At 50.6% G+C, this 268824-nt stretch overlaps 11 protein-coding genes across 14 annotated transcripts; 5 read left to right on the forward strand and 6 right to left on the reverse strand.

The window, feature by feature from the left end:
• Positions 1 to 24615: 24615 nt before the first annotated feature.
• RYK (receptor like tyrosine kinase) lies at positions 24616 to 76998 on the reverse strand. 2 transcript variants are annotated; one of them, XM_033069145.2, is made up of 15 exons: positions 76728 to 76998; positions 60222 to 60343; positions 58442 to 58541; positions 57978 to 58112; positions 55801 to 55857; positions 55021 to 55165; positions 51119 to 51219; positions 48435 to 48560; positions 45956 to 46042; positions 33842 to 33911; positions 32760 to 32892; positions 31890 to 31999; positions 29896 to 30055; positions 26457 to 26593; positions 24616 to 25650 (listed from the first exon to the last, which is right to left on the reverse strand). In XM_033069145.2, exons 1-15 carry the CDS (start codon positions 76996 to 76998, stop codon positions 25539 to 25541), a joined length of 1866 nt encoding a protein of 621 aa, XP_032925036.2. In that variant the 3' UTR covers positions 24616 to 25538. The 2 variants fall into 2 exon arrangements, with proteins under 2 accessions (XP_032925036.2, XP_032925037.2); XM_033069146.2 differs by having other exon boundaries at positions 48435 to 48569.
• Positions 76999 to 96625: 19627 nt separating this feature from the next.
• On the reverse strand, positions 96626 to 103989 carry AMOTL2 (angiomotin like 2). Of its 2 annotated transcripts, none has more exons than XM_033069308.1 (10): positions 103933 to 103989; positions 102261 to 103054; positions 100804 to 101026; positions 100170 to 100314; positions 99938 to 100030; positions 99049 to 99344; positions 98664 to 98956; positions 98338 to 98549; positions 97931 to 98071; positions 96626 to 97762 (listed from the first exon to the last, which is right to left on the reverse strand). In XM_033069308.1, the coding sequence occupies exons 2-10, from the start codon at positions 102965 to 102967 to the stop codon at positions 97704 to 97706; spliced, it is 2169 nt and encodes a 722-aa protein (XP_032925199.1). In that variant the 5' UTR covers positions 102968 to 103054; positions 103933 to 103989; the 3' UTR covers positions 96626 to 97703. The 2 variants fall into 2 exon arrangements, with proteins under 2 accessions (XP_032925199.1, XP_032925197.1); XM_033069306.1 differs by having other exon boundaries at positions 97931 to 98074.
• A 12487-nt stretch (positions 103990 to 116476) lies between these two features.
• Positions 116477 to 125908, forward strand: SENP2 (SUMO specific peptidase 2). The gene is made up of 17 exons (XM_033068578.1): positions 116477 to 116618; positions 117699 to 117754; positions 118424 to 118554; positions 118783 to 118849; positions 119527 to 119605; positions 120200 to 120326; positions 120447 to 120550; positions 120898 to 120986; positions 121530 to 121587; positions 122602 to 122665; positions 123023 to 123166; positions 123304 to 123435; positions 123788 to 123991; positions 124098 to 124177; positions 124814 to 124898; positions 125141 to 125236; positions 125693 to 125908. Exons 1-17 carry the CDS (start codon positions 116485 to 116487, stop codon positions 125753 to 125755), a joined length of 1713 nt encoding a protein of 570 aa, XP_032924469.1. The 5' UTR covers positions 116477 to 116484; the 3' UTR covers positions 125756 to 125908.
• Positions 125909 to 126567: 659 nt separating this feature from the next.
• IGF2BP2 (insulin like growth factor 2 mRNA binding protein 2) lies at positions 126568 to 150202 on the reverse strand. Its single transcript, XM_033068579.2, has 17 exons — positions 149902 to 150202; positions 149364 to 149424; positions 140172 to 140220; positions 139813 to 139864; positions 139324 to 139387; positions 137741 to 138013; positions 134161 to 134295; positions 133886 to 134008; positions 133243 to 133378; positions 132991 to 133119; positions 132333 to 132353; positions 131703 to 131765; positions 131382 to 131498; positions 131059 to 131133; positions 130705 to 130836; positions 129650 to 129763; positions 126568 to 128097 (listed from the first exon to the last, which is right to left on the reverse strand). Exons 1-17 carry the CDS (start codon positions 150089 to 150091, stop codon positions 128002 to 128004), a joined length of 1830 nt encoding a protein of 609 aa, XP_032924470.1. The 5' UTR covers positions 150092 to 150202; the 3' UTR covers positions 126568 to 128001.
• Positions 150203 to 155910: 5708 nt separating this feature from the next.
• Positions 155911 to 172029, reverse strand: TRA2B (transformer 2 beta homolog). Of its 2 annotated transcripts, none has more exons than XM_033068630.2 (9): positions 171899 to 172029; positions 165709 to 165842; positions 162222 to 162384; positions 161798 to 161986; positions 160940 to 161055; positions 159138 to 159221; positions 157342 to 157404; positions 156827 to 156900; positions 155911 to 156325 (listed from the first exon to the last, which is right to left on the reverse strand). In XM_033068630.2, exons 1-9 carry the CDS (start codon positions 171932 to 171934, stop codon positions 156315 to 156317), a joined length of 870 nt encoding a protein of 289 aa, XP_032924521.1. In that variant the 5' UTR covers positions 171935 to 172029; the 3' UTR covers positions 155911 to 156314. The 2 variants fall into 2 exon arrangements, with proteins under 2 accessions (XP_032924521.1, XP_032924522.1); XM_033068631.2 differs by having other exon boundaries at positions 165709 to 166392; positions 171899 to 171999.
• Positions 172030 to 182032: 10003 nt separating this feature from the next.
• Positions 182033 to 188540, forward strand: CFAP410 (cilia and flagella associated protein 410). The gene is made up of 7 exons (XM_033069234.1): positions 182033 to 182123; positions 183176 to 183194; positions 183787 to 183833; positions 184529 to 184758; positions 185831 to 185990; positions 186376 to 186469; positions 187618 to 188540. Exons 1-7 carry the CDS (start codon positions 182047 to 182049, stop codon positions 187732 to 187734), a joined length of 744 nt encoding a protein of 247 aa, XP_032925125.1. The 5' UTR covers positions 182033 to 182046; the 3' UTR covers positions 187735 to 188540.
• Positions 188541 to 191913: 3373 nt separating this feature from the next.
• On the reverse strand, positions 191914 to 198242 carry PFKL (phosphofructokinase, liver type). Its single transcript, XM_033069163.2, has 22 exons — positions 198120 to 198242; positions 197491 to 197564; positions 197322 to 197399; positions 197046 to 197235; positions 196726 to 196891; positions 196596 to 196640; positions 196403 to 196511; positions 195985 to 196080; positions 195813 to 195905; positions 195389 to 195514; positions 195237 to 195301; positions 194995 to 195058; positions 194762 to 194908; positions 194594 to 194664; positions 194419 to 194506; positions 194147 to 194299; positions 193850 to 194014; positions 193617 to 193678; positions 193185 to 193296; positions 192998 to 193097; positions 192785 to 192890; positions 191914 to 192700 (listed from the first exon to the last, which is right to left on the reverse strand). Exons 1-22 carry the CDS (start codon positions 198202 to 198204, stop codon positions 192553 to 192555), a joined length of 2343 nt encoding a protein of 780 aa, XP_032925054.1. The 5' UTR covers positions 198205 to 198242; the 3' UTR covers positions 191914 to 192552.
• Positions 198243 to 200098: 1856 nt separating this feature from the next.
• On the forward strand, positions 200099 to 203148 carry PROCR (protein C receptor). The gene is made up of 4 exons (XM_033068785.1): positions 200099 to 200668; positions 200749 to 200985; positions 202027 to 202293; positions 202375 to 203148. Exons 1-4 carry the CDS (start codon positions 200614 to 200616, stop codon positions 202485 to 202487), a joined length of 672 nt encoding a protein of 223 aa, XP_032924676.1. The 5' UTR covers positions 200099 to 200613; the 3' UTR covers positions 202488 to 203148.
• Positions 203149 to 208882: 5734 nt separating this feature from the next.
• Positions 208883 to 220139, reverse strand: DNAJB11 (DnaJ heat shock protein family (Hsp40) member B11). The gene is made up of 10 exons (XM_033069223.2): positions 220014 to 220139; positions 219619 to 219775; positions 216828 to 216925; positions 215814 to 215946; positions 214803 to 214945; positions 214282 to 214364; positions 213732 to 213789; positions 213125 to 213236; positions 212433 to 212592; positions 208883 to 209275 (listed from the first exon to the last, which is right to left on the reverse strand). The coding sequence occupies exons 1-10, from the start codon at positions 220079 to 220081 to the stop codon at positions 209211 to 209213; spliced, it is 1077 nt and encodes a 358-aa protein (XP_032925114.1). The 5' UTR covers positions 220082 to 220139; the 3' UTR covers positions 208883 to 209210.
• Positions 220140 to 220474: 335 nt separating this feature from the next.
• On the forward strand, positions 220475 to 229151 carry TBCCD1 (TBCC domain containing 1). The gene is made up of 7 exons (XM_033069226.1): positions 220475 to 220813; positions 220914 to 221063; positions 222272 to 222638; positions 223564 to 223750; positions 224831 to 225328; positions 227911 to 228086; positions 228690 to 229151. Exons 1-6 carry the CDS (start codon positions 220475 to 220477, stop codon positions 228038 to 228040), a joined length of 1671 nt encoding a protein of 556 aa, XP_032925117.1. The 3' UTR covers positions 228041 to 228086; positions 228690 to 229151.
• A 1285-nt stretch (positions 229152 to 230436) lies between these two features.
• CRYGS (crystallin gamma S) lies at positions 230437 to 237117 on the forward strand. The gene is made up of 3 exons (XM_033068911.2): positions 230437 to 230910; positions 235018 to 235260; positions 236792 to 237117. Exons 1-3 carry the CDS (start codon positions 230890 to 230892, stop codon positions 237062 to 237064), a joined length of 537 nt encoding a protein of 178 aa, XP_032924802.1. The 5' UTR covers positions 230437 to 230889; the 3' UTR covers positions 237065 to 237117.
• The last annotated feature ends 31707 nt before the right edge of the window (positions 237118 to 268824 follow it).

Consider the following 268824-nt stretch of genomic DNA (forward strand, 5'->3'; position numbering starts at 1 on the left):
ATCTGCTTCTGTTTCCTTTCAAAAATGAGCTGAGGACTCTGAAACATCTTCCTCCCCTCACCTCCCCCACCCATTCTAAATTATTACGAAAAGCTCTGGGTTTCAAACAAAATGTGTCCTTTTTTTCTTTCCTCTTTTAAAATATTTTTTTAAACATAAGCTGAAAAAAAAAAATCACAGTATTCCAGTCAAGTGTGTTGGAAAGAAGATTCTTTCCTCTTCTCCTTTAGGAGATAGGATAAGGTTGGGACTGGGAGAGGGCAGGGCTAGAGAGAACACTGGGGAGAAACTCTTCCCTATGAGGGAGGTGAGGCCCTGGCACAGGGTGCCCAGAGCAGCTGTGGCTGCCCCTGGATCCCTGGAAGTGTCCAAGGCCAGGCTGGACAGGGCTTGGAACAACCTGGGACAGTGGAAAGTGTCCCTGATCATGGCAGGGGGGGCAGGACTGGCTTTAATGTCCCTTCCAGCCCAAACCATTGTGTGATTCCATGATCCTTCAAGAACATCCTGGTGGACAGGATGCTGCAGCTCCCAGCCCAGCCCACACCTCGTGTCCCCCTGACTGTGCTGGGGATGGACTGGGGATGGGCTGTGGGGATGGGCTGTGGGGATGGGGATGGGCTGTGAGGATGGGCTGTGGGGATGGGGATGGGCTGGTGGGGATGGGTGGTGGAAGGAGCAACTCAGCAGCACATCCTTGGAGCAGGTCCAGCCCACACAGTCCCTGCCAGGGGTATCAGCACTGCAGTGTCAGCTGGGGAACCTGGCTGTCCCCAGCTGCTCCAAGGACCCAGTGACACAAGCAGGGAGTGATCTTGGAGCGAGGAGCAGGTGTGGTGAGGAGCTGCCAGCTCCCGTGACACACAATTTGCCTTCACACTCCGCCTGAGCCACCTCAGAGCCACCCTGCCAGGTGACAGAAAGAGTGACTGACTGACTTCCCAGCCTCTGCCACGCTGCTCAGCCTCACCCTAAACGCTGAGGCAGATGTTTATTTTTACAGGGAAATCAGTAAATTGTTCTGACAGTCCTGATGAGCACTCCCAGCCAGGAGAACTCCTCTGCCCAACCACCTTCCTGATGGGCTTGGCTTTACTTACCTTAGAAATGACTTGTTTTGAATCAGGAACATTGTTTTCCTCGTCTGTGTCTGACAGCTGACAGTCAGAAAAAGGCTCTGCCGTAAGGTTTGAATTCCAGAGCAAAAGGCAGGGCTGAAATCTCACCAGCTGGATCCATGTTGGCTGCACAGACCCCACTCCAGCTCTTTGACACACAGCACAGAGCTGTAAGGGGAGATACATTGCAGTGTGAAAAGGATGTGGCCAGTGCTGGTCCCCTGAAGCTCTCTCAGAATCATTGATTTCAATCTCATGCCTGTTTTCCCTTGGAAGTGGCATTCTAGAGTTTCCCTTCACCCTGAGCAAAAGGAGAGGGACAGGAGCTGCTGTTCTTTAGGGAAGAAACCCCCCTGAGCTACTCACCTGAGGGGAGCTGCTGTAGGGGTGGGATGGCAGAGCACTGGGGGAGCTTTTGGAATGGCACAGTGGTCCTTCAGCTGCCTCCCTTCTTCAGATCTCCTTGTGAGCTGGAGCTCAGGAGAATTGGCTTCACCTGGCAGGGGTAGGACCATCCAGGCAGAGCAATGGGAAGCTGCCTGGACACCCCCACGCCTTTTGGGGCCAGCTGAGCTCTTCACAAACATCCTGTGGGGTGATTTCTGTAGGGGGCTGCCCAGCCATCCCAGCCCAGCCCAAGAACTGCCCTGCTTTTGGTGAGGAGTCACCCAAGTGCTCACCCCATTCAGCATCCATGGCAGCCCAGGGACAGCAGGAACCCCACATCCCAGTGCTCCCCTCAGCACCACGAAGGGAAAAGCTCTGACTCACACCCAAAGACATACTATCCACAAGAGTTCAGTAATTTCAGCAAGGGGTCATTTCCTCAATGCCTGCTCCTGTTGTTTGACCTCTGGCTTTGCTTTTCCTTCTTTTGCAAGGTCACCCCTCAGCCCAGGTCACACCAGTGGGAATTGTCAGCCCACTTCTGGGAACTGCTTCCCAAAACGTGCCCACCTCTGTTATCTCTGTGTTGACACGCTGCTGAAGGAGCCTCTTGACTGGAAACACTCAACTGGGGAGAGGAATGGGACATCCCATCCTGCTCCTGCCTCCTCCCTGCTCCTTTGGGGAATGTCTGTGTCCTGGTTTCAGTTCAAAACCGGGCAGAAACACCAATTTAGCGTAGTGGATTTGGTTTACCAATTTCAGTATACTCATTTCCTCCTGTGAGATAGGATTAGGAGCAAAAGCAAGGCAGGCTTAAAATATAATGGGTGTAAAGGAAAACCTTTATTAACAACCTAAAAGAATAACAACCTCAAAGAACAATAGGATTCAGAATAAAACCTTCACACCACAGCCCTGTCCCTCGCAGTCAGGACGCCCAGTGGCGAGATTGGGCTGTCCCAGCCTGAGTTCTTCATCAGCAAGGCACCAAATATCAGACAACATCTTTGCTCATGTGACTTCTTTATTCCAAATTTAAAATACAATGTGCCTGGAAAGACAAAAATAGTGGTTTAAATTTAGGTGGAATAGACAGCAAGGCACCGTGGACACTTCCGCTTCCAGCGACAGCAGTCTGCAGGCAGGAGGAAGCAAACCAAACAGGGGAGAAGCTGCCAGGCCAGCTGTAGGATGCAGTTGTTGAGGAGGTGGCCAAGGAAAGATGATAGCATGATGTTTGTCCCGTGGAGACTCTCTGGACAATGCCTGACTCATCGTTTGCTGCCTGCTCCCCTGCTAGAGGGAGCGAGGCAGGGGATGGAACATAACTGGAATAGGTGGAGCACAGCAGCAATTCCTCTCTCGCATGACTCAGGCTGTACCTCCTCCCATCCCCAGAGGCTCTGGCATTTGGGGTCTTCCAGGGATCCCTCTCTGTGGGCTCCTGGTGTCAACAGCAGGCCATAGGCACCTGGAGATCCATCTCCTTTTCCAGCCCCACCAGGTTTGTTCTCAGGTGAACAATGACGACTCAAACCCAGTCTGGGCACAAACAGAGCGGCAGCAGAGGGATGGGAAGATGCCACGAGGAATTAAGACTCAGCCAGTTCCCCTCTGCTGCCACACACAGCAGTGCAGATCTTGCCTGGTCCATCCATGCATCAGGAAGCAGGTTCCTAACTCACCCAAATGAAGGAAAATGAACTCCTGCAGAGGTTGCTGGCACTGGAAGCAGCTGCTGCCCCTCCAAAACGCTGGGGAAGACCCAAGGACAAGCACATCAACCTGTCCTGTCAGCCAGGAAAGCTCCCAGAAGAGATGCCAAGGACATGATGCAAACCTGGGGCCAAGTGTAACCTAGAGGGGAAAGATCAGAGCCTGGTGTGGACTGAACCCATCAGATAGGTGGGTGCAGGCAGCAGCTCTGTGGCACTTGAATGCAGTTGGTGCCATCCAGATGGACCAAATTTCTGTGCTGTGCCATGGTCTAGAGACAGATCCTTGGTAAAACAGCTATTGATGTAAGACACAGGGCACCCTCCTCACAGGTGATGGGCACAGAGGGGTAGAAAGGGCAGGATTTGGCACTGTCTTTGCCCCCCAGGCAACCAGGCTTTCCCTGCCTCCTCCAGCCCTGGTCCTTGGTGCAGCCAGGAGGTTTCACAAGGCAGCACCGAACCGGGAGGGATTGTTCTGTGAACAGCCTGTCCAGAGCTGCTGGCATCCCCAGCTGGATGCTGGCCAGGGACTCCTTGCTCTGCAGCACAGCCCTCCATCACCAGAGATAAGAGGCAGAGCCACTCACGGGGCGCTGAGCGACAGCCTGCATCCCTCCTGGAGGGACAGCCTGGGGAACATCACCTCCAGCCCCCAATTCCCGGGAAGGGCAGCAGGTTGTGCCCCTCGTGGTGAGGAGGACACAAAGGAGGGGCTGCACGTCTCCCATCAGTCTCCACAGGGGTGGTTCTCTCCCAGAGCCCTGGACATGTCCCAGGGCATGGCAGAGCTCTCTCACAGGGAAGGGACAGCCTTGCTGGGGACACAGTACTGGGCTGGGGTCTCACCTTTGGGACACTCCAAAGATGCTCTATACGGAGAGTTTGGGATGGCTGCAGTTCCCTGAATCCCAGGATTGGAAGGGACCTTAAAGACCATCTGATTCCAAATCCCTGCCAAGGGCAGAGGCACCTTCCACTAGACCAGGCTGTTGCAAGCTCCATCCCCATGGAGCGTGCAGGGTGCTGTGCTTTGACTGCCAGCTTGGCTTTGGAAGCATTTCTGGGAATCACAGAGGAACGGCGAGGACATAAGACCTGGAGTGTGATGTGGGGTTTGATTTAACACACTCAATGTTTCTATGGTGAGGTCCTTTAAGAAATAAATACTTACTCTTTGCACAACAACTTACCCAGGGAAATCCAGCTCCTCTCCCGCTCCTGCCATCCTGTCCAGGAGCACAAGGTGTCTCTGATGGGTTCCAGACATTTCCCTCTGCAGCACCCAGTCCCTTTCTACTCACTGGACAACACAACTCACGGAACAGAACCTTATGGCACAGAGCAAACCCAGCAGGTATGGGGAGCAAAGAGGGAAAGCAGACCTGCAGCTCCTTAGGGCAGAGCCATGAGTGCCACTGCCAAGTCTCAAATGTTTTTTAGCCTCTTTCGCAATCCCCATCCCAGGAATTCTCACCTGGGCTGCTGGCACCTCTTCAACTCAGAGAAGTGCCAGGACAGGGGATTTTTCAAGCCTTCATGGATAATTCCCTTTTTCTTGGGTCAGGTGATACCGGGACATTCCTGCAGTGTCCAAGAAAGGTAAACAGGACACTCGGTGGTCTCAGACAGAGGGTGTGTGCTCTTCCTCAGCAAGTATTTTGAAAAGGCTGACTGGAATGCTGGTATGGCTTCCTCTGGACTGGCAATTTCCCCTGCCACTGCTGGGGCTTGGATCAGGACCAGATGAAGAGGTGGCTGCGTTGGTAACAGCTGGAGGAGTGCAGACATCTGGGTGATGGGCTTTGTTTTCTCCCACCTTTACAAGAAACTCTTGTAGGAAGGGTTCTCCTCCTGCAGGAGAAGGTTTGATCCTTCTTGTAAGAAGGATTCAGGAAGAAAAATCAACAATTTCAGCAGAGAAAAGCCCAAAACAAATATGCACCCAAGTAAAAGCAGATGCAAGAGGTTTTGCTCCCAAATTCAATACCTTAATTACGTAAATGGGAATTTGTTGCACTCAAGTTCAATGGAAAACAGCAGAAATGAGACCAATAAGAGGCAGAACTTGAGGAAACCATTTTTTGTTCAAACACCATAGATTCAAGCAGAGGAATGGGTTTCTAAAGAAGCTGTGGCTGCCCCATCCCTGGAATTGTCCAAGGCCAGATTGGACAGGGCTTGGAGTAACCTGGGATAATGGAAGGTGTCCCTGCCATGGCAGGGGAATGGAATGGAATGGAATGGAATGGAATGGAATGGAATGGAATGGAATGGAATGGAATGGAATGGAATGGAATGGATTGGTCCCTTCCCACCCAAACCATTCTGTGATTCTAGGGTTTAATGCTCCAGATGGAACGATGATTCTATGAAAATGAAACCAGTGACTCAGTCGTGTGCCAAGGTTCCACTGCCACAGCTGCTTTTGTGCCAGCCTGGCTGTGCAGACAATGTAACACAGGGAAACCCATGTGTCCCTCAGCAGGACATTCCATGGCTTCCCATGATTAGATGGACATCTAATGTGCAATCTGTTGGTGCCTTTCCCCAAGGAGTTTGGGAGTGTGGTGGTCCTTTCCCACGACAGATGGAAATGAGTGAGGTACAGGCACAATATTTTCCCTGCTTCAGTTTTTTTTGAGCCCTTTCAGAAGCTGAGTTTCCAAAGAGAAGGGTGGGTTGGCATCACCTTAATGAAAACTAATTAAACATAATTATTTAGCCCTTGGAAAATATTCTGACTCCACCAGGAACACCCTGCAGTTGGCTCTTAAAAGGCAGGAAGAAAGTACTTTTCCAGAAGCAGGTTTTCATATCGGCTGATGGGATGGGGAGAGCTCCTCAATGAGGTCTTTCATGCTCATAGAAGCCAGGTTGGCCAAGAGTCTGGCACAATCAACCTGAGCTTTGCATTTTTGAGAGTAAGGTGCAGCCACCTCCACCCAGTTTCATGGATTTAGGAAATCTGCAGGGAGGTGGGTAGAGTGAGGGGGGAAGCTTCGCCCACGTCTTCTGATTTTTCTCTGAAAGCCGCTGGGTTTGGGGTTGAAGAGGAGGTTTTATAGAGTTAGATAATTCTTCCCAAAACCTTCTCTGCTAGCAAGAACTCGCAAACCACACAACCAGGCACAGATCGGTTCTGTCTGATGACCTCAGGGAACAGGAAAGGGCATTTCTCAGAAGTGGACAGTCAGGGAAGTGTCAGCCCCTGGTTTGGAGAAACGGGTGAACACTCAGCTAAGTTCAAGTTACTAGAAAGGCTAAGAAGCCTGGCTTCTAAGAGTCTGGTGTTTATAGATGTTACTTTTCTCCTCTACTGTCCCACAACTCTGCCTGTTTCCCTGTGGCCCCCATCTCAGCACCAAGGATATGCAACACTCGGTCCAGGCAGCAAAGGACGGGAAAATCCTTCTGACCTCTCCCTCCTTGGGATGATTCGTTGTCTCTCCCCTCCATTTCTTGGGAGTTGAATTAGCCCAGAGCCCTTTGCAATTTATTCAAGGGGATCTCTCCATAAACATCTCAGGTTGCTCAGAGAAGCTGTGGCTGCCCCATCCCCGGGATATCCAAGGCCAGTTGGATGGGGCTTGGAGCAGCCTGGGACAGTGGAAGGTGTTCCTGCCCATGGCAGGGGGTGAAATGAGATGAGATTTAAGGTTCTGTCCAACCTAAACCAGTCTGGGATGCTGTGTTCCACATCTGTAGCCTTACCATCTCAAGGGAAGTGTGGCAGGGCAGGGTGGGACAGTGCTGGCAGTCCTGGCAGCTCAGGCACAGGAGGGGACAGTGCCTACATGTGCTCTGGAGCTGTCTGAAATGGAGGAAGCCATGAGAGGAAAGGTTGGGCTGAGTTCTCAGCATCAGCTGCGCTCTTCCCAGAGCTGAAAGAACCAGAAAAAGGAATTGTGTGTTGCAAAACCATTGGAGTTTGCAAAGGCATGGCAGAGGCTGATCCAGCCTGGCCAGGCTTGGCCCAGAGGGAGCCCCATGGCCAAGGTGGGCGGCAGCAGAACTGAAACCCCTGGGTTCTCAGAGGTCAGCTTTTCATAACCTTTCTTCCATGGAAAACATGAGGTTTTTGATTGAGAAGAGGCCAAAGGAACCAGCTCTCAGGCAGACAATCCCTGGCTCCTGGGCCAGTGAAACAATGGGTGCTCTTTAGGAAGCAGGGCCGAGCCTGTGCTGATGTTTCTGGGCTGTCAGTGTTTCAGAGAGGTTTGGGACCCCTGGTCCTTGACCAGCAGGGAGGTGGCATCTGCACTATGGCTCAGAGAGAAAGCAAATGCTGATGAGATGCTGCTATTCAGTGGTGGAAGTGATTTGGTGACTCTCCCTCCCATGCAATGATGCAGCCAAGGCTGGCAGCCCCACCTGGGGAAGGTGCAGGCTCAGCCCAAACCCAGGCTGGGGGTGCTTTGGAGAGGGAACAGCCCAGGATCCCCTCAGCCTCTGCAAATCCAGCTGCACCAGCAACAACTTGACCCCCACACTGCTCACAGGGGCTACAAAGACAAGCCCAGAACAAATCCTGAAGCACAGATCCCACTTTTTAGGACAGAGGGGGCTCAGGGATTCCAGAGAAGACCATGTCCCACTCTGACTCCTCACCCTTGTGCCACCAGGCTGCATCTTGTCCATGAGATCACTCAGTTCCCTGTCTCATCTTCCCTGATGCTTCAGATGAGCACAGATTTTGTAAATCATGGCTAAAATCAGAGCATGTGCCAACACCGGGGTCATCGGAGCAGCAGGTCAGGTCTGTAGGAGAAAGCAACATCTTTTATTAATATTTCTAACCAAAACATCACGTCTCTTCCTCAGCCTCATCTTGCTAAAGGCATGCACAAAACTTCTCCTAAGTCGTCCCAGCTGAATTTCTAGGAAAACTTCTGCATGCTTATATTAACTTCCTTTGATTTGTTCATTATTTTGATATTCAAGCCACCTTTGGCATGGTCAGAACTGATCATGGGTCCTCAAAGCCTGGGCTGGGCTGCAGAGCATGTCCTACACCCCAAACTACAGATATGTGCACATGTGAGGTCTTGGCTGGGCTATTAAACAGAAAATATTGTTGGAATATCAGCTAGAAAACAGTGGGGTTTGCCATTCTACCCTGGGCAAGGTGGACAAGAAGATAAGGTCATGCACAGAGGATGCTCATTTACGAAAAGTGCAATTTTTATCTCTGTGAAGGAAAACTTGAACCCACATGTATCCTCTTGGAGCAGAATTTCAAGGAAGAGAAACTCCCTGCATACTTTTGGATGCCTCATTTACTGAGAGAGGGCTGAATCACAGCATTTGACTAATCCAGGAATCCAGCTTTCCCCAGAAAAACTCACCATGGCACAACTTGTGCTACCTCCCCTCCTCTGGACCAAGCCATAGTCCATGTTCCCCTGGAGATCTGAAAACTGAGAGACTTTCCTAAAACCCTTGCCTGGTGGATATCATCCAAGTTTCAGTTTCCAAGGCCTCAAAAATATGTGGTCAGGAAGCAACACAGCCCCATACCAGCGGTGCAAACATAACCAAAGGCAACCTAAGGCAAGATGTGTGAGTTAATTCCCCAGGTTCTTTTGTGCTGGCAGGGGTGAGGGGCAAATAAAACAATTTACATTTGAGAAGTGGATTATTTACAGGGTTCTATCACCCTCCTGGCTTTCAGCTCAGGACCTGGAATGGTTTTCAGGGCTTTCCACTTCCCAGGTATGACCCAGGTTGAGCTTCAGCACAGTTGCCACCAAGTTGCTTTCTAAGCCAGGAAAAATCCAATCCCTTCAGAACTGCTTGTGGTAACTCCTGACTTCCTCTTCTTCTGTCTCCTCACTCCCTGGGTTGCTGCCTTTTTAATTTTTTTAATATAAAATATTTCTAAGGATGTTAAAGCAGAGCAGCCCAGCCCAGGGAGTGGAGCAGACTGTGCCAGGGGTGGCTGCCCTGTGCCGCAGGACAGGAGTGATTTCCCTGCAGGAAGGGTTGACTGCCTTGGCCACAGAGCTGCTTGGGAAGCACGAGTCCTGCAGCAGAGCAGACAGGATTTCCAGCTTGGAGAACAATTGCCATCAGGATGTGTTGCCAAGGTCACAAGTGGAAGCAGCAATGATTTCCATGCCAAGACTCTCCAGAGAGCTTTATCCAGGCTCTGAAGATAAATGAGCTTTGCAAGACAGACACAAGGAAGCCGGACTTAGACCATTCCTGCAAGCAGAAACAATGGATGCTCAGCGTTCCCCAGATCAGTGAGTACCACAGGGATCACCCTGGGTACCTGTGGATTCAGGAGGAAGGATCAGCCCATAGGAGACACAGGGTGTTGTTCCCATAACCTGCTCACAGGACCTATTTCCTCCATGAGGACAGCAGCAGAGCTGAGTTGACCAAAGCCAAAAGTGACGTGGGCATGGCTTCCAAGGAGCATCCTGAAATGTTCCCTTGAGGCAGGACAGTAATGTCCAAAGCTGGTGCAATCCAGACAGGGGTGAGCAGCTTCTTTAATGACATAGACTGAAGGGAGGGACAGATCCACACCTCTTCCCTAGGCCTTGAGACAAGGATGAGAGGAGAGCAGCTGTCACCCAGCAGATCCAGCTTCCCATGGCAGTGGTCCCAGCTGGCCCAGTGGGATCAGGAGGGCAGGCCAGATGTTTCCACAGCACGTACAGCCCCTCAGCATGGATGGGGAAGGGAATCCAGCAGCGATTTCCTGCAAGCTGGACACACAGGGTGGCACTTTCCTGCATCAGTGATGGTGCCTAGCCAGGCGGAGCAGCTGTGAGTCAGCCAGGAGCAGCGTCCCTTGGCACTGCACCCCTTGTCCTGTCTCCAGCTCCTCCTTCTCTCCACTCTCCTGCTGTGGTTTCAGCCTGATGTTTTCCTGCTAAGCCCACGTGTGTGGAGACTTGCCCATTCTTCCCCAAAAGCCCCCTGAGCCATGGCATTGACGTCAGCAGCGCTCCAGCTGTCAAACAATGGAGATTAAGGCTTGGCAGGCGGTGCCAAGGCATGGAGCACAGGTGAGCAACACTCCCTGCCGAGCAGGAACAGGCACATTGCAGCAACCCATCTCTGCACCTGGACACCTGAGCCGGCCCTGATGCCCTGCCTGATCCCTGCCAGGGCTGGGCCGTGCCCCAGGGTGGCACCAGCAGGACCCACCACGGCCAGGAGGGTTATCCTGCGTGCCAAGAGATGTGCAGAGCTGGGAACAGGCCTGGGGCTCGTCCCTCCCTGTTCTGCCCAGCACAGGGACAGAGGCCACGGCGTGCTGCCTCTTGCAGAGGAGTGCTGCAGCCAAGGTCTCGCTCCCTGCTCGGGAGGTGCAGCCCTGGGGTGTTTCCTGGAGCAGACAAACATCTTCAGGACGCTCAATCCCGACCCACAGCAGGAGCCTGGGCAACAGGGAATGTCTGGGACATGGCCAGGCTGGCACCAACTCGAAGGAGCAGCTGGAAGGACTCCTGGAAAACAGGAAGGGAGCTGCTTCTAGTCATCATGCTTGACCATCCCATCACCCTGGCTTTGCATGCCAACCTTCCCATTCCTGCTGCAGGCACAAGGTGACCACTGCCAGCAGGGCTGCCAGGATCTGCTTCTGCCAAATTAAAAGCAGGAGCACAGCAAACACCACGGTCACCCAGCACTGCCAATGTAACTCAGCTCCCAGGCTGGGCTCAACAAGGACCTGGGGGCCCTCAGGGCCAGAGGAGAGACAGAAACATCCTTGTGAGCAGAGCAGAACTTGGCCACCAGCCTCTCTCCCAGCCTTCACTCCTCACCAAACAAGCAGAGCCAGGAGGGCACCTGAGGTCAGAGAAACACGATCTTACAACACCCAGAGACAGGAACCCACAAGGATGTGACAGCTCCAGCACAAGCCACAAACCCTGTGGGGCTCGTGCCCTGCTTTCTGGGACGATGTCCCAGCTTGGTGTGCCTCCTGCTCCAGCTGCAGGATCCTGCTGGCAAACTGGGTCCTGCCAGGTGCAGGAGGGAAGCACGTGGCTCAGCCAGGTGGGACAGACAGCGCTGCCTGGGGACAAGGGCACAGCACACCCATGGACATGGCCAGTGTCCAGGTCCTGCCCGCTCCCTCCACACCAGGCTGGGAATGCCAGACCCCAGGCACCAACATCTCCTTGTGCCAGGGCTCCTGGAACTCACCCTGCCCTGTTGGTGAGGTCCTGCCTCTCTCCAGGACATCAGGAGGAGCTCCCTCTCCCAGGCTTCCCTTCTCCAGCTCCAAGCACCAGCCTGATCCAAGCTGACTGTGGAATCCTTGCTCTACAGCCCAGCCAGGCTTCAGAGCAGAAGACAGAGGTGCCCAGGGCAGGGGTGCCCAGGGTAAGAGGTGCCCCAGGTGCAGCAGGCTGGCAGGGACAGCCCTTTCTCATGGGCTCTGTTGACTTCTGCCCCCTCTCACGCCCTTCACACCAACCCTCCTGGCAAACCTCGCCTCTCACCCACCCTTATCAAGGGCCTGGCCCAGCATGGCCGGATGGGAGGGGAGCAGATGGCCTGTTCAAGTCCTTCCCATTTGTTCTCCCTCAAGACACTCTCAAAGGAAAACCCTGGAAGTCATTGTTCTATTCTGGCCCAATGAGGGCATCCAGCACGGCTCACATCAGGAGGGGCTGTGCTGGAGGAAACAGCTCCAGGAGAAGTGTCTGACCAGAGGGGGTTCCCAGGGGGAACATCTAACACCCAGCACCTGCCCAGGGCTGACAAGAAACTTTAAACACTTCACAACACTCCCACAAAGAAGATTCCCTCCAGGAGCTGGGATGGCAAGAGGGATGAACAGTGCCATGAGTCAACATGAGTCAACATGAGCCTTGCCTTCTCCTCTCTGCAGAAACATCACCAGGGACTGGAGAGGACAAGGGCAGAGGAACAGAGCACTGGGAAGAGCAGCAGCATCCACCAACAGACTGAGAGAGCTGGGAGTGTTCACCTGGAGAAGAAAAAGTTTGGGGAGACCTTATTGCACCCTTTTGGTTCTTACAGAGGCTTATAAAAGGGAGAGAATGAATTTTTACACAAGAAGATAGTGATAGGATAAGGGGAAAGGGTTTTAAACTATAAAAGAGGAGAGATTTAGATTGGACAGTGGGAAAAATTGTTCTCTTTGACTGAGGTGATGCCCTGGCACAGGGTGCCCAGAGAAGCTGTGGCTGCCCCATCCCTGGAAGTGTCCAAGGCCAGGCTGGGATAGTGGAAGGTGGTGGAAGGGGGTGGAATGAGGTGGGCTTTAAGATCCCTTCCAAAACAAACCGTTCTGAGATTCTACAGAAAGCCAGGGTGAGATTTTTCACAGAATGCTGCAATGAACACCCCACCCTACCAAGGCACCCTGCAAATAACACCCTCTGTGCCCACAGAGCCATGGTGTGACACCCAGCTCTGCCCTTCTAGCTGGCCTTGGGGTCACTCACAAGATCCTCACAGCCCATTTTGCAGCACCTCTGCTGCTGAGGCCCTTTTCCTGCCCCCATGGCTCCCTGCATGGAGATCCCTCAGTGTAAGGGCACAGTCCAGAGCAGGACATGCTGACCCATCCTGACACAGCAGCTCAGCAAACACCCGGCTCCATCCCAGGGCGTGGTGGGGACAGGTGGCAGGCAGCCACCCCACCCTGGCACTGTGTCACTCAGCTCTGACATTTGCTGCTCCTCAGCTCTCCCTGCATATCCTCAGTGCTATCTGAATTTCTCCCAGGTCCAACTCCCTGCTCACAACAGGAGGATTGGCCTGGATGACCTTTAAAGGTCCCTCACAACCCAAAGCATTCCATGATTCCCACGTGTGTTCCCCACTGGGTTTGTGATCTTCAAAATATTCAAGTGTTTTGGTCTCATCCAAGTTCTCCTTCACCAAGTTTTCCTCCACCAACTTTTCCTCCATCTTCCAGGCTGAAGTCTTTCTCCACCAAGTTTTCTTCTATCTTCCAGGCTGAGGCTGCTGCTGGCCCCAGGAGATTGCCCTGTTTCAGCCCTGCTCAGTGCATCCCACCACCACCTCCCCTGAAGCATCCGCACAGAGCCCCGACTCTTCTCTGGGCACTCCTCTTCCATGGCACAGCTTTCCAGGAAAAAGCTTAACTGAAAATCTGTGGCAACATGGACTTTGGCCAGAAAGAAAGCAACAAACAAACATAAAAATACCAACCAGCATTTCCACTAAATGCCAGGGGTGGAGGGAAGAGGAAGGACTGGGGTTTGTTTTCGTTCTCACGGGGTTGCGCAAGAGCCGCGGCCCCACGTGCGGCCGAGCCCACGCCAGCCTTTATCTCTGTCAGCAAACAATCCAGCAGGAGACTCCATGGGGAGGATGTTCCACAGCCTGGCCTTATCCTGGAGCACACAGAGCCACCCTGATGCTGTGAGCCCAGCCTGGAGCCAGGGATGCCAGCAGGGCACAGCAGGGGTGACACCTGCCTGCTCTTCCCAGCCCAGGTGTGACTGTCCTTGGTGCTGCTGGCCTGGAGGATCCCTCTGCCAGAGGCAAGCTGATGAGCTCTGCATGATGGGGGAGCATCCTTGCAGGCATGGGATCCTCCTTTGGGATGGCCAAATCCAACCATCAACCAGCACCAGAGAGTTCACCACTAACCCAGAGCCTCAAGTGCCACATCCACACGTTTTGGGAACGCTTCCAGGAATGGTGACTCCACCATGCCTGGCAACCCTTTCTGTGAAGAAATATTTCATGGTATCTACTCTACTACCTTCTTATGGAACAGCCCTGGGCACAGTAGCAGGGACAGGTGACCCAGTGCTGTGCTGGAATCCTGGGGATATTCAGGAAGCAAAGCTCATTCCTGGGAATTCCTTGCTGGGGTCACAGGGCAATGCAGACATGTTTTGCTCTGGGTTCTGACATTCCTGGGAACTTAGAAAAGGTACTTCAGAAGCCTGCCAGCCCTCTTGACCCCTGGCTGCTTCCTGGCAATGTTGGCTCAGGTGCTGCCATGCAGGTGCTGCTTTGTTTGCCCAGGGCACGTGGAGGAGCTGCCCTGTGGTCGCTGGAGCTGTGCTGGCTGCTCCCACCTCCCTCCTGGCCCTGCCCAGGCCTCAGTCTGGCTGACAACTTTGCTGTTTCTGCTCCCACCCTTTGTTCCCTTCAGGCTGAGCTGGGAGCAGTGCTCCTGCTTCCCTGGCCAAGCCCATCAGCCACCTGCCTTTGTTTGGACAAGCCAAGGAATGAGGCTCTCAGGGCTGGAGCGTGCCAGGCTGGAACGTGCCACCCACAGGGACAGCTTGGCACAAGCTGCCACGGGGAAGCACATTTTGAACACACCAAGCAAGTTCATGAGCCTTTGGTGGCATCAAACCCTCTGCAGTGGAACCAGGATGGAGCCCAATAGTGCAAATCTATGTAAGGACTTGAGCATTCCCTCCCCAAAGTGCAGCCAAAGGGCTTGGGAAATTTAGGATTTCTTTGGAGCAGGGGGGCCCACACACACAAGGTGGGTTTACAGCTCATTTGACAGGTTTGCATGACTCAGTTACAGAGGAATTTACCCTAAAGATCCCTGATGAAGGAAATCCTGGGGTGGGTGGGATGGCCACAGCCATGTTTTGCAGAGAATTCATGGGGCAGAGAGAGGCTGCTTTACACCACATCCCACCAGGAGTCACCCATGGGAGCTGCACATTCCAGGTCCTCCTGTGCTGGGAGAAAGGCAGTCTCTGCCAGCCTTTTTACCCTCATTTACCTTTAGGGACCACCTGGAGCAGCCCCTGCCAGCAGTCCCAGGGCTTTACTCTCCAAGAGCATCCTTTCTGCTTGGCCTGTGCTCACCGCACTGCTGGTAGAGGCAGAACAAGCCTGGAGCATCCTAGGGATGGAATTCCCAAAAGAGTAGCCCCAGGTATGTCCTGACAGCAGGACTCACCTGAAGGGAGAGCCCCAGGACAAGCCAGCCCCTCCCAGGACACATTCCCCTTATCCTTACAAGTACCATCCAAGCAAAGACACTCAGGGAAGCTTCTCCTGTGACTTCTGAGCTGCCCTTTGCAGCTCCTGGGAAGGTTGTGGAGGCCTGCAACAAGAGACACAGCAGCTGAGCAAAGTGAGTGACTTGTCTTCATGCAGTCATGGAATGGTTTGGGTTGGAAGAGACCTTAAAGCCCATCCAGTCCTACCCCCTGCCATGTCCCAGGTTGCTCCAAGCTCTGTCCAACCTGGCCTTGGACATTCCAGGGATCTAAGGCAGCCACAGCTTCTCTGGGCACCCTGTGCCAGGGCCTCACCTCCCTCTCAGGTGCTTTCTAACATTTAATCTAAACCTACTCTCATTCAGTTTGAAGCCATTCCCCCTCGCCCCATTGCTCTATCCCTTATCCAAAGTCCTCTTTGGCTTTCAGATACTGAAAGACCACAATCACCTTCTCCTCTCCAGGCTGAACAATCCCAGCTCTCCCAGCCTTTCCTCCCAGCAGAGCTGCTCCATCCTCTGCTCATCCTGGAGCCTCCTCTGGACTCTCTCCAGCAGCTCCAGCTCCTTCCTGTGCTGGGCCCCAGGGCTGGGGCAGCTCTGCAGGTGGGGTCTCACCTGAGTGGGGCAGAGGGGCACAATCCCAATCCCTTTCCTGCTGCCCATGCTGGGGATCAGCCCAGCACAGAGAAAGAATGAAAACTTGAGATTGGGGAATTAAAAACAAACTCTGAGCAATTAATTGACACTTAGAGCTGCTTCCTCCACCAAATGACCTCCCAGATTACTGTATTTTTGCAGTCAAACACAAACAATTTCCTTCTTTCCTGTGCTGGGGGTGTCCAAGCTCTGGGTGATGCCCAAGGGTTGATGTGTTACTGGCATTTGCACCACGCATGAAGGAAAACAGTTTTCCTCCAACATGGAAAAAAACCCCAAAACTAATTAAATCTTTTTTTATACAATGGCATTCATGAAGATATTTTCCCTATTAGAGCACATTTGGTTTCCAGGCTTTGGTTCTTCAGGGCTGGGAACTTGCTGCAGCACCTCAATGACGTGTTTACATAAGGATGGGAATTCAGACTCTGACATTTTTAAGGGAGCAAATTAAAGCAATGCTAAAAAAGCCCCATTTGGCAGTTTCCTGCTGTTTTCTGTGGCTCTGACATCCAATCTGTGGTGGCTGCCAGAGGCAGCAACAGCAGCTCACCAAACCTGGGCTCTGGCCCTGCAGCCACCTCACCCCACAGGGACAGGAAAACCAAGACACCCTCAGGTTTTGGAACCCCAAGGACCTGCCCAGCACCAATGTCAGGTGAAAAAAGCCCAAATGAACTTTGGAAGTGGTACAAGATGTTGCTCCTGGCTGAAGAATGTACATGGGGGGGCCAACAAGCTCCACATGGGGGTCTGACCACCAAGACCCTCAGAACTATATTTTGCCACCAGCAGCAAAGGGAAGGGAGAGTTTCTGCTCCAGGGAACTGGAGGAAAACACAAACCTGTCACCAATTACTGTCAGATGAACTCTGCCAGGACACAGGAAGGAGATAAAAAGAAGTGGCAGCACTCAAGCTTCCTGCAAATCCAGAGCATCTCATCAAGGACTTGCTAGGAGGAAATATATTTGTGGGAGTGGTGGCTGCTTAATGTGCTCTCCCACCCACCTCTCCTTCCTATGGTTCCCAACTTCCCCCCTGGGATTCAGTGTCTATTGAGCAGATATGTTGAGGAATAGGATATTAATTCCCTAAACACCAGAATTTCAAACTGCACTGGTCCAAATCAGGCAGATTTTGGGAGGGGATGATGGTAAGAGATTCCTGTTTCAGTGATCACAGATCCAGGCAGTCTGGTCCCACACTCAGAAGCACCACCTGACAATACATGTAAAAACTGTTTTAATTAACTTAATTTTTTCCTTAAAGCTCATAGATTTCAAGATTAGAGACACACACCCAGCATGGCTCAGGCTACCCAAAGGAACAAAGGAGCTTTGAGAGAATTATGTGTTTCTATAGACTCAGAGACAAAATCCACAAGTCCTTTCTTGCAGCAAAACCCTGTATGTACAACTTAGGGCATTAGGCTTTTCATTATTAAAGTCTTTTTTTCCTTTGTTTGAGAGTCATGCTGAAGCTTTCCAGTATGGATAATTGTCCACAGTGTGGGGCACTCCTCATTGCACCAGTGTTACACAAGGGAAAAGGACAAATCTAACATCTGGGTCAGGAGCTGCATTGACTTTAATTTATCCCTAAAGACTTACTGTAATTCCAATGCTCCAAGACAACGTCACTCACTCCTCAGCAGGGAACTGAATGTGAGGTGTTGTGTGGAACAGATCAGGGAGGGGAAAGGAGGACAAAATCCAGAGTTTACCCACACCACGAATTGTTTGGGTGTTTGTGGCCTCCTGGCCCTTTCTGTAAAGAAATATTTTCCTAATATCCAACCTAAACATCCCCCAGTGCACCTGAGCCCATTTCCACTTGTTCCCTGGGAGCAGAGACCAAACCCTCCCAGCCCCAGCCTCCTGTCAGGGAGTTGGACAGAGTGAGAAGGGCCCCTCTGAGCCTTCTTTTCTCCAGGCTGAGCTCCCCCAGCTGCTCCTCATCACACTTCTGCTCCAAAAACTACTTGGACACTAATTTTAATATCCAAGGGAAAGAGATTGCATCTGGTAAGTAAAGTCAGAACAAGGAGCAGAACAACAGCATCTCCTCTGCAGGCCCAGGAACCACACTGGGGTTAAGGAGAAGCCACCTCAGAGGTGGCTCCAGCCCAGGTGACCACACATCCACAGACCTGCCCCCTGCAAGGGTGCTTGGGTCTGTCCCAGGAAGTCCTCCTGTTTCTTGGAAGCAGCATTCCTGTTGCTCCCAGGTACAGCTTTCTGGCTCAGAGTCTTTGGAGGACGCATCCCAAAAGCCAAGACTCAGACATTCCTCAGGGCTGGCACCACGGTGGGACTGGGGAGCAGCCAACACCATCCCAGGGCACCAGCACCCAGCACGGATCCCCTGGGGCACAACAACTCCCTGCAGACACCCAAACCCAGCTCTGACGTGTGATCCTGTTTACCCAAAAGCTGAGCAGAGCTGGAACTCGCAGCTCTTCCCAGAATCCACGTTGTTACAGCCCAACAGTGCCAAAACAAAGCCAGGAATGGCCTCTGCAGGTAGGATGTGATGTGGGAGAAGAAGGATTGACACAGCATCACCTGAAGCTTCACTTGTCCTCCAAGAGCATTTCTGGGATTTCTGCTGGACGTTGGCACTGAAATCACCTTTTTCATGGAGATTGGCCTCATTCCCACATGATGGCATCACCCAGACTACAAAGGGCATTTGGAGACCAGCTGGGCCCACAGTTCAGCTGTCACCATCCTGCTGAACTTTTCAGAAGGTTTTCACCATCCCTTCATGGTTTTGAGGAGCTCAAGGCCAGTGGTGTCCTCAGCCACCAATAAACCACTCCTTTGTTTCAGAAGTAAAATTGGTAGTTAATCTACGATGGCACCCTATGGAAGGGCCCTTTGGAGATGCAGCTCAGGTTTCCCACTCCCACAGAAGCTGCCAGTAACTTTCCCATGTTTAATTTCCCCTCTACTATTTCCAGTTAATTGGCAATGGAAAATCCCTCCAGGATCATCGAGTCCAACCCCACCCGAGCCAAGGCTCTCACAATGTCCCCAAGTGCCACATCCACACAGCTTTTAAATTCCTCCAGGGACAGGAATTCCCTTACTACCCTGGGTATCCTGTTCCAATGTCTCACCACCCTTTTGGTGAAGAAATTTTCCCTAATATCCAATCTAAACATCCCCTTGATGCCCCTATAAATCCTTCAGCAAGGCAGCCTCAGCCACCATTTCTTTCAAGATTAAATACGAATTTAGTTATGGGATATTTTTGTGTGTTTTTGTTTTTCGTTGGGTTTTTTTCCTGTTTTTTACCCCCTTTGCTCTTTTTCTTTACCTGCCCAGCAGCACTGCAGATCCAGCTCCAGTTTGGTACAGAGGAGCTCTCCACTAATTCCATGCCTGGTCCTGTGCATCAGCCAGGGTTCTTTCTGAGGTGTGTCCCATCCAGCTGCTCCCTTAAACAGTTTATATACAAAAAGAGATGCTCCAAACATCTCTTTTACCCAACACAGAGCCTGAAGCTTCCTGCCAAGCCAACACAGCTGTTCTCCTCTGGTATTTCACCATCTCCCTGCTTGGCTCATGCTTTTGTCATACCTATGGTATCAATATCCTCTTTCCACAGCAATTTCTTGTCTCCCCACCTCCTAAGACTTCGACATGTCTGCAAAAAAAAGATTAGTTGCTCCACTTCCCTATTCCTTTAAGTTTTTTCCATCAACCCCTATTTTCTGTCCTTCAGCATTTCCCAGAAAGATGTTCCCAACCTCTGCCCCATTTGCGTCACCCAGACAGACAATGCATTTATTTTTCCTTGCAGAGCATGAATCACTCCCAGCATGGCACTTTCCCTGCATGGCATCCCAGAATGTCAAGAGTTGGATGGCATCTTAAAGCTTTTCCCATTCCAGCCCCTGCTATAGGCAGGGACATCTTCCCAGGCTGCTCCAAGCTCTGTCCAACCTGGCCTGGAACATTTCCAGGGATGGGGCAGCCACAGCTTCTCTGGGCAACCTGTGCCAGGCCTAACCAACCTCACAGGGAGGAATTCCTTCCCAATGTTCCATCTAAACCTACTCTCAGTTTGAACCAAGTCCCTCTTGTCCTGTCACTCTGGTTCCTGACAAAAAATCCCTCTCTGGTTTCCCTGTGGTCCCCTCAGATCCTGGAATGGTGTTCTAAGACCTCCACAGAACCTTTTTTCCTCCAGGCTGAAGCCCCAACCTCCACAGGGGAGGTTCACACAGAGCTGTATCCACCCCAGGGTTTCTCCTGGCTCAGAGACAAGGCTTGGAGGGCAGCTTCATTTACAGCTCTGCTCCATTTGGAAAGGAAAGATTGAGAACAGCTGGATTCTCTGTGGGCAAGGGGTTTCAAGAACCAAGACGTGTTCACAGCAGTGTTCACCCAAGGCTGCCTGGAATGAGGTGGGACTCAAAGGGCCTGGGCTGAGTAGTCTCAGGACCAGGTAAATTTGAAAACAGCTCCTCTGTGTTGGCTGCAGCACTTGATTTGCATCCTGCACAGGCTATTGCATCTCAGGCAGATCCAGAGGAGATTCTGACTGGCTTTCATCCCAGTTTTGCAGCAGAAATGCACTCAGCACACACATCTTCAGCTTCCAGCCTTCTCCAAGTCTATTCCAGAGGCTGAAGCATCACAAATATACTGGAGCCACCTCCCCTAACTTCCACCCTTAGAGCACCTGGCTTTTACAGGGCAGGCAAGCCTGGGACCTGCACAGAACTGGGATTTCAAACCCATTCCAACAGTGAAAATGCCTCGTTTGAAGGTGTTAGACAGCTGCAAGAGCAAGCCTCAAGTTCCAGCTCTGCTCTGGGTCTCTCCCACATCAGGACAGGTCCCAGACATCTTGTCATCTCCAGGGTGACGTGAGCAGAACCACACAGATCCTTCTCTTACAGCTGGTTCCAGTCTGATCCCATGAGCCAAATTCCTTGGGCTGGGGGACTCCCTGCAGCCCAGCCAGTGCCAGGGTTTCTGCTTGCTTGCTCTGTGTTTTGGCTGCACAATGGATGCAAGGCCAGAGTTCTTGGATCCCAGAGGGTTTCTCCTAGACACAACCCAGTCCACCAGATCCAAAGCTATGGGATGTCTCTTAAACCCAGGTGGAAGCTGAGACTATGGAGCTGCAGAAAGGAGGCAGAGGAGGAGACAGGTTGATGATCCAGCCTTTCTGACCCTAGGAATGCACAGAAGCTGGTATATGGATCAAAACCACACTTGGGGATGTCTTCTTGTTTATTCTTGGATTTCTCAGTGGAAGAATGTTTTCACTGGAAGCTTCTGGAAAGCCACCATGTCTGGCAGCAGGACATCAAGCTCAGCCATATGAGACCATACCAAGCTCTTCTGAGTCCAACACTCAGCGTCAAACCAGGCCAAAACCAGACCCAAAACACTCCCAAATCTTCCAGGCAAACCTTGTCTCCTGCTCAGAGCTGCTGCACAGCAACACAATCCCCCTCTCAGCAACACTTGGATGCTGCCCCAAGCAAGACCCAGCCTGAGGTCAGGACAGGCACAGCACACTCCCTGCAGGAATGGGGTGAAAGCACATTCCCTCCACCCCAAAACACTCCCTCTCTGCAATGCCACTTCCATCTGATATTTGCAAGGCACTCCCAGAGCAAAGATAGGTTCTCCACATCCTCACCCAAGAGGAAGCAGCAATTACCAGGAGCATCACTGTGTGGAGCCCATGGATGGCTGCAGGAATGTCCTTATCTGGCTGGAAGAACCTGGATGTGCCAGGGCATGAAGTGCCTCACTCCCCCAGCAGCAGCTCCACAGATTCCAGCTCCCAGGCTGCCTCCTTATCACACACTCTGTGACCCCAGTGGAGCTACTTGGATCCCTCACACCAGTTCTCAGAGCCCTTTTGTGTATTTTCAACACATTTCTTTAATTTCTTCCAATGGCTCCTCACTGAAATTTCTGTACTGAGATCAAACAGCATCCTGTGATAATCCACTGGCACCAGCAGGAATTCAACTGACAAGGGTTTCTCAAGCTGAGTTACCACGGCTTCAAACACTCAAAATCCATGGATCATTTGCACATGCTGTGCTGAAAAAATACCTGATGTGAGGCACCAAACACTCCAAGGGTGCTGCTTCCCAATGGGATTGCATGGACACCCTTCACGTGCCAGGTGAGAGTTTTAACACTGGCATTTGGATTGGTGACCTTTTCTTCTTATTGTTTTAATCTTCCTTTTCTACCACAAAAAATAAATGTTCCAGCTCAATGCCCTGACAGGAATTCCACCATTTTGGCAGTATTTCCACTTGCCTCTGACAAGCACCAGCTGATCTTTCCACACTTCATTTTATAGCACACAACACACGAGTCTTTCCAGACAGAATAGCCCAAAGCCTTCTCAGATCCCAGCACAAAGGTTGTTGAACACTCTGGAGTGTTGATTCCAAGTGTTAAACTCCAGGGAAGGAAACAATTAAATAAAACAAGGTGTCACCTCTTCATCCCTACCTTCTTTTGCCATGTCAGCCTCACCCTTTGCTGCAAATCTGGACACAGCTACAGTGGGAAACAAAGGACTTGAGGCTGAACAAGAAAGTGTTTTGCTTCTCCAAGGTGTCTTGAGTTACAAGGAAAAACCACAGAGCAGCCATTCTTTGAGTGCTGTTTTCATCTCCCAGAACACCTCCACAGCTCTCAACCCATCACCATGAAGCTCTGTCTGCTCTCAGCCTTGTCCTCTCCCATGGTGTGATCCTTCTCTTCGCTCCAGAGTGATCACTGCTCCACCAGAGTGCACTCAAGAACTCTGCCCTGTGTCCTCAAAGGGAATCCCATCCTACCCCATCCTTCAGCTGGCTTCCCACCTAAGCCACCACCTTAATGCTCAACACCTCCTGCCTTTTACTCCTTCATGCCTCATTTTTACTTCTGGCATTACCTTCCCAAGAAAAAAAACACTGGGAGATAAAATCTTCCTCATTTCTTCTCTCCTGCAACCACAGCTTTCTGTTCTTCATCTCTTTGCCTCACCTCCCAGCCATGCTCCATGTAGCTCTCCCCAGGGTCACACTGAGACTTTTCCATGTACTTTAAGACTAGAAGTTACCAACAATGTTCTCCTTCCACTAAGTCCTTCTTTCCAATCTTCTGCCCAAGTGACCTGCTCCTCAAGTGTTTCCCCAAAAGCCCATGGAGCTAAGATATGGCACATGCAACAAAATCCCTGCAGGACAGCTATTTGCAGTATCAGGTACAACAAATTCCTGCAAGGAGTCTACTCAAGGTAACTCTGCTGTCAGCAGAATGCCTATCATAGAATCATTAGGGCTGGAAAAAACCTCCAAGATCACCGAGTCCAACCTCTGACCACTGAGTCCAACCTCTGACCACAGCCCACCATGCCCAATGAACTGTATCATGAAGTGCCACATCCAGCTGTTCTCTTCAGGGATGGGGACTCCATCACTGCCCTGGGTGGAGCATCTCTGTAGATGAAGCCAGATTAAACAAAAGCAAATTTCCAAAATGAAGAGTTGTATCTGTACCCTAACCTACGCCAAACCACTTCCTGGTCTCTGCAGATGAAAGCAGGGGAGAAGCAGCCCAGGGAAGGGAAAGCTGACACATTTCCCACTCCCACAGCCTGCAGTGGAGCAGGTTCAGGTGCAGATCATCCCTGAGCCACCATGATCACATGTGACCTGTGACACCCCTGGGGTGTGAGCAGAACTTGCACAATGCACATCCTGTGTGCGAGTGACTCTGCCCTGGGCACATACAACAGGTGGATCATTTTCACCCTGGGCTGTTCTCCAACCTCACTTTTAGAGCTGTGATCTCCACAGATCCCATTGGAACACCAACCTGGATGTCAGGAACTGCCACTGCTGACTTCAACACCCACGTCACCGTCAAGTCCTGCCACTGGTACCAGTTCCCCAAGTCAGAATGGAGAGACCACACACCCAAGGCCCTGCTGCTGTCCCCACACTCAGCCACTCCAAACTCAACCAAACAAAACCAGTTCCAATTCTGTCAGGCAAGCATAGCCCATCACAACACGCCCAAACTTGAGCCAGCAGGAAAATTTCCTTCCAGGATAAGGCAAGGCTTGGGTCACTGGCCACAGGTAACAAACCCTGCAGTACAGACAGGAAAGCTCTGGCATTTCGAGGGACACAGATCACAAAAAGGCTTTGTCTCATGTGACACTATTTAGAGAGGACTCATTTTCTTTAGCAAGGTTCACAAGTCTGGAAAGAACAGAAGCTGCACATGTGGATGGCCCAGCCAAATCCAGCTGCTGGAACTTCTCAGCAGTTTCCTAAAACGCTCCGATGGCTCCGGAGCCTGTCAGGGCAATGTCCCGTCCCTGCAGATGCACAAACACTTGAGGCAGATGGTGAGAGACAAAAAGCAACTTTTCATGTCCCACACTGTGCTGAAGCACAACCCTCCTCGTGGTGCCACCAGGCAGAGGATGCAGCCTACCAGGAGAACTGGGACCCATACTGCAAGTAACTTTGTTACATACAGAAAAAGCCTGAATTCCATGACACATTTTGCTGAAAAAACATGTTCAGTCCTCTCAAGCAATGTTCAACTCAAAACAACCTGGGGTGGAATGCATCTCTGGGTTAAGGAAAGCAGCAGGAGAACACCTGAAGTCTCAGGGACCAGTTCCACAGGGAGGCAGGTAACTCACCTTTCCTTCCTGCCAACTCCAATCTAACCACCACCAACCTGCACAATCCACACACAGGGCAAGGTGAGGGACCAAGCTTTCACATGAGGTGTAATAGAAAAACATTCTTTACTCTGCAAGTGTCTTTACAAATATATATTTATATATTTAAGCCCATTTCAGGCCATAATAGCCCATAAAAAAACAACCAGTACCTTTATCAACAAGAGAAATTGCGGGGCAGAAGCCTGAGGTGACAGACTCCCACTCAGGGGCTGCTCTGGTGCTTCTCTGAAGGCCTTTAGTTAGCACATAAAACCATCTCAAAAATCCTTTGATGTGAAAGGAGGGGCACCATTCTTACCCCACCTTCACCACTCTCTGTATGAGGTAAACTGGGATCACTTTTACATCATCGCTTTAGAAAGGTGATGTTGTATCCTGAAGACCAGCTTTTCCAAAGAACATTTTTGAATGGGTTAAAAAGGTAAGATGTGTGGATCCAACCATAATGTGCTGTTGTCTCAAAATAGAAGAAGTTGATACTAAAAAGCTATTCCAGATACATACAAGTACAAACACTAGAGCTGGTCAGAAAGATTCAGTTTCAACATTTTGTTAAAAGCAGGGAAAATTTTCTGCAGTGTGGCTTTTCATTTCCCCTCTCCTCACTTTTCTACCAGTTCCACAAACCCTTCCAAAAAAATCACGTGTCTGTTGTCAGAGTGCAAAGTCCATCCAAATCTCATGTTTCAGCTCACTATCTCTACACTTTACAAATCCTGATGGCAAACCAAAAAGGTCTCAATTTAACTTAGCAAAAGTGATATCTAGAAAATATTCAACACCAAGAGGTCTTACAAAAAAACTTGAGACTACTAAGGCATTCTAAGGCACAGTGTTTTGGAAGAAGTGCTTTCTCCCTGTAGTGTTGCTTTATACACATCACGTGTGCGAGTCCGAGGGATGCATGGAGCTGCAGATGGATGCCATGGCTTCTCCCAAGCAGGGAATTCCATCTGCTGCTGCTGTTTCACACATAGGCTCCCAATGCTGCGTGAAATTCAGTGAGACATTGCACCAGCTGCTGAAACTTGGGTCTCTCCTCAGGATCTAGGGCCCAACAGCAGGCCATCACAGCAAACCTGCAACAAAAAGGCACATGAAGCACAGGGGAACATCAGCCAGGCAAGCACAGCCTCAGCCTGAAAAGCAAAACAGCATTTGCCACTGGGAAACTGGCTGAGCAACCAGAGACAGACAAGGAGCCCTTCATCTTATGGTTCATAATGCTGAACAGCTCCTTCCAAGCATGGACACCAGGGGCTGGCACCAGAAGTCCTGGCTTGATTTAGGATATAACCCATGGCCATCCAGGAAGGAGCTGTCAGTACATAGTTCACTGGAAATCATCCAACTGCTATAAAAGCATGGAATGGTTTGGCTTGGGAGGGACCTTGAAGGTTATTCAGTCCATCCCTGCCATGGGCAGGGACACTTTCCACTAGCCCAGGCTGCCCCTAGCCCTGTCCAGTCTGTCCTTGGATGGGGCAACCTGTGCCAGGGTCTCACTGCCCTCACAGGGACGAATTCCTTCCCAATATCCCATCTGATCCTGCCCTCTAGCAGTGGGAAGCCATTCTCCCTTGTCTCAAGTTTCTCCCGAGCCCTCTTGGAGCCTGTTTAGGCACTGGAAGGGGCTCTAAAGTCTCCCTGGAGCCTTCTCTGGTCCAGACAGTCTCCAGCCACCACAGTATCTCCATGGCTTTCTCTGGACTCGCTCCATCAGCTCCACATCCTTCTGGTGCTGGGAACCCCAGAGCAGGAGGCAGTGCTCCATGAGCAATGTTTACCCCAGGGTTTGTCTGACAGGCAGGGAAAGGCAACCCTGGCTCTCTCTTAACACACCAAGCCCAAATGAGCACTTTGTCCCCCCCCCAGAGGCACTCACAGTTCATCAGGGCAGTTGATGGGCTGAGCTATTCGATAGCCATCCTTTAAATAAGCTGCCATCTCGAAGGGGTCGATGTCCACGTAGGGGGTCTGGCCCAGGGTCATCAGCTCCCACAGGGTCACCCCAAAGGCCCACTGCAAAGGAACAGTGCAGCATTAACATCATGCTGAGCACCCAGAGCTCCTCCAGCCAGGGCACAAAATCAGCTGTAAGGAGATTATACACAGTCAGCTTTACATAAATGCTCTACAGAACTAAATTCAACATGCTGTAGACTGGGATAATTAAAAATCACAGAACTGGTGGTAAATTGGCCACAGAAGCTGTGGCTGCCCCATCCCTGCAAATGTCCATGGTCCAGGGGCTTGGAGCAACCTGGGCTAGTGGGAGTAGGGTCCAGATGGTCTTGAGGTGCCTCCCAACCCAAACCAACCTGGGATTCTATGAAGTCCAACTAAGTTTAAAATCTTAGTGCACCAAGATACCAGTGCTAAAAATCATGCATTACAGAACACTTAAATCTAACCAATACTGAACACTGAATGATTGTCTAGTATAAAACTGTTATTTAGGTTTTTTTTTTACATTTTACACCTTCAAAATTCCTCAAAAATCCTCAAAAAAAAGGCTGTGAAATTCAAAGGATCAGAAAAGCAAACTGAATGAAATTATAATTTTTTGATTCCAAATCATCTGTATGTTTGGAGAGTACGCTCAGGAATAGGAACTCACGAAAAAAAAGAGATTTCATCTCAGTAAACCTGACAGCTGGATCAGCATTCAACACATTCAGCATTCAACACATTGCCAGAAGAAGCTTAAAGTGATGAAAAATCCAATAATTAATCCATGCACAAGCTGAATTCAAGGGAAATGATTTATCTGCTATCCAGAGACCCAGGAGACCAGAGATGGGGCTGATACTGCATGCTCATGACTCACTACTCTAGTTACACATCATCATTAATTAAAAAGGGAGAGAATCCTGCAAGACTCACACAATTCTTGTTTTAATCAAGAGAAATCCCACCACTGCCTTGACCCAAGCCTTAGGAAAGGGATATTTTCAGGTGGGAAAGGCAGAGAAGGGCAGGGGTGCAGGAAATAAAGCCCCTTTTTTACCTGCAGTGGAGAGGAGTGGTGAAGGACAAGGGGTGGTCATGAAGATGAGAGTGATTCAAGCAAAACCACTCTGGGAATACAGCTATTCTAATTCTAGAGGTAGCTGCAGAAAAATGGCATGGAGAGATCAGAGTTTCACGTTCAAGAGCAGGAAAACCACAGACTTCAGATTCAGCAGGAATCGTGGTTTGTTTGCCTGCACTCTGGCTGACTGATAGAGCTGTTGGCAGGGGAGCAACACATTATTGGGAAAGCTTCAAGCCAGCAAACACATCTGAAAGAAAGTCATCCAAAAAGCAAGCCTGGAACACGTCCCATGGCATCTCTGCAGACACACTGTTTGTACCACACTTCATCACCCGTTCCCTGTTACATGCAATGGCTTTGTTCCTACCAAACCCACAAAAACATCTGACATCAGCTTTTTTGGGAAAGGAGTCCAGGTAGATGCAAAGCTGATATTTAGGGCACATGGTGTTTTCTACACCCACAAAAACTGTTCACCTTTGAACTCTACAAAACTCAGATGGCCACGTGTCTGCAGTTTGGACTGTTTGTTAAAAGGTGGGTGGCATTTATCCCTAAGCAATGAAAAAAGAACTTCTGGGTTAAAATGGGTTAAAAGTGATGCTGAATTGCACTGGAGTTTTCAAAAAAATGGTTACAATCCTGATATTTACTCATCCTAATAAAATTCTGCACCTCACTGCCACTGTTACATAAGCTTTGATTTCCCGGTCTTTACAAACAGCAAATGCTTTAACGTTTCAGATTTCTTTAAAAAAGTAAAAAAAAAAATACCAAAACCACCATCTGATTGAGTTAATTTAGCTCTCTAAAAACATGCTTTTACAGGCAACTTCCCTTTCCTCTCCTGTCTTCAAGTTTGGTACAACACAAACCCCCATGTGTTTTTCAATTATTACACATGTGGTGTAAAACTGGCACTTTTCCTTCCTTCTTTTTCTTGTTGTTCACATGGTTGCAGCACTAGTACAGAGATCATGAAGGAAAAAAAACCAACCAGAACTTCCCTAAAGTTTCCCACACTGGCACCAGACCACTATCCTGGATGGGATGCATCCAAGGGCACTGAGGGAACAGGCTGAGGTCACTGCAACACTGCTGTTATCTCTGAAAGGTCACCTCAACTGGGAGAGGTTCCTGACCACTGGAATGAAGGAATCCTCTGCAAGAGCTGGGATTCAGCTATGGGCCACACAGTCAAACACCAGCTCCTGCTAATGTTTGGTAGCTCATTATTCTGGAACTCACTCCCATGTGGATGAAGCACAGGGATGAACAGCCAGAGTGGATTTATGAAGGGAAGCTGTGCCTGAGCAGATCTTTGCTGAGCACACAGAGCACAGGGTGAGCAGCAGATGTCCACCTTGACTTCCAGAGGGTGCTCAGGAACTGCCCAGGCTCCCCAGGGAGTGGGCACAGCCCCAGGGTTGTCAGAGCTCCAGGAGTGTTTGGACAATGCTCCCAGGGACAGAATGGCACTGTTGGGGTGTCCTGTGTGGGGCCAGGAGTTGGACTGGATGATCCTTGTGGGTCCCTCCCAACTTGGGATACTTTATGAAAAGCAGACTACTCCCAGTGCAGCTCTCTGAATCTGTGTTGCCTGCCTGCACTACCAAGGGAACAGAGAGCAAGGGGCACTTTTGCTGTGCCTGAAGGGCCTGGCTGACCCCTGAACCATCTGCCAGGAGCAGCTGATGCAGGAGTGGGAGTAGAAATGTTGCTCTGAACAAGCCACTGTGCCATGATCCCCTGTCTCCAGCTCTGGGGTCCCCAAGAGAAGGATGTTGGAGCTGCTGGATTGAGTCCAGAGGAGGCCACAGAAATGCTCCAAGGGCAGGAGCCCCTCTGCTCTGGAGCCAGGCTGGGAGAACTGGGAGAGAAGGAAGGCTCCAGGGAGACATCACAGCTCCTTCCAGTGCATAAAGGGGTTCCAGGAGAGCTGGAGAGGGACTATGGACAAGGATGGAAGGACAGGACAAGGGGAATGGTTTCCCACTGCCAGAGGGCAGAGTTAATGGGATATTGGGAAGAAATTGCTCTCTGTGAGGGTGGTGAGGCCCTAGCACAGGGTATCCAGCAGCAGCTGGAAGTGTTCCAGCCAAGGCTGGACAGGGCTTGGAGCAACCTGGGACAGTGGAAGGTGTCCTTGTTCATGGCAGGGGGTGAAATTAAATGGGCTTTACCCAAACCACACTTAGATTCTGTGATTCTCCAACAGCTGAAAAAAGAGAAAAACATCAACAAAACACATTTCCAAAATGTAAGGGGTGGGGGAGAAAAACCTCACCACATCACTAGCACTGGAAAATTCATTGTTGACCAGGCTCTCCAGGGCCATCCAGCGGACAGGTCTGTTCTCGTTGTCCCCCAGGCAGTGATAGTCCATGGGGAACAGGTCCCGCGACAGCGCGTTGTCCGTGATCTTCACCTGCAGCGCCTCGTCAATGCTGCACACACACAACAGCAGGGCTCAGCACCCAGCTCTGCTCAGCCCTGCAGCAGCATCTAACTAATCACAGCTCAAGCACTGCCACTCTCCTGCATCAAGACACACTTACTCTGTCATTAGCAAATATTATCACAGCACCAATTTATTCCGTGCCAACTGATAAGGGCGCTAGAAAAATCAGCAGGCTTGATTAAATAAAACCAAACATTTACAGTATAAAAAATACCGTTAAAGTAAACAAGTGCCTGCCTCAAGTTACTCCTGCTCTTTTGGAGATCCCCTATCAGAGCAATTAAATACCTTGCAGCTCTGTGGCAATAATGAGGCAACAATCTAAGCAGAGCAAGAGCCAGTAACATCTTTAAGTAAGCAGTACTCTTCGTGGTCCAAAAGCGTGTCTCCAATCAAGCCATCTGCTGCAAAACTGTTTATTCCCTCCACAAGAGATATTCATGCTTGTCACAAACAGGGTACTAAGGGAAACTCACTCTACTCAAGAAAAGATGACTCAAAACAACACAGAGAATTTGCCCCCTCTGGGATGTGATTCAAACTCTTTGATCTTAAAACTGTGTGTAATAAAGTTCAGTGTTCTCATAAACAGCTGACTTCAGAATATGGCAAAGATGTTGGTTTCAACATTGTATGTCAAAAATAGAGAAGGAACATTGAGTTGGGAGCATGGTAACAAACTGGTTTTTGTTGTCTTCTCATTTTGCCAATTATTTCTTTATTTTGACAAGAAAAATGAAATATAAATGCTCTATCTGTTTTCTCTTTACTATCTCAGACACCTTTTTATTTATTTTATTTCTATGCACTTTCAGGCCAGGTCATTATCCTAAAAATTTATACACCAGGAAATTTCCTAGTCAGTAATCTTTAAGAGTACAGAGAAATTCCTAGAAAACCCGTTTGAAAACAGATTCAATCCAAAAGGCAATTCCCAGTGAGAGCCCTGGCTTGTGTAATGCTCATGTCCATTGTAATTGGCCATGGGCACATGAGACCAAAAGCATTTCCTCCCTTAAACCTGCCAAGATCACTGGAATCCTGGCTCCCTTCCCAAAATTAGGACACAGGTCTGATGCACTTCCCAGCCTTTCACCACCCAGAGCAAATCTGGGGAACAAAGAGGGGCAGGTGGAACAAAGTCCTGCAGGGGACCTTGGCTACTGGCATCTCTTTCTCTTTCCAAAAATAAAGCTCCAGGTGATGCCTCTGATGTTTGTGATCTCTGTCTCCTCAGTGTGCTCACCAGTGAGGAAGAGCAATAGAAATTAGGAACAGAGTCTGTCAGGAACCCCATCACACTGAGCATCCTTCCAGGCACAAGTGCAGAGATTGTGGTCACTCAGTGATTGGGTTCCTGGGAGGCCACCAAACACCATCTCTACATTTTGGAGTGCATTCCAGCCTGAAGATTGTTTCAAACCCCATTCCAGAGCACATTTGTATCTATCCATCACTTGGCAACCAAGAAATACATTAATGAACAAAGACTTTAACTCAGTTTTTGAGGAGAAAAAATGAACAAAACCAACTTCAAACAAAAATCTATCCATTGATAAACTGTCAAAGATATTCCAAGCTTTTATTAAAGTTGAAGGGAAGCTTTAATTCTTTTCAAGCCTTTGAAAAAGTGATAGACAAACACAGCTGAGGCATTTACAGAGAGGATGTTCTGCATCCTTCAGAATCACAATTCCTGGTTCCCCTTGCTTTGGAGGAAAACAGTTTCACTAACTACACCAGTGACCCCAAAGCTGCATTTTGAAGGAGAGCTCAGGCTGAGTGCAGGGAGCTGCAGCTGCAGAGGGGACAGTACTTACACACAGTTCCTGGCAGCCAGGTCTTTGTGGATGACCTCCCTTCTGGCCAGGTAGCTCATCCCACAGGCAATCTGGATGGCCATATGCACCAGATCCTGCTGGGAAATCGCCTGCAAGAGCCCAGAGCAGCAGCCATCAGCTCCTCCAGTCCAGGGTTACTGGGTCTGCTGTGTCACTCCCTTCCCTTCCCTTCCCTTCCCTTCCCTATCCCCACACAACCACCTATGGACACTCATGATGGTGCCTCACTCTAAATTTTAACTTCTTTTTTTTGTCATGCCAAGGGAAAAATCTTTCAAGTGCCTCACTCTTTGTACCTACTTTTCCTTTTATTGAATGTGGCCATAGGCAAAAATGGTCCATGTTACCCCTCTTCCTACACCCTTTTCACTTGGTTTTCCTGGAAACCAGCTCATTTCCAGGCAGCAGCACAGTCAAAATCCTTGCTGCTCTCCAAAACCAGTATCAAAGGCTGCTGCTTCAGCTCCTTTTGCAACTTCACTTGTCCCACCATAATCAAAATCCTGCATGTATTGTATTCATAGCTTGGGATACCAAAAGTAGTATCAGGAAATCTGAAATTTCTCTATACATGATTTCCTTTAGCTTAATCCACAATTTTCTCTATTTGTTGATTTAATTTTAGGATGCATTGATTGAGCTCCTATCTTAATGAGAGCTGGCTCAGCTTCCTGCCCTCTGAACAGCCAGGACAAACAGGCAGGAATGCTTTCCTGGTGGGAATCAAGGCAAACACTTGCTGGGGAGCCACCTCTGCTGTTCTGCCATCACACTGAACAGGGGTGGTGGCACAAAGTCAGAATTTGGGTTTAATGGGCACAAAGTCCCATTAAACATGCCCAAGGGTACCTGAGGGTTGTTGGCCTCCACCAGTTTGCACTGTCTCAGGAAGAGTTTAAGGTTCCCCCAGTTCATGTAGGGCAGCAGCACCATTGGTTTCTCTCCCTCCTCTATACAGACATGAGTGATAGGCAGCAGATTCCTGGAAGACAGAGAAATTCCCAATGTTATGGAACTGAAATTTGATAAAAATAAAAAAAAATTAAAAATTTGATTCCTAAACACAATAATAAAATTGATTCAACATGGAAGAAAAGCATTTAGTCTTGTATTAAGAATTGCAGAGCACCATGTGTCCAAACAATTGAAGCCCTAGATAGTACTTATTTTAATAAATATTTGATTATTTTCTCCTTATGAAGAACCCTCCAAATGTTTACACTTGGCCCCAGAGGGATGACATAAATTGTTGTGAATACAGGTTATCATTTGTACACAGAAGTGCTATATCCTAAACTGGGAGGTGTAGGATTCTAAACCAACTACAGACATTAAATATATATTTCCATGACAGTAGTTTAACAAAAAAAAAGTCAAAACATCATGTCTGACTCATTGCAAAGTGACAGAACAGAAAATTTTAGCTCTGAATCAGCCACTTTAAGAGCCTTTCCAAGCCTTTTGTGGCTCAGGTAACCTCCATGCTGCAGTGTCTCTGCACATCTTCCTGAGAAGAAATATAATATATAATATTATATATATCAATATGTAAATTCATAGAAACTCAAACCAAACTGGATACAGTTTCAATTTCCATTAATCCCTTTTCAAAATACCTATACCTTCCACTGAAAACCATTAGTAAAAGTCACCAATGACTTACAATCTTTTTTAATTTTGAATTTTCTTACTCTTTCCTGATGATTTCTCACAGTCAGGTGTCACATCCATGAGCTCTAGAGACCCATGAGGATCCCAGCTTTATAGGCAGTGTAGGGAAAAAAAGTTTTTTGGAGTTTTTTTAAAAAGTTCCCACCCAAACCACCCTGGTATTCCATGATTCTACAGAAGTGTTGCTGAATTCTCAAAGAGCTCCCTCTCCCCAGGTTGCACCTCACAGTGACATGGATTTGTCCCCATGCCTGCCCTACCTGTGGTGAAGCCCTCTGAGTTTACAGCTCTCCGTCAGCATCATCGTCACCTGCACCTCTGAGGCTTGATCTGGGGAAAAAGGAACCACACATCAACTCTGGAAACAAATCAACAGATTCATTAAAACTCAGTTCAGATTTGCAGTCACTTCAGGTCATTTGAACACAAACAGAACTTGTTTGCCTCCTTTCTTAAAATGGCACTTAGAAAAGCCCTGAAGTTCAAGGCCAGGTTCTGGGATTTCTGCTTAAAGGAGTGGGGTAAAGCCCAGAAAGGAAACCCAGCACATTGCAGGTGCTGACAGGCTGTGCTTCTGCACTTCCTGACAGCTTCTGGGCAGGCACAACCCGGCTGCACAGGGCACTGTGCTCCCATCCTGCACAGGACTGGTGCCCATGGAAGCAGTGGGATGTGCCAAGTGCTTCCCAAGCACAGCTGTGCTCCAAGGACTCTGCTTTGCTGCTGAGCTTCCACTCCAGGTACAGTTTTGTTTACTGCCACATGCCTGGAGGCTGTTTATGTCTAGATTTACTTATTTCCTTGCTCTCTGCTTGACACACTTGACTCTTGGTAACCTTAGAGATGTTTGCTGTTCTCTCCTCCACCTTTAGAAATGAATAAATAAATAAAACCACTGCTGTCAGCTAGAATTCACACACTTGTGATAACTCCAGTAAACCACAGCAATCAGAGCATCCATTGGGCAGAAGCACAATTGGTGCCTGGAAACCCTTTCCCACCCCTATTTTTTGTGTATTTGGGGTTTTTTTCCCTCTTTGGTGGCAAGAACCTCCAGGGATGTTTAAGGAGACGTCAATGAGAGCTCTCCCAATCCCACCCTCCTCACACCTGGAGCATTTTCTGTGTCTCCCTCATGCTGGGACTAGTTCAGGCAAGGAGTTGGCACAGGAGAGCCCAGCACAGCCCAAGGAGCTCTCCTTGCTGCATTAGGGGGAATTTACATCTTGTGGATGAGTCAAGCCAAGGTTTTACTGCCCTGGGAGGATGAACAGGAAAAAAAATCCTCTGCTCTCTTCTCTTCTCCAAAGTCTGATCCTGCTCCCTGTCCAGCCCTGACACCCTTTCCTAAGTGAGCCTGAGCCCTGCAGGAGAAAATGTGACTCTGGCTGAGTAAAGAGTGATGGGAGCACTCTGGAGAAGCTCAGAGGTGCCACTAAATTAGTGACAGTGGCTGTGGTATATTATGGGATGCATCAGCCATGAAGGACCTGCATCCATGAAGAGTCTGGACACCAGGAGAGGCTGAGGGAGTTGGGGAAGGGGCTCAGCCTGGAGAAAAGGAGGCTCAGGGGGAACCTTCTGGCTCTGCACAACTCCCTGACAGGAGGGGACAGCCGGGGGGGTCGGGCTCTGCTCCAGGGAACAGGGACAGGAGGAGAAGGAACAGCCTCAAGTTGCACCAGGGGAGGTTTAAGCTGGATATTGGGGAATATTTATTGACAGAAAGGATGGCCAGACACTGGAACAAGCTGCTGGGGCAGTGGTAGAGGATCTAAATCTGGAGGGATTTAAATCTGTGTGGATGTGGCACTTGAGGACATGGGTCAGTGGTGGCCTTGACAGTGCTGGGGGAATGGTTGAGCTCAATGGTCTTGGGGAGTTTTCCCAACACAAACAGATCTATGACTCCCTTCTATTTGATATTAATTCTGTGTGTGGGGATGGTACAAACAGGTTCTTGCAGTGCAGGAGACACTGAAGCCATGGCCAGCTGAAGTCTCCAGTCTGCACTCCAACAGAAGCATGAGAAAGAGAAGGTCCTACCCTGTGGGCACTTGATGAATTTGATTATGCATTAGACAATTCCAAAAGGCTTGAAAAGGGGAAAGAAAAACCAAGATCCTACATTAAAACAAAGTTACACAGCCCTGAATGACTGAATCAGGCCAGCATAAAAAATGGAGGTGGAAAAGCAGATTCTGAGAAATCAGAGCAGCAGGATACCTGTACAGAGCTTCAGGTGTAAAAGCAGCAATTACAGGGTCCAAAGAGCTCAACCTCTTCACCCAGCACAGATGAAGGGAGGAAAGGGATTCCTGGGTGTGAGTTTAAGCTGATTAACTCCTCACACACTCTCTGGCCCTGTGGTTGCTGAACTGGTTTGTTCTTAATTATAAGAGCCACCAAGCAATAATTTGAAGCTTTAAATCAGAGATTGTTTAAGAGCAGATTGAAAATCAACAGAACGAGTCAGGCTGGTTTGGCCAATGCACCCATTCATCTCCTCATGGTGACTCTTCTGCTGGTGCCTTTCCCTTTCCAGCACTCAGGGAAGTTTCCAGCAGCTCACTGTGACATTCTGTTGTTTTCTCCCCATGTTAGAGTGGCTGAGCACCCCAAAAGATGATTGACTCCAAGGCAAGTATATACGGAAACTGAAATCTTATCTTGTGAAACAGTCCCACCATCTATATTGTGTATGCTTATCAATATTATTTCCTTGTTTTCTGCCTGGAAAAAAACTTAACCAGCACCAACAAATTCAACAGACTCAGAACAAACAATAGTGCCCAAGGCTAATCCTCCCCAAGGTGAGATCAGTGCCAATTCAGAACCCACACACAATTTGATTATTGTGGGTTTGTACTAGATATAATTCAAAACACAATATTAATCACCACTTCTTGGAGTGATTCTTGTCAAAAGGGGGAAAAGAACACCAAAATACTGCTACTGCAACAGTCCCCACTGTAATCAGGCTTCCTTTCAAGGCCATTTTCATCAGTTACAAAGGAAAAGGTTCAGTTAAACAAACTCTGTCATATTTAGTAGACTCAAACTCTGTCATATTTAGCAGACTATAACCACTCTTGATCAACCAACACACACATCTTCAGAGACCAGGACAAAGGTATTTTGGCAATATTACATTTTTTGTTGTGAGGTCCTGGTGAATCTGCCCATCCTGTACTGAAAACCCTTAAAACCAACCAAGCAAACCCACCAAACCCACCATTTCTAGTTTTGATAAGAGAGTCTCAGAGCCAAGCCAGTGACAGCTGAGCCACAGCAGTCCCAGCCTGCCGAGACATTTCCATTTTTCATACTGAGAGGAATGCCTGGGTCAATGTATAATCCCAAATTCTTCAAACTGTGTCAATCCCTGAGTGCTACACATAAGCACACACAATTTGTTTTCTTCTTTGTGCAGCCACTCAAAAGAGGGGAAGGATCCTGTCAAACCCAGGGAGTTTAGCAGCTCCTTTTGTCTGCCCTGCATCCCTGAAGATGTTGGATACCAGCACAGCCACACACACAGCTACAGAGGGGAGAGAGGGGGGGAAAGCCTCCCACAGAGCCAGAAACCTCTGAAATTACAACAGCTACTTGGAGACACAACTGAGGAGGTCACAGTCTCCCATTTATTAAATCTGGGCCCTGAATTTGAGTGCTCCAGGGCAAGGCAACAAGGGCTCGTTGCAAAACTTCCTCAAAGCCCTGAAAAAAGCTAAACTGAGGTATTTGTGATTAAGAACATGTCAGTGCTCAGCCATGAATGGAGTTGCAGTTGGATAGTCATGAGGAGTAGCCAGGTTTCCATAAGGTGATCATGCACCAACAGCTGACAAACCAAAGAGCAGCAACTTCAGGTGAGTTCAGAGGAAGATTTAACACTCAGAAATATTCCATGCTCAGTGAGGACCAACATTCAGAAGATGCTTAAAACCAAGACTGAGATAGATGTGAATGCATTCCAGAGAGGAAGATGCTCTCCAAGCCCTGGTTTCACCCAAAAGCCTGGCTGTGAAAGCTTGCCCTGAGGCCCAGGACAAGAACAAGGCAGGATTCCAAGCTCTGATGCAGGTTTATCTCCTGATATCACAGGATTTGTATGCAGCCAGGCACAATGGGGCTCCAGGCACTGTTGATTTTACAGAAGAGGCTGATCCCTCCGTGCTGGGATGTGCTGGGGACCTGCCTTGTTCATGGGGAGAAAAAACACCTATTCCATTTTCACCAGCTTCTTAAAATCCAGCTGCAAAAATGTATTTTAAAATCTTTTTTCAGTATCATTCATCAATCACATGAATCATCAGGTGAAAAGATCTTGGAGAAGTTCTGTGATGACACTAAACTGAAGGAAATTGCCTGCTCTGAGACCAGGCACTCATCAGCTGCAGGGCACCAGGCTCTGCTTCACCAGGAAAAGTCACTCCACACCCCAAAGGATGTAGCAGAGATGAAAAGCAGCAATGACCTGGATATTGCAGAGGGGAACTGATTAGCTGGATGCTTTCATGAGTCATTTTTTAAGTCAGACCTCCCAGACCCTCAAAATAGCAAAGCATAGCTTAAGCAGGATCACAGAATCCTTTAGGCTGGAAAAGCCCTCCAGGATCATCAAGTCCAGTCACTGTCAAAGCCACTCCTAACCCATGTCCCCAAGTGCCACATCCACACTGCTAAATCCCTCCAGGGATGGGGACTCCACCACCGCCCCTGCAGCTGTGCCAGGGCTGGACATCCCTTTCTGGGAAGAAATTTTCCCTCATATCCAAGCTAAACTTCCCCTGGGGCAACTTGAGGCATTTTCTTCTTGTCCTGTCCCTTGTTCCCTGGGAGAACAGCCTGACAACCACCCCACCCCAAGCCCCTCTAAGGCAGCATCACAATTTAAAAGAATTGATTGTAGAATGATCACTGAAATCTCTTTCTTCAGAAAGCAGATCCATGCAACCACGAGTTTCAAAACTGAACTGAGTCACATCTGAACCCTCTCACAGCCTGCCACAGGCAGTAACAGCAGATTCTCTCAGCACTCCTGTCACAAGCAGCTCTGCAAATGCTACATCCAGGAGATCCAAGGCTTCTGGTGGATGTTTCCAACAGCAGTATTTAAGATGCTTTACCTCTTCTCATCTTTGGACCATTTGTAATGGCTTGTTTCCCTATGAACTTCCTCCTGAAATAAGGTAGTACTCCCCCACATCACAACACTTACACAGCCCACTTTCTACACACCTGCCTGTTTTCACAAGCTTCTATTACCCTTATTATTTTTCAGCCCTGTGGGCTTTGCCAAATATCCCACGACAAAGTGCACAAGCTGCAGTTATTGAAGGGTGACAGGCACACAGGCAGGCACAGAGGTCACAGAGTGTGGCCACAGGAACTGAGAGTGCAGGACTAGAGCAGCTCCAGGTGATAAATGCTCCCAGTATCAACACATCCTTGCTAATTACTGCTGCTTCTGCAAGGCAATTAATTAGGTAAAACTGCTCCCAAGGCAGAATTCCACCCCAGTTCAAAGAGAATGCATGCCTGAGTATTGCTTTAACCCTTCTACACAAGTCTTTGGAAGAAATTCAATGCCTGTGCTCACATCTGTTGCACAGGACATTTTTAATGCTCCTAGCAGGTAACTTTCACAACTTTCCTTCATCAGAAGGATGCTAAAGGAATGCAAGGAGTCATGATCCAACCTGCTTTTTCACAGGCAGAAAGGAAAGTACACATAAAAACTATTTCAGCTTGAACATTTCCAGAGGCCCAGGAGTCAGGCAGGGCCAAGTGGAGCATGCAGTGCTTCCTCCTGCCATGGACAGCACAGGACACCTTGCTCCTGGGAGGTGTTCAGGTCATCATTTCCACTCATCAACATCTCCCTGCTTTCCAAGGCAGCCCTGCATCCTACACAATCCCAGTCTCCTCTACAGGTAAGACATCACTCACTCCACAGCAGGAAGTTACAGCACAGAACACTGCACTTACTCCTGCTAACATTTCCAGAGAGCAGCATTTCTCTTCCAGTCCTGGGATCCAGGCATCAAGTATCAACCACATGAGTTTTTGCAAAGCAAGGCAGCTCACCCTGACAAATCCAAGCTTAATTTTAATAAATCCTGGGAGTGACATGACACTGCTAAAATAGGAAATGCTATTCTGGTTTTCCTACACTACAAATGCACATGCAGGTTTAAACCACAGCAAAGGGCAGAGAAAAGCAGGATTTGGGGATGGTCTGAGTTCCCTGTGTAACAGTAACACCAGAATCCAAGAAGCAGTAGCAAAAAGGAGGAAGTAAAAGGCTCTTTGTTTAATAATCCATTTAACTCATCATGAACCTAAAAGTGCAAAGTGAAACTTGGACAGAGAGACATGACTGATGTCATAGTACAAAGGTCAAGGAGCAGCACACAATAAAACTGATGTACAAGCAGAGATTTTAACTGTATGCAAATAAAGTGTCCTGCAGGTGAATTTTTTTTTAGCACATGGAATAATAAATCTTTAAATGATGTAATACAATACTTTGGAAATTATCCCCTCAGCATTTTCTGCAGCATATTGTATGCTTTATGTATCTCAGGGTATTTTCTTAAAGAGCTGGGATGAAATGACAAATCCAGTGCATTTTTAGGCTGATATTCAGAAATTTGCTACTTATCCCCAATTCTTTAAATTCAAGTATCTTCCTTCATAAAGACACTCAGATGAGCAGCAGCTCTTGATGTTTTTTTTAAATTTGGCTTAAGCTATATTTTTCAAAAACAGGATCCTGCACTCTGATTTTGGGAGGTTAAATACTTTGAACAATTAATTCAAATATTGTATATTTAAGGTATTAACTTAAACTTAGAACTGTTTTCACAAGGCTATGCTTATAAGAATGAACTGCCCAGAATAACAAATGCCATCAATTTAAACATGACCCCTTGAGAACAACTGTGGATGCTCCAAGTTCTGGTATCTGCTCAGTGTGAACAAGAAACCTTCACCTTGGTTAACACAGAGCTGATTGTGCACACTTAAATCCCCTAAGTGTGCCTACTGCTTTCTCCTTGGCAGGGCTGAATTCTCAGGATTTTTATTCCTACACTTCCCAACTGCATCAAGTCCTACAGGGTCACCAATCTTGCAGTCATGGAATGGTGTGGATTGGAAGGAACCTTAAAGCCCATCTTGCTCTACCTCCTGCCATGGACAGGGACACTTTCCACTAGATCGTGATGCTCCAAGCCCTGTCCAACCTGCTCTGAACACCTCCAGGGATGAGGCATCTCCTCTTAAGTAGATTAGCAATAAATTCATCTAAATAGTAAAAGTCAGAAATAGCCAAGAATGCTGAAAGCCTCTTAGTGACCTAAGATGGCAGAACTCAAAGCTCTGTTATAAGTTGGTAGAACAATAAAGTTTAAAGAGCTGACCTTTGTCAACACTGGCCTTGTTTCCAGTGCTTTCCACGGGTGGTTTGTTTCCAAACACTCCTTCCTTGTACATCAGAAAAATGTTAAGTGGTTAGAACACAACATGGGAGCAGCCAGGTTATCTTGAACAGCACACTGCGTTGTTTTTACTGAAAGTGTACCTTGGCCAGAACATCCCAAATGAGTCAGGGCTCTGCATAGCTCACCCTCACTTCACATGTTCCTGGAATAATACAATTCCATTTGTTTTGCTAAGAATTTTCTCCTTCACAGGAAAAGCACCATTGAACAATGTGTTCTTTAAATCAAAGGTGAAACCTGTGTGCTTTCTTCCTCCTCTGACATCAGATGATTTAAAAGATTCCCCAGAAAGGCTGAAGGGATCTGTTAAACCCTTGCAAGAGATGCAATGCCAGCTTGGGGAAACATGCCATCAGAGACACTTCCAAAAGTGAGAGGGATTGGAAACCTGTGATTGGAAAGAGAAGCATTCCACCTTCATGAACAAAAAACACAACGAAGAAAGCGACTGCCAGCTGAAAATCTCTCATCTTTCTACAAAGAACTTATTCAGGTTGTATTGATTCAAAAATTCCAAAGTCCCAAATATTCTAGATAACACATTCTTGTTCTTGCTGGCAATGACACGTCCCCAATCTTCACCAGTGTCTGTCTGAAAACAGAATGAAGGCGAATTTTCCACGGAAATGCCTAAGTGTGAAAATGACTGACTTTGAGCACCTTAAATCAACACAGCGGAAGTGCAAAGTGCAAAGACAACACAACACCTGTATGGCCAACATGAAGGATGTAGCACAATCTGAATAAGTCACACCTTTTCCCCAGAGCTTGGGGTCTTTGTAGTCTGAAGTTATTAGAGCTTCCAAAAAGCCAGGAGAGATCCGTTTTCCTTTTAAGCTCTCCTTGGCACAAGGCACTGCACATATCAGAAGGCTCAGACACCCAGACACAGATGATACAGCATTAAAAAAAACCTTATAAACTCATCTATTGCATGAAGCTGCATGTAGAAACTTTGTCACTGCCACAGGCATGTTACAACTTTCTGTCTGGAGTGAACTGAAGTTTCATGAAAGAAAAAACTCTTAAGGGTCTGGAGTGAAACCCAGGGAAGAATCCTCCTTCATCTCTTTGTAAGAGATGTAGTGTTGAGACTTCAAGAGAAGCATCTCCAACTTTTACACCCCTTCAACTCAAGAGCTACAGAACAAGTAATCAGTGGATCAGTTCAGAAGTACTTCAATAACTTCATGAAGTGTGAAAATGAAAGACCCCAAATTCTGTGGTGGATGAGAAACCAGTCAGATCACGCTGAACAAGCACACTCCAACCTATCCAACCCCTGCACTGATATTGCTTAATCAGGCTCAAACTTGCTGTTTGACAGTCTGACCTAACAGCTCTCCCCCAGCTTGAGACAACAGGGAATACAGAATATTCCAGGAAACTCTCTGGATGGGCTCTTCCCCCTCTCAGGCAGGTCCAAGCTCTCTTGGTTTTCACGAATTACTGACTCCTTTAGGAGCAGATCACTTCAGAAGGGGAACAAGCACAAAGTCCAGAGATATCCAGGGATCCAGTTTTCACTGAGCACTTTCCTGCTTTACAGCAATGCTCTGCATCTCCTAAAACATTGGGGAAGGAAAGTGGGAAGGGCTGCTGCAGTTACTGCAATCAACTACCGGTGCTTTTGATCCTTTAGGGGCAACAATCAACCATGGGGAAAGAATATGGGGAAGAGACAAACTGACAAGGCTGCAATCACTGCCTCCAGAGCAGGAAATACCCACAGATGTAATTACTGCCTGATGAGCACCAACAGCCATAAAATTCACCTTCCCCAGCACAAGAAATGGGAAAACTGACAGCATATTCCCTCTGTCAAGAGGAGTAATTTCCAATGGTATGGAAAGGGTATGGACACATGAAAAGAGATCCATTGTGACAGGCATTTAGGACATGACTTTTCTTCATGGATTTTCATTCAGCAACCATTCCTTGACATTTGCCTGAGTGGTACAGAGCTCTTCTAACAGCCAACACACCCAGGCTCATGGCCTATCTACAATACTTGTAGGGCGGAGGGGCTTCAGCCTGGAGAAGAAAATTTTTCAAGGACAGCTTTCTATGGCTTGTGGATTTTAAGAAAGTTTGAGACAGACTTTTGAGCACAGCTTGCAGGGACAGGACAAGGGGCAACAGTTTTAAACTGGAAAAGGGTGGATTTCCACTGGACATAAGGAAGACAATTTTTAAAAATTTTATTTATTTATTTATTCTTTCCTGTGAGGTCAGACACCTGCACAGGAGGAGCTGTGGCTGCCTCATCCCCAGCAGTGTCCCAGGCCAGGCTGGATGGGGCTTGGAGCAACCTGCTCCATGGAAGGTGTTCCTGCCCACAGCAGAAGTGGGAGTGGATGGGCTTTTAATGCCCCTTCTAACCCAAACCATTCTGAGATTCTAGGACTCTCAAAATTCCAGATTTAAAGCTGTAACAACTCCCCTAATGTCAGAACAGTTCTGATCCTGCTGAGAAAAATGAGGTGTTTTTTTTCTCAAGGAGGTTATTCTTCCTCAGGTCACATTTTCTAAAGATCTGGGATACTCCACTCACCCTCCCCATTGTTTCCTGACATTCGGGGCACCACTGGACTTCATTTTATCACTTTCAGAGTGCACCTCTGGGTAAAACAAGACAGCTCTGGAGCAGCTCATAACTTTTGGGAAGGGATAATTTTACTCCACAGACAAAGCCTTTATTCCTTGTCTATTTTCCATGACCCTCAGGCTTTATTGCCTTCAGCAAGAGATACTTAAGTCATTTTAATGGTTCTCATACCCATCAAGCTTTTATGGTCCTGCCCTGCTCCTGCTCGTGCCAGAACAGCAGTGTGTGTGTGGCCACAGAATGACTGAGATCAAGGAAAAACTCTGGTTATGAGAGAATTTTTGCAGGTTTTTTTCCTCCAACCAGATCAAATTTCCAACTTATTACATGTCCCAGCTGCACAGACAGCAATCACAGCCAGGGTGTGAAAATGAAGCTGTGTAATATCAGCACTGCAAGTGAGCCGCTGGGAGGAGAGGGGATATTACAGGTTTTTTTCCTTGCAAACTTCTGCCCAAGCTCAAGGATCAACAAAATCTACTCTACACTTTTTAGATACAGATGCTTTTTAATGTTGGGAAATTCCCTACAATGATCCTGTGAATGCCATCACTCCCTGAACACCACGCTCCAGTTCACTGCAGCGAATCCTTCCTGCAAAGAGAAGAGCTTTTTTCCTGTAGGACACAGCTGTGTCACAGACAAGAGCCACTGTAAGAGAGAATTGTGGATTTAGGAGTGCATTGGAAGTCCCATTTTGGGAAAGCAATTCAATAAGAGGTCATGGGAGGCAGCTAAATTAAGATCACTTTTGACAAATGTTGTTATGTTGTTTAATCCAATGCTATAAAAAGAAGCTCGCGTGCCAAGGGCTAAGTTTTTGAGAACTATATTAAATAAGAGCCAAGAAAAAAAAAAAGACAGAACTGTTTGGCAGGGAGAGGGAACAGAGGAAGGCAGAATTCAGAAAACCTTCCCAAAATACTGGAAAGAAGCACATTTTTTGGTTTTTAAATAAGAGAAGCCAGGATGGGAGAGCTGGAGGTGTTCACCTGGACTAGAGAAGGCTCCAGGGAGAGCTCAGAGCCCCTTCCAGAGCCTAAAGGGGCTCCAGGAGAGCTGGAGAGGGACTTGGGACAAGGGATTGAGGCACAGGACAAACTTTAAGTTGCCAGAGGGTAGATTTAGATGGGACATTGGGAAGAAATTCTTCCCTGGGTGCTGAGGCCCTGGCACAGTTGCCCAGAGAAGCTGTGGCTGCTCCATCCCTAGGTCATCCAAGGCCAGGCTGGACAGGGCTTGGAATAATCTGGGATAGTAGAAGGTGTGGAGCTTTGAGGTCCTCCCCCAATCCAAACCATTCCATGATTTACTCTATGACTCTCATATGAAAGAAAAGAGCACCACAAGCATCTGATTGTGTCACACACAGACCAAGGTGGCTGTTTCCTTTCAGCAACATATTTTTCTTAAAGGTGGCAGAGAATAAATGGGTAGCAGAAAGATTCAGCAACAAAATTCAGCAGCTTCACCATTTCCCAATCAGTAGCTTCAAAAATTAATAGCCAGGCCAGAAAAAAAAAATAGAATGAGTTGAAATGACAAAAATAAGTGGCAAAACAACCACTGTACTGGGAATTTGGCAAAACCCTTGTGAGCTACCAGAGAACTGGTGAGGATTGCAGAGGAAGGGATAGATGTAGGACACATGGAACACAGGGATAATATACACAGAGGATACATGTGACAGAGCTGTAGGACATTTGCAATATTTTCACCTGCACTTACCTTGTTCCTTAAGTCTACCTATCCCCATTTCAACCACTCCAACAAGATATTTGCTGAACACAGGTGCTGTACTTGGATAAATACAGTTCTAAATGACAACTCTCCTGCTTCTGTTGCAAAGCTTAAGGAGGGCAGGAACTATGCCTTGTCTTTTGCACAGTCACACATTTGTAAAAGATTTTTAAGATGCATTTCAGGAGTTTTTCAGCAATTTGCAGGGGACAAGGCTATGACTGGAAAGACAATGACAAGCTGGGGAATAAAACCAATACAATTTTACTTAGAAGAATAATAAACAGAAGTATTCAAGGGTGATGACTGAAGGCACTGGTGGAGAACACACGCATTTTTCTTCCATATAAGTTTGCTGTTCTCTGTGGCTGAAGGAAGCATCCAAATTGCTTTTGCTTGTCATCATTTGTGTATTTTGGGGAGAAGGGGATTGTTGCAAAGTCAGGTTTGGCACCCTCAGCCTGCAGCACAGCTCAAACACCTGCACACAAACCCACTCCTTTATGCAAACATACCTTTAACAGTTTTGACAAAAACTTGTTTCTCTTTACTGGGGTCTTTTTCTTCTATTAGGATTCCATGGAAAATGCGCCCAAACGTGCCTAGGAACAGAACATCCAATCAGTAATGTGTGGTTAAGAAACATTGATAACATGAGGAGTATCTTAAGCAAACAGTACCTTTCACAGCAGAAAGTGAGGAATGCCTGCAGTTAAAGTGTCTCTAAACCCTAAAAAGTCACCAAGAGAGAACCCAACTGCTCTCCAGCATGAGGGGGATTCACAATGCTGAAGTTTTACATCAATAAAACTTAAGGAGACAAGAATGAGAGTGAACAAGTGATAGTAGCAGAGCCCAGTGAAATTAAATATCAATATGATGATGGTTTATTTGTGGCACTTCAGTCAACTCCCTGCACTAAGAACTCCAGCTCCCTTTTCTCATCCACCCAGTCTGGAATTTTAAACCAAGATATGTCTCACAAGGACTAAGTTTTTTTGGAAATATTCACAAGGAAACAGCAGTTCTGAGCAGCCAGCACACATGGAACACCAGCCAGCATCACACTATTCACAAGTTTCACCTCAGCTGGAAGGTGCTGGGTTTCTCTGGGGGTCTTCCAGGCTCTGCAGCATTTTTGCATTCAGAAGATGTCACTGATGTGACTGCAGGAAGAGAAGCTGGGCTGAGAACAGCTGGTAACACAGAGAATTAATTGGTTTTTACCGCTCAGCTTGGCAACATTTTTCTGCAAGGTGTGCATCATCTTCACACAGGTTATTCCAGCATTGCAGCCCCTTCCCAGGGATTCCTCCTGCCTGACTAGGTTCAGAGATCTTCAATAGCATGAAATACAGATCTTACTTGTTTTTAAATACCTTAAACAGGGGCAGTGCAACATTTCTATCACCTACCCTGGGGCTGCAAGGAAACCCTGGGCAGGGGTCCTCAAACTGCAATCTCACTAAGCAGCAGCTGAACTCAGGAGACTCTCAGGCAACCACAGCACCATGAATTACTTAATAGCAACTAAAACCCTCCTGTCTTGGTTCTTGAAGACTTTGAGGAAGTGCCTAAATATTTATTTCCAAAATGATAAAGCAGGTGAAGCTATGGAAGCTACATGGAGTTTGTAAAGAATCTGTGACCAAGATCTGTAAAAAAGTTCCATGCATGCATTTACTTTATCCCTTTTTCCACTCTGAAGCTCTTTTTTCTTTGATGGCAGACTCAACACCACTATATAAAATTGGTTTTTTAAGTCCTCTGACACGTGGATTTGGCACTTGGGGACATGGATGAAACTGGCAATGCTGGGGGAGTGTTTGGACTCGATGACCTTAAAGGGCTTTTCTAACCTTAATGACTCTGTGATTAACTTTTGAAGGTTCTGACTCAAATTAACAGCTGGAGGCTAAGAAACGAGGTCCCAGGATCAACTGGGTCCAAACTGCATTCAACAGCTCCTTGTGCCTCATCTGGTAGAACACAGCAGCTTGTCACCAAACATCTGAAGCATTGCTGGGGCACTGAGTCACTTCTAGTCATGGATGACACCCAACATCCCAGTTCCAGGCAGCCCAGAGGAACACAAAGCACATCCCACATGCCAAGGAAGGTTTTTGCAGAGCCCACACTGGAAGGGAACACAAAGCTGCCTCCTCAGAGGTTCAGAGGCACACACTGAACGAGAATGGGAACATCCTCCACTGCAGCTCAGACTAACACCAAGCAGTCTGTCTCCAAAGGATGATTATCTCCAATCTCCAGCTTTGGGAAGTTTGATTTCTCAAGGAACAGACTTGAAATTGCAGCAGTAAAGGTGAATGACAAAGAAAATGAAATATTTAAGCCTATTTTTCAAATTCAAGATCAAAAAGAATCAGTTCAAGGCGTGCATGAACACTTTCAAAGTGCACATTAAACAAAGAGAGAACAATCCAGGAACTGGGTGATCCTTGTGGGTCCTTCCAATTCAGGATATTATGTGAAAACAATCAGGTAATATCTGAATCTTTTTTATCAGCTGTAAATGCTGCATCTGCCCATTAGATTTCCAAATCAAAGTTATCAAACTGAGACACCAAATTTGGACAACTGAAGTTTTTCTGGGCTTTGGGTTGTTTTTGATTTTTATGTTGTTAAAAGCAGCTCTCCTGTAGGAACTCCCAAAAGTGAGCACTGAGAGCCCTGACTGATTAGCTCTCTCCTCAGCCACCCTTCATCTCAGGGAGCAGGTTATTAAGCCAGACAAGCTGAATTATTTACTGAGCATGCCTGGTTGCTCCTCCAGCCTAATGAATCCTGGAAGCTGCTTTCCCCACACCCCAAATGCAAACATAACTTATCATTCCTCCCCTCCACTGAAGCTATGAAGATCAGAAACGTGATCCGTGAATGACTTCAGAAAAATCTGTAAATAAGTATCTCTGTATTTGTATTTATATATCTACACCATGCTGTAGGAATGAAGTGTCTGAGTGCTGCAAATACCTTCTTGGAGCACATCTTTGAGGGTGATCCTCTCCCTGGAGATGGCTATGTCCTTCACTTTAGCTTTGGCCTCCATGAGAGTGACACTTTTCAGATCATTCTTCTCTATCCGCAATGTGGGATAACCTGAGGAGCCAGCAGAGCCAAACAATCCAACATAAATACCCTTGGAATGAGAACAGGCACAGGGCTTCAGCTCTGACCACCTGCAACCCCACACACAAGGGAGCAGCATGACCTTAAATATTATATATTCATTTAAAAAGAATTACAATATTTAGCAATGAAAACCACAAGAATAATCATCTTAGGGAAAGAAATCTCATAGGAGTTCTCTGTAGCGTCACACAAACAATTTTTATTATTAACTCCAGCTGAAGGAACTCCTGTACTGAAGGTGATCAATGCTGCACTGCCCTCAGGAGGAGGACACAGGCTGCTGGAGAGCTCGGGGCTGGGAAGGTGCCTTACTCCAGCAGGACATTGACAAACCACCAGTGCCCTCTTCTGGCACTTCCAGACATCAGGATACACCAGCAGGGTCAGAAAGACTGCAATACCTTTGTACACATGCATGAATTATTAGAGAAATCTTGAGAATTACTCTGTTAATACTTCCTTCAAAATTTAAACATTACTGAAAACAAAATCATGTAACAAGAATGTCAAGAGAAGGGTTGAACCATCACCCTGGGCTTGGTCCCCTGCCCTTGGCCAGAGGATTCTGGGGGACAACATTCCAGCAACCAGAATTCAGTCATTTGGAAAGACAAAAAAAAAACCTGAGGTTGACAGGACATCAACAGCTCAACCTGAGCTGGGATAAGACACTGAGGGACTGGAGTGTGGCCAGAGAAGGGAGCAGAGCTGGGGAAGGGCTGGAGCACCAGGAGAGGCTGAGGGAGCTGGGAAAGGGGCTCAGCCTGGAGAAAAGGAGGCTCAGGGGGAACCTTCTGGCTCTGCACAGGACGGGACAGCCCAGGAGGGTTGGGCTCTGCTCCAGGGAACAGCCTCAAGCTGTGCCAGAGTGGGTTTAGACTGGGCATGAGGGAAAATTCCAATTCCCAAAGTGTTCTCCAGCCCTGGCACAGCTGCCCAGCTGGTGGAGTCCCCACCCCTGGAGGGAGTTAAGAGGTTTGTGGCACCTGGGGACATGGGTGGCCTTGGCAGTGTTGGGGGAACAGCTGAACTTCAAGATCTGGGAGGGCTTTTCCAACCTAAATGATTCTGTGATTCTAAGAGACAGAAAATAAAAAGGCTGGGGAGGGACTCAGGTGACAGGAGGGAAACAAGCCCTAGAATAATTTGCAGGATAAGGTCTCTTCCAAACTCTGTGAAAAGGATTTTTTTTAATTTCATACATGAAATTTTACAAACCTGTTTTTAATTCTTACACCAAAAACATTTGAAAAGCAGCTCTTTGCAAGGGAAAGATGAACTCAGATGACAAATAGGATTTTTTAATTTTTTTTTTTTCAGGGAGATACAGAACTATTTAGAAGCAAGCCAAATCTCTCCCAGAGGTGCTGTTCAACTTCAGGTAAACACCTGCTTCCACACATGGATGGGGAGGAAAAAAGGAGAACACAGGGGGGCTGAGAGTAATGATGACTTTTCTGCTGTGCTCCCTCATGATGGGACAGTCACTATCACCAAAACCATCAGAGGACAATGGGAGAGACTTTGGGGACTTCCCAGCTGCTTTAGAAAGCCCCATGTGTGTCCCTATGCTGGCCACCTGAAGCAGTTCTGGATGGGATAGCTCTCCACCAGACAATAATTTGAGGATTAAAATTTCCACAGGTAATGAATTTGTTCATTAACTACAAAATTAACTCAGAACACTTGGTCTGTTCAACCTGGAGGAGACTGAGAACTGATCCCAGTCTGCAGCTCCTGCCAAGGAGCTCCGATCTCTGGGACCTGGGACAGCACCCCAAGGGATGGCTGGAGCTGTGTCAGGGGAGTTTAGGTTGGGTATGAGAAAAAGGTTCTTCCCCAGAGGGTGCTGGGCACTGCCCAGGCTCCCCAGGGAATGGGCACAGCCCCAGGGCTGCCAGAGCTCCAGGAGGGTTTGGACAATGCTCTCAGGGATGCACAGGGTGGGATTGCTGGGGTGTCTGTGCAGGGCCAGGGGTTGGACTGGATGATCCTGTGGGTCCTTTCCAACTGGGATATTCTGTGATTCTGTGGTATCAGTTATCAGATCAGTATCTAAACTGCTCCCACCCTTCCTTTCCACTCACTACTCTCTTCAGCTATTTTTATAGGCCTTCAAGCAAAGCTGTAAGCAACAGGAGATGACAAGAATAACACAACCACCAAGATTCATGCACATGGCATCACCTGCTTTGATCCCAGGGCTGGCTGGATACATCCTGTTCCCTCTCCTCTGCTTGGACTGCACCAGGCAGGCTCTTCCCAGTGCTAAAACACAGATGCTTCACAGCTACTGGTGAAGTCTGGCTGGCTGCTCTGGGTGCAGGGAGAACAACCCAAAGGACAAACACAGTCTCATGCTCATATGACCACTCACATGCCCCCGAGCTCACTCCTGACTGTGGTGTGGATAAAACACATATTGTGTGAATTCAAGAGGCAAAGCAGAGCCAGAGAATTATTCCTGCTCTTCTCTTGACCCAAAGCAGCATGGCAGGAAGGTCTGTGCTTAGATTAACACTTACTGGTTACTGGTGTGGCATTGTTGGGAGTGTCAGCTCGCAGGTACTGCGTGGTCTGCGTGGAGGGCTGCGACAGCCCCTGAGAGCTGCTGCTGTCACTGATGCTGTGGGGAAACAGAAACACACATCAACATCACTGCTTGCCACTCCAACACATTCCAAATGAACTTGGACAGGTCAAAACCAGGCAAGACTTTAAAAGACCAGAGTTTTTGAAGTCTCTCACACATGAAAATATTTCAAGTAAATCAAAAATCTTGGCACTAAGCACGCACAGCTTCCTCCTATTTTGTTTTCCAGAATTTGCTCCCCTCTTTTGAATAATTCAAGTGACAAAACATTCCTTGCCAGAACCACCTGTCATACCAAGAACAACCAGTATATTCCAGAGAAGATATGCACACATTTCATGGCACTTATGTCCCAACTCAGACAAGGGTTTTATTTTACAGCCCAAACTGCTCTACCCTACTTTGTCACTCCCTTTCCCAAGATTTCCTGTTGCCCCTTCCAGCACCATCTAAAATGTGCTTTTTCAGATGCTTTCTTTGGGCAGAAGAACCAGGGTTCCATGAGTATCCATGAAACAGGTAAACCACAGCAGGCTGACTTTTGTCTTATTTTCATAGTCAAAACCCAGCAAAAAGGGCTGCAGTTGTAAGGGACCAAAAAACCTGTTAGCAGGTCAGATGGCAGGGCCAGTTTTGTTGATGCTCTCCCCCTCCAAACACAAATGTCCCCCCCACTTTGATCCAGCTTCAAAGCCTCTCCACTGCTGACTGTATTGGGAGGACAAAGAGGAAACTGGTTTGGGATACAACCTCTGCTTGGCCAAACAATCAACTTTCAAGGTTTCTTGGGCTGCTGCTGAGCACTGACCAAGCAGTGCCAGCCCCTGTAGGACTGTCAGAAATGGCTGGTGATGCCCTCCAGATACTTCTGAAGCCAGGTTTCCTTTAAAAACCACAAATCCAAGTCCACTCTTCCCCATTATACCACTAGCATGGATACACCCACTGAACTTTTTCTTTGGAACAGAATCTACTGAATCTCACAATACAAATGTATTCATTTAGAGCTGGCCTCAATCTCTCCCTGGAATCCTTTTTTTTTTTACAGCTATTCCCACACTCCCTGTCCTCCAGGTGCAGAGTTCCAGCACAGCATTTAGCACGAGCCTAAAAACCACAGATGCTGGTCTAGCTCCTCCCCTTTAACTTCCTTCAGTTTTTGAATGAATATTCTTTTGGTGCTGGCAACTTATTACTGCTGATTTGAACAGTTCCCACTATTGCATGCACGAGCTGCTTCAGTGTGATCCACTCTGCAGCTCCCCAGGAAAGAGTCTTGGCATGGTCACCACATCAAACACCAAAGCACAACTTGCATTTCCTTTTCTTGCTCAGGCTGGAAACTCCTTCTGTAACCTGATCACCCACTAGCCCTGCAGATTCCTTTGGCTGGAGGCAAGTGTGAGGAAGGAATCATTCTTTTAATGCCTTATTGCAAGATTGAAAAAACTCCCTTTTGGGTTGGCTTCATTCTGATTTCTAGGTTTAACTTGCTTCCTGAGCTTCCTCACTTGCATATTCTGTCAGCTATTTGAACGATGCCCTCTTGCTTTAATGACTCCCATTATCCTGCTGTTAAGCCATGCCAGCTTTCCTTGGCACTGTTCCAGTGCCTTTGCTTCGAGGTTTGCAGCATTTGCTGTGAATTCCAATACAATGTTCCTAAATCATCCATGTGCAGCCTGTAAACTCGGCTGCCTGGCTTGAGCTTCCAGTTAACAACCCTCCCCGGTTTTATTTCGTTCTGGGGGTTGAAATTAAGAGCACCAGTGGGTTTTCCAGGCTCTGTTGCTCCTGGGAGGTGGTCAACCCTAATGTCATTGTCATATTCCATTCAGGAACCTTTCACAGAAATAGTTTGAGATTTTTATTCACGACCAAACCAGAAGTTCTCACTTCCCTCGGTGAGTTTGTTCAAAACAAACCCCATAGCTCCTGATTTTCAGCCATATTTTGCTTCTGTTACACCTTTGCTCTGGCACCACCTGAGCAACAGCTTTTACACAGCGGCACATCCACAGCTCTGCCAGGCCAGGCACCTTCAGGCTCAAAAAACAAGTCATCATATGATGCTTAAAGAGCTAAACCCCAGGAGCTGCACAAACTTCATAAAATCAACAATGGTCTGGGTTGGAAGAGCCCTTGAAGATTATCTCATTTCAGTCCTCTTCCATGGACAGGGAAAGCCTGAATTTACCAGTTTATCAGCAGTATATATGGTGATTCACAGCAAATTATGAACACCTGCAAACCACAGAGGACTAACATTAGATGGATTTTTAGCTTTATCTCCACAGAAAGTCCGTTGATTTTTTAGGAATTTTACCTTGTATCTCCACAGAAATGCAGTGCAATGGAGTAGATGGAAGGATATCTGATCACACTGCTGGGCTGGACACCTCAAAACCTCACAGATGACACTATTCCACACTATAAATGTAATGTTCTTCCTTTCTGAATTAAAGCAATCTGCACATCCTTAACACCTCCAGCTGATTAAAACCCCTCCATCAGACAATCAGGCACAAAGGAATTGAGGGAGGCTGACATTTGGTTACAATCAATTGAGAAACCACAACTGCTCAATGCAGTAGCACCACCAAAGGCACATAGGCTGGGGACACCAGGGGAGGGAATGGCAGGGAGAAAATGGAAAGGAACAGATGAATGGATAAAGAGAAGGATGAAAAGATAAAGCTACTCCATGAGGCTGCAGGCAGCACAGAAGCAGTCCAAGACATCCTTTAGTTCAAGATATCCTTTCACTGGGGTGACCACCCACAGGCTGTTTTTTAAAGGATCCAGTTTCACACTGCTGCTCCTGAACAGTTGCATCTGATGCAGGCTCAGTCCACCTGCTTTTCCAGCCTCCCTTCTCCTCAGTGTTTAATCCCCACTCCAATGCCCTTGGACTCATGTTACAAGTCCCTTTTCCATGCATGTGCTATGATTTTCCGGATTGGAAATATATTTGGGAGAGCCCAACACTGCCAGTTTTATAACCAAGTAATGCTCAGACTGTACCCTGAGGCCCAACTGAACACTGGAAAAATCAATCAAAGTAGGGAAAACTGAAATTTGGTTTCCTGCAGGTGTCAGTAAAACCCAAATGTTTTTATCCAGTCATGTATCATGGAATGGATTTGGTGGGAAGGGACATTAAAGCCCATCCAGTGCCACCCCTGCCAGGGCAGGGACACCTTCCACTGTCCCAGGGTGCTCCAAGCCCTGTCCAACTTGGCCTTGGACACTGCCAGGGATCCAGGGGCAGCCACAGCTGCTCTGGGCACCCTGTGCCAGGGCCTCACCTCACTCACAGGGAAGAATTTCTTCCCAATATCCCATCTAAGGTAAAATAAAGGTAAAAACTCCCTGGTCAGTGGAAAGCCATTCCCCCTTGTCTTGGCATCCCAGGCCCTTGTCCAGGAGCCCTTTTAGGCACTGGAAGGGGCTCTGAGGTCTCTCTGGAGCCTTCTCTTCTCCACTATGAACACCCCCAGCTCTCCCAGTTTGCCTTTCCAGTGCACCCAAGTTAATTTTTCCTTCAATCATGATAATCCCTGCAGATCTGATTCTGTCTGAATCTTCCTACTCCACACAAATATTCTGGCAAAACCTGGAGAACCTTTCCACTTCATAAACAGCAGAGCACCTGCAACTGCTGCCTTTCTGCAGCCCAGTTCTCACCACAGCCCCACACAGGCAGTATCTGTCAGAGCTTGCCATCAAGAGCAGAAATTGCAAATTACCACAGAGTGCTCATTTTGAGACCAAACTCCCACAGATCTGAGTAAATACATCCCAAAATCACACTGGAAAAGCTTGAACACATACCTGTCATCCAACTCTATCCTTTTCATGCTGTGGAGGTGCAAGACAGCCAGGATTATTGCCACCAGGAATATCACAGCACAGCACACACCCACACTGATATAGAACACCCGGGTCGAAGTGGTGGGAGCTGCGTTTACAGGGTCGACTGCAACAGATGTGCAAAGTTACTGAACTCTTCTCAAAAAGGAGAAAAAACCAACACAAAACCCCAAACAAAATCCACATTTTGTTAGTTTGTTACAGCAATACAAGGAGAGGGGCTGGAGGCAGGGAGAGGCAGCAGCCTCAGCCATCCCAAATGTTCAGAAAGGGATCCTGGAGAACAATCACCCTGGAACAGACAGTGGGAGGCAAAGGGAGCTCTGAGCACTCTTTCCCATTGCTGTCCAACAGCATTTTGGCAAAAAACACTCCCATTTTTGGTATTATGGAGCCACAGTCAGCCAATGACAATTCCATCTAGGAGGGGAGGAAACTACCTCATTCTACTCCTTCAATATTAATAAATTAAAACAGCAAACCAGACAGATCTTAAGGTCAAGAAAATACATCAGAGTGATGTATAGAAACCAGAGACCCTAGGATGTGATACATATGAGATACATAGAGGTTTTTTTTCCTCTTCAGCAGTTAAAACAATTAATTACCAAAAAACCTCTGCAATACCAGGTATAGGACAGACTACCTGGAGATGGTTTTCACAGGGAAAGCTGTAGAATCAAAGCACATGTGAAGTTTTGCAGATTTTACACCTCAAGTTGTACATTCAGGATTACTTACAGATAGCCTTGCTGCTGTTTTTATCAGCTGTTGGAGATTTGACTTCTGGTTCAAGCTCTAAAGAGATGAGAGAAAGCCATTAAGTTTGGAGTACATTTATTATTGCAGCCCTTCACATTGCCTCAGCTATGGAAAAACAGATCTGCTTTTGCAAAGAGAAGGGCTGACACAAGGGCTACACTAATCCCTACATTTCCATTCAAATATCTAACCAGAATTAAAATCACACTGAAACACACACAGGTCAGGTATTTCACCACTGACACACAGGCCCAGGGAGGCAAAGCCTGAACCCACTGAATCCCTGTAAAACCCTGCAGTTTGTCTAAGGTCCAAGGAGCAGAAGGAAGAGGAGCAGAGAATGTGTGTGCTAAGCACTAAACAAACACCTCACAGAATCAGCTCCTACAGGAGAGAAAATCATTGCTGGGATGTTCAGTCAAGACTACCCTGATCTTTTGGAGGAAATCCTGGCTCCAGTCTAAGGTTGCTCATTCTAGGAAGGGGTCAGAAAAGCAAACACAGCACTGTGCCTTCTCAGCTGGTGCCAGTCAGAAGCTGAAGAGTTAAAACAGAAGGATGGAAGAGGAGATATCTATTTAAATACTTATAAATATGCAAGTGAAGGCAGGAGGACAATTCTCAGCTCATGTGCTTGCAGTCCTTTAGAATGTGGGTGAATCTTCAGTAAGCTCACCGTGAGTCTGGTTACCAAGAGGAGCAGTGCAAACCTGGGGAATGCAGGAGATGCCTCCAGATGAACCCCTGAGGATCTGCAGCAGCTCAGGGAATGCCATGGACTTCTGACAGTCCCACTCACACTTCCCCCTTCCTGCTCTCAGTTCAGCACTGTCCCTTCCCACTCCTTGGTAAGCCAGTACAGCTCAGGAAAAAGCAATCCATGGGAGGGAAAAATCAAAGAGTTTTTCTTTTTTTATTCCTTTTTTTTTATCAGGAATGCCCTGAGCAAAACCACTAGCAAGTTCCTCCATATTCCTAACATAAGTATTAAATTCAACCACAAATCCCTGTGTGCTCTACACCAATCCACACACACCAAACAATGCCATTTTTTTGTTTTTATGAACCTGCAGAAAAAAGATCTTTGTAAGAAGCATTTCTGATGGTTCAGGCAGTGGTTCTGTCTCACCCCCCAGAGAACTGTCTGGTGCTTATGGAAAGTTCCATCACACATCCACAGCTCAGTAAGCTGGATCACAGGGCTGATTTCCCCCACCTGGAGTATTTGAAAAAATACCCAAGAAAACATGAAATCAAGGTAAAAATATCAACATTACCAACCAGACTGCCATTTTACTAGAAGGAGACACACACTTTGAATTAAGAGTGGTCTTCCTGAAGCCTCAATGCAAGGAACACGAATATCCCAACAAGGTATGGTTGGCTCTTCCATCTTCCCTGAGCTCATCCTTAGATATTTATATTCAAGAAAAGTGATAAACCCACTTTTAGAAAGACAGCTACTGTCCTCAAAGGCTCCAGGCAAGCTGCCCAGAGGCAGGAGGAGCATGCAAAGAGAGGGAGGTGGCCATCCCCAAATACTGTCCAGGAGTGGGACACCACAGGTATTTTTAAGGAGGGCTCTAGGGATTCTCCAAAATAATTTTCCTCTGATGCCTACGAAAATACTAGAAAATCCTAGGAAGCAGCAACAGTAAACAGGAACAATCCAAGAATCAATTATGCTTGCAGATTCCCAAGTGGTAACACAGAAGAGTCAATTTAGGATTTCCAAAAATTGGATTATCTCCCAATTATTCACATCTAACAGACTAACACCTCCCACACTCACTAAGTAGCCAATTTTATCATAATTTATAAAGCAAGTCGATTTTCTTGGTAATTCTTAGAACAATTTGAATTCTCAGAATGCTGCAGTTTTTTCTTTCCAAACAGAGAGAAAATGCTTTTTGTTATATATGTACAAAAAGGTCAGTCAGTGCAGCAGAACTCTTGGGGAAATTGTTGATCCACCAGCTTCTGCTTTAACTAGAAGTCCCCATTCCCCTCTGAAAGGCAGAATTTTACCTGGTTTCTTCTGATCCTCCCCCAAAATTCACTGTTACTCCTGTCCTGCCTCATGCACCATCCCACTCCCTTTTCCTATCACACTTAAACAGTAAAAACTTTCAAACATCTGAAACTGAATCTCTTACTTTTGTAGCACATTTTCCTCCGTTTGAAATTTAAAACTGTGATGTTTTTGGAGGAATTGATTGTTAAGTTGAGCTGCATCAATATAGTGACGTCGGAGTCGAGTCTGCCGGTGCAGGAGAGCTCCACACGGAACACTGTGGATGCAACACAGGAGTTACAGGCACATTCTCACACACTGGGATGAGAGAACATTTCAATAAAGGCATTTTGAGATTATGTCTATAATAAACATAATATAAGTATTAAAAGTACATCATAAACATCATAAATTATTATAAAGAACTTGACACTAAAAAATGCTGTTTTAGTCTTCACACATCACTTCAGCTATTAGAGCATTAGAGGACATGGATTTTAAATTCATTTTTGTCAATTCTATTAAGTGCTCACAGATCACTAAAACTGCATTTGTGGCTAAATGACCATTACTCATCCATGAGCTGGATGGGGGTGGGGAGCTCACCTGAGAGGGTGCGAGGAACTTCTCCTTGTAGAGAAATGTTGGCCTGGGGCAGAGCCATAGCCATGGGATCATGGACCTGAAATCCCAGTTTATACTCAACCTGTAACAACAATTGGGAGAGAGAACACACATCAGAAATCTGTCTAGGAGTATGAAGAAATGCAATTTCATAATTCTTCTTGAAAATAAAAAACCATACATTATTTTCAAGGAGTGCTGGTAATTTAGGTGTCCATATTCCAAGTTTCTTATGTGATATTTTAGTATCAAGACTTTTGTGGCAGTTCAAATTAAAAAAGCCAAAGCGGAAGTTACTCTTGAAATCATGCCTTAAAACCTGGGGCAAAATTTGGAATGCTTGTATCAAAAAAAAAATCCCCCACAAACCTCATTCAACGATACTTTTAAACTTACTTGTTCAAAAATCAGTTTTTTAAAGCTATTAGAATTCAAAAAAAATTCCCCTCCCACAGTCAGTTTTACAAAATAAATTGCTTGGAAGGAGTTTATTCAACTATAGTCAAGATTTTGTTTCCATTTAAGAAGCTGACTCTGCAAACATTCACTCAAAAAAAAGTACAGGACCTACTCAAACTCATAAGCTCCTCTTGGAAATTCATCCTACCCCTCCACTCTCAGCTGAATTAATTTGTTTGACTTTGTCCCAACAGTTAGTTTTTTTCCCCCTTTCTAAAACATAATATGGTTCATTTTTGTTATTAATTTATTTTAAGGGAAGAGACACAACCCCATTTCTGAGCTCCTCCAAGTTGCACTACACCAAGTTAGAATGGGAGCTGCTGAGGGGTGGAATCCCAGGGATGGGAAGCAGGGCTACACAAGCTCCAAAATTCCTCAGAATTCACAGGCAGGCCACAGGAAACACAGGACAGGGCCAGCAATGCAGGGAGCCTCAGCTGAAGCTGTGAGAAGGGAACTCAAATGACAAGTGACTGAACTGTGACTGTGCATGTGGAATATGGGAGCAGGGCTGGCTGGCTCAACCCAACTCCCCTGCAGGCCAAAAGTCACTGCTGTGAACAAGTTACACCTCAAAGGGAACAACAAGGGCAGGAGGAATCCTCAGGACCTGCACTGGTGGAGTTGTTTAATGCTACTGCTCCTACTGCAGCCTTTCCTACTTAAGGGCAGAAGAACAACCATCACTCAAATCTAAAAAAACCAGAATGAACATCTGGCAGAGACTAAACAGATCATTTCATATATGAAAATAAATTGTTAAGTAACTGGAAATGCTTCAGAATGTAAGACCATACGCAATCCCTGTGACAGCTGCTGCTGCATGCTCCAGGCACGGTGATTAAGTGACATAAAAACCCTTTCCATTTAATCAGGGCTCAGTAATAACATACTGGATGCTGCTTTTATAGGCTTTCCCTGTCTCCAAGCATATGTTTCTAGAAATCTCTACAACAATTGCTCTGCATATGATTTCCAGAGGCTTCAGCTCATGGCTGCCCTTTTGTGTGTCCAATGCACCAAAGAAAAAGATTCCACAGCCAGTGGTTTGTGTGCATACAGGGACTTTGCCAGGAGCAAGAAGCATAAAGCACTTTGAAATAAGTGTTTCAACTTTCTAAAATAAGGAACAGCTTGGATGCGTGCCATCTTAACTTACTGCCTGCAGTCATATAAGTAAGGATTTTGCACCTTGCATATGCTAATTTTTGCAAAGAAAAAAGCCATTAAATGATAGCAGTATTCACCAAGCAGAACAGCTCGTGTGTCAAGTACCCAGAGCAGAAGTCTGCCTGCTCACCTTGGATTTGGCATGCCAGGTGAAGTGGAGATTGTTGGTCTCGCTGGGTATTAGGAGATTGAAGGACAAGGCATAGTGATTAACCACATCATTCCTCACGTAGGACAACTCTGCATCCAGACCTGGAAAAAGAAAGAGAAGAGTAAGACAGGGAAGAGCAGGACCAAACAACTTTCAGGACCACCAGCTCCACTTATATCTTCATGTTTCAGCAAACACTTCCCCCAGTCCATAAATTCTGAGGGAAGTTTGGAGACCAAGGCTCACAGCTCCCACAGAGTGCTCCAAAGCCTTACAGAGCAATCATTTCAGAGAGGTGCCATAGCCTAAGGAACAGGCAAAAGCTGGAATGTAATGAAAGGAAACATGACTTTTCATAGAAACATCCAGGAAAGCCATTACAGGCTCTCCTGAACATCCCTACTCTGCTTCTGGGAATCACAGCTCGTTTTATTTACAACTGTGTTCACTCAAACCAAACTGCTCTGGATTATCAGTTGGTTATCACAGGCAATTCCTTCTGGAATAGCTCATTTCCTGAGTCTAGACACCTAGGCAGCATGGAATTAGCTTCAAGGTAATTAGATCACAGAATGGTTTGGTGGGAAGGGACCTTAAAGTCCATCCAGTTCCACCCCTGTCATGGCAGGGACACCTTCACTAGCCCAGGTGGGTCCAAGCCCTGTCCAACCTGGTTTTGGACACTTCCAGGGATGGGGCAGCCACAGCTTCTCTGGGCAAGTTGTGCCCCTCAAAGGGAAGAGTTTCTTCCTAATATCTAACCTAAATCTCTCTTGTGTAGTTTAATGCCATTCCCCCTTGTCCTATCACTCTCTGCTCATGTAAAAAGTCACCTTCCCTCACACAGAGTGAGAGGTGACATTTGTACACCAGCAATACCGACATTTTGTGTCTACCCTTTGCTCTCTGATCATCTGAATACAACTAAAGGCCTGAAAGCCCCACAGAACTAATAATTTCAGGGCACTAAGGTACATTTCCCTACAAAAGACACAGCCTCTGATACTATAAACACTGCAGCTGCTGTTATTTTTTGTGGCACACGATCCAAGGTCATGCTGAACACAGGATGGGGCACTGCAGCTTGCCCTGGGTGTCAATAGCAATTAGTGGTAGGGTAGGCACTGCTTCCCTGCAGGGGTAAAATTAATCCCAGCTCCATATCCTCAGGATAAAACACCACTGGATTTGCAGTCAGTACATCTGGACTTGTCTCATGACAGCTCCTCCTCCAGTGTTCCCAGTTAAATGCTATCAAGGCTCTTGGACATGGCAGGAGAGCACTGGGGTAAATCAGACACTGAACATTCCACAATGAGAGAACAGAGTTCAAATCAGCCACAGCACAAATGGGAACAGAAATAGAGGATTCTGGGATGCCTCCTCATGGCCTTCCAGGACCTAGAGAGGCTTCTAAAAAACAGGAAGACATTTTTCAAAGTGAGACAGTGACAGGACAAGGGGGAATGGTTTTAAACTAAAAGAGGAGAGATTCAGATGGGATATTAGGAAGAAACTCTTCCCTGTGAGGGTGGGGAGGCCCTGGCACAGGTTGCTCATGGAAGCTGTGGCTGCCCCATCCCTGGCAGTGCCCCAGGCCAGGTTGGACAGGGCTTGGAGCACCCTGGGACAGTGGAAAGGTCCCTGCCCATGGCACAGGGTGGAACTGAATGAACTTTTTCCAATCCAAACCATTCTGAGATTCCATGAATTATTTTTTTATGGTTAGAAAGTCAAGAATTTTGGAGAGGCTTTGTCTTCAAGATGACAGCATTTCAGCATTTCAAGGCATCCTGAAATCATTTCAAGAATCCAGAGAAACATGAAAGGCTGGGTTTTCTTAAGAAATTATGGAAAAATAAATCCAAGGTAACCATTGAATTGTGTAGATAAGCTGCATTTGAAGAAAGGGAACATCAGCTCAAGAGAAATAATTCCTTCTGTTCAATGCAAAAACTGGGTACAGATCAGTACAAAGTGACATTTTCTTTTATTTCAGAACTTGATTTAATCCACCTTGTCTCTACAAGATACAAAAATGCAGTCAAGATGTTCCTCTTCATTCTTGTTGCTGTTAACCACTTTTACTCCCTGCTGGCTCATCAGAGTCCCAAAATTTAACCAAATCCCCACAGTTTAATCACAGATAGTGGGGGTGGTAAGGGGAAGAACCCCAAAGACTGGATGCATGAAAGGAACCAAGATAATGGAGTAATCCCAGGGAGAAATGATCTCACACAAGATGTTGAGCAGAAAAAGATGCAGGTGCTGCTCTGTGTGCTGAATGTAAACAGCCTGAGACAGCATCTAAAAGAGAAGTTCAATATTCCTTGTACACACAGTCCCTATTTCCACTTTAAAATAAATGGGAAATGCAAAAATGTATCCACCAGCAAAACAGGGAGGAGGGGGAAGCCCACACAGCCCCAGAAACAAAATACAATTTTGAAAACAGATAAAAGCAACAGCAAACTTCAAAAATCCATGCCCAGATCATTTTTACATGCCTACATGTTTATACATGAAACCTAACTAGGAGTTAGCAAACACAAAAAGAGTGTGGAGAAGAGATCATATCTATCAGACACTTGGCATTAGATCCAAAATGGGAAATTTTGAAGGCAGAATCTTCATTCAAATGAACCCTATTAAGTACAAATTATTTTTAAAATTAGGGAAACAAAAGAATTAGCAATGTGAAACAATGCAATTGGAACAAGGAAGCTGCCTCTGGAATAAAGAAAAACTTCTCTTGTTGATAAATGGTCCCAGCAACCAGAGGTTCACAGAAACAGTTCAGAATTTCAGGATGATGATCCTTGATTTAATAAAAACTTTGTAGAGAAACTGGTCATTGTAATCAAGTGGGTACACAGCAATAAAATTGCCTGTTGTAAAAAAACCAGCTGCACAAAGGTTATGTAAAATGTAATACTAACAGAAGCTGTCAGAATTATCTTCATGTGCAATATCATCTAAAGGTGTACAAGGTGTACAGAAGATCAAACATCTAAGCTTTCATTGTGATACAACACTGAGTAATTTCATTTTACAGGGCAGTAACATTTTGTGCCTGTACTGCCAGAAAAAGCCCCACACTAATAGGAGACACTAATCATTTGAATTTCATAAGCAAAATATAAGAGCTGCATGAGAATCAATGTATTGCTTCAAAATATTCTGGCATAGAAAAATAATTTCAGAGGTTTTGTACTTCAGCTCTGAATTCCTAAAAAAGACAGAAGATTGTCTGGCACAGAGTCCTGCTCCCCTCAGGGAGATAAAGAAACTGCCCAGGGAAAGATTAAAACTGGCGAACATGGTGACACTTTACCAGCACATCCTCTGTGCTTTCAGTGCTCATGGATCACAAACTTTAACAAGTTCCTCAAGAAGGCTGGAGTGGGAATTTTGACAAGGGGCTGGAGTGCCAGGACAAGGGGGAATGGCTTCCCAGGGCCAGAGGGCAGGTTAGATGGGATTTGGGGAAGGAATTCCCTATGAGTGGTGGGGCCTTGGCACAGGGCGCCCAGAACAGCTGAGGCTGCCCCTGGATCCCTGGAAGTGTTCAAGGCCAGGAGGGATGGGGTTTGGAGCACCCTGGGTTAGTGGAACTCATCCCTGTCCCTGGATGGGCTTTAAGGTCCCTTCCAATCCAAACCTTTCCATGATTCTGTGATTAAACTCACAGGCAGTATCTCCCAATTGCATCCCACTAGATATTTTGTCTCTTAGGAATCTGGGTCAATGTTTTCTCCAAGCCTAGAAACATTATAAGCTTATCAAAAATTAAAACATTTCCTCTTTAGCACATCTTTTCCCATCAGTGAACTACAGATAAAATTCCATTTCCCACGCACAGCTAAGAACCAGAGTTCTCCCCAGACAAGCAAGTTGCCATCTCCCCACCTCCAATCCACCACAGATCTGCTTCCAGACCACCCTTCTTAATTTTTCATCCCCCCACTACCTCCCCAGCTCAATCCTGAACTCCCCAAGCACTCTGGTTGCATGATTTATCTCAATCAGGCCAATAAAACACACACAAAACTTCCAGTTCAATAAAAGTGTGTGATTTCACATAGTAAAAGGTTTTAAATTTGAGGTTTTTAGAATACAGTGCTAAGTATGAGACAAAATAAAGTGCTTTAGGTGTTGCCTTCTTCATGGTTTCAAGTAGTAATTTTTGGTTAAATAATTAGTACTATAGGTCACAGAAGTTTAGTTATTAGGTCAAAAGTATAAATAATATAGGTGTTAGTTCTTTATTAGACTGTTTAGCTTTAAAAAACCTTCTAACTAGCTAAATTCCATTTCCATTTTGCTCCCTTTTAGCTGGTAGCTAAAAGTGTTGCAAAACATTCTGTACTATAGATAAAATTTAATAAACAACCAAGTCCAAACATGAGAAAATTCATTTCCTTCATGTTTTTAATCCTAACTCTAAATAAAAACAAAAAACAAAATAAAAACAAGTCACTAATGAAGCAGTACAGTTAACCCATTTACAAGACTGCAGCAGCACTTAGATGGAGCTTACACTAAAACAGTGCTGTGACTTCATCAGACACTGTAAAGTTTTTCCAAAGCATGTTTTGGACATAGGTAGCTCAGAAAAATGGCATCAAATGAAGCAGGTCACTGCAAATACACAGCCTAAACTAGCAACCTCAACTTCTCACTTTCTTAGTGGAAATCTCTTCCAAACTCAGCAGCAGCCTAAGATGCACCAGCTGAGGTAGCAGGTTGCAGAGGAAAAGAGAAACAAGTTTAGTTTCTCAGTTGTTTCAGATGTCAAGAATGCTCAGTAAACTACTAAACCTGGGAAAATGTCATTCTGCAAAATGCCAGGTTCCTCTGAAGGTGCTCAACTCTTCCTTTGAACTGAGAAGGGCAAATCCAAGATGGATTTAATGGAATAATAAAAGGAGAAACAGGTGGCTCTAGGAGGAAAACACAGATGCAATACAAACAGCCACAGGAAATGGGAAGCTCCTCAATCATTTTCTAGGCAAAGTGGCAAAACATAAAGAAAGGGGTGGAGAGCCTTACAAAGAAATATCACAAAATGCAGAGAAGGAAAAGCAGCTCCTGCTGGTTTAAGCAGGATACTGGTGATCAATGCTGCCCAGTTTGAAAAGCTGGGCTGCAGTTTTGCTCTGGCAAAGCTCCCTAAGCAAGCCCATATGCACACAAGGCACAGCACAGGAGCGTCTGGTTTCTCCTTACTTGGACTGAACCTACACCAACACACATGAAATCAGTTCAGAGCAATGCTCTGCTGGATTTCCAGGCAAAACCACCAACCTTTTACCCAGGCAACCTCTAAATCTCATTATTAACTTCCCCATCTTTGTACCTTGGGCACAGACTTGAAAGAATAAATTAAAGTTGAAGGCAAACAAAAAGGTAAATGTAAGCAGCAGCACAGGGAAAGTCTGTCATTCTTTGCACTGCTTAACATAACAAAGCATCTGAAGAAGCTCAGAAAGGAAGGGGAGAGGCCAACTTTCATTCCCAAATACCAAGGATGCTGGGCAGCCCTTGTGCTCATGACAAAATTGAATCATGTCAGTCTAGCAGCCTAACAAAACAATTCTTTTCAAATGTCCTTGTGCAAATGCAGTCTAGCTTCAACTTTTTTTTTTTTTTTTTTTCATTTTAAGCACAATATGCAAAAGAAACTTGCCTCTGCCACCATGGGAAAACTGGATTTTATTTTTATGAGGTAAATCTATCCTGCAACATGCACCAGTACTAACATGTTCTTCTCAAAGATGACAGCAGTGTTTAGGAGTCTCTTATCTAGGGTTACATTTCATTACTGAATCACTTCAAATCTCCATAACATAATTCTGGCAGATTTTGTCTTATATGGGGAGATCCAAACTGAGTGTGCACTGCAAGAGTTTCCTGTTAGATAGGGCTAGAATATTGCAATAAACAGCTTTTTATTAAAAGCAGTCTGGTAACAATAGCTGACAATTTTCTGCCCACTGGCACCCCAGCAGAGAAATGACTGAAACTGGGGGTTGTTTTCTTCATGCTCTTGTCTGTAATTTAAAAGTTTCTTCATGCAGCAGCTGAGAAATCTCTGCAGTGTGACACCAAACCACCACAGCCCACCCAGTGCAGAGCCACTCCTGACCCTGACTCACAGCCACTGAAACCAATTAATAGGGAAGATTTACTCGGTTCAGTGAGTTATGATCTTCATATAAATATTTTATTTGTTCTATTATGTACTCCAGAGAATGAGGCCTCTGCTCCTGAGCAGCTCATCTGGTTTAGTCCTCTGGCCAAAGCAGAAGTTTCCATGCCAGGATGAACACTCATGTGAGAGAGCACAAACCTCAGGGTTCAACACCCTCCAACATCACCCCCCTCCCCATCCTGCTCATCCCATTCCATAAACACCCTGGATTTTCCCCACACTGGACAATTCATCTTGCTGAAGAAAGACAGCTTCTTTTCACTTCCATTTTCCTTTCATTTAAAGTGCACCCTAAGTCTGAAACACTGATTGTAAATGCTAAATTTTGCCCTTTTTTGCAGCAGGTTCTGCAAATGTCCATTGGGAAATACAGCCCAAACACAAGGAAATGTGACTGCAGAATTAAAAATCAGCTCTTGACTACTGAAACTTCTATTTTTTTAATAGGGTAGAAAGAACATGCTCCCAGAGCAAGCCTCATTAGTTTGAATGTACTTAATTAATTCAATAATCAGCTTGCCCAGGGCTGAAACTACAGCTGGGAGTTCAAAGATACAAGGAAAAAAATGCAAACTGATCCACACAGATCGATTTAGTTTAGAAAATAGCAAACTACTGGGAATGCAATATTAAACCTCTGAAAATACAGACACACAAAATTCCACTTGCAACATATTTGTGCATATCCAGTGTATACAACAACCAAGTGAACTTTGCTTTAATAAAACAAGTAACTGACCACAGCCTTTCACCTGCATTTTTACTTAAGCTGTCCACAAAGCTACAGTCTGCCAGGTAGGAGTAGTTGGTCAGGATATCAGGTTAAATACTTGTTTTTAAACACCTTACACGTTGGGAAAAGATGACTGATGGAAAATAAAGCAGAGTAAAAACCTTCAGCAACATGGAGATGATGAAGAAGCAGCTTTTCAGTCTCCTAACACAGGCACCAGGGACTGTCCAAGGCAGCACAAATACTCCCAGCTCTGCAAGCTCACCCCCTCCAAGGAGCAGCAGCACAGGGTGCATGGGCTGTGGATGTTTGTTACCTGGGCAGAGTTAACTTCCCATGAGCTGGAGGGGGAGTACAACGTGCAAGGCATTCAATTTGAGGAAATACCCAACATAATTTCAAGGCAATTAATGCACCCTTTAAAACTGACCAAGACTCCCAGCAGGAAATCTTAGCAGGAAGCTTCCCAAACTCCAGCAAACAGAAAAAACTCCTAGCTGAGAGCTCTTATTAAGTCCTTGTGAATCTTCACAGGCAGTTCACCCCCAATTCATCTCATTGATACTGCTCAATACAATTTGCAAATTCAACACCCCAGGCAAATGGGGTTTTTTTTCCACTGAAAGGCCTTTCAGAAAGTCAGAGGGAAGACTTCACTTCCAAAGGAAGAAGCTCCTCCAGGAGATGTTACCTGCTGAAGTACAATCAATATTTAACTCAATCCAAACTAAATAGAAGGTATTTATTGTTCCTAGGACCCACCTGCTTACCCTTTATTTGTCTCTGAACAGCAACAATTACATTTCAACCACCTGTTTGCCCTTCTCTTCTCTGCCTACAGAAAAAAAACCTCCACTTTTCTGCTAGATAGGATACAAAGACCCCTGTAAAAATAGTTAGATTATTCTTAATGGGGGGGGGAAACCCAAACCAAAACTGGATGTCTCACCTCAGAGCAAAATGCAAGTGAACTCTGCTCCTGAGAACACCTTTCTAAATGAAATTTGGCCATTTCAAGAAAACAAAAGAAAGCCTAGAAAACTCACCAAAACCAGCAGGCACCTTGCTGTTAATAGGCAGGATGGTGCACATGAGTTACCTGAAGTGCTGATTCCAAGGGAAAAATGCAGTAGAGATGTACAAAATGAATACTTGAAGGGAGAGGAAAATTAGTGGCAAGGACCCACACAGAGGGCAAGGGGAAATGGGACAACTGGGAATAGGAATGGCACAGGTACAGGATTGGAAGCAACTGAAGGAAACTCTGTAATACAAAGAAAAATATAAAACCTTTATTCTTAGATGTACTTATGAAATAAAAATTTAACTTAGCAGCTATGACAAATCTCATCATTACTGTAACATGAAGTTTGATGCTCCTTTTGAATTAAAATGAAGAGAATAGAAAACCAAAAGGCTCCCTCCCCATGAACTGCAGCTGCCAAGAGCACAGCCCTCAAAATAAAACAATCTCTGATGAAATCCTCAGTAGTGCCCCAAAGCTTTGGAAGGGAGCTGCTGTCACCTTCCCTGCTAAAACACCACCACCTCACACAGGTATGCCAGGTGTCATTTAGGCTGGTGAGTAACATGTGCTCGTGGTGTTTCAGTGTCACCTACCCAGAGAAGTTGTGCCAGTTTATTTTTGTTTCATTCAGTTATAGCAATGCACCCACATGTTGATTTAGTTATCCCTGCAGACAAGACCCTAAGTCACATCCAGAACTGGTCCAGTGTCTGAGCTGGTGCCATGGCTAATCCAGTAATGAGTATGAATAAATTTAATAATAATTAGGAAGAACAGACACACCCCTTCCCTCAGTGCTTCAGATCTCTCAGCCTTGAAGTCCACACTCCTAGCTCTGTGCTTGACAGGACTGCTGAAGGGATAATGGACTGTCCACATCTTTTGAGATGCTCTGAACACTTTCATCAGTGACACAGATGGCTAACACAAAACCAAGCCAAGTTTGCTCATTCCTGTGGCCATCTCTAAACCTACAGAGCTTAGTATTTTTTTTTCTTTTATTAGGAATTACTCTGCAAGGCCATGAACTTATTTCAAAAAAGGCCCAAAGAGAGAGGATAACCATCATTAGTTTATCAGCCTGCTGCAGCTTTCCAAGCCTCCCAAGCAGCAGCTCCCATGCCTGTGCTCCCGCTCTGCTCTTTCCCAAGCAGCGTGCTGAAATCAATATACTGGTTAATTTAATTACAGCTATTCAACACCCAGTAAGTGGCAGGGAAATTCTAAAGCATCACATTAGTTTCATGCTGTTGCTTCTGCTCCCAGCTCTCCAGAGCAGTCAGTGCAAATATGTGAGTTATCCGCTTGAAAGAAGGACAAAGGCAGCGAGGGAAGAGGAATAATGTGTTTGAAGCCTCTGCCATCGTGCCCTTTGTGCCACCACAAGGCGTTTGCAGAGAGTGTTAGCATTCATCCCCACACGGGAGCTGCTGGTGCTGCTGCCATTCCAGGGGAAAAAAGGAAAAGAGCTCAATTCACTAGGCACAACTCATTAAATGCATTTCAGCCTGTATTCCCTGGTCTCATGGCTGAGACCTCGAGTACGATTCAATTCTGTACACCAAAGTACAGAGGAGTAACTCTGACTGAACACCCATCCACTGCAAGGAAAGCAGGAGCCTCTGTGATATTCCAGTCTGGGTAGTTTCAGGTGGGAATGAGTCATCAAGTCATTGCACTAGAGCTCAGCACTACCGTGAATCAACACATTTGGAATCTGTCTCATTAATTCAGCTTTCCCAGTATCCAAACACAGCTCTGAATAGCAGAAGGGGAGGAGAAAAACACAAGGCTTCATCCTTTAAAATACCCAGAGTGTACAGTACAGCTGCCTCCACAGCTCCCACTCCCAGGAAAACACCACCCTGGGATTTTTCATGCCTGTGAACATGATCCCTATCTCCTGTATTTCCTTCCCTCTGCACAGGTGGTGTTTCGGAGCAGTTTCGGTCCCTGCCTCCCTGCCAGTATCCTGAGCCCTTCTTGCTGGCTTTTCTCATGCATGCAGGGAGCTGTGCCTCCATTTCCTCTCTTTCTCCCCATTCTGTCTGTGCACTGGAGGGAGAAAGAGGCCAAGCAATCAGCAGTGATAAATAGGATGCTGCCAAACCGAATGCAGGTGTAAAGTCACAGGAGTGAGGAATGCAGCTTTGGGAATTTTCCCCCTCACCACCACCAGGACAGCCTTCAGTCCCAGAGGTCAGGTTTCTTCCAAGTCCCTGACACATAAATGTTACAAGAGCCACAAACATTCATCACTAGACAGACCTTGGCCTCTGGGGAGCTGAAACGGCTGTTTCCTCCCAGGCCTGAGCACAGCCAGAGCTGCACGAGGCAGCCCAGGCGCGCTGTGCCCGTGCCGTCCCGCCTGAACACCAATTTACAGGAGGAAAGAGCTTCTCCAGGCAGGATTCACACTGAGCCCCCAGCAGGGCAAACCCCAACACATCAGCTGTGGTAAAGCAGGATCCAGAAATCATCCACCCACCTCAGCAATGCTGAGCAGATCAACACTCACAAGGACATCACAGAATATGGTTTCAAAGCAATCCTAATCCAGGCCAGAGCTGCCTCCTCTAGGACAGAGAGGTTATTTCTGGATATTTCAAGCCTCTAGAAGCTTCTTCTTCTGCAGGTTTGCAAGCATTACCAATACAGCAGTGGATCACACGATTTTGCACATCTCCAAAGAAATGGTGGTGTAGTGTTATTAGAACTGTGCAAGCTAAAGGGGAGGGAACACAATGGAAAGGGAGAGAGGGACCCCAACTGCAGCTCGTTCTCAGGAGCCTCAATATGGATGCAAACCATGACACTGGGTCAATCAGATCAACAGGCACCCAGGCACAAGGGGAGGCTCCAGAAGGAACACAGGCTGCTGCAGGGAACTTGTCCCAACCTGCTGCTGCTGCACAGCCCCAAACATCTGCCTGTGCCCAGCCCCAGTGCTCCAGAGTACTCCCACAACCCCAAACCTACAGCCTACTGCACATTGTCAGTGGGTAAAGGGCTTTACAGAGCCAGCTAACAGAATTATTATCCCAAAAACAGCACTTGCACTTCACTGCATATATCAGAACACTTTCAGCAGTTCAGTTTTGTTTCAGTGGTGGTGTCTGTCAGGATTGGAATTATGTTTTCCACCCAGGTGTGCACCTTATGTAAATCTTCCCTTTCTAACGGTGCCATGAAGTGGGATTTTGTAGTCCTGCAAAGACAGGTAGGTGGACCACAGCAAAAATATAACATTGCAAAAAACTTGTGTACTTCAGAGCCAAGCATTTAAAAGCTATGAAATGAAGATTCCAGAACACATATATACAAGAGAACCTGATCTTAAACTGTAATTCATGTACCACACCCACATCTGCTTCTACACCTTGGGGTACTCAAACATCTGCTCCTTGGGGGACATCTTTCATTCTCCTTCATCCTTAGAGGCTCTCAGCTGCATTTTTTCCAATACCTGTGAGTTCCCCAACTCCCATGGAAAATGATCTTGGGCTGCTAACAACCCTCACTCAGAGCACAGCACTGGCTTGCTCATGGTGCTCCAGGCTGTGATGCTGTCCCAGACAGGCTGAGTGGGATTTTAACAAAGCCCTGAAGCTTTTCAAGAATCACAAAGAACACACACTTTCAGGTCCCTTTCACAAGAATCAGGCAACAAAGGAACAAGAGGATTTCCAGCCACTACAGACTCAGTGCAAGTACCATAAAGCACTTTTGATGGGAGTTTCTGTGGCCAACTCCCCAACACAGTGACATCAACAAAGCTGTTTCACAGTATAAAATGAAAACAATTAAGATCATCTGCTGCAATAAAATTATGTTTAGACTCCATTTCTAACATACATTTGGCCTGTAATTTCCCAGGACTCTGCTCAGTTGAAGGCTTAACCCCACAGGTGAGCACTGGCACAGGCTGCCCACAGAGCTGGTGAAGTCTCCATCTTCTGGGATGTTCAAAAGCTCCTGGATGAGGTGCTGGACAAGCAGCTCTGGGTGGCCCAGCCTGAGCAGGGGGTGGGACCAGATGACCTCCAGAGGTCCCTGCCAACCTCAACCACCCTGTGAGTCAGCAGCACAATTTAAAAACCAAACAAACAACCCTGTGCTGTCATAGATTTTGCATCGATGTCGCATCTTCCAGCCAGGCAACTCATTTCAGTAAACTGCAGAATGGCTTTTAATGAAACTCAAGAACACCTAAGTACAAGTCATGTAAGTGAAATTAATTTAACTCTGTAACTGAGTGCAAATATAAAACTAACAACAGACAGCATTCAGTGATTGCTCAGAAGAAACTAGGCCAGAGAACACTAAATTTGGAAACTCAACGTAAACATTGTAGGACTCCTGACTTCAAAATTCCCCTACAAGTCTAATGCATTATGATAGCCCTTAGTTACACGATAATGTGGTGGCATTTTCCCCCCATGGGACCAAAGTCTCAGTTAATATCCAAACCAGACTCCTAAAAAGACCCAGAGCCATGTGACAGGAGGGTTATCCACAAGACAAATTTCACAGCTGAAAGGCACGTAGTGTCCAAAAAAAACCCCTCGGGGACAGAAAGGGTTGTCCTCACTGCTTAAGTACCTTATTGGTGCCATGAATGCTGCAAAAGAACAGCCTGCAATGCCAGGAGAACTGCTAAAGCCAAGTTTTCACAGGCAGCTATTGATTCTGGTCCTCAGAATCAGAGGGTAGAACCTGAGGTCTCCTGTGAGGCTGAGCTCAGAACTGCTGGGAGCTCACAATCATGAGATACACCAGCAATGCACAAAGTGCCAAATAACACCCTGTATTCATGAAAACAGGTTACATCTGATCCTTAAATATTAAAGTGAGTTATCTAATAATAATGAATATTTTCCACCTTGTTCTCTAAATCTTAGATTGCTACCTGCAAAACAGGGATATACCAGCCTTCACATGCCAGGATCCTGTGAAAAGCAGAACAAAGGAACATTTCAACATGAGGCAAACACCACATTCTGATTTCATGGGAAAACTGGAATGAAAGTCACTAAATCAAGCAGAGACCTCCTACTGAATAACTCATCACTAACCTCTCACCACCTCTGTGTTCAGCACCAACACATGGAGAAAGGGATAGGATCAGCTGTTCTCACACCTGTACAGTCACTACAACCTAAGACTAACAAAACTTTCTTCAGGTCTAAGCACAGGCCCAAAAAAGATTCTCCAGATGAATCAGTTCCAAAAAGCTACAGATCATGGTACCCAGAGAGTTCACAGACACCCTAAAATGGTTGTGGTGCTCTGGATGTCTCTCCCCAAAAAGCAGCACTTCTCTTCCTCCTCCCCAACTCCCTCTCACTCTGTACCTCACCACTGCTCTCACCCTGACACCTCTGGCTCCTGCTGCCATCGCTGGAGCCATCTCAGCCAAGTCCCACTAGCTAATTCCTTCCTACTCCATCCCCTCTATTGCTGAATCCTGCCTGGTGCAAGCGGAATCTGACACATTCAGCTATGTGAAAACCACAGATTATTCTTCCCAAAGGCTTGTAGTCTGGATGGCTGGGAATATTTTCCATGGGAATGGCAATACTTCTAACACAGACACCATATGCCTGCCATATAGCAAGTCCTGCTTTCAGACCCTGAGAACTCCGCAGCTTTTTGAAATAAAAATCCACCTCACACAACAAGACAAGCCAGTTTCCTCTAGTTTTCTTCTACATAAAGTCCTGAAGACAACAAAACAATTCCTCCAAAGGCAGACACATGGTCAGAATTCCACAGCCCGACAGTGGAAATCTGGCGTGAGCGCACAGGAAAGGAGCGAGCAGTTTTCACTGTAAATCACCATATCTGTCCTTCCTCCACACCACAAAGAACAGCAGCCACAAATAATCTGCAACAAGTTCCCATTTCACTTACAAGAGCCACAACTTGATTAAAACACAACCCATGGTTCTGCAAGACACCAAACTCTGGGTTTGGGGAAAGCAGCAGCAGCAGACACTCCACTGAACCGTGTCAGCCTGGCTGATGGAGAGACCACGTGGGGATACAGCCCCACAGAGCTTCCACCAGAGCCTGAGGATGCTCCAGCTCTGCATTGCTGTCTGTCACATGTGTGCTTACATTTATTCCCAATCAAATTTGTCACCTAAAGTTGTATAGAGATGATATTTAGAAGCATGAAAACAGCGCGGGATGTAGTAACTCCTGCAACACTTGGGTTTATGAGCTCTTCAGAAAGTCAGAGTTTCTGTTCTGCCACAGCAAGACAGTAGCAGAGACAAGAGTTTGTTTAGAGACAAAAGGTGAAAGAATCCAGTTTCTATTAGCAGCTTCACTGAACTTAACACTTCACTTCACAAGTAACCTCATTTTCCTATCCCCTGTGACTATCCCACATCTGCAGTACCACAGCTTTTCTCAGGGAAATTCCAGAAGCTGAACTCCCTCACTGCTCTTTGCAAGCTCCCACATCAGCACGAATCCTTAAACCATGAACTTGTAAATGGAACATATGACAAGCTGGGTTGGTTTTCAGAATTGTGAAGACCTGGAACAAAACTGTCTGTCCCTCTGGATTTTTTTCTGCCAGAGGAATACATGAAGTTATTGGTAAACTGGCCAGTGCCTAAATGCCTCCTTAAACTACACCTCACCTACAGCAGAGAGCATGTGTAGAGATACCCCTAAAATTAAATCTGCTCATGCCAACAACACAATTTAGATCTCAGAAGTTTAGTTTGTAACAGATTTCCAGTGATCTGAACTCCACGAACTGAAGCAAGTCCCAGTTTACCTCCACATTAGATTCCAATTTATCCAAGTCTCTTGGGTCACAGAGGCAGAACAGATTATTCATGTCAGATACTTAAAGTGATATAAACCAGCTACAGAGAGCTGAGTAGTAAGTGCCTTTGGCCATGTAGTAATAGACACCCATAAGTGAGGCTACAGGAAGAAATTCACCTTAAAAAATAACAGCACATCTTGCCTCCTCAGTTACTACTTCATGAGGAATAATTATGCCAGCAGGCCACAGAAGCCTGAAAAATCCAACTAACAGAGATTTCAGGCACTAGAAAAGGGAGAGCTCAACCCTTTACCATTCAGTACTCCCAAGATTAACCACCTACTTAGAATCCCAGCTCACCAGCAAGCCAGACATTGTCACCCTCTATCCGTACTGGAGCATCCGGCAGCAGGCACATGCCACACAGAAATGACAACAGCAGGACACTGATCACCAGGGCAAGCCATGAGAGAAAAATGTTTACAGTGTTCTTCAGTCCCCAGATCCCCTGACTTGGGTCAGCTGGGTGCTCACAGAGTGCAAATTAACTGGAGATATTTTTATTTTGTCCATTTGACACAAATAAACTCTTGCACTGCCAGTTTTCCAGCTTGCAGAGATACAGGGCACTTGGGAAAAACAAATCACTAGGGACACCAACAGATGTGTTTTGAGACTCCAGCCACCAACTCTAAACAAGAGCCTATGCAAGCCAAAGCCTACAGAAAACAAATCTTTGTTTAAGTCAGACTCTCCAAGCACAGAACTCCTGTGAAAGCCTTCCACAGTGAGCCAGATGGGGGACTTCAGGAACTGCCTCCAAGTCCTTGCACAGCAATTGTCAGCCTGCCTAGAAATTAAGATTCCTTTCACACACACACCCAATTATTGCCAGGTCTCCTCTCTGCCCTCGGCATGTCGCTTGCCTGGCTAATTAAATCATGGGCCTGAGCTCACCCCTTGCAGGGCTTACCCTGCTCCCACAGGACACCATCCCCGGTTGCTCCAATGTGGGGAGCCCCTCACCATAAGGGTGAAGCCCTGTGCTCTTTTCTTCCCCCAGCCACACATACACAATGCAGCACAGAGATCCCTTTGATTCTTACCGTGACCCCAGTCTTACAAAACCCACCCATCCCTACCCCAGTCCCACTGCTCTCCACCCCCTCCTGAGCTCCAGGTCCTTCATCCCTGCTCACCCTTTCCATCCTCCTCTGCACCCCCAAAACTGCAGAAGTCCCACGGACATCCCCGTCTCTCGGACCCCACAGCAAACCCCTGGTCCTGCTGACACCCACCGTCCCCACCCCAGGGCCTCAGCCCCGCGATCTCCCGAGCCCCAGCTCGCAGCCACTCCCACAGAACCCACACAAATCTCTGGATTCACCCATTCCCATCCCAGACCTGCAGACCCCATCCTCTCATGAGCTGGAGATCCTTCATCCCCACTCTGAGCGCTCTCCACCCTCCCCTGCACTCGAGATCTGCTTCCCTCCCAACATTCCCACAGACACCCCCAGTTCCCTCCTACACCCCTCAGCCACCTCCAGTCCTGCTGACGCCCACCATTCCCAGCCCAGTCTCACAGCTCCCCATCCTATTCCAGCCGCCCAAACTTCCACCCCGGCCCCCAGAAGTGCCCTCAGCCCCTCGGGAGCGGCCGGGCTGCCCCCACCCCAGCCGCGCAGAGCGCCGGGCCCCGTGCCGCCGCCGGGCACACTCACCGATCAGCTGCCGCACCTCCTCCTCGCTCAGGTAGATGCTGAGGCTGGGCCCGGGGCCGCCGGGGGGCCAGTCCAGGGCGTGCGGGCCGGGGCCGGGCTGGCCCTGGACGCCGGCGGGCAGCAGCACCAGCAGCAGCAGCGGCGGCAGGAGGAGATGGCGGCGCGGGCCCCGCACCCGCCGGCCCCGCCGCGGCCCCGCGCCCGCCTCCCCCGCCGCCTCACGGGGCCGGCCCCGCCGCCCCCCGCCGGGCTCCCGGCGCCGCGGCACCATCGCTCCGCGGGGACGGAGGGACGGACGCAGGGCCGGGGGGAAGCGGGCGGGACCCCCCGCCCCGCCGGACCTCGCACGGCGCGGCCGCCGCCAGGCCCCGCCCCGCGCACGCGCCGCTCCCGCCGCCGCGGGCGCCCCCTGAGCGCGGGCGGGAGGGGCGGGATCCCCTCACGGCTCTTCCGCCTCTGCCCGCATCCCGCCCGGCGCCGGGAGGAAGAGGAGGAGGGAGAACATCCCCGTCCGTGCCTAGTGCCTGTCACGGAATGACAAAATCACTGAGGTCGGAGAACGCTTCGAAGACCATCGGGTCCAACCTGTTCCCGATCGCCACCTTGTCCCCAGCCCAGAGCTCTGAGTGCCACGTCCAGGCCTTCCTTGGACACCTGCGGGGATGGGGACTCCAAACCTCCCTGGGCAGCGCCTTCCAGTGCCTGCCCACTCTTTCCATGATGTCCAGTATGAACCTCCCCTGGCACAGCCTGAGTTCCCTCTCCTCCTGTCCCTGTTCCCTGGAGCAGAGCCCGACCCCCCCGGCTGTCCCTTCCTGTCAGGGAGTTGTGCAGAGCCAGAAGGTTCCCCCTGAGCCTCCTTTTCTCCAGGCTGAGCCCCTTTCCCAGCTCCCTCAGCCTCTCCTGGTGCTCCAGACACATCCTCAGTTCTGTTCCCTTCTCTGGTCTCACTCCAGCCCCTCAGTGTCCTTGTGAGGGCCAGAACTGGACACAGCGCTCGAGGGGTCTCACAGTGCCCAGTCACTGCCCTGGTCCTGCTGGACCCATTGACATCTGGCCCATGTGGCCACACCTGGGCTCATGTTCACCAGCATCTCCAAAGCCTTCTCCAGGTCCTTTATGGCATCTGACCCCACCCTGGAGGTAACCCACGGAATCACCTCATGCTCGCCCTGACACCCTGCACATCCCCATGCTCCTGCTTAGCTGTCATTGCCTCCATCCCCAAACCCTGCCAGCCTGCACCAACCATCCATCCAGGAAGAGCCAGGGTCATGGCTGGAAATGCTCTGCCAAAATATCCCCAAAAAAAGATAATCCCAGAATGACAGACTATGGGATGCCTGGTGCCCACTAAAGCCACTCCATCAGCTGGACAGGGGAGATAAAATACAGTGCTCCTAACGTGAGATAAAAACAGGGAGAGACCACTCAGCAATTACTGTCATGGGCAAAACAGACTCAGTTTGGGGAAATTTATGGAATTTATTACCAATCAGATTGGTAGGATAATGAGAAGTCTGTTTTGGAGCCAGCCAGCATCTGTTCCACTAGACACAGGGGAAGCTTCTGGCAGCTTCTCAAAGAAGCCACTCCTATAGCTCCCCCACTACCCAAACCCAACACTCTGCTCAGAAGCTTTCCCTACTGGAAATACTGCTGGAATACCAGTGTTTTAGTTTAAGAGAATTTCCTTTTTTGGTAATTTTTTTAAACAAAAAAAAATTGTTTTTGTTTTTGGCTTTTTTAATGCACTGTTTAGAAATATATAAAACATACTGATGTTATATTTAATGTTTTAATCTGCTTTTTTATCTTGCAGTCCTTTCAGAGCTAAGAAGCAGCAGCATTTCATTTCACTGTAACAAAGGGCCTTTGGCCCACAGAGGATGGGGATTTCAGCTCCAGCCAAGCCATTGCTGCCTGTAATGATCCTGAAGTAAAATCCAAACTGTAAACACATCTCCTGTTCTGTTACAGTATGGAATGCCAGCAGCAGGGCTGCTTGACAGCTGATATATTTTAAAAGAATGCAATAATAATCAAGTCCAACGATGCAAACAACATTAAATTCCAGTGTGAGGCTTTGAATCTCCTATACAAACATTCCTGACCTTTTCCCAAAATCCTCTGCTGTGCAGAATTTCAAAAGTAAGGATTTCTGTGGCAGTCTGATGCAAAACCCTTTTTGAAGGTGTCCACCTTTCCCCTGGAACACAAAACCTCTGTTGCAATTGGCTTTGAGGGGGGATTTTGTTTTTCTGAGCTGGCTGCTGACCTAAACACATCTTGTTCCTCACTCATCCTGACTAAGAGCCACCTGCATTGTCACCTTCCTACCTGCTGTCACACCTGGCTGCTCTCCAGCTCCTCTGGAATCCCCAGAGCAGCAACAGCTTCGCTCTTAGCAAATCCATCGCTGGGAGCTGCCTGCTTGGTTGAGATTTTCAGCAGAAGCACCACAATATTTACCTAGGACCATTAAATCCCTTCATGCCTTTGAATTCTGCGCTCCCACCTGACCTGCTGGGAGGAATTTTTTCCTGTGGGACACAGTGACAGGAGGACACTGCAGGCTAATTGGCCACAGTGGGGTTTAATCACTGAGTCTTTCAGCTCATAATCATAAGAGTGGGAAGTGTGTAGGAAGTTCTGCTCTTCTAATCACTGAGGTGAAAGAGAAATTGTTCGTGCTTCCCCCCACAATGTCCATCGCTTACTTAAACAGTGAGAGGCTTTAAAAAAGTAAAACATCCAACTGGAATGAAGCTGGAAATTCCATGCTCCATGTCTGTAGTTGGGGGTTGTGGCCTGGGCTGCACAGTGCTGGTTGCTGAGAGAGCCCTCCACACCACAGCCTCTCCACAGGCCATTTCCTCAGCCTGGGAAGCCGGCGCCTCGCCATGTGTGTTTATTTGCCCTGCAGATGTAGCCTAAATCCCAGACTCCACGTGGTTTCTGATGCACCTCACTCAGGGGCTCGTGGACAGACAGACTACATGTGGTGATCAAAACCAAGACTGAGGATCACCAGCCAGAGCCCAAGCAAAATTTTGATGCCCTTTTCTGGTGACATCAGCAGGCAGATGGGAAGATACTGCCAAAGCCACCCGAGTGTTGGCATGAATTTATCACTTGGAGAGATCCTGCTTCATTCACAATGAGCGTGAAGGAGCAGCAGAAATTGCTGCTGCTCTCTGGAAGTTGATGAGCCCAGCGAGGTTGAAAATGTGGTATAGGCACCAGGCAGGAGACAAACAGCTCTTCTTATCTGTGAGTTTGTCAGTGAGTTGGAAGAAAAGACAAAAAACCATGGATACTCCTCAGCTGTAACACCCTGTAATGGTGGCAGGACCCACAGGAACCCCAACATGGAGGTCCATTTTTCATTTTCCACTGAGCCCCCCAAACTTATTTCTGGGCTGTTCTTCTTCATGAGGACTAAGGGGACAATATTCATGCAACCACCATGGATAACAAACATGACTTTAACCTTAACCTCAGCCACCCCTGCCTTGGGCACAAGGACACAATATTCAGCACAAATGTGACGTTCAGCACAAGGGCCCGTACGGGGTTATTTCCCTGCATTGCTTTTCAGTGAGTATGTAACTTTGCCTCCTGGAAGCCACTGGCTGATTTTAACAAAAGGTCACCAAAACCACATAAACCAAACACAAATAAACACATTCTTGGGCTGCAGCTGCCAGCCTGTGCACGGCCGCTCACGGGGCTACAGGCCTGGCTGGGCCCCTCTTGCCCATGAAGCCAATTGCATGCTGGGCTCTGATGTTGTAATTAAAATGCAGGCTGCAAGGATAATTGGGGGTATTACGAGCCAAATGAAGGTTTCACGGATGTCAAGAAACATCTCATTGGAAAAAGGTGAAAAATGCAACTCACGGGCCAGCTCAAACACTGAAGATCTTGTGTTGATTTTTTTTGGCTGCACAGACTATTTTTGGCAGGATCGAGTTCACGGTCTTTCAAAACCATTCTGGGGCAGATTATATTGCAAGAGGATACACAAAGTCTGTCCGTGGCAAGCTGCTAGCAATAGCTGTGAACTCACAGCACTCACATGGAAAAGTTTTGCTTGGATAGACACTGGGATGCCTCACTGCATGTGCTCCCAGCCTGATTGTATCAGCACTTCCCACCGCCGCGTCCCGAGAGGCACGGGAGAGCTGCGATTCATTCCTGGATGTGAAACAAATCTGTAAAAGCAAATAGCTGACAATTAATGGCACTGATAGGAATTTGATACATGAGGGCCTCATGGAAGACACATGATCCAGGGGTGCTAGAAGATGGGAGACAGGGCTTTGGGGATGACTGCTCTGTGTCCAGACTCGCTCGCACACGCTGCTGTGATAGGGGGTGGCTTTTCCCACCTCCTCTTTATGGTTGTGAGTGACTGTGCAGCATTCCCTGGAGAGGAGAGCTGGCCCCTTCACACAGACACAGGAATGAAGTCCTGCTGCCTCTTCCAATCAGTCTTCCAACATTTTTCCCTTCAAACAGCTTCTCCTCTTTACGAGTACCAGGTGACTTCAGTGCTTGGATGGCTTCCAACACAACTGCACCTTGGTTCCTACGAATCTTCAGCTCATCGTTTGCACAAGGACCTCTGCCCGCAAGGCTTCTCTGCAGAAATGCTCTGGAGCTTTGGCTTTGCTCATGGATGGGCATTAGAAATGGGCAAGAGGAGATTCAGATCTAGGAGTGCTAGGAAAAGATGGCACAGCCGAGCTTGTGCAAGCAGCAGGCTTCCTAAGCCATTCAGTATTGATTGACCTCTTTATTATTTTGTATTTCCCTTTATTTAGTTTTTGTTTATCTCTTTCCACGGGCAAGGATACATCCATACACCTCTGAGTAGGGATAAACCCATTCATTTGCTCTGCTTCACTTCCTGCCATTTCCTGGGGGGTTTCCCACTTCTGTCTTTCACAGAGCACAGTGCCCCAGGATTTCCAGTTCTCCTTGCTCATCAGGGTGGAACAAACAGGCAGCCTGCTGCTCGTTTTCTCCCACATCTCTGAATCTGCCATGCCTTTCCCCAAAGCACGAGGAGAGCTGAGAATGAGGGAATGGACAACATATTGAGTAATATAAATAGACAGATGGCTTCACTCAAATCAGCACTGACCCGTGGAGTCTTCCAGGGGAGGGAAGAGCTGAAATTTCAAAGTTTGAAATGTGCAGACCTTCTCACAAACTCTTTGTCCCGTTACCTCAACTATAAACAGGCAGCACTGGGAAGGCTGGTGTCCCATTTCTGGAATAGCACTGAGGCAAAGATAAAACCCTTCAGACTTCTAACCTGCTCCCCTTTGCCCCAGACTTCTATTTTTCCTTTATTTATTTCCTAACTGCACTCAGGTCCATAAAGCTGCTCTGGAGAAGGAAGGGCTGGCTGCTCTGTCACTGCAGTCAGACTGCTGGGGCTGGGATATACAGAGAGGAAGTCACTCACACAGCAGCAGAGGGAAATGTGTGTACAAGTTCCTGGAAATGTAGCATTTAATGGAAAAAACATCCTGACAACATGAAGCTGGCTGGAGCTGCTGTGGCATTAAGCAAGGGAGGCTGGGGGAAAACAGGGCCTCGGAATATGGTTTCAGCATGTGGTTGGGAAGGCACATGCCATTCCTGTGTTTGCCTCATAAGGGGAGGGTGCATGCCATGATATTGCTAAATATGAAATAAACTGTGTTTGGGGGCTGGCTGTCTCACCTCTTCCCTCCCCAGGACACCCAGGCTTGCTGGCTGATGTGTGTGTCATTGGGAGCGTTTTCTTTGCCAGTGGATGCCAGGATTTGGGGCTGTGGATGTTGCACAACAACAATGCTGTTACAATTTGTTCTACAATCAATCAGAGCTTGATGCTCAGGTGAGAGTTGGTATCAGGACAGAAAATTACAAATCAAACTATTTTCAATGGGAAAATTGAAGGAAAATTGGCTGAGTGTCTGTCAAAGGGAGAAGAGAAGGAAAGCAGGCACCTGAACCTGCTCCTTCTTGGTCTTTTGTTGGCTTTTCAGCAAATGATCCTTCAACATTTGTCTCCAGGAGTTTTGTTGTGTCTCTGCTCCAACAACAGACCTTTCACTGTAGTTCAACACGACTCCAAACACAGCACCCATCCTCAGAGAGCTCAGTCTTCTCCAGGACTTCCTCTTTTCCCTTGGGAAGCCAACAGAGCAGCAGTTATAAACTGGTGTGGTTGTGTTTTACAGGTCACTTATGCAAGTGTTTCCCTGTGTCTGGCAGTTGGAGCTGGTTTATGGTTTACCATGGTTTTTCAGAGCCCACACACGATACAGGAATGGAGATAATTAATTGTAGGAGTCACTGTATCCCATCCCTCTTTTACAAAAGCACAATTGGAGCCTTTGCCCAGGAAGTGGAAAATATTTATCCTGAACTTTGTTTCTGTGAAAGTATGAAAATGCCCATTTTCACTGGGATAAATGAGAAGCAGAAAGAAGTACTGAGCAAATCCCACACCCTCTACAAAAGAGGTTGTGGAGCCCCTGGATCCATCAAATCTGGAAGCAGGAAAGAGCAGGGCTCTCCCACTCCTCTCAGTGCTTACATTGCCCTGGGCTGCAGCAAGCCTGAATTTCTGAAGGTTGCAGAGATCTAACTCTTGTCTCCCATTTTCTGTGCAAGTGGCATTACAATTCTTGGAATGTCACTAGCACCAGCCAACGAAGGGGCTGGGAAGCAGCAAACCCTGGTACCTTTTCTCTTTTCCCAGCACTGGGCAATGCTGTTACACACTGAGCTCACTTGGATGCTTTTACTGAAGGCAAATATATTTTACTTCTGAAAAAAACAGATTCCTCTGGCTAATATATTCTCATATGGATAAAAATAGATGGATTTTAATCATGCTTACATTGCAGATCCCACAAAGCCAACTATTTTAATAGATTCTGAGTCCTTTTCTTTAGGCTTGGAACAGGCTCAACACCAATAAACCAAAAGACTTAGCAGGATGTTTTTGCCTCATTAAAATGCTTTGTGCCTTTGGCTCTATTCTGTTCTTTCACTGCTGGTGTGTTTTCATAGATCCTCATCTTCAAATTGTGGGAAGAGTCAGGAAAAAGCCTTTGGAAAGGCAACCTGTCCTCCTCCCATCCAGCCATTCCTGGGTGATTTCAGAATCCTGGCCAGACCATTTGTTCTCCAGCAGCTTCTACCACATGAAGCCCTGCATACCCAAAATTCAATGAAAAGTTCTTTCAAAAAATCAGAAAAATCCAAAACATTTTCAAATACTTCTTGTAAAACCTACAGTGTTCCCACATTGATTTCTGTGCTAGGAAATTTTTTAAAGCCTCAGAGACACTGAGAAGAGATCCTGGAAGCAGGAACTTGCACTGGCCAGGTCTTGGGTCTTAGTTTGGGTGATGGCTGCAGGATCCTCCCACATTTTCACAGCTGATTAAAATTTTGTCTCCATTATGGCAAAAATCCTCAGGCACTTTCTTGCTTCACAATCACTGTGCTCAGCTGTTTTGTTTGCATGAGTAAAATAAGCTGCATTTCCTTAGGTTTTCGCTGTGAAGCAGAACCTGACCTTGAACCACTTCCACAGATCTCATTTCAGCATTTTCTTGAGCTGTAGGTTGACAGGGCTGGACACTGAGGGGTCACAATTAATTACATCCCCTATTTCCTACTGGAGGCATCACTTTGTGGGACAGGGTGAGGGTTAGGTCAGCTGGAAAGGAACTTTCTGCTGCTTAATACCTCTTGAACACCATGAAAAAGCAAAAGACAGGTTTTGGAAAACCATCCACAGGCATTTTTATGGGGTGAAAGTTGTATGGACAGTTTACAGCCATGCATTTCACTTTCAAATTGCTTTTAGATTGCTGATATTTGCATCTCACTGCCCATGCTCCTGGACAAGGCAACAGATTCCCTGTCCCTCATTTGCAAGCTTTGTCCTGAACAGGCAACAGGGTTATCATTAAAGACTCATTATTGTGAGCAGAATGAAACCAGCCGGGGAGGAATGTTCCAGAATGAATCACGGGGAAAAGTCCTTGGCTGGAAAACACCTCTGCCATGCTCTGCTGTGGGGAATGGGTGACTAAACACAGTGTAAAGATGGACTCTGAGAACCATTTAAGTTAGAAAATTCCTCTAAGGCCACAGAGTCCAACTGTTCCCCAGCCAAGGCTTCCTCTGACCCATGTCCCCAAGTGCCACATCCACATGGCTTTTAAATCCCTCCAGGAGTGGGGACTCCACCAGCTTGGCAGACAGGGCTGAACAGCCCTTTCCATGAAGAAGTATTCCTTCAGATCCAATCTAAACTTCTCCTAGCACAACCTGAGGCTTTCTTCCTTGTCCTGTCCCTGTCCCTGTCCCTAGGAGCAGAGCCTGATCCCCTGGGCTGTCCCCTCCTGTGCAGAGCCAGAAGGTTCTCCCTGACCCTCCTTTTCTCCAGGCTGAGTCCCTTTCGCAGCTCCCTCAGCCTATCCTGGTGCTCCAGCCCTTCCCCAGCTCGGGTCCCTTCTCCAGACACGCTCCAGCCCCCGGGATCTGCGGGGCCCGTGCGGGGCTGCGGGGGCGGCGCGACCGCCAGGTGTCACTGTAGGAACGGGAGAGAGGGGAGGGAAGGGTCTTGCCCTAGTTTTTGTCTCACTAAAATGCTTTGTACCTTTGGCTCTGTTCTGTTCTTTCACTGCTGGTGTGTTTTCGTAGATCCTCATCTTCAAATTGTGGGAAGAGTCAGGAAAAAGCTTTTGGAAAGGCAACCTGTCCTCCTCCCATCCAGCCATTCCTGGGTGATTTCAGAATCCTGGCCAGACCATTTTTTCTCCAGCAGCTTCTACCACATGAGGCCCTGCATACCCAAAATTCAATGAAAATTTCTTTCAAAAAATCAGAAAAATCCAAAACATTTTCAAATGCTTCTCATAAAACCTACAGTATCCCCATGTTGACTTCCTGTCCTCCTCCCATCCAGCCATTCCTGCTTGATTTCAGAACCCTGAAATCACCTCACTGCACCTTCCAGAGCTAAAGGGTCTCTGGGAGAGCTGTAGAGGAGCCTGGGAGTGGCAAGACAAGAGGGAATGGTTTCCCACTGCCAAAGGGCAGCGTTAGATGGGATCTTGGGAAGAAATTCCTCCCAGTGAGGGTCTGGAGGCCCTGGCACAGTTGCCCAGAGAAACTGTGGCTGCTCCATCTTTGGAAGTGCCAGGTTGGACAGGGCTTGGAGCAACCTGAGATTGTGGAAGATGTCCCTGCCCATGGCAAGAGGTGAAGATAGATGATCTTTGAGGAACCTTTCCACCCCCATCCAAACCTGATTTTCTGATTTCATCCCTTGGGAAATTGTTCCTGTTCACATCCAGGTCCAAACCAGCTCTTGCATTTGGTCAGACAGCCCTGGCAGTCCTGGCATAGAGCAGAGACCATGGCACCATCACTCCTTATAGTGTAATTAACAGTGGGAATTCCATGAGAGAATAAACACTGCTGCAGATCCAGATTCCCCCAGGAGATATGGGAGCCAAAGGTGCCAGATCATTGCAGGGTTTTAAATCCAGCTGGATTCTGGCATGCCTGTGGCTCCCCTGCAAACTCCAATTGGTACCACAAGGATACATGAGCCAGACTTGCATCACCCTGGCCAGAGTGGGAACTCCAGGCTCCCGACGCTGTGCACGAGAAAGGGATGCTTTTCCAGAGTGCCACGGACATGAAGCACAGGGAGCAGCAATCCATGTGCCAAAACGTGTTCATAAAAATCTGCCCACAGAGTGACTTTAAATACCCAGTGCACCCATAGCAGCAAATCCCTGCAGGATCAGAGGAGCCAGGCTACTTTCCTGCCTGCAGGTGTGCATCTCCCCCTCGCTCAGGCTCAGCTTGCTGCTCTGCTCAGCTCCATTCCCACGCTGCAGCCAGTCCTTGCTCAGCCTCTCCAAGGATTTGATTCTATAACTTAGGAGTTTACATCCCACACTGCTGTTTGCCAGCTCCTCACTGGGTCCAGCCCTGCTGCCATCCTGCCAGCAGCTCATCTGGAGCCAGCAGGGATGTTTTGCTTCCAGCCCCTCTCGAGCGCTCCTGGAGCCCAGGACCAGTTTTTAACAAGGTTCCCGAGCAGCTCACGGTGCTGCAGAGCCCCAGCTGGTGCCAGGAGTCATGGTTTGAATAACACACAGTAAATATTGGAACAGCCTGAGCTGTGGAGAACTCCTCAGACACCAGTTTCTAAGGATGATCTAATACATTTCTTGGACTCGCTCGTCCTTCTCATTACTCTTCTGCATTTTTCCCCCTCCTATTTTTCTTCCCTCCCATTGAAATGTTTTGGTTTTCTTCTTTTATTTTTTTCGCTGCTTGAGTCTCTGAAATATGCAGCCATGGCAACAGGCTGGAGGAGCGAATTCCCCTGGTCCGCCTGCATGTCCTTGGGGTCTGGGGGGGAGCGAGGGGGTGAATTCCAGCCATTCCCTCTGGCCGGGAGCAGTGTTTAGTAAACACACGGCAGCGCACATGTGCTCGCCCCTGCCCGGCTCTGCCAGCTCGGCAAAGCCTTTTCTGCGGGCTGAGCAGAGGGAGGGTCCTCCCCTCATCCCCCCGGAGCGAGCAGCACCCTCTCCCCGTCACCTTCTGGGCTGGCATTCTTTGGGAGCAGCATCGGGGAGGAATGCGAGCCCCTGGCGTCGGGACAGGAGCTGACATTCCCGGCCCTGGGCTGAAGAATGTGCACATAGTGTCCGCTCCAAACTCCAGCGCTGGAGTTCATTCACCCTGCAGGAGGGGGACGCTGGGGTCTGAGCAGGACTCGGCCCTCGGTGACCAGGCTGTCACAATCTGGGAGTGATGGGCTCCCTTGTCACCTCAGGGATGTCCCCGTGTCGTGCCATGGCATCTGGGGACCCGTTTGTCCTTGTTTTGGTGGCTCCATGGCCTCTGCCCCTCAATCTGCAGCTGCGTCAGCTCTTTCTTGGAAAAGCTGGGAGAACATGAGGATGCTGCTGGCTGAGGAGTTGGGCTCAAGGCAGCAGGCAGCTCTGACTCTGGAGGAGCCAAACCCATCCTTGGTGAGCCGCTGGCAGGGAAGGATACCAGCAGTTAGGGGCCAGCACCCCAGTTTGGTGGGTGTTACTTAAAGACACAGAAAAGGCAGTGCAGGCTGAAGGTTTTAAGCAAAGCCAACTTGTTTTAGTGTCTGTAACGTGGCAGGGACCAGGACTGAGTGTGAATTCCAGCCCCAGGCCCATAGCTGGCTTTCAGCTCCTCTTTGCAAGGCACACACGGCTGCTGTGATCCCCCTGCCCCTCCGACACGCCCGGCGAGGGCTATTTATACACTTTACAGTGTTACACAGCGCTTGGGTTACTGCATGGCATCCAGGCTGTTTGCAGCAGGGTCCCATGAACCAGGAGAGTTTTGCATTAATGCAGCTCTCCCCAGTTCCTAGGTTTGAAACTGGATACTCGCCATTTACTCTGGATTGTGTGGGGCTTTGTGGATTAAAATAGCAAAACTTCAGCACTAACAGCGATACAACACGGCTCGGGCAGAAAGATCCCCACTGACTGACCACCCTGTTACATCAGCATTTCAGCACACCAGGAAATGCTGCTCATTCCACAGATTTTGGAGGATGGTGAAGCCCCAACATTGCAGCGAAGCTGAGAAAATTGGGGAGTTTTGAAAGGATTTGTGGAATTTTTGCATGGAACCTGAATACGAGGGGAGAGTTTTCCCCAGGATAAAATAAAAAGAAGGCATCACAAAATCTGTGATCTTCTGGGGAGGGGGTGAGTGCAACAGCATTTCCAACCTGCTGTGCCAGGAACAGGGCTCAGCAGCAACCTCTTGGTGCAGGACCCAGCAGCATTCCCATAGCTCCCTCCCTGCCCAGCCTCTGGAAGGGCTCCAGGTGTTGCACAAAGCAGCAGCAGTTTGTTGCAGAACCTGCAGGAAGAGGCAGCGCTTGCCTCAGCACGTTGGAGCCACCCAGTGCTTTCTAGTCATGCTCTGGAAGTCAGGCCTGGGGAGCACACGGGGTTACTGGGCAAATCCTTGTCTCCAGGAGGGAGCATTGAATCCCAGAGGGGTTTGGGTTGGATCTTAAAGAGCATCTGGTTCCACTCCCTGCCCTGGGCAGGGACACCTGCCACTAGCCCAGGTTGCTCCAAGCTCCATCCAAGCTGGTCTGGAACACTTCCAGGAGTGGAGCAGCCACAGCTTCTCTGAGGAACCTGTGCCAGGGCCTCACTGCACTCCCAGGGAAGAATTTTTTCCCAATATCCCACCTAACACTGCCCTCTGTCAGCAGGAACCCATTTCTCCATGCCCAAAGTCCCTTTTCAGCCCTCTTGGAGCCCCTTTAGACTCTGGAAGGCTGCAGCTGAGTAAGGCCAAAGCTCTCTGTTCTCCAGACTGTTTTGGTTTATAGAGGTCACCCTGGAATTCTCCTGCTTTGTCACTCCAGGATTTTGTTCCCTGGGCTGTGAGTGAGATGTGGCAAGCTGGGGACATGCACAGCCGTGCCTCAGTTGTGCAGCACATGACTCTGTGTGTGTGTGGGGGCATCCAGAAGGGTCCTCAGCACCACAGGAGCCTGTCTGCTCTGGATTCCATCCCTGAGTTTTTGTGCCATGGGCACCCCAAGGATCCCTGGTGCTGAAGCCAGGAGAGGCTGTGGAGCTGGAAATGTTCCAGCTTTGGGGTTGCTTTCAGTGTTCTCCCACCTGGCAGGGCAGCAGCCTGCAAGGAGCACTGGGAGTGGAGATGGACCATGGACTGGAGATGGTCTTTGGACCACAGGAGTGGGGCTGGTGCTTGGTGGAGCATGAAGAGCATGTGGTTTGGCAGGGCTGGGCTGGCTGTGCTGCCTGGAAGCAGGCGGAGGCTGAGGGGGTGATGTGATGGGTTGTGATGTGATGGGATGACTGTCTTGCTTCACCACAGAGTGACACTTTCTCCAGGCTCTCTCCAAGCCTCCCAAGCCAGCCCATGGTGCAGCAGTCTCCAGGGAGATGTCCATCCCCACTCACTCTTGTTGCCCTGACCACAAGCCATGAGCTCTGCTGCAGCCGTGGCACACATCCCTCTTTTCCATGGGTTTTCTCCTCCCTTGCAGCTGTTTTGGACCCTGCAAAGCCAGAGTGGATTTTCCTGCATTGTATGCCCAGCTTCCCTCACACTCTCCTGGATGCAGCTCTGTGGCAGGGCAGGGAATCACTGCCAGCAAATGCCTGGCATAGAAGAGGAGGACAGCAGAGATTACACCCTGCAAGCAGCCATAAACAAGAGAGCAGAGTGCAAAAAAATTCCTGGGATTTGCAATCCAGTCTTCCTGATTTGCCAGTGAGCCCTGTGCTGGGGTGCTGGTGATGCTGAGCATTCCTCCCCACTGATCCATGGGCATTCCCAAATCATGATGGCTCCAGGCACTGCTCAGCATGGGGAAGGAAAGCAAGGCTGCTGGTTAAACAGACACACAGCTGAGGGGCGTGGGGACAAAAAAGGATGGAAGAGGAAGGAGCAAGGACCAAAATATTTGAGCTTTAGGGCAGGACAGCCTGTGTTTGGGCCACAGGATGGAGACTCTGGGTGCTGGAGACACATTTAACTCTGCAGGGACACCACCCAAAATAGCTGCCATGGGGTAACCACGTCTCCATGGAGCTCTATTCCAGGATGGAGCCACTCCTGCTCTGGGCTTGGGGCAGCAGCTCAGGAATAGCCTCAGCCCTGCTGTGCTTAGAGACAGCCACGAGCATCTCCCCTGCTTGTATGCATCCAGCATTCCTCAGGGAGGGCCAGGGAGAGGGACCAGCCTGCCCGCTTTCCATCTGATTTCATTTTCTTAGAATTTCCTCTGATGGTTCCTTTTTTTTTTTTTTCCCCTCTAATTCCACTTTTTTTTTTCCTTGGGGCAGCTGGAAAAAATAATATTTTGGTTGCCTTGGAAACACGCTCCTAAACTTTTGGTGGATCCAAGACATGCCTGGAGTTCCAGGATGGCCAGTCAGAGTGGTGGGGGCTTGCCCTCCCTTCCCAAAAGTGGCAGGAGCTGCTCTCCAGTGGCTCTGGACACACGTGGCCCTGACCCACCCTCTGTCCCGACCCCTGTTTACTCGGCAAACACAACATTGCTTACAAATTCCTGGGACATGCCATGGGATCTCTAGGCTGGGTAGTGTTACTTCATGCTGGACCCTGTGCAAGAGGGAAAAAAAATAACAGGATCGCACTTTCAGGCTGTAAAAATGCGGGTGGGAATATTTTCCAGCCTGTGTCATTTTCCATCGAGGCCAAAATTCACATTCTGCCTTTCTCTGTTTGTGTTTTTCTCCCTGAAACTTGGATTTTTTTTTTTTTTATTCTCCAGCTTTCTCGAATGAAAAATTAGGAAATTCAAGGAAAGCAATTTTCCCCCTTACCACGTTTCAAGGAAATTTTTGTACATATACAATTTCAACTGTCAGGAGTTAAAAGTTTCCTTTGGTCTGAAGCCAAATGTTTTCCCAAAAATCCATCATTTCTGTGATTTTCTGGGAAAGTGGGATATGGGCCCCTTCTCTTTCACTAACCAACACACATTCTTAAATTCTTGTTTATTCCAAAGGAAGGAGGAGAGGAAAGGAAAATCACAATGAAATATTTCCCCTGCAGTGGGCAGAGAGGCCAAACATCCAATTTTTCCTGGAAGGAAGAAGAGAAGTTTTTTTCATTTAAAAAGAAAAAGGGAAAAAAAAAAGAAAAAAACCAAACCAAAAACCCAAGGCACTACTTCTGTATGGGAAAACACTTGAAACTGGAGTTTCACTTGAAATGGCCTGAGCAGTATTGGTGTGCAGTGACTCTGTACTGGGAGAGAGAGCTGGGAAATGAAGCTGGGTGGGTTTTAAAGGCTTTCCCTGCCTGGAGTGATGGCTCCAGCCGTCTCCTTCTCCTCCAGCTGGATGTTGTTTCCCCCTCCAAAGGAAGTGCCCTTTTCAAGCCCCTTTGCTTCCAAGTGAGCTTCTAATGAGCACAGCTTTTGTTCATCCAGTTAATTAATCCCTGCTTCCCTCCAGTATTATTCCAGAGCATGTTGCAGCACCCTGTGGTGGGACGTGCCCATCACCCCAGTGACTTGCCCTTTGCTCCGTGCTGGATCCAGTCCTGTGTGCCAGGACCTGCCACAAACCTCTCAAATTGTCCTGCTGCTGCCAAAGTCAGCAAGCAACCAAAAGAAAACCCCATCAGATCTAGCAGGATGCTCCTTTCCCTTTCTTTTCTTTCCTGGAACTTCCCTTCCCTGCTTTCCAAGGAAGGATGAGGAGGCAGCAAAGGGAAGGAAGGAGTCTCAGAGCTGTCAGAGGAGCTGTGGAAGGAACCAGGGAATACCTGGCTGTTCTCATGTCCCTCAATTCCCAGCTGCCCACATCATCCCACATCATTCCTTCCAGCTCTTGGGGACACAAAGCGAGTAGCACAGGCAGCATCCCATGTCCCTGCCCCAAATGTCCGTGTGAGCTGCACCCCCAGGGCCTTCAGCATCCCCAGAACCTCCAGCATCCCCAGCAATGATCCCCAGAACTGCAAGGATTCCAGCATCTTTGAACATCCCAAACCTCTTCGGGCATCCCGAGCACTTCCAGCATCCCCAGCGCCTCGAGCATCCTGGGTCCCTCCAATATCCCCAGCTCCTCCAGCATCCCCAGCACCTCCAGAATTCCCAGTGTCACCAGAATTCCCAGTGTCACCAGAATCCCCAGCACCTCCAGAATTCCCAGTGTCACCAGAATCCCCAGCTCCTCCAGAATTCCCAGTGTCACCAGAATCCCCAGCACCTCCAGAATTCCCAGTGTCACCAGAATCCCCAGCACCTCCAGCATCCCCAGCTCCTCCAAAATCCCCAGCACCTCCAGAATTCCCAGTGTCACCAGAATCCCCAGCTCCTCCAGAATCCCCAGCCTTCTCCAGAATCCCCAGCACCTCCAGAATCCCCAGCTCCTCCAGCATCCCCAGCTCCTCCAGAATCCCCAGCACCTCCAGAATCCCCAGCTGCTCCAGCATCCCCAGCCTCCTCTGGCGTCCCTAACACCTCCTGGAGCATCCCTAGCTCCTCATCCAGGGGAGGAGATGAGTAAGATGCCCAAGGCGGGTCCTGCCCACCAGTGCCGCGCCACCACCGGGCTCAGCCCCGAATTCCGAGCACGGGGAACAGCGGGAGCGGCAGGCGGAGCAGACACAGCCAGGGAGCTCATCCGCCTGGTTTTTCAAGGTCACAGAGGTGGTGGGAAGGAAAGAAAAGAGAGCGAGGGGAAAAAAAAAGTTGACTCAGAAACCGCAGGGAATTTTTTGCCTTTTTAGAATACTGGGAAGAGAAAAAATAGCCACAGTTATTCAAAGCATCCAGGATAATAACAGCCTGTTTACTGTTTGCATGCAAAGATGGCAGGCAGGCAGCACAGCGCAGGGAAGAGGAATGAGGAATTCGCCGCGCTCGCACCGCGGGTCCGACCGCTTCTGCTGAGCCCAGCAAAGCCCGGCTGGTGATCCCGGCTGTGCGAGCAGGAGCTGGGCAGCCCCACTGGGACACCTGGACAGTCCCCACCCCTCCCCAAGGGTCCTGCAGGAAGGGCTTCAGGTGGCCCTGGGGCTGGGGAGGACGGGGACGGAGCTCCCAAGCTGGAACATGCTCCAAGGCTGAGTGGATGGAGCATCCCGGGGGGTGTCTTGGCCAACCCCTAAATAAGAACCCCCATCTTGCCATCCCATCCCATCCCATCCCATCCCAGATGCCCAGCAGGCACCTCCAGCCATCCCCTCGCAGTGGCGTGGGGCACGGGCACACAAGGACTGAGGACACAGCGATTCAGGGATCGAAGACAGGAGGTGCAGGGTCATGGGAATGCAAAACTCAAGACATGCTGATGTTCTGAAGGGAGGGGACACCTTGGGGTGGCTCATTCTGCAATGGAATGCAAACCCCGACGAAAGGAATTCGGGAAGGGAGCGTTGACCCCCTGGCAGAAGAAAGCCCGGGGGGCACCCCCCAACAAGCTCTGGACACAGAGAGGAGCCTGGAGGCTTGGGGGAAAAGGGTGGGATGTAGGAGGGAGGGAGGGGGAAGGGAAAGGCTCAGCAGGACCAGCGGGGAGAGCCTCATTCCTGCCAGTCCGACGAGCAAGCCGGGACTTGAGGCGAGAGAAAGCGCCCGGTTTGCCTGACTGGTTTGCTGGGAAGCGGCTGCAGGGCTGGCCCACAGCCTTGCCAGACTTCCTTCATGAGAATCGGGATTATTTGGAAGTGTGGGGGGGGGGAAATTCCCTTCCTCCCAAATTCCCATGAGGGTTTTTTGGTTTTTCAAACAGTTTTCCATATGGAGAGTGTGATGAGCTTGTCTTGCCTCACTCAGCAAGTGGAAAAGGAGTGGGGATGTACAAGGAGGTGAGGAGGAGCCATGGCAAAATTCATGGATGCTCCAGGGACCAAGTTCCAATATTCTCAAAGAGAAATGAGGAAAAGCAGGAGCCAAAGCTGCAGAGAGGCTGCTGTGCTGTGGCACCAAGGGAATGAGGTGTTCCTGACTGGGAATGGGGCTTGGTGATCAGCCAGGGAACCCCAAGGAGATCCCTGGCCTTGTCCCAGCCCACTGTGACCACAGAGGGACCAGAACTCCCCAGACACCCTGGAGCAGCAGAGCCATCTCCCTGTCACCCACAAGAGCTGCTGCCCCGGGACAGGGCACCCACCCAAAGCCACCAAGGTGACACTGCTGGCACTTGGAGCAGATCCTGCTGGCCCTTTCCCATGGCTGCAGGGATGTGGATGTGCAGCCCATGGGAGGAGTCACATCCAGGTGCCAGCCCAGCCAGCAGCTCTGCAGGCATCTCCAGCACCCCTTCCAGGGAATGGGAGCCCAGTGTCCTAGGGGTGTGAGAACTGGGGATTAGGAATGCAGGAATACAAGGATGTAGAGATCAAGGACACAGAAAAGGACACAGGGATGCAGGGACTCAAGGATTCAGAGGGCACAGGGGTGGGAGCAGGAGGTTTGGCTCCCAGGTGGTATTTCAGCCATGACAGGGACATGGGATAAAGGACAGTGGGTCCAGGCAATGCTGATGGTGAAATCCAGGGAGACAGTGTGGGAAGGGCAGACGGAAATGCCATGAGGACAGAGCAGGTGGTAACACACCCCCAGAGCAGCTTCCATGGCCAAGCTGTGCAGTTCCTTTGGGATGGTGCTTTGGCTGAACAGCATCCCTACCAAAGCACATGGCTCCATGAAAAGTGTGGCAGGAGGAGCTGGGACCTGCTGGATTTAGGAATCCTCTCCCTGCAGCCCAATTCCTGGATCCACAGGTGGGCTTTGTACTTTTTCCTGTCTGCCAGAAAAGACTGAGAGTCCTGGGGGTGAGAATCAATGGGCAAAGCTCTCAAGAGGAGCCCATTCCCTGAATCCTTGGTCCCAAAAAGCTCCCTGCAAACAGCCAGACCTGCAGCCAGGCCACTCTGCATCCGGATTTGGGTAAATAAAGCGTGGGGTGTGAGAGCTGCGGTATGCCAGGAATGCTGCCGGCCTTCCCGGCCTCTGGAGCACCAGGAGCTGGGGGAAGCAGGGCAGGTACAGCCCTGGCTGGAGGCTGCCAGGATCACCCAGACATATTCCCAACCCCAGCAGCTCCTTGTGAGCATGCACCCTGTTCTTCCCATCCCTGGGCCTGTTTCAGGGTCCTCTTCAGCCTTCTGCATGGGCAGAGCAGATTTCCTTGCTTGCAACACCCAGGAGATGCCATAGATGCAATGAGGATCCCAGCTCCAAGCTTCTCATTGTTCCAAGTCTCCCCAAGCTGCTCCTCAGGGAGAGAGACGGGTCCCACAGATGTAAAAATACATAATTTTTAATTTTTTTAGCCATACCTCTTCCAGATTCCTGAGTGGGAAGGCTGGGGCTCAGCTGGGGTTCAGCTGTCCCACTGTGACCAGCGATCCTCAATGGAGTCCTAAGGTGTCCTGCCTGGGGAAGGGATGGAATCACCATCCTTGGAAGTGTTGAAAACCAAGCAGATGTGGCCCTTGGGGACATGGTTTAGTGGTGGCTTTGGCAGTGCTGGGTTAACAGTCAGACTTGATGATCTTAAAGTTCTTTTCCAAGCTAAATGATTCCATGATTCTATGGAAGAGCTGGCAGCAAAACTGGTTTCTGATGGCATTGTTCCACATAATCCAAGCTAAACCCCATTGCAGAGCACAAGAGCTCCTGGTCCCCAGAGGCAGTGGGATAGCAAAGATGAGCTCCCAGTTAATGCCAAGGGGTGGCACAAAGGGAAAGCCTTGGCCTGGCTGGAGATGTTCCCTGGGAAGCACTAACACCACAGTTATCTGAAGATAAAAGTCCAACCCCTGGAAAACTTCTGGTCTTCCAGAAGATGAAGGAGCCAGGCAGAGTGGGAAGGGTTTGGAGATGGCTCACAAAGCCAAGGAGAGCTTGGGGACCAGACCCAAGCTGGAGGACATCAGGGAGTCAGGAGAGGAAGGGGTTTTGTGAGGAACAGGAGGAGGATCCCATCAGGATGCAGTTATGGGATGCAGAGAGCAAGGACAGCAGGGTGCAAGGATTGAGGACACAGAGATGCAGGGTCACAAGGATGCAGAAACCAAGGGATGCAGGAATGCCAGAGCAGGAAGGAAATTACATCAACACTTTCAGGCAACTCCTTTTCCCCCATGAAGATGAAGGATCCCCAATGGGATTTTGGGGAATGCAGAAATGCTGTTGAGCATTTTTCCCCTCTCCCATGCCCCCTAAATCTCTGGGAAGGACGTGTGAACCAGGGGGCCACTACTTCCCCTGGTGGCACCTCCATCTCTCCTCATTGCATGGCAAGAAAGAGTCCATGGACTGATATTTGGGTTTTTTTATTAAAATATTGTTATACCAAGTGGAATGCTACAGCAATCTCGGTATAGGGCGGCGTAACGAAACAGCCAGGTTTATGTTTAAATACTTAAAGATAACTTAAAACGCACAAACGAGAACTTGTCGTCTTTGGCAGGAAAAAAAAGTTCACAGCACGAAAAAAAATACTTAAAAAGAAATACCAATATTAATATAAAATATATTAAGTCATGGGGTTTGGGGTTTTTTTTCCTCTTTCATAATTTTTTGTTTCTTTCTATTTTGTAAACAATGCACGAGAACCGAACGCATTTTTTACGTGTCTGGGGAGAGAAAAATAAAAAATGCAGTTGGCCAGCAAATGCACACGTTGAAAGGGGGAAGAAATAAAGAAAAATATATATATTTACATGAAGGGCAAGGATGGGAAGCTCTGAGGGGCGGGATGTTGGCGCTGGCTACGGGCAGAAGCCAGCTGCCAGTAGCCAGGGGATGCAGCCAGGAGAAGGGAGGCACATCCATCAGCATCCTCAGAGCCTTTCACCTCCGCTTTTCCTGCACCTTTCATCCCCTCCATTGTCATTTTTGTTTCACTGTCACCCCATCACAAAGCCCTGGTGATGAAAACCAGGATGCAGGTGATGGAAGTTTGGTGCTCCCAGTGCTTGGCTTGGCCACGTGGCTGCAGGTGGTCCATGGGAGCCACAGGGATCCCTCCCAGCTCTGCCCTCGTGCAGAGAATTCAGCTTGAGGGGACAGTTCGGGCATCAGAGAGGGATTTTCCAGTCAGAAGCCAAGCACCTGGGAGGGTGCAGATGGCCAGGACCCAGAGGTGGGAGCTGGGATGGAGCCGGGATGGGGATGGAGCCACCGCGGAGTCCCTGGGCTCCAGCGCGCCCTGCGCAGCCGGGACCCGTGTGGCACCGAGGGGGACAATGACCCTGCCACACCCAGAGTCACTGCTGAGAGCGGCCGAGGGGACACCGCTGAGCTCCCGGCTCAGTCCCTCCTTCCCAGAGGCTTCTCCATCCCGACATGCTGGCAGGAAGGGTGCAAGGGCCACCGTGCAGCGCTGGGTGGCCTTAAATCAGGATCTCCACCATGTCCGACAGCTCTGGGGCTCTGGCAGTGGCTGAGCTCTCTGCAGAGAAAGAAGGGATTTACAGGGATTTGCACCCACATAATTCAACTGGAGCCTTAAAAACGCCTTAAAAATGGCTGATGCTTGTGCAAAGCCCATCCCAGGGATGCTAAGCCCATGTTCTGGGGTACCCCACCTCCCTGCCCCATACCATGCAGGGGGACTCACCCAGCACGGCGGTGCCCTCGCCCTGCCCGCTGCTCCCGGCCGCTCCGTCCGTCTGCGTGCTGCCGTCCTTGCTGCCGTGCTTCGAGTGGGATGGCAAGGGAAGGGTGCTGCACACTGCTGGCCCTTCAGTGGTGGCTTTGCCTGTTAGGGATTCAAGGAAAGGGATTCAAGTTTTCAAGGCCAGGTTGGACGGGGTTTGAAGCAACCTGGTCTAGTGGAAGGTGTCCCTGCCCATGGCAGAGTGGAACAAGATGAGCTCAAAGCTCCCTTCCAACCCAAACCATTCTGGGATTCTGTGATTGCTGCCTGGTCCTGGAGGAATCACTGCTCCCCAAGCTCTCTAACTCCAAACCACAGGGGGAAATTGCAAGCAGTGAGGCAGGGAGTGGGCAGGTGTCCCTGTTTACCTGTGCTGCCACGGGAGCTGCCCTCGGAGGCCCGGTCACTCTGGCCAGCCCCTGGCCAGCTTGGGGCGGCGGAGGCAGCGAAGATGGAGGGCACGGACTTGGCTGGCCTCAGGGAGCCCTGGAGGGCTTTGCTGGGGTCCCTCCGCGAGCGCTGCTGCAGGACTTTGATGACAGCATCCTTCTCCAAGATTTGGGCATGAAGGGCTTTTAACCTGGAGAGGAGGAAAGGCAGAAACTGGAAGAGGAGCCAGATGGGGAGAGGAGGATCCAGACACTGCCCAGAAAAATTTGCTGGAAGCCAAATGCCCCTGGCAAGGTGGCACTACCTGTTCTCCATCTCCTGGTGCTTGTGGCTGGCCAGGAGAAGGTCCTCGTTGAAGCTGCTGTTGGGGGAGTGCCGTGGGGAGTGGCTGATGAGGGTGGTGTCGCGCTGGGCGGCCGCCGTGGCCGCGGCGTCCATGGCGAACTGGCGCATGGTGCACTCCTCCAGGTACTTCTGCTCCCACTTGGTCATGTCAGCCTCCAGCGCCAGGATCTTCTCCTCCCGCTCCCGCAGCTGCTCCGACAGCGTGTGGGCGCTCAGCTCCGGCGTCCCCCCGCTTGCGGTGCCCGCCTGCCTCTGCAGCAGCCAAAACAACGCCGCGGTGAGAACCAGGAGCAGCCGGGAGGGCGCAGCCCCCGCCGGAGCCCCCGTGGCTCGCCAGCACCCACCTGCTGAGCCCGCAGCATCTTCAGCTCCTGCTCCAGGCGGGTGCGGAGTCGCAGCTCCAGCTGCTCCCGCTTCTCGCAGGCGGCCTGGAGCTGCCCCAGGGCTGCCTGCAGCCTCTCCACCTTCTCCACGTAGGCTCGCTTCTTGCGGAGCTCGGCCTCTGCCTTGGCCGCCCGCGCCTGGGCGCTGCCCAGCGCCTGCTCCAGCAGCTCTGCCCGCCGCCGCTGGTCCTCGTTGGCGCTGCGCAGCAGGGACACCTCCCGCTCCAGCTTCTCCTTCTCCTGCTGGTGCTCGTAGCCTGCGAAGGAACCCCACAAATCTCAGGCTTTTGGCTTCCCTAAGGCTGGCCCATGAAGCCCAGCGGGGATTCTTTGCTTCGCGACACCTCTTCGTCAAGGTCTTTTGTCAAATGGGGGTCAGGGGCATTCCAGCCACTTGGGCAGATGGCCAAAAGCCTCTGCGTGCCACACTCCAGCTTAAATTTTAGCTCGGCAAGAGTGAAATCTGCCTGGTGTGAATCCAGCCACTTTAGGGGAAGGGGATGCAATTCTTCCTACTAACACTAACATCTCTCTCTGCTAAAATTTAAGTTCATTTTCCCCAAAAAAAGCCCAGTCTGGCATGGCTGCGAAGTGCAGGAGGGAGGCGGGAGAGAACGGCCGGGCTGGCGTGGGGCGGGAGTGCGGGCTCGGTGCTGGAAGAGCCGGCGCTGCGGCAGGAATGTGGGGAATGCGGGTCACGCCGCCGGCCGGCCGCCGGGATTAATGGCTCGAGTCCAGCGCCAAGAGCTGCTCCATCCTCCCTGGGGAAGGGCGAGAGCTGCCGCCCGACACCCGCCTCCTCCTCCAGCCCAACTCCCACGGGCAAGGATGAGTGTCCCCCGGGACTTACTCTGTGCCAGGAGTTTGGCCACGCTGCCCTGGTTGCTCTCCTGGTTTTCCTGGGTCTTGCTGGCCAGCTGCTTGTTCGCCGATTCCAGCCGCTCTGGTCCAAAACAATCAAACCCAATTAAGATTTAAACACAAGATTTTGGCTGGAGGAAGTGGGAAAAGCCTGGTTTCCCATGGAAACAGCTGGGGGACACAGAGCACCCACAGGGATGGGGACGCAGAGGGTCCCTCACCTTTCAGGTCTCGGTTGAAATCCTGGAGCCGTCGCATCTCACAATCTCTCTTGTTCCTCATGGCTTTCTCCAAGGCTTCCCGCTTGGAAGACGCCTTGACGAGGTTTTCGTAATCCTCCGAGATGCGCTGGATCTCGCTCTCCAGCTGGGGTGGAGGAAGGGACAAGCCAGGGTTAGACATCCATGGAATGAGGAAAGGAAAGGGAGATGCCGGTCAAAGCTCAGCTGGGGTGCTCAGCCCAACCTGAGCTGCTGCAGGAGCTCAGTGCACCCCGAGCTCACCCCCAGCACACGTTTTGGGGGAGGAAACCTGATTTTTTCAGTCTTTTTTTCTTAGGGAAGAGTCTCTCCACATATTTTGGCCCAGCCACGGGGAACAGCCACCCCTTGTACACGGGCACACAAAGAGCTTTCTGTGGCGGCTGGGATGGGGGGACAGGCGGAGGGACAGGGTCACTGGAGAATGGGCTCCTTCTCCCCAGTCCCGGCTGCCGCGCCGCAGCTGCTCTGAGGGGAACGAGCCGCCGGAGCGAGGAGAAGGGATTAAATCACTAGAGGGGCTGAATTTTCACAGCAGCTGCTCGAGCATCCCCCCCCAGGCAGGAGGGACACGGGGATGCCACCATTCCCTCACCTTCTGGATGCGGCTCGCCTTCTCGGCACAGCTCTCCAGCTCCCGCCGCAGCTTCTCGTTCTCCCGCTGGAGCCGCTCGTTCTCCCGCAGGACGGCGTCTGCCCGGGCCAGGCGGCTGCCGGCTGACACCGCCTGGGCACTCACCAGCGCCTCCACGCCAGCCGGGCCCAGAGCCCCCGGACACAGCGGCAGGAACGCGGCTGGCACCGGGGAGGGCAGCACCCTGCAGGGAGCCAGAGAGGGGGTCAAGGTTTGGCAGGGTTGGCCGCAACTCCAGCATCCCATCGAGCACGTGCTAGCGCCTCCTCAAAGGAGGTGGAAGTGTCTATCCTGCTTTTTAGAGCTGGGAAGCGCTTGGTCTCTAACCACAAATCCCATCTTGCAGGCGTGCCTTGACCTGACCCCTCCAGGGCCTGGCCAGTGGGTCTGGATGGGCTCCCAACCCCCCAGGCCCCTCTGTTCCTGGGAGTGCTGCAGGCAGCCTGGGTCAGGATGCACCTTGGAAGCTCACATTTTCCTTATTTTCTGGGCTCCTCACTGCCAAACTATGATCCAGGCCAGCCTGGCTGCCCCTGGTGCCACTGCTCCAGCATCCCCCCTCAGCATCCCGCCTGGAATGCCCTGAGCAGGGTGGCTGTGCACGGCCCGGCCCCGCCGCGCTCCCCCGCGGGCTGCCCGCCAAGGGCCTGCATTCCTGCGGGATGATATAGGAGTGAGGAAGAATAACTACATCTTCCTCGCAGCTCCCCTTCCCCTCTTTGTTCCCTGCAAGGAGAAGGTTTTCCTGCTGCAGATGCTATCGCTCTCTGCCTGGATAGATCAGCAGGGCTGGGAGCAGTGTGTCCTTCCACTGAGCAACCAATTCCTTTCTTCCCATGATTTTCCACACTGGAAGAAGTTGTTTCCAGTCCTCCTTATTCCAGGCAATGCCTGGAGCCCCAGATGTCCATCTCACAGTCATGCTGGGGCTTTGCCAGAGGCACTGAGCTGCCAAAGGGACCACAGACCACCTGGCACCAGCCCAGGCTCTGCTCAGCAGCAATTCCAAGTTACATGGACATTCCCAACTCAGGATTATGGCATGGGTTTCTGTGGAACAGGGAGCATATTTGTCTTCCACCCTGCCCCATACCTATTCCACATTTAGCTGTTTCCTGGGCTGCTTCCAGCTCCTAGATTATCCCCTAAGTTAACCCCAGATTCCTCCTGGTGTGTGGGGAGGGGGCAGGGTCTGCTGTGGGAATGGGATTTTCATCACTGGTTGGAAAAGCCCAGCCCTGCTGGGGGAACTGGGAGAGCAGCAGAGTGGGGGGCTCCCAGCAGACCCCCATGGCCTCTGAGCCAGCGAGGACAGGAGCAGCTGCTCTGGGCCCCCACTGCCCTTCACATCCTGCAAGATTCCATAGCATCCATCCTGAACATTCCTGGGAGGCATCCAAAAGCAGAGCCCAGTTTACCTGATGTCAGGATGCTGAAATCCAGGACCGTCCCGGGAGCAGGGTCGGGGTTCAGCCAGGTAAGCATCCTGGTTGGGGATGACATAGGGATACTCCGGGGGCGGTCCCCGCGGCTCCGTGCCCTCGGGGTGCTGCTGCCCGCGCAGGGGGACGAGCTGCCGGGAGAGCTGCGGGAAGCTGTGCGAAGCGCTGATGGGGCTCTGCGCTTTGGCCCCGTTCCTCTCCAGCGACATCCGCATGAGCCGCTCGCTCAGCGACCGCACGTGGCCGTGCTTCAGGTCCTTGAGCCCCTCGTCGGGGCGCCGGGCCCCGCTGTCGGCCCCGCGTGGGGCGGGCTCAGCCCGGAGCCCCGCGCCGGCCGCTGCCCGCTGCGAGGCGAGCAGCTGCGAGTGCGCTTTAGCCTCCTCGTAGGTGGGGAGCTCCTCGCCCTTGGGCGGGCACAGCCGATAGACGCTGTTCTCCAGGTAGATGTGGTCGGAGTGATGCTCCTGGCCCTGCGGCTCCTGCCGCGTGGATTGCTGCACCATCTGGCTCTCCTCCGGGCTGAGGCTCTCCAGCGAGGAGCGGGGGCTGCCGGCCCCGCCGCCGCGCAGGGCTTGCTGCTGGATGGCCAGCAGAGTGCGGTTCTCCGTGAGATTCCCATAGCGCAGCTGCTCCTGGATCAGCCGGTGCAGCACCGTCCCGTTCGAGTCCTCCGCCGTCCTCATGTCCGTCCGTGCCGGCGGCAGAGCCACGTTTCCACCCTGGAAGGGCGTCCCGGGGAACCTCAACAGCGCCTGGCCACGCCGAGACACCTGCGAGAGGGGAAACGGGGCTGTTGGGAAGCAGTCGGGGCAGGACGGTGCGGATCCTGATGGACACGGGCTTGTTTGCCAGGAATGCGGCCGGGACGTGCCGCAGGGATGGGAGCCCGTGGCGGCAGTGGGGTGGCCGAGCCCCGGCGCTCTCAGAGCTCCCGAGGCAGGGGCTGGCACCTGGGGCTGGTACCTGCGGCTGGCACTGGCCCGGGAGTGGGGGATGGAGCGGCCCCACGGCACAGAGCCACCGGGAGATGGATGGGATTCCCCCATCCCATCCCTGGCACCCTGGACTTGCAGAGGTGTCCCAGTCCCGGTGAAGGTCCCGGGATTTTTCCGGGGGTGGGGGGGCTCTAGGTGCCGTGAGGATGTTCCGGGCCGGTTGGGAAGCTCCCGGGAGGGTTCCCAGTCCCTGGGGGTTGATTCGGCATGGGAGAGGGTCTTCTCCCCGAGAGGAACCGAGTCCTGGCCCCAGGGAGAAGGGTCTCGGTTCCGGGGGGCGTTCTTTTCCCGGGAGGGATCCCAGTCCCGGCTGGGGGCTTCCCTGGGCCGGGGGGGTTCTTTGCTGGTCCAAGAGTCCCAGTCCCAGGGGGGTGTCCCTGTCCCGGCCGGGAGAATCTCGGTCCAGGGGGGTCCCGGTACCGAGGGAGGTCCCGATCCCTGCTGGGGGGTTCCCAGTACCGGGGGAGCGCCCTTTCCCCGAGGGGCATCCCCGTGCCGGGGGGGTCTCGGTGCCGGTCGGGGGCGTCCCAGTGCTCGGGAGTTCCCTGTGCTCAGGGATTGTGGGGGGGGTCAGTACCGGGGGATTCCCGGTGCTGGGGGGTCCCGGTGCCGGGGAGTTCCCGGTGCCGGGGGGTCCCGACGGCAGAACTCACCGGGGCATGGCGGAGCGGAGCGGTGCTGTGGCGGCTCTGAGCGTCCCGGGGCCGCGGGGGCCGGGCCGGGCTTTGCTATGCCCGGAATGTGGGGCCGGTCCCGCCCCGCTCCGCCCCGGGGCCGCCGCCAGCGCAGGAGCGCGGCCGGGAGCGGGAGCGGCAGCTGCGGCCGGGGGGGTGGCTCTGCCCGCCAGCTGTCCCGGGCCGTAAATCTGCCCCAGCCTTTGTCTGCGGGGCCGGGGCAACCCCCAGCCTGCCGGCCCCATCTGCTCTGCCCCCGCGGGCCCCCCCTCCTTACATTCCCCCTCTTCGCAACCCCCCGCCTCGCATTCTCCGACCTCGCATCCCCCTTCCTCGTGTCCCTCTGCTTACATCCTCCTCACATCCCCCTCTTCACATCCCCCCTCCCACCCCCATCCTCTCATTCCCCATCTCGCATTCCTCCTCGTGTCTTCCTCCTCACATCCCCCCTCCTCACATCCCCCTCCTCATGTCCCCCTCTTCGTATTTCACATCCCACTTCTTGCATCCCCCATCTCGCATCCCCCTCCTCACCTTCCCCCTCCTTGCATCCCCTCTTCACATCCCTCTCCTTGCATTCCTCCCTCTTGCATCAGCTCCTTGTGTCCTCCATCCCCACATCCCCCTCACATCCCCCTGGCTGGGGATGCCAGCTCCCCGTGGATGCAGTAATCGGCACCTTTGGCTGTTCCCTGCTGCTCTCCCAGTCTCAGTTTCCCCTTTTGGGCTCTGCCACCACCTCCCTGGGGGGACACAGGGATGGAGGAAGCCAAACCCCCCCTTTAAACCCCCCGGCTCGTCTCTGGGGGGGACACTGAGCACCCCCAGCCCAAAGCAGTGAAACACCAGCCCTGTGTCAGCCCCGGGTGCCCCAGGCTGTCGGTGCAGAGTCCAGAGGCCCCGAGACAGCAGATGGCCAGAGGGGAGGCGGCGGGGAGAGGCAGGTGCAGGGGAAAATTGCTTATTAGCTCCGGGACATTAAGCTCCCATTCTTTTGAGGGAACTCGGCATCTTCCGACTGGCACAGAGCCAAGAGGCTGAGCTGGGGAGGGACTTGGGGGTCTCCAGCCTTGTCTCCTTGTTTTTCTGGTATCACCCCTGGGGCACCCAGGGTGCAAGCACAGCTTGCTACCTCTGGGTTATCTCCCAAAAAATGGGGGAAAAATTCAATCTCCATCATTTCCAACCAGGCTCAAAGGCAGGAGAGCATGGAAAGAAAATGCAGGGAGATGGAGTCAGTGCTTGGAGGAAGAGGAGGACCTGGAAACTCAAGAAACAGGTTTTCCAGCCCAGTTTTCCCAGTGACAAGTCAAATCCTCACAGATGAAGGTTGAAATGTGGGAATTGGCACTAACCCTGAAACTCCAGTGAGGGTAAAGCTTTGTTTGGGGAGGAGATGAGAGCACAGCACTTGTCCTGTGTCCCCAGGCACATGCAGAGTCTGGAAACACTGGGCCATGCCCAGCACCACAGCGGGGGATGGATGGATGGATGGATGGATGGATGGATGGATGGATGGATGGATGGATGGACAGGACAGGTTGGACAGGGCTTGGAGCAACCTGGTCTATTGGAAGACATCCCTGCCCCAGGCAGAAGGTGGAACAAAATGAGCTTTAAGGTCCTTTTTAACCCAAATCAGTCTGTAATTCTATGGATGGATGGATGGATGGATGGATGAGGGATGGATGGATGAGGCATGGATGGATGGATGGATGATTGATGCACCACTCCAGTACACCAAGCCCAGCAGCAGCATCTCTGACAGGACCCAGCTGTGGCCCTGCCCTGCTCTTTCCCAGGTGGATGGAGCCCCCACTGGAGCTCCAAGGGAGCCAGCCCAGCTCCCCCAGCAGCCAGGGTTCCTCTCCTGGCTCGTCCCCCCAGCCTTATCTATGGCTGTGTCACCCTGCTTCCCTTCCCATTTAACACCACTCTATTTCTGGCAGCAGGAAACCCCTCCTGGGTTGATAACACCCCTTTGGAAAGTGATCTGAAGAGTTTCCTCTCCTTCTTTCTAATGCTGGAGGTGAGAAAAGCCTCAACCTTTTCGTTTTCCCCAGGAGAAGGTGAAACAGCAGCTAGACCTGTGGGCGTGCTGGGGGCACCTTTGGCTGCCTGCACGGACCCTCTTCCCAGGTGGAGCATCCTGGGGGATGGGGCAGGGACTGGGGGACCTGGCTGGAGCCAGAGCAGCGCAGGTAGCGTGTCCCAGGCTCCGTGGGGTGACACATGGCTCCACAATGCCAAACCCTCCCACTGACCTCAGCCCAGCCTTATCGCCGAGGCGTTGGAGCGAGGAGAGGGAGCCAAGAAAATACTCGTGGGATGAGATCACCTCGGCTGTCTTCAGGCTCCCAAAATGCCTCAGCCCTCAGCCGTGCTGAGCCTGGAAAACTGGGGCATTGTGGGCAGAGGAAGGTGCCTGGGATGCAGAGGAGCTCTGCAGCCTCAGCACATCTGCCAGGGTGATGGTGACAGTGGTGACAGCGTCCCGTGAGCAGTGACACTGCCCCGTGGCCATGCTGAACCCCTCAAACCCCTCCATTGCAATCTTCCTGATAAAGATTCCTCCAGGTACCTGCTTCTGTCCCGAGCTCTGCATTCAGAGTGCAGCCAGGTGGGAAGGAGAGATGGAGTTCAAGGAATTGCACAAGTGCTGCTTGCCAGTGCCGGGAGCTGCATCCCCACGGGCAGGGAGCCAAGGCACCAGCCCAGCCCTGCCCCCTGCTCCCAGCATCCTGCCCAGAGGGATCCTATCCTCCTGAGATACCCCCTCAAGCTGCCAGGCCTGGGACCAGCTCATCTTCCCTGCCCTCTCTCTGAAATCTGCATCATTTTGGGGTGCCCCAGGTCTGATCCCCCCCCATCCCCTGGGAATGTGTGTCCTGCTGTGCACCAGGGTGAATTCCATTCCTAAAACTCCAACAGGGAACATGCCTCAATGTGGCTGGGGAGGGCATGGGTGGGATTGGGATGCTCCTGTGCCAAATCCACTCACTCCTGTTGCTGCTGGTGGCTGATATGGCTCTTCCTCAGTGGAGGAAGGAATGGAAGGATCCCTCTCCACCCGGGGGAAAACACTGACAGTCTTGGGGGGGACACAGCTGGAGCAATGAGGGCACCAGGACTGATCCTATCTGAAAGAGGCTGATGGAGACATCCCCAAGACATGAATCCAGCACCATTCCCAGCTGTCCCATCGCTCTGGGGACAGCCAGCTCCATGCCTGAGGTGTCTGCCCCAGAGCCAGACCCCTGGGATTCCCCTTGTTGCAGGGGGATGCTGGATCTGCTCCAGGTAAGGATCACAGAAATGTGGAGTGCTCCTGCTCCCACCTTTTCCTGGGTTCTCTCCTCTCCTACAGCTCATCTATAGATCCCATATGGATCTATAGATCCCATACTTCTGCCACAGTTCTTCATCCATCAAACACCCAGGGAGGTGATGCCACAGGCAACTTCACACAGCCCCTTCTTAGGAATTCTGAGAGGGGAAAAATGTGGCTGAAAACAGGGCCAGGACCCTCCTCTTTCTCATCTTCCCTGCATTTTAATCTCCCTGAGTCATTTCCATTCCTGGATGTTAAATTGTTCTTTTCTGCTTTCTTTTATTTCCCTGTTTCCTGCGAGGGGCTTGTTCATAACCTGCCAGCACCAGTGGGACCCAGTCCAGGGAACTGCCACCGAGATGTGAACAGGGACAAAGGTGGAGCCCAGCGAGATCCCAGAGCCACCAGCCCCAGGGGACCCAGCTCTGCATTTCCATAGCAAAGCCCCTCACTGTTGTTTTGCCACCTTTGAGGAATTTTCTCTTTTTCCTGAGAAATTCAAAGTGCTGGGTGTGATTTCCTGCCCACCTGGCAGGGAACCTCCCATGGCTCTGGGAGAAGGGGGGCTCCACCCCCTGCCCCAGAGCTCGGTGGGGACGTGGGGTGACACAGAGACACAGGGCAAGTGTCACAGGCAGGTGGCACCAGCAGCACCTCCTCACTGACCACGTTTGCCCACTGGACTCTGGAGCACATCCAGGTGGATGGATGGGTCTGTGCCCCCTCCCCAGGACCGTGGGGGAGCAGATCTTGCAAAAGGAGTGGGCAGAACCCAGAAGGGCAGGGGGACACCAGACACACCTGAATCCCTGGGGAATCCCACACCTTCCTGGCTGTGAGGAGAACATGACAGGGCTGCAGCCAGGGCAAACTCAGCTCAGCCTCGTGCTGCCAAACACAGAATAAGTGAGAACTTGCTGGGGGAGCAACCCTGCCCGAGGAGAGGCTGAGGAGAGACAAAAGGGCTGCTCATTCCAGCGATGACACTTTAAAGGCAGCTTGTCCCCAGTGCAGGGATGGGCTGAGTGACACAAGAAAGGGGAAGGGCAGCATCAGGCAGGGGTCGTTCATCATCCAGGATCCCAAAGGCAGCAGGAATTGTCACTGTCCTGCTGCTTCACCCACCTGCTGCCTGCTCCCTCGGGCTGCTGCCAGTGCTGGGGCCTTCCAGACACTGTGGTAATGAATCAGAGGTGGCCACGAGTGGGACAGAGTGGGACAGAGTGGGACAGAGCAGCTCTGTGTCACCTCTGGGGTCATTGCCAGCTGGACGCCAGAGCCATGCTGGGAGCTGTGTGGTGGTGAGAACACAAGGGAACAACTTGCCAGGCGTGGAGGGGACCTTGATGGCACTGAACATCCCCTGGCACCCTGGCAGTGGGGTTGTCACCGTGATGGTCACAGCTAACAGGGCTGGATGGCTACAGAGTCCATTGCCTGGGGACACAAAATGCCTGGAAAATATCCCTGACCCTCTTACCATGAGTTTTTGAGCTGTTGATGCCGTGCTCTTTCACAGAATCACAGAATGGCTTGGGTTGGAAGGGTAATCTTCCTGTGATCCAGGAAGCAGCCAGCATGCATGTCCTGAATGCTCCTGTGTGTCCTCCTGAGTGCTCCTGTGTGTCCTGGGTGCTCCTGAGTGCTCCTGTGTGTCCTCCTGAGTGCTCCTGTGTGTCCTGAGTGCTCCCCTGCTCCTTCCCACCTGTCCCTCCTCCCTCGCTCACCTGGGACAGACACACAGACCCTCCCTGGCTGCCTGCTCACAGTGCTCTGCTCCTGGAGCTCCTCACCCTGGCCCTGTCCTGGCACACAGATCCTGCCTCTAGCAGTGGGCAAAAGCCAAGGAAAAAAGTGAGAAGACCAGAACATGAAAATCACAGAACGGTTTGGGTTGGAAGGGACCTCTAAGGGTCATCCAATCCAATTCTGCCATGGACAAGTTCACCTCCCACAGTCCCAGGTTGCTCCAAGCCCTGTCCAGCCTGGCCTGCAACACTTCCAGGGATGGGGCAGCCACAGCTTCTCTGGACAGCCCATGCCAATGTTTTAACACCCTCATTGTAAAAAACTTCCTGCTATATCTCACAATTTCCTCCCAAATGCTGAGTACTGACCTCTCCCATGGCAAGTTTCCACCAGGCTCCCACACTGAAGGTCTCCTTGCTTACAGCCACAATTTTGGGGCTGGCCCTAGGGCTGGCAGCCTGCAGCTCTGCCAGCTTTTTTCCCAAGCTGAAACCCTTCTGGGATCGTGGGGACATGGGGACAGGCCCACATGTGGCCTGCACAGCACAACACCAGTTCAGCACCCCACAGCCAGCTCCAGGCAAGCTCAGGGTCAGAACAGCAGTAGCTGTGTTGGTTGGGACAGGTTAGAGCCCTTTGGCCAAGCTGCTGGAGCTGGTTTTGCTGTTCCAGAGGTTAGAGCTGACTTGGAACCCCTGTGCCACATCCAGGCAGAGCCTGTGACACCTGGAAGCCTCCAATGGGAACATGAAGAACACAGGGTGGTTCTTCTCTGCATTGTCCCCAATCCTGTCCATCTCCTGGAGAAAACGTTATTCATGCATGGGGTGAACCTCCCTCTTCCCAGCCCAGCCAAGGTGGGAAAGTTTATTTGGGATAAGTCTCCCCTTTCCCAGCCCAGCCAAGGTGGGAAGGTTTGGTTGGGATAAATCTCCCAGCCAAAGTGGGAAGGTTTATTTGGGATAAATCTCTCACTTCCCTGCCGAGCTGAGACGCTTTGGTTGGGACAAATCTCCCAATTCCCAGCCAAGGTGGGAAGGTTTATTTGGGATAAATCTCTCAATTCCCTGCTGAGTTGGGAAGTTTTGGCTGGGACAAATCTCCCAGCCCAGCCAAGGTGGGAAGATTGGTTGGGATAAATCTCCCAGTCAAGGTGGGAAGGTTAATTTGGGATAAATCTCCCAGCCAAGGTGGGAAGGTTTGGCTGGGATAAATCTCCCCTTTCCCAGCCCAGCCAAGGTAGGAAGGTTTGGCTGGGATAAATCTCCCAATTCCCAGCCAAGGTGGGAAAGTTTATTTGGGATAAATCTCCCCTTTCCCAACCCAGCCAAGGTGGGAAGGTTTATTTGGGATAAATCTCCTCCTTCCCAGCCAAGGTGTAAAGGTTTGGTTGGGATAAATCTCTCAATTCCCTGCCGAGTTGGGAAGTTTTGGCTGGGACAAATCTTCCAGCCAAGGTGGGAAGGTTTGGTTGGGATAAATCTCCCAGCCAAGGTGTGAAGGTTTGGCTGGGATAAATCTCCCCTTTCCCAGCCCAGCCAAGGTGGGAAGGTTTGGTTGGGATAAATCCCCAGCCAAGGTGGGAAGGTTTGCTTGGGATAAATCTGCCAGCCAAGGTGGGAAGGTTTGGCTGGGATAAATCCCCAGCCAAGGTGGGAAGGTTTGGTTGGGATAAATCTCCCAGCCAAGGTGGGAAGGTTTGGTTGGGATAAATCCCCAGCCAAGGTGGAAGGTTTGGTTGGGATAAATCCCCAGCCAAGGTGGGAAGGTTTATTTGGGATAAATCTCCCCTTTCCCAGCCCAGCCAAGGTGGGAAGGTTTGGTTGGGATAAATCCCCAGCCAAGGTGGGAAGGTTTGCTTGGCCGCCGGGCGAATCCCTCCGAGCGCTGCCGCGTGTTCTATCCCGATGATACAATAGAAAATGCCTCCCAAGTCCCGGCCCTCTGGAGCATTTCCTTAGCTCTCTGGAATTTCCGTTGAGTCCTTCCTCTCCCAGGCTCTTACCGAAAACCAATGTCACCGCTGGGCTCTGGAGAGCAGCCAGCTCCCGGGGTCCCTTCCCCGTTCCCCCACCTCCGTGTGGGGATTTGCAAGGAGCGAGCTCCTGGAGGGTGTCAGCTCCGTGTGCCCCTTGATTAATCACCAAAGGCCACTCTGCCAATCAAGGAAAGATTTACAAGGCAGGCAGGAAGCTCTTGTTTTTACAGGAGTGCCTCAAACACACGCACACAGTAGGAAAAGCAAACATTCCAGGCATACCAAGGGATCCACGGGATAAAAATTCCCCAAACAGCCCAGATTAAGATACTTGGCTGCACATGGAAACACTAAAACCTGGGCTCAAGGATTTAATTGTCTTCTTTAGCAGCGAGGAACAACCTGAGCGGCCTGGGAACAGCCACCCCGGGGGGCAGGGAGAGGGGTCAGTGGCACTGCCCTCCCTACAATAAAGGTCAGGGCTGGCCCCCACCCCTCTCCCAGCTCCATATGGTCGCCAGAGCCTTGTGGCAGAGCTTAATGCGAGTTTTCCTTTGGAAAGGCTCAGCCCCGCTCCTGGGTGAGTCAGGCAGGGTCGCTGTGAATCAATGGAGTGCTGAATCCCAGCCCAGGGGAGCAGAGAGAGCCTCTGCTCCAGCTGCAGCCCCGAGAGCCCCGGCCTCAGAGGTGAGCTGTGGTCATACCTGTCAGCTCCCATCCTGCCCTGAAGGCTCTGGAGAGAGCAGGAACACTCCCATCCTCTCCAGTCCCATGTCCCAGCCCAGGAGAAGCCACAACTTTGCTGCCTGACAGTGACATTTTGGTTTATGGATTTTACATGAAAGGCAGGAGGGAACTGCTATCCCTGGAAGTGTCCAAGGCCAAGATGGATGGGGCTCTGGACAGTCTCTTCTGGAGACTGGTGTCCTGTTCCTGCAGGTCAGAAAGCAAGAGGGCTCTGAAATTGCTGTGAGCTGGAAATACCCTCCCTCTGGAAGGGCTGGGGGCTGTATCAAGGCTCCTGTCTCATCTTTCTGCAAACCAGAGCACAGAGAGTGGAACTGGACCTCACCTGTTACACATGGTTTGTCCACTTCTGCTCCAAATCCAGCTGCCAGCAGCTTGTCCCAGCAGGATGCTCTGGTTTGCACTCAGGGATGGTTTCTGGAAGAGCAGAGACTGATAGGGAAACAAATCACCTGGTGAAAGTGAGAGTTAAAGGGAAGCCCCTTGAGATCACAGAATCATGGAATGGTTGGGGTTGGAAGGGATCTTAAAGCTCATCCAGTTCCACCCCTTGCCATGGGCAGAGACACCTTCCAGTCTCCCAGGTTGCTCCAAGCCCCATCCAACCTGGCCTTGGACACTTCCAGAGATGGGGCAGCCACAAGTTCCCCAGGCAACCTGTTCCTTATCCCAAAGTGCAGCCCATGCTCAGAGGCTGCCTGCCCCAGAATCTCACCCCAGCCCCCCTCCTGCAGTCCAAGCTCTCCCAGAGTTCCCCATAGCTGTGGGGATGCTCCATGGGATGCAGATGTGGGATGATTGAGGGTTTGCATCTCAGCACATCATATCATTCCTGCAAGCAGTTCCTTGTGCTCCTCCTCTTCCTCTCTTTCCCCTGCTCATCACCAGTCCAGGACCTTCCAAGAGCCAGCTCATGGCTGGGACACAGATGCAGCCTTCAGGAGCTGGTTTTGTCCCAGTAAACATTGGCTTTAATGTGGATGGTTTCAGCGTTCTCTGAACACTGCCAGGGCTGTTTTGAGTGTGCAACCCTTTCCCAGAATCCAGCACCGTCCCTTTCCAGGGCTTTTCCAAATTCTCTGAGGCTTCCAGCTTGGCAACTCCCATCTGAAGTCACTGGAGAGGCCACCCCAAGGGAGATAAGCACTGCACACCACCCAGGGACCAGAGGGTCCAGCAGCTGCTGGTGACACAGAGGGGTGGGTCTGGAAGGAATGGTCAAGGACAATCCCTGCTCACACTGTAGAGGGTCAGGGATAAACTCCCTGGAGTGTGGGGGTCAGGAGACCTGGTGTCAGGAGGGCCATTGCTGTCACCCACCCCAGACACTGGGCAGGCTGGAGGAGTCTTTCCACCAGAATTCCCAAGGTCTCCCAAGTTCAGAGTGGAGATGCCTTCGGGCTCTTCCAGGAGATCTCTGGCATTAGGCTGCTGATCCTGGGCACCTTCTGCCCACCACGGGCTCATTTCCTGGCTGGGAGTGGGAGGTGGGGAAATACCAGGGCAGGTGGAACTTCCCATCCTGTCCTCAGAACGGGGTTGGGAGACCTGCCCAGGCTGCTTCAGCTGCCCTCGTCCTGCCTTGCTTTTCTTTACTTCCCTTCCCATTCCTCCCCACCCCCTGCCTTGCTTTCCCTTGGTTTCCACTCTCTTACCTTGCCATTCCTTCCTATCCCTCCCCTTCCCTTGTTTTCCCTTACTATGCCTTCACTTCCCACCCCTTGCTTTGCCTTCCCATCACTTCCTTTTCTTCCTGGTTTTTACCTTCCCATCCCTCCCTTCCCCTTCCCTCCCTCCATCCAGGTTAACCACCTGCCCTGCAGGCACAGCTGCTCCACCTGGCACCCTGCCCTCACATAAAATAAAGGGATTGAAATGACAGATTAAGCCTATTTGGCTTTATATCACTAAATTCCCGTGTGTGCCTAGAATCACCCATCATTTCCCACATTAACTACTCAGTGGAATTACTTTGTCACCCCAATAATTTGTAACACCAGGTACTGGAACCCCACTGCTGTCACATGGAAGCTTTGAGCAATGCATAAATAATGAGCCCTAATCAATAATTATTTCTGGACATTCTCTGCTTTCCCTCTGTTGTCAGAGATGGGACAGATGTGATCCAGGTGTGTTTAGCCGGGAACTGGATTTTGGTTTGCGTGCATCAAATATCATCACTTTGAGTCACAACACGTCAGTGCTCTGAGCAAGATGCTCAGGGGCAGAATAAGGATGAAGTCATGGGGGGAACCAGCAGCTGCAAAAATGCAGGGATTGGGAAACGCAGCCGACGTCAAACTGCTCTGGGAAGGAGCAGGAGTTACAACACAGAGACTAGTTATGTTTATTGGGGTTTAAAAAAAAAAAAAAAAAAAAAAAGGGAAATTTTTGCTGCATAGAAAGCAATACAAGAAGAAAGTTCGCTCAGTCTGGGGGCATTATTTTAATTAAAGTTTAGTTTATTCATGTGTTTGATTATTGATGTTTCAGAGATTATGATGGTCTGCATATCCACACCGTGGAAAAGAGAATCAGCTCACATAACTCCATGTTAGCTATCCTTTGTCTGGGATAAACCCTCCCAGCTGTACAGGTTACAGGGCTTGGATGTGCTGTGGTCACTGCCACCCCACGGACACAGTCAGGCAGGTCCCCCGCTCACAAAAACCCAACCACCGGTGTTAAAAATCACTTGCCAGCCTTAAAACGCCTCTCCTTCCCCTGTGCCGGGAGGATGAGGAAGGGATTCCAGGCAGGTCCTGCGTGGGGCTGCCGTGCCCTCTGCTGGGCTCTGCATCCCGGCTCAGCCTCCTTCCCCGAGGCCTGGAAATTAAACTCCTAACATAGCCAGGAGGGTTTGAATTAAAACAGACCCCACCACCCCTTAGGGTCCCTGCGGGACCTTCTGGTGGAAAAGCTGCCCCGGAGCTCTTTAATCTGCCCATTTCCCTCCCTGCTTTCCTTTAAAAATCCTTTTTGCTCCTGTGTAAAATGCTGGAACCAGCTTGGAGTGAGGAGCTGGGAAGCAACAAGAAAAGCATTAAAACCCCTTTTTGTCACCAAAATTTGGGAATAAAACTGCAAAACACCGATGACATATTAAGGATCAGGCATTACTTTATTCCAGCTGGATGCTCGAGGGATAACTCTGCCTTTGGGTGCACGCCTGGCTCAAGCTGCTACCTGTATTTATTAGCCAGGAGACACCAGGATTAGCCAGGAATTTATCAGGACAGTGTTACACATCCCCGTGAATTTGGTACTTTAGGCGGCCTGGGTGGGCTCGAGCTGTTCCTGAGCTCCCAAAAAGGTTCCAACACATTCATTTAGCAGCGGGCCCGGAGCAGGGAGCCGGGCCGTTCCCGAGGCTCGGGCTCGAGGACCGGGCGAGCCCCGCAGCACCACCCGCGCCTCGCGCTTGGAAGCCACGGCTCGAGCCCCGCGGTCGCGTTCGGTCGCGATTCCGTTGGGACGCGGTTCGGTCGCGATTCCGTTGGGACGCGGTTCGATCGCGGTGTTGTCGCGGTGCGGTTCAGTCGCGGTTCGATCGCGGTGCGGTTCAGTCGCGGTTCGGTCGCGGTGCGGTTCAGACGCGGTTCAATTCGGTCGTGGTTCGATCGCGGTGTTGTCGCGACAGCAGTAGGCGGGCGCGATGCCGAGGCGCAGAAAACACCGCCGTGCGCCCAGAGCGGCTCGGTGAGCGCCGGGCAGGGGATCCCGCACCGGGATCACGGAGATGGAGGGCGGGGAGACACAGGGACCGGTCCCTGCTTCTCCTGGGACACCGCGGGGGTCTGTCCCCAGGAGTCCTGGGAAAGCAGCGGAGCCCCTGGAAATGCCCAGCAGGGACCCCAGCGAGCTCCCACACCAGGTGCCCACCAAACCGAGTCTTGGAGCAGGGAAAGCTCCTGCCCCTCCAAGGGGACAAAGCTCCTGATTCTTGGAGCAGGGAGAGTTCCTACCCCTCCAAGGGGACAAAGCTCCTGATTCTTGGAGCAGGGAGAGCTCCTACCCCTCCAAGGGGACAAAGCTCCTGATTCTTGGAGCAGGGAGAGCTCCTACCCCTCCAAGGGGACAAAACTCCTGATTCTTGGAGCAGGGAAAGCTGCTGCCCCTACAAGGTGACAAAGCTCTTGACTCTCTGCGAGGGCAAAAGCTCCTGACCCTCCAAGGGGACAAAGCTCCTGATTCTTGGAGCAGGGAAAGCTCCTGCCCTCTGAGACGGCTAAACCTCCTGACTCTAGGAGAGGGCAGAGCTCCTGCCGCAGCCGTGGTACCGCTGTTAGGGCCGGCTGGGGTGGGGGGAAGAAACGTGACGGGACAGGAGCAGAATGGGCAGAAATAACCCAAAATTCGGCCATGGAATGTTGCGGTGCGCACGCGCGCATCGTTCCAGCCCGCCGGGCACGCTCCGGGAACGGGCGCGAGGGGGGCGGGGCTTGAGGAACTGGGGGGTGGGACTTGATAGATCGGGGCGGGGCTTGATGAGCTGGGGGCGGGGCGTCACGAGGGGGCGTGTAGCGTTGTGGGCGGGGCCTTCGGTGTTCCAGGCGGGGCGTCAAGAGGCGGGGCGTAGCCAAGGCGGCCGAGGGGGCATGGCCAAGGCGGCCGAGGGGGCGTGGCCAAGGCGGCCCGTGGGGGCGTGCCGAGGGCGTGGCTGTTGGCGGGGCGGGGCCGGCGGCGCGGCGGGGGCGGGGCCTGGCGCCGGAAGTGCGCGCGGTCCATGTACCAATGGCTGCTCGCGGTCCTCCGCGCCCTCCGCGACGCCGCCCGCCAGGCCCCGGCCCCGGCCCCGGCCCTCAGCCTCAGCCCGGAGCCGCTCCCGGAGCCGCCGTCCCGAAAGAAGCCGGAGCCCAGGTCAGCCCTTGCCGCCGCGCCTCCGCTGCGCCGCTCGGCCCGGCCGGTGTCCGCACGGCCCCGGGCTCCCCGTGTGGGTGCCGGCAATTCCTGATAAATCCTATGAGCGAGTCCGCAGAGCCAGGTGTGGAGGTGATTGCGGGTCCCAGACACTCCGATAAATCCCCACTGCTGAGGCGATCCGGGTCCAGGTGTTCCCCATAAACCCTCGTTCCCTTCCCAGCCGCTCGGTGCGGGCTTGGAAAGGGCAGAGGGGATGGAGCAGGGAAGGGCTCGTGTGCCTGTGTGGATGTGCTGGCTGGAGGTAACCTATAGAATGTGGATGTGGATAAAAGAAAAATGCCTTTCCCAGCACGGACCGTGTTTGTCCCGGTGAGGATGGCCCAGCTACCTGTGTGCCTGCTGCTTGGAATGTATGGATCGCATGCATTCCTCCCGGGGAATGTTGCTTGGCGTCCCATTCCAGAGCAGAGAAACAATGGAATGTCTCTGGAAGGAGCCGTGTGTCACACGAGTGGGTTTCACCGAGGAGCAGCCGGGAAATAATTAGCTCTTGGGGGAAAAAATAAAAATAGGAACGTCCTCTGTGCTCTGTTCCTAAAGGAGACGTTTTTACCGGACTTAATGATGGTCTCAACCGATAAAAATCCTGGTGTTTAGGCTTCTGAGAAAGGGTGAGGCTGCTGATTGTTTGAAGGATCTGCTCTCGAGCTGACTCAGCAGGAAGCTAACGAGTGGATGGAAGCAGGACTGGCTCTCCCACCTTTCCTTTCCTGTTCTACTCAAACCTTCCTTTGCAACTCAGCCTAGTGACACGAGCTTGGATGGCTTGGTGACCTCTGGAGTGCTTTTTTCCTGGAGGAGCGAGGAAAGCATTACATATTAAGGCATTTTTTGGTGGTAGGAGGAAGCATTAACAGAAGGAGACAAAGAGGTGTGATCTGCTTTAGTGGGATGATTAACTCTGGGAGATGATCCTGGGGAAATAGGAAAGCCACCTTTGGAAGTTTGGGCCTTGTGAAGCCTGCTGGGAGCTGAATTGTGGTTGCAAAAACATTGTTCTGTCTGTTCCTCCCTCAGTGTTCTGTCTCCTGTGGAAGATCCTGAGGAGATTCCTGCAAAGAGACCAAAAACAGGTACTGCCCCTCACAGAGAGGATTAATATTTGATTCTCCTTGGCTTTGGGGTACCTTGGGGAACTCTGGTTTTGGTACTTCAGAATTGCTGCTGAAACTGAGGATTTTTGAGCCATTCTTGTGACTGGAGGGGATCTCATAGGGCCTGGGCCAATTGGTGGTGTGTCCCAGTGTTCATGGATGTGACATTTGGGCACATGGGTCCGTGTGGGAACTGTTGGACTTGCCAACCTTACAGGCTTTTTTCAACTTTAATAATTCTGTGGTTTTCAAACCAAGTGAAGGATCAGAGATCCTGGTCAGATGAAGGCAGGAAGAGAAGCAGGGAACAACTTTTTCTGTCCTGGGAGGGCCATGGATTTGCTGGGACAGGGCATGGGATGACATCCTAGGTGTCTCTGGCTCTGAGCCCTGCAGGGCAGCACAAAGAACACTTTAAATCAAGGCCGTTGATTTAATCAGTCATGGGGGATGTGGAGTTTCCCAGTTCCTGCTTGGGAACAGGATCCCCAGTGATGGGGTGGGGGGTGCTGCTGGGCTGTTGCTGTGTTGTTGAAATGAGTTACCTGCCCCACATGGGATGGAGGAGCTGGGCTTTGGTGTAAGCAGAAATCCCAGCCCCTGTTCCCAGTCCCATTCTTCATGGCCTGGTGATTGTGGTTTTTCCAGAATGTGTCTCTGGGGCTGACAAGGAGCCTGAAGAGGTTTCTGCGGCTGCCAAGTTGCCAGATGAGGCCACAAGTAGAAGCCAGGAGACTAAAAAGAGAAAGTACATCTCCTCCTCTGAGTCTGAAGATGAGGTGAGCAAGGATCTTGAGGGAAGCTCAGGGATCAGCTCCCACACTCCCTGCACGGGTGAGAGCCTGTGTTGTAAAAGTGGTGCCATCAGTGCCCCTGCCTTCTGCTGCAACCCAAGCAAAACCATGGGCTCTGAGTCACAGCACAGCTGGCTGAATTTCAGGAAGGGGAGGTGTTTGCTTGGATTCACATTTAGGTTCTGCTCACTCTGCTACTTGTTTTTGTTTCAGGTTGTGTGCATTTCTTCTGACTCCTCATTTGTAGCATCTGCAGAGGAGGAGGACACAACAGAACCTGGTAGGGCTGACTCAAATCCTTCACTTATTCCTTTCTCCTACTGCTCTGAATCTAGGCAGCTCTGCCCAGGCTGGGGGCTGGTTGCTGAAGGCAAAATAGTTGGGTAGCACCCAGGAATAGTGGAGGGTGAGCTCTGTTTCTTCCCTATATCCTGGTATTGCTTGTGGATTGGAGCCAGGGCTGGGAACAGCTCCCCAGGGAATGGGCACAGCCCCAAGGCTGCCAGAGCTCCAGGAGTGTTTGGACAATGCTCTCAGGGATGCTCAGGGTGGGATTGTTGGGGTGTCTGTGCAGGGCCAGGGGTTGGACTGGATGATCCTGTGGGTCCTTTCCAACCCAACCTATTCTGGTTTATCCCAGGATGCCCATGTGGTTGTGGATCCAGGTATGAACTGCCTTGGATGCAGTTCTGGTGTGCCCCACTGCTAGCTTGCCAGAAGGAAATTGTTATAAATGCTGATTTTAGGTAGTAGAGCCTCAGAACCCTTTTGTATTAGGCTCAGGCTGGCAACATTCTGTAGCTGCCAATATGAAAATATCCTGAAACAGCACAACACAAATAATACTAGTACATGAGGCCTAAAATGAAAGTAATTTAGCTTTGGTGAATCTCTTTAAACTCATAAAACTCACGTTTTCTTGGCCAGTTGCTGATGACTTGTGCTCTTCTCTCACAGACAAAATGCCTTGTGACTCCAACCCATGCTTGACTGAGGAAACACCATCCTCTTTTGGCAAGAGAGTTCCATATCTGAGGTAAAAATCCTTCTGTTTTCTTTCACTTCTGCTTTGAAGGGTTTCTTGCCTTTCACTTTCATCCTTGAACTTCCTATGTTGCCCAACGTTTGTGGCCACAGAGCAGTGTTTTTCCAGGTGTTCTGGCTGCCATAGTCAGGGAGGTCTCCAGCTGTGGAGAGACAGTTGTGTTCTTGCCTTTGACCAATTTTAAACTTTCTCTTTAAATCCAGATAGTTGATAGACTCACGAGATCAGAGAAAGGATTAGCAAGTACAACACTCTCACCTCCTGTGGTAGGAGGAAGTGGTGAACTTGAGAGGAGCCCGAGACCAGGAATGCAAACAGAAACTCAACCACAAAAAAACTAAAAAAAAAACCCCAGAGAATTGCCATTTCCCCAGAGAATTTCCATTGGGAAACACTTTTTTTTTTTTTCCCCTCTGAGGATGTTCAGCTACTGCCACAGGCTGTGGAGTCTGTCCATGGAAAACCCTCCTGGACACAGTCCTGGGCAACCTCCTTGAATCAGGAGGTGCTAATTAAAACCTAATTAATAAATCAGGAGTTTTGAATGTTCTCTTAATCCTATTTGTTGTTTTTTGATGTTTTCAGCCTGAGCAAGAATAACATCCAAGCTGCTCCAGAGAGCCCTGTCACACCCAGGCCCCCCATTAAGGAGCCAGGTCCCAACTCTCCAGGAGTCAGTGGCACCAGGAGGCCTTTGTCTGCTGCTGAAGAGGTAAACTGGGGAGAAGGGAATTGTTTTAGGATGAAACAGCTGTGGAATTCCTGTGCAGTTGGGCTGAGACAAAAGGAATGCCTGCTAAAGTCTCTTTTTTTTTTCTTTCCCTTCTTCAAGGATGCTCAGCAAGCAGAAAATAAGAAATACAAAGAGCTCTTGAGTCTGCTCAGGGAAAAATATTCTGGAAAACTTACTTCTCCACGGTCAGCAAGACTCAACAAGTAATTATCAGCAAAATAACCCTTAACTTTGTGGTGGTGGAAGGGGAGGAGAATTGATCTTTGCTGCTCTCAGGGTTCTGGACAGAATCAGAAAATGTAACTCTTGTATTTTCGCTGTGCCTGAGTTGATAGTGGCCAAACTTCTGGATGTAAACTCCTCAGAATGCCCTTTGCATCTGGTCATGAACCAGTGACAGCATGGTTCTGTTAAGGATCAAACTTCCTAATTTTACTTTATATATTTCTGTTGCTTTCATGTAGCCAGTTGTGTAAAAATGTGTCCTCTGCAGTGAACTGAGGTAACAAATCACCTGTAAAAACTGTTCTTTTCTTCTGCTGCACCAAAGGGTTCAAACCAAGGAGCCAGGGATGACTGGGAGTCCCCTGAAAGAGCAGAAATCCAGAGGTGCCTCTCCACCTGTGCCAGAAAGGAGCAGTGAGTATCCCCAGGACCCACCCAGCTCTGCTCCTCTCTGGAGGTAGAAGTCCAACCCAAACTGGACATTTCCTCAAATTAGTTATTGGCAAAACTTGGTTTGTGAGGGTTTTACTGAAGGGGAAGATTTGGTTTAAGATGGTATTTGAGAGCTTTTTACCTGTTTGTTTTTGTTCCAGGGGAGGGGGATATTTGACTCTGTACCCTCAGAGCTGCTCTTTAATCCCTTTTTAATGCTACACAGGACTATTTCCACAAAAGCAGAGCTTCCAAACCAAGTAGACTAATTACATAATGTTTAATATATTTTTTCCCCTGTTCGTTACTTAAATACTTTTTCATCACTAGCTCTTTTATGTCTTGGACTTTGTGATATGATCATGTGGGGATTGAAATGATTTCTGATCAGATGCCGAAGTTGGAACTTCTAAGTTGAAAATGCTGATGGAATGTCTGTGATGTCACCCAGAAACTGAGAGCTCTGTGCAGCTGCTGGAATGGGAAGTGACCTCCTTGTTCTCATATTGCTGCTTTTCCCTGCAGGTATCAAACATGGGGATGTTTTCAGCCCCCAGCTGCCTCAGAGAGGTGTCATGGTCAGGTAAGAGTCTCTTTGTACCATGGCTCTTGTTTCTTTTGGCTCTGTCACAAGTCCAGTTCTGTTCAGTGTCCCAGTGCTGGGGGAGAGGAGCAGGTGGTCTGAGGAATTGCTCACAGCCAGTTGTCCCTCAAATCCAGCTCCCCTGTTGTAGCTGGGCAGCTGTGGGATGTGCTGGGTGGTTTTTGGGAGAAGGAAGTAGGGGTGACTTTGGTGGCCACACCAAGTTGTCCTTGGGTTTGCAGAATCTGTTTTTGCTCCTGAGTGTCTTCCTGGTGTCTCTCTCACACCATTAATGAACTGACTCTGCATTTCCTGTGGATCCTGAGCAAAAGGAGTAGGGAGCTTGTAAAGCCTGGGGGAGCTGAGGCAGTTTTTGAGGCTTGCAGGATGGAATAGGAGACCAAAAAGGAAGCATTGCTGTCCCTCATCAGGGCCCAGGGGACTCTGTGGTGGCAGGATGGGGGTGCCAGAGGCTCCTTGTGGAGGGAAAGGGGCTTTGGCTGCAGCTCCAGGGAGGGATTTTGGTGTGGCAGTTTGGTGCCCTCCTCTTCCTCCCCTCAGACAAGAGGAGAGAGTGCAGAAGGGGGCAGAGAGAGGTTTGGTTGTGGTGGCTTTGTCTCTGTTCTTTCCCCCTTAGACGAGCAGTGTATTGAGCTGTGCATTTGTCCTGAGTTAAATTGTCACTGTCCCTTAAGATCAAGGCGGAGTGGCATTTGTCACTAGGAGATTACAAAGCACTTGATAGAACAAGTGCTGGTTGCTTCCCTGTTTTTCAAAAATTAAAAGTGAGAACTAAAAGGAGTTTAGCAGCTGATGGTGGAAGAGAGTCTGCAAAGCTTCCAGCTCTTCATCTGTCCTGATGTGGCTGCTCCAAAAGGAATGGGGAAGGAAACGAAGATGTTGTCATGTGTCAGAATCAGCCTTGGAACAGCATTTCTTATGCAGAAGGTGAATTTGGGGGAATTTCATGGGACAGTGTGGATATCCAGCTCACTTGTGTTTCTCTCCTGACAGCTACTACACACCACCAGAAAACTCTCGTGGACGGGCAAAACAAGCGAGACGAGCTGCTTCAGTGGTAAGCTTGAGTTAGTCACTTACTTCACTTTGTTTTCTGGAAAATACAACTCCTCTCTGCTCAGGATTGAGATGCAAAATAGAATCTGAAGTGTGGAAATCAGAAACACTTACCTTGGTCTCAGCTGGATACCTGCACGTGGAGGCTTTGCTGGGGTCCAGGTGGTTAATCCAAGCCCAAGGAAAGGCCTGCCTGTCTAGGCACAGTTGGAATGCAGTCACCAACCAAATGTGACTTTGGGGTTTGCTGCTGGGGTGTGTTTACACAACCCCTCCCAGTTTCTTGCAGGATTCTCTGCCCTGTCCCTCAGCAAACCCCTTGTGCTTCTCTCTGACCTCCTGTCCTTGTGCCTGGCAGGGCCAGCGTAAAGCCGAGGGCCCTCAAGGAAAGCTGTTCGAGTTCCATGTGACACCTGTCCTGTCCAAGGACCTCTTTTTTGTGGACAGAGAGCCACTGCCATGCCCAGAAAAGCCAGCAGGAGATCTGGCCCCACTGACAAAGGTACCTGTGCTCAGCAGCAAGCCAGTGCTGTGGCTGCTTCAGCAAAGGCCTGTGAGGCTCCTTGCTCTGGCACTTGGAGGCCTTCTGGGGGGCTGGTGTGCTCCATGAGCCCTTCCTCATTGAACCCTTTTTTCCAGGCCATGGAGAAGGAGATCTCTGCTGCCTTTGGCAGTGGTGACCCTGAGGACGTCCTGAGCAGGGCCTTCAAGCTTGATGTGACCCGTGATGACATCTCCACCCTGCAGCCCCAGGGCTGGCTCAACGACAAGGTACAGGCTCCTGCACTTCCTGGGAAACCCCCCTTCCCTGGGCACAGGAGTCTTCCAGGAGCTCCACTGCAGAGCCCACAAATAGCTGTACACTTTATTTTGGGTACTGTGTGGGCTGGTGTTTCTGGAAGCTTTCACTTGGATGATGCAGCTCCCAGGAGTCAGTCTGGGTTATTGGTTATTGGAGTGGGTGTGGGGGCTTTAACCAACAGCTCAAGTCTCCCAGTGTAAACTCCAGCTTGGCAGCTCTTGCTCCCAGAATTTTTCTCAGCTCAAGAGTGGTCAGCAAAGACATGCTGCTGTTTTTTTAATTTAGTGCTTTATTTCACATCTCACCTTGTCTCTGCTCCAGGTCATTAATTTCTACATGAGCCTTCTGATGGAAAGAAGCAAGAAGGAAGGATATCCAGCAGTCTATGCTTTTAGTACCTTCTTTTATTCCAAGCTGAGCTCTACAAGCCACAAGGGAGTAAAGAAATGGACCAAAGGCGTGGATATCTTTGAGCATGATATCATCTTGGTGCCTATTCACCTCAGAGTTCACTGGACACTACTGGTGAGTCAAGCTGGCTTTTTGTTTAGGGGATGGAGAGAACCAAACTAGCAGGCAAAGTCCTGGGGTGTTTGGGGTGTGCTTTGTCTAAGTCACCTTTTAACCCCAGGTCGTAGACCTCCGAGAGAAAACCATCACGTACTTTGACTCCTTGGGACAGAGAGGAGACCAGATTTGCAAAACTGTCTTGTGAGTAGCTGGTTTTTTATCCCTTTTGGCTGTTTTTGAGGCCTTTTCCCCTCCCCAGTGAAGTGTTTCTGCCCTGCCCCATGGTGCTCTCACTTTGTACCTCTTCTGTTCTGCTCACTGTCAGAGGTGCAAGTTTTCACATGTGCTGCACATCCTGATGTGTCTTTGTCAGTAAAAACCCTTCATCCAGCAGCTTTATAGGGTGAGAGCAGCCCCACAGAGACAAATCCCAGAATCACTGAGGTTGGAGAAGCCCTCCAGGGTCATTGATTCCAACCCAGACTGATCCTTGCCTTGTCACCAGCCCAGAGCCCTGTGCAGAGCCTTCCTGCCCTCCACACTCCCACCCAGCTTGGTGTCACCTACAAAGGCTCTGAGGGTGCCCAATCCCCTTGTCCAGGTCATGGATAAAGATATGACACAGGGCTGGGCTCCACACTGAGCCCTGGGGAGCCCTGCTCACAGCCTCTCACTGTGTCCCTAAGATTGGGATTTTTCTTCCCCATTCCTTAAACCCACTGCTGTGAGGATCCTCTGGCATTTCACTGTGATTTATCTTCCTGTCACCTTTCAACAGCTTTTGTTGTTGTCCTAAATCAGGGAGATGAAAAGTGATTTTTGTGTTGTTTTCAACAGAAAATACCTGGAAGAGGAAAGCAAGGAAAAAAGAAACATTGAATTGACTGCTTCTGAGTGGACCCTTCACAGCATGGGCCCAGAGGTATGGCAGCAATGCCTGGATTTGGAATGGGAACTGGAACTCCTCCTCACACAGGGTTTAACCCTTTCCAGGAAAGCAGAGGAGGGAGATGATGTGCAGTTAACTGGGACCATTCCTTGGGTTTGGGAGCAGTAAATGGGTTGTGGCAATAGGTTTTCAGGAGTAGGTGTGGGTAATGTGTGCTACAACCAAATTGCTATCCTTTCAGGAGAGATAAAGTTGTGTGGTTTTGTATTCCTCAGGAAATCCCTCAACAAGACAATGGAAGTGACTGTGGAGTTTTTGTTTGCAAATTTGCAGATTTCATCTCTAGAGACAAACCCATCATCTTCACCTCGGTGAGAGGGGGTGGAAACAGCTCCACACACGTGGGAGTGCCAGGGAAGCTGCACAGCAGCTGGGGCAGGGCTGAGGGTTTGTTCCCCATCTCTGGGGTCTGCTGCTTGGGCAAGATTGTGGAATCCAGGGTTTGGCTTGGAATGGACCTTAAAGACCATTGCATTCCAACTCCAGGGTGCTGCAGCCAAGAGTTTGGGATATCTGGCCTTGGTATCTCTGGGTGAAATAGGTTTCCCCCTTGGACCAGCCCCTGGTTGTTCTCTGATGTGATCTGTGATAAATGTCCCTGTAGAGAAATGTGGTCGTGTCACCCTGGTGTGAAACCCACCTTGAACCCAAGTGCCAGGTGCTCAAAAGCAGCTTCCCATTCCAGAATTCCCTGGGTGTTAATGGAGATTTCCTGCCTCTTTCTCCCCTGGCTTCCTATGTGATGGATTTTTCCTGTTTCTTTTCAGGAGCACATGCCTTATTTCCGCAGGAAGATGGTGTGGGAAATAATCCATCAGCAGCTGCTGTGACACATGCACTGTTAGGAAAACACTGTTCTGTAAAAGAGTAGTATTTATTTCTTATTGTTTAGGTGAATAAGATAATATTAACTTATGTAAGAGCCTTATTGTAAGGAAACATTACTTGTTAATAGAGTAATTTATTTTTTAATTGAAAATTGACTTGCTGTGTCTGTGTGTTTTTTAACTTGCTCCCCCTCTGAAGATGAGCAGGGGTTGTCTCCTCTCCTGCCCCAAAGACCCACAAGATCTTGGCAGAGCTGCAGAGGGGCTTTGCCTGTCTTTGAACCAATCAGTGAAAGCAATCTGCCACAACCTCGGGGCAGACTCTCCAAAGGACCAACAATTCCCAAGGCACTTGTGTTTTATCCTTACAAATAATTAATCAGGGATAATTAATCTGCCCTGAGGTGCTGAAGATCTGAGCATGAAGATACAGCAGCTGGGAGTGTTTTAGGTGTCCTTTCCCCCTTCCCTTCAGCTCTCCCTCTTTGGGGCTGCAGTTTTGGCTGTCCCAGGTGCCACCAGAGCCACTTGGCCATACTGGAAGGGTGGGAGAGAAGAGCCTGGCTCTGGGGCTCAGGGAGGGGAGGGTCCCTCAGACCTGTCACCCTGCCCCCAAAGGCCATCCCAGCCCCATTCAGCACCTTTCCCCACTGGATGTTCATGCAGGGATGTGCAGGGAGGGCAACACTTCCCAGTAAAACTCCATGTCCACCCCTTCCCTCCCTTGGCAGCAGGGAATTGGGCACCAGGGAGCAACTCCCAGCTGTGACCACTGCAAGGGACCCCAAAGAAAGCAACAGAGAGCAGGCTCAGGCTCTGGTTAGCTGGATATATTTCTCTTTTTTGTTGGTGTCTCAGGTTGGTTTTCACAGAACACTTTGCAGTAGAGGAAAACACAGATTCACAGCCCACAGCAGCGGTGCTGGCACCGCTCCCCTCCCCTCCCTGCTCTTGCCCGTCGGCCTTCACCACTTCCATCCATCGCCTGGATTTGCTTAAACCTTTTTTTTTTGTGTTTGGTTCTTTTTTTAGTTTTTCCCTTTTTTTTTCTCTTCTTTTTAACCATTTCTCAAGCTTTCTCCAAAGGAACAGCCACTGGCTCTTGGCTTGCAGGAGACTAGGGAAGAGCTCTGGGACACAGGGGATGGTTTCCTTCTTCCACCTCGCAGCTGACTTGGTCGAGATCATTTTTCCAACTCGTTTTTTTTTTATTACAAAAATAAAAAAATGCTCCAACTATCAGTTTTACAAGGCATACAAAAATCTCTAAAAGGGCAACACAAGCGCAAGGTGCTGAGGTACGAAAACCTGAGGTAGTTTTTCTGTGTGTGTGTGTGTGTGTATTGGGAGGGTTATTTGGGTTGTTTTTCGTTTGAAGCCAATTTTGCTGGTTGGGTTTTCCAGCCCTGGGCTGATAACCTCTTGTAAATCCATTTTTTTCACCCATTTCTCCCTCCTGTCCCTGCAACAGGGATCTTTCCCCAAAGATCCCGGTCTAAAGCAGGCAGGGCTGGTGCTGCCCATCATTTTCCAGGGATGTCAGTGCTGGGCAGCGATGGAGAGAGGACAGACAGACAGAAAGGGGGGACAGAACAGATGCAAACCCCGCTTTTGGAGTCCAAAGCAAAGAGGAAAAGGTGTGTGTGAAGGAGAGGAACAATTCCTACGTGAATCTTCTTGGCTCCTACAGGCCCTGCTCTTCTCCAAGCCCTTCAGAAATTGCTTTTTTAGCAGTTATTTAGTATTTTTTCCCTGCTGGTGATCCTACAGCTCTGCTCTACGGTGCATTAGAGAACCAATGAACCAGCTCCTGCCATTAAACCTCTAGAAAAGCCTGCTTTTGCTAAAAACAAACAGCCCCCTTCCCCCAAAAAAAAATTTTACAAAGTGAGTTAAAAAACAAAACCTTACAAAACTTAAAAATCGGCGTTAGTTTCGTTACTGATATATTAATTCTAAATTAACGAGCGCCGCGGCCCCCCCAGGCCGGCCGGGCGAGCTCCTCCGGGGTGGAACGGGCAGGGTTGGGGAGGATTGTAAAACAAAAACCACCTCTCTCTGCCTGTGTTAGTCCAGCTGACGGGGGAGCGGCGATGCAGTAAGGCGGAAGCTGCGGGGTGGAGAGCGCGCCCCGTGCCCCGGTTCTGGGCTGCCAGGGGGGCTCGGGGCTCTTTGGTTTGTCCCCTGCCCTGCTGGGCTCCGGCGGTGGCAGTGGGGGTTACATTCGTCGCGCGGTGCTGGCGGGAGCCTCACTTGCTGTGCTGCGAGGCCGCGGCTCCCTGAGCGTGTTTGTGCTCCTGCTGCTTCACCTGCTGCACGATTTCCCTGATCTTGCGCTGGGCAGTCTGGGGGGAAGGCAAGAAACAGAGCTGAGCCACACCAAGCACTTTAACACCAGGCCAAACACTGAGGGAGTCTGTGATAAATGAGGATGTGCTAATGATGCCTTGATGTCTTGGTTGCAATACAGAATGTGACCAAAGTGTGTATTCTGTTAAAACCAGGTGGGGCAGTGATTCTTATCTCCATTGGAGATATCCTCTGCTAATGGGCCATCTGTTAAAACCAGCTGGGGCAATGTTCTTTATCTTTTCCACAACCCATCCTTCCTCCAGGACATCTCTCCTGTTAGTGGCCATTGAGTCCCACTGCAGGACTGATAAAATTCCATCATCCCATCAGGAGATGCTCCAGCCAGAGGGATGAGGCAAGCATTTCTATCTAGATAAAAATCTGAGATTTAGAACATCATGGCAGCCTTTTTCCACTGGATTCCAGAGGAAAACCAGACCCTTCCACATCATCACTGGACCTTTGGAGGAAACTGCACCTTGTACAGGAGCACTGCTCCAACTGAACCACATCTGTCACTGCAGGAGGATGCAGCCACCATGGAATGGGACTGCTGCCAACACCCTGACTGACTGATGGGGTGTCAGGCTCTATTCTCATTCTATCAGCGTTTTGGGTTTGTTCTTTGTAATACTGTATTTCTATTTTAATTTTCCTAGTAAATAACTGTTATTCCTATTCCCATCTCTTTGCCTGAGAGTTCTTTAATTTCAAAATTATAATAATTTGGGGGGAGGGAGTTTACATCCTCCATTTCAAAGAGAGGCTCCTGCCTTTCTTAGCAGACACCTGTTCTCCTAACCAAAACACTTGAGTTTTAAGTTTTTCTGTTCTGCTTGAGTGCACAGCTTTTAGATCTATATTACGGGTTACTAGGATCTTTTCACAGGAAGACAAAACAGTCTTATTCCAGCAGGGGACTCAAGGACAATCTCTTCAAACTTCAGGCCCTAAGCATAAACAATGGGAAAAGAGGAGGGCGGGCAAGCAAGCAAGAAGGATGAAACTTCACCATTTGAGACTGCTACTTGGACAGTTGATGCTTGCATGCCAATAGACTAAAACCTATAAAAATGTGAGATCTCGTGACCAAGCTCTCTTCTGCTTCCATCTTGGAGGCATCCAGACAGGGCCATGACTTTGGCACTGGTACTGCCAGGGTGGGACCTTTGAAGGCCCCTCAATAAATATCAATTTTATTCCTCTGAACTCTGTCCAGCCTCTGTTCCAGCTCCTCTAGGCATCACTAAAGCAAAGGTTTGGCTTGTTCTTCTCAAGAGTCTCCATTTTGGGACGTCACCACGCCCTCGCAGTCAGGAACCCAGCCTGGCTAGATACACCCAGGTGGGATGCGGGAGCCAATTCCCACCCCATATCCAAGGCATGGATTTTGGCTTAATCAAGCCAATCTTTAATTTTAATGCAGCCAAAACTCTTTCAGTGCATCCTAGGTGCACAGAAACCACTCAGAGCAGCTCAGGGGACACTGTGCTTGGCAGCTTTCCTTAAACTGGGAATGCTGGGAGAGGCACATCCAAACCTTACCTGGCTGGCAAAGAAATGCCCAATGATTTTGACGACGACCTCCTCGTTCTCGTCCGGGGTTTGGTCTCGCGGCACGATGACTTCTGCGCTCGTTAAATTCTGCAGTTCATTCACCTGGAGAAAAGGAAAAAAAAAAAAGAAATTCAGCTTTTGCTGTGGAGGAGCCAAAATCCTCCCCTCGGTGGCACCCGAGCTCTGAGCCAGGCCATGGCACCAGGCACGTGTGGCTCACACCCTGGCCCCTTGGGATGGCTGCCATCCAAGAGCCACCCCCGTGACACAGGGCTGGGACCAAGACATCACTGATATCACAGAGCATCTGGAGAGAGGGGATGGGAGATAAGGGATGTCCAGCTCCCTGTTCCTGGGGCAGGTGGGAGCCCTGTCTTGGATTGCAATACAGGATGCGACCAAAAGTGTATATTCTATCACCATCTGTTAAACCAGCTGGGGCAGTGTTCTTTGTCTTTTCCACAGCCCATCCTTCCTCCAGGAGATATCTCCTGTTAATGGCCATTGAGTCCCACTGCAGGACTGATAAAATTCCATCATCCCATTGGGAAATGCTCCAGCCAGGGGGAGGAGCCAAGCATTTCTACCTAGATAAAATCTGAGATTTGGGACATCAGAGCAGCCTTTTCCACTGGATTCCAGAGGAAAACCAGACCTTTCCACATCATCACTGGATCTTTGGAGGAAACTGCACCTTCTACAGGAGCACCGCTCCAACAGAACCACATCTGTCACTGCAGGAGGATGCAGCCACCATTTAATGGGACTGCTGCCAACACCCTGCCTGACTGATGGGTGTCAGGTTGTACTCTGACTCGCAGTGTTTTGGGTTTGTTCTTTGTAATACTGTATTTCTATTTTAATTTTCCTAGTAAATAACTGTTATTCCTATTCCCATCTCTTTGCCTGAGAGTTCTTTAATTTCAAAATTATAATAATTTGGAGGGAGGGAGTTTACATTCTGCATTTCAAAGAGAAGCTCCTGCCTTTCTCAGCAGACACCTGTCCTTCAAACCAAGACAAGCCCACACACCCCCACCTACCGTCTTGCCACCTTTGCCGATGACACGGCCGGCGGCAAAGGAAGGCACCTTGATGTGGGCTTCGAGTTTCACTTCTTCTTTTGGGTTAAAGAAGTTTTCCTCTTTCAGCTTCCCAAATATTCGCCCCTGGGCCTGGAGAGGGGACAAAAGGGACATAGAGGTGGTGAGCAGCATCCTGGAGGTGGCCTGCTGTGCCCTTCATTTCTGCAGGCAATGATGTGCCAATGTCCAGCAGCACCAAAACCGTGGTCCTAAGCTGAGAAGCCCCCCTGGCAGGGTGGGGACCAAAGGGACACTCTCACCTTTGCCCCTGCCCATGTCCCCAAGCCAGCCCCCATCCTGTGGCCATCATACCTTGAACTGAGCCTCAGGTGGCCCCGTGATGATCACCATGCGCTCGCTGGCATCGGGGCCTTCTGCTGGGGCGATCTGCGGAGGGATGGGGAAGCAGTGTGAGTGTGATCCCTCCTCAGGCAACACCTCCCCTGTATGGGATGTGCCTCCATGCAGGGACACCTCCCTACCCAAGCAGTGGTGACAATCAGGATGCTGCAGGACGTGGTTTCTACTAATGTGGGCAGCAAAACCATTCACCAAGGGCTCCCTTCTCCGCCCTCAGCAGTGGGAAGGGAAAACTGAGGCACAAAGCCCTGGCCCAGCCCTTTACTCCTGCTCACCTTGATGGAGGCACCAGCAAACCGTGCCAGCTGCTTGATGTGCTGCCCCTTCTTCCCAATGATGGCCCCCACTGCCTGTGTTGGGATGAACAAGTTCACAACCTCCTGCTCCGGCAGCTGAAAAGGCAGGGAAGAGCCAGAGGTCAGGGAAACAGCTGGATCACGGGCTTGCTTCCCCTGCCAGCATTCCAGGCTGGGTTGGGTCAGGCTGTGGACCCGGCACACATTCCCTGCTTTGTGCCCACCCTCCTATAAGGTGCCCAAGGGTGGAAGAGCTGATGGCAGGAGGTGCCAGGGCACTTTTGGGGAAGGGAAACTTACGGGGTGCTGATGGGGGAAGGCGGCGGGGGCTCCGTACAGACTCGACAGATAGGCTGAGGAGCCCTGTGGTGGGAGAGAAAGTGATGGTGACATCAGTGATGTCCTCAAGGTGCCAGCCCCTTCCCAGACACCCCCAACATGACACAGGAAGCGTGTCACCACCATGAGTGACACAAGGGACACAGGGACCACCCCTCATCCCCTGAAACCCCTCCAGGACAGCACAGGCACATCCAAGGATGAGCTGCAGCCAGGATCCTGCACCTGCAGCACAGCATGAGGCTGAGATGTGCAAGGGAGCTCCCAGTTAACCCCAGTCCCTCCCCCTGATGTTTTTTTTTGGCTCTGCTGCTAATGTTTCTATCAGAAAAAAGGTCCCCTTCTAGCCTCACCAGGGGGGCTTGAAAAAGGCCACACAAAGCTTTGGGGTGAAGGAGCCCACACCAAACACTGCCCTTCAGGAGACATGTCCTGCTCCTCTCCATCTCACCCATAAATAATTCCCACAGCTGTCCCCCAAAGGCTGTGGATATAGCACAGCACTGTCCCTCCGCAGGCTGAGCGACCAACTTCCCCTCTTGGAGCCCTCCAGAGCCATCACAGCCCCCAGACACCCTCCCAGGCACTCACCGTCCTCCTCCGCCCACTCTGCTGCTGGCATTCCAGGGAAAGAAAACAGCACAGGTCAATTAACCCACAGCTCACAATCAATTATTTAGGGACTAATGGAGACAGCCCACAGCGCCTGAGTGACCTGGGATGGACCTTCTCCACCAGCACCTCGGCCATCCTGTTCTCCTGGCACTGCACCACCCCTGGCCACTGTCAGCTCAGGGGTTGTGAACACCCCTGCCCCAAGAACAAGGAGCACCCTCCCCTGTAAGGTGCCAGGCAGGGATCCAAGCTGATGGCAGTGCATGCACAGAGTGGGTTACTTGTCCCCTGCACACCCTGTGACCACACCAGGGGGCTCTTGTGGCCATCACAATCCAGTGGTGGGCTTGGGGTCAGGACTGAAGACACCTACATGGTTTTCTCATGCTCTCTTCAGAGAGCAGCACCCTTGGGACACAGCCAGTCCTTAAACAGTGGTGAGACCCAGCTCAGCACAACACAGGGATGCAACTGACCTTCCTGGTGGGCAGCCACCTTCATTCCCTGTCCTCTTCACTTTGCTGCTGTGATGAGCATCCTCCCCAAATGGCCAAGAGCTCCCCAGGTACAGTGTCCACCCAAACCCAACAGCTCTGGCAGGACACCCCAGACACTGGGAACACCTCACACTTACTGCAAAGGGGTGGTATGGGGTGGCAGCTGCAGCCCCTCGCGCCCCTGGCGTGGACGGGAGCATGGACAGCCCTGTGGAGAAGATGCCCAAAGCATTGAGGTTCAGTCCTGGGATCAGGTTGGCCTGTTGCTGGGAAAGGAAAGAGAAAGGTGTGAGAAGTGGAGTGCCGGGCTTCTGAGCACAGCGTGGATGTGACACACTGAGCTCCCCTGTGAATTTTTGTGTGGCTGCCAGTGGGAGGGCTGAGCTTACATTGACGGCCACCACGTCGCTCTCGTAGGCCTCGCGCAGCTTCTTCATGATCTCCACCTCGGCGCTGGAGCAGGCCTCCGTGCTGCCCTTCACCGTGATGGTGCGCTCGGGGTTGTAGATGGTCAAATCCTGCAAACTGTCATGGGGAAACGCACAGACACGGTCACATTCCTTCTTCAAGTCAAGGAAAATCCTGGAAAACTCAAATCACAGTTGAGGGTTCAGAGCCACACACCCTGTCCCTGCCCAACACCTGGGATGAGGAACATTCCTGGGATAGGGAATGCACATGGCAGGACACAGCTGCTCTGTTCTTCAGCTCCAACACTGCTTGTACCATGCTGGACACCATAGGGTGGCAGGACTTCACTGAATCATTAAATCGTGGAATCAGGGAATGGTTTGGGTTGGAAGGGACATGAAAGCGCATCCAGTTCCACCCCCTGCCATTGAGGGGGACAGCTCCCTTTAGACCAGACTGCTCCAAGCCCCATCCAACCTGGCCTGCAACTCTTCCAGGGATGGGGCAGCCACAACTTCTCTGGGCAATCTACCACCCTCACAGGGAATTCCTTACCAACATCCCATCTAATCCAGCCAGGGTGGGAATGCCATTCCCCCCAGTCCTGTCACAGAAACTTACGGGGAGATGGTGATCTTTGTGCCCGTGTCCTGCTCAATCTTCTTGAGGTTGCGGCCCTCCTTGCCAATCAACCTCCCCACCAGGCTGTTGTGTGCCAGGATTTTCAAGGGAATCTCTTCTGCTCTAAAATGGGATAAAAAAATAAAACCTAAAGGTCCAGTCAGCCAAGAAACACAGAAATTTCCAGGGAAATTACTAGGGATGTGCTGGAAAGCCAAAGGACCACCACTACCACCATTTCCCACCAGGCTTTTGGCAGAGCCAGGAGCACTCACGATTTCGTTTCGTCAGCCTCCTTCTGCATGATGTCCAGGATCATGCGGCACGCCTCCGAGCAGCCCTCGGGCGTGGCGTGGATGGTGATGGGCTTCTCGGCAGCGCCCGCGTTCTCCTTTCGATGGATGTCAACCCTGCGGGGAACAACCAGCAGAGAGGAGCCCCTGAGATGGGCCTGGTGCCACACTGAGCGCTTTGAGAGCTCAGGAGCTGAGGAAAACTCATTTCAACACTTGCTCAAGCTCTGGGGTGAACCTGGGTCTCGGGTGCATCTACCTGGCTCACACAAGCCCAGGCACTGTTTGGTTTCGGGTGGTTTGGCTCAGATTTGGGCCACATTGGGACCCGAGGTCCTGGAAGCTGAGGGGTGTCACAACATCAACCAGGGGGCAGAACAAATGCACAACTGGACAAAGCCCTGAGCAACCTGGTCTATCTTCTCTGACGCCAGCCCCGCCCGGAGCGGGAGCGCGGGTGAGAGGCCCTGCCACCTCCGCCTCTCTGTGCACAACACCCGAGGCTGTCCAGCGGCCACGTCCTTCGGGACAGAGGGCACTTACCCGTGGGCAGCGTCTGTCACGACACGGAGGCACCCGGCAACAACAGCGCTGGTACTCACGCCCTTCCAGGGGAGCCCAGCCGGCTCCCGTGCGCCCCGGCAGGGACCGTGCGCTACTCCTCTGGTCCTCCCTCAGCTCATGGCGGGAGGAGGCACGGCCTCCAGCTCGCTCCTCACGCTCAACCGTACCTGGCAAAGCCCTGAGAGAGAGGGAGAGAGGAAAGCAGGGTAGGAGACTCCCGCACCTCAACCACGCGCCTTGGACAACAGGCGGAAGAACCGTTCCGTCTTCTCCGCGCGACTCCGCGCGCTCTTCCCGCCGGAGGGTGGTGCCGTGTCCTGCCATCGGCCACCACCTCGGTGTCCCTGTCACTGCTGCAGCCAGGGCCACATCTTCAGAGCAGGCACGGTGGTGGCAGCTCAGCCGCTCCTCCGGCCATGTCCCAGAGGTCCTGTCCCGATGGGATCCTCCGGGTGCTGCGGCACACGCCAGGCCAAGGGCTGTGGGGCTGTCACCACGCTGGGACACTGCGGGCTCTGGGTGGTTTGCACAGCTCAACTCTTCCAGGAGCTCAAAGGCCAGCACGCTGGAACACGGATGGTGGAAGGAGAGCAGCTGGGTGAGCTGGGCAGGGTCAACCCCACCCACTCCAAAGGGACCCAGAGTGGTTCCATCCCAGCACTGAGCAGGGAGTGAAGACAGTGTAGGTTCCATCTCTCCAGATCTCCCACGGCTTCAGCTGGCACTCCCAGCCATGGAGCCCCCTCAGGTTGGCCTGCAGGATCCGTTCCCAGCAGGTACAGGGACACTTGCTGGCACCTCTTCGCCGCAGGGTGGACACGTCATGATGGCACATGAGGCGATGACAGACCAGGTTGATGCTCCTCAAGGATGAGGAATCCCAACAAACCCCATAGATGGGAACTACGCAGCTCCTCAGATCCACGAGCAGCTGAGGCAGGTGGAGATGAGAACACAGCTGAACCTTCGCCCCAGAGAGGGACCAAGTGCTGAGTGGAGGCACCGAGGCGATGAGGACCTTGAACAAGCCTTGGAAAGGGGCACGAGGCAGGTTCCTGGCTGACCAACCCATCCCAGGTCTGGATGTGTGGGCACAAGCTCACTTGGCAGAGAGAAGAAGGGATGCCAGGAAGGGGCCGCTGCTTTCAGGTACATCCCACCCCAGAGAGCTGGAGAAGGGAGAGCTCTGGAGCTCCCAGCACATCCCAGCGCCACTGCTGAACTGTTCCATTCCAACAGGAGGATGGAGAAGTACCTTCAGTACCTTCACCCCATCACCAGGTGCTGCAGGGAAGGATGACCAGGACTGTAGGACAAGGTTTGCCTGTGGTGCAGCAGGAAAAGCCTCCAAGAGACCTTCCAGGAGGCTGGGAATGCTTCAGGGGTGGCTGCCATGAGGGACAGCCCTCTCCAGGTGGACAATACACTGTGCCTGCAGGGTTATCCTGGTCCCATGGCTGCTGGGTAGCCACAATCCTCTCCTCATGGAGTTCCAAAGGTCACCTGGTGGGGTGGGCTCTTGGTCTGGGCTTCTTCATGGAAAAAGATGGCTCAGCCTGGGCACAGTTTTGCCTCCTGGGGCTCAGAAGCATCTTTGGGATCTTTGTGTGTGGAACCAGGGGTGAAATCCAACATGACCAAAGGAATCCAGAACCCAACGTTGCTCTGGGGAGGAGCAGGGGCCGGACAAGAGGATGCCACCCTCAGATCATCACACCAACAGATGAGGGTGGCCTGGGCAGAGACAGAGTGGGGATGACCCCCAGAGTGAAGGACAGGGGCTCCTGTGACTGCCTGGGACGGATTCCTGAGGCACCCTTCACCCAAGCCTGGGCAGAGGTAGTAGAGGGCAGAGCACTGAGCACGGCCTTCCTCCATGGCACCTCCATCATCTTCAGGGCAGCACAGGGAGCTTCTCCACAAGGAGGGACAATCCAGTGCACAAACTGCTCCAAGCAACAGCATCTGGCTTCATGGCTGGGAGAAACCAGCACCTTCCCACCTTCCTTGCTAGGCTCAGGGCTTGGAAAGGGCAAATTCCATTCTTGGGTGGGGAGGACACAGCTACACCTGCTGCTCATGCCACCAGGACTCACCTGGAGAAGGGTTTGCAGCCAACAAGGATCCGCTCACAGCTACCAGGTAGCCACACCCTGGGGTGAGCCAGGCTCCAAGAGCTCCTCTCCTACTCCTCTGCCCCCTTTCCCTACAAACCTCTTCCTGCCAACCCAGCACCAGGGGTTGGCTCAGCTTTCTACCTCCAGCCTCACCACTACCAAAGATTTGCCTCTAAACACTCCTCTGTGAACTAGGATGCTCTGGGACAGGAGTCCTACGTCCCATGGGATCACCAGGTTCAGGATGATGAGCACAGGAGAAGACAGCTTTGGGTTAAACACAAACACACCTGGGCAGGAACAAACCATGCAGGAAAACCATGCAGAGAGTGAGCGGTGAGATCAGGAGAACAGCAACAAGAGAAACACGGAAAACTTTGGCAAGACAACCCCACTTTTTGGGTTTTTGTTCCTTTTTTAGTTCAAAAATAAACACATTAATAGCTAAAAAAGGCTTCAAACAATTACACAAGCCCATCCTTCTCGTGGCAGTGCTCCCACAGCGCCCCTTTCCCCTCAACAGCTCTAGCCCATATGGGATGCTGCAGGATGAGCAAATCCCAAGAACAAAGACCACTGCACTGAGGATGCACCTTCAGGATTTTATCCCCATTTCTCCCTAAAACCTCATCCCCAGCTGTTCTCATGAGGCTTTAGGAACTCATTCCAGGCCTCTTCCAGCGTGCATCCCCCTCTTGCCACACCCAGACCACCCTGGCCAGCAGGAATGGTTGAGGACCTGAGCTCTGCCACCACCCCCTGACGTCTGCACCCCAAGGAATCAGCAGTGGCTGGCACTCCAGAGCCCCCCAGCGCAGGGAGAACCAAGCTGGGACCTCCAGCACCCTAGGGAAGGAAAAAAAACCATTGGAAGTACTTACTTGGACTGGGTTTGCTTAGTAAGGTTCTTTATGGTCAAGCCCTCCTTTCCTATGATCGCACCAACAAACTGCGTGGGCACCAGCATCCGCAGTGGGAACTCGAGCTGTTTGGGCTGCTGGGAGCCCCCTGGGGAGGAGCCCCGCTCCCTGGAGGAGTGGCCCCCGCGGCGGGATCGCTGGGGGGGCGGAGGGGAGCTCACCTCTTCATCCGGGATGTAGGAAATCTTGAAGGAATAGTTCTCAAACTGGTGGTCGCTCAGCTTCTCTATGGCTCTGCAAGGCAGCGAGATGCAAGGGGGTGGTGAGGGGCTCCCTGCTCCAGCACCCCCATCACACATAGAACATGGTTCCCAACTTCCTCCCTCTCCAGTCTGGAGAAGGTGGCCATGGGAAGCCAGAGCTCCACACTTTTCTCACAAGGAGCAAGCCCCATAACCCGGTGGGATGTCATCTCCTCCCACGTGGGTCATGCCAAAGCTGGCAAATCCTTTCCCCCAGCAGATGTGGATGGCAGCCCAGGGACCTGCCCCTTCACCTGGGCAAGTCCTTGCCAGAAGCTCCCATGCAGCATGGGAATGGTGTCACAGGTTTTTTTGGACACGGAGAAGGTGACAGAGCAGCTCTGAGCCACCCCTGCTGCTCCAGGGAGAATGATGCAGCACGGGGTGCCCCCTCTGCTGGGAACCCCAACTCCCTTCCCTTGGGTGAGTGGGAAGGCAGCACCTGGACTCTTCATGCCCCAAACACCCTCCTCAGCAATGATGTTTGGCCACACCAGCCTGGTTCCAGCTTTCCCTGCTCCTACCACATCCCACTTGGCTACTGACAGATCACAAGCAGCTCCTTGCCAGGCCTGAATTTCACGTCCTCTGAGGACTTCTGCAGCTTCACCATCCCTTTCCAAAGTCCAAAAAACCCTCTTCTCCCAAAGCATTAAGCACTGCTGTGTTGGGGAAACTTTGTCTTCCTTTACTGCCACACCTCCCAAGACCATGGTGGGATTTTTGGGGCTGTCCTGTGCAGGACCAGGATTGGGACTCAACAATCAGTGTGGGTCCCTTCCAGCTCAGGGGACTCCATGATTCTAAGACACTCATGACATGTTTATCTGTGGTCCACAGCACATCCTACTGAGGCTGGAGGCACAAGGATTCTCCTCTGCCCTCCTGGACCAGCAGATCACCATCCCCATCTCTGTCCTCACTTATCCAACACCAGGATGGGTCAGCTCAGATGGGAAGCTGGCGGAATGTCCATCAACAAATGGATTCACAAAAGCTCTTTGTGGCCTGGGATCTGCTCTTGATCATATAAAAAATAACCCTGGTCACTAATAATAACAAGTTCACTACTTACAGGGCTGAAGTCTCTACAAGACTGGAACAAAAAGTTTTGTTAGGAACCGTGCTTCTCCTTCTGAAATAACCCCTAATTTGTACTTACCCCATCTCCCATGCCAGGGGAGAAGGCAGAAGACAGCCCAGTGGTGGGACAGCTTAGAGAAGCCTGGAGGATACCTGAGATTCCTTGGGAAAGCTGGTGTGGTGTGAAATTATGGGCAAACCAAAACAAATCCCACTCACACTTTTGCCTCCTCCTTGGTCGCGTAGGTCACGTTGACCACGGCAGTTTCTGTGTCCGTGTTCACTGCGGGGAGCAAGAGAAGCAGAGCTGCAGCAGGGATGGGAGAGGTGGCACAGCTGGCACAGGGAGGGAGGTGCAAGGACTGGGCTGGATCCAAGGCTGCATCCAAGCAGAATGCAAGGCTGGACATCCCCAACCCACCAGTGGATCCCAAGCTGCACTCAGCTCATTTCTGCTTGCAGGGATAACAGTTTTTCAATTTTTTAGGGATCAGGAGCATTCCTGGGGATGGTGGATGGATGGCCCACGTCATCCCACCACTGGACAGCTGGCCCCACCTCCACCAGCAGGTTTTGTGTCTAAAAACCATTTCAGACCAGTGCTGCTGGCCAGGTTATCCAACTGAGTTTCATTCCTGCAGCCTGGGCAGAGCTGGGGAGCAGCACTGGGAATTTTGCAGGGATGAGGACCATGCTGGACCATCTTACCTTGCTCTACGTTCTCCACCGTGCCATACTGAGCTAAGAGGCCATCCAGCACCTGGGGACAGAGCAGCAAAACGGGCAGGTGAGGCCCCAAACAGGCAGGGCAAGAGCCCACTCCACCCACAAACACCTCCAGCACCACCCAGCTGCTCCAATGCCTCCACACACCTGCATCCCATCATCCCAAAGCTGCCCCACAGCTCTGCTACCCCAAAGCAGGGAGGAGCTAGAGCCCAGCTCATGCTCCCTCCTGCAGTTACTGGGAAGTTAAAGAGTGGCCCATGTGCAGACCATGTGCTCCAGCAGCACAGCTCATGCTGCTGGAGATGAATGGGATGGTTTTGGGATCAGCCACTTCTTACCTCCCACTGTAGGTGGGGAGGGATGTTTCGGATCTGGATCTTCCTGCTCCTGCAAAGACAAAGCCCCGGGTTAGGGTCTGCAGGCACCTCAGAGTGGAGGGAAAAGCCTCTCTGGGAATCAGAGAGCAGCTGCTGACAGCTTTCCAAAGCATCCCACTTCCCCTTGCTGAGCCAGGGCAGCACATCCCCAGGGAAAGCCATTTCTCCCAGCTTTGGTCACCACTGGGGCTGAAGCTCTCTCTGGAATGCTCCCTCCTCATGCTGGCTGTCAGGTTTCCAAGGAAACCTCCTCAAAGGAGCCTCTGCAGAGCCCTGACCGTACAGGGATGCATGGACAGCCCTGCCCACGCTGTTCTGGGCTGGATAGCTGGGTGGGAACAGGACTGGCCAGCCCTGCCACACCTCGAGGGGAGCTCTCCAAAAGCACATCCAGCTGAGGCCCACCACTTCCCAGCAACATGGGGCTGCTTCCCTTGGGGAAACCCAAATAAATATCCTCAGAGGCCTGAGCTTGGAGATGACAACACACCCAACCTTGTCCAGTGGCACTTCCAAACTTGCATGGCTCACTCCCAAACTGGCTGTGGCTCCACTCCCAACCTGGACATGGTTTCATTCCCAACCTCGCTATGGTTGCATTCCCAAACTGTGGGTGCATCTCCAAGCTGGCCAGAGTTTCATTCCCAGCCTGGCTGTGGCTGCACAGGAAGCATTGCCCAGGCTCCCTGAGGGTAACAGCCCCCAGACATCTCCCCAGCCTGGCTGTGGGAAGTTCTGACACAGCCCAACCCATGGAGGATCCAGCCAAGCCATGAGCTCATCCACGAGCCACCCAGATCAGCATTCCCAGTCCTGCCTGCAGTCAGTCAGCTCTGAGCACAGCACTGTCCTGTGTTCTCACCTGGTCCAGCTCTGATGGAGCACAGCTGGACCACCCCTCCCAACACCAGGGATGGCTTTCCTGACCAAGTCACCCCCTGCCCACACACAGAGACAGCTTTCAGGAGCTGAGCAGCAGCTGGAAGCTGCTTCTCTGAAGCTGTCCTTTTCCCTGGGATGAGTTCAAGGAGGATGCTTGGAAGGACAGGTCCCACCAGCTTGAGAGCTCCATTGGAATACAGAAGCAGCCCCAGCTGATGGCCACCAACATCCAGAGGCTTTGGGCCAAATCCTGCAGGACAAGGAGGCAGGAAGAGGTGGAAGAAGACATCAACAACCTGATCCCACCAGGAATCTTCAACCATTGGGAAACAAGACCTTCCAACTCTGGTCCCTGCTCTCACAACTCACTGCACAGACAAGCCCTGAGCCCCTGAGAAGAATTTTGGCAGATAAAGTGTTCCAAGGGTAATTTGGGGCCAGACACTGGAGCCAGAGAGGAAAAGGCAGGGAAAATTATGTTTTTAGAGATTTGGGCTATCAGGGCAAGACAAACCCTGCAGCTCATCCCATGAGAGGGACCATGGACAAGCAGGTGAAACCACCAGGGAGCCTGGTATCTCCTGGGGCTGCTCAGCCATGGTCAGAGGGACAACAATCCCTGTGCTGGCATCCAGCTGAGCTGGTGTGCTCAGGAAAAGGCTCCTGTCCCCAGCTGCCACTGGGGATTCACAGCTGGGAATCCCAGAATCCCTGCAAGGGAAGGAGCAGGATTTGTCCTATCCCACCCCCAGCCATGCCCACCCACGGCAGGCCCAAGGGAGATTCTGGCAATGATGATCCTGCTCTGTTCACCAACAGCCTGAACCCTTCTCCTGCCTGTGTCACCTGTCTGTGACCGACACTGCTCCCACTATAAACATCCCACAGGGACCACTCCACAAAATGGGATATGTTTCATTGTTAAAACCCACCAGCATTTCCCAGAGGGTCTATTTTAAGATGCCCAGGCCCCGCCTGGATACTCAGCTCCCAGGAGACTGCTCCAGAGACACATCTCAGAACTGAGATGATGTGAGGCCAAAGTGCCTGAACAAATCCTAGCGAGTCTCAAACCACTGGAGAGAGACAGACACACTGCCCAGTCACTGCCACCACCTCCCAGTCCCAAACCCACCCTCATCCCAAGGTGCCACTTCTCAGCTCCAAGCTCCATCACCACAGCCAGCCTCCTCTCCCAGTGTGGGAACAGTCTGGATGGACCACAGAGGAGCTGCTCTCCATCTGGGGTTCATTTGGCTCAGCCCATCTGTCACCAAAGCCCAGGAGCCCAGGGGACACAGGGCACTGGGAAGGGGCACATCCAAGAAAAACCAGCACAGGAGCTGGACACAATCCCTTTGCCACTCCTGGAAAAGCCCTGCCTTGCATTTAATTGCTCCAGGGCCATAATTTCCCTGCTTCTCTGCCAAGGGAGATGCCAGAGCAGCCCTGGTCTCCCAAGGTGCTGCCTCACCCCCCAAAACACCCAAACAGAAGGATCCCAGCAAGATGCCATACAACCCCACTTCCATGACATGACAGCATATTCCCACTCCCAACACCCATCCAAACCAGTGCACAGTATCTAAAGACACCCAAAGGGCACTCAGGCTTCAGCTCCCATGGGCAGGATTCCCAGCAGCTCAACATCACCACTCAGCATTTAAGATAAGGTTATTATTCCTACTGGCTGTGCTTACAGCTCTTGTAATCCCACACCTGGGTGGAGCAGTGCAGGACCACACACAGCCATCACTGATGGAGCCATGCATGTACATCTGGAGCCATGACAGAGGGAGGAGTTATTCCCAGGGCTGGGGCATGGGCCATTCTTCTCCAACACCACTGCCAGAAGAACTTTATGGCAGAAACACCTTTATTTCGATATTTGTTTTTATTTTATTTCATTTTCCCCGCTCTCCCAAACCCCAGGGACTGACACACAGAATGCTGCCACAGGAGCTCACAACAGCCACGTTTCACTCACCCTGTTTTGCAGCAGACTGGTGGGGATTTAAAGAATGAAATAAATCATAATAACCAGCTCGGGGAAAAACATTCAGCTGTGCCCTGCTGTAGTGAGTGCCCTCAGATAACCTGGAGAGCTGCATCCCTCTGCTCTTCCCAACCTGCACTGCCTCAGCAGCATCAAGGGCTGAAGAAACCAGGTTGGTTCACCTGCTTTTTTCCCTTCTAAATTGATCCCAAACTAGCCCTGCTGACCCTGAGCAGGAGGAAGCATCTCCTCCACCCCAGAGCAGGGTTTGGGTACTGGGAGCTGGGGAAGATCGAGCAGTGAGTGAGGAGGTGAAGTGGGCCCATGAGAGAATCCAGGATGGAGCTGTGTGTCCTTTCATGGCTCCATCAGAGCACAATCCTGCAGGGAAAGGGGATGGAAAACCATCCACACCCTGCCAGCATCACCACTGCCATGTGCCTGCTGCCTGCACTTGCTGAAATCATGCACTAAACCAGAAAACATAAAAACTTGGGGTTTATTCCCCAGAATGAGGAGGATTGAGAGGGTTTTGGCAAGAACAAAAATGTCATTAAATGTGAAACGAGACTGAGCCACCAGCCCTGCCCAACATCCACAAGCCCTTCCTGGATTTCCCCCATGGATCACCCACCCATCCCTTAGTCCAGGTGAAGCTCCAGAGGGGCTTTGTCTCCCACAAGAATTTGGGAACTAGAAAAAAGCTGGCTTAAATATAAGCTCTACAATATAATAATAAAACCTCGACAAAATAATACAATAATAATATAGAAATATAATGCTATATAGTAATATATAATAATATAGAAAATAATACAGAATTGTATATTATTAATATAGTGGTATGCAAGGGTTGGCCTCAGCACTTTCTGCCCTAAAAAACACAGATTTTTTTCCTACTCACATTTTGTAGTATCTTACTATAATAAAGCTTAAAAGGATTTTATCACCTTCCACCTCAGATCAATGCTGAGGGCAGAGAAAACACGCTCTGCCATCTCCTGTTTTCCATAAAAATCAGCTTCCAGGAGAACTGGGGGGGAAAGCAAAGGGAAAACTGAAAACCCAGTGGGGGCTCTGTCTGCTTTATGAAATGTTTGTCCCAGGCAAGAAAACATCTACAAAAAAAAAAAAATCCCATCATCAGGCAGGGACCAAACTCTGTCCCAGCTGAATTTTCCAGACCCAGCATCTCAGAGCCTGAGCCAGCCACAGACCCTTGACCGGGCAGGGAACGAAGCGACCGCTGGATTTGAGATTTGTGAAAATAGATATTATTAAATACATTTTCTGGTTGTCCAGCAGTTATGTATATTTTCTGGGGCTGTCCTGGAGGAGTTTTGCTGCGTCCCAAGCCCAGCCAGGAGCAGATCCTGCAGAGCAGCAGCTCGGATGAGCATTAAAGAGCTGCCCCAGTTTCCACCAGTTGCCAGGAGCGTGGAGGCTGCGGCTGCTCCAGTTCCCCTCCCGGCCCGGGGGCTTTGCCCTGACGCTCTTAAGGAATTAAAATCACGGCTGGAAAAGCCCCGGGCTCGTCCTGCCGAGGGCCGGGCAGCACCGGAGCGCTCCAGCCCTTGGGATGGATCAACAATAGGGACGGGAATCGCGGCCCATCTGTCACAGCCCCGGCGGATTAGGGGGGAAAACAAAAGAGGGTGGGAAAGGAGGGGGGAAAGAAGGTACAAATAAAGAGAGGGGGAATGAGAGGGGGAAAAAAGGAGAGGGGGGAAAAAAAGGAGAGGGGGGGGGAAAGGAGAGGGGGGAAAAAAAAGGAGAGGGGGAAAAAAAAGGAGAGGGGGAAAAAAAAGGAGAGGGGGATAAAAAAAGGAAGGGGGGGGAAAAGGAGGGGGGGGGGGAAAAGGAGAGGCGGGAAAAAAAAGGAGAGGGGGAGAAAAAAAGGAGGGGGGGGAAAAAGGAGGGGGAAAGGATGGGAGAACAGATAAATGGGAGGGATAGAAAGAAGAGGGAAGAAAAAAGGGGAAGAAAAAAGGATATAAAAAGTAAGGGAAAAAAAGAAGTAAGAAATTAAGGCGGGGAGAAGGGGAAGGGAGTGGAAAAGAAGGGGGGAAGAAGAAAGGAAAAAGAAAGTTGAAAAGAAGAGAGGGAGACAAGGGGAAAAGGAAAGGGGAAAAGAAGAGGGGGAAAGAAAGGAGGGGAATAAAAAACAGGGGAAAAAGAAAGAAAGTAGGGGGGGAAGAAGGGGAAAAGGAAGGGAGAAAAGGGGGGAAAGGGGGAAGAGAGGGAAAAAGAAGAGGGGAAAGAAGAGTGGAAAAGAAGAGAGGGGGAAAGAAAGGCAGAGAATAAGGAAAAAAGAAATGGGAAAAGAAAAGAGAAGAGAAATGGGGAGAAAAGAAGAGGGGAGGAAGAAATAGGAAGAAAAGAATGGGAGAAAAGAAGGAGGAAAGAAAGGTGGAAAAAAAAGGGGGAGAAGAATGGGAGGAAAAAGAAAGGGAAAAAGAAAATGGGGGAAGGAAATGGGGGAAAAGAAGGGACAAAAAATTAATGGAAGCAGAGACACACATGGAAAGGAGTCTAAAGAAAACCAACACTCAAACACCACCAACCCCCAGCTCACCTACACCTGCAAATAGAATAAAAATAAAATAAAAAATTAAAAATAAAAAAATTAAAATAAAATAAAATAAAATAAAATAAAATAAAATAAAATAAAATAAAATAAAAGCATTGTTGCCACCCCCTCCTGAGCCAGTGCTGGAGTTTGGGAAAGGATCAGCTCTGAGGGGATTCTCCTGGCCAGCTCCACTGGGAACAGCATCCCAAAGCTATGGGAAACTGGGCACACATCCAGTGGGCAGCAAGAGAGGGGTTTCCCATCCTGGATGTGACCAGCACTGCCCTGACAACTTCATGTGTATGTCAATATATAAATATATATATATAAAATCTCTTTTTGTACATAAATATGTCTTATAAAATGTTATGTATTATATAGGAATATTTTGTGTGTTTTGTGTAATTTAATATATTTATATGAATGTTTCATATAAACACACATAAATATAGAATCATAGAGTAGTTTGGGAGAGCTCATCTAGTCCATATATCTCATAGAAAAAAATGTATTAGAAGTATATTTTTATATATATAAAAATACATCTACAAAGTACCTTTTATGTAGTGTCTTTACACGTGTAATATATTTTATTTATATCTACATAAAAGATACCAAATACTTTCAACACACCACCACACATTATTAATGTGTATCAATATGTAACATACTAAAAGTTTTAAAACATATTTATTTTAGCTTACAGGACCAGGACTGAGCACTTTGAACACCCCAAATTCAATTTTCTGCTCCCTGTGTGCATTTCCAGGGGTTTTCCTGCCACAGCAAAGGGAATTCCTCTCTGCTAATTAAGCAGCTCACTAACCACAAGTAATAATTGATAAGGAAAGCGAAGATGGGGTGTCCAGAGAAAAAACAAAAGGCCTGGATATTTATCCCAAGCTTTAACATCACCAGAATTTCAAGGTTGAAAAACACGGGGAAATAAGTAAATAATCAATAAAGCAAAACCACGCTGAAATGAGGATTGAATGGGTGCTCAAAAGAGAATTATTTAAGGGTAATTCTCTTTGAAACAGGAGAAAGTGTCATAAAATCACCCCCAGCAAAGCCACTCGGGCAGGCACCGGCACCACTGCTCCTCCTGCCACCTTCACCTGTGCAAAACCACCCGAGTTTCACACACCATCGAGTATTTCTATAAAATAATTCAATATTGCAGGGATTTCCAGGCTCCCCTCGCTGCTCTGCACATCTCCCTCCTGCTCTCCTTTCTCACTTCCGACAATTATGGCAGGAGCAGAAATTAAAAGGCACCTTCACAACCAAAACCCTCAAAATTTGATTGTTTTGGGGGAAATAACTGGAGCTCTGCTACTTTTTGAATTGTTCATTTTAATCCAATTCTTGTATAAAAGTCAGCACTGGGTTAGTTGAGTTTTACTGAGTTTTACTTCCCATTTTAATTTTTTTTTAATGTTCTTTCTTTATATACCTTCCTTTTCTATCTTTCTTTTCCTTTAACATGATTTTTAAAGATTTTAGGAACACACAACCAATCTTTAAGGAGGAAGATGCTGCTGCTTCCCCCACAGCCACGCTCCAAAAGCAAAATACTCTTAGAGTGGGATTGCTTCAAGCAAATAAAAATATTCCCTGCTCCTGCTGAGTTTAAAATCAGTTTTAAAATAATTTAAAAATTGAAAATGTTGATTAAAATATGAAGAGATTTTTAAAATTCTTTAATTCCCCAAGGCACAATCCAACATATACAAGAGGGAAAAAAATAATTTTAGGCTGTTGGGTACTTCCTAGAGGAGCCCAGATGATTGGGATGGTTGCAGAAGGGTTGGTTTGAAACTCGTGGGAGGTGAATGGATGGACTGGGCAGGATTCAGGCACTGTCACATTTAATTCCTGCCTTCGGAGAAACAGAAACAACCCCTCTGCCAGCACCTCCCCTCGAGGAATTCCCTTCCCTCCTTCCCCTGGCCAGATGTCCCAGGGGTTTTCCAGCCACTTCCTTATCCAAATGTATTTATAGGTATAGAAATGCATTGACAGGGTAGATGTGTATTAGATTTTCATAGCAAAATTCAATATTGCAGGTGAAGCCGGGCACGGAGGGAAGCACTGGGCACCGGCACCTCCTCACATCCCTGTGACGCAGGAATGAGAGGGATGAGAGCCAGCCCAGCTCGGTTTCTCCAAGCCCAATAACCCCAAATTCACTTCGCTAAAGGGGGGGATTTTTACCATTTCACTCCCTGAAATCCCAGCGTCTCCACGCGACCGTAAAAATTGGATTTTCTACAAATTTAAAGGGGGGTGGGGGGGAATAAACACGACCACGTGAGGCTCCATTCCCTGCCAAAAATCACATTACAAAAATAAAATCTCTAATCTACCGAGTCAAGGCACAGCCCCCCAAAGTGGGGATATTAATATAAAGCAGGATAGAATTTTTTTGAGCCGGGCATAAAAAGATCCCAGCTTAAATTAGATCTCAATAATCGGAAGAAACTTGGGAATAGCAAACTTGGAGCCAGTTGAACACAAAGCGATGTAAAATAAATCAGTATTTATTTCTGGGCTGGTTAAATGGCTTTTTCCCTAATTTTAAAACTTGGGAGGAATAGCAGGCGCACCCCAGCCCCGACGGAGAATTTAAAGATGAATTCCTTGTTTACATCCCCTGCTTACATGGTAAAGGTCGAGCCCTGGCTCCATACTATGGCCCCAAACTCCCAATTTCTGGCTCCATCCCTTTTCCAAAGTCACCTCCAGCCCCACCTGAGGCTGCTGCAGAGGTTTAGCTTGGAAATATCACACCTGAGGATTTTGGGGGGGCTCGCTTCGATGTTTTTTCTGAAGGTAGGGAGCGTGTGATCCCTGCCGAAGACGAAATCCCACTCCGGCACACGTGATGCCGGGCACGAGCCATTCCCCCCCCGTAAGCCTCAATTACACAACAGCATTTCCAACCCCCCCGTCATTTCCAAATTAATACCCCAGCAGCAATCCCGGGCCAAATCCGTACCCCACCTCCCAGCCCAGGCCAAGCCTCCGCGCCAAGCCGCGCCAAACCACCCGCCCGGAGCAGCCCAGGGATGTGTTGTTTTGTTGTTGTTGTTGTTCCCTTTTATCCCGACACGTAAATAGAGGGAATAAAGCTCGGGATGAGGCTACGCCACACGGTGCCGGGGTTGTTTTCCCTGCGGAACGCGTGTGCCCATCAGCCCGGCCTCGGGTACCTGATGGGAATGAGAGGGCGCGCTCGCCGCGATGTATTAAATACAGAACGCTTCGGGTTCGGGGGTTCTCCGGCTGGATAAAAGGGGGATGAGGTGTTTGGAGAGGGAACACTAATTAATTAACGACGAAAAATAATATCCCTGAGGGTGCGGGTGGCTGCGCGGCTGGGAAAACCTCCGTCCACGCCGCGGAAAGTGGGAGGGAAGGGGTTTTCTCGTGTTTTCCTGCTAAACAAGCGGCTGTTTTCCCCGGGAGCGGTGGGGAGCGTGGGGTGGGGGGGGATCACGGGGGTGCCCACCCGTGGGAACGCGGCCGTGGGCCGGCAGCTCCTTCTCCACCCCCCCGCGCTGCGCTCCGGAGCGAAAGTAAAACCGACGGGGCTCCGGCGCCCCCCCATCCCCCGCATCCCAGCTCCCGGAGCGCCCCGAACCCCGCTGGGACGGACACGGGCACCGCGGGGAGCCTGGGGGTGACGCCGCGGGGTTACCTGAGCTTTTTGGGCACGGAATAATCCACTTCCATCACTTTGCCGTGCAGCTCCACTTTCCCTGCGGAGACAGCGGGGCGCTCAGCATCCCCCCGGGATGGGGCAGGGCAGCATCCCCCCCTCCAAATCCCGTCCTACCCCATCCCACCCCATCGGATCCCACCGCATCCCAGCCCCCCTGCCCCCCCGGGCTGTCCCCGTGCCCCCAGCGCCCCCCGGGCCCCCCGGCCCCCCCCGCTCGGCTCCCCCCGGGAGTTGGGGTTGGGCACCTCGTAATCGGGTCCCCGGGAGGGCGCGGGGGGCGGCGGAGCGGCGGGCCGGGGGGCGCCGCGCCCCGGGGGCTCCCAATAAAATCGGAGAAAAAAATCAGCGAAAAATAGAGGCGAGGTCGGGAAGAGCCGGGGCGGGAGGAGGGAGGGAAGGAGGGAAAGGAGGGAGGGAAGGGGGGACCGGGAGATACCCGGGGAGGGGGCGGCCGGCGGGGGGGTGATGAGGGGGTCGCGGGGGGGATGCGGGGGGCGCGGGGGGGGTCGCTCACCCGAGAGGGTCTCGATGGCCCGGATGGCCCAGTTTTGGTCCGGGTAGTCCACGAAGGCGTAGCCGGACTTGAGGAGGACCTGGCCGGGCAGCGGCAGCTGCCGCTCCCCGAAGAGCTGCCGGAGGTCCTGGGCGGTGGCGGCGGGGCTGAGGTTGCCGATGTACAGCTGGTTCATCCTCCGGCGCCTCATCGGGAGCCCCCCGGGCTCCTCCCCGGGAGCCCCCCCGGCTCCTCCCCTCCCGGGAGCGGGACGGACGCGGGCTCGGGAGGGTCCCGCTCTGCGCCACCGGCCCCGGCCCGGCGGAGCCTCCGACAGCGGCGGGCGGAGCCCGGCCCGGCCCGGCCCCGGGGCCGCCCCGCGGGGGGGCAGGTGGAGCCGCCAGACCCCTGCGGGGACGGGATGGGCCGGGGGGGACCGGCCCTGTGCCCCCCGCCCTTCTGTACCGGAACTCACCGCACCCAGCACCCCCGAGCCACCGCACCCAGCACCCGATCCCGCTGTCCTGGAACACCCAGCTCCAGCATCCCGATCCCTCTGCCCTGGAACTGCACCCAGCATCACGATCCCTTTGCCCTGGAACACCCAGTACCCAGCATCCCGATCCCTCTGTCCTGGAACACTCAGCTCCAGCATCCCAATCCCTCTGTCCTGGAACTGCACCCAGGATCGCGATCCCTCTGTCCTGGAACACCCAGCTCCAGCATCCCAATCCTTCTGCCTTGGCACCACCACACCCAGCACCTCCAACCTCTCTGGAACCCACTGAACACCACTCCCCTTAACTCCCCACACCCTGTTATCCCCTTCAAGACCTCTGCCCTGCACCTCACCATACCCTGTCACCCCCAACCCTCCTCCTGTCCTGAACCCGCTGCCCCCTCACTATTCCAACCCCTTTGCCCTGGAAACCACCACAGCCCAGCACCCCCAAACCCTTCTCTGCCCTGGAACCCACTGCACCCCTCACCCCAGACTGCATCACCATGATCCCATCACCGTGACCCCAGCATCCCCAAACTCTGCCTCAGGATCCACCACAGCCCAGCACCCCCAGTGCTTCAGAGACAGGAAAACTGTTTTGCTCAGGAACCAAAGAAAAGAAATAAAAAAGAAATACATTTTTATATCTATATACTTATCTACATAATTACTTAATACAATTAAACCAAATAAACAAACATGATAAATAAATAATATTTTTTTTGCAATACTGAACGTGTGAACCTTTCCCAGATCCAACCAGCCATCACCATGTGGGATCCCATGGTCAGAAAGGCTCCAGGAGATCTGAGCTGGTGCCAGACACTCCAGCCATGAGCTGTGCACGTTCTCTGCCTGCTGGTAGATGGCTCCTGCAGCCTCTGGGGCTCTGCTGAGGGGTGTCCTCAGGTCACCAGCAGCTGGTGTCACCACCTGCCTGCAGGTTAAGCGACATTTTTCTCTCTCCTTTTGAGAATAAAAGCCTGATCTTTGTACAAGCACATCGAGGACATGACTGGAGACAGAAATAAGGTGCAGAATAATCCTGGCTGGGTGGGTGACAAGTGGCCTTGTGCTCTTGGAACGGAGCGTTGTGTCCAGGGCCAGGCGGCCCTTGCAGTGCTGGGGGGGTGAAGGGCAGCAATCTGAATTCCCCGGATTTTAAGGCAATTAAGGACACTTCCAGCACAGCTCCTCCTGCTGCTCCATCCCACTGCCAGTCTTCCCTGGCATACAGAGATAGATGGAGTAGGAATAGCGGTGACGGGTGCTCGATGCCATGCCTACAGCAAAAATAGATGTGGTTGGGCTGCGATGATGCAAAGCCAGAAGAATCCTTCTCCTCCGATTTCTCCAGCTTTGCTTTCAGTGTGGCTCCTGCCTGGCTGTCATTTGTCACCAGTGCTCACACCCAGCACGTTTTTTTGGGGATTTTAGGCTGAAATTGGGTGATAAGAGTCCTTTTCAAAGATCTTCCCCTTGTTGAGGTCATTCCTGCCTCCTCAGGAATGAGCTGTCAGCAGGAATGGGGCAGGGAGCTGCTGGTTCATTGTATGAGGTCACTGCCACTGGGAAGCAGTGGGAGAAACATGAGGTTTTGGGATTAATCAGTACCTGTGGGATGCAATACTCATTTACCGCTCCTCAAACCAGCCTCCTGTCAGAGCTGGATGTAAGAGAGGAGTTCCTGCAGTTACCTACATGAGCTCATCCCTCCTGACCCCGATTTTTGAGCTCAACAAACTTCACAGATGCTTTCCCAACCCGACGGATGGAGCTGATACTGTTTCTCAGGTTTGGTGGATCTCTCTTGGTCCAGATGTGATGCTCAAGGGAAGTCTGTGCTTTGGGGAGGAAGATTTCAGAGCACTGGTACAAAACAGTGGGAGAGGCAGCAACCAGATGGAAAAAAGGTCTTAAAAGTGGTGCAGGATCCAGCAGGAAAGGGAAAGCATCTTCCAGGGCAGCCCTGTAGGCAAGATCATTCTTCCCTAGAAAGAGATGCTGGCATGGAATGAGTCTGGAATGCAGCAGCAAGACTGATAAAATGAGCAAAAGGCCATGAGAGGTTGAAGGAGGGTTTGTTTAGTCTGGAAAAGGACAGGATAACCCGCTGTGTGTGAAGGCTGCCTTGAAAAAACAGCACAAGCTAAGCAAAAAACCTGAGTGTTTGGTCAGTTGGACACAGGAAGAAGAGATGCTGCTCCTCAGCTGGAGGTTTTGGGAGGAGGTTGGGCAAACATCTGGGACTACCAAATCCATGTTGGGGCCAGCCCCAGGGGCTTCCTGAGTTTCCTCCAAGCTCAGGATAAACAGTCTGGCACAGTCCAATTTATCCTGAGCCTTTGGTAAGCCTGGCTTGGAGCAGGCAGGTTGGGATCCTCGAGGTTTCAGCACCCTGTTCTGGTGGACTGGTCTTACTGGGACTGGCTGGGCTCCTGCTAACAGAGCAGGCTGGAGCATCTGTGTTGGGATCATTCCTTGGATCACACATCCCCACAGGGTGCTGGGAACAGCACAAAGGACAGTGGGAAGAAAGAGGATCCTGCCTCCAGCCAGCAGGGATGGGGTGGCTCCAGAAGTTACCCCAGAAGGCTGCAGTAATCCAGTGGGAATTGGATTTCCAGGAGGAACCTGCCAATTTTCCCCAATCTTTAAGGATATTTTTCACTCTTCTTCACACAGAGAACCTCAGGAGAGCTTCATCCCACCCCTGCACTGTTGGGATTGGGAACAAGCTGGAATGCAGCTGCTCATTGCTCCATGAGGGACACATCTGGCTGCAGAGACTGCACAGGTGAGGCAGCGCCAAAACAAAGCCCTGAGTAAACCCTGGCCTAAAAATGAACCCATTTCCTTCACAAAAAGACTTGCTTTGTTGTCCTTTGTCCACAGTGGGATTGGGACATGCTGCCAGAGCAGCCCCTCACCACTCTGGGCAAGCCACGAGGCAGTTCCAGGCTGGGCTAATCCCAAATTTCCCTCATGGGGCAGTAATGAACTGTCTGAAATATGGTTTTTGGCTTTTAGAAACCTCCCAGCCAGAGAATGGTTCAGCTGCCACAGAGGTGAGGGAAAAGCACCATGGGCATGGAAACAGCCCACCTTCAGAGGTGGGATTATCCCTGAGGAATAATTCACAATTTAGCTGGAAAATGCATCCATGCTTTTCAATCATTTTGCTCACCCTCTGCTGGGACATGAGTGAAAATTTACCCACTACTCACTGGATTTCTGAAGTTTTCAAGTCTGTAACAGGTGGGAATGCTGAGGTGGAGGCACTGGCAGAGCTGGGTAATTAAATTAGTGTCTGTGTTAATTACACCTGCACTGGGGCCAAGCATGTGTAAGACAGTAACAAAGGGAATGGTGGAGGGGCAGCAGCAGCTCCATCCCAACAAGCTCCAAGATTTGTTGACTGTCCCAAGGGGATGTAAAGGCATGGAGCAGAGGCCAGGTGCCAGAGATGGGCACTAAGGAGGCTCCTGTGGAGCTGTACACTCCCTATCCAAGCAGGAACACAAAAGGATCAGCTTCTCCCAACTCCAAAGCAGTTCCATTGGGATGGGAGCACCTATCTTGTTGAGATGCAAACCGCAAAGTAAATCCCCAAGGAAGGAGTTGCAAGGAAAAATGGGATTTTTAGGAGCTCATGGAATTCCATGAGGAGCAGAGAGCTATGGCACTACTTGTGCAAGGGATGCCTGAATGTACTGAAGCCACAACTGCCTTGATACTGCACAGTTCCCCCAAGCTCCACAATCCCTCCAGGGCCCCTCCTCGTGCCCAGGGAAAGGCAGGAGATGGCACAGGACAGGAGCATCTCCTGCCCAGGGAGAGGAAATTCCACCTGCCTGTGTGGGGAGAGGACAGCAGCACAAACAGCTCCTGGTTTCCTTTTTCCCTTCCACGTGTTTCCAAGGTTTTTATTTGTCCTCTGCTGCCAGGAAAGCAGGTCAGGAAAGGGCACAGCCTGTCACATCCAGCCAGCAGATGCTGCTCCAGCAGAGGATTCCTCATTGCCCTGGTGGGATCCATGAGATATCCCATGGATAATTCCTGCCTCACTGCTGGCACAGCCAGCCAGCCAGCTGTGGGCTCCAGCACCTCACATCCCACAGGGCAATGCTACACCCTGGGAGCATCAGAGCCCAGGCTGTTCTTGGAGTGAGAGCCCTAGGAATGATTCAGCAGCAGGAAGTGCTGGACAACAGGCTCTCCCAACAGCAGCTGCTTCCCCAAAGCCCAGGAACAGCAGTAATATGGATTGTGGGGTGCACCTCAGCAAGCTGCTCTCATGGACAACATCCATTTCCTCAGCACCCTCAGCGGAATTTTCATCTGGATCTAAGCATTACCAGCACCCCTGGTCCCCACAATGACATCGAGGGACTGGAGTGTGGCAGGAGAAGAGAAAGAGCTGGGGAAGGGGCTGGAGCACCAGGAGAGGCTGAGGGAGCTGGGAAAGGGGCTCAGCCTGGAGAAAAGGAGGCTCAGGGGGAACCTCCTGGCTCTGCACAACTCCCTGACAGGAGGGGACAGCCAGGGGGGTCGGGCTCTGCTCCAGGGAACAGGGACAGGATGAGAGGGAACTCAGGCTGTGCCAGGGGAGGTTGAGGTAAGACATCAGGTGGCATTTCTTCATGGAAGGAGTTGCTGAGGGAGGGGCTGGAGTCCCATCCCTGCAGGGATTTAAAAGCCCTGTGGATGTGGCTCTTGGGGACATGGGGAATGGCTGGAGTCCATCTCAGAGGATTTTCCAAACTAAATGACTCCATGATGTGGCTTTGCAATGCTCACACCAAGCATGGACCTGGCACAGGGATTTGGGACACTCAGCACAGGAGCCATGTGACACATTCCAAAAAATGTGTCACTAGGAGCAGCCAAGTCAGCCCTGAATGAGCTGCTACTGCTCAGACAATTTAAAATAATTACTGCCATGGTCCTGTTGTCCCCTCTGGCCAGTTAAAAAAACAGGGAAGTTTTTAAAAAGTACCTGGATAACTTTTAAGTCCCTAAGACACCTGGTGTGCTGCTGTTGTCACCTCTTCTCCAGGCAGCTGAAGCAGGCAGGGCCTGTTCCCTCAGTCCCCTCCTCTGCATGATGGCACACCATTCCTCAAACTTTGTTCACTACATCCACAGAAATAATCAGTTTTGAATCTAGAAATTCCCATTATTTCCACAAAACCCCACATTCTCATCACAAACCAATGTGGAAAGCTCCTCCAACACAAGATTTTTAAAAAACTGGCACACAAGTGCACAAATTCACTATGGGATATGACAGATACACCATGAAGTGTTGGCCCAAAATCTCTTAAATACAAGAGTCAAGAGCTGAACAGCCACATGAGGGGTTCACTGCTGATTTCACAAGTGAGACATGGACTTGAGAAGCACCTCAGGTGCAATTTACTTGTGGGACACCAAAAGCTGGTTCTTCCTGGAAGGAATGGATGGCACTTGCCCTGGGATTACCTCCATGCTTTTGTTTTCTTGGCAAAAATAAGTAGGAAAAGAAAAAAAACAATCGTCTTTTTATTTTATTTTCTCTTCTTGCTTTCAGAAAGCATTTTACACAGGTTTGGATCTTGGGAATAACTTGGAATCAGTAGAAAAAACTAACTCAACAGTTTTTTGTCTTTACAATAGAAACCTTTCAGGAGTCAAAATGAGACTAAAAAAATACATGCAAAACATACTCCTCTCAAAACACAACTGGAAACAAAGCACCAAACTACACAAATATGCAGAATGAAACAGCATTGAACACCACAGAAGTTGTCTTCATAAAAGGTGTAAAAGTCACCTAATTCACTAGGCACTGTCACTTGGTTAAACAGAAGAGACAATAAAAAAATATTGTCCACAAACTTGCAATTTCAACGCAAAGGCTGTAGCTAGAAATTCCTCTATGTGTCATGCTTTAATAGCGACCTGAAAGACAAAAACCCAACAGTCAGACTTCAAGGATTGAGAGATTTCTGGTTAAATCCACTGCCTCTCCTCAAACCTGCATCAGATCTGAGCCTGATGCCCTAGGGATAACCAAACTGCCAAACTCCTGTTTTAACAGAGTTCTGGAGGAAGAAACAGCATCTCAGACTCAAAACAAGGGCTGTTGTCTCACTTGGTTTTTCATAACTAAATATTTGCTCTGTCCTCAAGATTGCTTAATAAAGCATTAAAGGAACTGTAGCTCAATAAAATATCCACAGCAGTGTCAACCTTAGTGGACACAGAAGCTCAGAAGAGGTTCAAGGAATGGGAAATTTGAGAGGTGAACTCTGTGACTGGGCCAGGCCCAGTTAAGGCCAGGTTGGATGGGGCTTGGAGCACCCTCCTCTCTGGAAGGTGCCCATGGCCTCAGGGGTGGAATGGGATCAGCTTTAAAGGCCCTCCCAACCCAAAGCATTGCATGAGTCCCTGAGTACTTACGAGGTGAGTAGGAGCGGGATCTGGAGCGGGATCTGTAGCCCCCTCGGCTGTAGTATGGGGACGGTGACCGCCTCCTGTGGCAGGGGTGACACAAACAATTCCTTTGTTAAAACCTGCACAGCTGAGTGGCAGCAGCTCTAACCTCATCCTGGTCTCAGGAATGTACTTGGGAAAGTTAACAAGCATGGGAAACCTGATCAACATTTCTACTGGGTAACAAAGCAAAGATTTGAATTCTTTTTTGTTACCAGGTTTTGTTACCAGCATTATTTTTGACTAACACAACAAACACAAGCTCTTGCACTCACAATCTGCTTGCATGTGAATTTAGTCTGGAGCCAGGAGCATCCCACACAAGCAGGATAAGCCAAATCCACCTTTACTTTTAATCTGAATTACTTGCCCAAGGTGAAGATTTCCTTGACTTGCAGTCAGTTCTACAGCCAGGCACCCCCAAACCCCTCCAGTCCCAAGTTTTTTGTTTCCTTGCCTAGTTCCACTAATCCAGTACACACCTGTAAAATTGATCCCTGTCCTGAACAGCTCTCCATCCTCCTCCGCCGCCACCACCTCCTCCTCTGTGAAAACAAAAGCAGAATGACTTTTAGGAATTAAAAAAATAAACAAACAGTTCACTGTACAAAACCTTCCTGTGATCAGAGTAAGGATCAGACAACATTAGTTCCTACACTGGATGATGCTGAATTACTTCATTTAACATTGATTTTTAAATACTTATCTACTCAAGAAAAATATTTGGTTTATTATCTTCAAGTATTTATTATTTTCAGCTCACTATCCTGAGGAAAAAATACTGACTCCAAGGTGGAGGCAGGGGAAAGCCTCCCATCCCAACATTTTAACACTTTTAGAGTCACATTTAAACAAAAACTGTGATGCAACTTCTTATAGAAAACAGAAACAATACTTTATAGCATTAATATGGAGTGGCTGGACTGGAACCTCCTCAGATTCAGATCAGCAAAACTCTACCAGGAGACTAAACCAAGTTTAAAATCTTCCCCAATTGTTTTCAGGGATTGTTTTTTTAAAGGTTATTCCCTTATTTACAGAGACTTTTTCAGGCAAAATTAAGCTTCCCACAGTAACAAGGAGAAACTGAAGTTTCAACAGGACAATTCCCATCTGACAGTGCATTTCCCTTAAGGCCTTATTTTCACAGAGGGCAGGGAAAGCAAAGGAATTGTTACTAATGGAATTTTTAGGGTGGGGTATTCAATGCTCCACTGCATCTTGAACAATTCCAACTTTTCCTTCCTCAGGGAAGCACTCACAACATTGTAACACTTCTCTGTCCCTCAACCAACCCACATCTGCTGGGGGAAAAGTTGCACACCATGACATTTTTCAAGTAGTTACCCAGGACTCATTTGTGGTTCCATATTTATTCACAGAATCCCAGAATGGTTTGGATTGGATGGGACCTTAAACACCATCCAGGGGCAGCCCTGCCACAGGCAGGGACAGCTCCCAGTGGAGCAGGTCACTCTCACTGGCTCTCCCCTGACCCAATCACAACTTCTGGTAACATCTACAATCCCTGTCAGACTGAAAATGCACCACCAAAGCACTGAAGACTTCTGCAACTGCAGGAATGTTTGGTAGTGCAGAGAGAAAAAAAATCAATTCTTATCTTTGTGTTCAACTTAACAGTGTCCCAGACATTGTGAGGATTTTGCAGGGGACAAGGACTTTGCTGGAAAATGCAGAAAACAAATTTCTCTATCACCAAAACCAACTGCACCCCAACCATGATTACACACACATCCAACTTGACCAGGGGTGCTATAAAAAAGCCTTTTATTGCACATGTCCAATACATAGTACATCATGCTCCAATCCCCAAATTCTTATTTTTGGCAACATTTGAGGTGCCATAATTATCAGCAGAAGATACAGGGGACCACTGAAATTTCCCACTTTTTATCTACTATACTGTGCTCAAAATGTAAGCTGACACTGTAATACCAACTCAAATATTAATCTCCACCATTTCAGTCCTAAGAGATGAACCAACTAAAGATTCCAAAATGAAAATACAAAGAACACACTCTGTTTTTCAAAACAGTGCAGATTCAGAAAACATTTTGGACTAAACCAAGCCACATCAAGTCTTTCTCACTCCAACCAATCTGATTTGTACTGAGCAGTCATTTTGGTGATGATTCCAGAACAACAGTGAGTGCAAAAACATTCTGGAGTGGTTATGTAGGATGAACTGCTTAATGCTTGCACAGGCAGATGAGAAAGAAGAGTTTAGAAAGCAGCAAAATACTCCAAATATGCTCACCTGTATGACCTGCTGTAGTAGTCACGGTCATCATAGCCTCTGTCGTAGCCCCTGTCATAGTAATCTCGTCGCCGTGAGCTGCCGCTGCAAGGAGTGAAGGAAATTGCATTTGCTAAGATACAAAACATTAACTGTGCCTGCAGTCTGCTAAATTCACACTATTTAAACTAGATTGTATCATTACTTCCCATCCTCACAGCTGGAAGACTAAGAGCACTCCTGTTTTCCCACCAGTGCAGGTGGGAACAGAACTACTTAAATAATTGCTTTTTAAATGTTTGAATTTTCAGTTATTTTCCTCAACCTTTAGGTATCACAGCCACACGAGGAATTCCACTCTGAAGCAAGTCTTCATTCACTTTTAATTCTGAAAAAGCTCCTGTTGAATCAGCTTTCTGACTAAACAAATCAGAAACCTGCAGTCTCAACACATCACTATAACCACCAGGAGACTGCAAGTCTTGGGAAATGAACTGGGGAATGACTTGGGCAAACAATTTACACTGTTGGCAACTGAAAATCAGAAGTGCAGCATGTGAACACAGCAAACTGCTAATCCCAAATGTTAACTGAGCCACTGAGCTGCTCAACCAGTATTTGTTCATTCACACTTGAAAACCTGAGCTTGTGAAGGACATGAATATTTGAAGGTACACAGGAAAACGACTTACAGTAATTTTACGATTATAAGCCGCATGTCTGGATGTTGGCAACTGTCTTGGGTTCCAATACAGAGTGTGATAAAAGGTATCTGTTCTATCACCATCTGTTGAGGGTGGGAGCAGTGATCCTTATCTCTGTGGGAGATACTCTGCTAATGGGCCATCCATTGAAACCAGGCAGGGCATTGTTCTTTATCTTTTCACAACCCATCCTTCCTCCAGCCAGTCATTTTCTGCTAATGGCCATTGAGTCCCACTGTGGGACTGATAAAATTACTGCATCCCATTGGGAGTTGCTCCAGCCAGGGGGAAGAGCCCAACATTTCTTACCAAGATAAAAACAGAGGTTTTGGGACACTAAGGGAGCCCCTTTCTCCACTGGACTCCAGAGGAAAACCAGATTTCTCCACATCACCACTGGACCTCTGGAGGGAAACTGCATCTTGTACAGGAGCACTGCTCCAACTGAGCCACATCTGTCACTGCAGGAGGATGCAGCCACCATGGAATGGGACTGCTACCAACACCCTGCCTGACAGGGTGTCAGGTTGTGCTCTGACTGTGTCAGGGTTTGGAGTTTGTTTCTTTGTAGTACTGTATTTCTATTTTAATTTCCCTAGTAAAGAACTGTTATTCCTAATTCCCATATCTTTGCCTGAGAGCCCCTTGATTTCAAAATTGTAATAATTTGGAGGGAGGGGGTTTACATTCTCCATTTCAAAGAGAAGTTCCTGCTTTTCTCAGCAGACACCTGTCCTCCAAACTAAAACAGCAACTTTTCATTCTTTGTCCGTATATAAGCCACACCTGATTATAAGCTGCACTTCTGGGTCCGGACCAAAATTTTAGTCAAAATGGTGCGGCTTATAATCGTGAAATTACTGTAATTTAGAAGTTGTCAAAGTATCTTCCTGTTGATGCATGCATTACTACTGATGCTCATGTCTAGTGTTTTCAGTGTACAGCACAGCAGGCCTAAACAAGGAAACAACTTCTGCACTGATGTGTGAGCCTAAGTAACCAGGAAAAATCACTCAAATCAGGTCTCTCAAAGGAGAAACAGTTTTTACAAAATAATGAATCCCATCCTGTACTGGTTTGGGGGAAAAAAACCCAACAAAAACGATGGTTAAAACTTACTAAGTGGGTCTTCCCATATAGATTCCAGGGGTAGGTGTGTGAGGTCTTTTTGTTATGGAGAAGTCTACCCGGATCCTTCTTCCATCCAGCTCCATTCCATTGGCACGTTCCTTTGCCTGAGTGACAGAAGAGCATTAGCTGTAGGTATGAAATTTAGCAACACAAATTTCTAACCACTGCTTTGAGTATTAAAATTCCTTAAAAATGGCTCACTTTGGAGGTAGGTCTGAGTGTCACATCCTACAGTACTGTGTAAGAACTCTAGGCCAGAAGTGGCAGTAACCACTGAAACTGTAATTTCTGTGGCAATAAAATCCTGAAAGAACATCACTGAGCAATTGTTTTACTGCCTCTGACATAATTAGGAGTAACCTCTGAATACACTGATGTAGGGAGATGTTACTGCACCACACAACATAAAACATTTACAGGTTGAAAGACCACCACTAAGGTTTTGAACTACTATAACCTTGAATAGAATACCAAAGTCACAAATAAAAAGCGAAAAACGATTGTGTTTTGGGTTTTTTTGTCTGCCAAATAGCAGGACCTACACATCAAGCTCCAACCCAACATGGAAGACTTTATGCTAGATGTGAAAAAGACTGGAGACTTTCTGGAGTGGAGTTTATGCAGAATATAAGCCTTGTTCCAGCCCATAAAGGGCAGCTCAACAAGGACTGCCATAAGTGCAGGATTCTCTACTGGGTGACTCCAGAATTCCCAATTCATTCTGCAGCACTTTTAAGCCCAAATTTCACGCTGATGAGATTCCAAGTATTTTTCAGGCTGAGTTTCCCCTTGTGACAGAACACAGACCCCAGGGTCTCAGAGCCCACACTGTGCACCCCAACCTACCTCCTTGGCATCCTCGACGTTCTCGAAGTAGACGAAGGCGAAGCCCCGGGAGCGCCGCGACTGCTGATCGTACACGATGGACACGTCGGCGATGGGGCCGTACTTGGAGAACACCTCCCGCAGGTCTCGTTCTGTAGTGTACAGGCTCAGCCCAAACACTCCCAGACAACAGTTTGGATCAGGATTTGCCTAAAGGAAGGGACACATATTAGAATGGGTTTATTTGCAGTGCAATGTATTTCTCAATGTGAATGTCAGAGTTTCAGGATGAACAACAAAGGTGAGATGTGGGTCACCTAACAGACAGTAATAAATGAAACCCCCAGGAACACAAGCCCTTCACAAACCCCCTTTGTGTTTCTCTGGGCACAGACACTGATGCCAGGATGCAGCCAGGACTGTGACTCATGGCTCACACACGTACCCTGTTCCCGATGTGACGTCTCCGGGTAGACATGGGGGAATGGCTGTGACTGTGGCGCCGCCGGTAGTCCCGACTGTACGACCTGCTTCTGGATCTCCTGTGCGAGCGCGAACGGGAGCGCGACCTGGTGTAGTGTCTGCGGGAACTCCTCCTCGATCTAGACCTGAGGGAAACAAGACAAAGGTACAGTGTTGGGCTTGTTGGGGTGTTTAATGTTTCAAAAATCCATCAGGTAGTCACAAAAAGCTCAAGGAATTGTTCTCCAAAATCCTGCAGCACCACATACCTCAGCTATAATCCATTTGCTCACTACTCTCAAGGACTGTGTGCTAAGTCTTTGCTATCAGATTACTGCAGATGCTCTCAGGGCATTCCTGCTGCAGTCCAGGAACTTGCACTTGCTCAGTCAGCTCTTCCTTTAACAAAGCTACCTGGGTGCGACATGCTAGTGCTTGGAATATTCAGTGTTTAGGTAAAAACAAGTGGGGTGCTTTTCTTTTCACATGTATCTGACAAAAGGGAACAGTAAATATGCTTTAACACAAAGAATGCACTCCCTTAGTGCTGCCTTGGGTGACACTGAGAAGCAAATGCATTCTTTAAAGTCTGGTAAGTGCCCCTGAACACAATCTGAAGAAATCAAGCCTGAGCTGGCCTGTTTACCTGCTGGTATTTCAGCAGTTATTTAGCACTGTTTGTCCATGAATATTTACATGTTCACACTCTTAAGTGCATTTGTGCAAAGGTGCAACTGCTCCTTAATTCTTTTTCCCCCAAAAATATTTTCTTACATCATGAGCTCTGTGGACATGAGGGTCTGAAACTCTTCAATTCCTTCTCCCAAAGCCTCAGCCTCCCCAACACAGCCATTCCTAGAGGAGAAGCTGGGAACTCCCACAGGGCTACTACACCTGATCCTGGTCTGTTCATGGCTGCACTGAATAACCTGCATTCCACACCACTCCAAAGAAAAACCCCTGCAAGGCTAAGAAGTGCAATAAACAGTGTAACAGTCAATGCATCATGGATCTGAGTCACAAATTGCTGATTTTCAGGCTCTTTTAGGTCTTAAATGTCCCCTTCCTCTAATGCCACAGCAGCACCACCCCACTGGCATGAGGGAAGCTCTGAACTGCTTTTACTCCTGAGCATTTAACAGCTTCTTTCAGGATTTCTCACCAAGGGTCACAGCCAAACTGTTCAATCTACCTCCTCAAAAAACTCCTCCAACCTCATCAGGAGTGAGGAAGAGAAGTTCAACTTAAAATGAATATTCATGTCCAGAGGAAATTAATTCAGCACGTCCCATTACAGCACTTTTCACCACGTATTTATAAAGACAGCATTATTTTTGGCAACAAAATAAAAAAAGACAGAACTTTCCAGAAGCTGGGAAAACAGTGAAAAAAGGAGAAATTGTAATATCAATAACAAAAAAAGAAGCTCCACACATGCACACAGCCACATTTTAGCCACTGATATAGGAAAAAAAATTAAGGCAAACACAGAACTGATACTTCAGATACCAGAATGGTATCAGCCAAAGATAGGAGCTACAAACTTCAATAAAAGTAGATTTTAAAATCAAGTATATCCACACCCCAACTGATAAAAACACCAGGACACAGGTTGGTTCCCAAATCAAAGTTTAATTTATAAAGCTGGTAACTCAAAAATACATTTGCAACAGAAACTACCAAGAAACACAGAAATTATCACAGGGTTATTTCTCTGGGGAAAGGCAGAGTTCAGTGATCTGCACGTGACCATATCCCAACGTGTGACAAGACTGAACACAGATTAAAGTATGTTGTTACTAAATATGTGCCTCGACACAATTCTGTCCAAATCTACTAATCAACACGAACTCTGGCATGCCATTCCATTCTTTCCAGCTACAGGCACCTTCAAGACAGCTGTTAAATGCTCAGGAAGCCATGGTAGTTATAAATCTCTACTTTTTGGTCATCAGCAAATAGGAAGCCAGTTGACAGGGTATTATTTAAACACTGTTTATTGCAAAAGTAAGATTTGCCAGGTCTCTCAAATTCTACATCTTATATTTGCTTCTTCAGAATTGTGTACCATCTGGGACTGCATTTTTACTCAGTATTGTGGTTATTCTGCAAGTGGGAGGTGTTTTAAGGAGTATGGAATCCCTGGAGCCATATGGATTAAGGAGAACATGCAGGGAGGGTGTCCTGACTTTGCTGTTTTAATACTAAAAGGTTCCCCAGAGGTGTTTTGCAGCCTTCCTCCCCCAAGGTTTTCAAATCCCAACTGGATAAAGCCCTGATAAAGACAGCAGGGTCTGAGCCCAGAGCTGAGTGTCCTGAGCAAGGTCTGGGGCTGGGTCCTTCCTGAGCTGCCCCTCACTGCTCTCACATCTCTCACTGCTGCCACACCCACGGTCACTCCAATTCCACACTCAGTGATGGCACTACTCTAACAAGTATTTATTAATTTCATTTGACACATTTCTTCTTACACTACAGGGACTGCCAGGTGCATGATATGACACTTGCAACTGAGCCTGAATTAAACAAAAAAACTTCATTCTCCTGCTGTCACCAACTACCTTCCTTCTCACAAAAGCCTTTCTGTTTGATCTTGCAAGATTTAACACACTATTTGATGGTGTTTCCAACTGTGGGTGACTGCTGACAGCACAGTATCTTCCTCCAGCCTGCCCCCAGGCTCTGGCAGATCATTGCTTGTTCACATAAAAAGTGTGCTGTGAACAGCTCACCTGAAAACCACACTGCTGAAACCTCACTTTTTTTAGCTTGAATGCCTACACATGAGTAAAGAAACGACCAACACATTAATTTCTGTAGTCAGCAGTCAACTATCTACTCTTTTAAGAGGAATTCTGAGCCTGCACACAGCTTGTTTGGCAGGTGAGTATTGGGAGGGAATACAGTGCAATAGCACGTGGGTGTTTGTGCTGCCACCTAACAAACACAGTAAAGCAAGTTCTCCATAACTTCTCTGCAGAGCTTGCAGAGCTAATATTCAAAATTCCTACCCTGTTATTTTCAAGTTTAAATCAAGGTATTCAAAATGTCAGGCTGTGAAATTCACATTTATCTCTACTGCTGCTTTTCACTACTCCAGGAACATCACTGCTTCCACTGAAGAAACATAATACACAAATGTGGCTTAGAATGGGAAATCTGCTGATGCACCAAACTGTTCATGCACAGAAAAACTGTCCATGCTCAGACACAAGTCAGTACTCCAAGAGATAAAAGGCAGGCACTGCCAAAGTGTATCAGCAAGGATACAAACCTACATAGTTGATTTAACTGTTGGAAGAAGCAGCAAAAATATCTGTATTTCTATAATTTGGCTTTCCCAACCCTGAAACCACACACACACCCCTTTGTACTCCACAGCCACAGATGGAAACAGCACCGGCTAAGCTGGGTCACCTCTGACAATCATCTGACTTGTGAGGAGGAAGAGGTAAAAGAAGCAAACTCACCTGGATTCAGACCTGGATCTAGATTTTGACCTGGAGCGCCTGGAATCCTCCTTAGAGCGAGATCTTGCAGGGGTGTGCCTCCCCGACTTGCCAGACCCATGAGCACTTCCGCTTCTGGAAGCAGAACGGGATTCCTGCACGCAGATATTGAAAGCCTAATTTGTACACAATTCCTTGTTCACCTAGGGGCTGTAAACAAGCTCCAGTGAAATAAATGGTAAATATTCATAGCTATGTGTCCGGGCAGTCGGCATTAGCACTGCCTAGATTTTTAAGGAGTTTTTTTTTTTTTTATTTTTTTCCCTGGTAGACACTTCTTTACCCTGCATGTACTTTTGCTATTAAACAGATAATGCATGCATGTTTAGCAAAATATACAGGGACACATAAACAGACTAGTAATTACTTAGCGTAGTGCTTTCAGATTCCAGATTACTTCTTATCTTAACTTCATTTTTATTCCTTTTCTTCATTCTTCCGTTTCAAATTCTGACTTCTTTCATCTTCCCCACTTCACACAAATTGCTCAATATTCTACAAGTGGGACTTCTGGTCTGATAATTAGCATGCATTCACTTTCTTTTTTTTCAAATTTCAGCTTCACTTATTCCTGAGCTTCAAATAATTCTCATTTATAAAACTTGTCAAATGGCGACTTCCGCATTTTCCTTCTTCAACATTAACCTTAATAGAAAAAGAACAGGATGAAGAATATTTAAGAACTCCAGGATAAAATCTAGTGCCAAAACTGAAACTAGAAAAAAAAAAGTGTTGTGGACTTTTACTATAAATGCAGTTCAAGAATTGAATCTACCAAAGCCCTACAATTTTATCAACAGGTTCAGTCAACTCAGTTTAACTTAGCCCTAAGTAGCTGAATTTGCTATTTATTCCTGTATTTAATAGCAAGTGCACCTGGATCAACTGAGTACCTACTAAGGAATTGCAGCATCAGGAAACTCAAAGTAATTTGCACTATCAGCCACACACTGAGATAAAATCACCAAGGAGTGACTCCAGTGAGGTCCTGCTGCCACTGACAGATGTGCTTTTGAATGCAGAGAGCATGGCTGCTCCTTCCATGAAATCCAGTGATCTCAGTTTTGGGCCCCTCCTGCAGTTTGGCAGCCCTGGTGTGAAGGTTTAGGAGCACACACCCCCAGCTGCCTGCACAAGTGGGATCACATGTGCAGGCATCGTGTTTCCACAGAAATCTGAATTTCCCACTGACCAGAACTGCATTTGTGCCCCACACTCCAAACTCTGGAGTAACACCCCACCTGCTCTGTATTGACTGGCAATCTCCTCTGGCAGTGACATCACCTAATTAGCAGTTCCAACTTTTGTGATTTTATTTTTAAATCACTATAATGCTTGGCTTCAGTTATATGCTTTAAACACCTGAACACACTAGTAGAAAGTATTATTCATTTCAGGATATTAGAAAAAATTAAATTCAGCAGAATTACACTTCCTTCTAAAAACAATCCTAAATTTAGTATAAATTCTGATCTAGAAAGCTCACTAATGATACTGGATATCAGATTTTTCTCAAAAATCCCATTTTATCTTCTTTATCTCTTAAACCTGAACAGTAACTTAACGGGAATCCTGTACTAAGCATTCAGAAATTCATTTGCTAACCCAAAATTTAACCATGCTTCAACCACTTCCACACAACTTCAACCAAATGTTACCTGTTTACAATTCCCTACCACACAGGGGAAAAGAAACATAAGGTACAGGATAAAGTAGGTTTGCAATTAAACCCAAGAGCAACAGAAACAGCACAAATTTGGTCAAGTATTCTTCATACAGATGTTTAAGGTTTTGTTCTAAACTACAGCTTCCCCCTGTCCTAACACTGCAAAGGGCAGGGGGAATACTAAGAAGCAATTTAAGTTGCAGTTAACTAATTTAACCTAAACCCATTACCATCTTCCAAAGAAAACACTTCACAGAAATTAATTCTGAGTTAATATATTAATTTTGCCTAAGAAGTCTTAGCTCTTCAGCAAAGTCAGACAAAGCAAGATTAAATGACTAAAATAAGTATTTTTCCTCAGGTGAAAATTTGTAAATTCACAAAAGATAGTCTAGGCTAAACAGAAGGAGCTGTGTCCAAATACAGGCGGTCTTAGACCAGAAAGAAAAGGAGAAATGCAGGATCAGAGGCAAGCAGTTGGGAGGATTATGCCCACAAATACACCCCAAACCCTTTTTCAGAGCTTTTAGAAGTCAAAAAGCTTTGAACAAATGAGCAGAGAACAGGTAAGTATTCATAGATTTAGTACATTTTTAAGGCAATATTTGCTGTATTATGTTAAGGTTGATGTGGAATCTGGACACTGAGGAGCTGAGCAGAAACTTGGGAGTAAAAAGTCTTTAAAGACAACTATCTATCTAAATCAAAACAACTGAACAGCTGGCCTACTTCCATTCAACTCCTCTACATTTCACATTTTCCCAGTCTTTAAATATCCATTTTTCCCCCCAGATCATCCTTCAATCTACTTTACAGGATTATGACACTTTTTACTCCAGCCTTACAGGAATTCTATGCTCTCACCTACTCTGGGTATCACCAGCACTGGTAATAATCCCCAAAATACCAAAGTTGCCCCTTTTCCACCCCAAGCCCCAGGAAATCTTCCCTATCCAAAGTGCCTGCAGCACTACAAATTTATTTCACACCCTTGAGGGTGCACATCAGTCACTCCTACAACTCCCATCTGGTTTTGTTGTTCTTTGTATTTTATTTTCCCACTCTGTGAATTTTAAGTCACTGAAAAATGCCAAAGTGTGCTCCTGGAATGACATGGGGAAGAGGGAAGAAACAACCTTCTTTACCCTGTTATATTCCAGCACTGCTGCTCAGTAGATCCAGATCCAGACTGGTATTTACTTAACAGAGACCATTTCCCCCCCCTAAGCTTAAGTGTGAATTTAACCTCCCTCCCCAGATCCCTTGGTTATTATCAGCAGCTCTTCCCCTTTATCAGGCACTTCTGGAATTCACGTGGAAGCCCTGAAGTCCAGGCTTGTGGATTCCAAATGGTTCTTTCCAGACTCTGAGCATATTCAAACCAAGTGCTGGGATGATTTTTAACAGCTGTAAGCACACTCACAAAGAGCATTACAGCCATGTACTCTGAGCAGGGAATGTCCCAAAGCAGGATTATTTGGGGGGCAGTGGTAGGAAAGGTTTCATGGACAGCTGGAAAGCAGGTGATGGCCACAGTTCTTTGCACTTCTGAGATTCAGGTTTTCCTCACAGGAATGGAAGTTACAGTATTTCAGAGAATAATGTAAGATACAGAGAAATAAAAGTACTAAGATTTTATAATTATATATTTGTATGAAGTTATGCATTTCCACTTGTTTTCCTAAAGGTGCAGCCTCACATGACATTATCAGATCTGCAGCCTCTTTATTCAAGGTGTTGCTGTGCTGACTCCACGTTCCCCAACCTCTCCATTATGGAAGTTGCCTCTCTTCCCCTGAGAGATCACTGCTGGGGAAGTAGAACCACTCCTTTCCACATGTTTCCAAACTCCACACAGAAAGAACACAGTGTGTTTTGAAAAAAGAGGCCACAGCTTCCTCCCACCACCTCTGCCACTGGCCCTATGGGCTCCCCCAGTTCCCCAAGCTGGAAATTAATCCATCAGCAAAACCCAAATTATCTTCTGACAGGTTTGGGCACTGAATGAACTCCCCAAGAGGCCCCATCAAGTGCCAGCTGGTGAGGGAGGAACACAGGGAATGCATGTTCTGGAGCAGGATCATCCATCCACACACCATCCCTTTGGTGGCACTGAGTGCTCAGCTCATCTCTAACCTCAAACTGCTTCCTCAGACCTCCTTCTCACACCATTTAGAATTTAAAAAATTACTCTTTTTTGAAAGTACATGTATTCAATACCTTGTAAGTAATGTGTAAATTGAGCTTTTATACACTAAAAACAAACAACCCTCCCCCACTTGCACATTGAGCAGCTTCTGACCACATACCATTGCTATAATAATTAACTGATTCACAAGGTAGCATTCATTAATCTGACCTTTAACTCATCTTTTTCCAACCCCTCCATGCCTGAATCCCACGTGCTTCAGTGAGAACAATTTCAATTAAAAGAAAATTAAGTTGGAAAACCATAGCATTGCAGTAACAACAGCATCTCAAGTATATTGCAGTATTTAAGTATTGGAAGCATTTTGTAGTATTACTGTTTATTCAGTCAAAAAGTTTCTAGAGTTCATCCCACTATGGAACATAAGCTGTAAAACAGAATTCAAGTGGGGATTTTTTCTCCTTATCTTTCCTCCAACTTTTTAAAAAAGTCATAATCCACTGTAAATTCCAGTGCTGCTGCTCAAACAAGTCTCATTCCTGGCAAAAGCACCTGCAATTTCTTCATCCCAAAAGCTGCCATGAGGACTCAATCAAGTCAGGCCTGCAAACCAATGCAGCTGGAAATGGAGTAAAACAAGATCCAGCTGACTGAATTCCCAGATCTGACTGAAGGAACACCACAACGGCAGAGAGCAGGAGCACAATTCCTGTTGGCAGCCTGTACCTGGGACAGTTTAAAACAGTTGCAGTCATATTCCAGATTATTTATCCAAACACTTTACTATACTCTGCAGAGACTCCAGCTTGGAAAAGCACAAAAGCCATTGACTCAGTAAAACATAAGCCTTAAGTAAACAAAAAACCCCATAAAGAACACTGGCAAGAGCAGAAGGAAAACTAATCCCTGCTCCAGTCTGGAACAGCAGGTGTGCAGCTCTATGGTTTCACCTTCACAAACACGTCCATTTCAAACAACTTACCTATTTAAAAGTCACAGAAGTTCACACATAATTCATTTTAGGCAATGGCAAAGACTGCCTATAAATGCTTTAATACAACTTTAAATTAAAAATACAAAATCACACAACAATTTCTGCCCCGGCTCTCTGCAAGATTGTGTTTCACACAAAAAGACTTGGCTATAGAAGCTTCATTATTTCCCCACTTTCTGACTGAAAACACAATGCAAGTTATCCTGGCAAACTTTATTAAGGCTAATTTGGCTTTCAGTCTGACCTGCACAACAATTTAAGCATCTTTAAAAAAAGTAACCCACAAAGAATTTACCCTCAGTAAAAAACAACCCCTCACTAAAAAATTCAGTGTGAATTAAGATATCAATGAAAACACTGGCGCTGGCACAAGTCTATTCCTAAATCCCTTTCTTCCCCCATTCATCCCCGTTTTTAGCCCCCTGGACACCAATTTTTTCTCATCTTACCTACCTTGAAGTAGAAACACTCAGATATTACAGCTTCTTGTAGAGGATTAATAAGATAAAACCACATTCTAAGAAATACATTGCTCAGAATTACTACGTTCTCTAATATTTTTTGCCCCCTCCAGTTTAAAACTTAGGAATTTATCACCTCCACAACTCCCTCCGATGCTGCAGCAAAATACCTGAATTATCCTAAAAAAAACCCAAAACACAGTACTGATCCTAATTAAAGACATCAAAGGCAAACAAAGCTGATCCAGTAAATAAAAAGCAACTACAGAGGTGCATCAGAAACGTGAAGCTTAGCAAGTCATCTATTTCAATATTAACAAAAATTCATCCTGACAGTGAGATCTTTCCGAAACTACGAGCCTTGAGAGATATCTCTGCAGTTTTCACAAAGCGAAGGGGTTGCCTCAGATTATCAAGTTTAAATTAGAGGAGAGCCCGAGACACCTGGACGCCAGGCCCGAGGAGCTGAGTTATTGTACAGGGGAGAGGGAGCGAAGAGCGGCCTAAATTAGAGAGCAACTCGCGAATGGATTGCAAGGCGGCTCTGCAGAGAGGATAACAACAGCATTCCCCTTCCGCAGGGTGGGATAGAGGACGAGGGGCCCCTGAGGGCTCGGGGCCGCCATTTTGTCCCTCCCGGGCGCGCGCGGTCCCGGCCCAAGATGGCGCCGGGCCCTCACGCGGGGAGCGGCCCCTCCGCCATGGACCCCGCCGCGCCGCCTCTCCCGCCTCTCCGCTCCCGCGGAGGCTCCGCCACCCGCCAAAGGGGACACGGGGGGACATGGGGGCGCCGGCGCCACCCGAAGGCGATGGAGGGGTGTGTGGGGACGGGAGGGAGGAGGGGGCCCGGTCGCGCAGCGCACTCGGGCTCCGTGTATTACCCGCTCGCCGTAGTTTTGCTCCCCGCTGTCGCTCATCGTCCCGTCCCACCGCTCACGCCGCCGCCCGAACCGGACACGACCGTCCCCGGCGACAGCGCCGTCCGCGCGGGAAGTGACGAGAGCGCGGGGCCGCGCGCGCGCGCTCGGTACGACACGCCCCCAGGGGGACATCCCTGAGCACAAAGCCACGCCCCACACGCACGGCCCAGAAGGGAAGGCCACGCCCCGAGTTTGCGCGCCTAGGTAAAAGGCCACGCCCCTCCCCGAGACCACGCCCCAAACCCGCGCCCCTCAGCCCTCCCTGCCCTGCGTGCCATGGCCACGCCCCTCGATCTGAGGCCACGCCCCTCGATCTGAGGCCACGCCCCCAGGTCGCCGCAAGGCGAAGGCCACGAAGCCCCGCCCAGTGAGGCCCCGCCCCTCCCCTCAGGTGAGGCCCGCCCCTCGCCTCAGGTGAGGCGGTGAGGTCACGGCCCTCGCCCTCCCCGAACCGCAGGAACAGTTTAAAAATGGGATTGCGAGGGATTTTTTTTGAGTGTTAAAGCACGTGGGGAGGGAAGAGCGCGATATTTCTTAGGCACCCACTCGAGGGCAGCAGAGCGCTGCTGAAATGGCGGGGTTTCCTCCGTCCTTGCAATTGTTTCTCCACAAAACATGTGCAGCGAGGAGTGTCGCAAACACCTCCATTGTATCTGTTTTATGTCACAAGCAGCACCAGTAAAGCACCTGCAGCCCCAAAGCGCTAGGACTGTGCAGGGACACCCACACAGAGAGGACCACCCGGACTGAAAACACACAGCTGTGGTTTAACCAAAATACCGAATTCTTCAATGCTTCTCAAACCACAACACTGCACCAGGGATGGAACTGGGAGACAGGAGGAGACATTGCACCTGCTCAGCTCATCCCTGTGAGTCCCAGAACTGCCTAGTTTGAAAGGGACCTTAAAGCTCATCCATTTCCACCCCTGCCACAGGCAGCAACACCTTCTGCTCTCCCAGATTGCTCCAAGCCCTGTCCAGCCTGGCCTGTGACACTTCCAGGGATCCAGGGGCAGCCACAGCTTCTCTGGACACACTGTGCCAGGGCCTCAGCACCCTCACAGGGAAGGATTTTTCCCTAATATCTAATCTAAACCAACTCCTTTTCAAGTTGAAAGTGCACCTCTTATCCCACAACCTGCTGCTGCAGGACATAATCCTGCTGCAGAAATGCTTCTGTAACCATCTGACATCCCTGCAGTGACTATTTTTCTTCACTGAAATGCATTTCCTGTGCAAGGGCTGGGTAGTGTCCTGCCTGCCCCATGGTGCTGTTAACAAGCAGTGAGGCAGAGACCTGAACAGGTTGGTGCCTCTTCTAAGTGGGATTTTTGGCTGCTGGGATTATTCCTGTCACCATTCCCCACACAGAGTGAAGAAGGGGCAGCAGCTAAAAATGCAGGGAGAGCCGGCTGGAGACAAAGTGCAAAGGGAAGAGAGCAAATTGCTGATGGCTTCGTGGTGCATTTGCAGGTGATGACTACAGAGACGCCCAGAGGGAACCCCAGCTCCATTTCCATCACTTCTGACACTCCTGAGAAGAGACAAGCCAGAGGTTGCTTGGCTGCCTTCCCTTTCCCTGCCAGCCCCAGAACACAAAGGGGAATTTATCAGCTAAAGAGGAAGGTGAGCAGTATTTTCACAGCTTTTGCTGATTTAAAAATACCACAGGTTTGGGGTTTTTTTATGCCAATGGTTTCATGTCAGTGCTTTGCTTCTGTTACAGCACAGTTACAGACACGCTGATCCTAAGCTGGAAGGGCTCAAATCCTGGCCCTGCACAGACATCCCAATAATCTCACCCTGTGCCTGAGAGCATTATCCAAATGTTCCTGGAGCTCTGGCAGCCTTGGGGCTGTGCCCATTCCCTGGGGAGCCTGGGCAGTGCCCCAGCACCCTCTGGAGGAAGAATTTTTTCCTGATATCCAACCTAAACCTCACTGACACAGCTCCAGCTGTTCCCTGGGTCCTGTCTGAGGTCACAGAGAGCAGAGATTGGACCTGCAGCCCCTGATGAGCTCTGCCCTCAGCCTCCTCTGCTCCAGGCTGAACAGACCAAGTGACCTCAGCTCCTTCTGCCTTTTTTGCAGGAAGTGTAATGGCCATTTGTTTTTCCAGCCCTTGGGTTATATTTACAAATCTAGGCAGTACTCAACCCTCAGAGACAGTAAATCCCAAAACTGCCTACAACCCTCACTGCAGGGCAAGGCATTGCCCACCTCTCCCCAAGATCTTCCCCTTCACCAGTGGGACAAGAATACAACAGCAAGGATAAATCATCTGGAATTTCCTAGAAATTAGTCCTCTTCCCTGTCCCAGTGGTGGCAGACACCCCAATGCTCCCAAAAATACTCTGAGCAGGAGAAGAGGGCATGGAGGAAAATAAACAGCTGATCTGAGCATGCTTTGATCCCTTCCTTCACATTTAAATGTGGGTAACCAGGAGTTAGGGAAGCCTCCCTACCCTTGGGGAACACCTGAGCCCTCTGTGCCTGGCCTCTGCAGCAGTGACACAGATGTGTGAGATGATCCCAAGCAAATTATCTCCCTGCTCCCAGCGGCACCCAGAGAGGCAGCCTTTTGTGCAGGGAGTGCAGCTGGATTGAAGAGACATTTTTCTGTTTGCTTAGGCCACTTCCAGCTTGTATTGCAATGACAGTCTGGACTGGGGGGCCTCCTGGCCATGGTCTCCACAGACATATTCCCACCAGAGTCTGTAAAACCTTTTGCAGTTCAATTAACAGTCTCACCTGTGCCTTGGACACTGTTTCCTACAGCATAGTCCCTGAGAAATTGGCTGTTCAGAGTTTCCATGGGCACACTGCTTGCTGGGCAAAACCCTGGAATGGTGGGAATGGAGTCACATCCAGCTTGGGCTAGCACCGCTGGGGAGCCCCAGGGCTCAGGGCTGGACCCAGCACTGTTTAATATCTTTATCCATGATTTGGATGAGAGGATTGTCCACCCTCAGTATGTCTGTAGTAACACCAAGCTGGTGGGAGTGTGGAAGGCAGGAAGGCTTTCCAGAGGGATCTGGACAGGCTGGATCCATGGGCTGAGGACAGTGGGGTGAGGGTCAACAAGGCCAAGTGCCAGGTCCTGCCTAGGGTTACACCAACCCCGTGCAGCTCCAGGCAGGGGACAGAGTGGCTGGAAAGCTGGGAAAGGTCCTGGTGGTGCTGGACACGAGCCCAGGTGTGCCCAGGTGAGCAGAGGCCAATGGCCCCGGGGCTGTCCCAGCCACGCTGTGTCCAGCAGGCCCAGGGCAGGGACTGTCCCTCTGTGCTGGGACCTGTGAGGCACCTCCAGTGCTGGGACAGCTCGGGGCCCTCACAGCAAGAGAGACATCGAGGGGCTGGAGCGTGTCTGGAGAAGGGACCTGAGCTGGGGAAGGGCTGGAGCACCAGGAGAGGCTGAGGGAGCTGGGAAAGGGGCTCAGCCTGGAGAAAAGGAGGCTCAGGGGGAACCTTCTGGCTCTGCACAACTCCCTGACAGGAGGGGACAGCCGGGGGGGTCGGGCTCTGCTCCAGGGAACGGCCTCATGTTTACAGCTGAAATGCTAAAATAAGGAGCAAGTTCCACTGTGCCCAGTCCTCTGTAGAGACAGTTGTTATCAGCTCCTTTTGCCAATAACACACATCTTGTGAATACATTTACATGGGAATTGGGATCCTGCTGATTTACAAATCAAAGTAAAAGATGATGTTTCTGTATGCAGAGTGTGTGATGCTGTGAGATGCACAGGAAAGAGCCTGAAGGGATCAGGTTGATATCAGGTCGCTGCCTTATAAAGAGACCAAAAAACATGGGAAAAGGGCAGAACATTAGAGTCAAGGTGGGCCAGGAGGCTCCCTCTTGCCTTCCTCCTTTCTGAGGATTTAGTGAAGGGAGCCCAAACAGAGTGGGAACTGTAGGGAATTCGAAAAGGATGTGGAGAATGGCACAAAGAAGCACAGGGAGCTGAACCAGCACTTTTCTCCACCCAGATCTACCAAGAGCAGTGCTGCTTTGCAGCCAAGTTGTTTCACCTCTTAATCCTGTTCCTTCCTCACATCCCCCTTAGGAGGTCAATGTCATGCAAGAACAAAGATTAAGTGACGATTAAGAACATTTAAGTGAAGATTAAAGATTAGGAACAAAGAGTGAATGGAAAGTCATGAGTAAAAAACGTTTGTGGCTCAGAGCTGCTATAACAGCTCCCAGAACAGCAATTTCCCTCTATCCAGTTGTGTGTAATCCCCAAAATTGATCCCAAGTGGAGAAGACTGGCTTGTGCCTACACTGTTGAGGTGTCTGGGCTGCTCTGACTACATCCAAATCAACTCCTGGTGGAAACCTTCCAGCTGTTCCTCAGCTGAGCAAATGCTGAAGTACATCCATAGGTCCTGCTAATCGGTGCTAATTGAGACTGAACTTTGACGTTAATTTTTTTCAGGATTTTTTTTTCAACAGATAACCAATCAAAGGGGGAATAAACACTACAAACATAAAAACAAAGGTGGGAATTACAAGTGCATCTTGGAAGTTTCACAAGTCCACCTGCACAGTTTATTTTCAGGATCGATGGAATGAGTCACCTGCTATATTTGCCATGTTTACCATGTAAAAGGCAAACAGAGATGCTCACCTGGGGGTTGTGGCATTTGCCTATTGAATTGCAGGCAGAAAAAGCCACACTTCTGGAAGATATGGAAAGGAGTTTGTTTTTTCCAGCAGCACACGTGTGCAGCTGCAGAGCCAGCCTGGCAGCTCCTGCTCCCCTCCGCCTCTGTTACCCCAAACCACCCACACAGCACATGGACACGCTTCCAGAGCTCCAGGATCCACAGCAGGGAGTGAGCCAGCTTGGGAATCATTAGTGAACACTGGCGGCTCTGCTGCCAAGTGGGACGGACCAGGCTCTCAAAACAGCTTTTCCCTGCAGTGTATGTGGCACCTTTTCCATGTGAGCTCCCACTGCCATCCTGCTGCAGCCCTTCCTGGCTCTGTGCTGCCCAGAGCTGTGCCACACCCAGCACTTGTGCAGCTCTCTGCTGCAAGGGGATCACAGAAACCATCCTGCTAGGAATAACCTTTATCCCCAAGTGCCAGCACACCTCCCTGCTGAAAGAGCAGAGGGAAGTGAGCAGAACAGATCAGAACCATTTAAGTTGGAAAAATCGAGTCCAACCATAAATCTTACACTGCTGAGTCGACAGCTTGTTCCCTGGGAACAGAGTCTGACCCTCAACTGGCTGTCCCCTCCTGTCAGGGAGCTGTGCAGAACCAGAAGATCCCCCCTGAACCTCCTTTTCTCCAGGCTGAGCCCCTTTCCCAGCTCCATTCTATTCTCTGGACCTGCTCCAGCCCTTCAATACTCACTCTGTGCAGTTGGCTGTGATTTCCCTTCACTGTGGATGTCTGCCTTGGGAATTCTTATTTGTTGTGTGAGACAGATCTTGTCTGTTGGGAAATTCCTCCTCCTGGTCAGGCCACTGGAGCTGTGCAGTGTCCCCCTCAAGGTGATTTAGGTGTGGCTGTGGTGCCTGTACTGCTTTCTGGTGAAACAGGGCTAGTGCTGGTGTGGTCACAGGGGACAACAGAGGGAGAAGGAGCTTTCCTGGAAATCTTCTCCAAAGCTTTTTCACCAGAACTTCTGCAAAAGTTTCTCTGTTAATTGAGCCCTGGGGTGCTCATCTGCCTCCCTGGCTCTGGAAGTGTCTTGTAGACACAGATGTTCCTCTTGGCTGGCTTTTCAGAGGGATTAAAGAGTGGATGCTTCCCAAACTGGAAAACTGATGGAGCCTGTGTGACACGCCTGTCTCCATCCATCACCCAGAGCACTGATGGCTGCAGAAGGGGAATGTCCCGTGGGTGAAAGAGCTGCTGGAGAGCTGCCATGAGCATCCTCAGAACTACAGCATGGCCAAGGCTGCTGTGACCCCACACTGCAGCAGTTACAGGAACAACTTGTTGCTCAGAAATGAGGCATTCTCAAATGCATGGAGCTTTTCCAAGGGCATGGAGCAGAGCCCACCTCCAGGAGGGCTGACCACCTCTCTAGGATACCTGGAAAAATGAAACTCTCCCAAAGCCATGTTGCTCCTTCTATCCTGTTTAACAGTTTTTCTCAATCAGGATGGTGCTTGATAGGGATCAGCTTCTGGAACACATAGAACTGCTGTTGGCAGAGTGGGCTTGCACTGGGAGAGGTGGCTCTGCTTGCCCTCCCAGCTGCCAGGACTCAAGAGGTGTCCATACATCTCTTGAGATGGCACTGCCATCTCCATCTCCATCAATGTTAGTGAGACCTGGTGTGGCCAATGGAAGACAAAACCACTCCATGCAGGACCTGAAGGAATGTCAGGAATCTGTGCTGGGGGGAGATTTAGGTTGGAAAACAGGAAAAGTTTCTTCCCCCCCAAAAGTGGTGGGGCACTGCCCAGGCTCCCCAGGGAATGGGCATGGCCCCAAGGCTGCCAGAGCTCCAGGAACATTTGGACAATGCTCTCAGGGATGCACAGGGTGGGATTGTTGGGGTGTCTGTGCAAGGCCAGAAGTTGTGGGTTCCTTCCAGCTTGGGGTATTGTGTGATTCTATGATTCCGTGATACCTGGGAGGGCAGACACGTGTTGGTGACAGTGACAAGCCTAGAGGGCAGTGTGGAGGTGTGGCAGCAAGGGCAGTCATCACTACCACTGGCAGCTCCCAGCTCCTTCAAATTCTCTGTGTGTGACCCCCACTCCAACAGAAATCCCACAGCACATCCAGGCAGTTCAGTTCAGTAGCCAGGACACTTGGGGGATTCCACCTTTTCCGTCTGAGGCTATTGTGAGAATCACAAGTGAGCTGTGAGACTCTGCATAGAGGAATCACAGATCACAGCAAATGTCCTGGTTGGAAATGTGAGGTAAAAATACATACAAGGATTACATGCAAGAAATGGCTTTTCTGTGCCCTCCACAAAGCCATTAAACAGGTTCTAATAGGCTCATTTTATAAAACACTGAAAGGAAATGTGAGGCTGCTGTATAGTGCAGACCTGACTGAAGGTACTTCAGGTATGAGCCCAAGTGTACAAAGAGCTTTTTTCTCTCTGGTTCCCACAAACTCAAAAAGTGATCACAACTCACTACCAGGAATTAGGGGTGAGGTGGGGCCTCATCAGGGCCATGAGCCCTGCTCTGAAACATTGAGAGATCTGTTAGTGACACTGCAGGGCTGTGAGCAGGATGTGGATGTCCCAGGGATTGTAGGTGATCTCATGCAGCCTGGAGAGGCCACGTGGTCCCAGGCCTCAGGGGTTCTCCTGTTCTCTCCATGCACTTCATGAGCCTAAATGCATTATTTAACTGCTCTCTTTTTAAAAGACTGGGGCAGAGGTTTGCCTGAGATGGTTATTGCTACTACTTCCAGAATTAAAGAGTGGATTAAAATAGATTTTATTTAATTAACCTGAATGAAATAAATGTTTGTGTCTGATTTAGTCTCAGGAGAGGTGTCAGATCAGACAGTATCAGTAAAACTGACTGACCTGTGCTTTTTCCAGCGGGATGAGCACAGAAATCTCTCTGTGGCATCTCGAGCAGATTCCTTAATCTCCTTAGCCTGTCTCAGGCTTGGCTGCCCACAGTGCAGCAATGCAGGGCTGGGATTGCAGAGCTGGGGGGTTGGAATCATGCTTGGGTATTTCTATGTTCCAGTGGAATGAAAGCAGCCTGTGAAAGTACCACAAAGTCCTGGATATTGCTGTTCCTCAGATCCTGCTGCTGCCCTCACTGACACACAGCCTAAGTGCCCAGAACCTGAGTTTCCTCATGCCAGCTGGCCTGTGGACAGCTGTGTGCAGAAAACCCAAGAATTCCAAGAATTGCTCCATCTGCCTCCAAGTGCTCGCATATCCAGCTCTAAAATCCTCCTGCACCACCTGTGTCCTGGCTGTCTGTGGGTGTGATGGCAGCTAAGTGCTGAGACAGAGAGAAGGAAGTGCAGTGGGATGATCTGCCTAACCCACTTATCCCACATTTTTCCTGAACAGTGCATGCCCATTGATCCCAATAAACACATCCCTCAGCCCTTCCCTTATCTGGAAGCGTGGCAATCACGAGGGGAGGGAACTCAGTGCCACACATCTCCTCTCCCCACATCACAAACAAGGGTTCATTTCCAGTGTGTTCCACAGAATCATGGAATCATTAGGCTGGAAAAGCCCTCTAGCTTCGAGTCCAACCATTAACCCAGCACCACCATGTTCACCACTGGTTCCATCAGGAACAGGGTGTCCTGCAGGCCCAGGGCTGTGCCTGTTCCCTGTGCTGGCACTGCTGAGGCTCCTCCAGAACTGCTCTGTCCAGTTCTGGGGCCCCCCAGTTCAGGATTGACACTCTGGAGTGAGTCCTGAGAAGAGAACAGAACTGAGGATGTGTCTGGAGCACCAGGAGAGGCTGAGGGAGCTGGGAAAGGGGCTCAGCCTGGAGAAAAGGAGGCTCAGGGGGAACCTTCTGGCTCTGCACAACTCCCTGACAGGAGGGGACAGCCGGGGAGGGTCGGGCTGTGCTCCAGGGAACAGGGACAGGAGGAGAGGGAACTCAGGCTGTGCCAGGGAAAGCTCAGGTTGGACACCAACAGGAATTTCCTCACTTTCAGCCTTGGAAAGGGCTGCCCAGGGAGGTTTGGAGTCCCCATCCCTGCAGGTGTCCAAGGAACATCCTTGCAGGTGACAAGGTGGGGATCAGGCACAGGTTGGACTCAATGGTCTTGGAGGTGTTTTCCAGCTTTAATGATTCTGTGATTTTGTAAACTGTGTGTCCCATCCACACACCCGAACCCTTCCTTTTGCAGCAGCACCCAAACACCCACACAGCCAAACACAGAACACCCAACCTCCATCCTGCAGTTGTTTCTGTTGCCAAATAAGGTGGAATACACCAAAAACCACTGCATTAATCCCTTTTTTTTGGGACTAACCACACTGCTTCTCCAGACCTTTTTATTCCAGCTCCCCCATTCAGCCACCTGCTGCTGTTACACCCCTGAAGATACAAACTGGAGATTTTTCTGCACCACCATCATATGGTAGTGTAGAAACCCAGCAGTCCAGGAGAGGATTCCTGGAGGACTTTGGCTCTGTCCTGAGCCCACTCCAAATGAGTCCTGAACCTCTTGAGTCCCAAGGTGGTTCAAAGGTGAGTGTTAGTTTTCTTTTTGCCCCATGGGATAAGAGGAGTAAGAAACTATAGTGCTGTATTACTCATTCTTGAGATAGTAATTAACTCTTGTTTGTACAAAACATATTTTTCAAGGGCTGAACTATCACCTGTTGGAATAGTCAGCTGGATCTCAGTCAGTTTAGGAAGTGACTGAGAGGGGGTCAAGGATGCAGATGGGGAACAGACAGGGATGGGTGAGATAAAAATAATAAATTATGCATTTATTATAGAAAATGTAGATATATTTTATCATAGAAAATGTAGATATATTTTATTTATGCACACTATAGATACAGGGGTATATGGGGATATATGTGTAGAGACAGATATTAAATTATACACTCCATGTTGTTCCAAGGGGGAGTGGGCTCAAATTGAAGAAGTAGGTTTAGATTAGATATTGGGAAAATGAAATAAATTCCCTGTGAGGGAGGTGAGGCCATGGCACAGGTTGCCCAGGTAAGCCATCTGGACATCTTCAAGGCCGGGACGGACGGGGCTTGGAACAACCTGGGATAGCGGCAGGTGGGCAACCTGACCCACGGCAGGAGTTTGGAATGACATGGGCATTTCCCATCCAGCCCAAACCATTCCACAATTCCGTGGTGATCCTTTCACAGAAATACACACCCACAGAGGCGCAGCTCTGTGTACAAAACATTCTCTAATGAGACATAATTAAGCAGCTAATAGGATTTACCCGTAAATATGAAAAACCACCTCAGCCCGCGCCCGTTGCGGCCGCGGCGCTGGGGCGGGCGGGGCGCGGGGGCTGCGGCGGGGCCTGGCCCGGGGCGGGGAGCGGAGCGGAGGGAGGGAGGGGAGGAGGACAGTCCATCCCCGGAGCCGCCCCGGCCGGGCGGAGCCTGAGCCCGCCGGTCCCGCCCCTGCAGCCGCGGCGCGGCCCGGCCCGGCCGGCATGAGGCTGAGCCGGGCGGCCGTGCTGGCACAGGCCAAGGCGGCCGCGCTCGACGGCGTCCGCCGCCTCAACTGCTGGTGGGCGTGGGGACAGGCAGGGACGGGCCTGGGGACAGGGAATGAGGGGGACAGGGACTGAGGGGGAACAGGCAGGGACAGGCCGGGGCACGGGGACGGAGGGGGGGCACAGGGACTAAGGGGGGACAGGGACTGAGGGGGGACAGGCAGGGATGGGCCGGGGGACAGGGACTGAGGGGGGACAGGCAGGGACGGGCCGGGGGACAGGGACTGAGGGGGGACAGGGACGGGCCGGGGGACAGGGACTGAGGGGGGACAGGCAGGGACAGGCCGGGGCGCAGGGACTGAGAGGGGACAGGGAATGAGGGGGAACAGGCAGGGATGAGGAAGGAGGAGAGGCTCGGATGAGGCTGAGAGGAAGGACAGTGATGGAGGGGGGACGGGGATGGAGAGGGGACAGGCAGGGATCAGGAAAGGGGACAGGGATGGATGAGGGGTGGCCGGCCAGGATGCGGCTGGGGCCACAGGCAGGGATCAGGAGAGGGGACAGGCAGGGATGGAGATGGGATAGGCAGGGCTGAGGCTGGGGACACAGGCAGAAATGGGGAAGGGGTTCAGACAGCTGCAGAGGGGAGACAGTGATGGAGGGAGGGCAAGAAGGGAGGGAGCTGGGAGTCAGGCAGGACAGGGCTGGGTACGGGCAGGCAGTGCTGGATGAGGGGTGTCAGGGCAGGGTGATGGAGAACAGGCAGGGCTGGGTGAGGGGTGTCAGGGCAGGGTGATGGAGAACAGGCAGGGCTGGGTGAGGGGTGTCAGGGCAGGGTGATGGAGAACAGGCAGGGCTGGGTGAGGGGTGTCAGGGCAGGGTGAGGGAGAACAGGCAGGGCTGGGTGAGGGGTGTCAGGGCAGGGTGAGGGAGAACAGGCAGTGCTGGGTGAGGGGTGTCAGGGCAGGGTGATGGAGAACAGGCAGTGCTGGGTGAGGGGAGGCACAGTAAGGCCCATGACTGTGCTGGAGCAGCCTGGGGGCTGGGGCTGTCACCCTGGCTGTGGGGGGTGCAGGGGGAGGCTTAGCCTTGCTGTGCTCTCGCTGACCCCCCTCTCCTCCCACAGGGGCAGCCACCTGACGGATGTAAGTACTGGAGGATCCAGAGGAGCCTGGGCCCACAGCCGCAGCAGGAACACCATGGAGGCCATGGGGTTGGCAGGGCACTGGGGAGGGCCTGGCTTCGGGCTGGCCCCGTGCCTGTGAGCTGCAGGGATTTTCAGGGTTAATTAGCATCTCACACCATTAAAAAAAACAGTGATTGCTGCTGTTTCCACATTGGAAAATTTCTTTCCAAGGCCCAGCATGGAGCCTCGGAGAGCAGGACTCTGAGTCCTACCTCTGTGGTGATCTTGGATGAGGTTCAGTCGCTAGGGGAAGGCTGGCAGGGGTGGGAGGGAGCCTTTCCTGCCTGTAAAGGCTGCAGAGTTGCTGGAGCAGAAGAACAATGTGACACTGGCTGGTATCTGCACTTCCACTCCTAAGCAGAGGCTGGAGGAGCTGCTGACGCTGCACTCGCTGTGTCAGAAAATCTCTGGTGCTGTTAAGCCCGGGTTAGACTGAAGCAAACCCAAATTCCTGATGGAATTCCTAATGGTGCTTTTTGTGATTTCAATTGGGTATATTTATATTTTCCCCCACGAGTGCCAACTTGTTGTTTCTGTTTCTTCCTGCCCAGATATCCATATGCCGGGATTTGCCCAACATCGAGGTGATCACGTTCAGGTGAATGCCAGTTTGCCAGCTTTGGAGAAGGCAGGGAAATCACCTTTTCCTGGGGATGTTTTTTTCCCACATTGCTGGGGTTGTGTGTGTGAGCTGCCTGGCTCTTCATGCCCCATTTCTCAAGTAGCAGAGATACAGAAATGATTATTCCTCAGCAGCTCCTCTGCACTATTTCCTGTGCTCCTTGAGAAAATATTCTCTGTTTTGACAAGTGATAAAACCCCTTAGGATTGTTGCTGCTGAAATTCTATTCCATAGTTTTGACGGGAATCTTCTTGGCCTCTGTATGTGGCCTGTTTCCAAAATGCTTGCTGGAATATTTTGTGGATCTCTCAGAGCTTTCCCTTTGCATAATATGCTCAACTGTCACCTATCCTGGGGATCCCATGGAGCCAATGCTCTGCAAATTTAACTTGGAAATCGTACGTGGGTTCTCCTTGGGTGGGTCTGAAGAGCTGCTACAGAAAAGGGGGCAGTTTGGGGGAAAAAGAGGCTCTTTGTCATCCTCAGCAGGGTGGAGCAGTGCCTTTTCAGTTCTTCCCTCTGCTGACAAAGATGAAATGCCACAAGCCATGGGCTGAACATCCCTTGCTGTGCAGGGGTGGGGCTGTTGCAGGAAAGGGGACTGGGAAGTGCAGTGCTCCTTCCTGGATGGGGCAGCGAGGGCGGGATGGGCTCTGACCGTGTCTCCGCAGCGTGAACGGCATCTCGGACCTCGAGCCGCTGCACCAGTGCCAGAACCTGAGCGAGCTGTACCTGAGGAAGAACAACATCACGAGCCTGGATGAGCTGTTCTACCTGAAGACGCTGCCGCGGCTGCGGGTGCTGTGGCTGGCAGAGAACCCCTGCTGCGGGCCCGACCCCCACCGCTACCGCATGACCGTGCTGCGCAACCTGCCCAGCCTGCAGAAGCTCGACAACCAGGGTGGGCTCTGGGCACCTGCAGGCAGGCCAGGGCCTGGGAGATGGGGATGTGTTGGCTCCTCTCAAAGGTGTCCTTTGAGTTTTCCTGGAGTCAGGAGGTGTTAGGGGTTGAGCTAGATCCAGTGCTTCTAAGCTGTTTTCTCTCTTTGTCTTCCCTTTGCATTTCTCTTCTCCTTTCCTATCTGCCTCCTCTCCCTCCTTCTCCTTTTTCCTTCTCCATCCCTATCCTAATCCACATCTGCATCTCCTACCCCTTCCCTTCCCTTCCCTTCCCTTCCCTTCCCTTCCCTTCCCTTCCCTTCCCTTCCCTTCCCTTCCCTTCCCTTCCCTTCCCTTCCCTTCCCTTCCCTTCCCTTCCCTTCCCTTCCCTTCCCTTCCCTTCCCTTCCCTTCCCTTCCCTTCCCTTCCCTTCCCTTCCCTTCCCTTCCCTTCCCTTCCCTTCCCTTCCCTTCCCTTCCCTTCCCTTCCCTTCCCTTCCCTCCCCTCTCCTCCCCTTTTCTCCTTTTTCCCTATTTTTCCCCTTTTCCCCTATTTTTCCCCTTTTCCCCTATTTTTCCCCTTTTCCCCTTTTTCCCCTTTTCCCCTTTTCCCCTTTTCCCCCTTTTTTCCCCTTTTCCCCTTTTCCCCTTCCCCATCCCTTCCCTTCAGGCAGGACTGAGTGCCTCATTACAGCTCAGACAGTACCACTAATTAGTGGTTTTTAGAGTTCTCTCTTTGCTGTGGCCAGACAAAGGTTCTATAACTGGATCTGCTGCTGTAGAAAAGCTTCTCTGTTGGTTTTTTTTTTTTTTTTTTCTATCTGGTAGCAGCAATTTGGTGGCTTTTGGAGCCCTCTTCAGAGACAAGAAATAGCAAAGGATGTTTGCATCCCTCCTTGCTACCCTTCTCACTTTGGTAGGCTGGTGCTTGCTTCCAGCATTCTCCTGCACAGGTTTCACTGCAGGAGGAGGGTGAAAGCAAAATCCGATACAATTTTGGACCGAAGCCCTTGGGAACAGCTGTGCAGCAGCTGAGATGCCTCCCCCTGGGCTGCTCTAGTTGATAGCAACAGGCATGTGTTGTGGCCTTTGCAGCTGTGACAGAGGAGGAGCTGTCGCAGGCGCTGGTGGATGGCGTGGAGATCACAGCCCCGCCGGCCCGCAGGAGTGTGGAGAACGGCTGGTCCGAGTCCACCGCGTCCAGCGCCGCCGGATCCACCACGGAGCTGCTCAGCTGCAGCCTGGACGAGACAAAGTGAGGGCTGGGCAGCTAACAGCATTTCTGGGCTGAACTCGTGTGAGACAGGAAAGGACTCTGACATTGCAGGGGCCAGGCCTACTGCTGGGGCAGGTTCCCATTGTTCTGGTTACTGCAGTGGGGCTGTGCTGGGTCAGTGGCACTGCTGGGGCTGGTTCTGTGTCTGCCAAGCAGGCTCTGCTGTGGGGGGTGACTCGAGCTCATCACATGCATGTGCAGGCAGGGATGCATCCTCTCTGATCTGGGAGCTCCAGTCCTTTCCCTGGGCTCCTCCAGCCACATAGTCCTTGCACAGTTGCCTGTGATGAGGAAGGATTTACATGGCAGAGGAAGGTTCTCCCACCTGGTCATAATAACATTTGTTTTTCCTCCCTAATTTTAGCAAAACTCAGGAGGAGCTTGATATGAAGCCTGTTTCCAGGGATAAATATTCATCCTTTTCCACTCAAGAGTCAGATTGCAGCTGCAAGAAGAGAGTGAGTATCTTCTAAAGACCAAATTGCTTTTCCTTGTATGCAGGGCTGAGCCCCAGCATTGAAGGATGTGAAGGACCTTGGATGTCTGCAGAGGAAGGGAAGAGAGCTGATGCCAGGGCTGGAATAAATGTCCAGGAGCAGCTGAGGGCTCTGAGTTTGATTTGGACAGAAGGAAGTCGAGGGGTGACCTCATGCCCTCTGCAGCTTCCTGAGGAGGGGATGTGGGGAGGAGGGTGCTGAGCTCTTCTACCTGGGATTCAGCAATAGGAGACATGGGAATGGTTCAAAGCTGTGCCAGGGGAGGTTCACACTGGACATTAGGAAGTGTTTCTTTAGCAAGAGGAAGGTCCAGCCTTGGGAAGGGGCTGCTGAACAGGAAGCTTAGGTGGTTCCTCAGCCCCCTCCGTCATGTAGCCTTGGATGAACCTGGATTTTGGTGGTTCAGCTGGGAATTACAGAATTCTGGAGTTGGTGCCATTCCATCAGTCAGCAGAGCAAGATTGCCACACTGTCTCAATCTGCCATTGCTGCCTAGAGAGCACCACAGGCTCTGACCATTAAAAAGGGGGGCAGTGGCCCTCCATTGCAGCTGGAGAAGTTTAGGTTGGATGTTGGGCAAAAGATTTTCCCTAGAAGGACAGTTATTTAGGCTGTGGAATCTCTCCCTGGACTTCTTCAGGACATGATTTGACAGAGCTGTGGCCTGGTGTTGGCAGTGGTCCTGTGGTGGTGGCAGGGCTGGGGACCTTCAAGAGTCGTTTGCAGAGAGCCCCAGCTCTTCTCATTCCTCAGGGCAGGGTTACCCTGTCCTTTCCCATCCTACACACGCTGGAGAGCGAGGATGGCCGGTCCTGAATGTGCTTTTCCTTATAGAAGCCAAGCTGGAGCGTGGCCAGCAGCCAGAGTTGTGTGGGCAGCCCGCACAGGACTGGGCGGGTGGGTTTGTCCTGCATTCCAGCCTCGTCACGTGCCTCATGCTGCCTCTGCCTGTGTTTGCCCCGAGGGCTTGGTTGTTAGTCCTGCTCCCGTGGCTGCAGGTGGCTGTTCCAAACTGCTGCCAGTGCTGCTGTTCACAGAATGAGCAGGGAAAATCGAGTGTCCTTGTCCTGGCTGGCTGGTACAAAACAGTGTCTGCCTTATCCCGACAGAACAATGTCCTGAATGCCATCCTGCTTCTCATGAAGGAACTGGACGCAGAGGGGCTGGAGATCATCCAGCAGACGGTGGCCAGGAGGCTCCAGAAGAAGGAGCTGCAGGAAGAGTGACAACGCCCATCCCCTTTCCAAGCTCCCTGCAGCCCCAGCCCCGCGGCGCTGTCCTGCCCACACATCCCTGGCTGCAGCCAAAGCCTCGGTGCTCCCAGCTCTGCTTCCCATGCCAGGGCATGGGATGGGATGCTCCTTTTCCAGAGATTTCCTGCCTGTGCAGCAGGCTCTGACACTGTGTCCTGTGTGGCTGGGGCTCTTGGTGGGAGCTGCAGGCAAGTCAGCAAAGCAGAAAGGAAGAAGGCTGCAGCCAGAGGTGCTGTGATCCGAGGGGGAGCAGAGCCTGCTGCTGGCTGGAAAGGTCTCTGCCCCTCAGCCAGCCTGGGGGTACACAGCACCTCTGAGGGCAGCTTGTAGCACAGAGATTTGGTTTGGTGAAGTCTGACAGGGAGATACTGCCTGAGATGGTCACTGGCTGGTGCAGGTGGTGAAGGTCAATGTCCTGTTATTAATTTATTTTCCAGCCCTGGCTGACTTCCTCAGGTCCTTCCTGGTGCATGCTACGCCTGCTGTGGTGGTCAGGCAGCCAAAGGAAAGCTCAGAGCAGCCTAGGTGAACCAGGAACGACTCCCACATCCTGAATGCTCAGCTGTCCTGTTCTCTCACCCCAACATTCCCTGCAGGCATTAGAGCAGCTTAAGGAAACATTCCAGTTAAAAGGCCCTGAGCATTCTGCCTGCTTTGCACAGGCATCAGGGGTGGGTGTTGCTCTTTAACTGATAAAACTGCATTTTCCAAGTTTCATAGAGCTGTTAAGTACAAACTAAACTGTTGTGACATACCAAATAAACCCAATTATCCCTCAAGGCTGTGTAAGTGGTGGCTGGGTTCAGCAAAGGCCTGGCTGGGGGCACTGCTCCATTACCTCTGGTTCAGGGAGTGCATTGTGAGCCCTGCGGAGCAGGAGGAGGGCTGGGAGCCCCGCGCCTTCCCGCTTCACTGCACCTCAGAAACGGTGAGCCTGCTCCCAGCGCTGTTTGCAGGGCCACTGGGCTGTCTGCAGCCTTCTTGCAGCCACAGCAAAGGCAGGGAGCAAAGGGGGTGGTGAGGAAGGCTCAGTGCAGAGCCACCCGAGCAGGACGATGGCTGGGATACGGGACATGAGCCCTCTGTGCCTCCCAGCGCTGCACTGGTGCCGTGGCCTTCCCATGGCCCCCCTGTCCCTGTTTGTGCAGCAGCCAGACTGTGCTACCAGGAAGGAATTCTCCTCAGGGATGGTGACAGCCCTGTGTCCACAAGCCTGTTTGCCTGACCTTGGTGGGAAGGAACACAGTTTGACCCTCGTCACTCAGAGGGAGATTTGCTCATGCCTTTAGCTCCTCCAAGGACCTTTGTTCTTGCCTTCTGCGTTAAACCCAGCTGCAGTTGTGTGATTTATGATGTTCCAGACCTCCTTTGAAAGCCAGGCCTGGGAGACTCACCCTGCTGAATGCAAGTCTTCTCCCAGGCCCCTGGCCTGTCCATGTCAAGGAGCAGGGGACTTGTGAGCTGGACCCCCAGTTTTTATGGGATGTGAGTGATCAAAGGAAGCATCCATCAGAACTCGGTCACAGGGCTGGTGGAGCAATCTCCATGCCCTTGAGGCCACACTGACACAATTCCTGGAGAAGTTGGGCTGCTCACTGCCTACGTGCTGTGCTTGTTATCCTTGGCTGCTGCTGGTGCTGCCCTCAGAGCTCCCAACTGCCCCTTGCAGCATCCCAGCAAGCCCCAGCGGGAGTTCAGCCCCTCCAGGGCCCTGGCATCCTGCCTTCCACTGCAGGATGCTCCTGGAGCCTTGCTCTGCCCTCTTTTCAGGGTGGGCTGGATGTGCTGGGAAGTCTGGGTGCACACTCACATCCCGTCCTGCTCATTCTCAGAATGCAATGGCTGGACAGTGGCCTGTCCCTTTTCTCCCAGGAATTTGGGTTTCCAGGTATTTTTTTTTAGTGGAAATGAGGTGTGAGGCAGTAGTGACTCCTGTCCCTCAACATGCAGCTGGTCTGAGCCTGGGGACACCCCTGTCCCCATTCATACCCTAAACCTGTTTGCTGCAGGGCTGTGCAGCCGACAGATTTTCCACATGACCTGCTGTCACCCTGCCCTGCCTCAGCCGGGAATATCGAGCGGTGAATGCAGATAATTCCCAGCTGTGGAAAATGCCAGCAGCTGTACTGAGCCATTCCCTTCAAACCATCCTCAGACACTCTGAGACACTGGTGGTGAGGCAGGTGTGAGGTCCATGGCTGAAGGAGGAAGGGAAGGAGTTGGCTGGGGCTCCCCCAAAGTGGAAGAGCCCATTTCCCACCCCAGAAATGCATCTTCAGGAGAGGCCAGGTCTCTGCCTGGGGTCCCCAGAGCAGATACTCATTGAAGAGCAGCAATGCTGCCTCCATCAGCAAGGCCTGCTTCTTATGGGCCCAGGGAGGAGACAAAAGTTACTATCTTCCTCCAGAGCCTGAAATGCATTCATTTAGGGGAAAAGCACTGAAATAATGGAATCATGGAATACTTTTGGGTCAGAAGGGACCTGGAAGCCCATGTCATTCCACTCCCTGCCACGGGCAGGGACACCTTCCACTAGCCCAAGTTGCTCCAAGCTCTGTCCAACCTGGCCTTGGGCACTTCCAGGGATGGGGCAGCCACAGCTTCCATGAGCAACCTGTGCCAGGGCCTCACCTCCCTCACAGCTGATAATTTCTTACCAATATCCTGTCCAACCCTGAGGCACAGGGAAGCCATTCCCTCTTGGCATGACACTCCAGGCCCTTGTCCAAAGTCCTTCTCCAGCTTCCAGCTTCCTTATTGACTCCTTCAGGTACTGGAATGTCACCATTAGGTCACCCCAAAGCTTCTCCAGGCTGAACAATCCCAGCTCTCCCAGCCTTTCTTCCCAGCAGAGCTGCTCCATCCTCTGCTCATCCTGGAGCCTCCTCTGGACTCTCTCCAGCAGCTCCAGCTCCTTCCTGTGCTGGGCCCCAGGGCTGGGGCAGCTCTGCAGGTGGGGTCTCACCTGAGTGGGGCAGAGGGGCAGAATCCCAATCCCTTTCCTGCTGCCCATGCTGGGGATCAGCCCCACATGGGGGTCCTGGGATGGGGCATGGCCAGCCCTCACCACCTGCACCAAGTCCTTCTCCAGGGGCTGCTCCATCTGCTCATCCCCAGCCTGGATTGGTCCTGGGGGCTGCCTGACCCAGGGGGAGCACCAGCCCTTGGTGGTGTTAAATCTCATGGGATTCCCCTGGGTCCCTTCTGAGCTTGTGGATGGCCCTGTCCTTCAGGAGTGTCACTGCACCCCAGCCTGGTGTCACCTGCAAACCTGCTGAGGGTGCCTTGAACCCCCTGTCTGTGTCAGTGATGCAGATCTCAAATATCACTGCTTCCAGTACAGACCCCTGGGACACCACTGGTCACTGGTGGCCACTCTGAACCACTGACCCTGGGGATGTGATCATCCACCAATCTCTTATTCATCTAACAGTCCATCCACGGAATCCAGTCTGCCCAATGCAGAGAGAAGGATGTTGGGTGGGATTGTATCCAGGCTGTATAGAAATCCAGATGAACGTCATCCATAACCTTTCACTTGTCCACTGAGGAAGTCATTCCATCAGGGGGCAAGTTAGGGGGCACTTTCACTTGGGGACAACTCCAAAATAACAGCATGTTTGACCCCAAAGACTCATGTGTGCTGGTGCTGTTCTGCAGGCTGGAACCGTCAGCCAACAGCCCCAGGAGGGAAGTGGCCTGGGAAAGGGGCTCCCTGTGAGCCTCTGGCGCAGACTGAGTGTGCAGAGCTTGGCCAGCACTCTGAGAAACTGCCTCATAAACAAGCACAGCACCACCCTACAGCACTTGCCTCTTTCCCTTGAAGGTGAGAACCAAGTGATTTTCACAATTGTGAAAGGATGCTGACCTTGCACCCACCACGACCTGGACAGGGAGGAGAGGCTGCTTGTGGTCCCACTCTCCCAGGCTTTGAGGATGTGCGAGACCAGGAAACCCTGCCCAGCATTAACCCAGCTTGGGAAAACCAGGAGTCTTTGCTTGTCTCCTCACTCCCAACATTAACCCAGCCTGGGAAAACCATGAGTCTTTGCTTGTCCCCCCACCCCCAGCATTAACCCAGCTTGGGAAAACCATGAGTCTTTGCTTGTCCCCTCACCCTGCCCCGCCACAATGACCACTCCAGGAGGCAGGTTTGGCTCCAGCAGGTTTTATGTCTAGAGGAGAGGAGCAGCACCGCGGGCGGTGCAGGATCCGAGGGTCACAGAGCAGCAGTGAGGTGATGGACACGGCGCCCGCAGCCACACGGTGACATCGCAGCCAAGCGTCATGCAAGGGGACTGGGGCTCGCCAGGACCCCCGTGCTCAGCCCTCGAGACCCCCACAGGGGATGGAGCTTCACCAGGGCACCCAGAAGCCCCGAGGACCAGCTCCAAGTCACTCCAGGATGGCTCTGCATCCTCCTCTCTCCCCTCCCACACGTGGGGCAGGCGACTACAAGCAGCAGCAGTTGGCTCAGGCGGTCAAGCCGCTAAATAAGGACTCAAAATACCCCATCATTAAATAAGAATAAACTATTAAAGGAAAATTAAGGGTCTGGGCTGTACGGCTGAGCTCAAGCAACTCTTCTGCCTCCGCACAGGGACCAGAACCCACAGCAGTGATTCGGAGCAGGATTGTGCCATGCTGGGAGCCAGCACCAGGCTCTGCCTGCTGTAAAGGGTTTGATGGCAAAGCTACAGGGCTACTGAGAACAGAGGGGACACAGTGCTCCCCCAGCAGCACGTGGGCACAGAGAGGACACGGCGGGGGCTATGGGTCAGGCTGGTGGGACTAGAAGCCCTTCTCGATGCTGAGGGTGCGACGAGTGACGTGCTCCATCTGCCCCGAGATGTACTCGGTGAGGCTGATCTGGTAGTTGGCGAGCATCTTCAGCATCAGCCGTAGGTTCAGCCACCACTGCTCCTGGGGCAGCCTGTGCCTGGCAGAGGGACACAGCTCTAGAGCAGACACCCTGGGAAGGTTCCCCCAGGAGCCGGTGAACCGCTGGGACATGGGGACTTACTCAAAATCTGTGACTTTCTTGAGCTCTGTGACAGGGCTGAAGGCCACCACCTTCTTCCGCAGCCCGATCACGCAGGCAGTGTCTCCAGAGTTAGCAAACACACGCCCTGGGAGGGGGACACTGCTGACCTTGGCCACCTCACTGGGGGCCAAGCCTGGAGCAGCAGCCATCAGCCTCCCCCACCCCCCATGGGAAGCCCAGCCCTCGGCTTACCCTTGGTGTAGACTTGCTGCAGCTTCTCTGACATCCACAGCACTGCCTTCACCCCCAGCTTGGTCCCATAGTTCCGGTCAAAGGGGGTCGGAGCTCCCCCCTGGGGACCAAAAAATGGGGATGTCAGGCCTTTCCCAGCTCTCAGGGCCAGCAGGGCTCATGTCACCCTGTCCCTGCACCTCTGTACCTGCTGGAGGTGGCCCAGGACGTTGATCCTGCAGTCAAAGATGCCTTTGCCTTCGGAGGAGTAAAGGTTGTAGAGGAACTCGGTGGTGTAGTGCTCGTGGCACTTCTCATTGCTGGGGAGCAGAGGGAAGGGCTTGGGGGGCTGCTCCTTCTGCCAGCATGTCCATGTTTCCCATAACACCTTTTCTGTGCTATTTTGTTCTCCCTGAGGCCCAGAGCCCTGGCCTGTGTCCCCAGGAGGACCCTGTGGCTGAGGTGGGGATGGCAGCGGAGGCACCCGGTGTCCCCACGGCCGAGCGCGTGCCCACTCACGGTGCCAAATCTCACCGTGCCCAGGACCCCTCTCTGGCCATGGGAAGGGCTCAGCTCCAGCCTTGCTCCCTGCCACAGCACTGGGGTTTGCAGTGACTGTCCCCAAGGGCCCCCAACTCACCGCAGCACCAGCCCTCTCTGGATATCAGTCTTCATTTTGTCAGTCAAGTGCTCCACGTTGGCCTGCAAGACAAACACTGAGATGCCGGCAGCCATCCCACAGTGTCCAGTTCTGACATCAACCCAGTGTCTGCACAGCGTGGCCGTGTCCTCCAGCTCCTGCCCTGCTCTGGAGCCCTCCCTTGTGTAGTTTTCCTTCTCATTTTAGCCAGAGAGCTGTTCCTGCCCGCTCACCTTTAAGTCGTGGATAGTGAAGGGATCTTCATAGACGTAGGCAGCATCGGCACCCACGGCGATGCCGGTGACCGTGGACAGGTACCCGCAGTAACCCCCCATGGTCTCCACGATGAACACGCGGCGCTTGGTGCCTGAGGCAGACTGCTTGATGCGGTCACAGCTCTGTGCCCAAAGAAGAGGAGGTCACACTAGGGAAAGCCACCTTTGTTCCCCCAGGATGGGACATGGAAGGCGGCCATGATGGAAGGTGGAGGAGTGTGGTGACCCTGAGCTGTCCCCACGCGTGTCCCTCACCTCCATGGCGGCGTTGACAGCCGTGTCAGAGCCCAGGCTGAAGTCGGTGCCGGGCACGTTGTTGCTGATGGTGGCGGGGATGACGCACATGACGATGCAGAGCTCCTCGTACTGCCCACGGGCCTCCACCAGCTGCAGCACCCCCTCGTACGCCTGCAAGCAGCCGAGGGATTGGGAAATGCTGGCCCTGCAGCCAGATCCACATTCCAGAAACATTCCTCTGGGATGCCCACAGCCACCCAGCCCCCACTGAAGCAAGGATTCCGCCGCACCTCAAAGCCCCCAATGACCAGCAGCCCCTGGATGTTGAATTTGCGCACGTTCTCCACAATCTTCTCCATGCAGGTCTTGGGCAGTGTCCTGCGGTGGGGAAGGGGGAGCAGATGATGGGGTGAGGATGGTGGGGACACCCCTCCCCTACACCCCTGTCCCCAGGACAGCACTCACCTCTTGGTGCCCAGCATGGAGCCGCCGCGGCCCAGCCACCCTGCCACGTCGTGCCAGCCCACCTCACGGACCTGCGGGCACGAGCGACAGCTCAGGGGTGGGAACAGCCCCTCTCCCCCAAGGCCAGCCCCATCCTCCAGGACATCCCAGGCTTGCTGACCCCCTTACCTGTCCCTTGGCCAGGCCCTCGAAGCCGTCGCTCACCACGTAGATGGTGTGTCCCTGGCAGATGCCAATGCGCACGGCCGAGCGCACGGCAGCGTTCATGCCGGCGGCCGGCGCTCCCACGTTCAGAATGGCCATGCTGAAGGGGCTCTAAGGGGACAGGGATGGGAACAGCACATCCCTGTGTGTTCCCAAGGAGGGAACAGTGTGCCCTGCTGCTCCCCATCACCCCTCACCTTCTCCTGAGCTGGCTTCTGGTGCGCCAGCAGCTTGTAGATGTTCCAGTTGTTCTCAAAGCTCCTGCAAGGACATGGTGATGTGTCCCCAAGGCACATCTGGGACAAGGGGGAGACTCCCCAGTGCCCCCTGGGGTGTGACTGAGGACACCCTTCTGGCTGCAGGAGCCAATGACTTCCGCACAGGAAAAAGCCCCTGTCCAAGAGGAATGTCTTCCCCAGTCCTGGTCCCTGCTCCTCACCTTCCACGGAGCTGGATGGCCTCCTCAAATCTCTTCTCATCCATAGCCTTCTGCACATCCTTTGTCTTGGACCGAGAGAAAGATGCAGCACTGTGACACCCACATTCCCAGGGAGGGGAGTGGGACCCCCACCCGAATTCCCTGGTACTCACCACCTGGACACACTCCATGAGCGGCAGCCGCACTGACTGGTTCCCGGACAGGCTGACCACACAGGCCGGGGTGTCCGGGGTGGCCTCCAGCAGCGCCATCACCGCCTCCATCCCCATCTTGCTGCTCTGCAAAAGGACAGGGGCACCTGTGACACTGGGGCCACCAGTGCCAGCTGGGTGGGATGCTCAGGGATGCTCCCACAGGCTTGGAAACCATGTGGCTGCTGATTCACTGCTGGAAAGCTGATGGTTTTATTTAAAAATCCATGAAATTTGGAGTAAACGAGGAGAAATGGGTGCACAGCTCTGCCCAGCACAGCAGGGCTGAGTCCATCCGAGCCTCACCCAGCTGGCAAACCCTTTCCTTCGGGCAGAGGGATGGCAGGAGCGGGGTTGCCCTCTCTGTGCCCTCTCCTGGACCTACCAGCACGCGGTCAAAGGCAGACGGGGTCCCTCCGCGCTGCACGTGGCCGAGGACGGTGACCCGCGTGTCGAAGCCCAGGCGCTGCACCACCAGCTGTGGGGAAGAGGGGACGTCACGCTGGGGACCCACCGGTGTCCGTGGGTGCCAGGCTGGTGCCGGGGCAGTCACTTACGTCCTTCACGTAGTTGGAGGAGATGGGCTTGCCGCTGCGGTCGATGGCGCCCTCGGCGATGATGATGATGTTGAGCCGTGAGCCCCGGCTGCGTGTCTGGCACAAGGGGAGGACAAATGGCAATCATGCCTCAGCCAAAACTTACCGTGGGCCGTGTGTGAGCACCCTCTCCTTCCTGCCATCTGTGCTGCCCCAGGGGTGGCTCGGGTCACGGGCAGCTGAGCCCCCAAGCCGGCGCTGCCCCTGGCACGCGAGGGCTGGATTTGCGCTCGGCTGAGTGCCCCGGTTCACAGGGACAATGGCGGCAGCTCCCGAAGCTTCGCAGGGGCCGGGCACCGGCTGCACGGCTCAGCCCGGGCCCCTGCAGGGACTCCCCAGGGGAACAGGGGATGGGATGGGATGGCAGAACACCCCTCACCTCCCCGAGCCTCTCGCACATGAGGTCCTCCCAGCCATCCTCCGGAGGGGATTCCGGGATGAAGAGCCAGTCGGCGCCCGAGGCCAAGCCGGACACCAGAGCCAGGTACCTGGGGGGACACGGTGGTGGCAGCACTGTCCCCAAACCATGGCATCCCATCCCACTGATGGGCTTCCCACCCATGGGGGCTTACCCGCAGTGGCGACCCATCACTTCAAGCACGAATGTCCGCTGGTGGCTGCAAGGATAGGAAGAGAAGGAGGTGGGTGGGAGTGATGGTCGGGACGGTGCGGCACCCAGCCCCCCAGCCCCGTCCTGCTCACCTCTGTGCCGTGGTGGTGATGGCGTCGATGACCTCCATGATGCGGTGCAGCGCCGAGTCGGTGCCGATGGTCATGTCGGTGCCGCAGAAGTCGTTGTCGATGGAGCCCACCAGCCCCACGATGTTCAGGCGGCAGTTCTTCTTCGCCACCTCCTCGCTGATCTGCCCTGGGGGGGTCACAGCCACCACACCGGTTACTTCAGGCTACTCATGTCCCCACCACCATAGTGCAGGAGCCCAGCCCTCCGTGGGGTCACAGCACCGGGGTGACCCTGCCGACCTCAGCACCCCCGAACGCCCTGCTCTAGGGGGCTCACCCACCCTCTCGGACCAGCTCCTCGAGCAGCCCAGCCCACTCGGAGCGGAAGATGTCAGCGCCGGTGAGGCTGCCGTCGCCGCCGATGACGCACAGGTTGGTGATGCCGTGCTCCACCAGGTTGCGGGCGGCCCGGAGCCGACCTGCCCGCGTGGTGAAGGCCTTGCAGCGGGCACTGCCGATCACCGTCCCGCCCTGGGGACAGAACGGGGCACGTGGCTTGTCACACATGTTCGGAGGGGCTGGGATCTGGGGTCCCGTGGCCCCGAGGTGACCCTCACCAGCTGGATGATGTTGGAGACGCTGAGCCAGTTGGCCTGTTTGATGTTGTCACCCCCCTCCACCAGCCCCTCGTAGCCCTGTGGAGAAGCAGAGGGTGGAGGTGAAAGGTACCCGGGCACAGGGGGGTGGATCCCCCCAGCCGTGATGGGGAGCAGGGGGAGCCCCAACCTCATAGATGAGGAACACCTTGGCTCCCACGTATATGCCCATGCGGGTGACAGCGCGGACAGCGGCGTTCATGCCTGGAAAAGCGATATGTGAGCTGGAGTAATCCCGTGGGATCCTGCACCCCACAGGGTGTGGGATCCTGCACTCCACAGGGTGTGGGATCCTGCACCCCACAGGGCATGGGATCCTATCGGTCACCCTGAGCTGTCCCTTCGAGTGGGGGGAACCCCATGGAACCCTGCATCCCACAGGGCACGGGATCCTATCGGTGACCCTGAGGTGTCCCCTTGAGTGGGCGGGGAGCCACGTGGGCTGAGACCGGGCAAGCTCTGCGCACAGCCGGCCCGAGAAACTGCCCGGGAGCGAGCTGCTTATCCCGGGGGGGACGGGGATGGGGAAAGCGACGGACACATCCCCTCCATGGGGCTCCCCCCGTGGGGCTCCCCGCGTGCGGCTCCTGCCCTCCGACGGCCCGAGGGTGATGGGGACGGGGAAGCTCTGGGGAGGGGGTCCCCATCCGCCCGCCCCGGGAGCAGCGCGGGCCGCGGACTCCGGCCCCGGGCGGTGGCGGGCACAGACACGCGGGGAAGCCGCGGCCCGGCCCGAGCCCCCCGCCCCGCCGGGCGCACCTTGCGCATCCCCGCCGCTGGTGAGAACAGCGATGGCCATGCCGGCCCCCGCCATCCGCAGCCGCTCCAGCTCCGCCGCCGCCATCGCTGCGCTCCCGGCACCGGCGCCGCCGCCGCGACACGCCCCGCGACACGCAGGGACCGGGACACGCCCCAGGACACGCCCCGCGACACGCAGGGACCGGGACACGCCCCAGGACACGCCCCGCGACACGCAGGGACCGGGACACGCCCCAGGACACGCCCCGGGACACGCATGGATCTGGACACGCCCCGGGACACGCCCCGGGACACGCGCCGCGACACGCATAGCTCTGGGACACGCCCCGCGAGACGCTCCGCGACACCCAGGGACCAAGGACACGCCCCGGGACACGCCCCGGGACACGCCCCGGAGCGATGTGTCGCGCCGTATCGCGACATGATGCGCCGTAACGTGCCGGACAATGAGCACATGCCCCGGCGTCCCGGACCGCGCCATCCTGCGCGGATTCCGTCCTGGAATTCTGCAGGAATTGGCTGATGGAGCTGCCCAGTCGCTCTCCAGGATATTTGGAAGGTCCTGGCTGTCCGGTCGAGTCGCGGGTGACCGGAAATAAACGGAGTCCTTGTCCCCACCTTTGAAAAGGGTGGAAAGGAGGAGCCTGGGAAGCGGACCTGGCGCCCATCAGCCTCCCCTGTGTGCCCGGAGAGACCCTGGGACTGACCCTCCTGAAGCTCTGCTGGGGCAGGGGAGGACGGGAGGGATCGGGACAGCGAGGCTGCACCAAGAGCAGGTCCTGCCAGACCCCCCCCGATGGGGGGACTCCCTCAGAAGGGTCATGGGTGTGTTTTATCTGGATTTCTATACAGCCTGGACACAATCCCACCCAACATCCTCCTCTCTGCATTGGCCAGAGCTGGATTCCATGGATGCACTGTTAGATGGATAAGGAATTGGCCGTGTGAAGAACGAGGTTCACTTTCCTGGTCAAATTTAAAAAGACAAGAAGAAACAAACAATAAAGCAAAAGGTTATAACAGCTGGGTGCTTGGCATTCACCCAAGAGTACACCTGATGTTTTGGAAACACCCTTTAAAAACAGCCCGTTGCATATTCACAGACCCATCATACATTTTCAAACTCCCCCTGGGTCAGGCAGCCCTCAGGACCAATCCAGGCTGGGGCTGAGCAGATGGAGCAGCCCCTGGAGAAGGACTTGGTGCAGGTGGTGAGGGCTGGCCATGCCCCATCCCAGGACCCCCATGTGGGGCTGATCCCCAGCATGGGCAGCAGGAAAGGGATTGGGATTCTGCCCCTCTGCCCCACTCAGGTGAGACCCCACCTGCAGAGCTGCCCCAGCCCTGGGGCCCAGCACAGGAAGGAGCTGGAGCTGCTGGAGAGAGTCCAGAGGAGGCTCCAGGATGAGCAGAGGATGGAGCAGCTCTGCTGGGAGGAAAGGCTGGGAGAGCTGGGATTGTTCAGCCTGGAGAAGCTTTGGGGTGACCTAATGGTGACCTTCCAGTACCTGAAGGAGCTACAGGAAAGATGGAGAGAGGATACTCCCAAGGGCCCTGACAGAGGGGAATGGCTTCAAACTGCCTGAGGGCAGGCTTGGATGAGATACTGGGAAGAAATTCTTGGATGTGAAGGTACGGATGCCCTGGCACAGGGCCAGAGAAGCTGTGGCTGCCTCATCCCTGGAAGTGTCCAAGGCCAGGCTGGAGGGGGCTTGGAGCAACCTGGGCTAGTGGAAGGTGTCCCTGCCCATGGCAGGGAGTGGAATGACATGGGCTTTCAGGCCACTCTTCACCCAGACCATTCCATGACAATATTCCATGCCATAGCAGGCTGTGTGATGCCATTATGTGTCACCCAGGCTGTGCTAATGGGATGAGCTGGACCTTTTACTAGAAATTTCACATTTTTCCATTTTTACTTTATAATTATTTTAGGTTTAATTCAAAAACAAACCTATGGAGGAAGCCCTGCCCTGGATTTCTCATCCCCATTACCCAGCTCAGCTACCCAAAGTGTCACCCCTTTCCAGGGAGGGGGTCCTGTTGCTGGATGCCCTCTCCACATCAGTGCAATGCTGGGCGGCTGCTCCCTCTAAACACTCCCCATTCCCTGGGAATGGTCCCCATCACCGTGTCCCCCTGATCTCCCACATCCCCCAGGAGAGTGGGACAGTCAAGGGAAACTGAGTCAGGTGCTGGCAGCTCGCCCAGTTCCAGCTGTGCCGGGGGTGGAGCTTGGGGCCTCATCCTGCATCCTTAGGGCCCGGCATATCCGGCAGGGAAGGGGTGCGGGTGGCTCGGCTGAGGAAATGGGAGAGACCTGGCCGGAGTCCCGCTCTCCTCCTCCTACAGCCCCACCTCCCCGGTCCTCTTAACATCCCATGGGCCGGCCGTGGGGCCAGCAGCGCGTCCCCAGCGCGGTGCCCAGGCTGAGCTCCGTGCCGGGCCAGCCCTGTTGACAGCAGCGTGTCCCCAGCGCGGTGCCATCCCCGCGATGCTGCGGCTGCTGCTGCTCAGCGGGGCCCTGGGCTGCGGGGCGGAGCAGGCAGGTAAGGCAGGGACACGGCGGTGCTTGGGGACACCGGGGTTGCCTTGGGGCACACGGGGTGATGTCTCACGTCTCCCGCAGCCCCGCTCGCCTTCACCATGCTCCAGCTGACCCGCGTCTACATGGGCAATTCCATGTTCCGGGGCAACGCCAGCCTGAATGGACAGCTCAGCCATCTCCTGGACGAGGATAATGTCACCCAGGTGCTCCCGCTGGAGCCTCCGGACGCCTGGGCCCGGCGGCAAGAAGAGGTGATCACCTACCTGAGGAACTTCAGGCAGCTGGTGAAGCTCTTCAACATGGAGAGACCCACCAAATGTGAGTGGTACCCGGGACAGGGGGGGTGACCCGAGGAAGGGGAGCCCCTTCCACGCGGCTGGGGCATGGGGGTGGCTCTCAGGGACAGATCGGCGAAGGGATGGGGACACACGTGCAAAACCTCTCTGTGGGCAAAGGGAGCCCTTCTGTGGAGCCGAGAATTTCTTACCCGGAGCACACCCTGGGAATGGCATCATGCTCAACCTGTTGCTGCTCCTCAGGAAAAGGGCTGGGGGCTGCAGCCTGGGGTGGTGAGGTGTAGGAACCTTGTCTGCTCCCTGCTTTTGCTCTGCCTGCATCCCACCTGCATCCCGCCTGCATCCCACCTGCATCCCGCCTGCATCCCACCTGCATCCCGCCTGTATCCAGCCTGCATCCAGCCTGCATCCAGCCTGCTCCCTGCCTGCATCCAGCCTGCTCCCTGCCTGCATCCAGCCTGCTCCCTGCCTGCATCCAGCCTGCTCCCTGCCTGCATCCAGCCTGCATCCAGCCTGCTCCCTGCCTGCATCCAGCCTGCATCCAGCCTGCTCCCTGCCTGCATCCAGCCTGCTCCCTGCCTGCATCCCGCAGCTGGTGGGAACGCTGTTCATGCTCCTGCCTGCTCTGCCCCACAAGCCCTGTCACCTCTGCTGCTCCTGCCCGGGGTGTGCTTTCCTCTCCTCTCCTGTTACCCCCAAACCGGTTTTGCCCCAGCCCCACATCCCCGTACCCTGGGGAGCCCGGTGTCACCGCGGGGTCTCTGGCATGACCCGCCGCATCCCTCCCGGTGTGCCTGTCCTGATGTCTCGCTCCATTTGCAAGAGCCACGAGCAGCTCCGTGCCCCAAACCTCCCTCCCTGTAAAACCGCAGCTGTGCAGAGATAAGGGAGGGGAAATAATCCCGGCCGCTGGAAAAGTCCCTGCCGTGGTCAAACCGAGGGCAAGCAAAGCTGTGTGTGGCACAAGGCTGAGGCTGTGCCAACTCAGTGCCCGGTTTGCTGCTGGTGAGCGGTACCGAGGGTGGGAGCGTGGTGACCCTGTCCCCTCCCTCTGTCCCCGCAGTCACCCAGCACCTGCGCTGCCACCTCGGCTGCCGCCTCTACCCCAACGGCACAGCCCAGAGCTTCTACGAGGTGACCCTCAACAGCACAGCGTTCCTCAGCTTCCATGTCCCCAACGCCACCTGGGAGCGGCGCTGGCCCGGGGACCTCCCGGTGGCCGCCTTCGCCCAGGAGCAGCTGATGAAGTACCCCATAACCACCCAGGACCTGCAGTATTTCCTCAACACCACCTGTGTCAGCATCCTGCAGGCTCAGAGCACCAGGACAGGTCCGTGGTGGGGCCGGGACTGGGGATAGGGACATGGTGGCGTGGCCCAGTTGTCACCTCCATCTCTCTCGCCTCTTGCAGGAAAAGTCAGCAGCCGATCGCGCACTCCGCTGGTCCTGGGGCTGGTCCTGGGAAGTCTGGCCCTGCTGGGCATGGCCCTGGGCATCTTCCTGTGCACAGGAGGGAGCTGTTAGCATGGGCAGCTGTCCCATGTCACCCCATGGACACAGGGAATGGACCTGTCATCTTCCCGTGCATCCATCACCACCCTGTGGAGGCAAGGGACAGACCCATCATCTCCCTGCGGAGTCAGGGGATGGATCCATCATCTTCCCAAGGATCCAGCAAATCTCCATGGATCTATCATCACCCTGCAGAGTCAGGGGATGGGTCCATCATCTTCCCAAGGATCCAGCAACTCTCCATGGATCCATCATCACCGTGGGGAGGCAGGGGCTGGATCCATCGTCCCTGCACAGAGACAGAGGACAGACTCATCATCCCCCCATGGAGGCAGGGACCAAGCCCATCCCTCACAAGGGATGCATGTCCCTCGTGTCACAGACTTTGCTCCCCAAGGACACCAGTGGCTTCCCAGTCCTGTCCCAGCCAGCTGGCCCCTCCAGCAGCCCCTGTGGACAGTCCTCACCGTGGGCAATGCACTGAGACTCTGCAGAGAAACACTGGGAAAATGGAAAAATGCGGGGGGGAATGGCATGGGGGGAAAGCAGCAGGAGAAACAGCCATGGAATGGTTAAAAGCATGGTGTTAAACCCTCATTTGTCCCTGTTCCAGTGGGATGGAGGGAGGATGTCACACCTTGTGTAATAAAACCACCCATCAGCTCTTACCACACCTCTGGCTGCTCTTGTTCCCCTTGGCAGCACCGATGTGGGGCTGTGCATCCATCCTGGGCCACGGCTGCCGGTGCTGGGGGGGCTCGTTGGTGTTGCCAGCCCCTGTGCCACACCTTGGGTTCTGTGCTAAGTTTTCCAGGCCTCTGGAAAGACACTGGTGGTGTTTGCAGGAGGGTGTTGCACCTCCTGAGCTCATTTTAACCTTCTCCCAGCTTTGGTTTGACTCAAGTAATTTTCTCAACGTTTTTCATTTCCTCGCTCAGTGTGAGGTGCTGAGGTCAAGCACACACAGCTGTGAGGGGACATTTTTCCTTGTCCACAATCCACATCCAAGCTAAACATTCCACTTTGACTGTTTAAACTTTGATTGCATCGATAAGAAACGCTTGGCCACGTTTCCCTTTCACCCAAAAGGGGATTTTGAGCTCTCCTGCGCATCTCCACTGCTCTGGTGGCAGGAAGGGCTGGGGATGAGCCAGGAGAGGCTTTCCTGGGTCAGCTTCCAGCTCTTTCCTTTCTAATCACCCTGTGAGCAAGATAGGCTGGGATGAGGGAAGATGGGAAAAGAGATGAGGGACAGAGGGATGCGAAGATGACCTTAGGGCCTGTCCTTGTGCAGGGATGGAGGAGGAGGTCTCCAAAGCCCACATCTCATCACCCTGGCCCTCAGCCACCCTGGAGCAGCCGCTGCCTCCCCTGGGCTCCTGGGGCAGGGGCCGGGGCGCTCCCCACCCTTGGCGGGCTCCGAGAGGCCGGAGAATCCAAAACAACACGGCTGAGGCACGGGAACGTCATTGCTCGGCCCTTGGAGCAGCGCCCTTGGCAGGAGCTGTGCTGTGAGCGCTCTGTGTCCCTGCTGCCAGCATCCAGGGACACCAGGGCAGTGCCCAAGGTCACACGTGCTGCACTGGCTGCCCACAAAGGGATCCAGTCCCTTCCAGCTGGGAGAAACCGCAACACTCCCAGCTCTGCTTTGTTTCCAACTTGGGGCATCTCTGCTACCTGCAGCTGCTGCATCATGGTCCCCAAGACTTGGTCAGATTCCCTCTCCCAGTCCCCTCTGCCTGGGCTGCAGCTCCTTGCTCCAGCTGGGATGGCTGAGAGTGGATGCTGTGGGATCTCCATGGCTGTGAGAGTGGGGATGGCACTCAGGACAGACCTAGGTGGCAAACCCTGCTGGGGAAGCCTAGAACAGCAGAGCTTGTTTTGTTTTTTTGCTCCAGGAATGTGTCATCTTTTGGACGGATGAGCAAATCTGAGCTTCTCCACTTCACATAGCTCTTGAAAATCCTTTTTCCTGACCCTGAGCCCCCTGTGTGTGTCTGGAGAACATTCCAGAATGGAGCTGAGTCTGCTGCTCCTTTTGAGTTTCGACAAGGGACTGGGCAGAACCCTGAGGAACAGCCTCATCTCCATTGGCACCCAAACCTGGCACCTCCATCCCAAGGCATTTCCCTGGCAGTGACCAGCATCAGTGTCTGACCTGGACATGGTGACAAGCACAGAGGGGTTATGGTGGCACCTCCATCATAGCCCCAAAATTTCTCTTCCTCACCCAAAACATCACAATTTGTTGCCCCAAAGTTTCTCTTCCTCACCCCAAAACCCTCAAGTGCCTCATGGCAGGGCCTCTGAAGCCTGGCTGGGTGTGGCAGTTGGGGGCAGTGGCCTGGCTGCCTCAGAAGTGGGAGCTGAGCTCCTGTTTTGCCATCACTCCAACATGGACCAGTTTCCTGGCAGCCAGCAGCCAATGTATGGCCATCCTTTCCCAAATTTGGCCGCTCTTCCGCCCCGGATCACAGCCTGGGACAGGCGCCAGTGCATGTTCCATCACTGAGGGGTGGTTTCAGTTTTCTCCTTAGAGGACTTTTGGGTTCTGCAGGAGGGTGAATGAACCCACACAGAAACCTCTGGCAGCTTTACCCAGCTCCCAGAGTGACCCATCCCTGTTATCTGCAGGGTTTGCTGGGCAAGGCTTTGTTTTCCATGCATGGTTTCCATCAGCCTGCTCTGCTGTCACTGTCTTGGATAAGGGCTCAGATAAGATGCCCAAGCCTTGATCCTTGTTCCAGTGAGGCAATGCCCATGTGCCAGGAATCAGCTTTTTCCTTCACCCCATGCCATGGGGAACTTGGATGGGGTGGGCAGGTCCCCTGGTTACTTTTTGGACATCAGCCCCCTCTGCAAGGTCCGGATCTCCATCCTTTGGGAGCCGCCGTGCCTCAGGACAAAGGGCTGGATGGCTCCAGGAGCTGCCCAAAACCAGTGATGGGCTCTGGTGCCTGCTGGGGGTGGGAGGGGGAAAACAAGTGGGGCTGATGGGATCCATCTGGCAGGAAGCAGGATTATCCCTGTAAACACCTCTTACGCACTTGGCGCCTGCACTGGTGTCATTGTGGCTTTTTGGGACTAAACAAACCCAAGTGCTCAGAGGTCACTGTGCCACAGCCACAGATGTTCTAATTCCTGACTTTGGAACACCGTTGTTAACCCCAGGGGCTGCACTGGGGTGAGGGGGTCTGGTCCCACATGGAAGCCAGCAGCAACCTGGAAGAGCCTCCCAGCCCAGGGAAGGGTGGCCGGTGCCCAGCGCTGCCCTCTTCCCTTCCTGCTCACCTTCCAGGTCAGCCGGGGAAACAGGAGAGAGAGCGAGCTGGCTGCTGGCCAGGAGCAGGGATGGAGGCAGGCAGGATAAAGGCAGAGGGTACCACCCATCCCACACCTCTGCCCTGCCCCAGAGGGCTGCCCTCGCCCTGGGGACGTTCTGGAGCGAGCCTGGCTGCTCCAGCAGCTCCTGCAATGCAGGCGAGCAGGGCTGGGGGCTCCTAGCTGGGAGGAATCATCACTTCACCTTCCCTTCCCAGCTGGAGGCTCCCACTCCAAAACCACGTGTCCTCAGAGCAAACTCTTCTCCTGGCACCAGCCCCTTCTCCCTTCTTCCTCCACTACCCAGCCCTGGAGCAGAAAGTTTCAGAGAGAAATAAACACATGAAAAAACAAGATTTTTCTTTGGAAAAACCCAAGTTTACACAGTGCTTTCAGAGAAGTTTCCCTAGAAAAATGGCTGTTTGGCAACACTTAAACCCACCTCCCAGAGTTGGGAGCAGCCTTTGGTGTGGCTGTCACTGGGAGCACAGCCCTCCTTCCAAGACCCCCACAGCAAGAGCTGGAACTCCTTGGAGCACCCCCAAAACTTCACCAGCCAGTCTGAGATGGGGAATGTGGCTCCAGGTGCAGCCAGCCCAGGCTGTGGAGGGACAGAAGACACAGACAAGGCTGCAGGGCATGATGGAAACATGGATCTGAGCCCTCCCATCATCAATCTCCTATGGAATCCTCATTCCATCAGCTCCTTCCCCTCCCTGGGCTGGGAGGGATCCAGGCAGAGGGTGGGAACACAGTGTTGATGGAGGTGATGACATATGGAAGCCAGCCTGTGGTTGGTCCTGAAGCAACACACACAGCCCCTGGAGATGCTGAAAACCATTCCCTTCAGGAATAAAGCAGGACCCCATTTCAGCCAGGCCTTCCCAAAGCAGCATGGACTTCTGGGAATGCATTCCAAGGACAAGTGCTCTCCTGGAATTGAACAATATGCCTTCATCTGAACCGTCACCCTTCCAAGGAAATCTGCGTTTATTTGTTCAGCTTGAGAATGGTGTTGCTCAGAAAGGACTGGAAATTCAAGCTGTGCATGGCAGAATTCTCAGCCTGAAGGTTCAGTCAGGATCCTTGTTTGGTGTCAGACCAAATGTGAACACCTAAACCTCATGGGAAGCATCTCTATGAATAAAGGAGTGTCCCACCAGCTCCATGTCACTGGAGAAGGGGACAGAGGATGTCATGGACACTGAGAACCCTCTGCATCCCCAACTGTTGGAGCACAAATATTCCCTGATCCTAAAAGAAGCACATTGTGAGTGGGTCAGAACCATAGCCACTGGGAACATTCGAGCAAGCACTGCTGTTGTTGCTGGGCAAAAGTATGGGAGCCCTGGAAGATTTGTGGAGGTGGGAAAGGCGTTGGAGGCTGCCTCTGAACACACCCTGCAGCAGGAGGGAAAGGGTGGAAGGAAGCAGGGATGCTTGGTTGGAATTTGGGGCTTTTGTTCCTGTTTTTCTCCTTGCTGGTGTGCAGAGCCGGGGCTCTGCAGCCATTGTTGTGTTCTCCAAAGAGTCTGGCCCCACAATGCAAAAAAAAACAAACCACAGGAAGGAAAGGAATTAGCAGGGAAAGGAAAAGCAGCAGTGGGAACAAGGACTCAGGCCCAAAATAAACCTGCTGGCTGCTGCTGGGGGTGCAGGTAGGAGAGGTTCCACCTTCCCCTGGGGGAGAACTTGGAGCTTAGGGGTGAAATCTTGACTTTTTGGATTTATTGCTACAGGTGAGCAGGGCTTCAAGAGGCTGGAATAACAGGGAACAGCCCCATGCCCAGGGATATGGGAAGGAATTTCCTTGAAATCTGAGGTTTCCTAGAAACTTGAACTAAGAGGGAGCACAGGCAGCACCTGGAAAAGACCGGGAATCATGGGCAGAGGAAGCAGCCTCACCTGGGGTTACAACTTCAAAAGCAGAGACCAAGGGTTTGGCACTACAGGTTTGTCTTAGCTGCTCCCCAAACCCCTGCAGTGCTCTGCCAAGGCAAATGTACATGATGATCCAACAGGAAATCTTCCCGGGGCTACTGCTTCCCCTGCGTCACTCCCGCTGGAGCTGCAGGGCTGGGCGGGACTTGCTGGAGCAGGGGCAGCATGGACACAGGGGCTGTGCCTACCTCCAGCTGCTTCCAGAGCTCCCAAGGAAAGAAAATGGAATAAACCAAAACCAAAACCACCTTGAGGCTGCATCTGTTGCTCCTCAGCACACACTTCCCTGGAGAAGCTGGAAGGATCCCACTTCACAGCCCCCAAGATCCCTGAAGGAACTGCAAGGAGTGTGGAGCCAGGTGGTGTTGGGCTCCTCTCCCAGGGAACAAGGGACAAGAGGAAATGGCCTCAAATTGCTCCTGGGGAGGTTTAGATTGGATGTGACAGAAAATTCCTTCCCTAAAAGGGTGGTGAAGCCCTGGCACAGCTGGCCAGGGCAGTGGTGGAATCCCCATCCCTGGAGGGGTTTAACAGATGTGTGGATGTGGCACTTGGGGACATGGGTAACCTCAGAGAGCTTTTCCAGCCTTACTGATTCCATGATTTGTGTTGCTGCCTGGCAAAGGGAAGCCCAGGTCTGTCCCAGAAACACATCACCAGGGAGGTTTTGCCATTCCAACTCCAACAAACACTTTATTCCCATCAGCCTCACCCGTCCTCACGGAGGACAGAGCCCAGGAGGGGAGGGAGCTTTTCCAGACTGGTTCCATGTGGGGGCAACAAGGGACAACCAAGGCCATGGGGAGCCATTCCCAAATTCCACCATGACCAAGGAGTCTGTGCTAAGCTGGTGCAACTTCAAATTTCAAACCAAGTGTTGACTCCTGGGACTTGGTAGTTAAGAGAGGCCCACAGGGGCCTTGAGAGACTTTTCCCAACCAATTGTGGGGCCTAACACAGCCCAGTGCACTCCCAACAGCACCAGTATTCCTGCCCCAAAACCAGACTCTGAACCAATACCACACTCAGGACTCAGAGGGGAAGGAGAGGAAGGGCTAGGATTTAAAATACCACCCCAAAACAACAGGAATTTGGAAGAAGTTTACGCAAAGGACGTAAAAAGCAGGAGCAGCTATGAAAATATGTTGAGATGGCCAAGAAAAGTCACATCAAAATATATTTAAAAACCAGAAATTCCAATCTGTGTGGAATTTAAAACTCCTTTCCCCCACCTATGTTTTCCTGCTCAAGGAATCTCTGTTGTTCCAGGACGTGGAACATGATAGGCAGCACCAGTTATGTCCTGAAAAAGTATTTCCCCAAACTCTGAGTACTTCCATAATTTACAAACCAAAGATGAGCTAAACCTCAGTCATTGCCCCCCTCCCTCTTCCCCCTTCTACAGTGGGCAGGAGAAAAGACCTCAAACAATTCTGACTTTGCATTTCCAGGGAAGTCCAATTTTTCCACACATCAATATCCCTGCAATCCATTGTAGACCTTCTGCACTGATCCTTGCTTCAACAGCTGCTTGAGACCTGCAAGGGAGAAGGGAGAGTGTCACACCCTGCAAGGGAGAAGGGAGATGTCCCACCCTGCAAGGGAGATGTCACACCCTGCAAGGGAAGGGAGATGTCACACACAGAGCACAGTAAAGATGTCAGGATGACTTTTCCAACTCTTCCCCGTTCCTGAAACCCCGTACACTAAACATGCCAAAGAACTGGCAGTTCAGGGATCTGCATTCTTATTCTTGGTATCAAATCCTTACCAAACAGGCTGAAAGAGTGAGTCAGCCCTTAAATCCATAATAACTCATGTCCTGGGGTCAGCATGACAGGGAAGGGCTGGCAGGTCTCCACTGCTGCTCAAAGGGCAAGTCCACAGGGAGCAGAGGAAGCAGAGTGGCAAGGGTAGATGTGTCACTGTTTTTCCAGAGATTACAGAGGGAGTCCCTCTGATTAACTCAGCCTGGTCACTCACAGTCCCTCAGGACACAGCTCAGATCAGCCCCAAAAACCACTGAGCCAAAAACAGGACCCATATCAGAGGGAAAATCCCAGCACTGTGGGTGACCTTCAAATAACTAGAAGAAGGACACTGAGGGATGGAGTGTGTCCAAGTAAGGGAATGGAGCTGGGGAAGGGGCTCAGCCTGGAGAAAAGGAGGCTCAGGGGGAACCTTCCGGCTCCCTGACAGGAGGGGACAGCTGGGGGGGTCAGGCTCTGCTCAGGGGAACAAGGGATAGGATGAGAGGAAATGGCCTCAAGTTGCTCCAGGGGAGGTTTAGATTGACTATCACTAATGAAACCAAGCAATTTACTTGTACAGGAGAAAATTCCAACCTTTCGGGCATGTAAATACTTCAGGAAATTCTGCTAAAATCAGTTTGTCTCCCTGCAACCCTTGTCCTGCTTGTCTATCCTTAAACCTCATTCTACTGTCCTTGAAAACCAGTGATGGGATACATAAGGGTCACAGTATCTGTGTTAAAATACTGGAAAACTGTCCTGATAATAGTAACTGGAAGCAGCATGTCTCTGCCAGGCAAGAACTTCTCATGTTCCTTCCCTGATGGCCAGAGATTCATGAACTCTTTTCAGGAACACCAGGACAAAGTGAACCCCTGTCCAGGAGCTGTCCATTATTAGAAACAGGTCATTCTCCAAGGCAAATTCACTTCCTCCTGTGCATCCAGAGGAGGCTCCAAGTCACTTCCTGGCTGGTAGGTGAAAGGATGTGGCTCCTGGATGTCTGGTTCTTAGAAAAAAAAGGCTGTAGACAGAGAAAGGTGTGCTCCAGGAACCCTGAAAATATTGGGATTAGCACTACCCCACACCTCATTTCCCAGCAGCTCCCACACCCCTGGCAGCTGCCTGCTGGCCTGAACACCCTCAATAGTGCACAGGATATTTCAACACATACCCGAGCTTTAATCAGGAATTTTAACCAGGAATCCTAACAATTGGTGCTACTGCATTTCAGGCACTGTTTACTGGAGCCTGAAGTCAATTCTTCCTTTGAAATGTTCCTGATATCAACAAGTGACAAGCTACAGCACAGAGGGAGAGGCAGCTCTGATCAATGCTGATCAAGTCCTGCTGCAGGAAAGAAGGGATATTATTTCTGTGACTCCAAAGCTCAGGGTGGTGCTCTCAGAACCAGAATATCTTCTGACAGCCCCAGGAGCTGAACATGTGGTCAGGAGATAAGAAATGAGGACCACTGCCAAGAATAAGGGAAAAAAGGGATGTTTTGAATTCTGAAGCCTACAGTTTTCCATTGAATGTGTACACTGAACTGCTGCCACACACAGGGGCAGACCTATTCCCTCATAAAAGTCCTGAAATCACGGATGTTTGGAGATACCCAGCACACAGAAAGGCATCTGACTGCCTAGCCAGTCACCTTCCCCTGGGAAATGTGGAATTGCTTTAGGAGGGACAGAAACACCCAAGGCCCTGTGCCTGAACACACCCATGCCAGTGCCATCATCTCTGCTCCAGGATATCCACAGAGGTGTGTGAGCAATTCTGTCAAAACCATGGAGGATTCTGTCACTGCTCCTTGCCCAGTGTCCTCTAAACTGCCAAGAGCAACAGCTGGAATAACTTGACATCTGTTTCAGAGCTGTTTTTGCCTGATGAAGCCTCTGGAAGAGCAGCAGAGCCTGGACTGAGACTTCACAGTGATGTGGTCATTGTGCCCTGCACAACACTTTTGGAACAAGAGGTGAGGCACAGGGATAAAACCACCAACAGGATCACTCTAAGCCCAGCTCAGAGGTACAGACCTCCCAGCCCAAACAACTGCAGGAAGAACTTTGGGACATCTGGAGCTGCAGCCACCAACTGGACTGCTCAGGGCAGCTGGCACAGGGTGGCCAAAGCAGCAGCTAGTGCCAAGGGTGGAATAAAACCCACCAAGGGCTTGGCTTCCCACTACAAACTTGAGGAGTCCGAGAAATCCACTAAAAGAAGTGAATCCACTTCAGAAGAAGCCCTGAAGAAGTTCTGGGGATGGGGATTTCCTGAAGAGCTGCACTAGTACATGCCAGGAATATCTTAGTCCTGTGGCAGAGAATGAGGCCCTTGACTCCTACTCTGATGTGGAGCAGCAGAACCACAGAGGCTACTGGAGCAAAGAATTCTCTCCTAGGAGTATAGGATTTAAGGATTTACCCTCCTGGCAATTCTGGATTCCTACATGGTTCATCAGGTTTCCATTTGAGCACTGAAGCTGAGCAGAAGATCTGTCCTAGAGGAAGAACAACTCCTCTCCTGATGCAGTGTGACATTCCTTACCCTCGGCAGCAGAGGGATTTCCATAAGAAAAACTACTGCAAGAAAGTAGCAGCAGGGGCAGGAAAACCCTTTGTGATCCCATTCCAGCCAAGGCAAAGCAGACAGAGGCTGAGCCCAGCAAAGCTGTGGGGTCAGACCGACGAGCAGCTCCAAAACAAAGCACCTGCAAACTTGCCAAGAGCTGCATTCCAGAAGCAGCACATCCCAACCTCAGCCACAAACCGCAGCAGCCAAGCTTCCTTGCTTCCAAGGGAAGTGGGAGTTAATCCCAGGCCCTCAGCCAACTGTGCTATGTTGGACAAGGGGCACAGACAGGACAGGACAGGACAGCCCCTCCTGACTGCTCCAGCCCCTGTGGAGCTGTGCCAGGTTCAGGGCTCTGGGCACGCACTTTCCCGCTGCTCAGCTGTCAGCTGCTCCTTGGGGAACTCCACATCGAAGGTGATGATGAGGGAGCCTTTGATGTTGTTGTTATCAAAGTTTGGAAGCCCTTCTCCCTTCTTCCACAGCTTGGCGCCGGGTTTTGTGGTTTTATCCCGCACGATGTGAACCTGGCAAGAAAAGGAATTTTACAACATTGTTAGTGGTACAGGAGAAGCATCCCAGGATCACTGAGGTTGGGAAAGACTTCCAAGGTCATTGAGTCCAAGCCATGATTGAGTCTGACCTTGTCAAACAGCACAGAGCACTGAGGGCCACATCCAGATGTTCCTCCAGGGATGGGGACTCCAAACCTCCCTGGGCAGTCCATGTTGTGTGTGTGCACCCCAATACTCCAACGCTCTTTCCAACCCACTGGAAAGATCCAGCTGGCATTGATTCCTTGCCAAAAGCAGTGATATCCTGTGGGTCCATGCAGTTTTACTGGACACATGCCAGAACTAACACCAGGCACTGCTGGGACAGCCTGAAAGCGAGGCACACACTGTGCACTCCTCTTAGAGAGCCCATTCTGGCTCCATGGGAATTGGCCTGGAATGCTCCAACAGGGGGAATACTGGAGATAACCAGACCCTGAGCAAGCCAACCCACAGCACAGAGCTGCAGGTGAATTTGGGATGCACACAACACTCTGGGGCTCACCTTGTGCCCATCCAAGTGGGCAATATCCATCTCAAAGCCCGTCAGTGCCTCGACCAGCGAGATTGTCACGTTTGTGTACAAGTCATCTCCTCTCCTTTCAAACACTGGGTGCCTGTGGAAATAAGAGCCATTGAACTTTACTCCTTCCCCATAGGGGAAACATGTCTTTGAGCTTCTGTCCTTCTATTTAGGAGTTTGAAGAAATCACAAATAGGAGGGGAAGTGAGAAATTAATCAAATTTAGCCTCTTTTTCCTGTCTAAGATATGCACTAATAAGTGTATTTTCTATTTCTAGGGCACTGAGTGGTGAGGTGTGGCAAGAAATCCTGACTCACACAGCAATTTTCTTAATAGTGCATTTCCTTACAATAATCAGATTGTGTGCTAGGAAAAGGAGATATCTTCTGAATCACACATGGTGAATTCAAGCCAAAAAAAATAGGATACTTTGATAATGCCACTTTTAACAGCATCAAGTCCAGCTCCTCCAGCACCACAAGAGCTGTGCTGAGTGCCAGGCCTGCACCTGCTCTGCTGAAGGGCAATCTCCATCTGGCCAAGCAAGAGCCTAACTTAAGAGTTAAGAGCCTAACTTAAGAGACTTACTTAAGAACTTTTATTCGGAAGCGCAAATCTCCTGGCTCCCCATCCACGTGGGGCTCGCCTGTGGGGGAGAAAGAAAAGTTTTGCTTAAAGGAAATAGTTAGGAAAGAGTAGACAGACAAGCAGGATGTTACAGGCTTGCAGCTCACAAGTCAAAGGGAAAAGAAAGCAACTAATTGATTTTTAGATGAGTGAAATTCTGCTTAAAGAGCTTAGGGTTTTCTAAGAATTGCAAGGTCACACCTCTGCTTTTCTGAAGACCTGTCTGCATGTTCATTATGTCCTTTAGTCACTGAAGGGAACAGGGGATCCCTTATGGGTTGAAGCCTGGAACAGATGCTCCTGCTCAGGTGTTACACAACTCAGATTTAGAGCTGGTTTTGTGCATGTGCCCACTCCCAGCTGAGGGAGTGGAACTGTGTTATCCAGACTTAGGAACACACTCCTGGATTCCAGCACATGGACACAGCATTTCCAACCACATGGGGGCTGGGCACTGCCAGTGCCAGGGAAGGACTGGAGAGGAGCAGCTCAGAGCTGAGCACACACTCACCTTCCCCAATGAAGGGATACTCCATGCCATCCCTCACCCCTGGCTCTATCTCCACTTCCAGCGTCCGCTCCTCATTCACCAGCCTGAAAACGGGAAGAGCAACCCAGCACTCAGTCCTCAACTTTATTTATTCCAACTTCATCTCAACTTCTAATTGTGTCACTGGGGTAAGGGGAACAGCCCCACAAGCTCACACAAGCTGAAAGCTCCCAAATACACAGTCAGCACCAGGGTGTGTGACCACAGCATGGCATTCCATATCCAGCTGTTCCCAGCGGCGCTTCCCGTTCAGATTTAGCAGTGTGACTGTGCAAGGCTGGAAGAGGAAACTGGGGAGCTCTACATCCAACAGATGTAAGAATCAGAAATGAGAACCCCGTGTTAAGGCTTCCCAAAGTCCCCAGCTCTTCCAGGGAATACAGGCGCGTCCCCCCACCTAGTGGTGGCTTTTGGAATAAACATCCCTACATAAAATCACAAATTGTATCATTCTGTGGAGCAGGAAAAAGCATCAAACTCACTTGACGTTGGGACATTCATCACAAACAACTTCCTGAGTCATCTGGAAGCGCCCAGGCCCCAGCTGGGTGGTTCTCATCTCCTGCCTGCAGTTGCATTTCCGTTTGCCAGGTGCCTGTCTTGCCACTGGCTTGTTCCTGACAACCTGCAGGGAAGAGGGAGAGGTTGATGCCAGCGTTCCTGGGTCTCCACAAGGGTCTGCATTTCTCTGAACAGAGAATGGTTTGGGTTGGAAGGGACCTCAAAGATCACAGTGGTGCTGCCACAGTAGCTCCAAATGTGGCCTCAGCAAAACACTGACAAGTTCTCACCTTGTGATCACACATTAAACACCAGAAAATCTCTCTCTGACATCACTATTGCCACTCTCTTTCCTTTTCCACACTTCTCCACACAGGAAAAGTAACACCAGGATGGAAAACCCCACACTTTGGTTATGACACTTCCTTGCCCCACACAACAGGGAAATTATCTGGAGTTCCCCCAACAGCCACAACACAAAACCAACCAATGGAAAACCAACGTGGAGGGACTGTCAGCACCAGAGATGGAGCTTAGTTAAAAGAAGATACTAATTTTCCACGTGCTCCTCTCAGTTATATAATCTGGAAACTTGCAGTGACATGTTTGGCCACAGGAGACTGAAAAATCCTCAACACAGTTTTGCAGGAATTGCAAACTGAATTTGAAGCTTATGAACAGCCCCTCAAATATCCCTAAATTCTACACAGGCACCATTTATACCTCTTCCAGCTGGGCTGCTGCACTAATCAAGCTGAGCTGGTGACTGACAGGAAAGAAATCAGTATTATCACACTTCATGGAGACACTGCCAATGCAAAAGGTGAAAAAATGTGTGGTTTCTTCAGTAAAGTACAGGAAACAGCACCACAACATTCTCCACTGCCAGACACAGAAAAGGAGCATCTACTTCAGCTCTGATTTTTGGGAGAAGACATGCTGAGCTCTGGTAACCTGGGAACACCTGGAAACACTGAGACAAGTAAACTTACTTCTACAAAGTTTCCAGAATACACCTCCTCCAGTGTGACCTCCAGGTCCACGATGATGTCACTTCCTCGGGGAATATTCCTGTCTTGCTGCCGTGGGTTTCCTCCAAACATGAATCCAAAGTCCCCAAAGAAGCTGGAGTTAAGCACATTGATTAGGTCAGGAAGGAACTCTGGGTAAATGCTTCTGCTCCACTAAAAAACATCCTCCTCCCAGTCCTAAAGCTCCAGAGTAAACCCAGGAACCTCTTTTTGCTCCTGCAGAACACAACTAAAGCCTTCAAACAAAGCAGCGACTTTGGAAGAGTTTTCTGCACTAAAGAAAACAAAATTTGGAGCAGAACACTCAAAATCTGACCTCTCCACACTGTACTGCTGCTCAGCTGCCACCACCAGAAGGTGTAAACTCTGAGTAGCACTGCAAGTCACTGCCAGCAGGTTGGTTTTCAGTAGCTTGAGCACAAGAGGGATGAGGAAAACTCCTGCATATTGTCCCTCAGAACAGAGCAGAGCAGCACTGCAAGTCCTCAGCCAGGATTACAGCAGCTGAGTGACTTCTGGAATTACTTCTGGAAATTTATCCAAAGGGGCAGAAAATCAGGTTCTGCCCAAACAATGTGCAAGTGCTCCAAATTCTACAGGTGCTGTGCAAACAACCACAGCATTGCTTTGCAGAAAGAAAAGTGTCCCCAAAGTGATGTGTGACAACAGGTTAAACCCCAGTCACACACAGATAAGCTGAGAAAGTTTCCACATGTTTGAAGCAGGTGCTGCACCTGAAAAATCACCCAGAGTGACCATGTGGGAAGTCTCTACTGGTTCCTGCTTGCAGCAAGGAGTGGGGCACACCAAAACTGGAAACTGCATGTGGGATACCCCCTGTACATTTATTTCTTCCAATTTCCACTCACACATCAGAGACCCTGGCCAGGTAAAAACCCCATCAAAGGGGTGCTTGAGCATCACAGAATCAGAGCAGCAGCTGTGGGATAGCCCAAAGGGGTTAAACCTCCTTACTGGGAGAAGATGTCTCCGTGGGAGCTCTGGTGCCCATCCTTCAGGCCCTCCTCTCCATAGGCATCGTACTGCTTCCTCTTCTCCTCGTCTGACAGCACCTGGAAAAGGCAGGGATGTGGGAAAAGCTTTCACCTGGAGCTGAGGGGAGGTGCTGGACAAGGCTCTGAGGGCCCCGAGCACTTCTCACTGGGGACACTACAGGAGCTGTGCTGGCTGGGAAAGTTAAGCCCATAATAAGAATATTTCGTCAGGAGCAACCTGGAAAATGCGAACATTGAGTTTATCTTAAAAAAAGAATCAGAAGGAATCACTCAAATCCTACAAAGTAGGACATGCTGAGATAAATAATCACATACCACCATCCCTGTGTCTCAGCCATGACTTTTAAGCATGGATTGTATTTCCTAGGTTTTGATCTTTGCTCTTTCCTGTCTCAGAGATCCAGAAGTCTCTGGTCCCACTTAGTCTTCCTTGCCCTTCCTCCCCCATTGATCATATTTGGAAAGGCCAGAGTTGGCAGGTTGGCTTTCAGAAGGCTGTACAGGAGTGGGAACAGATGGAGAAGCAACTCAACAGGTGGAGAAGCAGCTAAAAGACAAAAACCAGCTGGATTTGGGGTGTGTGGAGAAGCTGTGGCTGCCCCATCCCTGGAAGTGTTCAAGGCCAGGTTGGACAGGGCTTGGGAGCAACCTGGGATAGTGGGAGGCGTCCCTGCCCATGGCAGGGGATGGGACTGGATGGGCTTTAAGATCCCTCCCAACTCAAACCATCCTGAGATTCTGCAGAATTATAACCACTGTAAAATAAAAACAGGGAAAAATTCAGCGGTGACTTCACTACTTTCACCCAGCAGGTAAAGATTCAGTTCTCCCTTTGTCACTTGAGATTCCCATGGAAACTCCTCCCAAATCCTTCCTGAGACTCATGACTCTTTGTAGAAGAGTCTCAGCTCCCTCTCCTGGGATCAGCTCCTTCCTAGATCAAACAGCTGAATTCAGACTTGCAGCTCCAGGCTGGAATCACTGAGCAATGAAAGAGCAAAAAATGAAGAGACTGAGAAGGTTCATTAACCTACTTTCCCCTCCATTTTTTAGGAAAGCTTTGCCATTATCAGCTACCCAGACCCTGAGCAGCAGGTGCTGTTAACAGAGGCATTATGGTGAGGAAAATTCTGGTTTATAAGGGACACCCAATTCTGGCTCCATTTTGCCCAAAATCAACTCCCTGTATCCCTCAGCTAATTCAGCAGAAGGATTTCCAAGCTGTCCTGGCTAAATACAGATAAAGACCTTGCAGGGAGGGCACAAAAAGCTTCCTCCAAACCTCACACACATCAATATTGGATTTCTGATTTGATTTTACAAACATTTTTTCACTCAGCTTTTAAATAGAAAGAATAATCTGAACTGCTTGCAAACATTTAAATAAACTGGAACTCGAGGAAGAGGCAGGGAAAATCTTTGCCAGCAGAAAGTGCCAACAAGATCCCAGCTCACAGAGCCAGCACCAAACTCACAGCTCCACATGCATCAATCCTGAGGTGCTGCAAATGATGTGGAGATTACTTTTATCCACAAAAAAAATCTTTCTATTCATTTTCGCCGTGATAATTTAGCCAGTTTATTTAAGTCTGAACTAAAAAGGGGCCCCAGCTCAGAGATAAAACTAAAGTGAATGGTTTTCTTTCTCACCACAGAGCTGTTCTCTCACTTCCTCATTTGAGAAATATTTGCATACCTGAAGAGCACCAGGGATGGAAACAGAAACTACAAATCCTTTCCCCTGCAGCTGGATTTTTCCCAAATGACCTCAACCTCCCACCCAAAGAGCAAGTCACTGCTGGGAGTTTTTGCTAATGGAATTTTTCATCACCATCTTCCTCTGGGTCCCTGTGCTGCACAGGGGGGAGCAGGAGCAGATGGAGTCCAAGGAGGATAAAAAGGACAGAAAACAAGGAGGACACAGCCTGCATGCCATCACATGTATGTACAGCCAGGGAAAGCAAGGTTTGACTTCAGACCTTTGGGCAATGCAATAATCTATATTTGATTTATTTAATGCACTGTGCTATTAGGGTGAGGGATCATTTGCATACCACAACATCATCATGGAATAACAGGAATCCTCCTGTGACCCACAACTGTTTTTTCTCAGTTAATGTCCTCTAAACCCCAGCCCAGTACCTTTCACTTCCCATCAGCTCACACTAATCCCAGCCAGGCCCTACACACACTATGAGCTGCTACACCTCCACTTTTCCCTTGAGGAACTGGCAATAGATTCCAAAGAACTTTAAGCTGGTGCCTTGGCTTCCTCCTGGCTGGGAGAGCTGAGGTGTTGGATTATCCTCCGGCAGGAGCAGCTCTCCAAGCAACCTGGATCTTTGTTTTTCATTTGGGAGAGTATCTGGAACTGGATGTATTAACAGGAGGAGGATGGAATTTGGTGTAGTAACAGGGAGAGGAAGGAAGGAATTTGATGTGGAAGGGATGAAATAAGATCATCCCTTCCAACCTAAACTATCCTGGGATTCTGTGACAACAAAAGGTGTAGGACAGAAATCAATATATAACAGGAGGAAGATGGAATTTCACATGGTCACAGAGAAAGGGTGGATTCCAGCTGCACCCTGTGGAAGAACCTTAACATCCCCTACAAACCTCCTCTGCCATCCCCTGAATGCCACAGGATGAACCCTCAATGTCTCAGTGTCCAAGCTCCAGCCCGATTCACCACGAGCCCCATCCACCCCTCCCAGCCCGGGGAGGCCATTCCCGCCTCCCGGCCTCACCTCGTAGGCAGCGCCCAGGTCCTGGAACTTCTCCTGCGCCCGAGGGTCGTCGGGGTTCCTGTCGGGATGGAGCTGCAGCGCCAGTTTGCGATAGGCCTTCTTGATGTCCTTGATGGAGGCGCCGCGGGACACCCCCAGGATCTTGTAGAAATCTCTCCTGCCGTGGGGGGTGAGAGGAGGTGAGGGAGGAGCGAGGGGAACGGGGACAGGGTGAAGGAGAATGGGGATGGGAGGGAGACGGGAAGGGAGAGAGGTGAGGGGAAACAGGAGAGAGGAAAGCGATGAGGGGAAGGGAGCGGGGTCCCGTCAGCGCCGCGGCCGCGACCCTGAGTGGGGGGAAGGCCCGGTGCTGAGGCGGAACCCCCCGGGCCATGGGCGCGGCCCCGCGCACTCACCCCGCGGCGGCCTCCCCGCAGAGGCACAGCAGGAGGAGGCAGAGGCGGCCGATCCAGGCGGGGGCCATGGCGGGCCCGGCCCTGCCGGCTGAGGGGGAGCGGCGGGAGCGGCGCGTCCGAGCAGCTCCGCAGCGCCCCGGCCCCGGCGGCGGCCGCCAGCCAATGGGAGCTCGGGGTGTTCCCCGCCAGCCAATCCGAGCGCGCCGCCGTGCGCCACCAGCCAATGGGCTGCTCACACTTCACCGCCGCCGGCCAATCGCCTGCCGGAGCGTCGCCGCCGGGAGCTCCGGCCACGCCCCGCCATCCCCCCGGGGTTACTTCCTCCCGAACAGCCAATCAGCGAGCACGTTTCTTTTTCCCGCCCCCGCGCTGGCGGTGGCAGCCAATGGGCAGCGGCTCCTGGGAGGAGGGCAGGGCCGTCTCTATGGTGCCCGCGGCGGAACCCGGAAGTGGCCGCGGCGATGGCGGCGGCGGGGCCGGTGCGGCTGTGGGTGCGCACGGAGCCGTTCCTGGTGGGAGCGCTCCCGGCCCCGCCGCCCGCCCGCCTCACCCCGCACTACCTTCGCAAGACGGCCGCCTACGCCCGCGCGCGGGCGGACCAGGGCTGCTTCCCGCGGCTGCGCTGGCCCTGTTGGCGGCACATCGCCTGCGGGAAGCTGCAGCTGAGCCGCGAGATCGCCTGGCTCTACTTCGAGCTCTTCCGCGGCCTCCTCGGGCCCGCCCCGCCGCTCCGCCTGCGCTGGGCCGAGGCTGCGGCGGCCTGCGCCAACGCCGAGGAGCTGGAGCGGGAGCGGAGCAAGGCAAGAGCCCGGGCCGGCCTAAGGCAGGGGGAGCCCCGAGCCCGCCCGAGGCGGGGCCCGGCCCAGCCTGACTCTTCTCTGTCTCTCCCGTGCTCTCCAGCTCTCCGTGGACACTCTGCAGTTCCTGCTCTTCCTGTACGTGCAGCAGCTCCACAAGGTTTCCCTGCGGCGGTCTCTGCTCGGGGACGAGTGGCCCAGCCCCCGGACCAAGTCTCCCAGCCTGCCTGGGAAATCGGCCGGCGACAATAAGGTACTCGTGGGGTCCCCGCGGGCAGGAGCCTCTTCACTCTGCGGGACTGCCTTCAGGGGGCTTGGAAAGGGGCTGGTTTGTTCCTGCGAGGGTTTCACCTCTAGCAAAGTGTGAGCAATCGTCCGGCTGCAGAATTCCAATAAACGAGGTGAAGTTGTTATGATCTCTTCAGTTTATCAAAAGTTTTTTTTCTAGTTTTCTGTGAGACTTTTGTGTAGTCCAAAGCCGACTGAATATTCCCTAAGAATCTTGGCAAGTCTCTTTTTAAGAAGAGCATTTTTTGCTTTATTAGTCAAGCAGGAAGCTCTCCTCGTGCTCATGAGGCAATGTGAATTTTGGATCCCAGGGGGTTCCCGGGCATCACCTTCTGTTTCTGAGAGGGGAGTTGGTTGTTCAGCTGTAGATCAACCACGTGGAAAAGCTGTTTCCTTTTGAAATACTGCCGGGTGTTTAGGAAGGAGTGAGTTGGATGTGCCCCGTGGGCAGCTCTGTGTGGGAGAATGGATTACAATTTGTAACCCTATGTCAGGCCATGCAAACCTCTGGAATTCTGGCCAAGATGCTGTGAGTAGGATGAGCTGGTGAAATGTAGCTTGGGGCAAACTGGAATCATTAAAAATAGGAGCTGGGTAACTTTATCCTGGAATATTGAACAAAAGTGGTGAGGACAAAGTGTAATCACAGCTGTGTGTTCATTCAGCAAAACTTGGCTGTATGAAGCTCTGCCAGAATTCCATTCTCCTGTTTTTTTTTGGTGCTGGAGCCCTTTAGAATTTGGAATAAGGATTCTTTCAGAGGGTTTGGTTTATTGGTGCACTGGCTGTGGAGAAATGACCTTCTGCTTTTTATCCTGGAAGGCAGCACAGAATCCTGGCTGCAGGGATTTTCCATTGGAGCAGCTCCAAGACCTTGAGTGTCAGCTATTGATTTGTTTCCTCCCTTTAAATGCCAGCAGCAGCAGCCTGGATTTGTGTAGGACTGTAGGAGAGCCTAGTGCTGCTGTCTAGAAAGAAATACTTGGTACTTGAATTGGAATGAAATTTTTGTTTTGAGTTTTTGGGGAGCAGGTGTCTTTCCTATGAGACAGCAGAGCAGCAGGAGTGAGCAGGACTGTGTCTGACTGGGTTTCCTTCTTCTAGAATGATTCTAAGCAAGGATTTGTATATATTAGAGAACTCACCCCATTGCATCTTTTCCTGCCCCTCCAGAACTGGAACGACCAGGAGCACCTTGCCTTTGTTCAGAGCCACCTCTTGGATATGCTGGAGCTGCTGCTGGAGCCAGAGCAGCTCTCAGCCTCTTCCCATTCCAGCTGCAGCAGCCTGGTGTCCTTTGAAGCCGTGTGTGCTCTCAGCTTCCTGCTCGAGGGCACCGTCAGCAATTCGGGCACTGTGCGGCCCCTCCACGAGCTGGCCCTCAGGCAGCCCTGCCATGGCCTCAATGGATATTCCAAGGTGGCCAGAGCCTTCTCCCTGCCCAAGCTGGAGAGCTGGCTGCGTTCCTCCCTCACCCCTAATCCCTTGGGAATGACTGTCTGCCTCAAGGCTGGGAAGAAGCTGGCGTGGGCACAGCAAGGTGGGAAAAACTGCTGGGAAGTTGTTCTTAGGAAGGCAGAAATGTGGGGGAAATGTGGGGACAGTGGGGGGACATGGAAGAAATGGAAGGCAGAAATACAGGGAAAATGGGAGTATGTGAGCAAAATAGGAATACATAGAAATATACAGATATATTGCAAGTAGGAGTATGGAAAAATAGAAGCAGGAGCATGCAGAAATAAATAGAAGTACAAAACCAGAGAAATGGGAAAATAGCAATAGAGAAAATGAAAAATACAGAAATGAATCTAGAAATGCAGAAAAATAGTTATAGGTAAATAGTATAAATAAAATTTAGGGAAAAACAAACCCAGCAATGGGAACTTGGCTTCTGTTGCTCACCAGGGATCTGGCAGTGGGGCGAGACCTGGTCTAGGTTTCCTTGTCTCCAATCCAGCCCCTGTCCTTCAGGGACATGACAGTGCAGCAAAGGCACTTTCCCCCTTAGGATAAGGAATTTAACTCAATGTTTTGTTTCCCTGACTGCAGGATCCCAAGAGGGCCAGTGGGTTAGGGAAGATGGGAAGGGCTTAAGGGTTGTGTCCTAGAGGGAACATTTCTCTTTTAAAAAGGTGCAATGCCTGCTTAAAACTTGCCCTCAGGATTTCCTGCTGAGCTGAATCTTGTGTTCAGGAACAGGCTTGTAAAACTGGAGATTCTTTGCTTGGGGCTGGCTGGAGCTTGTGGGAGGCTCTGACTGCTCCTAAGTAATCTTGAAGTGGTTTTGATCCTTCAGTATCTCTCAGTTTCTGAAATTCCTGGTGCCCTCGTGCTGCTGACCTGCCCAGGAGACATCTCAAGGATGGTGGTTCTGATGTGGGAAGTACCATCCCTTAAGCTTTGGGGCTGATGATTTTCCTGAGGGATTGCTGGACCCAGAGCTTTTTGTGGGCTTTGTTTTGCAGTGGAAGGAACGACCAGGAAAGCCAAGATTGCCTGCAGTGCCCGGGTGGTGCCAGAGGTGGCTCCCATGGTGATCATGAGCCATGTGTACAGACAGACCCTGGCCAAGAGCTCAGACACTCTGGTGGGGGCTCACATCAGAATCCATCGCTGCAATGAGTCCTTCATTTACCTCCTGTCCCCTCTGCGGTGAGTTTGGGCTCTCCTGGGACACAGCTGGGCTAGCCATGAGTGTGTCCTAGGGGCCAGGAGGTCAATGGGATCCTGGGGGGCATTAGGAAGAGCATTCCCAGTAGGTCAGAGACTGATCCTGCCCCTCTGCTCAGCCCTGTGAGGCACAGCTGGGGTGCTGTGTTCAGTCTGGGTTCCTCAGGAGGAACAAGGAGCTCCTGAGAGGGCCCAGTGGATCGTACAGAGATGATGAAGGGACTGAAGCAGCTCCCTGATAAGGAAAGGCTGAGGGAGCTGGGCCTGGTTAGTCTGGAGAAGACCAGACTGAGAGGGGATGCCATCACTCCATACAGAGATCTCCAGGGGTGCCAGAGGGTGGTGCCAGTGACAGGATAAGGAGCAATGGCTATATACTAAAACACAAATTTCACCTCAACATGAGGAAGAACTTCCTTCCATTGAGGGTGGCAGAGCACTGCAGCAGCTGCCCAGGGAGGACATGGAATCTCCTTCTCTGGAGACAATCCAAACTTATCTGGACACAGTCCTGTGTCACCTGCTGCAGCTGACCCTGCCTTGGACTAGATGGAGGTTCCTTCCTGTTGCAGTTATATCAAGACAGACTGGACTAACACCATCATCAGTCCTGTATTAGAAACTTCTCATGCCTTCTTTCAGTGGACTTCTCTCAGGCAACTCTGACTCCTTTCCTCACAGGCAGCTCCACACAACTCTGACTCCTTCTCTCCTCTCTGCAGGTTTCCTTCTGCATGACTGGCTAACCCAAACCTGTCCCTTACCTGGCTGCCTAACCCTGTCTGCTCCTCACACAGCATCTTCTTACTTTGTCTGTCCTTGCATGACCTGATGTCCCTTACCTCCTCACAGCCAGCAGACTCTGAGTCTCCAACTACAACTAACTTTCAGCCTGCTGACCCACTCTTTTATAACACCATCCTCACTGGGCAGGCAAGGCTGTCTCCACTTGTCTGCAATCAGAACAGCTGTAATGCATTGAGGAAAATTGCCTTCTGCACTATCCTTACAAACCATCATCCCACACCTTCCAGCCCTAATGATTCTGTATTTCTTTGGCAGATCTGTGACCATTGAGAAGTGCAGGAACAGCACCTTTGTCCTGGGCCCTGTGGAGACATCAGTCCACGTGCAGAGCTGTGACAACATCAAGGTCATCGTGGTTTGCCATCGCTTGTCCCTTTCGTCCACCACCGGCTGCACTTTCCACACGCTCACACCCACACAGCCCCTCATCCTCTCAGGGAACCAGGCAGTCAGCTTTGCCCCTTTCCACACCCATTACCCCACGCTGGAAGATCACATGGCTCAGGTGGGCTTGGCCACTCTGCCAAACTACTGGGACAGCCCCATGCTGGTGTGCAAGGACAGCGGTGACACGAGCGTCTTCCGCCTCCTGCCCCCCTCAGACTTCTACACCTTTGTGATTCCCTTCAAGATGGAAGGAGACACCACAGAGACCCCAGGGGGCCTTCCCCAGGAGTACCAGGAGGTGCTGAGCCAGCGGCAGCAGAAGGTGCAGATGTGGCAGCGCATGGTGAAGGAGGCAGGGCTGAGCAGGTGAGTGCTCCCCGGGAAGGGCACATGGACAGAGGGTTCTTGGATGGGGTTCCACAGAAATCCTTGAAGGATGGGCTGGGTTGTGTGAGCCATGTCTTGCAGGCCAGTCCTAGAGCATTAGTAATTAGCAATTCTGGGATTTTGCTTGGTGAGGTGGGAAGAGTAATGCTCACAGGCATAGCTCAGAGATGTAGAATCCCAAAATGCTTTGGGTTGGAAGGAACCTTAAAGCTCATCCTGTTCCACCTTCTGCTATGGAGCACTCTCCACTATCCCAGGCTGCTCCAGGCCCTGTCCAATGTGGCCTTGAACAGTTCAGGGATTGGGCAGCCTGTTCCAGGGCCTCACCTCCCTCACAGGGGAGAATTTCTTCCCAATATCTCACCTAACTCTGCCCTCTGGCAGTGGGAAACCATTCCCCATTGTCCTGTCCCTCCATCCCTTGTCCCAAGTGCCTCTCCAGCTCTCTTGGAGCCCCTTTAGACACTGAAAGGGGCTCTGAGGTCTCTCTGGAGCCTTCTCTTCTCCAAGTGACCACCCCCAGCTCTCCCAGCCTGCCTCCAGAGCACAGGGCTTCACATGGAATCCTCTGCCCAGCTTCCCTGGCAGAATGGGGATAAAACCCCATTTCAAACATCTCTTGTTCTCCCAGGGCTGCTGCTTCCCACCACAGTTTTGGGAAGGTGTTTGGCCTGTCAGAACCTCCCTGTGAAAGAATTGTGAGGAAATAGGGATGATGTGCTTAGATTTGCCATCATCTGCTGCAGTCACAGGAGGCAAGAGCTTGCTGCTTGTTCCATAAAAGGGGGGAAACTCTGGCAACTTTAGCAGCTTGTTGAAAAGAAACTGGGCAGCTGACAGTGGAAAATATCTGTTGTCTCCTGCAGGCAGGGAAACAAGGAGGTAGACAAGTAGGAAGCTTAGAGCAAACAGGATATCAGGCTTGTAGAAAGAAAAAAGCTGCTGTGCTCAAGCGGGGAGGTGAAAGAGAGTGTTAGAAATAAGAAGACATCTTTCAAGAAGTTGAAGTTGTCTGATTGAGGAAAGTGGGGCAAAAAAAGAATGTAAATCCTGCCAGGCTGAAAGTAAAACCACCATAAGACGGGACCAAGGAGACAGCTTGAGGAACAACTTGCAAAAGCATAAAATCCTGTTTATTCATTTTCTGAGCGTATCAGACAGAAAGTCTTTCAGGGTCAGTAGCAGATCAAGGTAGAGAAAAAGCTCTTGGAGAAGATAAATCCACAAGGGAAGAAAGAAGTGGCTGCCTTTGTGTTCAGTGGGGAGGAATTTAGGTTAGTTTGTGTCCCAGAACCCTGCTTTGCTCTTTGGGGAATGGCTCAAATGGAAGAAAACACACAGACAGCAGCCTTAACTTGAAAAAAGGATGTGGATACATGGAGGGTCTGAGGGTGATGGGACAAAACTAAATAGAATGGCCTGAACTGGAAGGGACCTTAAAAACCCAACCAGATTCCACCCCCTGCCATGGGCAGAGACACCTTCCACTAGCCCAGGTTGCTCCAAGCCCTGTCCAACCTGGCCTTGGACACTTCAGGGATCCAGGGGCAGCCACAGCTTCTCTGGGCAATCTGTGACAGGGCCTCACCATCCTCACAGGGAAGAATTCCTTCCCAGTATCCCATCTGACCCTCTCTGGCAGTTTGAAGCCATCTCTCCATGTTTCTTGTAGCTCCTTCAGGCACTGGAAGGCCACAGTGATTTCACCTCAAAGCTTCTCTTCTCCAGGCTGAACAATTCCAAGTCTCTCAGCCTTTCCTTAGAGGAGGGGTGCTCCATCCCTCTGATCACCTTTGTGCTCTCTTCTGGAGCTGGTTTCCTCCTTTTCCAGTACAGAGTGGGGTCAGCACATCAAATTAGGAATGGCTTCAAAGCAAACCCACATAAAATCACCACAATATTGGAAAATGTTCATGTTTCATTGGTGTTCAGAAATGAATTGTGTAAACTCCTTGAAAAAGTCCCTCAGGAGCTACTCAACACCCATGCCACCTTTGGCTTAAGAAATTCCAGATATGAGCTGATCCCAGAGGGCTGGGATGCTGTTCTGGAGATGCTTTTGGGCATCTGATCAGTGCCAGTTAGCCTGAGCTGAGTGACCCACCCTGTTACTGCTGAGCTTGCCAAAAACCCCCCAAAAGTTCCTAATGAGCAGCAGGAATGATGTGAGGTGTGTTTATAGGTGCATTTTTTCCCTGATCTCCATCCTCTCTGGTGCTGTCAGAACAGAATTTCATGTCCTCAGTGCTTAAGCACTGGTTGCTAATTTTAGTTTCCTCCCTTTTCAGTTTTTGAGTTTCCCTGAGGGGAAAGAGGAGGCAGCCCTGGAGCAGGGGTTGTGGTGGTGGGATGGGGAATTTTGTGTGACTTCTCCAACTCCTCCAGGTTCTGCCTTTGGGGTTCATTATCATCACATTCACTTAGTAAAAACCTTTTCTAGTTGTCTCTGCAAGGTTCAGGAACCAAGCCTGGCTCTTCCTGATACATCTGGAGGCTTGTTTGGATAGTACTGTAAATAAATGTGATTTTTCCATATTTCCCTGCTGATGTTTCTGTTTCAGGGATCAGAGGAAGCAGTTCCAGACAGTGGTAGAAAATAAATTCTATGAGTGGCTGGTTCAGACAGGGAACAGGCAGCAGCTGGACAGCCTGGTCCCTCCTGCCACGGGCTCCAAGCAGGCAGCAGGATAACATTCCTGGCCAGGACAACATTCCTGGGCAGCAGGAGGAAAGGGAGGTGAGTAAAAGGCCTCCTTTTCTTCCTTCTTCTCTCCCCCTCAAGAATTGTCCCATGTTTGTGTGCACAGCCAAGGCAGAGGTAGGAAAAGCAGTGAATGTTCTCTCAAGAGCCTGGAATTTGGGTTTAGTTCTTACTTGCCTGTCAAAACCCATTTTTCAGCTGAAATCTGTGTCCTCAGCACTGCCTTGTTGTCAGGTTTGATTTGTTGGAGGCATCTGTAAGGCAGATGGGCATATTGCACATAATGTGGCATAAAACTGATTGGAATAGCTGCTCCTTCAAGGAAACTCTGAGTATTGATGTCTACCCATCTCACTTTTTACTAAAGAGAGTTCAGTGAGATTTTGGGTCATTCTTTCAATGAGACTTTGGGTCAGTCTTACAATGAGACTTTGGGTCATTCTTACAATGAGACTTTGGATAATTCCCACTCTTCCCAAGCAGAAGTGGTTTAGGACCTGGAGACCTGCACTTACTGTGTTCTTCTGCCCTGGCATGTTTCAAACCATTAGAAAATTGTTTTATTTTTGATTTAGCCTTTGAACTCCTTTTTCTTTGCTGGTATTAGAAATAAAATTGTCTCCTTTTATTTTGTTCCAGAGCTCTGGGAACAGGCAGTGATGCACTCATGAAGATTTTGTGGCCATCCCACTGGATCCAACACCCAGCCCTGGTGTGGATTGGACTACCCAGCTTCTGTAGGATTCCTGAGCACTGCTGCCTTCCCAGGAATGTGTTGCAGCCATCCTGTTGGTGTCTGAGAGGTGCCTGGCATTGGGGGAAGATGAAGAGTCCCTTGTTGCAGAGCTGTCACCACAATTAGTGTCCAGCACACCAAGTTCCCTGGGACAAAGCTGGATGCAGGCCTGGGCATCACCTGCATCCTCATGGTACAAACCAGTGGTGCTGTTTTTATAAATGTGAAAAAGAAATGTTTCAGTTTTTTATTAATGAAATCCAACAGGGCTTTTTTAATATGAAGATAGCACTTTTTGAAGATTAATTTTTGTATATAGTTGCATTGTTTTGACAAATGTCAATAAACCAGATTTGTTGGATAAACCTGGCACGTGTCTTGGGGAAGGGGTTTTACCTGAAGAGTTGGTCTTAGAGGGACACAACATCTCTTATCTTAACGAAATGTGAAGCTGTCAGGGAGAGAAACTGCCTATTTATGAGGAAAGTGGGGCAAAAAAAAGAATGTAAGTCCTGCCAAGCTGAAAGTAAAACTCCTGTAAACTTCAGCCATGGAGCTGAAGGTTTTGAAGGCTGGCACGAGGTTTTGGTACAAGCCCTATTCCTATCTCTCATAATTTTCATAAAGATTATCAGCTTGAATAAGCACCATTCTCATGTGCTGGTGGGATGTGTTTTGGGGACATGTGCTCATAGCTGAGCACCTAAATAAGCTTGGAAAATAGGCAAAGGCATTGCATGGGTGAGTGGAGGCAGCAGCTGGTGGTGCCCAGGGAAGAGTCATCCAAGCTGAGAGTGAGGGGAAGGCACCATGCTCTGGAGGCTGCACAGCCTCAGAATTCCCCTGAAGGTCTCCCTTGGCTCCTGGGCAGGCAGGTGAGGTGAGTTTGTTATATTTATTCTATTTATGTGAGTTTATTGTATTTAACCAACCTCACAGCTTTGAGCTGTGAACCTGCTGGTAGGACCCAGCTTGTGCTTGGACTGTGATCTTCAGGAATTAAAATCTAAATCAATCCAAGTGGCCTCAGTGAGAGCAACAGCTCTGGGTGATTCAAGGCTCCTAAAATGGGAAGAGGAGCAGCTGCTGAGTGCGTGTGCCCCGGGCTCTCCCATCTGCCTGCATTTACAGAGCTGCTGTTGCGAGAGTGCTTGTCCTGACAGATTTGAAAGAGGGGCTGCGTGTTTCGGGCGCTGCTGTGCCAAATTCGTGTCCCTTTGTCTCACTAAGCCTTTGGGCTGGGGCACTGAATAGCTGCAGAGGTGGTTTTTCATAATGCACTGGCGGGGGGGTGGCTGTGGAAGCCAGTGATCCTCGGCCTCCCCGCTCCGAGGGCCGGAGTGTGGCCGAAGGGAAAACTCCTCTGCTCCAACCTCAGGTGCTGGGCTGAGAGTTGGGAGTTGGATTTGTTACACTTGTAGAGACACTGTTTGCTGTGTGAAATCACTCACTTTGTGGGGAATGGGGACTTGGCCACACATCCTTCTTTCCCTCTATGTCAGGAGGTGTTTGGAGCAGTGTGGCTCCAGCTGAGGCTGTCCCAGGAAGATCTGCAGCCTCTTTGCTGCACAGACGTTTCCATTGAGAGCTTTTAATGCAGAGCTGCTCTTTGCAAGCCTCTGGTGTCTGCTCTGAGCACTTGTTTATCGTTCCTTAACTGCATCCTTCAGTGCACTGGGACATGCCCTGATGAATCTCATGTGCCCTCCTTACAAATGGGGTGGGTCTCTAAGAGCCAAGGAGGATTCCTTCTTGTTTAACAAGCTTGGAAGGGAGGGAGCAGCCAAATTACCACCCGTCCTCCCGGACTTGGCAGGGGGCTGCGTGTTTTGAGTGCATTTGGCAGAGTTTTGGTGTTCTGACTCAGCAAATGGTAACAAAGGGAGGATGGCGAAGCCTTCCTTTATTCCATAATCCTGTTTGCTTTTCTGGAAATCGGCTATAGCCTCAGAATCACTGACTCAATTTTTGGATCCCATTCTCATGACAAAGCGGCTGTCTGGTTTAAAACAAGCCCGTTATAAAAAGGGCACCTCGGATCCTGGCTGTTTGTAACAGCTGCTGACGTTCCTCCGGCACAGGGGAGCTTGGCTGGAACGGAAAATGTCCAGAGCTGGAACCAAGGTAAGTTTATTTGCAGTGTATTCATGATTTTGGCTAAAAGTGCAGAATTTCACAGGGATGAATTGTGGGGAAACTTTGTTTTCTTTGTTCTGCTGACAGCTTCCCCCTCTGTCAGGGTGTGGGCAGGGGGAGATGTTGAAATCCCTCCTCACGTGGGGGGAAGCTGGAGCTGAGCCCTCCCAAGGATTTTCCCAGATTTTGGCTGGTTCCTCTAGGTGTGGCTCTGCCAGAGGCTGGAGACAAGCACTGGTGGAGACAAGTGACTGGTGAGGAGGCATTTTGCAAAGGTTTTAAATCTAAATGAGCAGAATCTGATGCCTTGTAAGTGGGGTGGAGGGGGCTGTGCCAGCCAGAATCACCGCGCCTGCAGAGCCGAGTCTCATGGAAGGTTCTGTTGGAGCCTTGTGAGAGCCTGACTCCCAGCACCAGCAGAGCTGCCACATCCCTTTCCCATGGTGAAGCAGAGGGTGTGCTGAGACAGAAGGAGTCCTGGAAGATGGCCATGGCACCGAAGGGAACAGTGTTCCCTGAGGGATGCACACTGCCTTGGCATTCCCTGCAATCGGCAGGGATGAAAAATTGGAGAAGGAGGTAGGTTGGGAAGCCCAGATTCAGCTGGGGTGGCATCTCAGGTGGGGATCCAGCTCCTCAGGCTTGGCTTTAGCAGAGCTGAGCTGGCTGATCCCACAGAACTTGTACTGGGTCTGGGACTGGGCAGGGAGAAACAGCTGGGAAGGGAAAGGAGGATGAGGACTCGGGTCAGTGTCCCTTTTGGAATGTCAAACACTCTTAGGAGGCTGCAGGAAGAGCGTCATCTGAGTTTGGCTTTTGGGCTGGATTCCTTTTAGCCTGTGGAGGCTGAGCCCCAAGGGGCTTTGGAGGCACAGTGGGTTTGGAGGCACTGGGCAATGCCATTGCTTTCCCATGTCCTTCAACTCTGTGGCTCTCAGGGAGTGGGCAGCTGCTCTGGGAAGCCAAGGAGGGTGTGCTGGTGGCTCCCAGATCCCAGGGTGCAAACTTTCTGTACCTGAGCCTAACAAAGGTGCTGGAGAATTACAGCTGCTCCATCCTTGAGTCTCCTGTCAGCTTGGAAAGCCTTGAGCACATTCTGCCTTTCCCAAAAGCTGTGTCCCCTCGGAATGTACCACGGGGAATTCATGGAATACGTACTGCTGTGGGGCAGCAAGATGGCCAGGAGGAGTTATCTCCTATTTCTCCGTGCTGTCCTCTTGTTTAGCACATTCCAGGCAGCAGAAAAAGGCAATGTAGGGATTTAAACACCATTTCTCACAACCCTGGTAGGTGATCTGTCCTGGAAAGGGATCACTGCCAACAGAGGAGGTACTGCTGGATATTTTTACGAGTTTTCTTCTAGCTCAGCTACTGTTGAAAAGAAATATGTGAGGTGACCAAAGTGAGAGTTTTACATTCCTGCAAGGAAATCTGCTCTGGCAAACGTGGTATATACCTGGTAGCCCCCAAAAGGCAAGGTTTGGGCAGGGAGAGGTTAACTGAGGAGTGCTGGGAGCAGAGCTCCCGGAGGGTTTGGCTGAAGGAAGGCGATTTCCCTGCGAGTGAGATGGGACAGAAACAAAACTGCAAATCTGGAATTGTATGGGTGAAAACATCAACCTGGTGTGCTGGTGCCCAAATCCATGCAGGAAAGCTGGGGAGTGAAGGTCTGAAATGAGCTGAGGGTGTGTCTGAAAGGCTGTGCCGGAGAATGGGTGGGCAGGATCCCTTAAATTCTGAGATTAAACCAAAGAGCAACACTTTGGCTGGACACAGTTCTGTAGGAACAATCATATCCTAATTGTGCCTTTGATTTCTTTGGCTCTGTGGTTTTATAAGTACAGGGAAAATGTCCCCCTGGAAACATCAGGAAGCTTTGCCCCATTTTGGTTGTGTTAGGCAGGGTGGGGAGGGATCATCACTGAATCCCGGAGTGGTTTGGGTTGGAAGAACCTTAAAGCCAGTCCAGTTCCAGCTCTTTCCGTGGAGGGGGGAACACCTTCCACTATCCCAGGTTGCTCCAAGCCCCATCCAACCTGGCCCTGAGCTCTTCCAGGTTCCCTCTGCCCAGAAAGCAGATCCATAGTGGGGAGTTTTCATCATCAACCATGTTAGACACTGACTGTGTGGACAGGAGTGGGACAGGATCAGAGCTTGGGGACAGATTTGGAGGGAGGGATCAGCCACCCCAGCAGAGGATAATGCTGAACTGGGAATAAATGAATCCCTGCTGTGGCTTCCTTGAGCACTGGCTTGGAGAAGAGGGCGACTGGTGATGCATGACTGCCACACCCAGCGAGCAGAGCTTTCGGTGCTGCCGTTGGGTCAGGCTGGCAGATTTTTTGGGTACCTTTTTAGAGACAATGATCCAGAAGCAGGATCTGTAAAAGGCAGCAGGTTGACTGCCCAAGAGTGGGAAAACAGGAACTGGGCATTTCAGTGCTCTCCTTTCACAGCTTTATTCACTGCTGGAAAGGTCAGAGTGATTCCCAGCTCTCTGCTGAAGGTGGGAAGAGTTTGCTCAGGATGTTAGGAGACAGCTTGTTTTGTCCAAGCACCAACTGCTTTCGTGGTGGCAGATCAGTCCTTGAAATCAAGAAGAAAATAACATTATCCTAATAAATATCAAGCAGCAGACCACAAAATCAAGAACATGTATCCTCTGGCATGACCAGTCTGACTCCCCAGATCCCTTGGTCAGGCTGGTGGGACATGCTGAGCAACCAGCTCCAGGAAAACTCCAGCTAATGTAATTTTTAGCACAAAACAAATGATTAAAAATGAAAAGAGAGTGAGTTGTCCTGGATTTGGGTTGAAACACTGACAATGAATGATTTTTTAAGAGCAGGGAGGTTACATCAATACCAGTAGCTGTGAAGTACAGCAGGTGGGGGTGTATCTTAATAGTCAGACTATGGGGGAAAAAAAAAAGGGAAAAATGGATTGTGGAATGCTGCATGTTGGGTGTGGCCAGAAATATTCTCTCTAGACCGTGTGGTGTCATGAGCAAGCAAGGGATGTGATAGATGTGATGGTTTGGGAATCCTCTTGGAGAAGAACAACATTTGATGAGTAGTTGTTACCTGGGAGGATCTAAAAATGGGGCTGGAGAAAGGACTGGTCTGGTCTAGGGCTGGGCAATATTTCCACAAAGGAATTTTTGAGGAAAGCTGGGTCTCTCCAGGGCTGGCTGGGTGGGTGGGAGGAATGGGATTCACTCATCAGCTCCCAAGATCATTTCAAACCAGGTTGTGATCAAGGATAAAGAGCTTTGGGGTCAGCAGCCTGGCTGTGGAGCAGCTCTTGGGAAAGAAATGTGGGGATGGATTGTGAATTTGTCAGAGGTTTCGTGGACTTGCAGCAACTGAAGCAGAACAAACCAACTGCAAACACAATCCTTGGATAGCCATGAAACTGCTACCCACCATGCACATGGAATCATCCCTTAGTTTCTCCTGGCAGGGGCAAAGCTTGTGGGATGTCCAGCTTTGGGCAGTGAGTTTTGAGAAAGGAAGTTTTGGGTTGTTAAATGGGAACAAGGATGGGCTGGAAGACATGACCTGGGAGCAAAGAGACTTCTCCACCCCTTTATCAGTAAAGATCTCGCTGCAAACCCTTGGTGAGTCAATATAAAGGAAATAATGGAATTATTAAGGCTGGAAAAGCTCTCTAAAGTCATCAAGACCAACTGCTAACCCAGTGCTGCCAGACCCACCCACATCCCCAGAAACCTGCTTTGTACATTCCATTGACTTCTCACAGCTCTCAGGCCATCATTTAGTAACTCCTGATCTAGAGAAGGACGGAGGGAATTGTTTTGACGGTGTTTTGCTGGAAAAAGGACAGGGACTTCTCTCTGGGAGTGTTGGGCTGGACTGGGACAGAGCAAAGCTCTAGGAAGGGCAGAACACTGGTGGCAGCTGGAGGCACTGGGGCCAGACAGGTGAGTTAGTCTGACTGACTGCAGCTGGTCCCACTCCATGGCTGGGCTTGATGATTCCTGGTATCTCAGGGGCTCTGCTTCCAGATATTTGTGATGTGGCAGGAATATGGGGACGTGCTGGATGAGGAACCTCCCCCCTCTGCTCATTTCAGGTCACCTTCTATGAAGACAAGAACTTCCTGGGCCGTTACTACGAGTGCGACAGCGACTGCCCCGATTTCCACACCTACCTGAGCCGCTGCAACTCCATCCGCGTGGATGGAGGCACCTGGGTGGCCTACGAGAGGCCCAACTACGCCGGGAACATGTACGTGCTGACCCACGGGGAGTACCCTGACTACCACCACTGGATGGGCCTCAACGACCGCCTGGGCTCCTGCAAGTACATCCAGATCGTAGGTGTCACCCCTGGCCGGGGGATGCTGTCCTTTACACCAGCCTGGAAGGGTGGAACGTGCTGCCTGTGTTCTGGGGAGCCACACGGGGGTTTTTTTTTTCTCTGGGAGGAGCAAGGAGTTTGGTGTGGGGACAAGGTGAATCTCTGCCACTCTGGGTTGCAGTGGGAAAAGGCAGATCCCATAGGAGTGTGGTTTCATCATGTTCCTTAAGGGATATCAGTGCCCAGGAAGGTTGCTCCAAAGTTTGCCCCCTGCCTTTTCCCTGGTGTGTAACCAGCTGATCCAACAGGCCTGTAGCAGTGGAATGCAGGTTTTGCAGGAACATTTGGAATGAGGGGCTGTTTCCTCTCTAGCAAGCCAGGACTCCCTTCTGATACAGGGAACTGAATCTGTGTCACCAAAGCCCTCTGGGCATGGAGAGACCAAGCCCTGCAGTGCCCAGAAATGGGAGGGATGCCTGGAGCCCTCCTTGGGCACGCTTGGAGCAGCCTGGTGCCTCCTGGTATTAGGAGAGCACAGGAGGTATGCTCATCCCCTCCTGATGATGGGGAGAAAGGAACAGAGGAAATGATCCGTTTGAGAAGCCTATGGGGAGGAGCATCCTTTAAAACTGGGATTGTGAATGAAAAGTGGATTGGTGCTGCTGCTGCTGAGGTTTTGCCACTAGTGGGGCAGACACTGTGATCCACGGGTTGGAGCACAGCCGTGAATTCCCACTGCATGGATCAGATCTCACAAAAAAACCTGAGCGGGTTTTGCTTTTCTGGGAGTGTAACGCCCCTCTGAGCCTGTTTGAGCTGGGTCTAAATCCCTTTTCATGGGGCAGGGAGGGTTTCCATCCCGTTCAGAGCGCTGATCTGCCTTAAGGCATGGAGCGAGATGGGAGAGCAGCACAGCTTCCTCCACCGGGACAAAATGTGGGAGCCTTATCCTGCACATCTACCTGGTACCTGGCATTCCCTCCTGCGCTGGGGACACCCCACAGAGCTCGGCTGGGCTGGCAAGGAGGGAGCGAGGGAAAAGGTGTGTGCAGGCACTGCAGAGCCGGCCGTGCCTTGGGGCAAGCAGCGCTTCCAGCCCCGGTGGGAAGCAGCTCATCAAAGCCCTCTGGCCCGGAGCAGAGGGGGCAGGAGGGGATCTGCCTCTCTCATGGAGGGGTTGGTTCAAGGCATTGCTGACCCAGCCTTATCCCTGCCTTCCTCCCATGGTGGGGTGTGAGCTGGAGCTGCTCTGCACGTGATGCTCTGTTAAATTTACCCCAGTGCTTCTCCCTGTGCTTTTGGAGGCTGACGTGACATTTCAGCCCTGTCGTGGTGCCAGAGCTGGGACGTGTCAGTGCCTCATCCGAGGCTCTGCTTGCCAGTGAAGTCACCCAGAGAAGCTGTGGCTGCCCCATCTCTAGAAGTGTGCAAGGCGGGGTTTGATGAGGCTTGGAGGAACCTGGGACAGTGGGAGGCAGAAATGAATGGTCTTTAAACCCCTTCCAACCCAACCCATTCCATTCTATGATTTTTTATTTTTTTTGTAGCCAAGTGGAGGCCGAGGCCACATCCAGGTGTTCGAGAAGGGAGATTTTGGCGGGCAGATGTTCGAAGCCACCGAAGACTGCCCCTCCATCATGGAGGAGTGGCACATGCGTGAGGTGCACGCCTGCAGGGTGCTGGAGGGAGTCTGGGTGTTCTACGAGCACCCCAACTACCGGGGCCGGCAGTACGTGCTGCCCAAGGGGGAGTACCGCAAGCCCGTGGAGTGGGGCGCGGCCAGCCCCGCCGTCCAGTCCTTCCGCAGCATCTCCGAGTGACCGGCCCCTGAGCGGGCTGCCACACCCCCCCAATAAAGCAACTGAGTCGCTCAGCTCCGCCTTGGCCTGGTTATTCCGGGATTTGTGTGGGAGGGGTCTCGCCTTGAGGGAGCTGGGGTGGGGGGAGCTTTCTCTGAGTAAAACATCCCCTGCCTCATGGGCAGCGCCCTTCCCCATCCCCGCGCTCTGTCCCACTGCTCCGGTTGGAAAAAGCCGTCCCGAGCGCTGGGAGCCTGGCAGCCCTGTGTGTCAGGTACAGGTGTGAGCCGAGGCATCCAGCCTCTTAAACTGGGGCTGGGCACCAGGAGAGCAGGCTGGATGTGGGACAGAGGCAGTGAGCGCCTCTGGGAGGCTACTGGGTGATCCTGAAGGGCAGGAAGAGCTCCTTGCACACCTGAGATGTGCAGGGAGCAGAGGGGGTCCCAGTTAGCCCAGTTTGGTACCACGAACATCCCATTTTACCGGTGCTGCCGGAGGAGGGGCAGGTCCCAGGCACAGCCTCCCGGGCAGCAATAACTGATGGCTGGGCACTCTTCCCCTGGGAAGCCCGGGGACCTGCAGCCGGCTTGCACACGGAGCCGAGGGGCTTTGGGACAACAAGAGCCCTCCCAGCCACGCCCTGCAGTCTCTCCCCGTTGATGTATGAGGTTATTACAGAGCAGGGAGCCAGGGGAAGTGATGTTCGTCAAGCCACGGGGCTGCCGCCTCCAGGGAAAGCTGCTGCCGGTGGGGAAAGAGAAGGAGCTGCCAAGAGGGGCAGTTCCAGCCCCTGGCCTTCCCCCAGCACACAGGCGAGCTGAAGAGTCGCCTTTTCCTTCTTCTTCTTCCTCTTCCTTCTCTCCCTGCTGTCACCCCTCTCCCTGCTGTCACCCCTCTCCCTTAGCACCCTGCCCCATTCCAGCCTTTCCCTGCAGAGTGATGCATCTTTATCCACTCCCATCCCTCCTCCACTGCTCTCCATCACGGATCAGCAGGATGCTGATGAACCAGCAGCATGGTTGGGTTTCACTGTATTTCCCCCCATAATATTTCTCCAGGACCAAGCAGCCCTCAGCTCCTGCTCCCCTTTTCCTCCTGGCTCCTGGCAAAGCTCTCTGAGGGCAGCAGCTTCAGCACAGCCTGGCTCCTGGTTGTTTTGACAGTGAGCCTGCTGCTGTCCCTGTTGTGGATGGAAAATCTCCTGTAGGTAGGTGAGCTCCACACAGCGCATTTCCAGCCACCTCCCACCCTGATTTTGTCCCCCTGTCCCCATCCCACATGCCCTGCACTGGATGGGTTTGGGATGCTCCAGCTCTGTGGCTGCTGGTATGCATCCACCCCAGAGCATTGGAGGAACCAGACCTGGATCTGCTTTGCCCTTAGGGTAACGTTTTCCCATGTCCTTCCCTTTCACCACTGATCTCCCCACTTTCCAGACCAAATTACCCCAAGTCTTCCCCCTTCTCCTTGTCCTCTTGCCCTTGGGTGAGCGTTGTGTCCTCAGTGTTTGCAACTGACACAAATAACAACCAGCTGCTACTTGGGTGATTTTTTGATCGTTAGTTTTTTATTTTATTGTTATTCCAGATGACTTTTTCCATTTTTCCCTTGCCACAGCGGCACACGGAGCAGGGAGCCTGTGGAGATGAGCGGGGAGCGCAGCAACGCGAGCCCAGCCGTGCTGATGCCGGTTTTTCCTTGACAGCTAATTTCCATTTCCCAGTATCAGGGGGTCTGCTCCAGTAATTGGCATGCAGATTGTGTCCGGTGGGCCTGTTAGACACGAGCAAAGGCTCTGCTGCTTGGAATAAGCCAACCCCAGGCTGATGGATGGGGTGTAAGGAGGTCATGGGGAGAGAGAATATCCAGATGCCCGTGTGCACACACCTACAAAATTCCCCATTCCATGCCCTCCCCCCATCCCTACTTTCTTTATCCAGCAAACTCTAATCTATCATATTTCATTGAGACAAATCCTGCTCCATTTCTCTCTCTTTCCCTTTTTCCCTCTAAGGGAAATGTGATGGAACCTGCTCCTGGATTTAATAAGATGGTGCAGTGTAGCAGGAATTAAAGCAGTGCCATGCTTCATTAGCAGCTGGGGATCACAAGGGGCAGGCCCAGATGTTAATTACACTTTGGGAATTAATTGGTATAAGGCATTCCTCTCCTCCATCATCCATAATCTGGTGGGTGTGTGAGGATTTCTGGAAGCAGAGACCTCCAGGCAGGTGTCTGTCTGTCTGTCTGTCCCCCCTCCTCAGCCTGCCAGCACTGTCCAGACCGAGGGACACCAGCTGGTTTGGAAATCTTGAAGTCACCTTCATTTCCATCCCCTTGGTGCCCAAGGCCCTGCTGTAATTTTTCCTTCTTTTCCTTCCTGTGCCAAAATTCCTCCAAAATTTTTCTCCAGCTGCTGGAGAACAACAGGTCTGGATGGGATGGGGCAATGGTGGGAGTGGCACTGTGCTGAAGGAGGAAAAAACATCCCCCTCAGAGCTGATCCCCAGTGGCTCCCAGGACTTCCTGGTCCTTTTTTCTGCTCCTTGACCTGTCCTTGCTGGTGCATCCCTTCCCTCCAGCTATGGAGGCAGCCAGAGAAACCACAATCTGTCTCTGCAGCACCCCTGCTGCTGAAATCTCCCCAGTTCCCCAAGACCAGCAGTCTCCAATTTCCTCCCTTTTCCACCCTGGGTTGAGCCTGATGAAATGCAAAAACTGCCAGAAAGTTGAGGGGAGAGTTATTTTGCCAGAAGACAGAAGTTATATGCTTGGAAATGAAGAATATTGCTCTGAATGCTGCCAATATGTTCCTTTCCTGGTGGAGGCCCAGCCTGGGGCACAGATGTCACTGCAATGGAGTGGCACATTTGTGGGATCTGGCCTGGAATTTGCTGCACAGCCCCAGAGGGACACTCAAACTCAGCTCTGCCCCCCAGACTGCTCCCAGGCCCTGATGGTGGGACACAGCCACCACAACCAGCCCAGGCTCCCATCTTCCTTCCTTTTCCCAAGGTTCTCAGGGCTTTGTGGGTCTTCCCTTGGCATTGCTGATGCTCCTTGGTCCTGAGGTATCAGCCCTTGATGCACCTTTGTTCTGCCAGCAAATATCACTCCTGGGAGGGTTCCAAAGGTGTGTGGATGCAGCACTTAGGGATAGAGATGTGACAAACCAGAGCAATTCAAGACCACTTTGGTAGGAGTTAAAAAACCCAATGTTTTCAAAACTCCAAAATTAATGGTGTTGCGGTTGGATGGAGAAAGGAGATGTGCAATCCTTTTGTTTAAACTCCCATGATTTTATGTCTTGATTATCAGTTTAGGGGTGGGCTTGGCAGTGCTGGGGAACAATTGGTGATTTTAGGGGACTTTTCCCAACCTAAACAATTCTATAAATCTGTGATTTCACAATTCCACGATTCTATAGTCTATGATTCTATGATTCTGTGATCCAGTGGTTCCATGATTCCTCAAAGGACCACCTGGTCCCTTGGAGCCCTGCCACTTCTGATCCTGCATTTCCCACTGTCTGCTCACTGAACCCCAAGTCCCTGAATCAGGGATTCAGCCTCCACCTCAGCCCCTGCCTGGGCAGTCTGAAGGCCCTCCCCAGTGACTGCAGCCCCCACTTTGGTTTTGGTAAAAACATTTTCCATGTATTGTTTTTCCCTCTGTTAATTTGTGAGCCACCCTGTGTGTCCCCTGTTGGCCCTGGCTGAGCTGTGGTTTCAGGATGCTCCTTCCATCCTGCTCTGAGCCTGTGGGGAAAGTGTGGCCCAGATCTGGGCAGGAGCTGGTTTGTATCTCTCACTCAGAGATGTTCTGGAGCCTCCCTCAGTGTCTGGCCACTGTCACACACGTCCTGTCACCCAGAGGTGACCATGAGCGTGTGAGTGACGCTGTGGGAAGGAGCTGCCTCTCCTGGATGTGTGTACGGGCTTGAGGGATGCTGGCACCACAAATGGGGCTCTGAGATCCCCTAGAATTGCACAGGAAAGGAGAGGAGAGAAAGAGGGCGAGGGCACTTCACGGGGCGCCATCCTTCCTTTGGCAGAGCCCAGCAGAGGGCAATAGAAGCAAATGGAAGAGACGAGACCTTGCGAGGGATGTGCGACAGGAGCAGATTCCAAGGCTGGAAGCGGAGGGATGTGCAGGAGGATGTGCAGGAGGGTGTACAGGCAGAGGGATGTGCAAGAGCAGGGAACGTGAGCCCGGAGCACTGTGCAGGGAGCAGGGCTGGGGGGATGCTGAAGCAGAGCAATTCAAGGTTATTTTGGAAGGAGTTAAAGCTAAACGATGCTTTCCTAATTCCTAAATCCATCGCTTTGTGGTTGGATGGAGAAGGAAAAGGAAATGTTTAACCCTTTTGTTTAAACCTTCTGGATTTTAGGTTAGTTTTCCTGAAAAGCGCTGCATGGCCGATCACATGCAGTGGATGATGCTGGGAGGAAAGGCTCTGAGAATTCCCAGCCCCGATTATATTCCACCTGGGTAACTACGACAGAGCCCAGCTCAGTTTCTGGATCTCCTGGAAATCAAATTCCACCCGTGCCTGGAGCCTTCTTTTGATTCTGGCAGGAGGGATGTGCCCCAGGCTGGGGCTGGCACTGCTCCCTTCGTCCCTGCAGAGGGAAAACACGGGCAGGCTGTGGGGGGAAGCAGCAGGGCAGAGTTGGGAGCAGCATTCCTTCCACCTTCCTGCTGCTGGACCAGCTGGACAGAGCTTGGGCAGGAATCTCCTCTCCTGCTCTCTGTTACTGCTCCCTGCACGCCCCAGCCTGGCTAGGCAGATGTTCCCGGCTGGACTTCCTACATATCCAGGTCACTTTTGTTTGTCCAAACTCTTTGGAGTCACACAGGGACGTTTAGCAAGGAAAGCTGCCCTCACAGCCGGGACAGGGCATCTGCAGAGACACAGCGGGGAAATATCTCCTGGCAGACTCCCGCTTGAGACCTTGACAACAATTATTTCAAAAGGAAGGCTGAAATCTCTGTGGCTGGGGGCTGCAGGTGGCCGGGAACAGGCAGGATCCTACCTGGGTGCAGGATTCCCAGCAAGCAGCTTGGGGGGATTATTTGGGCACGGTGCTGCTGCTGCGGGGCGCGACCTTAGGAAAAAAGGATTTTTTTGGGGAGTCTGGCGCAAGCTTTTTATTGAGCTGCTGCTGCTTGGAGAGAGCAGCACTGGGCTCTGGTCTCTTAGAGGAGGAGAGAAGGAAGGGTCGTCCCCACCTTCCTGTGCGGAGCCCCCCACCCTCCTCATTAAAGCCGTCCTTGGCGAGAGGAGCGCGGCGCGATCTGCCCATCTCGGCGTTATCTCCCGATCTGCCTGCTCTCTGCCACGCTTCCAGATGCTCCTTATCTCCTCTCACCTTCCCCGAGAGCCAGCGTGCTGGGGGCAGGGCCGGCTGCCCAGACTCCCCACCTGCGATCTCCCCGGCTCTTATCAGGCTCCGTGAGTCCTGACCGAGCCCCTGGCTCAAAGTCGAACGGATTTTGCGGCGGGGCGAGCGCGCCCAAGGTCGGGCGCTGGCGGGGAGGCTGCGGGGACCCCGCTGTCCCCTGCGCCCCGTTCCCCAGGTAGCGCCTCTCCCCGTTTATTCTCCAACATTATCAATTACATTTGGATTATTATTCCTCATTGAAGCCCAAGTGAGCCGCAGACAGCTATTTCCTAATGGGGAAACGTTACAGGCAACTTATTAACGAACAATGCGTCATTAAGGGGGGAGAGCTTCAAAGGCTCCTAAATGCATTTCAAAGGATACAATGCGGAGCGGATCCTGCCGCCGCATATCTGGGGGACATGGGCGAAATTTGTGACAAGGAATAGACCGGGCCCAATGTAATTAACTAATTCTCGATCAAAGGGGTTTTAGAACTGAATGGTCAGGGAATTCAATTATGGGTTTCCTAATGAAGCACTCTGTGCCAAGGCAGGGGGATGCTTTCTTCTGGAAAAGCAGGGCTGAGGATCAGGGCTGGTTTTTCTGGGGATGTTTGGGAGAGAAGCACCAGAGAGCTCCTCCCGGCTGGATTTGGAGCGGGGGGACAGAGATCATCGAATCATGGAATCCCAGAATGGTTTGGGTTGGAGGGGACCTTAAAGCTCATCTCATTCCACTAGACCAGGTTGCTGTGAGCTCCATCTGCCACCATCCAGGCTCTCTTTGGTGGCCATCTGTCCTGCCACGTCCCTGTGGTGGGACATGTTCCCCTTCCCTCTGAGTTTGAGCAGATCCCCAGCTCTTTGGAGCCAGAGCTGCTGGAAGGGGCTGTGGGATGCATCTCCTGATCCCCTCCCTGGAAAACCTGGGCAAGGGAGATTTCCTCCTCTGCTGCCTGAATCCAGCCTCTGGCAAAAATAGCATGGTTTTCTGCTCATGAAAGGAACGTCTTCTAGTCCTCCACTAGTTTTCTCTTATTATAGAAAGTTGATTTGCTCACTTTACAAAGGGAAATGTATTATGAATTTTCCCTTCATTCTCCTCCTTTTTTTTTGCCCCGTTTAACAACCGATTTGTGTGTTGCATGAAAGTTACACAGTTCTTTAGATGCGTTTGCTATTTTATTTTCTTTCATTCAAAAATATGTCAGTAATCTTTTTGTTAACATGAAAGATAAAGGATTAGTAATGCAAGATGCAGTTTTCTTGTAACCTTCTTGAAAGCAGACTATAGTTTCTTATCTGGCTCTAACATTCATTTTCCTGAAATGAAAAAAAAAAAAAAAAAAAGAAAAAAAGAAAAAGGACTTCTTAAAATGAAATAAACTATATTTGATTCAGACGAGCAGCGCCAGCGAAGGAATTTATTGCAGCTGGCAGAATGGAGCAGCTGCACTGAAGTCGTTCTGTCGCAGCACTGGGGACCTTCCCAAGGATCATTGGGGGCCTGGGAAATGCTGCAGAGAAGAGAAACCACTGTAGAATCATGGAATCATGGAAAGGTTTAGCTTGGAAAAGGCCAGCAAGATCACTGAGTGCAGCTGCTAGGGCCACCTTTAACCCATGTCCCCAGGTGCCACATCCACACGGCTTTTAAATCCCTCCAGGGCACTCCACCACTGCCCTGGGTTTCCATGAAGAATCTTCCCCAGTATCCAACCTGAACCTCCCCTGATTCAATTTGAAACTATTTCTTCTCCTCCTATCAAGAGTACAACTTGTGTTGGCATCAAGACATCTCCCAAGATGTGCCTTCCAGTTGACTTTGGCAGCCACCACATTTACCCTGGGGACATCCAGGATGTCCTAAGCTGGAGATGGGCCACCATCTCCTGGGTTTGGTGCTCACTGCAGATGCACAGAGAAGCTGCCAGGAAAGCTCTGGCTGCTCCCTGGAAGTGTCCAAGTCCAGGCTGGACAGGGCTTGGAGCAACCTGGTCTGGTGGAAGGACTGCATAAAATTTCAATCCCTCCCAACCCAAACCATTCTGTGACTGATTCCATGATCTTCCATTTGTGGCTCATGAGCAAACAGCGATTTGCAGGACTTCCAGCTCCTGGGAATTTATTTGAGCAGTGTTAGGTCTCCAGGAGGTCCCACCTTGCATCACCCTGCCTATCTCAGCTCCTGCCCTGCTTTGGGTTGTGCAGGCTGGTGGGAGCCAGTGTGGAAAGGACATGAAAAAACACCAAGGAGGGGAAGAAGAGAGATGGAGACAGTGTGAGGGCTTACCAGAGACCAGCAGGTGTTTGAGAAGAAAACAGCTTTATTTTCATCCAATGCTTTGGGTTAGAAGGGACTTAAAAGATCACCTCACTCCAAATTTTATGGAGTTGATTTCTTCGTAGATGCAGAAGATGAAAGGAAACCCAGGATAAGCAGGGGCTGGTTTTCACAGCACCAAGATCCTCCAGTCTCTAAAACCAAAACAGCAGACAGGGAATTCTGCAACCCAGGAGGAGAGCTGATCCATGTGGGTGCACCAGGATGTCCTGCCCTGCCCACCAGCCAGCCTATTCCACCAGCCTGACATCTCCTCGGGGGTTAAATCCTTTTATAAACTGCTGGATTTCTATGGCAATCAGCTAATGGGTGCTCAGCATCTAAACAAGGTATTTTCCCCCCATCAGGTGGATTTGGCTATTATTGAGCTGGCCAGACAAGGAGCCAGCATTTATAACTTTGTTTATAACCTGGTTTGCAGGGAATACTTTGTTTTGCTCCAGAGAATCTTGATATTTTCTGTTGTGGAGGAGAATGATGATTCCTGTTCCACACAGTGTGGATTGCAGGGCTTAATAATTAAATAAAATAAAGAAAATCATCATCCTGTGGGCTCAAATCTTTGCCTCCAGTATTTAATGTAACTCTTGTCCTGCACTAACAGATCCGTGGTTTCATTTGAGGGAGAAGTGTGTTTTCATATCAAAGGAGCCCCCCTGCACTGACCCAGCCTTCCCTTCCCCCTCTCTGCCCTGGCACACATGCTATTTTAATATTTCATATATTTCATAAGCTTTTATGCTTCTAAAAGAGAAGTGAATTTGTGGAGAGTTGAGCTCTCCAGAGCTGTACTTCAGAGCTGGGAAGTAATTCAGGGTGAAGCCTGTATTAATCTCAGGTGAGAGAGATATTTAAATTCAGGCTACCAGTGTGAATATAAAATGGGGATCTCTTTACAAAAATTTCAAATTGTAATATGCAAAGCTTAAAGAAAAGAAACCCCAAGGGAACAGCTTTCTTCTAGAACATTTTGTTCCAACCATCATCTCTTTACCTTTATTTTTTTATTTAAAAAACCCTCCCTTTGCCATTTTGTATTTTTAAATTAAATCTTTCAGTTTTTAAAATGAAATTCTTTATTGCTGGGAGATGGTTATGGGGAAGGGGGAGCAGGATGTAAGTGCCTGGCTCTGAAAAATGGTGCATGGACCCACATTTTAGCTGGCACAGAAAGAATAGTGACCAGTGGGAAATTAAATCCCTGCTTGGTTGGTCCAAGGAATGTGGGGCCACCTCCCCACTTGGGGGATGCTGCCTGAATCCTGTTTTTGGAGAGAATTCTCTTCTTGGAGGGAGAAGAGAGGCAGCACAACCATGTCCTTGCACCTTCCTCCACCAGTGCTGGGGAGCACTGGGATGAACTGGTCCATCCCATCACCTTCTCCTTCTCCACAGACAAACTTTAGAATGGATTTATGATCCTGGCCAGTGGCCACGTTCTCTGAGTGCATTTTGGTAGGATGGGGAATCACCTGCAGGTGTCTGTGCTGGGTGGAATGAGCCAGAATATCCCAAATCCCATGGTGCCATTCCTGTATTTGCATCCGTGGCAAACACCTCCAGCTGCAACCAGCTCCCAGGTCAGGAGAACTGGTGACAGATGACATGCTATTATCAGCTCTGTCAATTAATTAAATTATACATTATGCTTATGAGGGTGATATACTGAGCCACTCTAGATTAAGTGTTGCAATTAAGTCTTTAATTTCTATTTAATAAGTAAGTTATTATATGTTAATAAAAGATCAATTAGTTGCTAACAGAGCATTGATCCAGGTACAATGAGTGTGTCAGGGAAACATCAGGGCTGACACAGAAGGGGCTGGGGGACTTTGTGCATGACATGTGTACAATTAGGATTTTAATAAAGACAAGCTGCAGTGGGCAGGGGGCATGCAGGTGGTACTGAGCTATTGCTCCATGTGTGAAACCTGGCTCTCCCCAGGCTGGCAGGGCTGGGAAAGCCAGGACAGACCAGTCATAGAATTCCAGAATGGTTTGGGCTGGGACCTTAAAGCCCATCCCATTCCATGTCCTGCCATGGGCTGGGACACCTTTTACTATCCCAGGTTGCTCCAAGCCCTGTCCAGCCTGGCCTTGGACACTTCCAGGGATCCAGGGGCAGTCACAGCTTCTCTGGACAACCTTTTCCAGGGCCTCAGCACCCTCACAGGGAGGAATTCCTTCCCAATATCCCGTCCAACCCTAGTGTCTGGCAGTGGGAAGCCATTCCCCCTCGTCCTATTACTCCAGATCCAAGGAATAACTTACTCCTTGTCCAAAATTCCTCCAGCTCTCCTGGAGCCCCTTCAGGCACTGGCAGGGGCTCTAAGGTCTCCTTGGAATCTTCTGCAGGTGAACACCCCCAGCCCTCTCTCCTGCCATGTCAGAGACAGCAGGTGGTTCTCCTGTGTGGGATGACCCCAAGGAAGGACCTTCCACCAGCACAGTCTCCAAACCAGGTGATTTTACTGCTTCCTGCACATCTACAATCTGCACATCACAGCATCTTTCCATGTGCCCCCCTTCCTCCCCATCCCCATCCCCATCCCAGCCCTCATTCCCACTGGGGAATTTCAGGTGAGCACAGAGCAGTGGGGAGCCTGGGGCTGAGCTTCCAGCGGGAGAGGAGGGAAGCGCTGAGCTCCAGCGGAGCCAAGATTCCAGCTGAATATGGATGACATCATTATACGGGTGATCCTTTCAGCAACAGCGAGCTGGGTTTTAAAGTAGCGACCTACAGCATACAAATGATGGGTTTAAAGGAAATAAAAAAAGAGATGATTTGAATAGCAGACATTTAGAGAAGAAAAGCTTCCCCCCCCACTTTTCCCATTTCTAATATCTTCCGACGGGGCAGGCGCTGCGCATTCGAAAAGAAATTAAAACACTCCTCCTAAATACACTCCAGGCAGTAACAATGGCAAAGTTAAGAAGGTTACGAGACTTAGTTGTCCCAGCAACATGTCATCAAGTTGGAATGAGCAGGAAACACAGATAACGGGGAGAAGGAGGAGGGGGGGAGGAGAGGAATAAAACCACAGGAGGAAAAATGCCAAGAGATTGAGGAAGAAAAGGGAAACCCCTTTTTATTTGCTGTTTCATTAGGATGAATCTGATTTTATAGTCCCTAAAAGAGGCTAAAATATAATCTCCTTTTGTGTAATGTGTGTGTTAGGAAAATGTGTCATCAGCAATTCTTCTGTACACTCCAGCAATAGTCAGAAAATTAGCAGGGATATTCAGGGCAGGGTACAAAGAAAACAAACAGAAGACTCACATTTCCAGCCCGAGCTGTCATTTAAGAGTGTTTCCAACTTTTTATTCACCTTTTTGATTGTCCCTTATGGTTTGTCTCTGCTGCAGCAGCAGCAGAGCTGGTGGTTTCTAAAGGAAGACAAAGCAGAAGAGGGGGTTTGGGATGTGGCTGTAACTGCCTGGACAGCCCAGGGCTCTCCCAGAACTGAGAGCTTTTGTGTTCTGTGCTGTACATGGGTGTAGGAAGAAAGCACACGTGCTGCAACACCTGGCAGAGGACAGAGAAACGGAGGAGAAAGAGAAATGGGGGGCTCCTCTGAGCCAGAACCCCAATTCTGCCCACACATGTGCCAGTTATCCTTATTCCAGGTGCCAGCCTGGTGCTGAGGCTGTGTGCCACATCCACCCCAACTGGCTTCCATACAGATGCAATTCCAAGCAATTCTGGGGAGACCACAGCTTTTGGTGGCTGTGTCTCCACAGCCTCGTGGTGCTCATCAGTGCCAGCACTGCCAGGTGCTGGCTGTGGGCTCCTCAGAAGGACACATGTTCACTGCAGCTCAGCAGCTCCCCTTGGAAGTGCTCCAGGCCAGGTTGGATGGGGCTTGGAGCAACCTGGGATAGTGGAAGGTGTCCCTGCCCTTGAGATGGGCTTTAATGTTCCTCCCAAACCATGCCATGATTCTCTGATTCCATGATATTGATGTTTGATTCCTGACTAGAGTTACAAAGCAAAACTGTAATTAAAATAGTAATTAATCGCTCAGCCTGTGGTTGCAGCAGGAGGTTTGGGTGCTGCTTCCTCTACTCCCAGACAGAGTGCACTGGAGTGGTTGGCAGGTCATTTGGTTCCCAGGGGATGATGATACTGGGAGAAATGGGGCTGAACTGGGAGAAACTTCAGCTGGCTGCAGGAATCAGCTCCTGGTGGCAGAGCAGGGGGTCTGGCAGGAGCCCCTCCACCATCCCCCAGACTCAGCCCTCCCCAGAGAGGAGAGAGGGGTGTGCTGACACGGGGAGTGAGGAGAGGGTGGAACAACAGGATGAGGGAGGAAGGACTTGAGGACCCCAGAGAGTTATTCCATCTCTGTGTCCCTAAGCTGGACTGAGTACCCTTATTTTATGCACTATTTTTAAAAATCCTGGCCCATCTTTTTTGTGTGTGTTACCCCAAAACTCATGACATCCTCAAGTCCCTCAGTTACATCTGAAACCTCACAGTGTGGCTTGCTCCACACTGAGACATTTTTGGTGTTTACATGTGACATACAACCACCCAAAACGATACTGATCTCTGACAAAAATCCCTCCTTTCTCCTTCCCATCAGTTTCTCCCACAAATATTTATTTTTTGCACCTTTAAAAAAAATTAATTCCCTCTTACTGTGGCTTCTTGTAGTGGATTATATTTTACAGCAAGCCTTGGTTTAGTTAATTGATGGGGAGCTTTGCCTGTGAGGATTCTGTAATCCTTGGCATTTTATCTTTGCAATAATTGCTGTGTTTGTGATTATTTCAAAGGACTCAGGGAAAGCAGACAACAAGAAAACAGCTCCTCCACTCCTCTTTTGTAGCTTGTCCAGGCACCTGGGTGGGCTCCTCCTCTGCAGGATGTTCTCTGTACAGCAGAGAAAGAAAACCAGGGTGAAGGTCTGGGGATCTGGAGCAGGCACAGCAATGTCATGGGATCACTGACAGCCTTGGTGACACGGTGGCACTGAGGACTGGGAGTCATCTTTCATCATAAAAAGCTGCCTTTTTGGTAAAAAAGGGTTTCATCAGGGTGTTGGTCTCTTCTCCCAGAAAAAAAAAAGTGACAGGACAAGAGGAAAAGGCCTCAGGTTGCACCAGGGGAGGTTTGAATTGGTTAGTTGGGAAATATTCATCCCCAGAAGAGTTGTCCAGCACAGGGCAGTGGTGGAGCTCCCATCCCAGGAGGAATTTAAATCTGTGTGGATGTGGCTCTTGGGGACATGAGTCAATGGAGGCTTTGGCAGTGCTGAGGGAACAGTTGGACACAATGATCTCAGAGGGCTTTTCCAACCTTAGTTACTCCATGATTCAATGACTGACATCTTTCTGTGGGCCAGCTGTGGGCCCTGTGGGCTCGGATGTGTTGGGAGGGATGGTGGGGACAATGCCACATGGAGGGCACAGGGTGCACAGCCACACCTGTGCCCGCCCTGGGACCTGGGGTGTGAGACCATGTTGGTGTTTGCTGTGGGATGTTGGGAATGGGGCCACACTGGTGTGTGTTCACCAGGGAATGCTGGACACAAGGACACTGGACGTGAGGCCAAACTGGAATTCACCATGGGACACCAGGGGTGAAACCACACCGGTGTTTGCTGTGTGATGCCACGTGTGAGGCCACACTGATGTTGGCTGTGGGGGATCTGTGAGGCCACAGTGGTGTGTTCATGGGATGCTGGACATGACACCACGCTGGCCATGGCTGTGGGACACTGGGCACAGGGCCACACTGGTGCTGGCTGTGGGACACTGGGCACAAGGCCACACTGGTGCTGGCTGTGGGACACTGGGCTCAAGGCCACACTGGTGCTGGCTGTGGGACACTGGGCACAAGGCCACACTGGTGCTGGCTGTGGGACACTGGGCACAAGGCCACACTGGTGCTGGCTGTGGGACACTGGGCACAAGGCCACACTGGTGCTGGCTGTGGGACACTGGGCACAAGGCCACACTGGTGCTGGCTGTGGGACACTGGGCACAAGGCCACACTGGTGCTGGCTGTGGGACATTGGACATGAGGCCACGCTGGTGCTGGCTGTGGGACACTGGACACAAGGCCACACTGGTGCTGGCTGTGGGGTGTTGAGGATGAAGCCATGCTGGCTATAAGGCCACAGTGGTGCAGGCCATGGGACATTGGCCATGAGGCCACAGTGATACTGACTATGGGACATTGGCCATAAAACCACATTGGTCCTGGCTGTGGGACATTGGCCATGACGCCACACTGCTGCTGGCTGTGGGGCATTGGCCATGAGACCATGCTTGCATTTGTGTGGAGCACTGGCCACGCTGGCACGCTGGTGTTGTTTGCCAGCTGGCCACTGGAGGCTGCTGCTGTCTTTGTAGTCACTGGCAGCTCCTGCAGCCCAGAGCACCCACGGAGCTCTGCCTGGCCAGCATGGCTGGACAGGAGGCTGAGGCTCCTGGTTGTCCCCCAGCAGTCTGAGCCTGAGCTGGGAAACATTATCCTCTCTTGCCTTTCTGTCCTTCATAGGAAGGAGAGCAAGAAGCTGGGCAGGGATCCTGGGCTCCTGGGATGGAAGAGGCATTTCTGTGCCACACTTTGAAGCAGGATGACCTTCTAACCTCTCAGTGCCCAGGTGTGGTTTTTTATAAGAAATACAGACTTTTCAATGCTCTCTGTGCATTTTCATAGATTTCAAAGCTGTTTAAAAGGGACCCAGCTCTGGTATTGTGGACAGCCCTGCACAGAGCCAGAGCCCTGAGTGTGCTGATGCCCTGAGCAGGTTCACCTGGGACCCTGCCCCACACACCCCCAGCTGCCCATGGGCTCAGGAACTCTATTTAAGCCCAGACCTGGGTGTTGGCTCCTGGCAAAGGCCCTGCTGCAAGTGTGCTTGTCTCCAGTCCAGCCCCCTGGGTAGCACTGGAATGTGTGTTTGGTTTAGCTTGGCTTTGCCCCCTCTTTTGAGGGGTCTCTTGCGATGGGCCTTGGACTGGTCCAGCCACTCACTGTGTCAGGGGCTGCTGGTGGAGTCCATTGCCAGCCCTTGGTGGGCTCTGTGGTGCTGTGCCATGGCTGGTGAGGGCACTGCTTCTGCTGGGATCATCCTTGGCTCTCAGCTCATCCCACTTGGACAGTAGTGGAGCTTCCTGCTGTACAGATGCAACCTCATTGGAATGACCCTGCTGTGTGACTTCCTGGTTGTCAAACTAAGGGCTTTCCACTACTTTGAAATTTATGGATGAAAAACATAATCCAGATGGGACATGCTCTGAATGCAGCTACATTTAAAGCTTGGGTGTGAAGCAAATTCTGAATTGGACACCCAACCATAAAATCATGGAATGGTTTGGGTTGGAACAGACCTTAAAAATCATCCCATTCTGTTCCACCCCCTGCCATGGGCAGGGACACCTTCCACTATCCCAGGCTGCTCCAAACCCCTCCAACTTGGCCTTGGACACTTCCAGGGATCCAGGGGCAGGCACAGCTTCTCTGGGCACCCTGTGCCAGGGCCTCACCACCCTCACAGGGAGGAATTTCTTCCTAATATCCAACTCGAGTATCTCTTATTTAGCTTAAAACATGGAGAGACCTGACTTCTCTCATGGACATGGTGTCACTTCTGCTTTCATGACCAGGCTGCTTTTTGTGAATGCATCATGCAAAATATGATACTTCTGGTGACGTCCCATGGGGAACAGAGACCATTTGAGTTCTGTGGTGTGGTCTGGAGAAGGATGAAGGGAGTGATATGCTGTTTTTTAAGAGCTTCCAAGGATCTGGTGAGTGCAGAACAGGCAAATAACAAAAAAAAAAATCACAGGATATGTTTCAGCCATGGAGGAAAAAATGTCCTGGAAAGATTCTGTAGCTCATCAGGGTTCTGGGAATGGGCATTTACCTGCTTGGCTCTTGGGATAGTGGGAGGCACAGTTTCCCTGAAAGATATCAGCACACACACTACATTTAAGAAAAACACTTCTATAGTTCTCCCTGCCATAACTGGAGTTTTGGTGACTTCATTTGAGTCAGCTCTCTGGGCTTTTTTTGCCCAGAGAATTATAGTTTTCTCAAGACTTGGAATACACAGGAAAACCCCTGAAGTTACACAGGTCTCACAACTCACAACAAAATGCTTTCAGTGTATGGGGTCTGCCATGCTTCAGCAGTCACAGGTGATGTTTCTCACCCTCTCTAGGTGTCCTGACCATCCTCTCCAGCTCAGCCTCTGCATCATCTTGGTGTGATGTGCATCAGCTCTTTCAAGCCCTCTTCTGGATGTGGGGGTGGCTGTGAGCTCTGTGCTGGGAGCAGGAGGGGCAGTGGGATTTGGAATCTCTCCCAAGTGCTCTGTGAGGCAGAACTGCGCAGGACTGAGAGCTCAGGGAGCAGGAGGGGGCCTTCAGCAGCCTGAGGAGACTGGATTAGCTCCTGGAGATGCCTAGGGGGTCATGGCTCTCCTGCTGCTGCTTCATAAATATGTTCCTGCTGCTAAATCCAGGGAAGTGTCATGATTGCAGGGGTGGAGCTCAGCTTGATCAATTCCCAAGCCTGATTGCTGAATTCTTTTGTTTTCCTAAACCTGTAAGGACTGGAATTGCTCATGGCACTCCTGAGTTTAAGACCTGCCCAGCACCTGGGCAGCTGTGCATTAAAACCAGCTTCTGTCCCTGGAAGAAAGGAATATCAGGGTTATCTTTGGGACCCAACCCTCAGGATCACCTCCCTGTAATGCTGGCACCAGGGAAAGAGTCTGAGTCAATTGCTGGGCACAGATCCTACAGCTCTGCATGTGACCAACAAACACAGACCCATGGCAATTGGAAACCCCCTCCAAGATCATTGAGTTCAACCATTGGCTCTGGGAAAGAAAACTGAGCTTGCTTGAGGTTCCAGGATGTGTCTGTCCAGAGTCCTGTCAACACACTCTAGGAACCAACCTCCAAAACCCAGGCATTTGGGCACTGAGGGGTAGAAATGGGTGCTGAAATACAGAGGCTGGATCTGGGAGAAAAGGAGATGCTTTCCTCATGAAGAAGGCTGGTATTTGAAGGGAGCGGAGAACCTTGCAAAGCAAATCCACAGGGCAAGTGGGAGAACAGCTGATGAGGATCTGCAGGGTCTGAGGCACCCAGGAATGGCAGCACATTCCCTCTCCAGCTCCTCAACTCGGAGGTCCCATGTGATGAGCAGAGGTCTCCAAGGTCATTGATTCCATTCTACTCAACTGCAGATGGATCCCAGAGGCCACTGTGACCTCTCTCATGTCCTCAGACCTGTTTCCTGTATCTGTAGCAAATCTGTGATGCCTTGAGGTCTCTGTGCACTGATGGTGACTGCCTGAGATTCTGGCTTTGCTCCCAGAGCTGATCCTGATTTGGAGGTGACCAAGGAGAGATTTTATGAGTAAAAATAAAATAGGCTGGTGCAATCAGTTCTGAGAAAGACTAATTATGACCCAGAGGTAGTGGAGGTTCATGTGGCAGGTCTACCAAGGTCATGAGACTCACCCCATTCCAGCATCTCCCTGCCAATAACACCCTAACAGAACCACTCCCCGTAAGAAAAATCTGGCATTGGAAGCAGCTTCTTTTCTGGCAGAGTAGAGGTGTTTTTTTATTCCACAGGGGGAGAAATTTATATGCAAAATGATGGATACAATTGACTCCCTGCCTTTAGGCATGTAGGGAAAGAGCTAAAAGAGATTGAGAATGCAGAGGGAGGAAGGTGTGGAGAGCTGCGGCCAATACGAGATGCACTGCAGAAGCACATTTACAACATCTTTGTGTCCCAAAATTAGGGGAATTTGGGATCACTGCTGATACAAGGACACTCTAGAACGGGAGCATATTGACAGTGGAGAGCAGGATGTGCTCCTTTGTGTGTATTTAAGCTGCTGGCTCTAATGGCCCTGGATGGTCCCAGGTCTGTGCTGGGCCTTCTGGATAAATTCCTGGGCTACCTTTGTGAGCTGCTGCTCTGCTAAGCCAGGCTGAGGGGATGGCCTCTACTAGATCCCAACAGTATTCTGAGTGTCCCTCAAACCCCTTTTGTCTTGGACCATGAAGGGGAAAATGCAATGCATTCCCTGGAAAAACCTTGCTCTGCCAGCCTGACCCCACTCTTTGTATGCAGAACTGGCTGCTGGGAGTCCTTAATGTTTGTGCTGCTTCATCTTCCCAGGGTTTGGATCTGGCACGAGGGGCGTGAGCCATTTCCCAAAAGCCTCAAGCATTTGGGCAGCATTTCCATCCTCTGGCTGCCAAGGTTTTCCTCCTGCCTGGGGAAGCAGCAGGAGCACTCTAGAAATGACAGAGACGGGAATGCTGCAGTTTGGAAGCAGCAGCACTGAGGGAAGAAATTGTCCTTCCCTTCATCCACAGAGTCAATCCTTGATCACCTCCTGCTTTTCATATGCTGGCAAAAGCAGGGAGCAGGGAGGGAAATCTCATTAAAGACCTTGCTGTTGGGAATGGCTGGATAGCTCATTAGAGTGGGCAAAATGACTCGTTTCCTCTCTGCAGGTTTTTTTTTTTCCCAGGAACTCCGTGGAGGGAAGGAGTTCATTTAAAAACAAATATTCAGAGCAGTGTGCCTGCAGGACACACGACTCCAGCATGGGATTCAATCCTAGCACCCAGGGAAGAGCTCCGTGCTCGTTTCCAAAAGGAAAACCTCATTAGGCGCTTTTGGCTTTTTTTGGGTGCTGCTCAGATTGTGGGGAAGGGTCTGGAAATTGTGGCAATCAAGAGGAGGGAGAGGTGGGGTGGGGGGTGACCGTCCTTTCCCAGCACCCCACCCCACGCCTGGCGCGCACTCGCGCACGCGGCCGCTGCCATAGCGCCGTGCTCCTGCCAGGAGAAACTTGGGAAGGGGGGAGAGCCAGGCAGAGACAGCAAGCACACTTATCAAGTGGCTTGGACCGTAGCCGATTTGAAATATTACTAACCTTGCATTTTCAAATTTGATGCACAACAACCAAGATGCTAATACTTTCCTTAGTTTAGAAAAAAAAATCCTTTCACCCATCTCTTCTAGCCGAAGATTAGGAGAGAAGCTTTAAGAAGATTTAAAAAAAAAAAAAATCAACTTCTGAGCAGCGGAAAAAATGGTTTGTGATTCAGGGGCTCCGGGCAATTCATCATGGAAATTGGGTTTCTTAGCCGACATCATGTGAATCCTTTCGGCCCTGTCAACTTTTTAATACATTACATTGAGAATGTAAATCGTGTTGGTGAGGGGGAAAGAAGAGGGGAAAAAAAAAAGAGAGAAAAAAGAGAGCTGCTTCATTTTGGGTTTAGAGGGGAGGCAGCTTGAGGCCTGTAATTCATATTAACTAAATAATAATACTAAAAAAAAAAACCCCTCTCCAAATCTACAGATAGGGATATACACCTAGGGAGGGAGGGGGGAAGGGAAGTGAACGAGACAGCCCAAAATTGAAACCATTTTATCCTTTTGAAGGGTGAGTATTTGAGTGGGGTTTGTTATGGATTTATTTTTATTTTCTTTATTTTTTTTTTATTTGGGTTTATTTTATTCCTTTCTCAGCTTGAGCTCGTTCTTCCATCAAAGAGAAGAGCAAAATGAATGTTTGGGAGGTGGAGGAAGATGGAGGAGACAGAAAAGGGAAAAGCTGCAGTAATATCTGGGATCTTTTTGGAGTTTGGTGGATTTTTTTTGCTCACATCCAGGTGATTTGGATTAACTCTTTCATGGGTGGTGGAAGCTCATGCCGATTTTTTGACTTCTTAGAGGGAGTGAAAATGAAGCTCTGGATGGGGAGTAGCAGGTAGTGCTGTGAGATCCCTGAGACTGGGCTTCATGGAATTGCAAACACGAACCTCTCGGTGCATTTACTCCCTGAAAATTTCCTTTGGGAGCTCGCTGTGAGATAAATGGAGCACAAAGGCTCCACATAAACCCCTGGAAAGGGCTTAGCTGCTGCAGGGCTCCCAGCTGGCTGGGAGGTGGGGAAGCTTCACCAGGCATGTTCTTGTTATAGCTGGTGGCTTCTCCTGTGCCTTGAAATGTTCCTGGCATTAGAAAAGGGGGATTGATCATTGAGGAGAGGCAGGGAAAACACAGTCTCTGCCCTTGCAGAGAAAAGACCTTTATTTTTCCTCTTTGGATGGTGCTGCATGGAGATTGAGGCTTATTTAATACCGGTCATAAAATAATTCATGGTGCAAGGGACTTCTGTGGGGCTGTATGTGGGTGTCCTGCTCAGAACTGGGCTGGCTTCTGCATCCCAAACCTCTCTGCTCAAGGGCAGCTCAGGAAGAAGACAGGAAAAGAGATGGAGGGATGTGTCAGGAGGGATTATAACAAATAGGACAAAGAGTTGATTGGTTTCAACACAAATTATGAGCATCAACGCGATTGTATGAGAATCAAGTTCTGAAGAAGACTCCTTCAGTGCCCTAAGAGAGGGGGAAATGGCTGGAAATGGGAACTGTAGCTGGGGCACATCTGGAAAAATCAGGGAGTCAAGCTTGTTTGGGCTGCTAAAGACTTTTTGGAAAGCATCTGAGCAGTTGAAAGCCCTCTCAGAAAAGGCAGACAGACGCTCTGCCTCTGGAACGCTGCCGCCAGGTTTGGATGCCTGCTGCAGGCAGAGGGTGGTGGGGAATGGAAAGGGCTGGAGCACAAGGGCCAAACTCCTGGCTGGGGCATCTGAGAGTGGCTTGGAGCTTTGCTCTGCAAAGTGGCACCCAAGTGGAGTGTTGGAGGAGTCACACTGGGCTGGGGGTGCTATCCCTTGGGGTTGGGTAGATCCAGCACACAAAAATCTGTCACCAAACTGCTGCGTGAGGAGGCAGCTCCTTTAAAAGGGTCGTTAGTGGCTATTTGGGAGGGTTAAACAGGTGAGTCCAACTTTTCCCAGCTGCCCACACCCAACACTTCATCCCTCTCCCTTTTTCCCCCAGCCACAACAGGAAGGACTGAGAACTTCCCACCTCTCCCATGGGACAACTGGTTTGTCACTGTTGTAAATAAATGAGGTAGGTTTATACCCTTCCTTGCTTGGCATCTGTGAAAGTCCTGAAAGAATGATGTAAAGGTGAAGGTGTTCCCTTCACTTGTGACTTATTAATTGCAGTTTAACTAAATAGCATTATAAAAACAAATATGAATCCTGAATGCTTCTGTTAGGGTTAATAATCCCCAGTTTTATTCCTCTTTGGACTGCTGGATTTGGATGCTATTCCTCACTCCAGACTGACAGCAAACACTGATCCTGCCATTTTCCTGGGGACATTTGCAGGTGAATTTGTGGACACACACATGTGGACTGTGCAGTTATGCAAATCAAGGGGGTTGATATTAATAATGCACAAGGAAGAGGTTGGGTGCTATTTTTATGCATAGGAATATTCCTGTGTGTGACTTTGAATTCCACAGTCAAGCAGTTGATGTCATCGATGTATTATTTAGTCTGAGCCTGCGTACAGCATTTCCAGAGGGGGTTTTGGGCCTGGTGTCCTTCAGAAATAATTCATTTCCCTTTTTTCTGCACAGCTGCAGTTGGAAAACAGCCTTCTCCTATCTTGTTTCCATTTAAGCATTGCCCACATGGTCAGAACCTGATCCTGGATGTCTCCAGCTCCTGTCAAGAGCCTGGTCTGCTCCAGCTTAAAAAAGTTCTGGAAGGATGAAACCAACATTCTTTGGGAGTAGACTTCAAAATACTGTTCATTCATATGATGATGTCCAAGGACTTTTGAAGTCACTTGGTGAGACCCTGGCACAGGGTGCCTAGAGAAGTTCTGGCTGCCCCTGGAAGTGTCCAAGGCCAGGTTGGACAGGGCTTGGAGCAACCTGGGACAGTGGAAGGTGTCCCTGCCTGTGGCAGGGGGTGGAATGAGATGAGCTGTAAGGTCCCTTCCAATCCAGGCCACGCTAGGATGAAAATTCCATTGGTGGGGTCACCTCTGAGGGTCTGAAGGAAGGATTTTCCACCTCCCTTTGTGGGTCAGGAAGGACAAATCTCAGGCAATGAGAGACCCTTATCAATTGATGGAGGTTGTGTGGGCAATTCCCTGCTCAAACTCGGACACATCATCCCCTCATTCTGCACCACCTGGCTGCCTCTGACCTCAACACCTGCAACCCTTCAGGAATCTCCCTCAAGAGGAGCCTCCAGGGCCCTTGCACTCTCACAGATGAATGTGCACATTCCCGAGTGCTTCTAGGAAAGCCTTAGGCAGGTTACTTGGTTGGTTTTTATTCCCTCTGGTGCTTCAATCCTCAATTGCCTCTTGCTGGGATGGTGGAATGAGTTGTTGAGGCTGTCAGGGCTGTGCAGCACATAATGAAGTGCACACACGTACATCTATACATTCGTACGTGGGCAGGCTTATGTTGTGATGCTGTAATACAGCTTAATTAGGACATCACTCAGGCATCTGGGACTATGCCTAAGCTGGAGATTTTTTTATTTTGGTTTTCTCATTTAGGTTTTAGTCAGATTCCCAAGTGAAATAAACAAAAGGCTAATTGCTTTTGGATTTTAATTACCACTGCAATACCTGGGTTTATTGTATGAATTGTGTTTTATAGGTGGTGCAAGGACACCGCCAGCGAGTGACAGATTCTCAGCTGACAACAGCTCTGTTCAAACCAAAGGAATTCTTTGCAGTGGGATCCAAAGGACAGCACATTCATTTGCTAAACTCCTAATTTTTTTTGTTGTGGAATGTAACTTCAAGACTTGGCTGACTTTTAAACGTGATATAATTAAGCATGCCTGAAAACGCATTTATTAAGAAAAGAGACACAAAAGTAGAAGTACTTTATAATCCACAGTGTTAAGTCTCTTCAAAATTCTTTGGATAGTTACACTGCTGCTTTAGTCAGGGTGACACAGCACAGTCCTAATACCTAATCCCAAGTGACTCTTCACACAGTGACTCAGTTACCAGAGCTGTTTGGTTCCTATCTGGTTATCTTTAATACCTTGATCCATACATCTCCTGTCTGCTTTGCCAGGAGGGTTATTCCACTGATTTTCAAGACTACAAAATAGGCAAATCCTCATTCTACATCTATTTATTAATCCTAAAAATATTTTACATCTTTTTTATACCCAGCTGTATTTCCTTGTCCATGATGTCCTGATTGAACAATTACAAAAGAAAAAAAAATCCTTCTTTGAACTGCTTCTGAATTTTTTTTGACAAGTTGGAAACTCCAGATTTCCATTTTCATTGGTGGTAAAAGAAAATAGCAGCAGTATTTCAAGTTTATTTATTGCAAATATGTCTATTTGAGAGTAACATTGAGTCTTACATAAATTTTTATATAACAAGCCTTGCACATCTGTACAAACAAGGAAACTCACCTGAACAATTTTGAGCTTTGTCCTTCAGAGTGAGAGGAAATAAGAGGTGAAGAGTGAATTCATAGTTGAATGAACCATCAGATCCTGAGAGCCCTTGGGCAGAAGCAGAGGATTTGACAGGAATCCTGATTTTTCTGAACCTATGGGCAGGAGTTTTGTGGAAGGAGAAAGCATCTTCTGTGTTGAGACCTCTTTGGATGTGTCCCCACAGGTAAGTTAATCATAATTTTGGAGGGATTTAAGGTTCATCTGTAGGGAATTCAGTAAAAGGGCCATACAGATTGGAGGCATGGTGGTTGTTTTCAGCAGAAGTCTAAAAGAAAGTCTTGCAAACCAAATTTGCTTTGGAATCATGGGATGTAACAAAATTAAACTGTGTTTCTTTGGAAGTCCAGTGCTGAAAGTACAATGAGTTTTAGAATTACTGGTTTGGGTTGGAAGGGCTCCTAAGAACCATCCCATTCCACCCCCTGCCATGGGCAGGGACACCTCCCACTGTCCCAGGGTGCTCCAAGCTCTGTCCAGCCTGGCCTTGGACACTTCCAGGGATCCTGGGGCAGCCACAGCTTCTCTGGACAACCTTTTCCAGGGCCTCACCTCCCCCACAGGGAAGAATTCCCTTCCCAAAATCCCATCTATTCCCTGTGGCAGTGGGAAGCCATCCCCTCTTGTCCTGGCACTTGGAAATATTCTCCCTCCCTGTTTCCTGTTGGCTCCTTCAGGCACTGGAAGGCCACAGTTAGGTCATCCTGAAGCTTCTCTTCTCCAGGCACAACAATCCCAACTCCCCAGCCTTTCACCTGGTTTTATTTCAAGACTGGAGATGAGAGCACACTCAGGCCTGCCCAAAGAAGGGTTTGCTCACAGCACTGAGCAGCTCCAGCTGTGCCTCTCTCTTTCAGTTCAGGCTTTTAACTCTTCCAGAGAGGCTGCAGAAATCTCCTTCACCTTCGTTGCCTTGACAGTTTGTCCCAGAAAAGGGGACAACCCCTGTTTGTCCCAGTGTCCTGGGTTAGGGCCCCACATCAGAAGGAATTTCTGCATGGAAAAGCTTGCCAGGCATTGGAAGGAGATGCCCAGGGAGTGGTGGAGCCTCCAGTCCTGGAGGTGTCCAAGGAAAGCCTGGATGTGGCACTCAGAGCTCTGGGCTGGGTGACAAGGTGGGGATCGGGCACAGGCTGGACTCAATGGTTTTGGAAGTTTTTTCCAACCTCAGTGCTTCTGTGGTGGGAAAGGAAGGATTTCTATTTGCTGTGATTATTAAAACTGAGTGGGATTTATAATTATTCCTCAATTTTTATGCCGGGCACATGATGCAAAGCCTTGGTTGGTCTTGGCTCTGCTGTGTCAGGAGTGGGATGTTTCTCTCCATCTCTTCTCCCTCATCTCTCCCAGTGCTCCCAGCAATGGTGCTGTGCCCCATCAGGAGCCGTGGTGGAATTCAGTAATTCCTGAGTGATGCTGTAATTGCCACATGGTGAGGTTTATTCCTTTGGGAAAACAGCTCTGCTATGACATCAGATTCTGGATTCTCTCGCCAAGGGAAATGTGAGAGCTGGCACAATTTGTGTCAAGTGGGTGAATTCTGAGACTAAAACACCCTTGAGATGAAGAGTCTTGGATAAGTGGGAACAATGGAGTGGGATGTTCTGGAGCTACTTGGTGAATCGAGAGGGAAAATCAGTGACTGTGTTAGTGCTGTTCAATTAAATCACAAGGAAACAGAGAATGGAATTTCAGGGGTTAAGGACAAAATGAAACACTAATTATTTTTAATACATTAGGGAAAACGATGAGAAGTTGTTTTTTGTTGAGGATTTACCTCAACAAAGATGGAACTTTTCTGAGGCAGAATTAGAAGAAATTTTGGGCTGTTGAAAACTTGACTAAACCAAGTGTTCCAGCTTTCAGCAGAGCTTAAGGCTAAAAGAATCTAAGTTTTATTTGACAAGACAAAGATTGTTGCTACCAATAAAGATGCAATGCATTTACAGTTTTCTTATACTGGCAATGTATGAGCTGGTAAAGGCCAGTGAGAATAACCCAAATTATATCTCAAAGACTTTTTGTATTCCTCCATGGAATTTTTAACAAAAAAGAAACATTGCTATGGGGAGAAAAAGTCTTCCCTAAAAACTGTTTGATGAAATTGTCTTGTAATTTAGAGAAAGAGAAAATATTTGAACGGGAAGGCTGGGACCTGCTGGGTTTCTGCTGGTTGGAGAGAAAAAAATGGGTTTATAGAATTAGTCTAGGCTGTATGAATTGCTAAAATGTATTGATTGATCCAAAATGATCCAAATCAAACAATGTACTTTTCAATGCCATCAAATGCAGGATCAAATAGCAAGAAAGATTAGGAAGCACTGATGGGATCCACGAAGTTATAATTTAGATATATGTTTCTAAAAGGAGGCAGTGAAGGGATTTTTGCATTTGAAGGGATTTTTGTGTCCTTCCTTTCGCTGTCCCCAGCCATGGAGGGTTTTGTGACACCTGGCAGAGCGATTTGGAGCAAATAAGGGATATTATTATTTTCACTAATGGAGCTGGGATGATCCTTTTGGGAGGCAGGACACAGTGGTCTGCACACACTAAGTGCATCAAAAGCTGTGGGTTCAGCAAACACCTGCAAATGAGAGGGAGTCAGGAGAGCAAAAGGAAGCTCCAGAGGATAATTTGACTGTGGTATCTCAATGTCAACACCTGCAGCAGGTACTAGAGGCATCTTTGCTCTAATAGACCCAGCATTTCCCAGTGAACTCCTGCAACAGAGAGCTCCTAACAGGAGCACTTGATTGGGCTTGAGTATGATAAATTCCCAAGGAAAATAAGATGCTGACAGTGAGAGCAATTAACTGCTGGAGCAGCCTCTCCTGAATCCCTCAGGGCTGTTTGCCTCTTAAGTCACAACAAAAGGGCTCTCTGAAAGGTTCTCTCCTGTTCAGCCACTGCCATGGAACACGCTCCAAACCTCAGAAGGAAGTGGGAATCCTTTGGGAGTTGAATCTCTGTGATCCTCATGGCCAGCACAGCCTTCTCCAGGCTTGGCTCCCTCTCACTCCAGGTAATGCATTCAGGCACAAACCCACTCTCCTCCTCACAATGCCTTTGGCACAGCTGCTTCCCTGGAACTGAGGAGGAAAACCTCATGGAGCCTCTGTGATTTAATGCACTAGGATTTCCCAGATTCCAGACCCACCAGAATCCCTTGGTACAAGATTGTTGTTGCATTTTAACATAGGTGTGACACAAGGGGGCTGTAATGGCTCGGGGAGTGTGAACACCCTGGGGTGTTTATTGGGACTGGAGACTTGTGTCCAGCCAGGAGGAGACACATCCAGCCACAGGAAATCATACTCTTCCAACACCACTTCTAGACTCCCTGTGCTTCACTCAGCCTGGCTTTGAGACAAGTGTTTTAAGTTCCTTTGCTAAAACTGGAGGGGTTTTCTTGCCCTTGGGATCAATTCTGCTGAAGATAATAAAAGCAGATTTCACTTTCTGACCTTAATCCATCTGTCTCTTGCTGGCAGCTGGAGCAGGTTGTACCCAGGAGCTGGCAGAAGGAAACCTTGGCTGTGACAAAACAGGCACAAGGTGTGAAAGGTGCTAAGAATGAGGCGTCTGTACATGATAACAACTTGTTAGTACTTTCTTTACAATTATTTCATTCCCATTTTCCCCTCACTCATCTCCTCTTTTACATTTATTTTGCTTTTTTCTCTTTCTGCTTCTCTCTCCCAGTCTTGTTTTCCCTTCTCTCTATTCTGTCTTGCATGCATCAGACTTTCCTGCCACAAATCAACCCTATTAGAAGCTCCAAAGGGATTCTTTCCAATGGCCTCCCTTTGTGAACTCTGCCTTTTTTTTCTTTTTAATCTGCAGTGTTCCACATTACATTGCCATTGATTTAATAGACCACCATGAATTTTACTGCCTGTCAAACAACAGCACAATTATTTTGAATTCTATTGTGGCAGAGCTTGACACCTAGCTCTGGATCACCTTACACTTTTCACCCTTGCCAGAGTGCACTTGAAAACCCAGGATAATGTTGTGTGTGATTCCAGGACAGTATTTTGTAGGCATTGTTTTAATTCTGCATTTTAGGGATTGAATGATTTGGCAGTCGATGGATAAAGACTTACCTGGATCTGGAAATGACACACGGAGTGTGGAAGTGATTACAGGGTGTTAAAAACCCCCAACCAACCCTGTTCTTCCCTCTCCGTGCTGCCAGCCCTGAATAAATGAGATGGGAAGAAGAGCCATCAGAACTGTTGGTTCATTGGACAGGGGCTGATCCCAAAAGCTTCCCAAGCAGGATGCTGAGTCCTCTCTTGCTGGGCATTAATGAGCTGCTCTGTGTGGAAAAAATGTCTGGATCCACGTGCCTGGAGGCACATTCCCCATGGAGAGGCAAAAACTGTCGAGTACTTTGAGAGCTGATGTTGGCACTCACCAGTGTGCAGCAGATTTCTGACATGGAACGAGTGGATTACAGCTGTATCCAAATAAAGAAAGGATTGGTTCATTCAGGAAGAATCAACCCTTTGTATTCCTGTTTAAAGAGCTCTTTCCATCATCTTGAATGCCCAGGATAAATTGTTTTCCTGATGACAGGGATAACAGGTGGGGTCTGTGTTGTCCCAGTGGCTGCACATGCAGAAGTACTCCAACTCTGACACTGAATATACCAAGGAAAGATATCCTGTGAATATATTAAGAATAGAAACAGGTTTATTGGTGAAAGTTTGGCCTCAGAAGAATAAATGAGGGCAAGACTGAGTCTGAGATGTGCTGGGACCTGTTTCCAGTGCCCTAAAGTTTTATTCCAAGATGTTTTCCTATTCCTGCTGAACATGCTCCTTCCCACAAAGAAATGTTCTCCTCAGGGCCTGAGGCTGATGGATTTGGATTGTGAGTGATCACAGAAATATGTTTTGATAATCCAGATTGATAATGGGCTTTTCCTTTTAGAGAACTTCTCTGTTGCCAGGAGAACTCCTGGTTGTGTTAAGGGGGTACTGTCAATGTGTGAGGATGCTCATCCTTGCTCACCCCTGAGCTCAGGCTTTGGGAGAGACTGGCTCCACTGTTCTCTGCAGGGAAGAAGGTTTATTGTCTCCTCTCAGGAAGCAGGTGGATGATACACACACCTCACTGGTCTCCATCATACACAGGGCACAAATTTGTCCTGTTAATGGACAAAATTTGTCCTGGTTTTGGTTCAGGGTGGGAAATTCATGGGCTGAATAAATCTCCCAGAGAACTCGTGCAAGATGTGGTGGCTCTGCAGTGCATATGCTGGGAACCTGGCAGAGCAGGCAGGTCTCTGTGCTTTATGGCCTGGGCAGAAGTAGGATTGAGCCCAGGTCCCAAAAATTTAAAGTTTAAAAGAGGCAGTGCCCTCCTTCCCCAGCGTTGTGACAAATATGCCTTGTGATCCATTCTGGAGATCCCAGTCAGCCAGAATAATTAGGTGGCAACTCAATTTATTGCCTGCAGCCCTCTAAAGCTCAGGAAGTGCTCTTTCAGCCCTCAGCTGGTATTTAATCAACATATCATAACTTTTATTAAGCCTAAATGCAATGCTTCTGAGACACTAAATTTAAAGTGCTCCTGAAAACCAGGGCTGCTTTTGTTTGATTTACATATCACAGCATCATGCAAAATGGGGCCAGGGTGACCAGGAGCCTGCATTACAGGTTCAGGAGGCTCCAGGGAGTCTTGTCCTGCTCTGACACCTCTGATACATCACCAGGTACCAAGAAGGTGGAAGAGGGGTTGGAACCTTTTTGAGGCTCTTAATTACAGGTGAAGAAATTGAGTTGCAGCGACAGCAACTTCACCTGAGCATCAAAAGGCACCTCTGGGTCCTTGCAGAGGTGTCTCCTGCAGCTCCACAGGCAGGGAAAAATGCTCACACCCTTCCCAGGGAGAAGAAAAGAAATGCTGTGTCCATATGCTGAGCTCTCCTGGGCATCCCATGACTCTCCCTGGGAACACTGTCCAGGGCCATGTGGACATCCCATTCCTGAGGGACTGAAAAGCCACGTGGATGTGGCACTTGGGGACATGGGTCAGTGGGGGGAGTGCTGGGGGAATGGTGGGACTCTGATCCTGGAGTCTTTTCCAACCCAAAGAATTCTATGTTTTGGACACCTCCCTTGCCCTCCCACATCCTGGTCCAGTGTCTGCAGTGCTCCTTGAAGAGGACTCCACCCCTCAGTCCCCTGCACCTGCTCATGGGCACAGAAGCTCTGCTTGTACCTCCCTGCTGAGCTGCCTTTGCCAGCTTCTGAGCTGGGCAGTTGCAGAGCCATCCAGGTGCCAATGCCCAGGACAGGTGGCTGCAGTTTGGCTTGGCCAATTTGTGCCCAAATCGTGCTGGTTCCAGCACTGACTAAAAACCCCTCTGAAACTGGTGCCAAAAAATTCCCCTGTCTGAGCCATGGGGCACCACATCCAGCTGGGATGGATGGGGGGACTGAGGGACACAGAATCACACCAGTTTTTTGACTCTGCAAGATTCCCAGGAGGTTTGCCAAGAACTGTAAAACTTTGGCAAGTGTTGGAGATTGGCTTAAAACGCTAAAGACAATATTTAAACCCCATGGAAATTCTAAAACAAGGATGTTATTAAAGTGGAATTAAGGACAAAGGAGTTGCTAATATCTACAAGAAAAGGGAGAATTAAGAATGTTTGGGTTTAAAATAGTATTAGAATATTAGCTGAAACCTAGAAATAAGGTTTATCTGTAAAACATTGTCTCTGAGAAGGTTTCAATTCATAGAAGAGATAATAACTTGATTTCAGACATCTCCTAACACATTCCCTTGTGCCAGGGCCATCCTGGAGCTGGAAGGGCAGGGTGCTGTGTGTTAGGTTAAATTATAAGAGCTACTCAAATGGCAAGGGACAGGATTAAATCCCAGCATAAATACCCTTTGGACAGAATATGAATCCTTGTGCCTCAAGGGAAAAGCCAAATTAAAGTGAGAACAGGAAACTTTTGAAAGGAAAAACTCCATTTTGAATAGGGAATTTTTAACCATGGCAAAACTTTGCTATTGCCTGGTGGGTTTCTAACCAAGAAGGCATAGAGGAGTTATTTTTTAATCTCAAAAACAAATATTTTCAGAGCATAGTATTCCCTACTCACTATGTCCTGAATGTGAGTTAGTTATGAATGTTTTTTAGAGTTATCAAAGACTTTCCCTTTGTTTGCTTTTTGTAATTTTTAAAATTAGGTAAAATTAGGAACTTGAGCAGGATAGAGTTGTATTCTAGGCTTGCCTGGAGGCTGATGGCCTCACACACAGGTCTGGCCCTTGGCCATAAGTTAGTTCTTGAGGCACAAAAGCTGTGGGTCCCAGGATGTTGCCATGGCCTGCAGGTCAAGAGGAGGGATATTTCTTCAACAGTGTGAGGACACATCTGGAGTACTGTGGGCAGTTTGGGACCCCAGTACAAAAGATGCTGCCAAACTGGAGCAAGAGCAGCGGAGACCAATGAAATGGTTGTGGTGTCGGAGCCCAGGGACAGGGACAGAGGTCTGGGAGGATTTCATTCTTTGGAGATATTCACTATCTGGCATTTTCCTCTTTGAGGTTCATAGAATCACAGAATGGGTTGGAAGGGATCTTAAAGCTCATCCATTTCCACCCTGTGCCATGGGCAGGGACAGCTCCCATTGTCCCAGGTTGCTCCAAGCCCTGCCCAACCTGGCCTTTTTTTGTGTATGCACAGAAATTTTTTGTGTCTGAAGCTGCCTGGCTCCACTGGAAACTGTGGAGCAGAGAGACTGTGTTGTTTACCTTCTCTGAATCCACTGCAGACTTCATGAAGGTTCAAGAGATTTTCTTGGTCTCCACGGAGAATAAGGCATCACCTTATATACAAAGACAAGATCCTCTCCTTCTACTTGGGCAGGTTAGAGATGGAAGGGAACCAAAGCATCCTTGAGGCTTGTCTAAAATACCCATTGGAGCAGCTCCCTATGGCTCAGGCAGAAGGTCTGAGGCAAATAGGCAGTGCAAGGTCAATCCTGCATCCCCTGGCTGTCTCCTGGTCAGCTGGAAGTTGAATATCACTGGCAAATGCTCTTGTTATTAAATATATTCTTTAGCACACAGATGATTGCTAAACTAAGCTTTAATTATTGGTGGAGCTGGCAGTGGTGCCTGCAATTCAGGTTGCCAAACATTTCCCATTAAAAGATTCTCTTTTCCAATGCTAAATCCTTGCCAACATGGAACAGTTCAGGCTGAAATTTTCAGTTGCAGGCTGTTGGTTAGGTCTGGGCTTTGTGTATATGAATATGTGTGTGTGTGAGGAAACAGGAGGGAAGTAGAGTTTAACCAGATCCAAGAGTGTGATATGGGGAAAAGGCATTGTTTTACAGTTATTTAAGGGAAAAAAAAAATCCAACATCCACGTTGTTGAGAAATTCTGGTGCTTTCATGCTTTATTTTTATTTTCACAGGGACTTGAAATTTGGCTTTGGGACCCATCTGGGACTTTCAGCTCCTTCAAACTCCCTGGTTTTGGCCAACTCTGCAGATGTGCTGAGAAGAGAAGGTTTGCCCTGAAGTTTGTCTGGAGTTTGTGCAGCCCAGGGATTCAGGAAGGAAGCAGGATTGGCAGCCTGGGATGTGGTTTGGCCCAGGAATAATGAGAATGCAGGGTGAATTTCCTACCCCCCAAGCATTTCTCACA

The sequence above is a fragment of the Catharus ustulatus genome, chromosome 10 (genome assembly GCF_009819885.2).
Source record: "Catharus ustulatus isolate bCatUst1 chromosome 10, bCatUst1.pri.v2, whole genome shotgun sequence".
In the NCBI taxonomy this organism is placed as follows: Eukaryota; Metazoa; Chordata; class Aves; order Passeriformes; family Turdidae; genus Catharus; species Catharus ustulatus.

What these genes read in the sequence shown, in the direction of transcription:
- CFAP410 (XM_033069234.1), top strand. Translation starts at nt 182,047, where the DNA reads ATGAGGCTGAGCCGGGCGGCCGTGCTGGCACAGGCCAAGGCGGCCGCG. An exon ending in ATCGAGGTGATCACGTTCAG is followed by an intron (nt 183,834 to 184,528) that starts GTGAATGCCAGT and finishes GTGTCTCCGCAG; the next exon opens with CGTGAACGGCATCTCGGACC. An exon ending in ATTGCAGCTGCAAGAAGAGA is followed by an intron (nt 186,470 to 187,617) that starts GTGAGTATCTTC and finishes TTATCCCGACAG; the next exon opens with AACAATGTCCTGAATGCCAT.
- DNAJB11 (XM_033069223.2), bottom strand. Translation starts at nt 220,081, where the DNA reads ATGGCCCCCGCCTGGATCGGCCGCCTCTGCCTCCTCCTGCTGTGCCTC. An exon ending in TGCGGGGAGGCCGCCGCGGG is followed by an intron (nt 219,776 to 220,013) that starts GTGAGTGCGCGG and finishes CCCCCACGGCAG; the next exon opens with GAGAGATTTCTACAAGATCC. An exon ending in ATTCTGGAAACTTTGTAGAA is followed by an intron (nt 214,946 to 215,813) that starts GTAAGTTTACTT and finishes TCTTCCCTGCAG; the next exon opens with GTTGTCAGGAACAAGCCAGT.
- PROCR (XM_033068785.1), top strand. Translation starts at nt 200,614, where the DNA reads ATGCTGCGGCTGCTGCTGCTCAGCGGGGCCCTGGGCTGCGGGGCGGAG. An exon ending in CATGGAGAGACCCACCAAAT is followed by an intron (nt 200,986 to 202,026) that starts GTGAGTGGTACC and finishes CTGTCCCCGCAG; the next exon opens with TCACCCAGCACCTGCGCTGC. An exon ending in GGCTCAGAGCACCAGGACAG is followed by an intron (nt 202,294 to 202,374) that starts GTCCGTGGTGGG and finishes CGCCTCTTGCAG; the next exon opens with GAAAAGTCAGCAGCCGATCG.
- RYK (XM_033069146.2), bottom strand. Translation starts at nt 76,998, where the DNA reads ATGGTGCCGCGGCGCCGGGAGCCCGGCGGGGGGCGGCGGGGCCGGCCC. An exon ending in GGAGGTGCGGCAGCTGATCG is followed by an intron (nt 60,344 to 76,727) that starts GTGAGTGTGCCC and finishes TTCTTTTTCCAG; the next exon opens with GTCTGGATGCAGAGTTGTCC. An exon ending in CTCAGAGGGCTTCACCACAG is followed by an intron (nt 32,893 to 33,841) that starts GTAGGGCAGGCA and finishes TCTGTCTTCCAG; the next exon opens with GAATCTGCTGCCTATCACTC.
- TRA2B (XM_033068630.2), bottom strand. Translation starts at nt 171,934, where the DNA reads ATGAGCGACAGCGGGGAGCAAAACTACGGCGAGCGG. An exon ending in TATATGGGAAGACCCACTTA is followed by an intron (nt 159,222 to 160,939) that starts GTAAGTTTTAAC and finishes CACTCCTTGCAG; the next exon opens with CGGCAGCTCACGGCGACGAG. An exon ending in TACTACAGCAGGTCATACAG is followed by an intron (nt 157,405 to 159,137) that starts GTGAGCATATTT and finishes TTGTTTTCACAG; the next exon opens with AGGAGGAGGTGGTGGCGGCG.
- AMOTL2 (XM_033069306.1), bottom strand. Translation starts at nt 102,967, where the DNA reads ATGAGGACGGCGGAGGACTCGAACGGGACGGTGCTGCACCGGCTGATC. An exon ending in AGGCGAGCCGCATCCAGAAG is followed by an intron (nt 100,315 to 100,803) that starts GTGAGGGAATGG and finishes CCTCCACCCCAG; the next exon opens with CTGGAGAGCGAGATCCAGCG. An exon ending in GGCCAAACTCCTGGCACAGA is followed by an intron (nt 99,345 to 99,937) that starts GTAAGTCCCGGG and finishes GTTCCTTCGCAG; the next exon opens with GCTACGAGCACCAGCAGGAG.
- TBCCD1 (XM_033069226.1), top strand. Translation starts at nt 220,475, where the DNA reads ATGGCGGCGGCGGGGCCGGTGCGGCTGTGGGTGCGCACGGAGCCGTTC. An exon ending in AATCGGCCGGCGACAATAAG is followed by an intron (nt 221,064 to 222,271) that starts GTACTCGTGGGG and finishes CTGCCCCTCCAG; the next exon opens with AACTGGAACGACCAGGAGCA. An exon ending in TACCTCCTGTCCCCTCTGCG is followed by an intron (nt 223,751 to 224,830) that starts GTGAGTTTGGGC and finishes TTTCTTTGGCAG; the next exon opens with ATCTGTGACCATTGAGAAGT.
- IGF2BP2 (XM_033068579.2), bottom strand. Translation starts at nt 150,091, where the DNA reads ATGAGGCGCCGGAGGATGAACCAGCTGTACATCGGCAACCTCAGCCCC. An exon ending in GGCCATCGAGACCCTCTCGG is followed by an intron (nt 149,425 to 149,901) that starts GTGAGCGACCCC and finishes CTGTCTCCGCAG; the next exon opens with GGAAAGTGGAGCTGCACGGC. An exon ending in GGCATTTCTTTGCCAGCCAG is followed by an intron (nt 128,098 to 129,649) that starts GTAAGGTTTGGA and finishes CCTTCCCCCCAG; the next exon opens with ACTGCCCAGCGCAAGATCAG.
- SENP2 (XM_033068578.1), top strand. Translation starts at nt 116,485, where the DNA reads ATGTACCAATGGCTGCTCGCGGTCCTCCGCGCCCTCCGCGACGCCGCC. An exon ending in AAGAGAGTTCCATATCTGAG is followed by an intron (nt 119,606 to 120,199) that starts GTAAAAATCCTT and finishes TGATGTTTTCAG; the next exon opens with CCTGAGCAAGAATAACATCC. An exon ending in CAGAGAGGTGTCATGGTCAG is followed by an intron (nt 121,588 to 122,601) that starts GTAAGAGTCTCT and finishes CTCTCCTGACAG; the next exon opens with CTACTACACACCACCAGAAA.
- PFKL (XM_033069163.2), bottom strand. Translation starts at nt 198,204, where the DNA reads ATGGCGGCGGCGGAGCTGGAGCGGCTGCGGATGGCGGGGGCCGGCATG. An exon ending in GCCATCCAGCTCCGTGGAAG is followed by an intron (nt 195,059 to 195,236) that starts GTGAGGAGCAGG and finishes ATGTCCTTGCAG; the next exon opens with GAGCTTTGAGAACAACTGGA. An exon ending in AGAAGCCAGCTCAGGAGAAG is followed by an intron (nt 194,909 to 194,994) that starts GTGAGGGGTGAT and finishes CTGTCCCCTTAG; the next exon opens with AGCCCCTTCAGCATGGCCAT.
- CRYGS (XM_033068911.2), top strand. Translation starts at nt 230,890, where the DNA reads ATGTCCAGAGCTGGAACCAAG. An exon ending in TGTCCAGAGCTGGAACCAAG is followed by an intron (nt 230,911 to 235,017) that starts GTAAGTTTATTT and finishes TGCTCATTTCAG; the next exon opens with GTCACCTTCTATGAAGACAA. An exon ending in CCTGCAAGTACATCCAGATC is followed by an intron (nt 235,261 to 236,791) that starts GTAGGTGTCACC and finishes TTTTTTTTGTAG; the next exon opens with CCAAGTGGAGGCCGAGGCCA.